This window comes from Rana temporaria, chromosome 5, assembly GCF_905171775.1.
Source record: "Rana temporaria chromosome 5, aRanTem1.1, whole genome shotgun sequence".
Taxonomy (NCBI): Eukaryota; Metazoa; Chordata; class Amphibia; order Anura; family Ranidae; genus Rana; species Rana temporaria.
The window spans coordinates 301,964,122-302,197,493 of NC_053493.1; the positions used below are offsets into that span (position 1 = coordinate 301,964,122).

At 43.8% G+C, this 233,372-nt stretch overlaps 1 protein-coding gene across 4 annotated transcripts; it reads left to right on the forward strand.

Annotated features, from left to right (window-relative positions):
* The first annotated feature begins 83,303 nt into the window (after positions 1-83,303).
* RBBP8 (RB binding protein 8, endonuclease) lies at positions 83,304-193,311 on the forward strand. 4 transcript variants are annotated; one of them, XM_040354063.1, is made up of 19 exons: positions 83,304-83,598; positions 108,066-108,275; positions 114,496-114,538; positions 121,230-121,325; positions 124,965-125,077; positions 126,059-126,137; positions 133,836-134,026; positions 146,361-146,462; positions 149,506-149,594; positions 154,020-154,111; positions 157,467-158,247; positions 159,061-159,187; positions 171,929-172,020; positions 178,576-178,681; positions 181,069-181,236; positions 182,892-182,964; positions 183,937-184,033; positions 192,168-192,309; positions 192,447-193,311. In XM_040354063.1, exons 2-19 carry the CDS (start codon positions 108,158-108,160, stop codon positions 192,542-192,544), a joined length of 2,607 nt encoding a protein of 868 aa, XP_040209997.1. In that variant the 5' UTR covers positions 83,304-83,598; positions 108,066-108,157; the 3' UTR covers positions 192,545-193,311. The 4 variants fall into 4 exon arrangements, with proteins under 4 accessions (XP_040209997.1, XP_040209999.1, XP_040209995.1 ...); XM_040354065.1 differs by lacking the exon at positions 83,304-83,598 and adding an exon at positions 100,296-100,465 and having other exon boundaries at positions 181,072-181,236; XM_040354061.1 differs by lacking the exon at positions 83,304-83,598 and adding an exon at positions 100,297-100,465.
* The last annotated feature ends 40,061 nt before the right edge of the window (positions 193,312-233,372 follow it).

The following is a 233,372-nucleotide window of genomic DNA, read 5'->3' on the forward strand; positions in this document are numbered from 1 at the left end:
TAAAGTGTGAATGGCACTCACCGTGGTTTGAGGTATGTTATGATACCAGCGTTACTCCCTTCAGCTCACAGGGTGCTGGGGGAACTGGTCATGAAATGGCTCTATTTATGAGGTGGACAGGACCTGGGAGGGCCGTGTTAGTCGGCACCTCCCAGAGACATTGATCAGATGGAATGGCCATCTGCTGTGTATACTTTGCTAGGGGGGCGGGACAGATTAGTGGGCGAGATAGTACGCCCCTGAATGGGGAGGAATGCCCTCTTCTCGGCATTATTGTATCTCTATGGTGATGACGCTGGCGTCACGGGCCACGTGACCCTGCGCCTCGCGTCACACCATAGACAACGGGGAATCCCTCTAGCGAGCCAGGCCGCGTCACCATGGTGATGACGCTGATGCCAAGGCCACGTGACCCGGCAAGCCGCGTCACACCGCGTGAAGCAGGGAAGCCCTCTGACGAGCATGGCCACATCCCCCTGTTGGTGACGACAGCGCTGGAGGTCACATGACCCGGCGTGTCGCACCATATTGCACACAGCGGGAAAATCAGTGCTGATAGCATTACCCCGGTTCCTCGCATGGACAAACTGTCCATTAGTATTGCGATGAGCCAAGTGCCAAATGGCGGGGAGGGTAAATGCAAGGTACCTCATTAGGAGTAAAGAGTTAAGTGTGGGTAGCCAGGGGTGAGGTTGGAATCATGCACAGCGGTGCCTGCGAAGTAGAAATAACCTAAAAAGATAAGATAAAAGAAAATGAAAATAAACATGAAACTGAGATGAAAATAAAGTAGAATAAGTTGGAAAATAGAAATGAAGAAAAAGAGACAGAGAGAAAAAAATTGAAAGTAATGATAGAGATAAAGGTAGATGAAAATATGTATAGAAAAAGAGAAGTAAATGAAAGAATAATAGAAATATGTTGGAGGTGAGTATAACCCAATGGAATAAAGAGAGAATATAATATAAAGTATATGTAGAACAGAAAAAGACAAAAGGGGAAGAGAGGAGATCGAGATGCAGAGTGAGCAGGAGGAGCCACAACACCCAAATCTTGGCCAAAATTAGAGATTAGCAATAACGGTCTTTTGATCATAGAATTTTTTTAAAAAAAATTATAAAAAATATACAAGAGAATATTAAAAAGATTACATTTTTTGGGTCTATCATAGATAGACCAACTGAACAATGGGCATAATGATGGATCAATACAGGGAGTGTCCTGATGGATAAATATATATAAAATATTTTTGTCCAAATTTATATTGATATAGACAAATAGCACAGCATTAAGAAGTCTATGGGCTTGTTTAGCTTTAGTTCACCCCCTGCAAATGTCTTCTTGTCCATATTGCTGTAGTCCAGCGCCAGGCTACAACTATTTCCTGTGAGAAGGCACTGCCGTGTTACATGTTTTACAGAACCTGCCATCTGAACTACATAGGTGCCAACATGGGGTGTTTCAGAAGGTGGAGTCAGTACAAGTATCATTACTTGCAGGCAGCAAGGTACCATGGGATATATAGTCTTTAGAAATCAAACATAAACAGCAGAGGAGAAGCTGCAAAGAATGCAGGAAATCCAGGAAGTTGTGGAGAATTACAATGCCGCCGTGCCACATCACTGTGAAATCCCCACTCGGGCGGGCAGCTCTCCTCTCCTCCTCTGTCTGCCTGCCTGCCTGTCGTGACACATGATGGGCGCACTGCACACCGCACACTACGGCTAAGGCTGAGCTGAAGTACAGGACACATAAAGTCTGTCTCCTGGTCATGTAGGTGACGATCAGTGTATGTATGTCAGGTAGGTGAGGTCAGTATATGTATGTCTGGTCTGTCTATGTATGTCAGGTAGGTGAGTGTATGTATGTCAGGTAGGTGAGTGTATGTATGTCAGGTAGGTAAGGTCAGTGTATGTATGTTAGGTAGGTCAGTGTATGTATGTCAGGTAGGTGAGGTGAGTGTATGTATGTCATGTAGGTGAGTGTATGTATGTCAGGTAGGTGAAGTCAGTGTATGTCAGGTAGGTCTATGTATGTCAGGTAGGTGAAGTAAGTGTATGTCAGGTAGGTGAGGTGAGTGTATGTATGTCAGGTAGGTCAGTGTATGTATGTCAGGTAGGTGAGGTCAGTGTATGTATATCAGGTAGGTGAGTGTATGTATGTAAGGTAGGTGAGGTGAGTGTATGTATGTCAGGTAGGTCAGTTTATGTATGTCAGGTAGGTCAGTGTATGTATGTCAGGTAGGTGAAGTCCGTGTATGTCAGGTAGGTCTATGTATTTCAGGTAGTTGAGTGTATGTGTGTGAGGTAGGTGAGTGTATTTATGTCAGTGAGGTGAGTGTGTGTGTGTCAGGTAGGTGAGTGTATGTATGTCAGGTAGGTGAGTTTATGTAAGTCAGGTAGGTGAAGTCAGTGTATGACGGGTAGGTCTATGTATGTCAGGAAGGTGAGTGTATGTATGTCAGGTAGGTGAGGTGAGTGTATGTATGTCAGGTAGGTGAGGTCAGGTAGGTCAGTGTAATGGTCAGTGTATCAGGTAGGTGAGTTTAGTGGTTATCAATGATGGGCACTGGTAAGCCAGGCAGCAAGTGAGCTTACCCCTGCCACACAACCCACCGACCAGCCAAAAAACCCCATGCCACGACCACCCCGGATCCCCCTGCTGCCGGCCTCGGACTTTGGGCTGAAGCCCCTGGTCTTTTTGCCACCTAGCAACGCCCCTGTGAAAGTATATACTGTGACCATATACAGTAAATATATGATGGCCAAACACTAGTATTGTAAATGATTCCCCACAGATAAGTCACAAAGTCCATAATAATGATGGAGCTAAAAAAGTTCAAACACAAAGGACTGCCACCATATGGGAACAGAAGAGAGAAGCGCCTCTAAGTCTAGATTTAAACACAATTTAATAGCACATACAATTAGTCAACTCACATAGGTGGGATAAAAACAGACACATAATTGGAGATGGTCCCAAAAGAGGTCATCAGCAGACAGTCAGCTCTTGCAGTTCCATCACTGTAAAGCGCTTGCACTCACTGTCCGTCAGCTTGAAAAAACGAGCGAGGCTGCCGTACCATCCACAGCGCGCATGCTCATGAAACATGGCGCATTCCGGGGATGTCATTCTTTCACTGATGTGCCTTTTTTATTCCCACCTATGTGAGTTGCCCATTGTGCTATAAAATTGTGTTTAATTCTACACTTAGAGGCGCCTCTCGCTTTGAATTCTAGATTTCTTTTAAGTCTGCTCTAATGCCCTGTACACACGATCAGGCTTTTGCCCTGCCAAACTCACATCGGAATTCCGAGTAAAAGAGAACATGCTCTCTATGTAAACTCTGATGGAATTCCTCGGAATATCTGATGGAAAAACTCCGATGGGCATACACACGGTCGGAATTTCCGATGGAAAATGTCTGTCGGAGTTTTTCCATTGGAAATTCCGATCGTGTGTACGAGGCATTAGACTTTGGGGATTTGGCGATTGTTCTCAGGGCAAGAACTCTGCAGAGTGCTAAACTGTACCTACACCTCCCAAAAAAGATGTATATATTGCAGGTTATCAGTCTTTAAACGTGTCGACTGCTTTCCTTTTCACTTTTAACCACTAGCCGTACCCGTACGACCCTCCTTCAGAGCAGGCAAGCGGTCACCTTGCGCCGCGGAACATGCCCATGGGTCCCGCAGACTCGATGTTCTCCAGTGGCCCGCGATCGCAGTGTGGAGAGGCAGAACGGGGAAACAAGGCATTTCCTCGTTCCGCCAAGTGAGATGACAGAGATCTTCTGTTCCCCCTACAGTTAGAACACACTGTGGGAACACACATTTAAGCCCTTGATCGCCCTCTAGTGTTAACCCATTCCCCGCCAGTGACATTTACACAGTAATCAGTGGCTATTTTTAGCTCTGATAGCTGTATACATGTCAGTGGTCCCAAAATCGTGTCAAAAGTGTCTGATTGTCTGCCGCAATGTCACAGTCCTGATAAAAATTGCAGATCATTACAAGTATAAAAAAAATTATAATAAAAATGCCATAAATCTATCCCCTATTTTGTAGACGCTATGGGCCAAATCCTCAAAAAAGCTGCCTAACTTAACTTTCAGCAGTTAAGTTACACTGACTTAAAATTTCTACCTAAGTGCCTGATCCACAAAGCACTTACCTAGAAATTACACGCCGTGTAACTTAAGTGCCTCCGTCGCAAGGCGGTCCTCCTCTCCGGGGGGCGTTTAAAATTTAAATGAGGCGCGCTCCCGCGCCGGCCGTACTGCGCATGCGTGTGACGTAATTTTCCGGACGTGCAGCGCGCGAACGTAATTGACGCCGGGCTTTGTGGATTGCGACGGGACACTAAAGTTGCGACGGGTGAAAAAAAATATGCGCGCCGGGAAAACAAATAATTATAAAAAAAAATGACAGCGTCGCTCGGCATGCATTCCTGAGAGGGAGAACTCCATGCCAATTTTCAAAGAAAAAACCGGCATGGGTTCCCCCCCCCCCAGGAGCATACCAGGCCCTTAGGTCTGGTATGGGTTGTAAGGAGACCCCCCTACGCCGAAAATTCAACGTAGGGGTCCCCCTACAATCCATACCAGACCCGTATCCAAAGCACGCTACCCGGCCGGTCAGGAAAGGGAGTGGGGACGAGCGAGCGCCCCCCCCTCCTGAGCCGTGCCAGGCCGCATGCCCTCAACATGGGGGGGTTGGGTGCTCTGGGGCAGGGGGGTGCACTGCGGGCCCCCCCACCCCAGAGCACCCTGTCCCCATGTTGATGAGGACAGGACCTCTTCCCGACAACCCTTGCCGTTGGTTGTCGGGGTCTGCGGGCGGGGGCTTATCGGAATCTGGGAGGGGGCCCCCAGATACCGGCCCCCCACCCTAAGTGAATGGATATGGGGTACATCGTACCCCTACCCATTCACCTGGAGGCAAAAAGTTAAAGTTATTAAACACACAACACAAGGGTTTTTAAAATAATTTATTAGTCTGCTCCGGAGGCCCCCCCTGTCTTCTTTATTAGCTCTAATACCAGGGGGGGCTTCTTCTTCCACTCTCCGGGGGTCTTCTCCGCTCTCTGGGGGGGGTTTCTTCTTCCGCTCTCCGGGGGGGTCTTCTCCGCTCTCCGGGGGGGGGTTCTTCTTCCGCTCTCCGGGGGGGGTCTTCTCCGCTCTCCGGGGGGGGTTTCTTCTTCCGCTCTCCGGTGGGGGGTCTTCTCCGCTTTCAGGGGATCTTCTTCTATCTTCGCCGCTCTCCGCTGTTGACTCGGCGAACCCCGGTTCTTCTGCAGCTGTCCGGTGCCTTCTCCTTCAGCGCTGGCTGCCTGCTATCTTCGTGTGTTAGCTCAATTACTAACAGGCAGCCAGCGCGGTCTTCTGTGACGTCATGTTCTTCTTCTCCCTTCTTCCGATGTTGACACGTCGCCTCTTGTCACTGCAATGATGGAAGCGCGCCTTGCATCCCATTTATATAGGCATCACCGTCCCATCATGCTCCGGCAGGTACCCACGTGGTGGGTGCCTACCCACGTGCACCCACCACGTGGGTACCTACCGGAGCATGATGGGACGGTGATGCCTATATAAATGGGATGCAAGGCGCGCTTCCATCATTGCAGTGACAAGAGGCGACGTGTCAACATCGGAAGAGGGGAGAAGAACAGAAGAGAAGAAGGTGACGTCACAGAAGACCGCGCTGGCTGCCTGTTAGTAATTGAGCTAACACACGAAGATAGCAGGCAGCCAGCGCTGAAGGAGAAGGCACCGGACAGCTGCAGAAGAACCGGGGTTCGCCGAGTCAACAGCGGAGAGCGGCGAAGATAGAAGAAGACCCCCGGAGAGCGGAGAAGACCCCCCCCCTGGAGAGCGGAAGAAGACCCCCCCCGGAGAGCGGAAGAAGAAACCCCCCCCGGAGAGCGGAGAAGACCCCCGGAGAGTGGAAGAAGAAGCCCCCCTGGTATTAGAGCTAATAAAGAAGACAGGGGGGGCCTCCAGAGCAGACTAATAAATTATTTTAAAAACCCTTGTGTTGTGTGTTTAATAACTTTAACTTTTTGCCTCCAGGTGAATGGGTAGGGGTACGATGTACCCCATATCCATTCACTTAGGGTGGGGGGCCGGTATCTGGGGGCCCCCTTATTTGAGGGGACTCCCAGATTCCGATAAGCCCCCGCCCGCAGACCCCGACAACCAACAGCAAGGGTTGTCGGGAAGAGGTCCTGTCCTCATCAACATGGGGACAGGGTGCTCTGGGGTGGGGGGGCCCGCAGTGCGCCCCCCTGCCCCAGAGCACCCAACCCCCCCATGTTGAGGGCATGCGGCCTGGCACGGCTCAGGAGGGGGGGCGCTCGCTCGTCCCCACTCCCTTTCCTGACCGGCCGGGTAGCGTGCTTTGGATACGGGTCTGGTATGGATTGTAGGGGGACCCCCTACGTCGAATTTTCGGCGTAGGGGGGTCTCCTTACAACCCATACCAGACCTAAGGGCCTGGTATGCTCCTGGGGGGGAACCCATGCCGGTTTTGATTTTACAAATTGCCGTGGAGTTCTCCCTCAGGAATGCATACCAAATGCCGTCGCTTGAATGTGCTTTTACAAGGTGTTACTAAATTTACACCATGTAAAAGCAGCCCTAATTTTACACTTGCAAACTTAAACTTACGGCGAAAAAACGAAGCTGAAAAGCTTTGTGGATCGCCCTAAGTGCTAATTTGCATACCAGAAGCGGCATTTCGACTCGAAATGCCCCCAGCGGCGGATGCGGTACTGCATCCTAAGATCCGGCAGTGTAAGTCCCTTACAGATGTCGGATCTTCTGCCTAACTTTGGAAAACTGCTTCTGTGGATCAGTTCCAAAGTTAGGACAAGGGATACGATGGAGTAACAGCAGTTACTCCGTCGTATCTCTTTTGTGGATTAGGCCCTATAACTTTTGCGAAAACAAATCAATATACGCTTAGTGCGATTTTGTTTTACCAAAAATATGTAGAAGAATTTATATCGGTCTAAACTGAGGAAGAAACTAATTTTTTTATATATTTTTGGAGGATATTTATTATAGCAAAAAGTGAAAAATATTGCTTTTTTTTATAAAAAATTGGTCGTTTTTTGTTTATAGTGCAAAAAATAAAAAACACAAAGGTGATCAAATACCACCAAAAGAAAGCTCTATTTGTGGGGGGAAAAAAGGATGTCAATTTTGTTTGGGTACAGCCTCGCACGACCGTGCAATTGTCAGTTAAAGCAATGCAGTGCCTAATCCCAGAAAATGCTCTGGTTAAGGGGGCAAATTATTTTGGGTCTAAAGTGGTTAAAGCACATTTTCAGGTACAGAAAATACCTGTTGATCTTGCCAGAAATGTTGTGTCTATATCACTCCCTGTGAGCCTGAAAGAAAGAACATTATCTTTCTTGTGTAAACTGCCAGTCCCATTAGTCCATGATGTAATGGAGATGAACAGATACAGTATGTCTGAAGTCCAGCCTAGACAACTAGTAATGAGCGAACTGGGTAAAGTTTGGCTTTCTGCACCTTTGCTGTAGTTCACAAGTACCAAACTTTATTAATGTTGAGCCTTGGTATATTTTCTGGCATTAGGTCCCTCTAAAAATGTACAAAAGACCCATATTCAGGCATAAAGCCTGTCTGGCAAAGAAAGCTCCCCAAATCATACCAGACCACATGCCTAAAACATTGGGAAGGTACTTTGCAATGGAGCACAGATCAACCTTCTCTATATTGAAAAGAAAAGAGCCTCATCCCCACATTCTGTCCCCTAAAAGGGTAGGTATCTGTAGGGAGGGAAGGACTTATCTGAATCTGGAAGCCTCCTTTAGAACAAAGATGCCGCCATACATCCAACTCCTCCCGAATAACCAAAATTATATTTGGTCAAAGCTGTGTTCCAGGATCCCAAGGGCTGTTGTTTACATTCCAACAGTGCCAGGAATTGGTTATATGTGACCAGACTAACAGTGGGGCAGTATCATCAATCAGTGGGCCAACCTTGTCTTTTCGTGCTCAACGTTTTTGACAAGATTCTACATGGCTGGACAAAATGATTGATGATGGATTGATTTCGGGTTACATTGTTTATTTTTACAGTTTTGTAATAAAATCCTGGGGTCCTTTTGTTCTAAAGGGGGATTCTAGATTCCATAACGTCAGGCCCACAGACCCCCACAAGGTAAAGGGTCTTTTATGACCCTTTATGGGGACCTCATGTTTTTTTTCTTAAAGGACATGCACATCATTAGGAAATAACATGGGGTGCCCCTAAGGTCCATATAAAATCTTTATCAAGACATGACTCCTGGTTGGACAGAAAAAAGGGGTTAGTCCCTCCTGTACCATACTAGGCCACATGTTTTCAACACCGAGAGCAAGACCTTGTTGGTAGAACTACAGATTGTACAGTCTGATACAGTATGTGGTAAGCGTACAAAGCTGAACCCTGGACACAACAACTTTCATTTAAATATATTATGGTTATGGTGACATCATCACTGTGCTGTACATAGTCTGTGAAGAGAGCAGAGATGTGGCGGGGGGGGGGGGGGCAACAAACTCAGTCATGACATGCTGCCAGTAGAAAACCAAAAGAGGGGACAGATACAAGACCAGTCACTCTACACAAGGAGATGGAGCAGCATTGACTAGCCTTTATTAGAAATTGCTCCTGCACAAAGTTTAATGCTGGGTTACTGCACAGTTCTGGAAAAAAAACACAAAGCACACCAATATTAGAAAATACATATGTCTTTTGTATCCATTTGTATATACTGTACATGTCGTGGATTGCATATGTTTTACTGGGGTGATGGCTGCTTCAGTTATTTTTTTAATTTTTTTCAGCCGGTGACTCTCTTTCTCATGAAAGTGGTCAGAGTGGCTAATTAGCCTCTGAATCGCTTTCAGAAGCAGCGGGAGGGGTTGACCCCTCCCCACTACTCTCCAGTGTTTCTCTGGCTTACCATTTTTACCAGCAAGTGTCTGAGTGTCACCTATGGAGATTTTTAAGTATTGTAGTTTGTTCCCATTCCATGAGCATGCACAATTTTAAAGCATGAAATGTTAGGTATCTATTTACTCGGCATAACATCTGTGATCATGTGACTGGCTGTCACACTGCTAACATGATTGTGAGCCCGTCCCGTTGGATACCGATCATTAATTACTAGGGACAAAGAGCTGTCTTTGACAGCTCAGTATCTGTGCTGGGAGACCACAATGAGCTCAGCGCCAGCCACCTAGTGATACATATGTGTGACATGTGTTCTCTAAAGCCCACTATTTTGCTGCAGCAAAATGTGTTATGTGGGAAGCAACAGGTCCAACTTACTAAAACAGGCATATGAAAATAAACTACTGTGACCTAGGGGAATGCCAACAACTCTTCACCCTTGAGCCTGGACACTACATCTTGCCCAGGTAAAGTAGCTCAACCAAGAAATCAGTATACAGTTTTATTCAAATAATTTGCAAACAGCAGAACAGCCATCGGATAGACTTGACGCATTTTGTATGACTGTGCTTAGGCTCTGTTTACAACTATGTAAGTGTTACAGAGCACAAGTGTGTTTTTGCGCAATTTTACAATCCATATTTAGGGCAGTTTCTTCACTTCAATTTCCTAAGCTCAAAAAATGTGCAAAAGTGACTAACCCTTTCTAAAAATCATGCCACACTAAAATGCATGGTACTTTGTTACAAAGCATTTTGGTGCATGCGAATGTACCTACATTAGCAGGGTGCGTGGGGGTGCCATTAAGAATTAATGGCTTTGCCACACATCTGCAAAAGAGCTGTGCATTTTTGTGCATTGCAGGAATGCATGTAATTTTGAGTGTGTTCCTGCAATGCACAAATGTAAACCTAACCCTTGCTGGGTACATACATGGGATTGAAAATTGGCTGATTCAAAAGGGATCGGCCAAAATCCGATCTGTGTGTAGCCCTACCAGCTCGACATTGTGAATAGTATTGTGATGGCCCACAGTTATTATATGGTACCTGGGCCAATCACAGCACCCTGTACCATGTGATAGCTGTGAACCAGTGACAGCATCACAATATTAATAACAGCTGTTATGAATGAAACCAATTCATGACAGTTCAAAACATTGATGTTACAGTGATTATCACTGTAACAGCAAAATAAGTGTGACACTGAACCACTTTGATGACAGGATGTAAAAAAATAAGAAAATGTAAAAGATGAAAAAATATGTTAAAAAATTGAATAAAAAAATGACATATATATTTTTTAACATGCTGTCCCTAGTCAGTATTCCCAATCAGCTCCATATCAGTCATATGATGACACTATACTGCACTGGTGACAGTATGTAAAAAAAAATTGAAAAAAAAATGTTATTGAATTTCTTTGTTTTCTAAAAAATTGTGACAAAAAAAATTACAACTTCAGAAAAATTGCCATGCCTCTTACTAAATACCTTGGACTGTCTACTTTCTATTTGGGGGGGGGGGTATTTCTGGCATTTTTGGACCTCAAGTAATGAGAAAGGCCGTCAGTATATCAGGACAGATCAATTTTCAAATATATTTACCATAGTTTGAAGACGCTATAACTTTCACACAAACCAATTAATATAACATTTTGACTTAAAGAAATTGATTTTATTGGATATGTTTAATAACAGAAAGTAGAAAATACCGGGGGGGCGGGGGGTGCTTTTTTTTAGTTTATATAGCAAACAATCAAAAAAAATCCAGTGGTGATTAAATACCACCAAAAGAAAGCTTTATTTGTGTGAAAAACAATCACATAAATGCAATTTGAGTACAGTGTTGCCTGACTGCACAATTGCCAGTTAAAGTAGCACAGTTCGGCGTGCGGCAGTCCAGGATGTTTTCTTTTTTCCATGGATCTGTGCAGAGACGGCACCTGTTGGCTAAGTAGGGTGGGAGCCTTCGAAAAGGATTAAAGGTTTTGGAGAGCTGTACATTTTCTTCGAAAGTAGCACAGTGCTGAATAGCAAAAGATTTCCTGGTCATTAAAGGGGTACAACCTACTGGAGGTCAAGTATATCTCCTATAGTCAAAAACAGGAAGCGAAAGGAAAGCCCTCCAAGTGAGGGAATACCTGGTAGGCACCAAAACTAGTGGCCCCATTGGACGATTTCCTCTGTATACCAGTTCTTGGGACAACCCAAAATTTTAGATATTCTTTTACTTTTGATGATAATGGTAAACAGAACAAATAAAGAGAGTGAATCTAGGGTGACCACGTGTCCCGGATTGCCTGGGTCCCAGGCACCTTCATTCCAGGACAGTACAGTGTCCCGGAATGAAACTGACACAGCCACCTGATGAGCCGACTATGGAAACTGTTTGTTTCCCAGCCCAGGGTGTTCGCCCTGCCAAATGTCCTGCAATGCACTGCCCACTGCGCCAACCAGGGCGCAGTAAAAGCTGGTCGTTAAGGACCAGGATTTGGAAGCCGGTGTCCCTAACAACTGATTAGTCATCAGCTGTCAATGGGCTTCCCCGCCGGCAGCTGAATAAAAATATAAAAAATAAAGCTGCCAGTAAAAAAAAAGGGAAAAAAAACACGTGGGGCCCCCCTCCCCTAGTCCATTCCAGACCCTTTGGGTCCTTTGTGGGCTTCCAGATTCTGATAACCCCCCTGCCTGCATGTCACCACAACCACCAGCCAGAGTAACATGAGGACATGGTGCTTTGGGATGGGGGGGGGGTGTAGAGCCCGTGGGTGCTAGTATGGACTGGGGGGGGCACTAAGTTTTTCTTGCTTTTTCTTTTTTTGAATAGCAATTGCAATCGTGAGTCAATTTAAATGTGATCTACCTTTGACTTTAAAAAAAATTCTTTAGAAATTTCATTTTTGTTGCTGCATGTTCTATACATGGTACAGATGCGCCACTTTACAGGCAGACTAAGGGGACCCCCCAGGTGCTATATTTAGAGGAATTGTTCATTTTTATTGTTGTACTTTAAGCATAATTATAATTACTGCTCCTGAAAAAACGATGTTTTTTTAAAATGTTTTTTTTGTATTGATGTCCCCCAAGGCAGTACCCGGACCCCCATACCCCTATTGTGGCCAATTACTTGCATATAAGCCTTTAATATTGGCAAGTTTATGTGAGGGAGGGGGGGGGGGTGTCCCTGAATGGCAGTTTGAGAATGAAGTGCCCCTTTGGGCACAGACAGCAATTAAGACCTGAGAGGTGTTCTAATCCCTCTCTACTGTATCCAAAACTAAAAAAAAAAAAAAAAGTTTTGCCTTTAATTATACTGTAAATTATGCCAGCACTATCCTCTGCATGAGAATATTTTTCTATGTATTTATAGTGCACGTTCACAGCCAGAGAAAGTACTGGCCTTCAGGAAGCTTTGCTAGGCCTCAGCAATGGTATGTTTCCTGTTCACAGTAAAAGGAATTTCACTAAGGATAAGATAATACTGTCTTCTGAGAGTGTTCGCTGAATGTGATTGATGTTCCGGGGTCTAGGATTGTGACAGTACAACTTGTCATGATTACAGAGGTTTGTTTACACAAAGCTGCCACAATCTAGTCCATTGTGTCTAATGGCGGCTATAGGCAGGCAGATATCTACCCAAGAAGCATCATCAGGGAGGCCTCAGGCCATCATAAATTGTCGGAGTAGTGAGATCTGCTTTGATTTTGACCCTATGTGGATGGGTTCTCAGGATCATAGCATTGTAAAGCAGAACTAGGAAAGTGCAGAAACTCTTTAATTTACTCCATACTGTCATTGCTGAATAGTTGACAGTGGAATGTCTACCTTTTTTGTACCTGCTCTTTAAATCTTTGAAACCTTTGCATCAGTGCCGTAACAAGGTCATCTAGAACCCAGGGCGAACATTCAAAACTGCGCCCCCCAGAGAATTATGTGTCAGCAAAAATACCACCACAAAAACACTGAGCACTAATCTGCATGCTTACCCCCTAAGCTTACATCCCCCTCCTCCAAGTAGAAATTTTCCCCCTGCTGAAATTTCCCATCTCAGCACAAATCTTTGCCCCCGCTAATCCCCCAGATCCCCCCAGCTCAAATGCACTTCCTAGCACAAATCCTGTACTCCTAAAATTCCCCTCCTAGTACACATTCTCTCCGCCCACTTCAAATATGCCACTCCCAGCACAAATTCCCCCCAAATACCCCTCCTAGCACAAATCTTCTTGCCCCCCCCTACACAAATCCCCTTAAATCAATACTCTTAGCGCCCCCTCCCTACATTTCTTCTCCTAGAACCATACTTACCCTGTGTCATCCCCCAAATTCCCCCTTCCAACACAAATTCCCTCCCCCCCAATCTCCTTGTGGTGCCCCCTGCAGCTCACATGATACCACTGTGATCAGGGCAGCCACCCCTCCTGCCCATCCCTTGTCCCAGCCCCTCATTTGTATTACCTCCTGGATCTGGGATCTTAGGCCTCGTACACACGACCGAGAAACTCGACGGGTGAAACACATCGAGTTCCTCGTCGAGTTCCTTGTTAGGCTTGTCGAGGAACTCGACAAGCTTGCTTTGCGTACACACAGTCAAGCCAAAATCCCTTCGTTCTCAAACGCGGTGACATACAACACATACAACGGCAGGGGAAGTTCGATTCCACTGGCTAAACTCTTGGGGCTGTTTTTGCTAATTTCATGTGTTTGCGTGTTAAATAAAATTTTAGTAAGAGATGATTTGCATTTTCAGTCTGTTACAGCTTTAAAAATGTGTTATCTCCATTACAAATGCTACTTTTACTCCCGTCTCATACTTTAATCTGAGCAAGCGCGGGTTTCTTAGCATACAGATGTCCGAGTTTCTCGTTGAAAACCAGCCCGTCGAGGATCTCGATGAGCCAAATCAGACTCCCATAGAGAACTTGCTCTCTTTTTGGCTCGTCTAGGTTCTCGACAGTTTCCTCGACGAAAATGTACACACGACCGGTTTCCTTGGCAAAAAAAATATCTCCCAGCAAGGTTCTTGCTGTTTTTTGCCGAGAAACTCGGTCGTGTGTACGAGGCCTTACTCGATGTAGGAGACTTTGGATGCTTCTATATTTTTGCCCCCTGCAGCCTCTATAAAAACTAGAAATATATTTCTTTATTGGCTTGAGTAAGCACCTACACACAGACTATTGCAGAGGCCCAAGGGATGCACAAAATTTGCCAAAGGGCCACAAGCTACAGCTGAGGCATTGGACTCCCGATTGTTTGAAGTAAAAGCTTACCTTTTCTGATTTTAACATATAAACATAGTCATCCAGCAAAAAAAAGCACACACCACAAGATGCCTGTTGTAACCTTTTATTCCCCAAAATGCTTCTCTCTGAATTGGTTTCACTTTGGTACTGGGGCATGACTTCAGTTAGCTACATGACAAAGACACTGCAGTGTTCCATGACACCTCCTCAGTGGCCAGTAAAAGCACTCTCATTGGACAAGGGGTTGAAAGTTGGTGGCGAGTAGCCATCAGGTCAGATTCCAGCAGTGCTGGGACAAGGTCATCGCCCCCCCTTCATTATGTGGGAGCTTAGGGGAAGCTACCCCCTGCAGTCATCTGCTTGTCAAAATGCCTTGTATCAGAATGAGCTCACTGGCGCCCACATCCATAGAGTAAACGGCTGCACCCAGGGCAGCCGGCCCTCCTGCCCACCCCTTTTCCCGGCCCTGGACCCTAGTAAAAAAGTGACACTGAATGAGAGAGGAACACAAAATATGCTATTCCTAAAAATAAAGGCAATGGTAGGCAGCGCCGATCCGCCCTATAGGCTCACTATGCAAGCCGCTTAGGGCCCCGCAAAGCTGCGGAGGGCCCCCCAAATTACTAGAGGTCCCGCCTGGTGAGAAGTAATTTTCGGCCCCTCAACCCGCTTCTCAACTCACTGGCTGCATGGGAGAAGAGGTAAGAAGTCAGCACCCCCCGCTTCTCAACTTTAATGTGACATGTCATTACGCTTAGGGGCCCAGGGAGGTCAGGATCGACACTGATGGTAGGTATCTTATAATCACTCTTATAGGCAGGATTTTTTTTGGTTTAAAATTTGGGTTAAGCTAGCCATATGTCTTTAGATTTTAATTGATTCCAGCTTCAAGGTTAAACAGTGCAGATGAATGAATCTACCCCATTGGCCATTGTATTCGGCAGCCTGAAGAACTTGCAGTTGCTGAATACTTGAACAGTAACTGCATCTGATTCAAAGCAGTTACTGTTCGATCAACAATTTTGCACCCAGGTCCTTTGATGAAAGTCGATTGAAAGATTGAAAATTCTACTTTTGTCAAGTTAGGTGGTGCCACTTACAGCTTAAAGTATAACTAACGGGAAAACTTTTTTTTTAGTTTTGGAGAAAGCGCAAAGGGATTAGAACACCTATTCAGTTTTTATTGCTGTCATTGACCCAAAGGGATATTCACCCTCTATATTTGTTCTGTATAGTGTTATCATTGAAAATTAAATAAAATACCATATTTTGGGGTGTTCCCAGAAAAGTAATAGAGGGTACATTTTCCAAAGAGGAAAATACTTCTGGTGACCTGGGGGGGATAGAGCTAGGAATTTCCATAATTTGATCTCACTTCCTGCTCTGGCTATGGGACAAGAAATAAAGGTAAATCTCCCCCAATGGAACAAAGGAGGCAAAAAAACTGACAGGTGTTATAGCGCTCCATTACTCTATCCAAAAAAGTTTTGCCTATAGTGCTACTTTAAGATTCACTGCATCTGGACACCACATAGAATGTTTCAAAATGGCTGTACAAGGAATGCATTTTGGATTATATTGTCATAATAAAGTGGTTTTAAAGGCAGAAGGTTTTTTACCTTAATATATTCTATACATTAAGGTTAAAAACCTTCTGGGTGCAGCACCCCCCCCCCCTGAGCCCCATGTTGATCCAGCGATGTGAATGAGAGCAGCAGTGCTCCCAGGCCTCTCTCTCCTCGTTGGCTCACTCAGCAGCGAGAGCCAATGGCTCCTGCTGCTGTCAATCCCAGCCAATGAGCAGAGAGCGTAGGGCGGGCCGAGCCAATGTCCATTTACATCAGCGCAGCTTAGGAGTGGGCCTGCTTGAGTGCCCCCATGGAAAGAGGCTTGCTATTGTGGGCACTCAGCAGGGGGAACAGCCAGGACCACCGGAGTGAGACCCAAAAAAAGAGGATCGGAGCAGCTCTGTGCAAAACCATTGCACAGAGCAGGTAAGTATAACATGTCTGTTTGTCTTTTTTTAAATTACAACCGTTAGAATCTAATTTGAATACTGACAGACTTGGCTAAAATATGTCAGATGAACTAACCACAACCACACATGTTATTGATAATAGAGTCACTTTAAAATTTGTGGTGAAAGGAACTTCTACAAAATATATTTTGTGTTCTGTAGAATAGAAGGGTAAGGCAGTAGCCTTGTACAGAAATAACAATTAATTAGAAAGTGATGATATGATACGATCATGTGGACTTTGAGTTACCAGTGTGCTGATTCACTCCCGTTCAATGCACAGACTCTGCTCAAATGTTGGGGTGTTTCCATAATTAATGGCCCTTTTCCTGCTGCCTCAGTTGAATGCTCTATTATCTGCCGGTTGTGGTTACAACAAACATACAGCAACTATTCCTCTTATCTGAGGAGTCCTTGGCTTTTTTATGACCATTTTTCTTAATAAGGTTAAATCATTGAATCTTAACTATCCTATTTAAAGTTTAACTTCTCTTCTTCGCAAAAAATGCATTTTTAGAATTGGTTTATTAGTTATTATAGGTAATAAAGCTATAAATCAGAATAGGTTACCTATTTATTACAGGGGTTTTTGCACATATAACCAATAGTCTACAAATAAGGACTCTACCAAGCCAATATTGTATATACAATAACCTCAAATCATTGTGTAAATTATCGTATATTCATAACTTTAGCAGATAGGCACATGCAAATTTGAATTTACATTTTCTGTGTCATGTCACCCTTCAAGAGACTATAAAGCTAAAAAAAAAGGTGCTCCCATGATACAGCTGGATACTTCCCTTATCTGCTAATTTTTGAGCTGCGCTGACAATTTACCAAAAAGGAATTTACATCCCAGTGATTGTGGTGCCACTATTTGTGTCAGTCTGGCACATGCACACATGTACCAAAGGGATCTGACTGAGCTTAAGGATCTGGCAGTGCCCTGTCGTTCATCTGCGTGTAGGTGGTGTGCAGCGGCAATAATTCACACAGACAGATACAGTGAAAAACTTGTATTGAAGTAATACAGCAACAATTTACAAAAACCCTAGCGGGATGGCTGTCCAACCGGGTGCACACACGGTTTCCAACAACATGAAGAGAGCAGGCATCAGCCAGGTTAACAGTGTCATTTAAGAGATCATCTTGTGTCCAAGCAGGAAAAGTTCAGAGAGGATGCAACCCTATGCTTTCCCTCCTCATCAGGAACCTTTCCCTACCACTAGTCCTGCCCCTACAAGACGGGGTACCTTTCCTTACACTACCGACTTGCAAAAAGCATACAAAACCTGGAATCCAGGGACTTAAATAGGCTCTGTTTGATCCAATATGGCTGCCAGGGTCACATGGGGTGGAAGCATCCAACTGGATAGCATCCCCAGTGACCCAGCAAACCATAGAGGAACCCTATTGCTCTTGACTTCCTCTCCAACTGCAGGCTGCTAAGGGTGAGCAATATCTGCAGTGGAGAAAGTAGACTGCACTTGCCTACATGCACATGTGCCGACCTGTGCAGGTACATGCTTGCGAAAGGAAACCCTGGAGCCTAGCAGAGCCTTTAGGCATATCTGCGTCATGGGCCGTCCGCTGATATTTTTCCAGGGGGGGTATCATTTTAAGGTCATCCATGCTCGGTCCCTTTTTGACAATGTTTGCTTTAATTAAAAAAAAAAAGTAGGTGAAATAATTGTGCCCAATTTATCATGGTGCCCTGTGCATGTACCTTGTTAGCATGTATGGGAAATGTAAGTGTGTTTTCTTTATATTTACACCTGTAACAGCCACTAATGATTACATTCTTGACCCTAATGGACCTTTTTGTTAAGTTGAGTATTTTTTTATATATATATGGATTAAAAACACTTAAGTCACACATTTCTAAAACCCTGAATTAACAATCTATTTACTTTTATTTATTTACGTTTTATTTATTTTTATTTGCTCTAGGCTCCCAAGAACCCCCGAACTTTATTTTTTTTGCGTTGTTTTGTCATGCAGTCCTATCTCCATATTGTTGGTACAAATGAGCAGGGGGGGGGGGGGGCTATTGCTGCATTTTAAACAAATAAAGAAATTTAACTAGTTATAAACTTTTGCAAGAAACAGAGAGGTGGAAGGAAACAGGCCGGCTTCCCATACTGGGACAATGCAATGTCAAAGAGATATACTATCTCTTTGACATTGCATAAGGTCAATTACAGAACAGTCCTTACCTGTAGTTCCCCAGGGCAGGCACTGGCCAGGCAGTGTATTCTCTCTTGTCTCGGCCACTGCACGCCACTCATGTGACCTGTGTGAGGAGCCGGCATCACGCCGGCCGCATCGGTATAGGCACAAGTTCATTTAGGCAGCAGCCAATCACGGAGCAGGTGATGTTAAGCAGAGGCCCGAGCAGCAGTCGGCAGAGCCAATCCGATGCTTGGGCCAGGGGGTGAGGAGGGAGGGACGTATCGGATGTGTCTTTTTCACCCTGACTTCAACACTTAGTCTCTTACGATTCCTGGGGGGGGGGGCAATTGACCCCCCTTTCCCTATGGAGCGGACGCCCATGATCTGCGTACATGTGCATAGCGTCTCCCCTAGACGAGGGAAAGAACTGCTGCCCAGCACAAAAAAATAAAGAAGCAATATCCAAGTGTGGTAGAAAAGTGCAATTGAGCTACAATACGGTGTCACTGTAAGCTGAGCACGCCTGTAATGGGAGTATAAGCAGGAGTATGAAGGTGCTGGAAAAACTGGATAGTTTTCTAGTTTTTATTGCTGTCTGTGTCACTGTTAGGGAGATTCAGTCTAATTATCCTAATATCCATTTTCTCTGAAAGTGAAGGAAAATCTAAACATTTTTGGGTTGGGATGAAGAGGAGATCTTCCAGTGGGACATGTGGTCTGATGACAACTATCTAAAAAAGAGGTTTCCTTCATTATGGAGAAATTTCCTCTTACCTCCTGTTGTGTCTACAGCAGGGGTGCCCAACCAGTGGCCCGGCGGCCACATGTGGCCCGCGACCTCCTGCTCTGGGATGGCAGGTTGGCAGGTTGACAAGCCCAGATTGCAGGTTGCCGACTTGCCATCCCAGAGCATCAGTGTAAAAGCAGCCTCAGGCTCCTTTCACACAATCGGTCTGACCCACCTGGACCCTCCATTCACCTCTATGGATCGGCAGATGTAAAGAGACTTGTGTTTATTGTACACCCGCCTCTCTCCAATATGATCTGCTAAAAAAAACAGAAGTGGATCAGTCCCCTTCCATCTGATCGTATCAGAGGGCTCATAGAGAAGAATGGGCTGTGTCTGTGCTCACTCTACATATGCAAAGTGGACACAGACCTGTCATCCGCCTGCTCCGCTCATTGTGGCCCGCGACTGGCTACCAAGTCGCTTAAGTGGCCCACGCTAAAAGGTTGGGCACCCCTGGTCTACAGGATAGAAAATGATATAGATACCTATTGAATGGGATCCAGTTGACAAAAAAATAAAAATAATAGGGATTTTAAACATTCCTCATTCTATATAAAATGGAAAAAAATGGTTTAGGCATTAGATGTAAAAACATATCATTGAAAGCCCCACTTTAGGCTGCCATTAAATTTACCCTTTGCAGTGGGGTACAACCCACACAGCATGGGTTAAATGCGTGTGTGGCTTGGAAAGAAAGGAATGAGTATAAATACTTACCTTATTTCTGCTCTCAAATCTGATGTTCTGAGATGTGAGCAGGCTCTCGATGTCCTCCCATACAATGCAGGACTGCTGGTGAGCAGCAACCGGCTTGTATCAAAGTGGAGCAGCTTCAGGGGACTAACCGCAGGCAGAGGAGAAAGTCTGGGAATGTTATTATTAGTATTATTATTATTATTATTATTATTATTAAAATAATCTATTTACTAAAGTTAGAAGCATAAGGATTATAAATAGTCAATGTTCATTGAGAGAGAGAAGATCCTCTTTAAAGGGTTTGTTAACCCACTTTTGCAAATTACTGCCAGCCCCTCTATTAGAGCCTGGCATAGCACACTCTATGAGTCTTTTACAAAAATGAGCATTGTAAATACCTATTTAGGGAGATCTTTAGGCCGTTCACATGACTTGCGGCCGCTGTATACATCCGATATATGGCTTCTGCAGGAGGGCTGAGATCTCCCTCTGACATCAGCCAGGGAGATCACATGGTCGCTCAGCCCCTTCCTGCAGTAGCCCTGGAAACTGGCAGAGAGTCACGTGGCTGGCCTGAAGATCGCGCTAGGCGGAGACAAAGACATGCAGCTGACAGGCAGGGCGGAAGGGAGACAGAGGAGAGCTGAGAGCAGGGCTACAGATGACTGAGGGACGTACACTGACCACAATGGTCAGGGCTCAGCAGCCCTGATTTGTGTGGTCAGTACAGAGAGGAGGATACAAGAAGTGGCAAATTCAGGAAGATTTTTTTTACAGTTTAGAGAGGGGCAGATTACACAACACAAACACTGTGCTGTTTAGTCTGCTTTAAAGTGGTTGTAAACCCATATAAAAAAAAAACCTGCAAGACATGAGCTAGTATGCATCCTTAGATCGAAAGCTGTTGCAGCAGTCCCCGCACACCGATGTGACCGGGGACATGTCTCCCAGAGTTATTTCCGAGTTATTCAGAGTTATTCATTTGCTGTGATTGGACAGATTGGCATTCACGCGGGAGCTGCCGGTCACGGCACAGGCCCTTTAGAAATGGCGCAATACCGCCATTTCTTCAGTGCACATGCGCCAATGGCGCAAGTTTATATGGTAAGTATCTCATAAACAGTGCAGGTTTAGAAGATATTTAAAGTACCTACAGGTAAGCCTTATTATAGGCTTTCCTGTAGGTACAAGTGGTGTAACCGGGTTTACAACCACTTTAAGGGACCAGGATCTGTAATTTCCCTAAGAGCATCCTGTATGCATGCGGACTTAGTTCAATCGGAACCAACAAACAACATCTTCATTTGTTGTGTAAGCATCATGATGTGTTATACAGATAATTAAAGCCTTGTATAGCAAGAGTTTATCCCCCTAATGATATCTGGGAAGTATGCCTCACATCATTATATGTAGAACAAGCACCTGTGATGGATAAAATAGGTGGAGGTCAATTGATGGATTGAACAGCAATGATTCTTATGGAGAGGCTGACCCTTGGTCCACAGGATAAGATATTTCCTTTAGGCTCTGATAAGCAGCACCTGCCTCCAATGTTCCTCCTATTTCTCTCCATGCTGCAGAAATTCTTCATTAAACAGCTTCAGTGAGTGTACTTGTCATGTCAGCTGAGGAGGTTATCTATATTTTGACACTTCATAGATATCATTCTTGTAGATCTAAAGCCAAGTATTAATGTCAGGACGTTTCATAGAACACAGACCAATGTGCCAAGCAGAAGTAAATGAGATGTTTCTGACATGTCACAATTACATGTGATGCTGAAATAGTGGGGTTGATTTACTAAAGGCAAATGGACTGTGCACTTTGCAAGTGCAGTTGCACCAGAGATAAGTAAATGAGGGAAAACTCTACTGACTTACATCATCCAATCACGTGCAAGCAAAAATGCTGTTTTTTTTAATTATTATCCTTGCATGTAATTAGGTATTGTTTGCAAAGTGATGTTTCATCTCATTTACTACACCTGTGCAACTGTACTTAAAAGGTGGACAATCTGTTTGCATTTAGTAAATCAATATAGGTATAATAGAGACAAAAAAGAGAAGAAGAAAACACCACTAAGTGTAGTAAATAAAAACCAGTTTAATTAAAGCGGGGGTTCACCCAAAAAAAATGTTTTAACATTATATTTAGATTCTTTTGAATGGCAAAAACACGGTGACGTCATCGACTACGACGAGCATGCGCTCGTCACATTCAATGCCATCGCTGGCATCTTGCTACACCCTAAACTGCCCTTGTAAGCTACCGCGCATGAGTCGAAGTCTCATTCGGGTTTACCGGGGACAGGTAAGTATGCACACGCTCGGTTTTCTCGGCAGGAAAAAAAACACTGCCGAGAATCCCGACGAGAAAATAGAGAGCAGGTTCTCTATTTTTCTCGTCGAGATTCCCGGCAGTTTTCCCGACAAGAAACCATACACACGCGTGGTTTTCTTGGCAAAAAGCTCTTCCAGCAGCTTTATTGCCGAGAAAACTTTTTGCATCATCAACACCCTTCCTGGCCTCTAAATATTTTGCAAGAATGTTATTCACTCCAGATAAGCATTGACTTCACGTTTGTGAAATTCAACAACTATTTTTACACTTCATTACTGCTGTATTGAATTAAAATGTGCTGAAAGTAACATTAAAGCCAGCGCACAGTTCATTCTTGGAGTACTGAATAGCAGATTTCCATTGATTTTTCATTGCACTTAACATACCCACCCCAAAAAGCAACCAAAGACTAGAATACCCCTCTTTTATTTTTTTACAAAACTCTTATGACAAATGAACTGCGCTTCGAATGTTTTTCCCCAAAATTGCACCGAGGTTGAATATTGCAGAACTGGTTACTGCACCACGCATCAGTGTCAATGGTGTCTTGCTTTTCTTCAGTAATTGGGTCATAGTGCACAGAAACTGCAATGTTAATGGGGATTTCTGGAAGTTGCAATCTTCAAGGGGTCGTAAACCCTCGCCCTTTTTCACCTTAATGCATTCTATCAATATACGCCTATTGCGATTTTTTACCAAAAATATGTAGAAGAATACATATTGGCCTAATCTGATGAAGACATTCGTTTTTTTTATATATTTGAGGATATTTATTCTAGCAAAAAGTAAAAAGTATTGCTTTTTTTCCAAGATTGACGCTTTTTTTGTTTATAGAGCAAAAAATTTAAACCGCAGAGGTGATCAAATGCCACCAAAAGAAAGCTCTATTTGTGGGGAAAAAAGCACGCCAATTGTCAGTTAAAGCGATGCAGTGCCAAATCACAAAAAAAGGGCTTGGTCAGGAAAGGGGTAAATCCTTCCTGGGCTGAAGTGGTTAAATGTAAAAATTCCCCTTTAATTTTCTATAGAATTTAAGTTCAAGTATGTTATGATGGGCCCCTGACTACCACAGCCTACGGCCAAGAACAACTGTGCAGTCTGCCAAATGGAGATGTCACAGATTCATCATGATACTATAACATTATATCTGGATTGGCAATTTTGGCATTTTTCAGAAGGAGCAAGTTTCTTTTACTGTAAACTCATTAGCGACTATGACGCTGCTCTTGGCCTTGAAGTAGTTTACTAAGATAAAGTTTTGCTAACACTCTTGTTTTCTTTGGCTTAGCAGGCAACAGGTACTGTACACATGGGTCGGTGTGCTATAATATACCAAATCTGCTTTTTCAGGGCCATTCCAGACCTGCAAATGTTGTGACCTTGTAGTATTTTGTATCGTTTTCTGGATTTAGTTACATTATCTGTGTCAAATCTGAATTCAAAAAGTCACATTTACCTCCTCCAATGCCGCTGTTGTACCAGTCTGGCAGCAGTCCCATACACAATATAACATGGCACATTGCAGACCGTGAACAAATAGCAAGCGTTAGATACAATAAGTGTATGGAACAATAGTGTTTTTGTAGTGGCATAATGATACGTTTTGTTTCCAATGCTCTTTGATACCAAGTTTCAAAGAGCAGTGGCAGTAGCAGAGCCGCTATACAAATTACAGGCCTAATGCTGAAAAAAAGATTGCATATAGACTGTACAAGAGTGACCTCTATGGCTTGCCAATAAATGTGCTCAGAAAATCTCAACATTGTTGCAATGTTTCTAAAAGTATCTCATAATCAAGGTTATTGAATTATTTTTTGTTTGTTTTTACCCCTAAAATCATTGGCTAACATTATAAGAAATATTTTAGAGTTTCTGTTTAAGGTTTTAATTGTGTATATTGAAATTGCCAAAACAGTTCTTCACTTTCACACCCTAAATAAACACTGCTTTACCTTTACTTATATTATTTGTGAAATATTTTGTTATTGTGTAAAAATAGTATGCATTTTCTTAACCTTAAAGGGGTGGTTCACCCTAAAAACGACTTTTTTTTATTACACTGGCCCCCCACATTACAATACGATTAACCCCCCTAACGGTAAACCCGAGCGTGACTCGGGGTTGGTTTTCAATGCTAAAATCGGTATCCCCGAGTCAAGCTCGGGGTGGACGTGCAGCGGCGCGGCTTACCTTTCGCTGGATCCACAGGCAAATTACTCACCTTGTCCCTGGATCCAGCGATGCCACCCCGCTGTGTGAGCGAGCGGGACCTCCTCGCTCGATTCACAGTCCCCGTGTGCCGCCGATCTCCGTTTCCTGCGACGTTACGACGCACGGGAGCGGAGAACGGCGCCAAATTCAAAAAAGTAAACAAACACTTTACATACAGTATACTGTAATCTTATAGATTACAGTACTGTATGTAAAAAATACACACCCCCCCTTGTCCCTAGTGGTCTGCCCAGTGCCCTGCATGTACTTTTATAAAAATAAAAAATGTAATTTCTGCCTAAAAACTGTAGATTGTCCAAAAGTGTCCCTTTATGTCAAAAATGGTTTTAGATCAGCTAGAAAACAGCGATAATAAATTATAATCACTTGCAGAAATGTGCGATAGCGATTTGTGGGGAAATTCGTCATAAAAAAAAAAAAATAATGACAGCGACAATTCTGCAACTGAGCAAATTTCAGTGATTTTGAGTTGATTACATTATTGAATAATTTTTATTATAATTATATTATTATTTGTTATAATTATTTATAATTATTTATTATATTATAATTTATAATTTTGTTTTAAAAAAAAAATCATACCCGGGATGCCTACAAGACTCTTGCTTGGTCAGATTTAAGTGAGTTATTTCTAAAAATTACAGGCCTACAGTATAAAACGCCAAATTTCCTTGCAAAATAAATGTACCGCTTTTGGTACTTAATTCCAGACAGAATCATACCGCCAGGGAGGTTAAGGCTTTTATTATTTTTTTGATGCTGTACATACCTTTGTACAGCATATTCACCCGTTGCGAGTCCCGCGGGAGTGGGCGTTCCTCACATATCTGTGATTGACATTTTGACCAAAAACGAGCTCCCCCCCGTCGCGTAAGCCGCGTCACGGTTGGCGAAAGGAGCCGAACGGCGAGTCGGCGCTATACTGCGCATGCGCATCGCCGTTCGGCTCCTTTCGCCAATCGTGACGCGGCTTACGCGACGGGGGGGAGCTCGTTTTTGGTCAAAATGTCAATCACAGACATGTGAGGAACGGCCACTCCCGCGGGACTCCCAACGGGTGAATATGCTGTACAAAGTTATGTACAGCATCAACAAAAATAATAAAAGCCTTAATCGTATTGTAATGTGGGGGGCCAGTGTAATAAAAAAAAGTAGTTTTTAGGGTGAACCACCCATTTAAGGCTCCATGCACACTGAAGCTGATAAAAGCTATTAAAAAAACGCCAGTAGCTTTTTAGGGAGCCATTCAGTGTTTTTGAGCGTTTTTGCAAAAGCTTTAATCAGCGTTTTTGAGTGTAGCTTTTTTTTTTTTCAATGGATAAAAAAACGCTGGCGCCAGTGCTTTTGAGCGTTTTTAATCATTTTTCTGAGTTTTTGAGCGTCTTGTGTTTTTTCCCGCCGAAAAACGGCCCTTTGAACGCAAATTTCGAGCGTTCAGACAAAAGCCAATAAACTCCAAAGATCATTAACACTAAAAAACGCCCAGGTGTGCATGGGCACATAGGCTAACAAAGAGTTCAGTTTATGGGCTTTAAAAAAAAAGCCAAAACGCCAATAAACTGCAGTTTATCAGCTTCAGTGTGCATGGAGCCTAAAGTGGAGGTCCGTCTGAATTTTTTTTTATTAAAATCCAGCAGCTACAAATACTGCAGCTGCTGACTTTTAATACATGGACACTTACCTCTCCAGGGTGCTCGCGATGTCGGCAGCCGAAGCCGAGCAATCGCTCGGCTCTCGGATGCCCCCGCTGCCATCCTCGGTGAGGGAATTAGGAAGTGCAGCATTTCGGCTTCACTTCCTGGTTTCCTACGGCGCATGCACTAATCGCGCTGCACGTCCTAACTGGTCCACACTGGTCTTCTGGGACCTGTGTGTTTCCCAGAAGACAGGAGGAGGGGCGTGACCCCCGGGGGAGTCTATGCCCGGAAGTGGGTGCAAATACCTGTATTATAAAGGTATCTGCACCCCCACCTGAAAGGTGCCAAATGTGACACCGGAGGGAGAGAGGGTTCTGAAAAGCAGAGGTTCCATTTTTGTGTGGACCTCTGCTTTAAAGACATGATAACTGCATTTTACGACATAACCAGTAACATTTGACTATTTACTGTGTTAATTTGGCATCTCTGGTAGCCGCAGAAGCTATTTAAACTGTGGACAGGCTATGATTACTTAAATATCTACACATCTAAATAAACTTTAAAACACAACATCACTGATCTCTGTAGCTGTAGTCATAGTGGAGAAATTATTCAAGTTTGTAGTGGAAGCTTCCAAGTTTTACTTTCACTCTGTAGCTCAGCCCCCCTTGCAAGCAGCGAGCAAGCCTAATAATCTTCTAATCTCTAATACAGGGGTACTCAACCTCTGATAAGTGAAGATATATGTAAACAACATGGAGGAGATCAAAGATCATCCTCAAAAAAAAACAAATTTAAAAAAAAATTAGCAGGGCCCAACTACAATATAAGCAAGCCATAAAAAAATAAAAAAAAATCCACTATACAAATAGACATTTACATTTTTTTTATGTCTGGAACGTAATTGGTTAGGCCCACAAATCAGGAGTCCATTATGTAGGTACAAAAACTGGTACTGCAGAAACTGGTACTTTCCTTGCATGTCCCCCTCGGATCTACAGCGACTGTACTTTAACTGCTTGGCGACCAGCCGCCGCAGTTATACGGCGGCAGGTTGGCTCTGCTGGGCAAGATCACGTAGCTATACGTCATCTTGCCGAGCAGCCAATAGGGGCGCAGGCGCGCCCCCCGCTCGCCCCTGACGCCGATGCGCGTGCCCGGCGGGCACACAGCTCCCGATCCTGTCAGGGGGAGAAATGCCTGATTGTCTGTTCATACAATGTATGAACAGCGATCAGTCATTCCCCCAAGTCATTCCACCCCCCCTTCAGTTAGAACACAACTAGGGAACATGAATAACCCCTTCCTCGCCCCCTAGTGTTAACCGCTTCCCTGCCAGTGGCATTTTTATAGTAATCAATGCATTTTTATAGCACTGATCGCTATGAAAATGCCAATGGTCCCAAAAATGTGTCTGAAGTGTCAGCCATAATGTCACAGTACCGATAAAAATCGCTGATCGTCGCCATTACTAGTAAAAAAAAAATATTAATGAAAATGCCATAAAACTATCCCCTATTCTGTAAACGCTATAACTGTTGCGCAAACCAATCAAAAAAACCTTATTGCGATTTTTTTTAACGAAAAATATGTAGAAGAATACGTATTGGCCTAAACTGAGGAAAAAAATCGTTTTTTTATATTTTTTTGGGCGATATGTATTATAGCAAAAAGTTAAAAATTTTATTTTTTTTTTAAAAATTGTCGCTCTATTTTTGTTTATAGCGAAAAAACTAAAAACCGCAGAGGTGATCAAATACCACCAAAAGAAAACTCTATTTGTGGGAAAAAAAGGACACCAATTTTGTTTGGTAGCCACGTCGCACGACTGCGCAATTGTCAGTTAAATTGACGCAGTGCCGAATCGCAAAAAGTGGCCTGGTCTTTGACCAGCTATATGGTCCGGGGCTTAAAGCGGAGTTCCACCCAAAAGTGGAACTTCCGCTTAATCCACTACTCGCCCCCTTACATGCCACATTTGGCATGTAATTTTTTTTTGGGGGGGGGGGGGGGGAGTGGGGGCTTTGGGAGAAGTGGGACTTCCTGTCCCACTTACTCCTTCTGCCGAGGGGCTGCTAAGGCGAATAGTCTAATCGCCTTTTGGCAGCCCCTCCCTGTAGGCGATCGCGCATGCGCAGTGGGTGCCCGGCCGTGAAGCCGAAAGCTGTCACGGCCGGGTGCCCACACTTAGAATAAAGACACCGGCCGGAGAGGAGCGAAGCCCCGGCCGGCACGTCGCTGGAGCCGTGGAGCAGGTGAGTGTATGTTTATTAAAAGCCAGCAGCTACACTTTTTGTAGCTGCTGACTTTTAATAAACATTAAAAATGACTGGAACACCCCTTTAAGTGGTTAAGTGCACTTTGCATTTGTAGTGCAAAGTGGATTTGCCTTTAGTAAATAACTAAAATTGACGATCTTCATTTGTTTATAGCGCAAAAAATAAAAGCTGCAGAGGTGATCAAATACCACCAAAAGAAAGCTCTTTTTGTGGGAAAAAAAGGATGTAGATTTTGTTTGGGTACAGTGTCGCACGACCGCGCAATTGTCAGTTAAATCGACGCAGTGCCGTATCACAAAAAATGCCCAGCCAAATCTTCCGGGGCTGAAGGGGTTAGAATTAGCCAAAAGTGTTTGTATAATTGCTATTATAGGCCTAAAATAATATATGCACAACTGGATATACAGTATATATATATATATATATATATATATATATATATATATATATATATATATATATATATATATATATATATGATGGATTTAGAGGTTCATCCTTAGTCTGTGTTATGCTGTTGGGTGTATTTGGCCATGCAGTATACAGACATGTAAAATATCAGCCGCCATATACCATTCAAGAGGCACATGAAAGAGAAAATATTTTACATTTAAAAGTTATGCAAACCGCAATTGTTTTAAATCTGTTTTGTTATCTCTGAGTGTGTATACTATTGTGTAAATGAAACACAAGACACATGCTTTTAGGCATAGTATTGTTAATGTTATAAATGTTATTGAAGTGTTATATTCAGGGTTTTTTTTCAGCAGGAACGCAGTTCCAGCACCTCCAGGACTGAATGTGTGCAAGGGGTGCTGGGGTGTGCTGAAGGGTCTGCTGATGCTGGCTGCTGGGGGATCTATTGTAGCTGGGGGGTAAATTTTAGCATGGGAGTGTCAATTGTTGCTGAGGAAGTCTGTTGTTACTGGTGGGAGACCTATTGTTGGTGGGGTGGGTCTTATATTTCTGAGGGGGTTAGGTGTCGCTGGGAGAGATCTACTGTCGAGGGAGGGGTCTATAGTTGCTGGCGGGTCTCTTGATGCTGGCTGTGGGGATATCTGTTGTTGTTGCCGGGGGTTGATAGTTGCTGGGGAGTCAATTGTTACTGGGGGTCTATTTTTGCTGAGGGATATTTTGCTGACGGTGGTACATTATTGTTGTAGGGAGATCTATTGTTGCTGGAGGTTCTATTGGTGTTGCTGGCTGCAAGGGATCTATTTTACTGTTTTTCTTGTTATTATTAACAAAATCCAGACAAATTACTTGGCACCAAAAAATTATACTTGGTTCTGTATTCTCTATAAAGGGCAGTACTGGAAGGTGGGCAGGGGGTGGAGCCAAGGAACGGTCCTCGGAGGTGGGTAGGGGTGGAGAAATGCGGTGACTCAGAAAGGGGGAGTTCCGGCACCTATACTCTGAGAAAAGAAGCCGTGGTTATATTCACATGTAACAGTGGAAATAAAGTTGAGAAATGACCAGAGCATGGCAGAATAAAACTTTTTTTTCTTATCATTCTACAGTTATTGTCTCTCATTCATTCGCGTTTGAGACCAGGAACACCCACATGTTGGTCAAGTACACATGTCAAAGGTATTTACCTCTAAGTAAATTACATTATGTTCACATGTCATGCTATGTATAAGGGGGTAGATATACAAAAGGAGTAGAGCCCTGTTTCCTTAGCAAAGTGAAAGTTTTCTAAGTAAATTAGACAAATTAAATGCTAAAAATTCCCATTTTTTTTATCTGTTTTACACTTGATTGGGTATTGAACATGAACACAGATTCACCTTCTTTACAAACATTCTCTCTGCAAAGTGAACTTCCACTTTGCAAAATAAACAGTTTATAATCCTTAGTAAATCAGCCCTCTATGTATGGCTTGGAAGTTGTGTTATGGCATATGTCCTATTGCTAAGATAAAGTGCATGTTCTAATTACTGACTACTAGACATGTAGTGAAGGAAGCTAGTACACGGTATTTAATCACAATACGTAGTGACTGTGGGTGGTCAGTGTCCTGGAATCCTGGATACAAACAAGGAGAGCCAAAACATTATTTAGTGTAGATTTATCAGTTTGAGGCAGATCTAAGAGAAGATGCAAATCACAGTACTTAGTGACTGGATGCATTATCTACAAAGGGCAGAGGAAGTTGATGATGGCCAATGGTCAGTAGGTCAGCACTGTTTATCTTCTTTGCATGAGTCTCCGTATCATAGAAAAGAAGTGAAGTATGTTTTGACAATGAAAATGATTTTTCTGATACAATCATTTTTATTGAAATAGGTATAACAAGGGGTGCAAAATGAAAATGATTTTTAAGGAGTCCTTCTCACAAAAACAGTGTTTGAAAGACAATAAATTAACAGTTTCATTAGAAAAGGAAAAATGTACCCGATTCTTGAGGCCCCGTACACACGGCCGAGGAACTCGACGTGCCAAACACATCGAGTTCCTCGGCCAGTTCAGCCCTGAAGCCGCCGAGGAGCTCGGCGGGCCGAGAGCTCCCATAGAACAACGAGAAAATAGAGAACATGTTCTCTATTTTCTCGACGAGTTCCCATCAGCTGTCGGGTGCTGCCGCAATCATTGCGGGTAAGGGTACCCGGTAGTGTAGCTTTTCGGCTTCACCCTGGGAACCCTACTGCGCACGAGGCCGAAAGTGGGAAAGGATACCTGTCAAAGACAGGTATCCTGTCCCCCCTCCCCCCGAAAGGTGCCAATTGAGTCACCTGGGGGAGGGGGGAGGAATCCGATGAGCAGAAGTTCCACTTTTTTGTGGAACTCTGCTTTAATATCTTTTTTGGTTAATATGTGAAAAAATCTGCGTGGTTTAAATATTTGTATCAATATCGCCCAATGTTTAAAAAAAATATATATATATATATATATATATATATATATATATATATATATATATATATATATATATATATATATAAATAAATAAAATGTTAAATATATATATATATATATATATATATATATATATATATATATATATATATAGATAGATTTATTTACATGGGGGCAGCCGTACTTTCTCATTACATATGCAAGTATAAGCTGCTTCAGCTTTACTGCCATATATAGTAATTTTGCTTTCACACTGGTTTTCAGGTGCTTTAGCACTGAAAATAACCTCTGCGAATCGCCTGAGAACTGCCTCCCATTCATTTCTTTGTATCATTTCACACTGGGGCGGTGCACTTGAGCGACCTCATGAAAAGACCTGCATCTTTGGAGCAGGTTGGACTCTAGATCTATTAGACTTTAGATCTCTCCTCTGCCCTCAAAGCATCTGACCACACCAAGATTGGTGTGATAAAATGATTTCCGCTGGCTGAAAAGAATGATACCAAGATGATATCTTAACCTGCAGGCATCATTCTGGTATAATCACGCAAAGTCTAGCAACTTACCAGTATGTTGCTGGTCCTTGTTGGGCATATATTGTAATGTTCTTTTTTTCATGCAGCCTGTGGGCTAAATGAAAAAAAAGATTGATCGGTGGGTATGCCCACTATTAGAATACCTCCCTGCATCCACCCACTTCCAATGATCGACATACATGGACTGTCTTTAATTGTGGTGGTGAAATCACCTCTTACAGCGCTGGAGACGCTGATTTACATATCGTGGGAGCAAACACTGTTGCTCTGAAGATATATAAATCAGTGCTGCAGCTAAATGGCGTACCTGAAAAGCAAACAATGGTAACAATAAAACATTAACTCAATAAAACAACAACCTGTGCCAAAAAAAGAGTAAAAAAAAAATGCCAAAGCATGGGGGCAATCCGCCCCTAATGTTAGGGGAAAATCGCCCCACCACCCCTGACCCCATGCTTCGGCAAAAATGCTCTTTTTTTTAACAGTGGTGGTGAAATCACCTCCTACAGCGCTGGAGTCACAGCTTTATGTATCGTGAGAGCAAACGCTGTTGCTGTCAGAATAAATAAACCTGTGCTGCAACTGAATTGCGTACCTGCAAAGCAAAAAATGGTTAACAAAAAACAATGTAACATTACAGTATAACAGTAAGACATACGATACCTACAAAGCAAATACAATAAAACACAGTAAAAATAAAACATTATAGTTATAAAATACAGTAAGAGAGAGAACAATAGATATAGAACAATAGAGAGTGAACAATGGAGAGCGAACAATAGAGAGAGAAGAAAAATAAAACGACAACTATTTTTGGCTTTTGTTTGTTTTTTATATAATCTTTAAACTGTAAACATTCCAGATTAGGGACTCTCAAAATGTGATGGGCATCTCATCTTTCAAGACCCTGTGTATGTGTTCCCTAGGATTGTGCAGTGCTGTAACCTACGCTAATACTCCACTAGTGTGTGGTAGCGATGGAAACAGTCACGATGCAGAGACCAGGTTGGTCGGGACAGGAGGGACAATAAAAGCGGGTGTCATGCCCAAATCCACGTTTTTTGCAGACAGGACATCTTCTTTGGGGTGTTCTTTGGGCAGGGGTGCCATATGGAAAATGCCTCTCATGCAGCAGGCTCACTGCATTTGAATTTGGAAGGTGGGGCACAGTACCATTTGGAAACAGAAGGGCTGTGATGATCTCTTCCTGGATGTTTAGCAAGGTTCCAGTTCGTCCTGATGCTTTGTATAGCACATAAGCATTCAGCAGAGCCAATTGGAATAAATATACAGACATTGACCAACATCTGGTCATTAAAGTCCACCCCTCCCATGTTAAAGTTGTATTCGTGGACACAGAGGAGCTTCACAACAACACCAGTCGCCGTTAGAATTTCAACTGTTGTATCTGCGTGAAGGGAGGACAAAACGAAAACATTCTGATTATCCCTCCACTTCACTGCGAGCAAATTATTACATCTCAAGCAGGCTCTCTCCCCCGTCTAAGTCGGGATTCTACAAGCCGTTGGGGGAAGCCCTGCAATTAGATCACATGGTGCCCCATGCGTCAATTCCACAATCAAAAAGGTGACTAAAAAGTATAATAATTGTCCACGTACAAGTGGTACCCCTTTACGAATAAGGGTGACACAATTCCCAAACAATCTTGCCAGTGCTCCCTATGTAGTCTGGGTAGTTCTCGGGTTCTACGTGACTATCTCTTCCCTCGTAAACCATAAAACTCTATGTATAGCATGTTGCCCTGTCACAGAGCTTAAACATCTTGACCCCATATCTGGCACGCTTGCTGGGGAGATACTGTTTGAAAGACAAGTGGCCAGAAAATGTAATCAGGGACTCATCAACGCAGACAACTTGATCGGAATAAACAAGACTGCAAACTGTTGGTTGAAGTGTTTTACAGGGGGCTGAATTTTGTGGAGCCGATCGAATCCAGGGTCACCCAGAGTTCATTATCATTGAAGTGCATGAATCGCAAGATCTGCTCGTATCGCATCCTGGTCATGGAAGCAGAGAACACGGGCATATGGTGAATTGGGTCACTGGACCAATATGACCACAAATGACACCTTTTAGTAATGCTCATGAAGAGGGATAGGCTCAGAAAGGTCTTAAATTCAAAGACCGTAATAGGTTTTTAATCTCTGGCAAGGGTCAACTGGGGATTAGGAGCGATGAAATGACCAGCATACAAATTGCTTTGGTCCACAATAAATCTATAGAGATCTTCAGTGAAAAACAGCGAATAAAAATCAAGTGATGTAAAATCAACAGTTTCCAACAGAATTCCAGATTGACCAGTGAATGGGAGAAGTACTTCCCCTCCAGAAGTGGTGGGCACCCAATCAGGGTTGGCATATGCAGCGGGAATGGCACTATGGGCTCGATGGGCCTGTCTGTCTTCTTGGTGGCTGCGGGGCACTACTTGTGCTTGCCACCACGCCAGCTTAAACTGCACTTATGGGACTTGTCACGTCACCACATGATACTGCAGTGCTGGTTTGACTATGACTAGAGTGTGCTAGGTCACTGGTGCTTGCCAGTTCACCATAAGGATGAGCGGCACTAGTACTGGCTCTCTGCTCCATAGGAGAGCCCTGTGGTTCTTGTACCTGAACAACAGAAGAACAGGGTCGGGTAAGCCTGACCTTAGCAGGGACCACTACTCCGTCATCAGAGCTATCTGTCAGGGTGCTGCTGCTCTTTACGGGTTTGTATACTGAGCCTGAATCTGAGGCAGCTTCCCCTTCGCTCTCATCTGTCATGCTTAGCAACGTGTAGGACTCTTCTCTACTGTACCTCTTTTTGGACATTTTGGCCTCTAAACGTACAGGTACAGCTAGTGCGACTCACAGGCACCTGATTGTCAAAGACTGCTTCAATCGCTACCAAAAAAACTGTTAGCGATCGCAGGGATCCGGAGTGACACTGCGAACGCTGCAGTTATGTGTGTTGTGTTTTGTAAGTGGCAGTGATCGATTGATACTGCACTTGGGGGGGCTGGGCAGAGGGGCTTAACGCAGGTGCTAGCAGGTGTCTGCGTTGATCCCGCTAACGCTACATTTTTGGGAATGCTAAACTATTGGGGCGCTAAAATCATTCTGAACCGATCAAAGATATTGATCCGTTTAAACACTATGCTAGGAAGGGAGGTGTATGGTGCATGCGTGGGTGTGAGCGCAACTTGCACTAATCTGACGCTGCCTGGGATTGAGGCTGACCCTAACTGATGCTAAAACCTGTACTGGGGGGTAATCAGGGGTTAAACCTTTATTCGGTAATATCTGGTGGGTACCCTGACGCTATAAAAACTTGGTGGTGACAGTAACTAGCTAACTGGCTAACTAGTGTCACACGTGACACTAAATACAGTGATCAGAAAACAGATCTATACACTATATTAGTGACACTGGTGACAGTGGGTAAGAGGGTTAACTGGTGGGTGATCAAGGGGTTAAGCCTTTATTAGGGGGGTTTAGGGGGTACCCTAAAGCTACCTGGGCCTACTACTAACTGCCCTAACGCTGATCAGTGTCACAAATGACAACAGTACAGTGATCAAGGGAAAAAATTAACACTGCACTTGGTGACACTGTGACGGGGAGTGAAGGGGTTAACTGGGGGCGATCGGGGGGTGAAAAGTGTGCCTATGTGTACTGTGTCAGTGTAGTGTTGGTGAAACTCACTCTAAGGCCCCGTACACACGACCAAGTTTCTCGGCAGAATTCAGCCAGAAACTCGGTTCAGAGCTGAACTCTGCCGAGAAACCCGGCCGTGTGTACACTTTCGGCCGAGGAAGCCGACGAGGACCTCGGCGAGGAAATAGAGAACATGTTCTCTATTTCCTCGTTGTTCTATGGGAGAACTCGGCCCGCCGAGCTCCTCGGCGGCTCCAGGACTGAACACGCCGAGGAACTCGATGTGTTTGGCATGTCGAGTTCCTCGGCCGTGTGTACGGGGCCTTAGATCTCCTCTCTCCTCGCTCTGGAACCGAAAAGGATTCCACGAGGGGAGTTGACATCACTTCCCATGCCTGTGTTTACAATTCACAGACAGGGGACAGTCTCTTATACGCCAGAACCGATCACCAGGTCCAGGTCAAAAATCATTTGCCTGGGCATGAAGACTGATTGGTTCTGAAACAAATCCGATCGCCCCCCCTAGGCGGCCACGCACCCGACTTACAGCTACGATGGCTCGCCCAGTATAACTGCGGCGGCTGGTCTCCAAATGGTTAAATACACTTTAAATAAATTTAAAAAAAAGTGTCCTCCATGCATTCTTCTATTATTCCACTAGATGGAGCAATATGAAAGTATAGTGTTTACAGCAATAAAATCTTCCAAACATTGTCAAAGATTGTTACGGTAAGCTACTATGTAGGTCCAAAGTGCTAATCTACATACTTGTTCTGCTTCAGCAAGTACTAAAGAAAGAGGATCAGCATGATGTCAGGCAACTTGCGGTGTCAGGCCCCGTACACACGACCGAGGAACTCGTCGTAAATGAAACATCGTTTTCCTCGACGAGTTCCTTGTTAGGCTTGTCGAGAATCTTGACAAGCTTTCTTTGCGTACACACTGTCAAGACAAAATCTCGTCGTTCTCAAACGCGGTGATGTTTAACACGTACGACGGCACTATAAAGGGGAACTTCCATTCCATTGGCGCCACCCTTAGGGCTGCTTTTGCTAATCTTGTGTTGCCGCGTGTTAGTAAAAGTTTGGTGAGTGATGATTTGCGCTTTTCAGTCTTCGTGCTTTCAGATCGTTTTCTGCGGTTCAGTTTGTGCTTGTGGGTTCGTATATTGTCTTTCAGGGCGTGTGGTCAGGTCGTATTTATTAATATTCTTTACCAGAATAAATTGTCATTTTGTTTTACAGTTCATACTTGCCTATGTGTTTTTAATCAAACCAAAAATTTAGCTTGTGAGTAGGTAGGTTAACTTTAAAAAAACTACAAAAGGTCTAATTATAAAGGGACCGATCAGATAAGAGCAAACAATAATGTTACAATGGTGGTAACTTGACACAACAAAATTAAAAAATAAATCATAGAGATGACTAGAAATTAACATAATTAAAAATTAAGATCTGTATTTGGAAAAAATAAAAAAATTCGGCTATATAAATTATTCAAAAATATTCATGAGATCAGCATGAAAAATGTTACAAAAAGTTAGTCAGAGCTCTGTGTGAATATCAGCAGCAAAAGAAGATCATTATTGTTCATTTTTGGACCATTCTAAAGATGATTTAAATGCGCAGCATTTAAACGATGCAATCATTTTTGCAGCGTGACGAATGTGCTATCTCCAATACGAACGCTACTTTTACCAAAGGTGCGCTCCCGTCTCATACTTTATTCTGAGCATGCGCGGGTTTCTAAGCATACACACAAACGTGTTTCTCGTCGTAAACCAGCCCGACGAGAAACACAACGAGGAAATTGTGACTTCCAACGAGGAAATGGTCGTGTGTATGTTTTTCGTTGAGAAAACTGACGTGGAACTCTTTTTTTCTCGTCGAGTTCCACGTCAGTTTTCTCAACGAAAAACATACACACGACCATTTTCCTCTGCAAAAAAGCTCTGCCACCAAGTATCTTGATGGATTCTGTCGAGGAAAATGATCCTGTGTACGAGGCCTGAGAAGGAAAAAAATGTAATGCAAAAGTTGGGTTAGGGATTGAGGTGGACATCATGGAAAGGTTATAAACTTATAAAAAATGCACATAACTTTTATAGCTGCCATAGTTTTATTGATAGCTCATTTTGTCTTATAAAGATAGTATGGCAACTTCAAATTTCACTAGAGTTCTGCTACGATATTGCATAGAGTGTCAATTTATTGTTGTCAGCATCCCTAAAAATACATGTTTAAATTAGCTTTGGAAAAATGCAAAAATGCAACAAACACAAACTTTTTCTTGCTGGTTTCCTGAGATTTGCATGTGCACCACTTGCATAGTTGCCAACATTCTAAAAAAAATTATAGGGGATTTTTTGTCTGAAGGTGTGAAATAGGCATGGTGTAAACAAAATTCAGGGGGGTGTGATTTTGTCCCGAAGCCAAAATAGAAAGTGAGAGGGAATCCTGGTGTGTCTCCCCATTGGAAGATTTCCCCAATATCAGTGTTTTGGGGACAACCCAAAATGTGGGTTTTCTTTCACTTTCTTTTGGAAGCAGAAATGTGTTGGGACTTTCAAAGGGGCAGTGGCTAAAATTAAACCACTGTCTCCATCCCTAGTAGTTGTATAAAAATGGGAGGGGGAGGGAAAAAAGGAGGAGGGGAGGGACAAAGTGTAGAAATGTATCAGCGTAAAAAACAGCATAACATTGGGTCTGTAAATGAGACCACGGCTAGTAGTATATACCATGGTCTCTATCCCTAATGCTTGTAAAAAAGAGAAGGCATACGTAAGAGGAACGGAAAGAGGGGGAGGGGAGGGTAGACGGGAAAGAAAAGGAATAGGAATTGTGGGACTTTAACGTGAAACACACCACCGGAATATAATGAATCAATTAATAGGATAAAATAACATTTATTGGATACAATAGAGCATACCAAACAGTGAACATACATCACAGTAGATAATATACAGAAAATGATAGGCATGATTGGTAAATAAAGAATTACATAATATAACATAATAATACCTATGGTGTAACATAGTATGCATCACTGTATCCAAATGGATATATAAGCTATAAAATAGAGGATAAGTAGACCTAGTTACCAAAACATATGATAGACATGATCACAGTTGACAAGATGTAAATTAATTGATTCATAATTCTCAGAGATAGAAATCTCATGATATGGTAAAATTGCTGTGACATAACATCAGTAAGAAGCTCGATGCGTTTTGTGGATAAACATCCACTCATCGGGAGCAAGTATGACCTGGGTATATCTGTAAATATAATAAAATATAATAAAAAAAATCACTAAATGGTGGTTTAGTGGGTGTGACAAAAAGAGGAGGGGGCATATATATAGTCCCAACACTCTTACCTCTGAGTAAATTAACAGTTAAAAATAATAAGTGGTAACTGACGATATTTGCATCTAGGGGCGTTGTGGAAAGTAGAATCCCCAGGGGGAACTGAGGCGGTGGCGATGCGGCAGCAGCCAGGCAGGAACCACTGATAAATGGACAATAGGTAGGAATGGAATCCCCAGTCAGTAAACGTAGTTGTGAGCAGTGTGCGGTAGCAGTCCATAAAGTTCCTGTGAACATATTTAGTAATAATAGAGTGTCATTGTAGTGACTAACATCAATAAGAAGATAAAAGCAATAGTGACCCAATCCAAAGTCGTGATAGCCCAAAAGGGAAACACCTATATAGAGTGAAAAGAGTGAAAATGTCACCAGAAACGATGACTAGAAATAGACCAGCGTAAAATTGCCTTAAACAGTGAGTGAAGAACATGGTCCAGTAAAGTGTAAAGTGGTCGACAGGAGCCCAGTAATTGGGCATAGTAAATAGTCCATTTAAGTGCAATAGTGGAATAAAGTAGCATTGGAGTAACTAGCATAAGCTGTAAAGTACCAATCCAAAAGAGCGGTAGCCCATAAAGGAAGCACAGGTGAGACGAGTGAAAATGACACAAAGATACATGACTGGAGAAAGACCGTTTGGAAACCAAAATAGCCTAAGGTTACCTGAAGCAATGAGTGGACAACATAGTCCATTCAGGTGTGAAAAGGTCGACACAAGCCCAATAAATAGGCATAATGATTAGTCCATGGAAGTAGTGGGGGCCAGTAGATGCACCGCAGACCCACACCAACGTCACACTGCGTGTTTAGGAGGGGAGGCGTCCACAACCAAGCGAGTGACACTCTGAAATAGGCGCCTAACCCTCCCACGTGATACACGCTGCTGGAATGCAAATCACGCCAGTACGTGGCGTCAACAATGACGTCATTTATACGGCCTGTGGGCGTGGCTTCGACGCGCAGCGGGTACCCGCCCGTACTCCCATGTCACAGGCGTCAGGAGAGAAGGAGGGAGGACCCGGTGCGCGTCACAGTTCCCAGGGGTTACAAAAAATGCCACATCAACCACTGAAAAAAACAGATAGAGTAGTCTAACCCAAAGGCATGGTGGTAGCCCATAGGGCAATTGATAAATGTCACCATTAAAAACGTTATACAGGAATAAAAGGGGTGTGTGTGTTTCCATCCCTTAAACGTCATTTGGAAGCAGAAATGTGTTGAGACTTTCAAAGGGGCAGTGGCTAAAATTAAACCACTGTCTCCATCCCTAGTAGTTGTATAAAAATGGGAGGGGGAGGGAAAAAAGGAGGAGGGGAGGGACAAAGTGTAGAAATGTATCAGCCTAAAAAACATAAACACAAACTTTTTCTTGCTGGTTTCCTGAGATTTTCATGTGCACAAATTGCATAGTTGCCAACATTCTAAAAAAAAATATAGGGGCATTTTTTTGTCTGAAGGTGTGTAATAGACATGGTGTAAACAAAATATTGGGTGTGGCTTCAGGGGGGTGTGATTTTTTATTTATTTTTTACATCTGTATCCTATTGGGATGATTCCCCTTCATTTCCTGTCCCAGAGCCAAAATAGAAAGTGAGAGGGAATCCTGGTGTGTCTCCCCATTGGAAGATTTCCCCTATATCAGTGTTTTGGGGACAACCCAAAATTTGTGTTTTCTTTCACTTTCAGTGAGTAATGCCACGTACACACGATCGGTCAAACCGTTGAGAACGGTCTGATGGACCGTTTTCATTGGACCAAACCGATCGTGTGTAGGCCCCATCGGTTATTTATCCATAGGTTAAAAAAAAGCAATCTTGTTTTAAATTTAACCGATGGATACCTATGGATACCTAACCGATAGAAAAAAAATGATCGTTTGTAGGCACGTCCATCGGTTAAAAATCCACGCATGCTCAGAATCAAGTCGACGAATGCTTGGAAGTACTGAACTTCATTTTTTTCAGCACGTCGTTGTGTTTTACATCGCCACGTTCTGACACGATCGTTTTTTTAACTGATGGTGTGTAGGCACGACTGACGATTAGTCAGCTTCATCGGTTAACCGATGAAAACGGTCCATCAGACCGTTTTCATCGGATGGACCGATCGTGTGTACAGGGCATAAATCTCCCTAACGGGGGCAAAAGGCGCAAAATAAAACAAACTGACAGGTGTTCTAATTCCTCTCCACAACTAAAAAATAAGATTTTTTGGTTTTAATTACATTTTAATGCTGGTTACAATAGAAAGATGTCAGAACACACAGTGCATCGCAGTTTCTTGCGTATGGGGCTACATTGCCGCAGACCAGTCACGACACCCATGTTGACCCGTGTCCACCTACAATGGGCATGTGACCATTAGAACTGGACCACAGGCCTCGCAACTTCGAGCGGTGGCATCATGGTTTCCCCAGAAGTCCTACAACAGGTGGACGGAGGTGGAAAAGATTTGGCTGGCCCCAATACACCCCAATAATCTTTTATGGAACGCGAACGCGACGGTGGAACCCGGACGTTTGCTGGGTTCCATGCGGCAGCTGCAAAGTACCTGGAGGAGGCTAGCCCAAGACTGTCGACTCACGTCTGATAGCTCCCTGCTGACCTCCTTCCTCTATAACCCTAAACTACCGACGAGTCTCACCCACCAGATGTCATGGCCCTGGGCATCGCGAAATTTGTTTCACTTTGGTCACCTAGTAGACCCCAGATCCCGCACCCTGCACTCCTTCACTGAGCTCCAAGCCAAACATGACATTCCACGACAAGCTTTTTTCAGCTACCTACAGATCCGCCACTACGCCCACACGATGGCCCCCCGGCTCCTTTTCTCAAAACCGACCCCATTTGAGCGCATCATACTCGAGGGCACAGCCCGCAGGGGCCTCATATCAGATATCTATCAAATTCTAAATGAATACCCCTTACAAACTAAAGGCAAACACACCTACATGCTCCATTGGGAGAAGGAGCTGGGAGGGGAGCTCGAAGAGGATGAGTGGAGGGCGGTCTGGAGGCAGGCGGCCAAGAGCTCAATCTGCACCCTCTATAAGGAAAACACATATAAAGTGCTGTTCTTTTGGTACCTGACCCCGGACGTCCTCCACAGGATTTATCCTTCCACCTCTGACCGATGCTGGCGATGCAACCAGGCCAGGGGCACATTGTTCCACATTTACTGGACCTGTCCCTTGATAGTCCAGTTTTGGACTCGGGTGCAAGAGCTCCTGACCCGCCTCGTGGAGGCACCCATACCCCTCTCCCCGAAGCTGTTCCTACTGGGCCTATCCCAACCCCGCATAGCTAAACCCTATAAGAAACTCCTGAGACACATAACCACAGCTGCAAGGTGCCTGATAGCACTTTATTGGAAGAAACCAACGCCCCCACCCCAGGAAGCCCTTTATGCTAGGGTCAAGGATGTAGAGCTTATGGAAAAAATGACAGCTAGGATTCGGGATAGGCTGGAGGACCATGACCTGGTCTGGGAGAGGTGGCATTCGGTGGAGGACCCGCCGTGAGCTGACAACAGACCACCAAGGTACACTACCTCACCCGACACTCCTGCCTGCTCCCCCCCCCTCCCCTTCCCCCTGTCTCCCCCCTTCTCTTTCTTTTTTCTCTCTTTCCTCCCCCCTTTTTTTTTCTTTTCTCTTCCTTCCCCATCTTCTTCTCCTACTCTACCCTCTCACTTCTCCTCCTCTCCTCTTTGTTACCTAGTTGTTTTATACGTTACTGAATGTATAACCAAGAATGAGGCCGCTGTGTAAGCACATTCAGCTGGAATTTTTGTATTACCTCTATTATCTTACACTTGAAATGCTGCTACATTTTGTATTGACTTTTTTTCGAAAATAAAAAATTGTTATTTGAAAAAAAAAAAGAACTGGACCACAGAGCAATGGAAGAAGGTGGCGTGGTCTAATGAATTAAAGAATGGTTTGAGGAACGCAACAGTGAGTTTGAGGTGTTGACTTGGCCTCCAAATTATCCACATCTCAATCCAATCGTACATCTGTGGGATGTGCTGGGATTAACGTCAAATACTTGGAGGCTCTACCTCACAACTCACTAAACTTAAAGGATCTTCTACTGACATCTTGGTGCCAGATGCCACAGCTACCTTCAGAGGTCTAGTGGGGTTATGGTGGGTGGTCATTATGTTATAGCTGATAGATGAATATAAAAATATATATAGAGAAAAAAAATACCCTCTAGTAGAGATAAAGATGAGCAAAAACAGCTAAACATTCTTCAAAATTTGATATCACGGTCATTATGTTAGAGCTGATTGATGTATATAAAAATATATATAGAAAAAAATAGATATCACAGTATATCATTTTGACTAGACACATTGGAGTTGATTTTCTAAAGGCAAATAGACTGTGCACTTTGCAAGTGAAGTTGGGTTCATTTTCCCTAGTAAATGTAATGTGGAAAAGCTTCATTTTGTAAAGAATACCCAATCAGATGCAAGGAAAATAAAAAAAACTGAATTTTTGTTTGTTCATGATAGGATGATGGAAATCAGCGGAGCTTCACCACATTTACTAAGCTCTGGGGAAAATGAATGCAACTAAAGTCAAGGCCTATCTGCCTTTTGTAAATCCAACCCTTTAAAACATTGTAGCAAAATTACACCAGATTCTTCTTCTCTTTCTAATCTCTCTTTCTCCCCCCCGCCCCTTGTTCCTTATTTTTTGCCATAATCGTGTATACGTCAATTCGTATAACGGATTCATACCTTTTATGTATGTTGGAGTCAATGTTCATTATGTGTCTTCTTTTAATTTCTGTCATGAATAAAGATTACATAAAGAAGAAAAAAAGAAAAAAAACAATGTATAATAATTATTTGTATATTACTTACGTATGGTGATTAACCACTTGCCACCCGGGCCAATTCTGACACTTCTCTCCTACATTTTCAGAATTCAGAACCCCCAAACATTATATATATATATATTAGCAGACACCCTATGGAATAAAATAATGTGGTCGTGGCAACTTTTTATGCCACACGGTATTTGCGCAGCAATTTTTCAAACGCTTGTTTGAGACGTGTTTTATTTCTTCTACGATCTTTATTGTTAACTTTGCTGAATTCGTTCCAGAAACATGCTTGTAATCCAGAGCACTTGTAAATCAAAGCATTTTTTTTTAAGAGTATAAAATAGAAGAGATGCTAAGTTGCTAAATGTTGTACCTTCATTAAATGTAACCATATTGCTACACTTAGAGGCTCCTCTCTTCTTTAAACTCAGTTATGACATGACGCTACTCTTATATCAAGACATCGCGTATATCAAGGCAAAATTATTAAAACATTTTGCTTGTCTTGCAAAATGCTCTCAAACCAAGTTACTCTCAGACCAAGGTTTTATAGTAATATTGTTTCCAGCATCAACAAAAAGTGTGAAGCCTCGTACACACGACCGAGTTTCTCAGCAAAAACCAGCAAGAACCTTGCTGGGAGATATTTTTTTGACGAAGAAACCGGTCGTGTGTACATTTTCGTTGAGGAAACTGTCGAGAACCTCGACGAGCCAAAAAGAGAGCAAGTTCTCTATTTTCTCGACAGGAGTCTGATTTGGCTCGTCGAGATCCTTGACGGGCTGGTTTTCAACGAGAAACTCGGACGTCTGTATGCTAAGAAACCCACGCTTGCTCAGATTAAAGTATCAGACGGGAGTAAAAGTAACATTTGTAATGGAGATAACACATTTTTAAAGCTGTAACAGACTGAAAAGTGCAAATCGTCTCTCTTACCAAACTTTTATTTAACACGCAAACACATGAAATTAGCAAAAGCAGCCCCAAGAGTTTAGCCAGTGGAATCGAACTTCCCTTGCCATTGTATGTGTTGTATGTCACCGCGTTTGAGAATGAGGAGATTTTGGCTTGACTGTGTGTACGCAAAGCAAGCTTGTCGAGTTCCTCGACAAGCCTAACAAGGAACTCGACGAGGAACTCGATGTGTTTCACCCGTCGAGTTTCTCGGTCGTGTGTACGAGGCCTGAGTGAAAAACATCTTAAAGGGACTGCATTTTTACATATTTTTGTTAAATGAGTAGAACTCCAATTGCCTACATAATGAAAATCGAATACGCAACTTGTGAATATGTAACCTGTGTGTATCTGGCTCTGATACTAGCCAGTGCCTCACCAGCCACTCACCTCACCGCACGTCCCTGTCCTTTTGGTAATGTGAATATACAATGTACAGTATATTGCCTGAAGCATATCACATCAGCCCACTAACCTAGGCTAACACGATGAGCTTCCAGGAAAGTAAAGTTACGGTAAGCATGCCAAAAAATTCCGGTATTCCTCTAACGCATCTTGCTTTCTCCATGATTCAGCGAATGTTGGCAATTTAATCTCTAGTTCCTCTGCCTCTTCAAAATCCAGCTTGTACTCGTGGTAACTCTCGGGTCACATGCTGCTGAAGCCTAGCTTGTAGAATTTTCAGCATATCCTTGCTAAACTGATGATGTGCAATATGTGTGGCATCCTGTAACTGTAAAATATTATAATTTACAGCATATAACGATAAAAACAACTTTGACTTCACTTTATATCAGGAGAGACACAATATGTTATTTCTTCACATCTATAGGAAAAGAGACACAATAAATGTTGCTTGCCATGGAATTTGTGTGGTAATAGTGCATGGAAGACAAATGTACTGCCCTCTCTCAGGTAGCGGACAGAAGTCTTTGTGCTTTAATCAATGCACTACAACCTCTTGAAAAACACTTATAGGAAGTTTTGCACAAACAGAGGAAACTCTGAGACCTTTCCAAGGAAAACTCAAACTAGCCTTTGATGGCTGCTTATGATAAAACCTGGGAAAACATAATATCTTATTGTTGTCCTGCAATATGGTGTAAACCCCTGACCACAACATATATCAATCATTTCTTGGTTGTTTTTTGGTACAATAAGATGTTTTTCTCTAGATTCCTCTCATTCTGCACATCTGTTAATGCCAATCAGGGAGTGAAAGTACAATGCATAAATCAAAATTGTTGTGCAAATGGGAATATTAAAGGCTCACATCATAAAAATAGGTGAGCAAATAAGAAGTATAGCTAAAAAGTATAAAAATATAGATTTTATTTAATAAGGAGCCCCTAAAATCAATAGATATGCCCATTTATCCTTCTTGTAATGTAAGAGAAAAAGTATTTGGACAGTCTAAGGCACCCTAGATGTCCTCTGTGAGAAAATGCCGCTGATCGGCTCTCCTCTCCTCACACTCTGTCAGTGTGAGGCGAGGAGCGCCGATTACAGGCATCTCCATGTTTACATGTAACTGACTGTGATTGGACACAGCCGATCACATGGTTATAGAGCTGCGGCCGCATCTCTTTACAGAGATCGGGGTCGCGCCTTTTTCTAGCAACATGGCACGGCTGCGTTCGGCGCATGGCAAGTGAGAGCGATCGTTCTGGGAGGCCGTCATATGACGTCCACCCAGAACGAGAGCCCCACCACCCAGCCGTTAGGGTGGGCGGGCATCAAGTGGTTAAAAGAGAAGTACAGCCAAAGCTATTTTGGCTATGTTTCTCATAAGGATCACAAGAGTGCAGTTTTATTTGCACTACTCTGACCTGATTTTTGCTAAAGCCCGCTGTTGGATGATGTCACTCAACTGGTCCAGGTTTAGGAAAATCCCAACTGTAAAGTCAGGATCCACCCAGATGCCTGGACCGGCAGCTGGCTCAGTCCCCATCACAGCTCAATGTGAGCACTGGAGGGGCAGAGCAGAGAGTCGGTGATTGACAGTCACAGGCTCTCTGCGTGCGGAAGACCGAGAACTGAGCAATCATCGGTGTTTGATCGTTTAGTTCTTGGTCTTAGAGGTGGCGGAGGACAGCTGCAGCTGGGATCGGTGCTGCAGCCATCTAGGTGAGTGTGTATATATATATATATGTATATATATATATATATATATATATATATATATATATATATATTAAATAATAACAATGAATTCAGAATAGTGCATAAAGTGACTGTAATCCAAACAAATGGAAATAAGGGTGACTTCGCCACAGGAAAGTGCATGAAGTGACTAGAGTCCAAATAAATGTGGATAAAGATGGCTTCACCATAAGGAGATCTTGAAGATGGAACAACAGCTTGACAGAAATGCCACCACCAATGGTAGAAAAGCGGGCTTACCAAATATAAATGACTAGGGAAGGTATATACCGCCCAAGTCACCAAAGGCTTGTATCCATCACCCTGATCTAAACAGCTGGTCTTGGATCCACACAGCTAATCGACTTGATGATCCCAAATCACAGTGTTAATAATAACCTCATAGAGGCTCGGTAACCACATGCCATGCAAGAAATGTTGAAATAAAGTCACATAGCGTGCTACCGTATGAACAGTGTTGTTTATTAAAAGTAGGATAAAACTTGCATGTTAAACGCTCATCATAGGCTTGTCAGATGTTATGGTACCAAAAGCGATGTTGTGGATGTAATAATATATGTAGATTTGGTTGGTTATCGTTAGATGTGGGTTCTTTCCATATCTTTACACAGGTATTACGCTACATTGTTTCAATTTACCTTATTTACTTTATTCCAAAGTTGTGTGGCGGCTTATATTTGTATTATACACAGCGCAGTTTATTCTTTATATATATATATAGTATATATATATATATATATATATATATATATATATATATATAAATATAATTAGCAAGCCATACTTTCTTTTAAGTGTGCATGTAAAATTGCATACAAATTTTCTTGAAAAATGTAATCTGATATTAAAAAAAAAATTCCTAACTAGCAGAAACATCACTCGCATTTACTGCTTGATCCAAAAAAAAACAAATGTTGACCAAAAGGCTTATAAATGTTATATTGGTTTTATATATGTACGGTACATCAAGAGGAAAGATCATAGGTTAAGATTTTCCAAAAATACACATTGACGATTTTAAATGGACTTACCTGTATTGCTCTACTGTAGGTGTTCTGTAAAGGCATGCTTGGCCGAGAACCCTGCTTTTTAACCCTACCTATTTGACACTTATCACTCACATGTGGTGCAGGATGTGGTAAAGCAAATTTTTTGATGACAGACATTTAGGCCCAGGTTCAAAAAGGACTTACACCGACGTATCTTCTGATACGCCGCGTAAGTCCACGGATGCGCCGTCGTATCTATGTGCCTTATTCAGCAAACTAGATACGCCAGAATTTTGGCTACATATGACCGATGTAAGGCCCCGTACACACGATAGAATCCATCCGCAGATAAATCCCAGCAAATGGGTTTCTGCGGATAGATCCTATGGTGTGTACACGCCAGCGGATCTGTTTCCGCGGAGAAATCTCCTCTGGGATGGATTCCAGCAGATCGGATATTTGCTGTGATGCACAACAAATCCATCTGCTGGAATCCATTCCAACGGATGGATCCGCTCGTCTGTACAGACTTACCGGATCCATTCGTCCAAAGGGATTCCCCGCACGCGTCGCAATGATTTGACGCATGCGTGGAATTCCTTATATGACAGCGTCGCGCCCGTCGCCGCGTCATAATCGCGGCGACGGCGCGACACGTCATCGACAGAGGATTTCCGCGCGGATTTCAATGCGATGGTGTGTACACTCCATCGCATCGAAATCTGCGGAAATCTTTGAGAGGATTTATCCGTGGAAACGGTCCGCTGGACCGTATCCGCGGATAAATTCTCTCGTGTGTATGGGGCCTAAGTCTCCTACGCTGTCGTATCTTGGGCGCATATTTACGCTGGCCGCAAGGGGCGCTTCCATTGATTTACGCGTTGAATATGTAAATGAGCAAGATACGCCGATTCACGAAGGTACTTACGCCCGTCGCAGTAATCTACGCCGTTTACGTAAGGCATACGTCCGGCGTAAAGTTATTCCACACAATAGCAGGTGTAAGTCATGTTAGGGTATGGACGTCAGAACAGCCGTCGTATTTTACGTCGTTTACGTAAGTCGTACGTGAATGGGGCTGGGCGTAGGTTACGTTCATATCGTAGGCATTGAGCTGTCGTATCTTAGGGAGTATATGCGATGTGATTGTGAGCATACGCGCGCATGCGCCGTTCGTTCAGCCCTTCATTTACATGGGGTTACCCTTCATTATAATATATCACGCCCACTACCTTGCTACTTTGAATTAGGCGGGCTTACGCCGGCCAATTTACGTTACGTCGGCGCAAGTTTGGAAGCGAGTGCTTTGTGAATACAGTTCTTGCCTCACTGATTTACGTTGGCGTAGCGCATATGAGATGCGCTACGATGGTCTAAAGATGTGCCGCTCTACGTGAATCCGGGCCTTAAAGTGGAACTAAACCTAGCTTTTATAAAACTGCAGTCAGTCAAAGCAGTCATGTGCCAGAGTTGGTCAATCAGAAGCCCCAGAAGAGAGGGAATTTAAAAAATCCCCAGTCTGCTACACTGACTGCATAGAGATTGACAACTAATAACCCATGAAGGTAGGTGCAGCATGAACCATGGGGGTGGGGAGGGATTTAGTTCACCTTTTCATTGTTTCTGAAAAGGTGAACTAGATCTTTAAGTACACATTAAATAAAAAAAATAAAAAAGTGTCCTCCATGCATTCTGCTATTTTTCCACTAGATGGCGCAATATGAAAGCATAGTGCTTACAGCAATACAATCTTTCAAACATTGTCAAACATTGTTAATCTACTATACTGTAGAGGTAAATTTATTTTTAGGCTCCATGTACTCTGGCGTAAAAACGTTGCTTCTACAGGAGTTTTGTGTTCAGCCTGTAGAAGCAGCTCAATGTTCTCCTATGTGTCTATGCACATTAGCACGTTTACAGGCATATTTTGAGATCGACGTTTAGAGGCAGGAAAAAAAAACCTTCTCATTTGTGTTTCTGATTGGAGATCACTGGCAAAAATAACGTAAAACTTGTCTAAAGTCGTCTAAACTTTGTACAAAAAATGCTCTATATGAGTGTTTTCCTTTAATCCAAAGAGAACAGACGTTTTTTTTTAAGCCCAGTGTGCATGGAGCCTAAAAGTATGTATTGGGAATGAAAATGTAAAGTCCAAAGTCCTCATCTACATACTTGTTCTGCTTCAGCTACTCAAAGTACTAAATAAAGAGGATCAGCATGACAGTCATGCAACTTGCAGTGTCAGGAGGAAACAATCAGCAGTAGCAGGCTTTACATTTTTCTCTAAAAATATATTTTTTTCATACAAAAGTTGGGTTAGGGATTAAAGTGGACATGTGCATATCATGGAAAGATTATTAACTCAGAAAATGCACATAACTTTTACAGCTGCTATAGTTTTATTGATAGTTCATTTTATCGTATATAGTATGGCAACTTCAAATTTCACTAGAGTTCTGCTACAATAGTACATAGAGTGTCTATTAAATGTTGTTAGCATTCCTAATAATACATGTTTAAATTAGCTTTGGAAAGATGCAAAAAGGCGACAAACAAACTTTTTCTTGCTGGTTTCCTGAGATTTGCATGTGCACCAGTAGCTAAACAATTTACTACAGAGCCCTTAAACTGGGCCTCAACATCACCCCAGCAAACACCCCAGCCAAATCCACCATTGTCTCAGCTGTAAGTTACCTAAACACTTCTGAGACACCTTTTTTCAGCATTTGAGCCTCGCTGATCAGAGAAACTTATCCTACTATCAATGGCCCGGATTCTCAGAGGACATACGACGGCGTAGCGCCATGTACGCCGTCGTAAGTCCGAATCCGAGCCGTCGTATCTATGCGCCTGATTCTTAGAATCAGTTACGCATAGATTTCTATTACATCCGACTGGCGTAAGTCTCTTACGCCGCCGGAGCCTAACTGCATTTTTACCCTGCCTGCTAGGGGCGTGTAAGCTGATTTACGCGTTGAAATATGTAAATTAGCTAGATACGCAAATTCCCGAATGTACGCGCAGCCGACGCAGTAAAGATACGCCTGCTATATGAGGCATAACTGCGGCGTACCAATGTTAAGTATGGCCGTCGTTCCCGCGTTGAAATTTGAACATTTTACGTCGTTTGCGGAAGTCGTCCGTGAATGGGGCTGGACGTCATTTACGTACACGTCGAAACCAATACGTCCTTGTGGCGTACTTTGACGCAAAGCACACTGGGATATTCCACAGACGGCGAATGCGCCGTAAGTGCAAAACGTCAATCACGTCGGGTAACAGCACATTAACATAAAACACGCCCCCCTGTTCAACATTTGAATTAGGCGGCCTTACGCCGGCCGAATTACGCTACGCCGCCGCAACTTACGGAGCAAGTGCTTTGAGAATACAGCACTTGCCATCTAAGTTGCGGAGGCGTAACGTAAATCGGATACGTTACGCCGCCGAAAGGATACGCCGTTCTACGAGAATCTGGCCCCCAATGTCATGGGCCACCTGGACTAGCGAGCCCAGGATAGCTGCCCCTTTTGTCTTTGCCTATATGTTAAAAGCAGTGCTCCAAGAGTAATTTTATCCAAGACTTTTCCGTGCCAATGGCTTCAGTGACAAGACAGAGGGACTACACGCAGTAGTAGCTCACAAACTTGGGGATTAAGTGTAATTAGCACTAGCAGGACTGGTTTATTAATAAAACCATATATCATGGGTGAGTCATCACCCCTTTTTTCAAAGCACAAAAAGGCAAGCAAATATCAAATATAAAAACGAAATGGAGAGGGTTATTGACTCACAGGTTCTCTGCATCCAATTGGCAATAGCAGGAGATTTGGATCGGCTCTCTATGGAGCCAGTTCACATATCTCTGCAGCAGGTCCGGTGTGTTTTGCATAAAAAAACGCTGTGGATCTTTTAATCTGTATCAGGTCCAAATTCAGCCCAAAATTCGGGCTGGAATTGGACCTGAAACAGTGAACCAGGTTGCACCAAACCCCTGCTGTGAGACAGGTACGGGGATGATATGAACCCAGTCTAAAGTTACCCCGTCCTGAGAAAAACACAGTGGCTGTCATTGCTGACGTTTTCTAAAAATGTAGTTTTTGTTGGCATTAATGGACAATAGTAATTTTTAGTCCTTTAATCGGCCACTACACTTCATAGGCTACCCTACACTAGTGCTGCTCGACTCACAGGCAGCATCACCAGGACCTCCTACTCCTGACTCAACCAGGCCTTAGGTAGATGCCCTTTGCAGGCAGAGACCGTTGGCCCCTTGAAGTGTAGCAACAAAAATAAGGTAGTTATTTAGTGCTAGCTGTCCGCGTAGCTACTGAGCCCAGTACCTTCATCTTCAGGCCCTGCCAGCCCTCATGGCTGCAGCTGCCTCTCTCCACTGCCCATGTTTCCACAGTTCTCTTACCTGGTTCTGCACCCATTTCAGACTGCAATCTCTCAGTCTTCTCAGGAATGCCTACCCAGTCCTCTCTTCTGGTTCTACACACATCTCAGACTGCTCTCTATCAGTCCTCTCAGGTCTATCAACTTGAAGCTTCTTCTGTCTGGGTTTAGAAATTACTTATACTGTAGGTTTATGTGTACTCATCACTCACACACAGCAGAAGAAGCTACAGAACAATGGGAAAGGTAGGTGCTAATTGTAGGATTTCTCACTTACAAAGAGAAAGCATTTCATTTCAGTCCAATTTTACAATGCAAGAAGAGGTAGAGATATATAATACTTATATATAAAAGTGTTAAAAATCTTCCAACCTTAAACTGATAATACGAATGTGCTCTTATCATATTGGACCTGCTGACGATTTGGACTGAGCATCATGGGTGACGGAGACCTGCAATGACTGAATTGCCAACAGTTGCCCATCCCTGGCTTACACAGTCATTTTCCTCCAGTGGGAGCGATGCTTTGTGGAATGCATTCTGAGCTTTTGCTGGTAGAGGCTTGCCACTGATGCTACTAAAACAAACCAGGAAGACAAAATTAACATCAAGTCTTCACTTGCTCTCAGGACAGGGTGCGCTCGCAACTGTCATCAGCCTTGTGGCGATATTTTTTCTGATGTGTCTGGTGTATTGCATTAAAGTGCAAACCTTGTTAATCAGGGAGGAGGCAGTAGCTTAACTGACAATCTGAATAATGCACTTTTTTCCAACAGTTGTGAGTGCATTGTTTGTTTTCAGCATAGGATGTGAATTCTAACATACCTGAGCTTACATAACTATTGAAGCAACAGTAAAAAAAAAAGACAATGAATTGCTGATTAAAAAGTGTGAAAATACATGAGGGGATTCAGCAGCTTGTGAATTCACAAAAATAAATTAGTAAGCATAGACCAATATGTATCAAAGGCCTGCATTATTAACCAACCTGTCATGTAGGTAGATAAGCTTAAAGCGGATCTCCACCCAAAATTTAACATGATCGCATAATTAATAATGCTCCAAAACTATGCAGAAACCGATATTTTCAAAAAAAATAATAATCACAGTACCATAATACTAGATGGTCTTCCGGTCTGCCTTCCTCGGGTTTTTGCTCGGGTTTCTCTTCGTTTCCTGTCCCGCGCAGTGATTTCTGGGAGCTCGTTTCATAGCTCCCTTGATATCGTATTCTTCCCATGTTAGACAAGATATCGCGCGATTTCATGGCAACACACGCCAAAGCCGATGGTCCCCGTTGCTCGCGCGCATGCGCGAGATCTAGCGGTGGATGCTGGGACATCAGCATCCACCTGGAAAAGGAAGTGCCGTGCTGTGGGCTTATGCCCACAGTTAAAATGGTGCCTACACCGGAAGGGGGAATATAACTTATTATTTCACACTGCTAAGCGTCGGAGCGGCCGGCGGAGACAGGACACATGAGTTGCAGAGGTTACGGTAATTTAAGTTTTACATAGCCAATTAAAAAAAAAACGTATCTGGCGTGGGAGATCCGCTTTAAAGTGACACTAAAGGTTTGTGTTTTTTTTTTAAATAACAAACATGTCATACTTACCTCCACTGTGCAGTTTGTTTTGCACAGAGTGGCTACGAACATCCTCTTCTGGGGTCCCACGGCGGCTCTCGCGGCTCCTCCCCACATTAGGCAACCACCTCTGGGAAACTCTCTCCCGAGGGGGTTACCTTGCGGGCGCGCTCCCGAGTCATTTATTCTGCGTCCATAGCCGCCCAATGTACGACTCGGCCACGCCCCCCCGGTGGCTGCGTCATTAGATTAGATTGACAGCAGCGGGAGCCAATGGCTGCGCTGCTATCAATCTTAAAATCAAGAGCTGGGAAGCCGTGGACGGCGGGGACGTGCTCATGAAAATTCGGGGCTTGGGGAACATGGGGGGGCTGGGGGGCCCGACACTGCAAGGTGTTTTTTCACATCATCATAGGATGCATTAAGGTGAAAAAACACAAAGGTTTACAACCGCTTTCAGCCTTTGCTGTTCCACTGAAGCAGCCGGCCTTGTCTGGCAAAAACAGGTTTATTTCCACTTACCACCCCCTCACAGTGACTCTTCAGTGACCCACCAGGATTCCAAAGGCTGCATGACAAGTATATTGCATGCATGCAGCCTGTGAGCGGCTGGTACTAGTAAATATGGTCTGGTTATATGTAGGGTTGCCACCTGTCCAACATTCACCTAGACAGTCCGGGTTTTGAATCACGTGTTCGGATTTTAGGCGGACTGAAACCCAGACACATTATTCAGATGGGACTGTGGCTCCCCAAGTAACCAAGATAGTCACACACAAATCTGCTGTCATCCAGGAGCTGTGGGCAGTTGTTTGGGGGCAGGTTCGGCATCATTGAGGGCAAGAGCAATTTGGCCACACCCACTGTTTGCTGCAGCACACTAAGCGCACTGCATTACTATTCTCTTTGGGGCACCCAAAGGTGTCCCAGGCTGCTAAAGTGTTTGGGTATGGCTTAAAGAAAAGGTGGCAACCCTAGCTATAACCAGTAATCCTTATCATTCAGCTTTCTTTAACTAATGAGCACAACACCAATCAAAGCTTTGCATTCTTTCATCATGGACTTCCTTTACAGATCTCACATTTAGTTGCATACCATCTCAGCAGAAAAAGTAGATGCTGAAAGATTGATAGTATTCTGACTCCGATTGTTGTGAAGCGATTTATCCCATGTGAGACCTCTATGGCCTGTATAAGCAGATATAATCACGGAGGACAATCCTCATCAGATAACTTGAACTCACCAATACCATTTCCATCCACAGGGATGTTTTTTTCCGAAACATCAGGTTACAGCAGATGACAAGGATACAACAGGTGAATAGATTGTGGTATTTATACTATGCAGAATACATGTGCCCTGCTACATGTGGCCTGTAGCTGCATCCATGACACAGGAAGTACAATCACAGGAAGAAAGGGAGGAGCATTCCATACAAAGAAAGTGTGTTATACCATCAGGGAAAACACATGTAAAAAACAACTGCATTACCACAAAGGGTCAATAGATGGCAGCATGTGAACTAAATATAAACGTCCATAGAACAATGGTTCAGGAAAACAGTGGGCTGGATTCAGGTAGAATTGCGCATTATTTACGGAGGCCCCCGCAAATTTGCTGCGCTGCCCTTGATTCACGGAGCAGTAGCTCCGTAAATTGCGTGGGCGCGCCGGCAAAATGCCCGGCGCAAGCGCGCGCAATTTAAATGATCCCGTAGGGGGCGGGAATCATTTAAATTAGGCGCGTTCCCGCGCCGATCGTAGAGCGCATGCTCCGTCGGGAAACTTTCCCGACGTGCATTGCGGCAAATGACGTCGCAAGGACGTCATTTGCTTCAAAGTGAACGTGAATGCCGTCCAGCGCCATTCACGATTCACTTACGCAAAATACGTAAAATTCAAATTTCGCGACGCGGGAACGACGGGTATACGTAACATTGGCTGCCCCTGCTAATAGCAGGGGCAGCCTTACGCAAAAACCGCCGTACGGAAACTACGTAAATTGCGTACGCAGGGCTCGCGCAACGTTGTGAATCGCCGTTAGTATGCAATTTGCATACTATACGCTGAGCACAACGGGAACGCCACCTAGCGGCCATCGCAAGAATGCAGCCTAAGATATGCGGGCATAGGAGCCTTATGCCGCGCATTTCTTAGGCTGCAGTCGGCGTAACGAGGTTCCTGAATCAGGAGCATTCGTTACGCCGGGGCAAGTAAGCAATTGCGCTGTGTAACCTATGGTGTAACCAATTGCTTCTTGAATCCAGGCCAATATATATAAATTCTATGCCCCATTGGGAGCGGCACAGATGGACCGAACAGAGAGCAGATAGCAATATAACAGACAGCAGCCATCGCTGACTGTTGATCCCAATCTGATTAAGGTCAAGGTCTAAATGGGGGAGTACCATAACCCAGGGTCCCCAATCCAAGTTATTTTCTTTGTACCAGATTGGGGGCAAATGCCCACATCACTGGAAGGTACCGAATATGTTTATTATTTATTTTTTTATGAAATCCTTAAAAACAGAAGATCCAGTGATTATGGCTGTATAATATACAGTTATAAAAAGGAAAGCCATATGTGTTCAGGTTACAAAGAAAGGCATCTGGCATTACTTCCCACAATACATGTACAATCTTGTTAGACTAAAGAAAATTTCCCAGAACAATGCACAATGAAAAAAAAAAAATCACATGGGGAAATTATCCCATATAAATACACAGCATAAATGATAACCTTTAATTAAAGAGCATTAGCATTAAAAGGTGTCTGCAAAGTATCCTGTAGTCTTTTTTTAAATTTACCTCTCACAGACCTAAGGTAAATGTACAGACAATAGTCTTTCATGGATTTTGCACAAAAATTAAGCAAGAAACTTAAACTGTTACTAAACCCAGAACCCTGCATTCACTATATCTGGTCTCCCACAGAACACAGAATATGGAAATGCAATTATTCTAAAGCCTCGTACACACGACCGAGGAACTCGACGGGCGAAACACATTGTTTTCCTCGTCAAGTTCCTTGTTAGGCTGTCAAGGAACTCGACAAGCCAATTTTCTCCATTCCCGTCGAGGAAAAAGAGAACATGCTCTCTTTTTGGCTCGTCGAGTTCCTCGACAGTTTCCTCGTCGACAAATGTACACACGACCGGTTTCCTCAGCAAAAAAAAAACAGCAAGTTTCTTGCAGGTTTTTGCCGAGAAACTCGGTCGCGTGTACGAGGCCTCACAAATATAAACTGCTGAGTACCTATTCTCATTAGTAGTATATGGCAATCTTGTGACTTCTATCTGTGTCTGGCGGAGCACTTGTAGGAGAGGTTTTTATTCTCCTCGTACTGTCCTAAAAAAGTGCATGACCCTTGACTTTCTGTCTGGATAGTGCTGATTGGCCCTATGCTGATCACATGCACATCCCCCCTCCCCCTCTCTCTAGCCATACACACCAAACTGAGCATGTGCAGAATGCCTCCTAGGGCTCTGTTCTATCAGCAGGTGGATTAGGAACAGTAAAAGAAGGGGAGGATCAGAGAAGACAGCCTTTTTACACGATGTGGAGGATAAATCCCTTAGGTTCCACAGTGAGTTTCAATAAAATCTGTACTGATGGCTAGTTATTATTTTACTCCATTAACATAGTTCTGATTGTTGTAATATATATGCAGTTGGGTGAAACTGGGAATTATGGTAGGTATATCTCGCCACTGGAATTCTCCAGATGAAAACAGTTATGCCCTGTACACACGATCAGTTTTTCCGACAGGAAAACCGTGGGGGTTTTTTTCGGCTGAAACTTGTCTTACATACACACGGTCACACAAATCTTGTCTGAAATTCCGAACGTCAAGAACGCAGTGACGTACAACACGTTACGACGAGCCGAGATCAATGAAGTTCAATAGGCAGTTCAGCTCTTCTGCTTGATTCTGAGAATGCGTGTTTTTTTCCGTCGTAATTGCATACAGACGACCATGATTCTCGATAGGAATTTTTCCTGTCATGAAAATTGAGATCCTGATCCTGCTCTCAATCTTTTCTTGCAGGAATTCTCACAGAAAAAGTGTGATGGAGCATACACACGGTCGGAATTCCTGACAAAAACCTCACATCGCACTTTTCTTGTCGAGAAAACTGATCGTGTGTACGAGGCATCAGAATGTGATAACAATTTTGAGCAACCACTACAAAAAAAAAACTGAAAGAGAATGTCATTTTACCAGTACTATGTTATTCTCATCTTGTGATCCTCAAACAAAGAAATAATTGGACAAATCTGTACATGAATTCTATAGGCTGATCTATACTGTTTCTTTAACCACTTCAGCCCCGGACCATTTGGCTGGCCATAGACCAGAGCACTTTTTATGATTCGGCACTGCGTCGCTTTAACTGACAATTGCGCGGTCGTGCGACGTGGCTCCCAAACAAAATTGACCTCCTTTTTTTCCCCACAAATAGAGCTTTCTTTTAGCAGTATTTGATCACCTCTGCGGTTTTTATTTTTTGCACTATAAACAAAAAAACTGAAAAAATTTTGCAAAAAAAAAAAGCAATATTTTTTACTTTTTGCTATAATAAATATCCCCCAAAAATATATAAAATAAATATTTTTCCCTCAGTTTAGGCCGATATGTATTCTTCTACATATTTTTGGTTAAAAAAAATCACAATCAGCACTTATTGATTGGTTTGCGCAAAAGTTAAGGGCCTGGATTCACAAAGCACTTACGCCGACATATCTCGAGATACGCCGTCGTAAGTACAAATGTGCGCCGTCGTATCTATTCGCCGAACCAGAAACCAAGATACGCCTGAAAATAGGCTGCATCCGACCAACGTAACTTTCCTACGCCGGCGTATCGTGAGCGCATATTTACGCTGGCGCTCCCATTGATTTTCGATTCAAATATGCAAATGAGTGAAATACGGCGATTCACGAATGTAGTTGCTCCCGGCGCATAATATACGCAGTTTGCGTAAGACTTGCGTCAATGCAAAGTTATGGACCAGGGAACACAAGCCGTCGTATCTTTTGTTGTTTACGTTGTACGTGAATAGGGCTGGGCGTAGGTTACGTTCACGTTGTAGGCAGTGATCCGTCATATCTTAGGGAGTAGTTCCGACGTGATTCTGAGCATGCGCACAGGGATGTGGCCACGGGACGGCGCATACGCCGTTCATTTTAAGTACTTCTATGATGCTTGGGCCATCATTTGCATAGGGTCACGCCTCATTAGCATGGCTCACGCCCACTTCCACCTACGCTGGCTTACACCGAGGAAACCCAGTGTATCTTTAACAGCGAGTGGGAGCAAGTGCTTTGTGAATCCAGTGCTTGCCTCTGTGCGCTGCGCTGGCGTAGCGTAAAAGAGATACGCTATGGTGGCATAAATATGCGCCAATGTATGTAAATCCGGGCCATAGTTTCTATAAAATAGGGGATAGTTTTATGGCATTTTTATTATTATTATTTTTTACTAGTAATGGTGGCGATCAGCAATTTTTATTGTGACTGCGACATTATGGCGGACACATCGGACACTTCTGGCACTATTTTGGGACCATTCACATTAACACAGCGATCAGGGCTATAAATATGCACTTATTACTGTGTAAATGTGACTGGCAGTGAAGGGGTTAACCAGGAGGGGCGCTGAAGGGGTTAAGTGTGTCCTAGGGATGTGTTCTAACTGTATGGGCTACGTGTGTCACAACACTGATCACCGCTCCAGATTACAGTTAGCTGTCATCAGTGTCCTGTCACTAGAAAGAATGGGGAAATGCTTATTTACATCAGCATTTCCCCGTTCTTCCTCCCCGTGAGACAATGGTGGGTATCCCCGCGGACATCGAGTCCGTGGGAACCGCGGTCACACTCACGGACCTCGCGGCAGGCACGTATATATATATATATATGTTGATCTGCCCAGCCATGCCATTTTGCCGACGTATATCGGCATGAGCCCGCCGGCAAGTGGTTAAAAGTAGACTGACAATTCACTAAACCTCAGCCCCACCACTTATTTTAAAGCAGGAAATGGGTAAAGCAGAACTCCAGACAATATAGGAAGATACAATTAGCAGCCAATTAAAAAATAAAACATTACCACCTAGTTTTACTTCAATACCTACCTTTAGGCCTGATTCACACCTATGCATTTTTTGTGATTTTTTCATTTTGTAGATTTGCACTACAGAACGTGTTCCATAGGCAGGGCCGCTGATAGGCCAGTACAGCTGGCCCTGTCGTACCGGGCCCGGCCAGCAGGGGGGCCCGGCAACCTGATCAGATAAAAAATTAAATAAAAAAAAAAAATCCCAACATCATCCCCCGCACGCCCCAGACCCCCCCCCCACCACCCGCCACGTTTAGATTTTACGTTTTTTGTTTTTCCTTTATTCCTTTTCGCTAATTGAACTATTCGGTAGCGGCAGGGAAGGGACTTTTTTCTGTATTTCGGACTTGTGCTGGCTCAAGTCCCGGCCAGCACATAGTGCCGTCCTCCTGGCGCCGCGGAGTGATTCCTTCGGACGGAGTGAGTCTCTCTGCCGCTCTGCGTGTGAAGTAGCAGTGGGGTCAGGCGAGCAGCGGCGGCAGAGGTTCCCATTTAACTAACCTTCAAGTCCAGGCAGCAGCAGCAGCCATCAGGAAAGAAGTGACTCGGACCCAGGCAGCTAAAATGACACAGGTGTGTGCTGGGGGGAGGAGGGGGATTCAAGATCTCCTACTACTACTGCAGCAGCAGCGTGTATACATTATGGCATCGGCATGGGTGGCTCTGTCTGCCCATAACGCATGTGCTGCCTGCAGAGACAGTGCCACCCATGCAATGCCGTAATGTGCTGCAGACAGTGCCACCCATGATGCTAATGCCATAACACATGTGCTGCCTGCAGAGACTGTGCCTACCCATGCGGCCAATGGCATTATGCCATTGGCGGCATGGGTGACAGTGTCTGCAGCACAATATGGCATTGGCGGCATGGGTCGCACTGTCAGCAGGTAGCACATGCATTATGGCATTAGCGTCATGGATGGCACTGTCTGCAGCACAGTATGGCATTGGCGGCATGGGTGGCACTGTCTGTAGGTAGCACATGCATTATGGCCCATAACACATGTGCTGCCTGCAGAGACAGTGCCACCCATGCTGCCAATGCCGTAATGTGCTGCAGACAGTGCCACCCATGCCGCCAATGCTGTATGGTGCTGAAGACAGTGCCACCCATGCCGCCAATGCTGTAATTTGCTGCAGATAGTGCCACCCATGCTGCCAATGGCATTATGTCATTGGCGGCATGGGTGGCACTGTCTGCAGCACAATATGGCATTGGCGGCATGGCATGGGTGGCACTGTCTGCAGTACATTATGGCATTGGCGGCATATGTGGCACTGTCTCTGCAGTACATTATGGCATTGGCATGTCCCGCTGTCAAGTCGCTGGGCCCTGGGGCAGGGCCAGGGGTGGGGCTGAAGGAGGGGCAGAAGGAGGGGCCAGGGGCTGGACCAGGGGTGGAGCTGAAGGGGGCCCCGTCAGGTAGGCTGTACGGGGCCCCATGATTTCTATCAGCAGCCCTGTCCATAGGAAACCATGTTAAATGGACTTTAGTGCAAACCTGCAAAATGCAAAAAGCACAAAAAATGCATAGGTGTGAATCCATCCTTATTACAGAGGGTTGTCTGCTGTATGTTTTTCTACCCATAGATGTTTTCAGCCTGATGACCAGCATCATTCAACCAACTTCCTCTGAGCTCAGGTATCCTGGATTTGCCAAAGTCTGTGACTGGACAGTGAAAGGCGAAGCAGCACAGTAATGAGCTGTCACTTTGTTTTCTCCTCCTAGTAGCATACCCATTGTCAGCATTTTTTGTAATTCTTTTATTTTCAAAAAGTTGCCGTTTACAGTCAGAAAAAAAAAGGGAGAAATGGTAAAAGGGCATATTCAAATAATGTCCAAATGCCGACAGGCCTAGTATAACTTGGCATGAATGGGTATATAAAACAGTACGGGTTCAAAAACAGCCCATCGCTTACATGACATGTATTGCATATATAGCTATGATATTAGAAACCTAGAGCAAAGAATCAAATACCAACAACTGTGCAACTATTTATACCAGAACAATGTACCGGAAAGCCTTACATCCCGGAGGCCAGTATGACCCAGGAGGTGTATATTATAACAAAGATGGTGCATGTAAATAATCAGTAGTGATAGATTACCCAGGACTAACCCTTGACAGCATTTGGACTGTTTGGCTCCATGTACTGCTTCCTTTGTCACAATCCAACTCTGCTATACAGGGACTGCAAGAAGCTGATGCCAAGTCAAATGTAGATAACTAAACTGCTTTCTTGCATTAAAAAAAAAATGCACTTAAAGGGGAGGTAAAGGTTTGTTTTTTATTTTCTAAATAGGTTCCTTTAAGTCAGTGCATTGTTGGTTCACTTACCCTTTCCTTTGATTTCCCTTCTAAATGTTTTGTTTTCTTTGTCTGAATTTCTCACTTCCTGTTCCTCCTCAGTAAGCTGTTCTGGCTGACTAACCCCCAACCAGAACAGCTCGGATGATGGGGGCAAGCTTACTGGGGAGAAACAAGAAGTGAGAAATTCAGACAAAGAAAAAAAAACATTTAGAAGGGAAATTGAAGGAAAAGGTAAGTGAACCAACAATGCACTACTAGTTTAAAGGAACCTATTTAGAAAATAAAAAACAAACCTTTACAACCCCTTTAAAGTGAAGTTCCAGCCCTTTCTGTGTCAGCAGTTACAAAAAGTGTAGCTGCTGACTTTTAATAAACACCCACTCACCCGTCCCACGGTCCAGCGATGCGGCCGCCTGAAGCCTTGGTTCTCTCCCTCTCCTCTCCACGGCGCTGGTATCACTACTGTGGGCACCCGGCTGTGACAGCTTGTGAGTCGTGCTGCACATCCTGAAAGGCCGGGCAATATTGTGGGACCTGTGACGTGTCCCAGAAGATTGCAAGGAGGGGCCGCCTAGGCGGCCCAAGCGGTAGTGGGAGCTGGGTGCCTGTCAAAACTAGGTATCCGCACCCCACCCCTTAAAAAAAATGACATGCCAAATGTGCCAATGATGTATTCATTGATACAGATTTATATTCATTTTATTTATCTATCTAGAGTTCAGCTTTAAGACCTTGATTAACTAAAGTGCATTACATGTTATCATTCATGTTTTATGCAAAATGTTTACCTGGCACTGTGCTTTTCTGTTAACCCCTTTTCATACATCCTTCTTTCTGGCTGTACATTTGTAAGAGCCTGGGAGCTTGTGCCTGACATTAGTACAACTCAACTATTATTGATGTTTGCACACTTATGCAAACATATTAAACTGGCATGATTTTTACAGACCTATCACTTAATATTGCATAAAGAAAATAATCTTCACTGCAGTTAAAGAAAAATTAAAACCAAGCTTTTATACTGAGCCAGAGAACTCACATTCTCTATTTCAAAGGAAACCTGTCCCATACTGAATATGGCTGCTACTGCTGAACTCTTCTGCATTCAGATCCCTGTAGGTAGGTGCAGTCTATTTTCTCCACTGTAGGTGGTGCTCAACCTCAGCGACATTGCAGTTGGAGGGGAAGTCAATAGAAACACGGTTCCTCTATGGTTTCCTGGGTCATTGGGGAAGCTATCTGATTGGATGCTGATGCCCCGTGTGACTCTGGCAGCCATCTTGGGTCAGGAAAAGCCTATTTAAAGCCACGGTTCCCAGGCTTGGCGTGCATTTTGCATGTGAGTAGTGTAGGGACAGGTCGCCCATCTGATAGTGATTAGCGGCAGGGAGAAGTTCCAGATGAGTAGGTAACGGTAAAGGTTGCGCCATCCTTCCTGGACACCTCCCCATTTGGGCATAGACCGGTCAGGCTACATTCCACATCTCAAGGCAGATGCTGTTGGCACACCTGAGACCTGCTCTATTACACATCGGTATTGCATTCTGTGAGTGTACCCAGTCCGGTGCCATTCTGCCAGGCTTGCTGTGAATTGCTGAACTTTCAATTAAATACAAGTTCTGTTCTCTGCAACTGGACTTTGAGTATGTAATGCTGCTGCACCACACTCCACCTCCCCACATTTACCCCTATTACAGGGGTGTCCAACCTTTTCACCTTTCTGGTCCACATTGGAAAGAAAGGAATTGTCTTTGACCACACATGAAATACACTAACAATAAGGGCAGCTGATGAGCAGAAAAAGTCAGGGAGATCACAGGGAGAACACTGATATAGATAATGTACATATTTGTGTAATAAAATTTATTAAGTAATATTTTTTATTATAAAAGTAAAAGAGGACAACATAAAACTAGTGTGATGTTTGACACGGTTTTTGATAAAATAACACATCAATATCGGGTTCGAATGATGTGGTAGCAATTCTCAATGAATTCTCAAGGTGCTCATCGGATATTTTGGTTCTAATTCTGTGTTGGGCCACATGTGGCCCATGAGCCTTGGGTTGGACACCCCTGACTTAATACCAACCCTGTCAACCCTACCCTAATCTAAAGCCAGGTATACAAAGAATGAAATTTGGCTTGTTCAGCAGGGACTGGCCAAATTTTGATCTGTGTGTGGTCCTCCTTGCTTGACATATGCAGTTTGTTAGATTGGCCTATGTTGAAAGGTCCTGCTAGAGAACCTTCTTTGATCAGCGGTCTGCTGCAGCTGATCAGTGTACTCTGACAGGAGAGTACCCCCATTCATGGACTTGATTCTGAGCATTCGTGGATTTTTGACTGATGGACTTCCACAAACACACAATCGTTTTTTTCTATCCTTTTTTTATCCATAGGAAAAATTTAAACCATGTTCTATTTTTTTTTAACCGATGGAAAACAAACCAATGGGGCCCACACGTGATCGGTTTTCATCGGACAAACCGATCGTGTGTACAGGGTTTAAGTTTTTCTTTTTTTTCGTTCAGCATAAGTCTGAATCTGCACCGACGCAAATTTAAGCAAAGATACGAGCGGCGTAAGTGTCTTACACCGTCGTATCTTAAAGTGTAATTTTTAGGCTGGCCGCAAGGTGGCACTTCCATTGCGGTCGGCGTAGAATATGTAAATCACTAGATACGCCGATTCACGAACGTACGCCCGGCCGACGCAGTACAGATACGGCGTTTACGTAAGGCATTTTCAGGCGTATAGTTATTCCATCAAATAGCTGGACTAGTAAAGTTAAGTATGGCCGTCGTTCCCGCGTCGAAATTTGAAAATTTTATGTCGTTAGCGTAAGTCGTCCGTGAATAGGGCTGGACGTAATTTACGTCCACGTCGAAACCAATACGTCCGTGCGGCGTACTTAGCCGCAATGCACACTGGGATATGTACACGCATGCGCCGTTCCTAAAAAACGTCAATCACGTCAGGTTAATCCATATTGACATAAAACACGCCCCCTCAGCCTATTTTGAATTGGGCGCGCTTACGCTCGTCGCGTTTACGCTACGCCGATGTAACTTAGCAGGCAAGTACTTTGTGAATCATGTACTTGCCTCGCTAACTTACCGCGGCGTAGTGTAAAAACGATACACTACGCCGCCGCAAAGCTAAGGCGGTCTTTCTGAATCCACCTAATTGACTCGATTATAAGCCAAGGGTGAGAATGCAGCAGCTACTGTAAGCGGAAAAGAGGTTCAACAGTGCCCATTTGCACACCTCACTGTGCCCATTGCAACCTCACTGTGCCATACCTTACTGTGCCCATTGCAGTCTCACTGTGCCATACCTCACAGTGCCCATTGCAGTCTCACTGTGCCATTCCTCACTGTGCCCATTGCAGTCTCACTGTAACATACCTCACTGTGCCCATTGCAGTCTCACTGTGCCCTACCTCACTGTGCCCTACCTCACTGTGCCCATTGCAGTCTCACTGTGCCATACCTCACTGTGCCCGAGTACCTGCAATCTTGACAGGCATCCATTTTTTAAAAGTTGCAGGCTCCTCTTGGTGTTCCGTTCCGTGACAGACATTTGTGTTCAGCCTATTAAGGAGGTCCACTCATCCTTGGACTCAGTTTTCCAGCAGACACTGTGTTCAACCAATCACGGACATTCTTTCATCCTCGAACAAGAGGACGTCCGCGATTGGTGGAACACTGAACACAGTGTCTGCTGGGAAACTGTCCGAGGATGAGAGGACCTCCGTGATAGGTGGAACACAGTGTCAAATGCCTATCACGGAACGGAACACCAGGAGGAAGCCACGACTTTTAAAAAAATGGACGCCTGGCAAGAATTCAGGTACTGACTCGAGTATAAGCTGAGGGGGGTATTTTCAGCCCTAAAAAAAGGGCTGAAAAACTCAGCTTATGCTCGAGTATATACAGTACATAATTATTGACACACTATAATTTCTCAAAAGCTGTTTTATCTACTTTCCTATTGTAAAGTAAGTTGATAATTTTCCAAAATTTAAAATGAGAGCTCTCTCTACGGAATTGTTATCTATGTGATAAAAAGCCCTGATAAACTTAGTATGTGACTGGCCATTAGCAGAAAAGGTCACAACAATCCACATAACTATATCACCTGCAGGGAACAAGCTAAGCCAAGATATTAACAGACATTCTTTGTAATTACTTAGTTAAAACAAATATTAATGATCCGAGAAAAGAATATGGTAAATATTAGCTTCAATTTGTTGCACAGACTTGCCATTGTATTTTGTTAATACTCAGAGACTAGAGACACCAAAGCCAGCCATACACGGTTTGAAATTCAGCCGGTTCAGCAGGGACCAGCTGAATTTCTTTCCATGTATGGGCACCCTAGTTGTACAGAAATCGATCTAATCTGTCTGGTTTTTCCTGATCAATCAGTGCTGTTAGCTAGGGCTGGCACCACTGATCAGTGAATTTTTACTTTGGGGAAGCCTGCCATCAGAACACAATAGCACAGTGGGAGTAATTCCCCCTTCCACCTCCAAAGTGTGGATAAGGGAATTGGGTCATATTTTTTTTTGCTCCCATTCATAATTTGTTAAATTTGGGCTGCTGTCATTCCTGAACTGTCCTGTAGGTCAGTCTGCGCTCCAGGGGTGCCGATCCCACCCCTGGGCGACAGTTGGCGCTAGAGGGGTTCTGGCAGAGCCACTTTTCCCCAGCAGCCAATTAGAGGAGATTTCCCCCGCGGAGCATGCTGGGGGAGGGTATATCTGGGGCAGACGCCATCTTTCTTGGTTCTTCGCGGGTTCCAGGTTCCAGGTGCGGCACCCAGCTTCAGGGTGTGCGCATCCAACAGGCCCCGGCGATATGGCCTACCAGGCCGGGGTCGCATGCTATGCGGAGCTCCATGTTGCTGAAAGGGGCCCCAGTGACTTGCTGGGTCCCCGGCTCTATTGAAGAGATCCCAAGCTGTGCGATCGGGGTTCTGGTGACCGGGACATTGACAGGTACACTTCAACTGTCACCCGGTGACCCTAATCTAATCTACTGGGAGGATTCGCTCAATCCATTCAGCTCATCCAAGAGCCAGGTCTCTGGTAGAGACCTGTTGCTCCCAGCAACCTTAAAGTAGTGCTTCGGCTGCCAAACTTGTGGCAGGAGTTTGTTCGGGGGCACTTCATCCACTCTGGCTAGAGTGGCGACGAACTGTGTTTATTACTACTGAGAGCAGGATTGCTCGCTTCATATCCAGGCCTGATACTGCAAAGTCCTCTCTTGCTTCATCAACCTTTTCTCTCTACCTCATGTTGATGTTGGTCATGTTGGGCCGAAAATAAAGCATTCAGAAAACCTTCATTTATTGTCTGGACATTCGCTCACTAATCTACTCATCAACTTCACCCCTAGACAAAAATAAGAGGTAACTTAAAGGGGAGTTCCAGCCATTTGTATGTTTATTAAAAGTCAGCAGCAACAAAAAGTGTAGCTGCTGGCTTTTAATAAACAGGCACTTACCTGCTGCAGCGCTCCAGCGACACGCCGGCCGGGGCTCCGCTCCTCTCCCCCCCTCCCCGGCCGGCGTCTTCATTTTCAGTGTGGGCACCCGGCCGTGACAGCTTTCGGCTTCACGGCCAGGCACCCACTGCGCATGCGCGAGCGGCACTGCGCATGCGCGAGCGGCGCGGCCCGGCGCCGCGCCGTGTAATTGGCCAGGAGATCGCCTAGGACCTGTGACGTGTCCTAGGCGATTGCCTACAGCAGCCACTTCCTGAAGGCGATTAAGCTTAGTCGCCTACAGGAAGGAGGAAGTGGGACAGGAAGTCCCACTCGTGCTGAAGCCCCCACTCCCCCCCCCAAAAAAATTACATGCCAAATGTGGCATGTAAGGGGGAGAGGAGTGGGTTAAGAGGAAGTTACAAATTTGGGTGGAACTCCTCTTTAATACGCCGATCCCAAAACAACCAGCGTCTCCTGAGGGGGTAGCGCTACATAGCTTTTTAAAAATACTTCTATTGGCTCAGCACTAAGGATTAATGGTGGTCTTGGGCGTCCTCAGTTCAAAGCCCATTCAGAACACTATCTGCATGTTGTGTCTGTGTGGCTTTTAGGTTATTTTGCTGCTTTCTAAAAGTAATTGGCCTGTATGATATTCTACTGAGAGTGCCCAAGATGGCTGTCCCAACAGCAGATGGAAGTTCCAGGGAGAAAAGTGCTATGTATATTAGTTAAAGTGATACTAAACACACACTATTTAATTTACATTAACTCTTCTCTTTATGTAAAAGGATGATGGCACTGTATTTATTTTAATTAAAAAATCGAAGTACATTTTTTCAAAATCGATATGCAACTGTCATGTGACCCGTGCTCTTTCCCAGGCTGTCTGCAGGGAAACATCAGTGGGAGGAGCTTCTGGTCCTCTGCTGCTGGTCACAAAAAAAACTGCCTTTGGAATACAGAGGAAAATTACATAATTTGTATCAAATAAATGTTTTAAATCAACATGCAAATATGTATTTGAACCTAAATATATTATATGATTGTGCAAAAACATGGTGTGGGCTATCTAGGTGAAGGTTCTGCCAATCACAGCCTGTTTCACACCTCTCCAGCCTGTGTCTATTGTTAGTATGTGCTCAGAATTATAGGGAGGTGAAGCCTCCATCAATCAACAAGTAATATCCCACCCCCATTGTGTGAAGCTGTTTAGTTGGCATGGCGGAGGAGGAAGAGAGTGCACTGTCACATGGGCTGCAGATAAGAAAATTGAGGAAATTAAAGTGTTACTAAACCCAGTAATATGAAAATAGTTCCTCTGCCCCACACCACCGTGCCCACAGCTTATAAATCAGCTTTTTACATTAAAATACTGCCACTATATACCTTTTTTGCTGATCTGTATACCACGATCACATGAAAAACTGCACAGTTTGTCCAGTGCTGAGTTTTCAGGTAGGGGGAGATTTCCACTACAGCCTGTATACACGCCCACATGTGTAATGTCAATATCATGTGGCCTGGACAGTTCAACTGAAACTAGAAATGTTCTCTCCAGCAATAGAGGCTAAACTGAGCATGTGCAGGACAGCTACCCTCACTGTATTATATGGCCTTGCCAAGATAGACAGTGCAGGAGGGAAGGATCTGTCCATATAGTGTCAAAGAGCCTTTTTACACAATGCAGAGGATTAACCCCTTAATTGCCACAGTAAGTATAACAAGCATGCTATTTTGTATATACAGCCAGGTTTTACTTTTGTGGGTTTAGTAACACTAGCTCAGTAGACGTGGCAACAGCTTATATACACAATCTCAGGCTGCAGCAGGGACACATACAAGGAGGTAGGGACAGTGAACGACAGGATCAACCACGTTTTTTGCAGACTACAGAAAACATAGGCGTGCACACAGGGTGTGCCAGGTATGCCCAGGCACACCCTAATCACCCTTTACAGCACACATTCCCCCTACTTTCCTAGCTCCCTCCTTCTCCCTGCAGTGCTACCAGCGTCCCTCCTCTCCCGCCAGCTGTTGCTGCAAGGATGTTTTAGGATGAGTGAAGGAAGGGGTCAGTAAATATGTAATTGACCATCCCCTTCCCTTTCTGAATAAACATTGTGAGTGATCAGTGGTGTGTGTTTGAGCTTTGGGATGCATACCCTAATGCAATAGACTAAGCACACCTATGACAAAAAACAAAGTGCATAGTCACTGAGTGAGTATGAACAGCATGTAATACAGCATATACTTACAGTTTTAATTGATGTGGGTTAAATTACATTTTAACATTGCTGTTATGCAAGAATACAAAGCCTAAGTTGCTAAATATAGTGCAAACGATGATACCTGCAGCTAAATTGTCTCTGATGAGAAACCGCACTTCAGATATTAATGTAGGAGCAATGAAAAACTACAATGGTTTATCAAGAAACCACTGAAGTGGTGATATGTAAAAGTAGAAACTTTATTCCATAGGGCAGTTTGGTATGAAAACATAAGACTATCCACTTGGTTTTGTGCCAAAAATTTCACTAATGGCCTGTGACAAAGTACCAGAAAGTGTTCCTTAATAATAATTTAAGAACAATCAGAACTTGCAAAAGGAACACCATTTTTTTTTTTAATCTTTTATTAATATATGTTGTCATCAGGGGCGGACTGACCATTCGGGCACTCGGGCACTGCCCAAGGGCCCCATGCCACTAGGGGGCCCCATTAGGATTGCCAGTCTCAGTAAAACCAGGGACAGTATGTGAAATGTCCCTTACTGACATCCTTTTGGTCTAAAAATCCCAAGATTATAGCTGCCCCTCCAGTACCTTTTCAGTGTGTGTATGTGTATTCTGTGTGTATGTATACTGTGTGTGTATACTGTGTATGCATATTGTATGTGTGTATACTGTGTATGCATACTGTATGTGTGTGTATACTGTGTGACCCCATATTCTATTGCCTGGGGGCCCCATAATCTCCTATTCCCCGGGGGCCCCATAATCTGCTATTGCCCGGGGGCCCCATGTGTTGTCAGTCCGCCACTGGTTGTCATATTCCTAAACTTACAGGCTCTTGGGCTGTCTTTCTCATCTTGGACTAGTGAGTCATCTAGTGACTGAATGACCTGCAACAAACTTACAGCTACAGAAGTCTGCATAACCAGCCTGCAAATTTTCTAGGTCAGTAAGTAACCATAATGCAGATTTCTTTGAAAATGTACTTAAAAAATTCATTTTTATCTATTCAAAAGTCCTATATAAACCCTTTAATTATGAAGCACAGTTATCGCAATGTGCAAATATGCACCATTTTGCATACCTCCCAACCCGCACATATTCTGTGGGACTTTCCCGCACAGACAGCATCTTCCCGCAGTCCCGCGAAAGGGTTAATTTTCCCGCACAGGAAGCTGTGCAAGAGGAGGCAGGAAACGGAGCGGTGTGTGGAGGACTGACTGTGGCTGCTGAAGGGAAGAGAGCCGACAGCCGGGCTAATGACAGTCTGTGCACAGGTTAGAGGCACCCCCCCCCCGGTCAACAACTTCAATGCGCCCCCCCCCCGCTTAACAACTTCAATAACCCCCCCCCTTAGCTCAACAAGCGAGCGGAGCTGAATGGGCAGCATGGAAGGAGGAGGAACCGGAGCGGTGTGTGGAGGACTGACTGTGGCTGCTGAAGGGAAGAAGAGAGCCGACAGCCGGGCTAATGACAGTCTGTGCACAGGTTAGAGGCACCCCCCCTGCTCAACAACTTCAATGCGCCCCCCCCCCCCGCTTAACAACTTCAATAATCCCCCCCCCCCCTTAGCTCAACAAGCGAGCGGAGCTAAATGGGCAGCATGGAAGGAGGAGGAACCGGAGCGGGGTGTGGAGGACTGCTGAAGGAAAGAGAGCTGACAGCCGGGCTAATGACAGCCTGTGCACAGGTTAGAGGCACCCCCCCGCTCAACAACTCCAATGCGCCCCCCCGCTCAACAACTTCAATAACCCCCCCCTGCTCAACAACTTCAATGACAGTCTGTGCACAGGTTAGAGGCATCCCCCCCGCTCAACAACTTCAATGCGCCCCCCCGCTTAACAACTTCAATAAACCCCCCCCCCCTTAGCTCAACAAGCGAGCGGAGCTGAATGGGCAGCATGGAAGGAGGAGGAACCGGAGCGGTGTGTGGAGGACTGCTAAAGGAAAGAGAGCTGACAGCCGGGCTAATGACAGTCTGTGCATTCCCCCCGCTCAACAACTCCAATGCGCCCCCCCGCTCAACAACTTCAATAACCCCCCCTGCTCAACAACTTCAATCCCCCCGCTCAACAACTGTCCCGCAGTGGATTTTTTAAATGTTGGGAGGTATGATTTTGCATACATCTAAACCATAAACTTCCAAAAAAATTGGAAATGATCAAACAACACCCAAAAGCTAAAATGTTTTGAAGATTGACCGAATTTTCCACTCCTCTCTGCGCTTTAAGACCTGTTTGACAGTTATTGGCTTGTCCATGTTGCATAATCTGCAGTCAGTACAAAAAGTCAGATTTACAAGAACTGACATTTTTTTTTTCTTTTTTTTAACTCTAGTTCCACAGCTTCTTCTTTAAAGCATAATACAAACTTCAAAATAACATGCCCTCTGGCATGATGCTAATTATCTTGACTGGAAAAATAGTTTGAGAAGAATCTTTAAATCCATTATTTCTTTCATCAAAGAGCTCTTAAAGCATGAACAGAAGTGTTGAAACAGCAATAATCTGATCATGTACAAATCTTTAGTATATTCATCGAGCAGCAAGAGACTGGGTGTGTTTGATTTAATAGCTTACTCATTCAGTTGCCAAATGACACTCCATTAATCCATATGCTAAAGTCAGTGAAACATTCATTACACAGCAGAATCAGAACTGCTTACACATTGGACAAACTGGTAATTGCAAGCAGAAAGTGATTGCTCTGTACATATGTAGTGATTTCTGCTATCTGTAGTCATTTAACACAGTGTTTCTCAACTCCAGTCCTCAAGCTGCCACAACAGCATGGGTGTCCGCTGAAATTTTTTCAGAGGGGGGCGCTTCGACAGCGGCGATACACAGTTGCATTTTACCCTTTCTTCGAACCTCCAGCGTGGGTTAAAAGCGCCCCCCCCCCCACGTTAAAATGTAAAAACACCCCACTGTGCCCCCTGCATATTTCATTATCTCTTTGTCACTACTGTGTACCCCCTTTCCACAACTGCACCTCTGGACCCTTTTACATTACGCAGCACCCCACAGCTCTGGACCCCTTTACATTACACAGCACCCTGCACCTCTGGGCCCCTTACATTACACAGCACCCTGCATCACTGGCACCCTTTACATTACACAGCACCCTACATCACTGGACTTCTTTACATTACACAGCACCCCTTTCCCTTGATTGAAACACTACACTATATCAACAGTGGGCCAGATCCACAAAGCAGTTACGCTGGCGTATCTATTGATACGGCCCGTAACTACTAGGTTGCTCCGGCGTATCTTTGTTTTGTATCCACAAATCAAGATACGCCTGAAGCTGGGCTAGATCTGACTGGCGTACGTCTTAGTACGCCGTCGGATCTAAGGTGCATATTTACGCTGGCCGCTAGGTGGCGCTTCCATCGATTTCCGCGTCGAGTATGCAAATTAGCTAGATACGCGAATCCACAAACGTACGTCCGGTCGGCGCATTTTTTTACGTCGTTTCCGTAAGGCTTTTTTCGGCGTAAAGTTACCCCTGCTATATGAGGCGTACTCAATGTTAATTATGGACGTCGTTCCCGCGTCGAATTTTGAAAATTTTACGTCGTTTGCGTAAGTCGTTTGCGAATAGGGCTTTGCGGCTTTTCAAAAGCATTGGCTTGTTGCGGGTTAATTTGAAGCATGCGCACTGGGATACCCCCACCGACGGCGCATGCGCCGTTCAAAAAAAACTTAATTTACGTCGGGTCAAGACGTATTAACATAAAACACACCCCCATCTCATCCATTTGAATTGCGCGCCCTTATGCCGACAAAGTTACACTACGCCGCCGTAACTTACGGCACAAATTCTTTCAGGATACAGAAAATACGCTGTAAGTTACGGCGGCATAGTGTATCAGAGATACGCTATGCCGGACGGAAAGATGCGCTGAGGTACGTGGATCTGGCCCAATATATTTATTTCAGGTCAAAAAGAGGAACCTTTTGGAATGAGTGACAAATGGATTTGATTCCAGAAGAGGGACAGGCACTCTAAATAAGGGACAACTAGAGGGGAGGGGAGCGCTGCAGTCACCGCTTAAATCGGCCCCAGGGCCAGTTCAGCCCTGCTCCTGGCTCTCCCTGGTGATTCCAGGGTGGGGGGCAAACGACCCCCCTTGCCCTATGGAGCGGATGCCCATGCACAACAGGTGATGTTTTCAGGCTTGCCTTTAATTTGCACAGGTGATTTGATCCGTTTCACTGCCTTAGTTATTACCACAGCTGTTTCATCTGAGGGAAATCATGAAAACATGACCTGTTGGGTTGCCTTGAGGACTGAAGTTGAGAAATACTGATTTTACAGACAGAACAAAAAAATGATCAGACATCCGTATGTGACACCAAAATGAAGACTTTCAATCTACTGGCTCTTTGAGAAATTCAGTAAAGCCTAAAGTGTTACTAAACCCAGGACCCTGCATTCACTATATCTGGTCTCCCACAGTACACAGAACATGGAAATGCCATAGTTTTAGTAAATATAAACTGCTAAATACCTTTTCTCATCAGTAGTATGTAACAGTCTTGAGACTTCTATCAGTGTCTGGTTAAAGCTTGTAAGAGGAGTTTTCATTCTACTGTGACTGTCCTATGAGGATGCAGGAACCCTGACCCTCTGTCTGGACAGTACTGATTGGCTAGCAATGTCTAAACTGTCTAGCAATGCACACCAAACTGAGCATGTGCAGCTTGTCCCCAAGGCTCTGTTCTATCAGGTAATGGATTGGGGACAGCGGAAGAAGAGGAGTATCAGAGAAGACAGGATCAAACAGCCTTTTTACACAATGTGGAGGATTAACCCCTTAGGTTCCACAATGAGTATAACAAGCATGCTTTACTGCATATACAGATTTTACTATTGTGGGTTTAGTAACACTTTAAGGATTCAAAAAATGGAGAGCATCCCTGACCTGCACTGCAGCAGCATTCACGTAACTAACGTGAATGGGGACCTTACCCCATGGGCACATTATATTCTGACATCTGCACTTGGTGCTGTCAGAATACACTGATCACTATCAGTTGCTAATCGAACAAAAAAAAATCTAAAATTCTCCTGGTAGGAACGATCACACACTGATTGAAATTTGGTCCTTGCTGAATCGGTTAAATTTCGATCCATCTATGGCCAGATTAAGAAGCATTATTTCCTGTTTTAATTCCAAAAATCTATTTGGCATAGTCATTTCTTTCACATTGTGGATAGAAACCCTGGTTAAAGGCTATTTATGTATATTTAGTACCTGATTATGCTTTTTTCCCCCCATGTAAATTAATAAATAATAATATTTTATAATTAAAAATTGCTCCAATAGTTCTGTCAAGTGCTTACTACACTGAGACTATTAGGTTGGTCCTGAAATTGTAAAGTAGTAGTGGAAACTTTGTTACCCTACACAAATATGAATGGACATACTCCTTGAGGCCAGGTTCACACTGGTACGACACAACAGTAATACTAGTTTGGATCCGACTTTGCCCTGCGACTTGAAGTCCGACATGCGTCCGATTTCGAAGAACGGGGATCCGACTTCGATTTCCGACAATACCAGGCACTGTCTGGTATGAATTTTTAGGAAGAACCCCACGCCAAATAAAAAAAAAATGGCATGGGTCTCCCCTCTAAGAGCATACCGGGCCCTTCGATCTGGTATGGATTTTAAGGGGAACCCCCTATGCCGAAAAAAGGCATGGGGGTCCCCACAAAATCCATACCAGGCCCTTATCCGAGCGCGCAGCCGGGCCGTTCCGGAAAGGGGGTGTGGGGACAAGCGAGCACCCCCCCTCCTGAATTGTACTAGGCTGCATGCCCTCTACATGGGGGGGTGGGTGCTTTGAAGCAGGGGGGCCCTTGACCCCAAAGCACCTTGTCCCCATGTTGATGAGGACAAGGGCCTCTTTCCGACAACCCTGGCCGTTGGTTGTCGGAAAGAGGCCCTTTCAACATCGGAAGAAGAGAAGAGGGAAGAAGACAACGGAGAAGACCGGGCATGAGCGAGCAAAAGAGCAGAAGATAGCGGAGGAGACCCGGCAGAAGACATCGGACAGAGGGAGAAGAACCAGAGACAGAGCGGAGAAGAACCTGGAGAGGGCAGAAGAAGTCGGAAGAGACCCCCGGAGCTGCCTAATAAATTACTTTAAAAACCTGGGTAGTGTGTTTTATTTTTGACACTTTTTTTCCAGGTGAATGGGTAGGGGTACAATGTACCCCATACTCATTCACATAGGGTGGCCCAACAAACAATGGCCAGGGTTGTCAGGAATAGGCCCTTGTCCTCATCAACATGCCCTAAAGCACCCACCCCCCCATGTTGAGGGCATGCAGCCTGGTACGGTTCAGGAGGGAGGGGGTGCTTGCTCGTCCCCACTTCCTTTCCTGACTGGCTGGACTGCATGCTCGGATAATGGTCTGGTATGGACTTTGGGGGGACCCCCACACAGTTTTTTCGGCGTAGGGGGTTCTCCTTAAAAATCCATACCAGACCGAAGGGCCTGGCATGCTCTTGGAGGGGGAACTCATGACTTTTTTTATTTTTATTTGGTGTGGAGTTCCCCTTAAGCTCATCAGAGCACAAGTTGCATGCCAAAGTCGGATCAGGCAAGACAGCGATCCGACTTAGATCCGACTTCAATGATATTCAAAGGACTGAAGTAGGGATAAAGTAGTACAGGGAGCATTTTCAAAGTCAGACCGACTTGTGTCGGACCAGTTAAAATGGCTCCCATAGGGAAACATTGATTTTCACATTTCATGCTACATGAGCTCCCAATGTCTGAGCGTTTGTCGTACCAGTGTGAACCCGGGCTCAATAAAAATTTGTAGAGATCAGATAATAACATATTCTCAGAACACTTTCCTACAATGTAATTTTTTGCTTTCTGACTTGAGTGGGACAATATTTTTCAACATAAATCCAAATCAAACGGCAAATAATCTGTATAAGTTATTGTAACTTATTCTACGGGCTCACAGCAGAGTAGTAACTGGGCACTCTTTAACAAGCTTCAGTGCTCAAAAAAAATATCGGATCCATTTTTGCCTAAGCAGGACACCACAGGGTTGCTATGCATTGTGATACATTGAAGGGCCAGGTGCATTATTTACCTTAAGCTGGCCACACATTATGCAATTTCAATTTATTTTAGTTTTACCTTCAACTGAGTATTGCGAGTGCATGCCTAATTTGTGGCACTGCCCCATAGCTATTTAAGAACTGTTACATGGCGGAGCAGGCAGATGACGAGAGCCTTTGGAGTGAGTGGAGCTTTTTTTTCCTGGATTGGCGGTGGCAGCAGCCTTCGTGATTGATGATGGATCTACACTGGGGGGGGGGGGGCATTGTTTTGTTTTTTTTATTAAAGGAATTGTTAAAAACTGTGTCTGTGTTTTTATTTCTTTTTGACACTTTTTTTGGTACATAAGTAGGGGTACAATGTACCACATTCTCATTCACATGGGGGGTGGGATCTGGGGGCCCCCTTGTTTAAAGGGGGCTTCCTAATTCTGATAAGCCCCTTGCCCGCAGATCACCACAACCACCGGCCAGGGCTGTGGGGAAAAGGCCATTGTCCCTATCTAAATGATTCTCCCCTGCCCCAAAGAGGTGCTCGCTCTCCCCCCACCTTCCTGGCCTGCCTGGCTGCATGCTCAAATAAGGGTCTGGTATGGATTTTGGGGGGCCCCACACCATTTTTTTTTTATTTTGGCATGGAGGTTCCCTTCAAAATCCATATCAGACCTAAAGGTGTGGTATGGATCTGGGGGTTCCCCACTTTTTTTTATTTTGCATTTTCGGTGTGGGGTTCCCCTTAAAGCGGAAGTAAACCCATTGATTTAACAGTTTCAAACAGTTACATTCCTGGCTTGTGCCGGAAATGTAACTCTCTCAGCCCCTGTACACACGTCCGAGGAACTCGACGTGCCAAACACATCGAGTTCCTCGTCGAGTTCTGTGTTGAAGCCGCCGAGGATCTCGGCGAGCCAACTTTTCTCATTGAACAACGAGGAAATAGAGAACATGTTCTCTATTTGGCCCGACGAGTTCCTCGTCGGCTTCCTCGGTGAAAAGTGTACACACGACCGAGTTTCTCTGCAGAATCCAGCTCCGATCGAGTTTCTGGCTGAATTCTGCCGAGAAACTCGGTCGTGTGTACGGGGCCTCATTGGTTGTGCTCTCAACCAAACTGTCAAACCATCCAATGGTTGGTGTCATAACTGATCACATGTGTAGCATCATGGCAGTTAAAGATTAAACAGAGGCCAAGATGGCAGCTTCAATGGCTGAAAACGATAGGAAGGTTTACTTTAAAATCCATACCAAACATGAATGGGCCTGGTATGGATTGGGATCCCCATGCAGTTTTTTTTTTTTGGATCAAATTCATGTCAAAATTGATTCAATGTGCTATTCAAAAGCGTTGCCATAGAAGACGATGAGCCTGAAATTTACATCTGAACCACACTGCAGTGCTCAAGAAACGCACAGCGAATTTGCACTGCTGCTACGCCACACATACTGTATGTGAACCGGATCTATAGAAAGCCGTCTTGATTCACATGTCATGCGAATCAGATGCATTTCAAAATGCATTCAATTTGCATATTCTAGATTGTAAGCTCTAAAAAACAGGGCCCTCTGATTCCTCCTGTATTGAATGGTATTTTAACTGTTCTGTCTGCCCTCATGTTGTAAATCACTGTGCAAACTGTTGGCGCTATATAAAACCTGTATTATAATAATATACTGTAATTGAACGGAGCCTAAAGGAAAATTGTATAGTGCATGGCCAGCCTAAATGACACGTTTGGGGCTAATTAAAAAATAATGGAATGCATCCCAAAATGCTTGTACAATGCAATATCAGTGTGTGTCAATCACTTCAACATGTTTGAAAACACGTGTGGTAACATGTATGCATCAGTGTGAAGTCAGCTTTACTGTAGATGGTACTTACATAAGCTCTGAATTTGTATGCAAGAATACATTCAATGTAACGATAGGTGCAAGTCAGGCTGCATTTACACCTGAACGTGGCGTATTGTACCGCGATTTGCCACGACAAATTGCAGAGTTTTGTCCCGCGATTTGCCTCGACAAAACACGTCGTTTTTTAGCCTAAAATACGCCGGAGGGCTGATTAAACATTGTCGGCTATGCCGAACGCCGAAGCCGCCTGAAAAAAAGGGTCCGGGACTTGTTTTGAGCTTCAGGCGTACGGCGTTTCGGTGTTTGGCGTGGAGATGTGAACAATCTCCATAGCCGACAATGTTAAATCACCCCTCCAGCGTATTTCAGGCTGCAATAGCGTCGGGCGTAAAAACGCCTAGGTGTGAATGGAGCCTCAGTGTTAATAAAATGTATTTTAAACCCACCACCAAGAAGTATCTGCATCTAGTGCTTACAATTGCCAGTTTAGATTGGGTACTGACTGTATACAGCAGACCAGGCCAGTTTGGATGCAGTTTACCAGAGTTTTAAAAAGTGTAAAGAGGAAGTATATGAGATAAGTATAAATAGTGCAGGTGGTACTAAACTTGACCATTACAAAGGTGCTGAAGTTAGACATCCATGTTTGTGAATGATTGCATGCTGGTGATGGATAGTTACACATATTCCTAAGCCATGCTGTATACATTAGCCTTTAATTTCATTCACTACTAGACATGAAATAGTGTTGTGTAGGTGTACCAATGTGATGCTGACATCTAAACCAAAACATTTTTGATGCTTTGTTGGGGTCCATTTACACCATAAATCATGTGGAAACAAGCATTGCGATGAATTTTCAAGTGCCATGCACTGCATTTTCATAACACCCTATTCAAAGTACATGAAAGATACCTGCAGGATAGTGCCACCAAAAATTGCAGTCTGACTTTTCCTGATTTAAAAACATGTTATAATGGACATCACCCACTCTGCTCTATTCTACGGCTTAAAGATCCCCCACGTGCTGTGTGTCACAGTTTTACAAAGCCCACCTTGCCTTGCAGGGTCCTACCTATCCAGATTACTTCACCCGCTGGGATCTGAATCTCCACCCTTTCAGACAAACAAAAGGATAAAATAATTCAGCTTTCACGCATTTCTTATATCTCATCGAAAATGGAGGTTAAAGTAAGGTTGAAAAACTATAAACGTCTTACCCAATGGCATCACACTCCAGTTCAGCTTCATGCAATGTTCCCATTGAATTCTCCCCCATACTGAATAGAATGTGGTGGCCTTGCCACATGTGGTCACATTTGGTGGGACTGCCCACTCATTTGTCCGTTTTGGTAGGATGTGGTTAACATGAATCCTTTGATACAAGGTGGTAATCTCCGATATGAGCCCTGGATGATTTTATTTCATTGTACAACAGAACCAATAGGTTGATATAAGAGGTCAGTAACCCCTCATCTGCTAAATGCAGCTAAATCCTTGATTCCTGCTTTTTGGGGGCAAAAAACTGTCCCCTCGCTAATCCAATGGTTACACAAGGTGTATGATCTACGCTTAATGGAAGAGTTAATGCATATGGCTATGGGTTCCAGTGATAAGCACTCTAGGATATGGGTCTGTTGGTTCGAGTTCAAGTCCTCAACTTTGTATGTCAATACGATATCAGGTTTCTAAACTGTTGTTAGCCCTATAGTTTAAGCCTTGTACACACGGTACGATTGTTGGACAACCGAGCTTCTGATTTTTGTCAAAAGGGCGTGCCAGGATCTTGTCTTGCATACTAACGGTACGCAAATTGTCTATTGACAAACACGAACGTAGTGATGTACTATGAGTGTATAAGGAGGACGTTCATTTCTCAAGCACCACCCTTTGGGCCCCTTCTGCTAATTTCGTGTTAGTAGACGTTTGGTGAAAGTTAATTCGCAATTTTCAGATTGTAAAAAACAAATGCCTTTTAAAATACATTTGGCATAACTACATGCAAAGCAGTTTCATTATTATTTCATTAAAGAAGATGAGAATTTTAACATTTCATCAATTTCCGTGTCACGAATGTTAACTCTAGATTACGAACGGTAGTTTACAAGACCAAACTCTTCCCAGTCGTTCCTTGATTCCGTGCATGCATGTTTGTACTTTCGACTTTTGTGTTACAGATTTGTGTACTGATCAGATAAAAATCAGATGTGGAGCCGTCATCCGCGGAAAATTTACTAGCCTGTCACCCATCATTTGTTGGCCAAAAATTGGAAAACAATTGTCTAAAGGAGCGTACTAATGGTAAGAATTTAGGACAACAGTCTGTCAAATGACAATCCCCTTCTGATTTTCGTACTATGTGTACGAGGATTTGGCCTTTACCACAGGACACATCTGATCAGTGCTGGCTGCATTGCTTTTGATCTGTCCCCTCTTCTCCATTTTCCTTTTCTTTCTTTCCTTTCTTGTTCCTTTCCCTTTGGGTCTCCCCTTATTTTATTTTATTCAAAAATAAAACGTGCTCTCAGTGTTTGGTGAATTATGAGCAAATGATTCCAGATGCCTGTGGGATATTCTATGCAACCTGTATTCATGATGGCTGTGTATTACACCTATTCTGCTCATGTGCAGCATAAAGGCCCATACACACTATATGAAAATCAGATGGAAAAATTTGTACGACGAGGTGTCTGACAATTTTCGGGAACGTTAATACTGCGTTTTCGACAGCGGATTTTGCTTTTTTGTCAGACAAAAGCTGGATGGGCAGACTATAAAATTGTTGTTGTATGTGAACACAACGTCTGATTTTCATTTCATTAGTACGCATGCTCAGAAAAATGAAAGAATACATACAAAACTATTCAACATATTACGTCACTTCTGACATTGTATTCTGTCGCACAAAAATGTTAGTATTTTGTGAGTAACCTCTTCACTTTGGACATGAGACTAGCATGCCACAAAAAACAGATGTTCAGTCGCCCGAAAATCTAATCGTGTGTACGAGGCTTAAGGCTGGATTCACACCTATGCATTTTTTGTGCTTTTTGCATTTTTCAGATTTGTACTACAGAACGTGTTCCATAGGAAAGCATGGTAAATAGACTGTAGTGCAAAATGCAAAAAGCACTAAAAGTGCATGTGAATCCAGCCTAATACACACTGGGGTTGATTTGCTAAAACTGAAGAGTGCAAAATCTGGTGCAGCTGTGCATACAAACCAATCAGCTTCTAGGTTTTGTCGTCAAAGCTTAATTGAACAAGCTGAAATTAGAAGATGATTGGCTACCATGCAGAGCTGCATCAGATTTTGCACTCTCCAGTTTTAATAAATCAACCCAGGGGTCAAGTCCTGGAGAAAAAAGTGTGGGAACTCCCACCCAAGATCCACTCCCCCACCAAAAAAAAAAAAAATGATACGCTCTTATGCATAATTACTAAACCACATGTTTTTTCTAAATCCCGCGATAACTCGCGGCAGACCTCTGCAATGTCACCTGGGAACCATGACAAAAGCTCCTAGGAGACATTGCGACATTGAGGAAGTGACGGAATACCCGCACACTACCCGATGAATCCATATACAGGAAGCGGCCAGTAACATAAAGGATTACTAAGGTTCGCCTTCCCCTGACAGTGACTCGAGCTGGGCATCGCCGCTTAGTGAAGGATTGGCTCGGGCGGCTCGGGGCGGCTCGGGCGGCTCTAGTCCTGCAAAGGGAACTGCGTTCCTGCTGTGAAAAAAGTGCAGGAACTCCGTTCCCATGCGTTCCCGCAGGAATTGAGCCCCGAATCAACCCCATTATATCTGTGTTTTTTGTCTTTTTGTATTTTGTATCCTTTTTGTAATTTGCAATAAAAAAAATGTTAAACAAAAAAAAAAAAATAACACACATACTGGATGCTGTATTGATAAAACTGTTTCCTATGTCACAAAATGCAGGGCAATGTGACCATAGTGAACAAGCCCTTGTGGTAATTTGTGTACACTACCCTTTAACTACTTTAGAAAGGAAAATCCTATCCACTGAGTATAATATATAAATAGATAATTTTTTTCACCAGCCAGGAATTACGCGCTGTATATTTTCCAGCAGAGTACATGCATACACATTAATTTTCATGCCTGCAAGGCATGGATTCTTGCCTGCACGTGCCTGTGCACCAGAACAATACAAATAAATGATCGTTTGAAAAAGTTTTCACTACCTCATCTGTTATTGCCTTCTGACCCCCCTAGTACTTTTGTCAGAAGTAAAAAATTAAACTCAAGCTTAGCTAATGTATTTTAAAGGATCGTTCTGTACTTGACATGGATGCTTGCGCCACTCCTACTAGAGTCTGCAAAATTATTTTGCTGGAGGCTACAACATTCTCTCCCCATTCGTTGGGAGTTAACGAAGGAATGAATCATTCACAGAAGTGGATGGAGCTTAGTGGTGCTGAGCCACAGCATGTTGCTCTAGCCTTTGATGCAGACTGGTTGGACTTGTTCCTAGATGATTGAAGAACCGGTTTGACTGGCTTCATATGCCAACAAATTCTGGTATCATTCCATGTTACACAGAATGTAGAAACCTGCCCAGCGAGTTGAATGAAAAGCATATTAGGATATCCATTGCACATTGTATATATGTGAGGTGTAGCTCCACTTGCATACACACCAGCGGCAGCTGCCCCAGGATGGTCCAGGTTACATTTCACCATCTATATGTGAGCCTGCAGCTATAGGACTGACATATAGCATTCCACAGGAACATTACACAACTGTAAGTTTGTTTTTAATACTTTACTGGGGAGTGGGTTTTGCTTTTTATACTAAGTATATATACATTTTGCATATTTATGTACATTCTTCTTTTACAGGGTAGAACATATAAGCAATTTAGAGTGTTAGACTTCTTCTGAAAGTGCACATCACCATAATAAATCATTTATAGTCATTTAATATAAAACTGCAAAATGAACAATTTATGAAACTGCAAAATGTACAATTTATGAAGTCTTTGCAATACAATTATGTTGTCAGTTATATTCTAACAATAGCAAGACATTACCACATGGGAAGTCAGTGCAGTATGCAATGACCATACCACACTGGACACAACTCAGAGTAAAGTAATATGACCAACTTAGGCTGGATTCACACCTATGCAGTTTTAGTGCTTTTTTCATTTTACAGATTTGCACTACAGTCCATTTATCATGGTTTCCTGTGGAACACGTTCTGTAGTGAAAATCTGCAAAATGTAAAAAGCACTAAAAATGCATAGGTGTGAATCTAGCCTAATGGCATACATAGAAGAGAAGACAGGTCTACAGCTAAGCTATAACCTATTACCCCACAACTTGCGTATTATGCTCCAGATAAACTGTATAGGAAGGCACGAAGGCAGGTTTTATCATGCCTCTGTGTCCTGGAACATTCTTTAGTTTAGGACAATAGGAACTTTCAGATCATGTTGTAAGGCAGAAATATATTTCCCAATCTCCATCCGTTTTTCACATATTTGGAATACTCTGCTCCATTAACATTATTAAATTAATAAACAATTTTGGATATTTTTGTGGATAAAACTTTAAATATATTATCTGCTGGTGCCTATTAGTGTTCATACAAAATTATAAAAAAAAATTACAGATCTTTAAAAACATCTTTTCTCTTTTTTTTTTTTTGAAAATTAATGATTCTTCAAAGACACCACTAAGTTATATATTCATTTATGGATAACATTTTATTAGTGTTTCTAAACCAATGCATGTGAGTAATATAGCAGCACCAACCCTGACCAACCATAAATAATAAAGTGGTCATTGCTCGAAGTAAATTTTTTATCAATTTACAACAGGATAAGACTCTTCAGTGTACCTTCCTATTAAAACAATCCTATTTCTCTGTGTTTGAAAAAAATGCTATTGTTTTTATTGGTGATTATCTCTTGGGAAACAAGGACTTTGGTCTTCTCCACTACATGAAAGATCTGTGATAATAGGTGATAATGGGATTAGAGCAATTTCCCATTGTCATAATTCTCTGCATGTTCTGTAGAGGTGTGGCATTATAGCCATAAAACGTTGGCATTTCATTCTTTCTTGTTTCCTTATGTTACCGGCACCATTCATAGGATGAAAATTATACAAAATAATTAAAAGCAAACATGTATTACATGATTTAGAAACACAGAGGTCTATGTGCCTTTTGCAGTATTATTCAAAATTGTCTTTTAAACATTGTTATAAATGAATGTGTAAAAACGAAATATCTGCATTTATGTACTACGCAAAAATGTTTTATTTTTATCAAATTATCATATTATGATCATATTGCATTTAAAAACCTTTTTGATTTAAAAAAAAAAAAAAAAAAAAAAGCAAGCTGAGACACTTGGCCATCCTGAGTAGAAAAGCCTGTCTTGCCAGCATGCTGCAGAGAAGGACCTTTGCTCTCTGTGTGGAAGCAGTGTTCCCTCTGCAGAGGTTCAGGTTCTGCTGCACTAGAGCTATAGCTCTCCAGGCAGTGTGAGCTTTTCTGATAGGAAGTGCTAACTCTGACTCACCTGGGAACACCTCAGAGCTCTGGAGAGAGACCACTGCTTTCACACAAAGAGCCAAAGGTCTTTGCATTATGTTGGCAGAGGATAGGTTTTTCTACTCAGACTTGGGCTGCTTTCTTAAGAAAACAAAATGTTTGACTTTAAACACCTTGGGCCAGATCCACAGTCAGCGGCGTAATTTTAGGCAGGCGTAGCGTATCGTAGTTACGCTACGCCGCCGCTACTTTGAGAGGCAAGTGCTGTATTCACAAAGCACTTGCCTCTAAAGTTACGGCGGCGTAGCGTAAATCTGTCGTAAGGGCGCGGAATTCAAATGATGAACAGGGGGGCGTGTTTTATGTAAAATAAGCTTGACCCCACGTAAATGACGCTTTTTTCGTACGGCACATTCGCGCGCATGCTCAGTATCACGTCTCATTTTCTAATTAAATTACGCCCGCTCAATGCCTAGACGACGTGAACGTAATTTACGCAAAGCCCTATTCGCGAACGTTTTACGCAATCGACGTACACGACGGAAAATTCTACGCTGGCCCGACGTCCATACTTAACATTGCGTACGCCTCATAGAGCAGGGGTAACGTTATGCCGAAAAAAGCCTTACGTAAATGACGTAAAAAAATGCGCCGGGCGGACGTACGTTTGTGGATTGGCGTATCTAGCTCATTTGCATACTCAACGCGGAAATCAACGGAAGCGCCACCTAGCGGCCAGCGTAAATATGCACCTTATATCCAACGGCGTACTAAGACGTACGTCAGTCAGATCTAGCCCAGCTTCAGGCGTATCTTGTTTTGTGGATACAAAACAAAGATACGCCGGAGCATCCTAGAAGTTACGCGGCGTATCAATAGATACGCCAACGTAACTTCTTTGTGGATCTGGGCCCTTCTGTTTAAATACACCTGGAAGTTGGATCAAAGTCGGATTGCGGTCTTAACTGATCCAACTTTGGCATGCAACTTGTGCTCTGATGATCTTGAAGGGGAACTCCATGCCAAAATTAAAAAAACAGCATGGGTTCACCCTTCAAGACCATACCAGGCCCTTCAATCTGGCATGGATTTTAAGGGTAAGGCATTTTTTCAGCGTGGGGGTTCCCCAAAATCTATACCAGACCCTTATCCAAGCACGCAGCCTGACAGGTCAGGAAAAGAAGTGTGGGGACGAGCGAGCACCCCCCCTCCTGAACCATACTAGGCCGCATGTCCTCACCATGGGGGGGTGGGTGTTTTGGGGCAGGGGGGCCTTGCGTCCCCCCCCACTCCAAAGCACATTGTCCCCATATTGATGAGGACAAGGGCCTCTTCCCGACAACCCTGACCGTTGGTTGTCGGGGTCTGCGGGCGGGGGGCAAGGATAAGGGTCTGGTACGGATTTTAGGGGGACCCCACACCGTTTGGGGGGACCCCACGCAGTTTTTTTGGTGTGGGAAGTTCCCCTTAAAAACCATGCCAGACCGAAGAGCCCGGTATGGTCTTGGAGGGGGAACCCATGCTGTTTTTTTTCAATTTGTCGTGGAGTTCCCCCTAAAAATTCATACCAGACACAAAGTGCCTGTCATTGTCGGGGTCAAAGTCAGATCCCCGTTCATTGAAGTCGGACTGATGTCGGACTTCAAGTCGCAAGGCAAAGTCAGATCCACAGTCATACGACTGTCGTGTTGTACCAGTGTGAACCCGGCCTTAAACACCTTTTGCTTTAATGCACCTGGAATTAATTAACCTGGTTCTAAACTGAAGTCAGTTGGGCTTGAAATCTTCAACAGTTTTGCAGGAAACAAGCTGGAGACTGCAGAAAATTCGTTATTCAGTATTAATCGGCACTAATGTGCTTGTTAACAGACAGTGAAATTATGTTACCTGGTCAAACTGGTTAATTTCTGCATACCCAAGTATTCATTGGCAGTTGAAAGTCTTTAAGATACAGTTATAAAACATACATACATTCACAAACGTTTCTACTTTGCAAAAAAGAGTCACAGTCGGAAAATGTGCTTGTATTGGAAAAAATGTGAAACAAAACATCTGACTCCCTTTGAAACCTGAATTCTGTCCTTGAGCTAGATTAACATGTGTATAACTGCATAGCATATTCCATGTAGCATTTGTCTAAGCTGATAAAATTCTCCACCCTCTGGTTTTTGAAGTGTAACACCATTTTTGTGCTGTCTTGATAGATATATATTTCAATACTTCCCATTGACAAAATTACTGGGGCTAATTTACAAACAGTTTAAATATTACACATAGCGAATGAGATCTATTGCTGTGTTTCATAGAGTCTGATTGGTTTAAGCCCTGGTTCACACCAGTGCGGCTTTAAAATTGTGCTACTTCAGTGAGATTTCCAAGCTGCAGATCATTTAATTTCACTGTGGCTTCCGACTTCACTGCAACATGAGTGGCGGCAATTTGAGCAGTTCCATTGCTGGCAATGGGGTGCGACTTGTCATGCGATTTTGAACTGTCAAATTGCATGACAAATCACACTGGTGTGAATGACGACTTAATGTGATTTTAAAATGTTATTCTCTTGCTATCCTGCCTTATCGTTTGCAACCTATCAGCGATGTACACTGAACTGTCCTAAACTGTGATTTCAACATAACCACTATGCAATAAACAGTAAATAAAATAATACAATGAAGTAAACATTATTATATTGTATCCATAAAAAAAAAAAACATCTGACAGAAACAGTGCCAGTTAAAATATAATTTCTCATCAAGCAATTGTCACTTTCAAGCACCATCATAAATTACAGAATTTGTTTTTTCAGTGCATTGCCATAGTCATCATAAACATATTAAGCTACAGTAGGTGCTGTAGTTAATTTAGGAAAAACAGGACTTGCAGAACTGAATATTTTTATGTGCTTACTGCCCAAGTTTATCTTTTTACATGGCATATACAGTACATTCAAATAAATGCCCCATTGAGCAACTTATTCGCACATGCAGTGTGTTTGATTACTACAGTTTGAATGTGGGCTTTAAACAAGTCTATTTTAACCAACTGTGATACATATCTCGTAGCATTACTTGCAATTACTTACTATTATCTTGACTTATCCAGGGCTGGGAGCAGATGCTCCCCAAGGTATCCATCTTTGCCTTGGGGCAAAAATGGCTGGTAGGTTTAATTATTAGGTAATAGTAAATAATGTTAAAAGGAGTGTATTGCATTTGATCAATATAGTCTTATTTATAATGCACCTACACACACATAGCCAGTCAGGCCTGTTAAAAGTGCTCAGTGAGTTTGAACTTTTTTTTTTAACGAGCTCCAGATCACAAGAGTCTCCGCAGCTGCGTCTGTCTGTTGAACAAATGCAGGAGCCAGGAAGGGAACGCAGACATGCTGAGCCTGTGTATTTACCAGATTTAGCGTTCTTGAGCTGCACTGAGGATAAACTTTCCAAAATGGACTCTATAGTCCCGTACACACGACCGGTTTTCCGTCAGGAAAACTGCCAGGAGAGCATTTGGCTGGGAATCCCGGCCGTGTGAATGCTCCCTAGCAGTTTTCCCGTCAGGAAAACAGCCGAGAATCCCAACGGGAAAATAGAGAACCCTGCTCTCTATTTTCCCGTCAGGATTCCCGGCAGAGTGTTTCCTGCCGAGAAAAACAGTCGTCTGTATGCTTACCTGTCTCAGGTAAACCCGTGCATGCTCGATAAGAGTTTGATGCATGCGCGATAGCATACAAGTTTAGGGTGGGGTATAGCAAGATGGCGGCGATTGCATCGAATGTGACGAGCGCCAGCTCGTCATAGTCGATGACCTCACCGCTTTCTTGCCATTCAAAAGAACGGCGGTTCTTTTGAATGGCCGTCTGTATGCACGGCTTTGCAAGACAAGCTTGCCAAGAATCACATCAGGAAAACCGAAGTCCCTGATGGGATTCCCGGCCGTGTGTACAGGGCCTATGACTTCAGTGCCCCCCCATCATTCCTCCATGAGTGTCATGTGAGGTAGCTGCCTCAATTGGCCTCATAGGTGGCAGAGACTTGGATTTACCTTCAACAAATTAAGCTCTCAGAGTTTCTTGAACAATACAATATATACTGTATTTTGCTCTCAAATTATTGTATTTATTAGTTCATAGACTATCATGAGCATGGGTACACAGCCTGAGTACTAAGACACATACTTTATGTATCACAGAGACCTGGCCAGGACCACCCATCTTTCCATACAAGATGTTCTCACTCTCCAGTTAATTGCATTTAACCACTCAAAATTTTCCATAAATAATTGCTTACTTAAAGGGGTTTTCCACCTTTTTTTTAAGTTTATTAAAAGTCAGCAGCTACAAAAAGTGTAGCTGCTGGCTTTTAATAAACTGACACTTACCTGCTCCACGGCTCCAGCGACGCGCCGGCCGGGGCTCCGCTCCTCGCCCCCCCTCATTCTCTTCATTCTTAGTGTGGGCACCCGGCAGTGACAGCTTTCGGCTTCACGGCCGGGCACCCACTGCGCATGCGCGAGCAGAAGTGCGCATGCGCGAGTGGCGCAGCGCCGTCCGATTGGACAGGCACTTGCCTACAGGGAGGGGCTGTGAAAAAGCGATTAAGCTAATCGCCTTTCCAGGTCCTCGGCGGAAGGAGGAAGTGGGACAGGAAGTCCCCTTCTCCTGAAACCCCCACTCCCCCCCAAAAAAATTACATGCCAAATGTGGCATGTAAGGGGGCGAGGAGTGGGTTAAGCGCAAGTTAAATTTTTAGGTGGAACTCCTCTTTAAAGTAAATCAATCATTAGAGAAATGCATAAGCTAATGCTGGTTTCCTGAAAATTATAGCTGTCTGTATATGTCATGATATATGTGTGGTTTTAACATTGTTCAGTTATTTACTAATCAGGATGTTCACACCACCCACCTGTGTGTGAGGAGAAGTATATTAATGAGTATGTGGTAATGGCAGTCAGTTATGATTAAGGTCACCTTGTTGGCAGAAACACGTCAGCATAAATCTTTGGAACTCTATGTTTGCTTTGCAATAAACATTCCCAAAGATTTGCTACTTTATACTGGTTTTCTTCAATTCTCTTTATAGACTAGTGGCAGACAGGAGCCTAGGGTGTTTCCAAACAGCCTAAATAAGACAAGGAGTTTGAACCATTTCGGCATGTTTGGTTTAAATGAATATAAATCCTAACAATGAACATCTATTAATATCTCCCTTTTGATCCGTTAAATATACCATTGAAGGTGTTTTGCTATATCAGTTGACATAAGATTGAAACATTTTTGTTGATGCTGTCAGATATCTTGTGAGCTGATATCGTCTTATGATGTCCCCCTGTGCTTCATTCTTATTACCGGTAGTTAAATTGTAAATTAACAGATACTAATTAAAAGAAAAAAAAAAGAAAACAAATGCAGCCACCACATCTGAGAACTATATTTATATAGGTATATTATGTTTGTTTTTCTTCAGTTTACATAAACTTTAAATACCTCCAAGTCATAGGTCAAAGATAGGTTGGAATTCATATTTCTATACTTGCTCCAAGTCAGTCACTCACGAAGCTGTGCAGTCAAGGCATCAGCATTTAACCCCAGGCATCCACCATTTTCAGAAGAAGATTATATATACATATATTTATTTATATATACTTTTTTCGTGACAGGTCTACCTTAAAGGCTCCTTGAAAATCAGATTTTACTTTAATACAGATAACTACACGTAGTTAGAAACTGATACATACTGCATCCACTATATATAGATTGATTATTGATTACAATTACCCTTGGGTGGTAATCTACACCCTAGTTAACAAAGTGCCACATCCTACTTGTAATTGGAATAGGGTTTTGGAAAAAATTGACCTTGTAGGCACAAAAAATATAAAAAAATTTAATATTTCACAATATATCACATATACACATGATGCATCAAAAAATCTATTGAAATACACAGAGATGAAAAACAAGGACAAAGTGGTTGATCCACAGGAGAATACTTATTGTATATGTAGAAAACTTTCTGCGGGGGTATAGACGATATTGTAACCCACACTGAGTATACAGTATTTCTGGGGTATGTCCACGAGGTCCTTGAGAAATTTAAAAAATAAGCTCTACATGTTTCGCGACCTCATTCGTCGCTTCCTCAGGAGCTTCTAGACTATTAGAAAACATGCTTCAGTTAGGATATAATATGAAACATATCATACATAATAAAATAAACATATAAATATAATTCTATGTATGCATGTGAAAAACTCACCAAATAAAGTGGTGCAAGTGGAGAGTATTAGCAGTCGTCTATATATAGGCTTTTTTCCCCTAAACAATGGGTGCAAGGACTCTCTCCATTCTGACCTACCTCTGAGCACCGTCCCTTATTCCTATCAACCTCTTAGTACTTCTCTTTTTAAAGAATACAGAGCCAAGTATCATTTTGCAGGGATAAGTCATTTTGTACAAAATTGGTTAATGATAATGGACCCCCCAAGCAACAACAGATCCCTCCAGGAACACAGGCTCCTTCCCAGCAACAATAGACCTCCAGCAACAATAGATCTTCCCTAGTAACAAAAGACCCCTGCAGGCAACAAAAGATACTCAGCAGCTAGCATCAATAGACCCTCCCCATCAACAGTGGATTCCCCCTTCCCAACAACATAAGAACCCCAGATTAAAAGATCTCCCACCAGCAACAATAGGTTCCCCCGCAATATTATAGATCCCTCCAGCAACAATTGAAACCCCCTCCCCAGCAACACTACAACCCTAGCTACAATAGATCCTCAGCAGTCAGCATCAATAGACCCTCCAGCACACCCCAGTCCCCTTTGCCAGTACATACATTCTGTGCAGGAGGTGCATTCCCCACATTCCTGCTGAAAAAAATATAAAGAAATGTATAGGTTTCCTTTTACCAGCTGCTACTCTACCCAGCTCAGTAATAACATACATCAAAGGTTTACAAGCCACCACTGTCTTAGAGATTTTTATTTTGGCCAGCTGTCACATTTATGTACAGTAGAAGTTCTGCAAATTACACGTAATGTTAAATATTAACCTCGATTACTGTGTAACATAAAGAGCAATTGTTTAACTTGTACCTTTTTTTTTTTTACCTCGGTAGGTTTAAAGTCCATTTAATCTTAAAATATAATTTCCACATATTATAAAAGTTTTTTTTTTTTTTTTATCCAAATGCTACATTACTAATGATCAATGACTCAGACATCACATTAGAGACTCGAAGCATGACACTAAGCACCAGTGCCGGCCCAAGACATTGTGCTGCCTGGTACCAAGAATGAAATGCTGCCCCCCCCCAAAAAAAAAATTACGCCCAACAAAATGTCCCCACATCCATTATTTTATATCATGATAACTAAAGTAGACCTATCATGGCTCTATACATGTATATAGGAGTATAAAGAGGACCTGTTATGGTTGTTTACATGTATAGGAGTATAAAAAGGACCTGTTGCTCTATTCATGCAATTAACCCCACAGTGGAGCGGAGCTGGCGGAATGGGGTGGCGTGCGGGCGGCATTTTGCTGCCCCCCTGAAAGTGCTGCCTGGTACAATGGTACCATCGGGTCCCATGGTAGGGCCGGCCCTGCTAAGCACATTGTGCACATGACACATGTATTGGCCCCCATTTACTTCTTCAAAAAGCAATGGCTGTTTTGCTCTTGTGGTATGGGTCAGAACTCTGAGCAGTCACAATCTGCACGGATCGTTTTCATTTATCTGACATGAAATACAACAATAAATAACAGTGTTTGCGTATTCCAACCCTGTCTACCATAGAGGTAAATGGAGGCCATTGTGTGATATGTGTGGGAACAAACTATTAGCAATTATATTTTATTGTTCTGTCTACTCTAAACTGATGATGGGTAACATTGGATTGTCTGTCAGAGGTTAGTTCGTTTCCTACAGTATGTCTTTTGCACATAGCCTAATTCCAGGGTAATTAACCAATACCATACAGGGCATTTTCACCCCCTTCCTGCCCAGACCAATGTTTATTTTTTAGCGCTCTTGCACTTTGAATGACAATTGCGCGGTAATGCAACACTATACCCAAATGAAATCTTTATGTTTTTTTTCCCCCACAAATAGAGCTTTCGTTTAGTGGTATTTGATCATCTCTGCGGTTTTTATTTTTTGCGCTATAAACAAAAGAAGAGCGACAATTTAAAAAAAAACACTATTTTTTACTTTTTGATTTAATAAATATCACATAAAAAAAAAAAACTGTTTAGACCGATACGTATTCTTCTACATATTTTTGGTAAAAACACGCAATAAGCATATATTGATTGGTTTGCGCAAAAGTTATAGCGTCTTCAAAATAGGGGATAGGTTTATGACATTTTTATTTATTATTATTTTTTTTACTAGTAATGGCGGCGATCTGCATTTTTTTATTGTGACCGTGACATTGTGGTGGACATATCGGACACTTTTGACACGTTTTTGGGACCATTCACATTTCAACAGCGATTTAAACTGCACTGATTACTGTGTAAATGTGACTGGCAGGGAAGGGGTTAATACTAGGGGGCGCTGAAGGGGTTAAATATGTTCCCTGGGAGTGATTCTTACTGTAGGGGAGGGGGACTCACAAGGGGAGGAGAACGATGTGTGTTCCTCTGTACTGGGAAAACACATTGGTCTCCTCACCTCTGACAGGAGGTGGATCTGTGTGTTTACACACACACAGTGTTGCCAACCTACCAGACTGAAATTTACTGACTCAACACTCAAAATTTACAGGCACAGCCAAGTTTTTACTGGCGTTTCCAAAAGTTACAAAATTTAATTTTTAAGTGCAAATTATAGTATTTAGGCTACAAACAAGTACAATATGCAATTAGAAATATTATTTAAGGTAGATTTTGAGGCAAAAAACATATTTCTTATTTTATTTTTGATATAGAAAGTAAGTAGCTCAGGGACAGGACTCAGGAGGGCAAGAAATTAGAATAGGTGGCACACACACGTGAAACTGACTCTCACAGTGACACTGACAGCAGTGTGCAGCAGATGATGATGACATCTCATCGACACGTTCCCTTCTGAGTCACAGTGACAGTCTCTCTTCATGCCAGGTGGTCCCTTCAGTCCACTCTAATCCAAACAGCACAAACAGTCCTGCTCCCGTCCCGCAGACCCACACACTTGGCTCCACTCCCTTGCACCATGACATTACACGACATGCTCAGGCAGCACCTCTGCCAGGCTCCTGCCCTGTTGGCACCGCCTGAACACACTGTAGTAGGCACTCAGATGGTCTCAGCCAGCTCCAGAACCGAAATGCACATGCGCAGTTCCAAGTCGAGCGTCACAGACTTATTTTTTCACTGGCAACCTTTTCCTCATACTGACATTTACTGGCAGGAAAAAAGTCCCCATTTTTTACTGGCTGCCAGTAAAAATACTGACGGTTGGCAACACTGCACACACAGATCCACACTCCTGCCGTGATCGCCGGCAATCGCGGGTGCCCGGCAGACACTCCATGCCCAAGAGGGTTAAGGCAGTGCTGGAAAATAATGGTGGCCACACAAAATATTGACACTTTGGGCCCAATTTGGACATTTTCACTTGGGGTGTATATATAAAAAACATAGAGCACAGACTATCAATAACATATAATATGCAACAATATGATATATTGAATATCTTACATACAGGTACCATTCCAGTCGGTCTAGTAATGTGCAGAGTTTGAAAACAGAACATAATAAGCAAATACATGTCATAATCCTAGGCTGACATATGACACTATCAATAGGCATATTTGTTCCGATGTTTATTTAAGCCTTTGTTTTGGCCAGAAATAAAGAAAGTATGTGGTCTGAGGAAAACACAATGGATTCATGAATGTAAGGAATGTCCACAATGCTGCCTAATAAAGTTGTTCACTGACAATACTTTTTAGTAAGATTTATTTATGTTACCAAGCATCTGCAAAAGATTGTTTTATACATGTATTTTTCGTATACACAGCCAACCAAGTATACAAAATATCAATCAAAAAAAAAAACAGTCCAAGTCCACTGATGCAAATATATCACAAAAGATTGTCGATACAATATCCTTCAAATCATTGTTCATGTCTTTCCCCCATGGCCGTGCAATAAATCACTACACTTACCTGAAAAACGTGAGACCTCTAAATAATAAAAAAATTTAATTGCGTGAAATCTCTAATGCCGCATACACACGGCCGTTATTCATGTCATGCAAAAAAACGTCGTTTTTCTCTACGTGATTTGTCGTGATTCCTCTCAAGCCTGCCTTGCATACAGACGTTCGTGAAAAATGCTTGAGCAAAGCGCAGTGACATACAACATGTACGACAACACGTACGACGGCACTATAAATGGGAAGTTCCATTCGAATGTCGCCACCCTTTAGGCTGCTTTTGCTAATTTTGTGTTACCGTGTGTTAGTAAAAGTTTGGTGAGAGATGATTTGCGCTTTTCAGTCTTAGTGCTTTTCAGTCTGTTACAGCGTGACGAATGTGCTATCGCCATTACCAAAGCTAGTTTTACCAGAAAGAGCGCTCCCGTCTCATAACTTGCTTCTGAGCATGCGCGTTTTTTTCCCCCTCGTAAAAGCGTACACACGACCGTTTTTCACGACGTGAAAAAGAACGACGTGAAAAATTACGAGAAAAAATAGAGCAGGTTCTGAAAAAAAATTCGGGGGATTTTTCTCGTCCAGAAAAATGCTCTGGAGCATACACACAACTGTTTTTTCACTAACAATTAAAAAATTGCATTTTTCTCGTCGTGTGTAGGCGGCATAATACTCATTATAAGTAAATTCATATGTATCTTCTTCCGTTTCTCATACCTGCCAAGAATCTCCTAAACGCTTGATGACTTCATAAAACAAGCTGTTTCAAAGTGTATGATCCACATTTATTGAAATAAATATTAAACATATAGTTAGAAAACCTTTGGTGAAACGCGTTGAACGAAAGTGGTGCTTTTAAACAGCAGTGGCAAAGCACACAGCAAAGGAAATATCATCCATCTTTAACCTAAAAAACGGTTAGTCTGTCATCCATGTGTGTGCTGGACGTGACCCCCACTCAAGCTGTTTGGCCATCAAGGGTTTTCTCAATATGTTTTTAATATAGCCGTCGTTGGTGGGGAATATGTAATTCAGCATGGCAGCACCGCTTGTCAAACTCGCTCATTCAAGTCAATGGGGCTGCACCACAACCACGAGCCAAAAAAAAAATCAAGAATTTAGAAGGTGGCAGGATCGCTTCTTGAAAGCCTGACATCGGCTGCTTAACTGCACTCTGAAAAGTGATCCACTACAGACAGCTTTCCAGAGAATTACCAAGTGTGAACTTATCCTCTTGCCAACCGCAATACGTATTTATATATACGTTACGGTTTGCAAGTGGCTTACCGGGGTTATGGCTAAAGCTATCAGCCATAACCCCGGTATTTTTTTTGCTTTCTCATGAAAGCAGTCCAAGCAGCTAACTAGCTGCTGGATCGCTTTTTAGAAACGGTGGGACATCCCCCTCTAACCGCTTGGCGGTGTTTCTCGGGATTACTGTTTTTACTTGCGCACCCGAGAAATTATCAGACGGGTCACGTGGCTGGCCATAGAGGTTCCCAGAGACCAGATCTTCTCTGATAGCCTCTATAGTCTTGGAGGACTGCAGTGATGCCCTGATGTCACTTCCGATATAGGGCGGAAGTAAACTATTTATTTTTATTTTTTTACCCAAAATATATATATTTTTTTATTTTGCTTTTAAAGGTAGAGGAGAGACTTGGGGTTCTATTAACCCCAGATCCTTCCATAAAGAGTACCTGTCATCTCGTATTTCTATTACAAGGGATATTTACATTCCATATAATAGGAATAAAAGTGATTAAAAAAATATTAACGGGACAGTGTTACATGCAGCAGAAGCAAACGCATACGTAAGTCGCGCACGCATATGTAAATGGTGTGCGCACCACACATGTGAAGTATCGCCGCAAATGTTAGAGCGAGACCAATAATTTTAGCACTATACCTCCTCTGTAACTCTAAACAGGTAACCTATAAAAATGTTTAAAAGGTCACCTATGGAAATTTTTAAGTATCATTGCTTGTCGCCATTCCACGAGAGGGTGACATTTTTAAGCGTGACATGTTAGGTATTTTTCATAAAAAATCGGGTTATATGTTGTGTTTTATTGCGGTAAAAGTGCATTTATTCCCCCAAAAAATAGCTTTTGAAAAACTGCTGCGCAAATACTGTGTGACATAAAATACTGCAACATACGTGAAAAACAAACCATTTGATTCTCTAGGGTCTCTGCTAAAAAAAAAAAGTAATTTTCTAGCAAAATAAACCCATTTAAATTGTAAACAAAAAGAGCAAGAAAAGGTTTAATCGGCAAGTGGTTATTCTTAGACCTTTTAACTACTTAGAGGTCTCACGGGTATTGATGAATGTGGTGCTGTTGTGCGATGGGAAGACAACAGTGTAACTTTTTTGTTAAAACTTTATTGGGATGTCACAAAGTGACATTCATTCAGTACTATTGTTCAGTACAGTGTGATGCAATGGACTTTTTTGCATCATGCTGCATTCAAAATAAATACTGCCGTGGCCACAACTACCATTAGGCAAACTAGGAAGCTGCCTAGGGCACACTACCATCTAGGGCGCATCCATGGCCTCTGTCCCGGTGAAGCTCCAGGCGTGTGTAAGCTCGGCTCTCCTCTCCTGATCGCTCACCCCCGTTCGGTGCCAGCTGTCCCGGGAACACATCCACTGCAGGTGCTGCCAAACCCCCAGAAGTTCCCCGCTGTCACATCTCCACACTGTAATACCTGAACAGCACTACCCCAGGGACTCCCTTTCTCCAGGGGGCGGGGCTCCGTGGAGATGGAAACATTGAGAGAGGTGCACCGGCTGTTAGCTGACCTCTCGGCTGGCGGGGGAAACCAAAAAGCGGCTGGATGGCGCTTGCGGGGGACTCCCCTAAACAATACTGCATGCCGTTTGCTGAGGAGAGCCTTGATGAGATGGATGATGAAGCCATGAAGAGGTAAGGAGGAGGGTGGATCCTCCAATCTACATCAAGTTGTGTGTGTGGGGAGTGTGTAGTGCAGGAAGTAGGAGTCAGGTAGGTCTGTGTTGGTGTCAGGTAGGTTGTTTAGGTCTGTGTATGTGTCAGATAGGTCAGTGTAATGGTCCAGTAGATCAGTGTATTGGTCAGGCAGATCAGTGTAGGTGTCAGGTAGATCAGTGTAGGTGCCAGGTACGTCAGTGTAGTGGTTAGGTAGGTCAGTGTGGTGGTCAGGTAGGTCAGTGTATGTGTCGGGTATGTCAGTGCAATGGTCAGGTAGGTCAGTGTAGGTGTCAGGTAGGTCAGTGTATTGGTCAGGTAGATCAGTGCATGTGTCAGGTAGGTCAGTGTAGTGATCAGGTAGGTTAGTGTAGGGGTCAGGTAGGTCAGTGTATGTGTCAGGTAGGCCAATACAGTGGTCAGGTAGGTCAGTGTGGGTGTCATGTAGGTCAGTGCATGTGTCAGGTAGGTCAGTGTAGTGATCAGGTAGGTTAGTGTAGTGATCAGGTAGGTCAGTGTATGTGTCAGGTAGGCCAATATAGTGGTCAGGTAGGTCAGTGTATGTGTCAGGTAGGTCAGTGTAATGGTCAGGTAGGTCAGTGTAGGTCACTGTAGGGGTCAGTGTATGTGTCAGGTAGGTCAGTGTAGTGGTCAGGTAGTTCAGTGTAGGTCACATGTGTTACAAAGGGGGTGGAGTCAGGGGGAGGAAAATTGAGGTTCGCCTAGAGTGTCAAAAAACCTTGCACCAGCCATGCATACTGCACTGTCTTCACCAGACAACACCACAGCACGGTGGGTGGAATGCTAGGAAAGTGAACAAAGCCTTTTTCATTGTCTGTGTGTTGGACTTCATTGGGAAAGGCTGCCTAGCAGAGTCCTACACATCTGGTATGAACAGCTCCTTATTGTGCTCCAGAGGAGGAAAGAAAAACAGAATATTTTGTTCTCAATCCTTTTTTGTTCTATTTGCTTCAAGAGGAGGTCCGCCCACCTCTGCAAAACATAAAAGCCAGCAGCTGCACATCCTGTAGCCAGGGGCGGACTGACAACTCATGGGGCCCCTGGGCAATAGAAGATTATGGGGCCCCCGGGCTTACAGATGGCCACCACGCCAGGAGGCAGTACAGAGGTGGGGCAGCTAAAATCTTGGGATTTTCCCATCAAAAGCATGTCGGTTTTGGACATATCAGGGACAGATGTAAAAAAAACACAGATTTTTACATACTGTCCCTGGTTTTACTGAGCCTGGCAACCCTGATGGGGCCCCCTAGTGGCATGGGGCCCTCGGGCAGTGCTCGAGTGCCTCAATGGTCAGTCCGCCCCTGCCTGTAGCTGATGACTTTCAATAATCGGACACTTACCTGTCATGGAGTCCAGCGATGTCAGCACCGCAGCTGATATTTGCATTGGCTGTCAGGTGCTGCCGCCACCATTGCGGGTAAGGGAACCAGGCAGTGTAGCATTACTGCTTCACAACGTGTCCCTACTGCGCATGCGCGAGGCACCGCTGGCACCGAAGGGGGGGAGGGGACAAATGAGCGTAAGATCCACTTTTGAGTGGAGCTCCACTTTCAGTGAACTTGGTTGGACTTGTTATGTGCTTTGTGTGAAACTGATACTTTGTTCTCTGGATTGGAGGAGGGATGGTGATACAAATTGGTATATTGTTGCATTTGGTAATAAATGACTACATTTTAACCACACACTAACCATGAGCTATCACTATATTTAAGAATTAGCAGATAATCCTTAATAATAGTTAATAGTCTGCAGGGTTTTAGAAAAGAGTGGCTTATTCAGCGGCTGCACGGATACCAGCACACTAGTTCTCCAGCACAAGGCACCGGGCAACACTGCGCATGTGCCGCCCACAGCACGAAGATGTATGCAGTGTACAGCATGGATGGGACTGTGCGGGTCATGTGACTGACTTCCTGTATGTTCGTATTTCCCGCCGGAACCGGGATGTCCGCAGTGTGGAGGGGGGAGCCGTTCAGCTGTGTACGGTAATTACCGAGGATACAGCTCGTACCCCTCCTGTGTGTGTCTATGGAGGGAGCTGTACACTGCATGTACCGGGGGGGGTTGTGTGTGACCATAGAGCAGGAACATTCCCCTGACTGTACCATGCAGCTCTGGAAATGGTATTTCTAATATTCAATGACACAATACCGTCCTCCTTATCCTGCATTGTCCATTCCACACTCATCCCTATTAAATGTCATACCATGTAGGTGTGAGGAGATGTCCCTGTGGCTGGCTCAGGATTCTCGTACACCTCCAGCAACAAAGTATTCTAGAAAACTTTTAACCACTTGCTTACTGGGCACTTTTACCCCTTTCCTGACCTGGCCAGCTTTCAGCGCTGTCACTCTTTGAAAAACAATTGCGCGGTCATAGAATGCTGTACCCAAACAACATTTTTACAATTTTGTTGACACAAATAGAGCTTTCTTTTGGTGGTAATTAATCACCACTGGGTTTTTTTTTTTTTCAAAGTGCAACTTTTTTTTTACTTTCTGTTATAAAATTTCACAAATAAGTAATTTTTCTCCTTCACTGTGCGCTTATGGGCAACGATATGCGGCAGCACTGATAATCAGGGCACTACGATCATTACCCTGATTATCTGCGTGCATGTCGCCTGTCAGGATTGCCGGTAAGGATGAGCTCTGACGTGTTTGCACAGGCCACGTGCAGAACCCGCCAGGAAGTTGGCGCTGCGCTAATCACAGGCAGGGAGACATTGTCCAGATGCTCGGCTGCAGAGTTCAGGAAATGTCTCCCTGCCTGTGATTAGCGCAGTGCAGTGCTGACTTTCTGGCGTGCTCTGCACATGGGTTGTGCGCGAAACACGCCAGAGCTCATCCTTAAAGAAACACTAAAGGCAAACTTTTTTTTTTAAAATAACAAACATGTTATACTTACCTCCACTGTGCAGCTCGTTTTGCACAGTGTCCCCTAACCCTGTCTTGTGGGGTCCCGGCGGCTGTCTCGGCTCCTCCTCGCAAAAGCTTTCAACCTTTATGCGAGCGAGCTCGCATGGTGGAAAGATTTTGCGAGTGTGCTCCCGTGATACAGCGACGGGCATAGCCGCCGACTGTATCATTCGGCCCCGCCCCCTGGCGCGCTGCGTCATCCGCTGTGATTGACAGCAGCGCCAGCCAATGGCTGCGCTGCTATCAATCCATCCAGCCTAGCCAATCAATGGCCAGGCTGGGAACCGAAGAGGATCACGTGGACGCGCGCATGACTTTCGAGGGGTCAGGTAAGTAAAACGGGGGGGCGGTACCGTCGGATGTTTTTTCACCTTAATGCATAGGATGCATTAAGGTGAAAAAACATTTCCCTTACAACCCCTTTAATTGCCAATAAGGATGATCTCCGGCGTGTTCGCAAACTCTACGCGCAGAGCCTGCCAGGAAGTCAGCCCTGCGCTGCTCTAATCGCAGGCAGGGAGACATTTCCCGATCTCTGCAGCCGTGCATCGGGACAATGTCTCATTGCCTGTGATTAGCACAGTGCAGACTTCCTGGTGGGTTACCGTCTCTCCTCCCGCTTTGACATCGTGTGAGGTAAGGAAAGCTGACATCTTTGTTTACATTGTGATTGGACACAGCTGATCATGTGGTAAAGGGCCGCTGTGATTGGCCCCTTACTACAATCTGTGGTCAACTGTGTCAGAAGGACAGGCACAAGAGGTGTGGTTCTGGGAGGATATTCATGGACGACCTCCCAGAACGAGAGAGCTGCGCTGTAGCCATCTTTTGGCTATAGCGCAGTAAGGAAGTGGTTAATTTGGTAATCTGTGTTACAGATCACCCAGGTGAAATAGATCTAAACTGAAAAGCTAACATTTTATATGAGCTGTGGGCTCAAACTTTTCCATTTTTGTCCCGAGTAATTCAACCCATAGACAAATCATTTTTTTTTCATGCAATGAGTGGTTTGAATGAGAACAAGTAAATTCTCCTCCACACACTCAATGTGGATGGAGGAATCCTCCTGCTATGCTATTCTGACAGTAGGGAGATTTCCCCACATCACAATACACTGATCGGTGCTTACAGCTATAACCTGCAGCACTGATCGAGAGGGGAAAACCTGACGGGACAATTGTACAGATGTCTATCTGTAGATCAACTTCTGTACAATCTCTCTGCCCATATGTTGATCAAAATTCAGCCAGGCCCTGCTTAACTAGATGCATTTCGATACATTTATGGCTGGCGTAAAGTGGAACTTCACCCAAAAGGGGAATTTCCACTTGTTTGCATCCTCTCTACAGCTTCCCACTGCGCATGCTTGAGGAACATTGCGCTTTTGTGAATGGTTCCGCAGTGTTCTGGGACCTGTGATGTGTCCCCAGAAGCAATGGTAAGGGGGAAGGCGATCTGAGCGGGAGTGGGTACCAGATACCTCTCACGCACAATAACCGATGACGTTGGTAAAATTACAAGCAATTTTTCACATACTGTTAAATGAGAGAGGGAGAAGGACATTTTCCTAACACGTCATGCGATATGTCAAAACTCTCCTTCATCCCAGGCGTTCTTGGTTCCCAATGTACAGACTCGGGTTTCCTTCATTATACGATGTTTATTCTTCCTAAGACAGGACAGCAAGACAGTCAATGCTTACATTGTTACAGCTGGTAAAAACATCATTGCAGGTTGATACTTCAGAAAGTTACAGAAGGAGGAAATAGATGTTATGATGGTATGATCTGTCTGCTGGGAAAGGTCCCTTCCAGCAGATTGGTCCTTCCTACCCCCATCTTCTCTGTAGGGTCGTGACCCTAAGGCCGAGTACTCACGATCAAACATGTCCGATGAAACCGGTCCGCGGACCATTTTCATCGGACATGTCTGCCCGGGGACTTCTGTTCGATGGCCGTACACACCATCGAACAGAGGTCCGCGCGTAAACAATACGCGGGGCGTGTCCGTGTCCGCATGCGTCGAAGTCATTGGACGCATGCGAGGCATGGCGGGCGGCAGGACATGTACGGTCATCTGTACAGACCTACCGTACATGTCCGGGCGGACAGGTTTCCAGCGGACTGTTTTAAAGCAAGTCCAGGAAACAGTTGTCCGCTGGAAACCTGTCCGATCCGCCCGAAAATGGTCCGATCGGGCCTACACACGGCCAAACATGTTTGCTGAAACTGGTCCGTGGACCAGTTTCAGCAGACATGTTTGGTCGTGAGTACGGGGCCTAAGGCTTCCTAGCTAACTACCCACACCACATGGATACTTATACAGGTTTAAAAGCCAAGATAAGCATAATTCATATATAGATTAGCTCCATGGAAGGTTGGTGATAAACATAACACCCACTTGTGTATTTTTAAGTAACATATCCACCCACTGTCTTGACGTAGGACTTTCAAGAATAGATGTAGTCTACACTACAACAGATGTACTGTCCTGTAACTGACCTTGTCTGTCCTCAAAGCTACCATGTTTAATCAATGATTCAGAAACATTTATCACATAAAAATATTAATGAATTTAAAATCTAACACATACGCTGGACTTTTTTGTTGCACCCAGCTAGGTGCCTACCATTCTTTCATTTTCAGAGGTAGACCTTAAAAACAGGGACCCTTCCTCATTTGAGGAGACCCGCCTTACAGAGGAACCAATAATTCCTTCACTGTTGCATTTGTATTCTTTGATAGGAGGATCTTCCAATCCTCCAACAGTGGAAAAAGAACCTATAAACTACCTTTTCTCAAGCTCAAAAAGATAGAATTATACTCTTTGCTCATAAGTCCTCAATAGTGAGCAGGGGGGCTACAAACTCCTCAAAAGATCCCGTAAAGGATCGGGTGACATTCAAGACTCTCTGCCTCACCCACAAATGCATGCAAGGAAACGCGCCACGAGAAAATAAAACACTACACCCCAAATCGGGCCCTCCGATCAACTAATCAGAACCTCCTCCACATCCCCAAGTCTCTCTACAAATCTAAAGGAGAACTAAGATTCGCAGTCCAAGGACCACGGTTATGGAACGCTCTACCTACAGAAATTGGGATGGAAGAAAACCACCGGGCCTTCAGAAAAAAACGTAAGACCCATCTATTCTGAAGCATGGCTAGACGACGACATTGGATACAGCGCTTGAGGCGATTTAGTTTGCATTTGTAGCGCTATACAAGTTACTCACGAGATGGTATCAAACCCCTGCAGTGCTTCAGACATCAAGTGTCTGCTGGCGCTGTCGGGAGTCTGAGGGTACCCCATTTCATACTTTTTGGAAATGCCCCAAGTTGAATGATTTTTGGGATATGGTCGAACGTACTGTTGAAGTTCTAATGGGTGTGTCTCTTGGGTGATATCCAATGGCATATCTGTTCCATGACACTCCTTTTATCTAACAAAAGATACAAAAAATTTACTGTTAAAACATCAACGGATGCGAAGGCTTGTATCCCAGCACTTTGGAAGAGTACAGTCCCCCCGAGTAAATCTCACTGGTTTAGCTAGAATTATTGAAATTCAGGAAATGGAAGACCTTACTCTGTCAATGAAGGAACAGAGTAAAAAATATTGGAAGATCTCGACCCTTTTTTTTTTATAAAGACCAGTTCTCTCTGGCCTCACAGGAGTAATTTCCTGCCACCAGATCTTTGCATTGCCCTGTGGGACCTCTGGAGAGTCGTCAGCTTCCCTGCCTAAAAACTCGTACACACAATCAGAAAATCGAATGAAAAATACTGCTTTCAAAGCGATCGTACAATAATCTGATCGTTATTACTTTTATTACACAGCTTTCGACCAAAATTATCCGAAGGGACAAACGCAAGAATTTTTCTCTTATGATACCAGATTGTACAATTTTCATTTAATCAGCACAGTTTTTGTCCGAAAATACAATACAAATGTAATTCAACACATTGGGGTTGATTTACTAAAGGCAAATCCACTCTGCATTTGAAAGTGCACTTGTAAGTGCAGTCGCTGTAGATCTGAGGGGAGGCTCTAAAATGAGGGGAAGCTCTGCTGATTTTATCATCCAATCATGTGCAAGCAAAAATGCTTTTTTTTTTTTCTTGTATGTCTTCCTCAGATCTACAGCGACTGCACTTCAAAGTGCACTTGTAGTGCAAAGTGGATTTACCTTTCATAAATAACCCCCATTATATCACTTCATAATTTTTATTCTGTCTTCCAAGTGTTCCCGTACTTTAGTAGCCTGTTCTTTTTTGATATGGAGACTAGCATGCAAAAATGTCTCTCACAACCCCCTCCCCCCCCAAAAAAAGTGTCCCAACATGGTAGAGGAACTCTTTTGGGTAAAGGTCCACTTTAAGGTTAAAACTTTTGCTTTTAGAACCACTTTAATTGCCATGATGTGGTGGATTGCATCACAATCATGCTGTGTTGGTAAAAGACAACTTCATGTTTCACTTTTTGGTGCACTCCATCCACTGCAGTGAGGATGAGCTCAGGTGTGTTCGCAACCGCATGTACAGAGCAAGCCAGGAACTGCACAGTGCTAATCACAGGCAGTGAGACATTTCCCAATCTCTGCAGCCGCGGATCCGCAGTGCCGACTTCCTGGCGATTGCGAACACACCTGAGCTCATGCTTGCACTGCAGCGTGGTGGTGTAAACTGGTGTTATAGGGAGTAAGTCTTTTTGCCTTGTCTTGCGTTGGGTCTGCTCCAGTGTTAACTTTGACGTAAAATTTTCAGTTTTGTTTTAGTCAGTCTTTTGACTTTTAGTTTTTAGTCGTTTTAGCTATTTTAGTTTTAGTTGTATTTTAGTCATCTGAATAGTTTTTGTTTTAGTCTACTAAAATCTCCAGTACATTTTAGTGGACTAAAATCTAATGGGTTTAGTTAAATTGTACTGCATTATTTAAAGCGGGGGTTCACCCTATTAATAAAAAAAAAAAACATTTTTCCTCTAGCATAAAATGAGGCATAGTAGCGCGAGCTACAGTATGCCTGTCTTTATTTTTTTAGCCCCGTACTCACTGTGCAATCGTAGAGACAAGATTCCGACTCCCCTCGGGGAATGGGCGTTCCTATGGAGAGGGAAGGTGATTGACGGCCGGCTCTGGCACGTCACGCTTCTCCGGAAATAGCCGAAATAGGACTTGGCGCCTGCGCATAGTCTGTGCGCCGGTGCCGTATAGCGCCGTGAAGAGCCGAGACCTGTTCCGGCTGTCTTCGGGGAGCGTGACGTGCCAGAGCCGGCCATCAATCACCTTCCCTCTCCATAGGAACGCCCATTCCCCGCGGGGAGTCGGAATCTTGTCTCTACAATTGCACAGTGAGTACGGGGCTAAAAAAATAAAGACAGGCATACTGTAGCTCGCGCTACTATGCCTCATTTTATGGTAAAATTTTGTCATGGAGGGTGAACCACCGCTTTAAGCATTTCTCTAGATTTGCCGAACTCTTTATATAATAGAGTAAAAATTATAGATGCGTCAATACTGTTTCTTCCTTTTTTTTTTTTTGGAAAATTTGTTTACAAATAAAAAATAATAATTTTGCACCTTTTTCAATGTGAAATATGTAGGCTCCATGCACACAGAAGCTGATAAACTGCAGTTTATTGGCATTTTTTTTTTTTTTTTTTAAAGCCCATAAAGTGAACTCTGTTAGCCTATGGGCGTTTTTTAGTGTTAATGAGCTTTGGAGTTTATTGGCTTTTTTCTGAACACCCGAAATTTGCGTTCAAAGTGACGTTTTTCGGTGGAAAAAAAAAACGCTAAACGCTGGCACCAGCGTTTTTTCGCGTTTGTTTTTAATCCATTTTCAATGGATTAAAAAAAAAAAAGCTAAAAAACTCTACAACGCTATTGCAAAAACACAAAAAAACTTTAAAAAGGCTCCCTGCAAAGCTACTGGCGTTTTTTTATAGATTTTTTTTGTTCGCTTCTGTGTGCATCGTATGCAGCCTTAATGTGTAAAATATTAATGAACATGGCAAAAAAAAAAAAAAAAAGTTTTATTTATTAATAGTTTATAGAACACAAATGTCGAATTAGAAAAGGTCTACAGAGCAGTGTTGATTTTGATTATCAAATTTAAATTTGGTTTTAGTCATAGTATTTTGACTAAAATGCCGTTTTAGTAGTATTTTAGTCATCTGAATTGTTTTAGTCGACTAAAATAATGTTAAGTTCGCCGACAAAATTAACACTGGTCTGCACTGGGCAAAGCTGTGCCACACAGACGTCAAAGTACCTAGTGTGAACAGCCCCTGAATGTACTTGTGTTTAGTATGTATCTAATCTGCTCCTACACACACAGTACTCTATTTTCCCTATACAGCTAGAATGCACTAAAACGGAGGTAAACGCACAGTGTGAATTATATAATCTAAAAACATTACATGAGTTTAGATATTTATCCCATAATTGCAGTTATTGATCCCGTCAGTGACTTTCACTTCCTGTTTTTTTTGTTGGCTGTGATCTATAGGCTCATCCAGCCTGCAGCTTAATCCCACTTACCGGGCTCACTGAAACAAAGGGAGAGGCAAATCTGTCACTTGACCTTCAAAACCGAAATAAAAATGATTGTTCCTGCATGTTTCACTTCCTTTTCATCTTTGATATTGTTTTATTATTCAATTCCAGGTAGGAGGAGGTACATAAGAAAAAGGATACTCAATAATGGCTATATGGCTTGAACAGTGTAACCAAAAGTGATTGGAGCAAGTCTTTTTACGATGAATGTATCTGGAGGCAGCTGCAGCAGTCCCAGCTCTACTGACAGTCTCCCTGCTGGTGACTTATTTAAAGACCTGTGGACAAAGCTAAAGGAATGTCATGACAAGGAGCTTCAAGGTAAAAAACATAATTGGGGGAAACATTTTTTTTTGCCTTTATTGTTGAGTAGTTTATGAAATGATTTTTATGCCTCCATGTGTCAGGCTTTGTTTATATTTTGGTTACAGGCAGAAAACTAGCATCTTATTGTTTTATTAAGAAAGTTAATGTTACAACTAAACAGGGTTTATTGTACCTCGTACAGTCATGTGCACAGATCCATTTAATGCTGAAACTAAAGTGCAGGTATATGGAAAGGGCAGGCTGACAGAAATGTGTTGGCATTGGTTTCCTTACTACTTTTTGGATGAGCAGTTTGTCCTGGTTCCCTTTTAGTGTTGAACCGAAGACAGATATACAGGGCAACTTACTGCAGCTATGCAATAATTCATAAATAAAGTGCTTGTGCTGTATTATTTGACCCCCTGTAAGACCTGAAATACCTGGTTGATCCTGCCTGGCTATGCCCTCCCCTCTGTAAACTGACCATGGTTTATCATGGCTGCTGAGCCCTGACACAGTGGTCTGTTTACGTGCCTCCATCATCCGCAGCTCTGTCTCCTGTGTCCTCTCTCTCCCCCTCCCTGTCAGTTCTGTATGTGTGTGAGAGCCGCTCCTCCCCTCTCCTGCTTAGTATTAGTATACATTTAAACTTTAAAAACTGTTATGCAAGCCCCTCTCTTGTATCCAGACATAACACTTGGTGTGTGTGGAAAACGGTGCTTCTAAATACAATTTTTGCAGATCTTAGCACATCGGTCACGTGACTTCCCAGCTGACATCAGTGGGAGACCTCGGCTCCTCCCGCTAAAGCCCTGGATTGTAGTAGAAGAGTGTCCGGGAGTCACGTGACCGGCCCAGAGAGACCTGCAAAAAAGGTATATGGAAACTTTGTTGGCAACACAGACTTGCACTGTGGGTTATAAAAGAGAGGGGCTGGCAGAGTAAAAAAATGTAGGTTAACAAACGCTTTAAATGTTGCTGGTATAAGTATTGTACATTTGACTTGGTATCGGACTCCTGCAATCCCCTATACAGCCGCATGCAGAGTGAATGGCAGAGGACTTTATCATTCTGCTGCTGTTCCTTCATTGTCCAATCAGAGAATGGGGAGGAAGAAATTACGCTACTGTATTATTTAACCCTTTCGCTGCCAGTCCCTGTGCTCCACTTACTTACTCTTACTCTACACTCAGGTGGCCAGACCATTTTTGCAATTTTTCCACCCACCCAAGCCATTTATCCACATAAAAGCGCATGTTTTCATCTGCCTAGCGTCAGGAGAGCTTGGCCTTTTTCTGGAGTCCTGTGCTCTGTAGATTTTGGGGATTTTTTTTTTTGTGTTTCACTGTGTAATGCACGTGTACGGCCGCCATTTTGCCGGAGCCGCGGCTCTATACATTGGCGGCCATTTTCCTGTAGCCCGCATGCTGTTTTTTGCATGTCGGCGGCCATTTTAGAAATTCTTTGGCCTCTAGTGCCTGAAATAACGGCGCGCACACTGCGGCTTCTCTCTGAGGGGAAAGACACAGCACAGACAGCACTCTTCTCTGCTCAGCGGCACAGCCTGTCCTGGGTGGTGAGTCCCCGGGGGTCCCTGCTCTCTGTTTTAGCCAGGAGGGTGGACAGCATGGAGGCTGAACCACCAGGGCCCTCATGTGAGGCTTCTTCCCCACTCATGCCAGACTTAACCCTTAGTGCCCCTGCTCCTGTGGCCTCGTTGGATGCTGTGACGGCAGTCCTGGAAGCATTTGTTGCCAGGATGGAAGCGGCTAGTGGCCAGAAGGGGGGTAAAAAGCACCCCCTCCCTGAGCCTGCTTCTGGGGATGTCTCTGATGCAGAATCAGTTACTGCTTCTGCTTTTGACCACAGTTCTGTCATGTCAGAGGATGCAGACTTAACCCACGGGGACAGTGAGGATGATTCTGCTTCAGGGTCAAAGCAGGATAAGGAATTTGTTGAAGCTCTTATCACTGCGGTGCGGGATAGTCTAAAACTTGAGGATTTGGCGGAGGCATCAGACATGCCGGTCCCTTTTGGGTTCCGCAAGCCACCCCGCACCGCAAAAGTGTTTCCTTGTGTTCTGTATCTGGACGACTTGTTATACAAGGAATGGGAACGGCTGCAGAAAGCTTTTACTGTACCAAAGTACTTTGCGGTTCGTTACCCACTTTTTTTGGAAATCCTCCCCAAAATGGTATCTCCTCCATTAGTGGACCCCCCTGTGTCCCGCATTTAAGGACCCCGCAGACAGGAGAGCTGAGGCTGTGACCCGCTCGTTATTCACAGTGGTTGGGTCGGCAGTGAGACCGGTTTTGGCCTGGGCTCTGGTGTCACAGACTCTCACCGAACAGTCTAAGTCCATGGTGCAGGAGCTGGAGGCGCAGAAGGCTTCTGAGACCTGCGTTGACCTGGCCGACCAGTTGGTCCAAGGTCTAAAATTTGTTTGTGAGTCAGCCCTGGAAACGCTTCCCTTGCTTTCCAGGGCCTCCGCCTAGGCTATGGTATTACGCCGCCTTGTGTGGCTGAAGTGTTGGTCTGCGGACCAGTCCTCTAAGAAGTCCCTGGTGGACTTACCCTTTAAGGGTGAACGGCTTTTTGGGGCTTCCCTGGATCACATCATAAAGGATGCCACAGGCGGTAAGAGCACTCTGCTCCCGCAGTCTGGGAAAGTGAAAGGAGTCTCGCCGTAGGCAAGGGCCCTCATTTACTACCCCCAAGCGGTCTTTTCGCTCGCCAAGTGCGACAGGAAAACGTTTTCAGGGTGCTAAGACGTCCACTGAAGGACAAAAGCGCACCTGGTACTGCAAGCCTGCGGACAAGCCTGCCTCTGCCTGAAGGTTTGCCCCCGCCCACACCGCAGGTGGGGGGCCGGCTTCGCAAATTCGCGGCTCGGTGGAGGTCTCTTCTTTTCGACCGTTGGGTTTGCAAAGTAGTTTCCTCAGGGTACAAGATATAATTTCTCTCGTCCGCCAAACAGATTTTTTCCCTGCTTCCTCCGGGTCACCTGAAGGATCTGTCAGGGGCTGTCCAGGATCTGCTGGTCAGAGGAGTGATTGTGCCGGTTCCCTCACAGGAACGCTTTCAGGGGTTTTACTCCAATCTGTTTGTAATCCCCAAAAAGGACGGGGTCCATCCAGTCCTGGACCTCAAGGCCCTCAATTGCTTTGTCAAAGTACAAAAGTTCAGGATGGAGTAGATACGCTCAGTAATAGCAGCGCTCCATCAGGGGGATTTCCTAGCGTCCCTGGACATCAAGGACGCGTACCTGCACATCCCCATATGTGCAATACACCAGAGATTTCTGCGTTTTGCGATCGGAGAGGACCACTTTCAATTTGTGGCCCTCCCGTTCAGCCTGGCCTCGGCACCTCAGGTTTTTACCAAGGTGCTCGCCCCGATTCTGGCCCTGCGGCGGCAGCGCGGGATCGCTATCGTGGGATACCTGGACGACCTAAGAGCTTCCTCAAGCTCAGAGTTAGAAGAGGAAGTGTCTATCACCTGTCAGACCCTCCGGGAATTTGGTTGGCTACTGAATATACAGAAGTCAGTACTAGTACCGTCTCAGCGGCTGGAGTATCTGGGGTTGGTCCTGGATTCTTCGGAGGCAAAAGTTTTCCTCCCAGCAGAGAAGCTGCAGACTCTGCGGTGCAGCAGTTGGTGACCCAGAAATGGGCGTCGCTTCGCTTTTGCATGAGAGTACTGGGTCTGATGGTGGCCTCTTTCGAGGCAGTCCCGTATGCCCAATTCCACACTCGAGTGTTACAGAAGGAGATTCTGTCACGATGGAACAAACTTCCTTCGTCTCTGGATTACCAGATTCGGGTGAGTCGACTGACCAAGTCCTCCCTAGTGTGGTAGCTGACGTCTCCGGTGCTCCGGACCGGGAAATAGTTTCTGCCGTGTCACTGGACAGTGATCACAACGGATGCCAGCCTCTCCGGCTGGGGGGCGTCTGGGGTGTCCAGTCAGCCCAGGGGCGTTGGACTCAGGAGGAGTCCCGTCTTCCGATCAATGTACTGGAGCTCCGAGCGATCAAGCTGTGTCTCTCCAAGTGGTCTCTGGGCCTACAAGGTCGACCGGTCAGAATACAGTCTGACAACGCCACGGCCGTGGCATACGTCAATCATCAGGGGGGCACACGAAGCTCGGCTGCAGCGACGGAAGTCGCGCACATCCTCCGGTGGGCCGAAAGCTACGTTTCAGCTCTGTCGGCAGTGTACATTCCGGGGGTGCTGAATTGGCAAGCCGACTATATAAGTCGCCAAAAGCTGGACCAAGGGGAATGGTTGCTACACCCAGAGGTGTTTCAGACTCTGTGCCAGAAATGGGGCACTCCAGACGTGGACCTTCTAGCGTCCCGTCTCAATCGGAAGGTGTCACGATTTGTGACCAGATCAAGGGATCCGTGGGCGGACGCGTCAGACGCGATGGTAGCGCCTTGGGGTCACTACTGCCTGATATACGCCTTCCCTCCCCTGCGGCTTCTTCCTCGCCTGCTACGCAGGGTGGAAGCCGAGGGGATACCAACAATCCTGATCGCCCCGGATTGGCCGCGCCGTCCCTGGTACGCGGACCTGGTGCGGCTGGTGGCAGACGTTCCTTGACGTCTACCCCTGAGAGAAGACCTGCTGACACAAGGTCCTATCTTTCACCCTGCTTTACAGTCGCTGGCTTTGACGGCGTGGCTGTTGAGAGCCAGGTGTTGAAGGACCGAGGCCTGTCGGGCCCGGTGATTTCTACCATACTACGGGCACAGAAGTCCACGTCACGAAAGATTTACCATCGTCCATGGAGGGCCTACATCTCTGTGTGAAGAGATGAAGTGGCACCCTCGTACATATGTGGTGTCACGAATTTTGCTGTTTTTACAGCTGGGAGTGGATCAGGCTCTAGCCTTGAGTACGGTGAAGTCAGATCTCAGCTCTAGCTGTCTACTTTCAGCGACCCTTGGCATCGCACTCTTTGGTGCGTACGTTTGTGCAGGGGCCCCTCCTGTGCGTCCTCCGCTACCTCCATGGGACTTGAATTTAGTTCATACTCTTTCCATTTTCGGATGATGGATAGAACAGTGTTCCGTGAGATGTTCAAAGCTTAGGATATTATTTTATAACCTAACCCTGCTTTAAACTTCTCCACAACCTGACCTGTCTGGTGTGTTCCTTGGCCTTCTTAAAGCAGTTTGTTCACTAAGATTCTCTTAACAAACCCCTGAGGGCTTCACAGAACAGCTGTATTTATACTGAGATTAAATTACACACAGGTGGACTCTATTTACAAATTTGGTGACTTCTGAAGGCAATTGGGTTCCACTAGATTTTAATTAGGGGTATCAAAGTAAAGAGGGCTGAATACAAATGCATGCCATATTTTTCAGATATTTTTTTTTGTAAACAATTTTGAAAAACCTATTTATCATTTTCCTTCCACTTCACAATTATGTGCCACTTTTGTATTGGTCTATCACATGAAATCCAAAATAAAATACATTAAAATTTTTGGTTGTAACATGACAAAATTTGGAATATGTCAAGAGGTATGAATACTTTTTCAGGGCACTGTAGGTTTAAAAAAACAAGACAGGTAGTTATATGCAATTTCACTGTTATAACTACAGTTCTTGTTTAGTACATGTTTTGTGTTGTAAATAATGATGTGGAAATGTAGGCATGAACTGACTGTTTGCAAAACAGGTTGTTTCAGTATTTTTTACCTTTTGTATAGAGTAAAGAAGGGTTGGAAATCCTGTCAGGTTTGCTGTAACGTTGTCACTTGTTAAAATATATCTCATCGCAAGGAAATAAAAAAACATTGACAAAGTGCTGCCACAACTTGCAAGATGACCTCTAATAGAGCTATGTTAGTTGGGCATATAACCACCAAATTTAGGCCTGGTTCACGTTAGTGCGATTTCAGATGCAACTATTGTTGCACAGAATCGCATGATAAGGGAAGGTAGATTTTTTTTTTTGATTGATATTCGTTTACATCAATGCGACGCAACATGAAGAGATTATGGAAAATGTTCCTGTATTCCTTTGGTGTGATTCTAATGCGACTTTAGCCCTATAGAATATACAAACCTTATCAAGGTTGCATCCAAGTACCACTCCATAATCGCACTGAAAGTCAGATCAAAATGATATTGCACAGTGTGAACCTACATAGCCTTTAACTACAACCAACATGGGATTGTTTACTACTGCTTGTAATATTCTCCCTTTTTTTTTTTTTATAGAACTTCTAGTGAAAATCAACAAACTGAAGACACAGAGATGTTTGTAAGTATACATGCAACTTGTTATAGCTTGATCATTAGAACTAAAGCCTAAAGTCAGACAGAAAAAATATATTAATTGCAGTGGGTTAAAAGCTTATTTTGTCTAGGGGAGAGGAGAAATGGTTTTACTTATCTGATCTTCCACTCCTCCACGATCTGGCGGTGGACTGTCCTCAGCATCATCACATTCATTGCAGGGCTATGGACCCTGCTGTGGTCTTGATGACATGGGGACCCTAGGTCAGTGGACTGTGCAGGTGCTGTGGGAAGGAGCGGAGGATCAGACAGGTAAAACATTCCTGTTCGGCATCTGTCAGGAATGTTGAAAAACTGTTGTCGAACAGTGGCTGGGTGGCGAGATGGAGAGAGACTCTGTCAGAATAAAATGTCTCAGTGTGGGGGATCCTTTCATCCACCTCGCTTGTGTGGATGAAGGAATCTGTCAATGTGTTTTTTTTTTCTTTCTTCTTCTTCTTTAAAATAGACCCATCTATGCCAGATTTAGTTGTCCTTTTATTGTTCTGCTAGACATAAACAAGCAATTTATCTTTGCAAAATGGGCAAAGCCTCTTTGCATAGGAGATTTATTTATTTTTCTTTGGATTTTGACTTTAAAGGGGAGTTCCACCCACAATTTCACTTTTTAAATATAAATACCCCTGTAATACACAAGCTTAATGTATTCTAGTAAAGTTAGTCTGTAAACTAAGGTCCGTTTTGTTAGGTTGTTACAGCATTTAGATAGTTTATAATCTAGAAATAGACCGTGGCCATCTTAAGTGTGGGCATCATGAAGCCAGACTGTATGACTTCCTGGATTTCAGCTTTGCATATCTCGCACATGCTCAGTGCACAAGCAATGTAATAGGTTTCAGTCAGGTTTGCAAGGACTACTGGGAAACATGAATGCCTATCCCAGAAACCCTTGCAAATAGCCTAGGCAAATAAGGAGGAGGAAGTAATGAAGGACTACAAAATAAAGGTATTTACAAGCAACAAATTAAATAAAAATTGTCCATTCTGAACACTATGAGATTAGAGCATGCAGCACAGACAAACATAAAAAAATGGGTGGAACTCCACTTTAACCAGTTCCGAACCGCCCACTGTACATCTACTGCGGCATGGCGGCTCGGCTGCGCGAAACAACGTACAGGTACGTTGTGCGCACCTGTGGTGATCTGATTTGTTTCGGAACCGATCACTCTACATGTCCAGGCCAGTGATTTCTAGCCTGGACCTGCTGATCAGTTCTAGCGTATGACAGACTGTCCTCTGCCTATGTAATGTAAACACGGGTAGAGGAAGTGATGTAATCTCCCCTTGTGGAGCCCTTTTCGGTTCCAGCAAGCAAGGAGAAGACATCTACTGTGAGTACACCAACACATGTAGGCACATTTTTAACCCCCTGATCGGCCCCCAGTTAACCCTTTCACTCCCTGTCACAGTGTCACCAAGTGCAGTTTTCAAATTTTTCACTCATCACTGTATTGGTATCACTTGTGACACTAAACCGCGTTAGTGACAGTGGTAGGTTTAGGGTACCCCCATATATTTCCCAATAAAGGTTTAACCCCTTGATCACCCCCCATTTAACCCTCTTACCCCCTGTTACAGTGTTACTTGTATAGTAAACAGATATGTTTTCTGATCGCTGTATTGTATTGTATTGTATTGTATAGGTGTCACATGTGATGCTAGTTTGCATCATTGTTAGACTTGCATAGCGTCAGGGTACCCGCCATATACTCTCTAATACAGGTTTAACCCCTTGATCATTAGTATATTGTACAGATCTCTTTTCTGATCACTGTATTAGTTACACGGGTGACATCAGTTAGGTGCTAGCAGCAGTTGGAGGCAGCGTCAGTCCCAGACGGCGTCAGATTTTAACCCTTTGATTGCCAATAGTGCTAACACACACGCTATACATCTCCCTTGTTTGTATAGAATCTGAACGGATCAATATCTTTGATCAGATCTATACTAGCGTCCCCAGTGTTCCCAAAAAACACCAAGTTGGCAGGATCAGCCTAGACACCTGCCAGCACCTGCCTTTAGCCCCTCCACTCACCCAACCCCACCCAAAGTGCAGGATAAATAGATCACTGTCACTTTACACAAAACTGCAGCATTGGCAGAGTCACACCTGATCCCTGCTAGCACTAAGTATTCGTTTTTTTGTAGCGATTCAAGCAGTCTCTGACAACCGGGTGCATTTTTACCTGTGAGTCACACTAGCTGTACCTGTAAATTTAGTGGCCAAAATGTCAAACAAAAGGTACACTAGCGAAAAGGCCTACAGGATACTGAACATGACAGATGAGAGCGCAGGGGAAGCCTCACTATCAGAATCGCAATCTGATTCAGGCACACTATACGAATCTATAGAGAGCAGTGGCACCCTGACAGATGGCTCTGACGACGAAGTAAGGTCAGGTGTACCCGACCCTGTTCTTCTGTTGCATCCGCATGGTTCTCATATGCAGCAGAGAGCCAGTACCAGTGCAGCTCAACCTTCTGGTGAACTGACAAACACCAGCCAAGTACATCCTGGTAGTAGACAAACCAGCACTGCAATATCACTTGGTAACGTCCCCAAAGTACAGTTGAAGCTGGTGTGGTGGCTAGCACAAATTGTGCCCTGTAGAGTTCGAACCCAGACCTATAGAGCCCACAGTGCCCTTCCTGTTGCCTGTTACATTTGCAAATCCTGATTGGCAGCCCCCCACTTCTGCAGCGCCCATATGCCTGTGCTGTAGGAGGGGATTTCATCACCACCAGTTATAAAAAAAAAAAAAAGGGCATATATGACGAAGCATAGGGGCAGGGGTGGACACTGGGGCAGATCGCCCCTATGCTTCGGCATATATTTTTATATTTAATGTTTGCCCATCATTGGAAGTGGTGGATGCATGGTGGTATTCTAATGTTGGGCATACCACCGATCTATGTGAATGGAGAAATCTGTTAGGTTCTCTTTTTTCGTTCAGCCCACAGGCTGCCTGGGGAAAAAAAAAGAACATTACAATATATGCCCAATAAGGACCAGTGATGCACTGGTATGTTGCTGGACTTTGAGTGGTAAAACTGGAATGATGCCTGCAGGTTTAGGTATCATCTTGGTATTGTTTTTTTCCAGCCAGCGGTTTGCTTTCATGTAAAAGCAATCCCAGTGGCTAATTAGCCGCTAGTCTGCTTTTACAAGCAGTGGGAGGGAACATTATTCCCCTCCCGCTATCTTCCATGGTTTTCTCAGGCTCTCCTGTCCCACTGGGGAACCTGAGAATGCAGCCGGTAGTTCCGCCAGCTGACCATAGACCTGATCTGAGACCAGAACGGCTCCAATCATCTATATGGCCTATGAAACCGGAAGCTAGGAGCATTTCATTACTTTGGTTTCGCCAGATATAACCAGCACCATTAGGAAAGCATCTTATCACACCGATCTTGGTGTGGCTAGATGCTTTAAGGGCTGAGGAGAGATCTAGAGTCTAATAGACCCCTGTTTGTTTTTTTTAAAAAGAGTACCTGTCACTACCTATTGCTATCATAGGGGATATTTACATCCAATGTGATGACAATAAAAATGATACAAATAAATAAATCAATGGGTCAGTGTAAAAAAAAAAGAAAAAAGCAAAGGAGAATGCAAGCATCGTTCTTGTGCCTTATGTAAACAGCAATTGCACCATGCATGTGAGGTGTAACAGCAAACGTCTGGTCAAGGGCAGTAATTATAGCAGTAGACCTTCTCTGTAAAGTGGTAACCTGTAAAGGCTTTTAAACGTTTTTAAGAATGTATGTAGTTTGTCACCGCTGCACGGGTGTGCGTAATTTTAAAGCATGTCGTGTTTGGTATCTATGTACTCAGCATAACATCATCTTTTTATATTTTATCAAACATTTGGGCAATTATAGTGTGTTTTTGTGCATTAAAATTAAAAAGTGTTTTTTCCCCACAATTTTTTTTTTTTTTTTAATTGCTGTACAAATACTTTATGAAATAAAAATTACAACACCCACCATTTTAATCTGTAGGGCCTCTGCTTTTAAAAATTCTATAATGTTTGAGGGTTCAAAGTAATTTTCTAGCAAAAAAAATGTAAACAAAAAGTGTCAGAGCCGGTTCACACTGGGGCGGCACGACTTCGGGGGCGACTCGGCAAGGCGTCCTGAAGACGACTTCAGAGGCGACTTGCAAAATGACTTCTGTATAGAAGTCAATGCAAGTCGCCCCAAGTTGCCCCCGAAGTCGTACAAGAACCTTTTTCTAAGTTGGAGTGACTTGCGTCGCTCCTATTAGAACGGTTCTATTGAATAGAATGGGACGCAACTTGTCAGGCGGCTGAGTCGCCTGACGAGTCGCCCCAGTGTGAACCGACTCTTAGGGCTTGTATGTTTCATTTTTTACTTGTTAGTGGGGTCAAATCATTGTTTTTCGACCAATGACAAAAAAAAGAGCTGGATGGGGAAAAAAAAAATCTTGGCACAATCTACTAACAATGTATGGTTTTCATTCAGGAATATACATTCATTTCAAAATCAAGTGTTAAAAGCAAATTACATTTTAAAACCACATTTGTCTTTTCATTGAAATCATTTTTTGTATGAACATTTGATCGAATATGTACTAGTGTCCTTAAATTACCGTGGTCCTATTTCTTAAGCATTCTGTATTTGCATTTAGACATTTTATACACCCTCTAGGTCAGGGGTAGGACTTTTAAGAGTTTTTTTCATAATGGGGGACAAAGTCTCCTAGTTTGTGTGATCAAGGAAAACCCTTTAAGTTAATCGGTGTGCAGTTAGGCACAGCTTTATTTTTACATGTCCCAGATTTCATGAACCAAAGAAGTAAACGCTTGCTTAGTTGTATGCCTTTCGGTTCTGTTCACTCTTTCCAATCTGACATGTGAAGGACTAGGTAGGCATATAAAATGTGCTAGAGTACCATTGTTTCACAGCCCTGGTATAAACAGAAGATTTGTCCTCCAAGTCGAACCACTATTCTCTAAATTTGCATGTTTTCACAAATCTCAGAAATGTAATGGTGTTCTGATAATTGGGTACAATAAGCATATTAGTCTTTAGATTTGTCTCTGTAGCAGTTCTGCTTATGCTGGGAGGTTCTTGCATATTATGTATAATAAATAGAGCTGGGGAAATTAAAGATTAATTCGTTGATTTAATCTTAAATTTTTTTGATCGATCAAAATTCTTGACGTCACTGGACAGTGAGACTTACCCTGCTAAATGCGAGCAAACTGCACCCATTGGATTGAGGTACCTTTGCATCTGTGGAGCAGGAGGATGCATCAGGCTCCATCAGGGCAAGGGGGCAAAAATAACCATCGTTTTCCTCTCCTAAGCAGTTTTGTGCAGACAATTCTTTGTGTATCTGCAACATCTGTTCCGTGCGAAAGACTGTTCAGTTCTTCAGGGTATATTGTCAATAAAATGCGATCATGTCTGCTTCCAGAATATGTAAACACTCTGGTATGTCTGTGTGACTGTCTAAAGTGATGCCTTCTTGCCTACTATAAAGTGACTGACAGTCAATATACTAGATACATTTTATAATTCAAGTTAAAATAACTTTCTATGTTTTTCTTAAAGTTTAAAAGGAAAAATTACGTCAGTGCTACAGTTTGAATTTAAAACGTATTTGTGTGAACTGTGAAGATAAGTCATGGATTGTGGAAACTAACTAGTGTTGGGTGATTTGTATATAGTGTGTATACCACATTTACCACTGACTTGTATATAGTGTGTATACCACATTTACCACTGACTAATGCAGAGTTGCAATGCATGGAGATCAGCTAAAAGTAGTTTGATCTTTATGTGCGTTATAATTAATCGAAATTAGTCGATTAATCGATTAAAAAAAAAACGATTAATCGAACAAGAAAATTTTAATTCATAACAGCCCTAATAATAAAATATATAAAAAAAAAAAATGTTTGCTATGTATTGCCGACATGAAGGCTTCATTCAAACTGTTCTAAAGATTCTCACAGTACTTCAAAGTGCCTGAAAATATTTTGTCAGCTCAGTCCTGGTGTCTGTGGGTGATGAATATTGTCAGCGAGCTTCAGTTGTGACTTAATGCATACCACACAAATACTTTAATTATTGTTTGCTGGAGTCTCTCGACAAGCACTCCATTGTAGATACAATAGCTGTATATAGGCATTCCTGTTCTCTGTGACCCTCACTGAATACCTGAGGTTTAATATTTCAGAGCTGATAACCAGTGTGACAATGAATGCCTTATGTTTTTCCAAGCTTTCCCATTGAATCTAATGATCTCTGAGAGACTGGGTCATAAACCATGATTGCCAGTGCAATTTCTAGCCAAGCCGTCAGTCATTTAACATGATGTAGCCTTCAGATATTTTAACATGTCATGTTCAACTTTCTCATGTTGTGTTTATTTTTTATTTTTTTTCAGTGAACATTCTTAAATATGAATAGATGTATAAATTATTGGTAGACACACCCAGTAGCCAGAAACGTGCTGCAGTAACATTTGTTTAAAACACATTTCTGTTAGTAAATGCATGTTGCGTGGCAACTTCATTCTCTGTTACCCTACAGATTGGATTGACTTCTGATGTTTGTAGTATTTATATATGATATATTTTATATATATATTGCTTCTGACAAGATTGATTGTGTGTGTGCAGGGATGCCCAGAGACTTGAAGAATTTTACACTAAAAACCAGCAGCTCAGAGAGCAGCAGAAGGCACTACATGACACAATCAAAGTTTTGGAAGATCGGTAAGAAGCACATGGGGAGGGGGATGAAACTGAATATAATGGGTCATGCAGAATTTAAATGAAGTAAAAAGAGGTTTATGCATAAAGTAGCTTTGCAGTTAAAGCAACTGTTTTGTTTAAGTCAGGTATAGCCCATTCTACTCCCAGCATGCATCTTTTTTCATTTTGCTAGTGTTCTAGAATGGATGTCTATTCTCTTTTGAGAAAAGTTTCTCCTTGTTTACTAGGCATTTAATTTTCTTTGTTTCATATATTTATATATATATTTTTTTTATCAATACATTTTTTTAAATCGGGATATCATTTACATGCTGCTAAGCTGGACTATACATCTACTCTGATAGGCTGATCCTAAGCGTTACCTTGGAGATTTTACCTGGATCTCGCTGCATCAAAGTTTCATGGGCCACCAGTTATATGGTGACACTATACTGCTAGCATAACTGTACTCCTAGGGATAAATAAGTCTAGTCTCTAGGCAACCCTATTTGTCTGAAGACCAGGTTATCCTCTGCACTGGTGGCTCAGGAATCCAGCTCTTGAGTTTTGAAAATGTTTCCTCCTGCTATCTCAGAAGATCATCACACCTGATGTAAGCCTAAAGTGCTGGGAAGGGGCCCCGTCACCTTGTTGGTACAGGAGACTTGGTCGACAGAGGAATCCTATCACCTGATTCTTGATCTCTGAGCAATTTGGTTTTCCCTGCAATCCAGATGACCCTCGAGGATCAGGGTGTCCGGATCAGTTGGACAGTGCTGCGGCCGTATCATCACCATGGGGGAACCAAAGGTATTGTTGCAGAGAGAGAGAGGTGGAAATGATTCTAGCCTGGTCAGAACTCAATGTTTCAGCCTTCTCTGCCATTCGAATTCCAGACATGGAAAATTGGCAGGCATACTACCTCAGCCATTGCCTGGACCTGAGGGAGAAGCTCCTACACCCAGGAGTGTTTTAGGATTTGTGTCAGAGGTAGGGGGCTCTGGATGTGGACCTGCTGGCTTCCAAGTAGAGTACCACGCTTCGCAGATTTCTCTCCAGATGCAGAGATCGTCTTGAGAAACGAATGCATACGTGAGTAGCTCCCGCATATGAAAACTGTGTTCAAACCACACATGTGAGGTATCGCCACGATCGTTGCAGCAAGAGCAATAAATAATAGCCCTAGACCCTCTCTGTAACTCAAAACATGCAACCTGTAGGATTTTTTTTTAAACGTCGCAGATGGAGATTTTTAAGGGTAAATGTTTGTCGCAATCTTTAGGCGTGACATGTTGGGTATCAATTTCCTTGGCGTAACATCATCTTTCACAACATAAAAAAGGAAAAGGGCTGAATTTACTGTTATCTTATTTTTTAATTAAAAAATAAGATATTTTCTAAAAAAAAACGAAGTATTGCAACAGCCGCCATTTTATTCTCTAGGTTGTTGGAACTCCCAAACATATATTGTTTTTAAGTAATCTTGTAGCAAAAAAAAAAAAGATTTTTATAACAACAAATCTCAGAAAGAGGCTCGGTCCTTAAGTGGTTAAATCAACTCGCTTTAAATCATAATTTTTAAAGCGCAACTGTCATTTCTGTCCTGCAGCGGCTCCTCTGACCCGCTGTTGACTCACCAATGGTCCCATTCACTTTTAGGTAAGGGACGTGGCGGCAGAAGGTTAGTGGATCCCTGTTTACAGGCGCTGCCATGATGGATCTAAAATGACAGGTGCCCTTTAAATGTAAGGACTCATTCTTGCTGGTAGTTAGTCTTTAATACTTGCAAACAAAATGAAGGTTTCCTATTTAGAATAAGCTATCAGGTTAGTAAAACAGCGATATTAGAACCGATTCAATCGTACTGTTTGTAGTGTATATAGATTTGCAACACAATGGGATAAAGGCATATTTCTGATCTGTTTTACCTCATGGTTACTGTGCCATTGTGTGAATGCATCAATGCAGTGCATGTTATCTCAGCTTGCAGAGCTTGGATTCATTGAATGAGTTTACCAAAAATGTAAATATTGCAGAATATACAGCCTCATGCTACGTAACTAAGCTCCATTGCATGCTAAATTATTAATGTAGCTTAATGGAAATCTTTGGATAGATTTTTGGTAAAAAAAACAAAACAATCAATTAACTACTTCAATACAGGGCAATTTCACCCCCTTCCTGCCCAGGCCAATTTTCAGCTTTTAGCACTGTCACACTTTGAATGACAATATATGCTTATTGGGATTTTTATTTTTTTTACCAAAAATATGTAGCGGAATATATATTGGCCCAAATTGATGAAGAAATTAGATTTCAATTTTTTTTGTTGGATATGTTTTATTGCAGACGGTAAAAAATACTGTTTGTGTTGTGCTTCTTTTTTTCGTTTATATTGCAAAATATAGAAAATGTGAAGATGTGATTAAATGCCATAAAAAAAAAGCTCTATCTGTGGGGGGGGGGGGGCATACATTTTATTTCGGTACAGGTTTGCACGACCATGCAATTGTCCGTTTAAAGGGTTAATAAAGGAACATTTTTCTTTTTTTTTAAATAACAAACATGTTATACTTACCTCCACTGTGCAGTTCGTTTTGCACAGAGTGGCCCCGATCCACGTCTTCTGGGGTCCCTCGGCGGCTGTCTCTGGTCCTCCCCGCAAGAACTCACCACATTCATGCAAGAGAGCTTGCATGGTGGTGAGTCCTTGCGGGCACGCTCCCGTGATACAGCGAGTGGCCATAGCCGCACACTGTATCACTCAGCGCGCCGGGTCACTGGATGTGATTGACAGCAGCGCCAGCCAATGGCTGCACTGCTCTCAATCCATCCGCTCTAGCCAATCAGCAGCCAGAGGATCTCGGGACCGAGCGCGGGACTTTCGAGGGGTCAGGTAAGTAAAACGGGGGCTGGGGAGGGGCCGGCATCATCAGATGTGTTTTCACCTTAATGCATAGATTGCATTATGGTGAATTTTTTTTTTTTCCTTTACAACTCCTTTTAAGTAATGCAGTGTTGTATCGAAAAAAATAGCCTGGTGATGAAGGGGGCTATGTGGTTAAGGTCCCTCAGGCAGTTCTTTGAACTACAGGGTGCCCCAGTCTTATGGCAGGAATACACAATAAGAAAATCAGGCGAAAAGTTCAGTTTCTACTCGTTGATGCCCAGCAAGTAATACTCTATATTGTGAACGAAAAAGACATATTTGAAAAATTGTGTTGTATCGTTTGCGAATGAATGATATTCTATTAGTTGGTTTGAAGGTTGTCCATAAAACATCTCTTGAACATTATCACGCATGATCGAAACTGGTAGACGACCCCACTTGTACCCAAGACGTCAGCACTAAATATAAAATCGATTGCTTTTTTTAAAGATTTTTTTTGATTTGTTAATGTTGGCAACGATTTCGACCAATGAACGCTGTTTCGTTGATGGAGTGATCGGTCCATTTTTTAACCGTGTATTACTGCTATTCTGGTTTATTTTGAGCCACGTCGCACGACCGCGCAATTGTCTGTTAAAGCGACGCAGTGCCGAATTGTAAAAACCCCTTGGGTCATTTAGCAGCATATTGGTCCGGTCCTTAAGTGGTTAATCATCATGACAGTTAATAACTAGAAACTAACATTAAACAAATATGTTTGATTCTGCTAGGCTCCGAGCTGGACTGTGTGACCGCTGTGCAGTAACTGAAGAGCACATGAGAAAGAAACAACAAGAATTTGAAAACATTCGACAGCAGAACATGAAACTCATAACTGAGCTTAGTAAGAATTCACATTCCTCTAATTTGTCATTTCCCCTGCTTTACCTTTATTCTTTCATGAAACAACTGCAGTCGTTTTATTAGAATTAGTATGAAGTTGGATATTATATCTATGGTTTGTACATGAAATGGCTTTTGTCGTTATAACCTTAAAGAGGAAAAAAAACCCTGATGGGTTTTACTTCCTATTTTTTCCCCTGCAAAGTAAAAACATAATGGGCTAGTGTGCACCGCATACTAGCCCATTATGTTGCACTTACCTGCAAATGAAGCCCGCGAGGTCCCCATGTCCATCTTCACCCCTCTTCCTCCTGGAACCGTGGACTCCGACTCTGTGACTGACCGGAGTTTCATGCGTGTGGGACCCAACGGTCACAGCACAGGCCCTTTAGAAACGGTACGACCGTGCCCTTTTCCTCAGTGCGCATGTGCCGATGACATCAGTGCAAGCGTATATGTGGTAAATATCTCCTACACCGTGCATGTTTAGGAGATATTTCCAGTGCCTATAGGTAAGCATTATTATAGGGAAAAGTCCTGTGTAAGGGTTTACAACCACTTTAATGGTAAAAACAAATGCAGTTTTCTCCTCTGGCGGGTTAAGATTGCTTTTATGTGTTGTCCTGGAGACCCCATTGTCCTTGTTTCTTGTCCTTTTCATCATAAAGCTCAAAAGTAAGATGAAAAATGTCCTCAATAGTAATAGATGACAACAAAAACAAAGGCATTGCCCACCCTACACAAAAGCATCACACAAATAAATGGTTTAAGCCACAACTTTATTTTTTCGAATGTTCAATGAAGGTTTTGAACAGATGAGATTTTTCCTTGCTTTCTGTGTGGGCATTGGGACAACATCTGCAAGTTGCAAAATTACACCATTCATAAATGAGGACATATTTGGTACAGCATACAAAGAGTTGGGCCTTGTCTTTTATGTTCCTTGTAATACTGACATTTTTGTTATGATGTGTTGGTACAGTGGAAGAAAAAAACACACTGCAGGATGAAAACAAAAGACTCTCAAAGCAACTTGAGCACATGCAGAAGGCGGCAACAGAGTAAGTAGCATCTTTAAATTCCAGTGTTCTGTTTCCAGAACACATGCTGAGACTTTATTCTGGCAAACTACATGTACAAAAGTGTAATTACTGTTAAAATAAAGTATAGTTTTTTTGTAGCATTATTAAAAGTTTCCTATACAAAGAAGATAAGGAGCTGCTCTTGTTATTTGATCTGTCCTTTTGTATATATTTTTTAAAGCTAACAATTGTAAGTTGAAAGCCAATCTGTGAATTTCCTGAGAGAGTCTCAAGTGTTCCAACCTTATATTTTGTGATACATTCTACATTGTATTAAGGAAATGGCCCTTTTAAAATAACTAAACCAAGAGTAAAAAATATAATATCAAGTCCTTGGCTGTTTTGGCTGAATTGGTATCTACTTTTCAGGCTAAACATGTTTTCAGAAAGCTCAGAAAATACATGCGGAAATAGTTTTATCCATCTTCTGTAAACTATTACCTATTCCATATGTGATGGAGATAGACAGACAGTGTTGTAGTCCATCCTTTGCAAAAATCACAAGTTCTTTTAGATAAAGTGAAAGAGTGGGCTGAAAATGGACAGGGAATGTAAATCTGATTACCAGGTTAAAAATCAAATGAAAAAAGGCAGGAAACAAAGGAAAAATAATGCAGCCACCTTATCTAATGCCTCGTACACATAATTAGTTTTCCTGACAAGAAAAGTGAGGTTTTTGTCAGGAATTCTGACCATGTGTATGCTCCATCACACTATTTCTGCCAGTCTTCCTGCCAAGAAAAGATTGGGAGCAGGATCCCAATTTTCGTGACCGGAAAAATTCCAATTGCGGACGTCTGTATGCATTTACGACGCGAAAAAAACTTGCATGCTCAGAATCAAGCAGAAGAACCGAACTGCCTATTAAACTTCATTGATCTCGGCTCGTCGTACATGTTGTTCGTCACTGCGTTCTTGACGTTCGGATTTTCAGACAAGATTAGTGTGACCGTGTGTATGCAAGACAAATTTCAGCCGTTTTCCTGCTGGAAAAAAACGTGGTTTTCCTTTTGGAAAAACTGATCATGTGTACGAGGCATCAGGACTTCTGAGCTGCAATATATTCGACTTTTGCTTTTGGGTTTAGATGCACATAAAGTGCAAGAAGAGGCTTGTGTTCAATCAACTCCCCACAATCGGTTAAACAAGTCCATCATTACGTGTATAATTTCAAATCTGTTTGTACTTTTTTTTTTTTATTATAAAGCATATATTGGTCATGTAGCTTCAATACCTCTCCAGTCACACAGCTGGAGCAGCTGGTGGTCTTCTTTCTCCTGTTTCCTCTGTCAGAGCACTCTCAGGAATTAGGACACCTGTTCATCCATATTCATGAGAAAACATAACATCATAGATGTGACAGGCACAGACACCGACAACGGTACGATAAAGTCCCTGTGAGCAGCCACATTAGGCTGCACAGGCACACCATTGTTGAAGCACGGGAGAATTGTTTTTAAAGTTAAAGATTTTGAATTGTTTTGCCTGTATGACCCTCTGTGGCTGCATGGGATCTAAACTTGGTCTTGCCTGTTTTGCAGGCTTCTACTTTTGAAGTTTTCTTAGAATTTCCCTTGTTGCGCTTTACGAGCAAGGTTATGCCAATCCTCAGCTCACAAGGTCTCAGAATTGGCTTGGTTTCCTGCACAGATCCTATGTTCCAGCTTCTTCACCAGAATAAGGTTGTGTTGATGCCTCGGTACTCTTTTCTACCCATGGTGGTTCCTTTGATCCATATAAATACATATAATAAATTATAAACAAGCGCGCAACCAAAATTTCAATAAAGTGTCATTATAGAAATCCCTATGTGAAATAGTCAAATCAGTAATGATTGTGCATATAAAAATACGCAAAAACAGTGAATGACAACAAGAGGCAAATGTATTCAAAGTGAATTATTTGTGGAAAATGTTCATTGTGTGAAAAAAGAACAAAGTCCCAAAGCATAAAAATAAGACACTTCTTGGATTTAATCCAATAGCTACTAAGAGGATCTCAGGTTATAGAGATCTCTAGAGTGTGTGCATCAGCCTGCCAGCCACGATAAATGACCAACTTGATCAAGGAGGGATGCTTCCGTCTTGTTGGATGAGGATATCACCTTCAGCTATTCATCAGACCGGATCACACCACACAGGAAGGAAAAGCAGGCAGAATCGACTCAACTTTACCAGGCACTTGATCTGGGAATAGTAGGCTCAGCAAAAAAGGGACAATAGAGTCTTCATGGTGAAGTATATCAAAAATTGGAGGTTTATTTTTAAAAAAAAACACAGTCAAGTGTCACAACAACCAAAAAATAAATTTCACAGCAGGTGTCCAGAGCAAAATAATATAAAAGGCACAACGATAAAAAAAAGAGTTCCTTTGCACATCAGCCAAGGATCAAACCTAAAGCTGAATAATATGAGCGTGATGGCGTTAGGAAATGTTGCTCCACCCGACGCGTTTCCCCAAAGATGGCTTCAACTAGGAACGGAGGCTGACTTCCCACGCCAGCGCATCACACTTATATACTTAAAAGGCAGCCAGGACACCAGAAGTGACATTTTTCAACCTCACCTGCGTAGTCACTGGATAAATTGAATCAAACTAACTGAATAGACCTATCGGAAATACATCTGACATATCCTTCAGCAAAATAGATATGTGTATGTGAGAAAAAGCTCCCTCTTGAAAAGAATTCTCCCGCATAAACGCATACAGCTATACAAAAAAGGAACAAACGTGTACTAAATAGACAATATAGATAAATCATTTAGGACTGCATAAATAAATCACTTAAGATTGCATACAGAGAATGCGAATACAAGGATAAAAGACGTGTTATGAAACATATTTGCATATGCAAATATACCCCAAAAATACTTAAAAAAGGATAAAGGACGTGTATGAAATATATTTGCATATGCAAATATACTTTAAAAATACTTAAAAAAGAAGTAAAAACCAAGGATGATTACCTATTATCAATGAAACAATTGATATCCCACTCCACATTTAAGCCAAAGGTTTTATAGCAATGGAGGTCATATATCCATCGAGTTTCACAACGGGAAATATGTCTTACCAAATAATCTCCCCTCCAATGTGGTGGGGTGTACTTTTCTATGGCCAGTACTTTGAGTAAAGAGGGGTCTCTATTATGATGCATACGAAAGTGCCTTGATACACTATGTTCAATAAAACCTCTCCTTATGTTCTCTAGGTGCTTCCCTATTCTTACATTAAAAGCTCTTTTTGTTCTGCCGAAGTACTGTAACCAGCAAGGGCAAATTAAAAGGTAGATAACCCCTATAGTTCCACAAGCAATAAAATCTTTGATTTTATATGACCTTGAGGTAACGTGAACTAAAGGTAGACGTTCTCATAGTTTGAGAGGTTTTGCAGACTTTACACTTCTTACATGGGAAAAATCCCTTTAAATTCCCAAACATACTCATCCTAGAAGGTATATCAATTACACTAGGTGCTAGTTTATCTTTCAAAGTTGATGTTCTCCTATAGACAATGTTAGGCTTGGCAGGTAGGAGTGGTCCCAATACCCCATCCCCCTTAAGAACATTCCAGTGTTTCCTCATAGTTTTATTCACCCACCAATGCTGGGATGAGAAAGTAGTAATAAATGCCCATTCAAAGCTTCTACTATCATTTATATTTTTAACCTTAGGTTTCAGAAGTGTTTCTCTTTCAATGTTAGTAATTCTAGCAAGATCACTCTCAAAAATGTCAGGATTATATCCTTTATCTATAAAGCGATGTTTTAAAACATTTGCTTGTTCCTTGAAATCTTCTATACGTGAGCAGTTTCTTCTTCACCTCTGGAACTGTCCCTTGGGTATCGCTTCTAACCACTTAGGGTGATGACAGCTTCCTATTGGTATGTATCCATTTCTGTCGGTTGCCTTGAAGAAGGTTTTTGTAATTAATTTTCCCCCCTCTTTCATGATCACCAGGTCCAGAAAGTTAATAGAGGCAATGTCTGCTTCATGGGTAAACTTAATTCCCCATTGGTTATTATTAAACATATCCATGAAGGCTTTGAGAGACTCGACATCACCTTTCCAAATAAAGAAGGAGTCATCAATGAATCTTCGCCAAAATAATAAACGGGGACATCTCCATGAAAAAATATGGTCATTTTCCCATAGAGCCATAAAGAGATTGGCGAGGCTGGGGGCAAATTTTGCCCCCATCGCCACGCCGGTTTGTTGTAAAAAAATATTTTCCATCATAAAATAAATAATTTATGTTATATGGCAAACTTGAGTAATTTCAGAACAAATTCCATTGTAGGTTTATTTATCGACTCCTCTTTATTCAAAAAATACCTTACTGCCTGAAAACCCAAAACATGAGGAATATTCGTTTCTTAAAGAGGACATATCCGCTGTCACCAGCAGAACATCATCTTCAACACTCAATTTGGATATTTCATTTATCATCTGCATAGAATCCCTCAGGAAAGCTGGAGTCTTAATGACTACTGGCTGTAAGAAAGAATCCACATATTTTCCAATCCTTGATGTTAGGGATTCTATGCAACTAATAATAGGCCTACCAGGTGGTTAGGTCAGACTTTTGTGTATCTTAGGGGGATGATAAATAATCAGCATTTTGGGTGCCAAGGGGATTAAGTATTCCATTTCCTTTTTATTAACGATACCCTTTCTAAAGCCATCTTGTATCAACCCATCCTTAGTATATCCATGGGTAGGATCTCGATTGAGGATGGTATGTGTGTCCTCATCAGCCAATAATCGATTAATCTCCTCTAGGTAGTCCTGCTTACTAAAGATGTACAATGCCCCCTCCTTTGTCCGCAGGACGGATTATTAGTTCCTTCTTTTGACATAGTGTTTCCACTCCTTCTTGTACATCCTTCTGATTTTCACTCCTAAAGTGAGCTCTGCGAAAGTCTTCTAAAACCAAATCTTTAAAAACAGTAATACTGGGATCCGGTTTCCCCGGAGGGTTAAATAGGGATGCATTTCTTAAGCCAGTCCCCTTAGACACCTTAGGGTTGGTATCATTAACCACAGTGGGGGGAACCGAATTTCTCATTATGGGGTCTGAGAGGAAGTATCGTTTAATGCTCAACTTTCTCATATATTTCTGTAAATCCTCGGCTCACAAGGTTTTAGAATTGGCTTGGTTTCCTGCTCAGATCCTATGTTCCAGCTTCTTCACCAGAATAAGGTTGTGTTGATGCCTCGGTGCTCTTTTCTACCCATGGTGGTTCCTTCGATCCACCTGAATCGGGCTGTGTGTTGCCATCTTTTTGTTCTAATCCTAAGGAATATGTGCTATACTCTATGAATTTTGTTCCATCTGTTTGAGTTTATCCGATTCCTTTGACATTCTGTGTTTGTTTTGCCTGTTGGTCCTCGCCATGGTCAGACTGCCTCTTGATCCACTATTTCTAGGTGGATGTGTTGGCGCATTTCTCTGGTCTGTGGTATTAAGGTCAGGGTTCCTCCTATCCCTGTCAAAGCCCAATCTACAAGAAGTGTCAATGCTTCCTGTGATTTTCAGCACCAAGCTTCTGTTAAGTTTGTAAGGCACCCTCTGTTGACACATTTACTATGTTCCACTGTTTATGCTTCTGTGGAGACCAGTTTTGGCCTAAAGGTCTTACACGTGGCTCTTGTTGCCCAACCCTCATTTTCAGTGCTTTGGGATATCCCAAGTAGTGATTGAATACAAACTCATCGGTGTCCTGTAATGTATAATTCTTAGAATAGCAGCAACCATGGTATCTGCTTTGTTCTAAGAACAGGGCCAGCAATGAAAGCTGCCTAACAAAATCTTTAACAATCTGACTGCTTTTGGTTACACCTGGAAACATTTGGTAACTAAAATTCTCTAGTTGTAATGCTGGTAAGAAAAAAAAAGCTTTGCATGGCTCGTCAAATACTGTAAGCTCTGGAAGCTGTTCTGGTTCTAAATTAGATGATGTACAGTGCATCATATGATTTCTTATCCGTATATTTTTCATAGCAGGGATGCAAATTTATCTTTTGATTAGGTGATAGATGAAAAGCATTACCCTAATATAACGTATGTGTTGGAGACTAAGCTAGACTGACTAAATCTGTCACTGGTCCTTGGTGAGTGGTTATGTGGACTGAACTGAAGGATTTCTTCTGATAGGAATGTGCCCAATGGCTGAGATAAGTCTTAAGCCTCGTACACACTATCGGATTTTCCGCGGACAAAGCGTCAGACTTTTGTCCTGAAGGGCGTTTGCCAGGAACTTGTCTTGCAGTTGTGTTGTGTTAGCATTGCTTCCGAGCATTTGTGTGTGTACTTTTGTCTGACGGACTTGTGTACACACGATCCGAAAATCTGACAACAGACCGTTGTTCGCGGAAGTTTTTAAAGTCTGCCATCCAACATTTGTCTGCGGAAAATCCAGCAACAATTGTCCGATGAACCGTACAAACGGTCGGATTTTAGGCCAACAGTCTTTCAAGACACAATTCCTGTTGGAATATCCGATCGTGTGTATGAAGCTTTAGACCCTTGTGGGTTTTGGGCTCAGTGGTGGAGAGAAGTCGTAAACTGTCTGGGCAGCTGCCTTTTTGGTTGTTTTACGCATGCAGGACTGGGACTAAATGAGGAAAGGAAGGAATGCCTGGTATCCAAAAGAATTGCGAGTTTGGAAGTCGATTCAAGAATTTTTTATTTAGAGTAGCAACACAAGTACATCAAGCTGGATGCTCCCTTCTTTCCTCACTTTGTCCCAGTCTTACCATAATAAAGGCTTAAAAAATATTGTTCAGTGTGTTGCACATTTGAGAGACTAAAACACTGCAGTACATATAAGGCCATTTATGCACCCTAACAAAGTAAATTCCGTCATGACCTTTCTTATTGCTATAACATAACCATGTAATTTTTACAGGGCTTATTTTCAGGGGGAACTTGTTCCACCCCCTCTGGCTCAGACCAGGGGGGGGGGGCTCTGCTGCTCAACACGATCACTTGTAAACACAGAAGTCTGGTTTCTGCGTTTAAAAGTGACAGCTCTGCACTCTGTGTGTAATGCAATCCTGGTATTTAGTGCCCCTTTAATACCCTCCTACTGTTCCTGAAATTTGACTGATCACACCCACTATTTGATGTGATTTGGAGGGTGTGTGTGTGTGGAGTGGTTTTTGGGGGCCACGGTTAAGTTCCAGCACCTATTGTTTGAGGAAAAAAAAGCCCTGCGTTTTTACTCTTATTGTTTAGCACAAATGTTTACAGAACAAGCACAAATCTAGAAAAAAGTGTATTGGTCCTCCCTTCTTAGCCCTGGTAAGCTGAGCTGCTTACTTATGTCAGAATGACCGCCTCTTCTGCTTTGTACCACCTTCAGAAATGTCTTCAGCTCTGAGCATGCATGCACAGTATGCTCTCATAGACATGAATTGGGCTATATTCAGAGTGCCTCCTATTTTGGTTTATATGCCTGAAAAAGACTATATTCGCTTGAAGGAGGTAAACATCTGAGTAGACCATGGCTATCATGCCGAAATATGTTCTGAGGTTTCTAAAATATAAAATCGGTGGGCTAGGAGGTATTTTATTAATCAAAGTTTACTTGTTATTTTAATGTACTAAACTGTAACTATCGGATAACAGAAATAAGCTACTATTTTGATTTTGGGATCTGCTTTAATATTTTAGCACAAAGCTGAAGGCACATGAGGAAGATACAGCCAGTCATGAAGATGGCGAGGATGGCATTATTCCCGATTCACCAATTAGTTCTATTTCTGCAAATGTGGTTAGTAGAATGCGCAGAAGAAAACTGAATAAGCATATTCGCTATACAGAACGCACACAAGATGAATCGGAGATTTCAGAAACCACAAACGGTAAGTTACATGACTTTTTTCCAGATTATAGTTCTGACCGTCATAATTCAGAATAACAAGAATGAACCCTACCAGTATAACAGTGTAAGCTAATCTCATACAAATACATTTTAAGTCATCGTCCAAACCCAGTATTGGGTGTCTTTATAAAAAGGTTAACCTTATTTGTTTAAAAGTAAATACATTTTTTTTATCATCCATTAAGGCACACAAGAATTTAAGAGTTCCCAACAGTTGGGTTGTATTGCTGCCTACATGGCGTTAGGTCACTGGCAAACAAAAACTGTTAAGCCATATCACCATGGCTGTAGAATTAATAGGGCTAAGTTCACATTAGTGCAGTGCTGTTTTGATCCAATTTACAATGCAATTTTGTAGTACAGCTGCAGTGCAACATGATGCGTTTGATACATTTTTTCATGCGTGTTTTACTACTGCGACTCATCCCTGTTGTCAGGTAGCATAGATGAGTCATTGGTTATTAAGGATCCTACACTTGGAATCTGGAAGCCTGTACCTATTCGCATGAGGGGTCAGGATCTGGGAACCCCCTTGTTAAAGAGGCTTCCAATTTTCGATCAGCTATTCCCCACAACCAACGGGCCAGGGTTGTGGGGAAGAGGCCTTTGTCCACATCGACATGGGGACAAGGTGCTTTGCCAGGAGGTACCTCCCCATTTTGTGGGGATGTGGCCGTATTGGGTTATAGGAAGTTGGCGGGTACTAGCTTCTTAACCTATAACTCGTCTCTGCTGGTGACATCAGGATATAGTCACTCGTGTTTAGGATGCAAACGAGTGCTGCCTCATAACAACCAGCACATAAAATCGCATCAAAAAAGACATGTAGGTGTGACTTTGATGCATTTCCGTTGAAGTCTATGTAGCAAAATTGTACTTCATCGCACCAAAGTAGCACTGGGCCTTTCCCCAAAGCCGCTTCGCCATTGCGCTGCATTGATGTGAGCAGGCATCATGGGAAGCAAAGTCTTTTTCCATTGTTTCGAGATCAAGTTTGAGCCAAGGCTTTTTTTTTTCTTTCTGTTGTCCTATTAGGTTGGACGCCTTTTTTTTTTTTTTTCTTTGATTTCATAAATACCTAAAAAAAAAAACGCTGTTTTAGCTAGGTCCTACACTGCAGTTATTAGGACTGACGTATTCTCAGCAACAGCTTTGGAGGCCATACTGTAGCTAAATACCGCTGGGCCAAACATTGCTTTGCTAGTCTGGAATGTGATCTTTGGACACTAAACTTTGCTTTGGCACATTCCACACTTCTGTCTCCGAGAACTCTCAGTAAGATCAGTTCGGCTGAAGCATCAGGAACTACCTCACAGTTAGTGCCATTGATTGTCATTTTAAAATTCCCACCACCATTACATTACTGCAGTAGTTAAAGGAAAAAGTTCACTTTTTTTTTCTAAATTCCAGCTCCCCTATGTACCAATATAGCATTAACGTACTTGTTATGCAAAAATATCAAAGCTTTCCATTAAATCTACAGACACTTACTTTTCTTGTCCTCATCAATGTTTCCAAATGTATGCATTAGTTATGCCTTACTTCCTGGTCAGACTGTATGTCATGACACAGGAAGGAGTTGACCAGCTGACCTCAATAGCACACACTCTGCCTCGTCCATCCTCCTAACTACCCACCCATTGCCAGCAGCAGATTTTTAAAATGCAATCAATCAGTGATTGCACTTAACTGTCCTCATGGAGGTTTGTACAATTAGATTGTATAGTGTATGGCCATCTAGCTGCACTTTCAGTGCCATTAAGGCCGTGTACACACAGGCAAACATGTACGATGAAACCGGTCCGCCGGACCGTTTTCACCGTACATGTCTGCCCGGGGATTTCTGTACGATGGCTGTACTAACCATCGTACAGAAATCCGTGTGTAAACAATACGCGGGGTGTGTCCGCGGTGTCGCCGCGACAATGACGCGGCGACGTGGGCGGGCCTGCCAGTTAAATGCTTCCACGCATGCGTCGAAGTCATTCGACGCATGCGAGGGATGGCGGGCGCTCGGACATGTACGGTAGGTCTGTACAGACGACCGAACATGTCCGAGCGGGCAGGATTCCAGCGGACTGTTTTAAAAAAATTCCAGGAATATTTGTCCGCTGGGAAAAGGCCCGGCGGGCAAATGTTTGCTGGAATCCTGCACGCTCGGGCCTACACACGACCGAACATTTCTGCTGAAACTGGCCCGCAGACCAGTTTCAGCAGACATGTTTGGTCGTCTGTACGGGGCCTAATGGTTAACGGCACACCAAACACACATTTTGCGATGTGAAAAAACAAGTGGCAAATGCTGAAAAATGCACAGTAAAAAACATGCAACCTACAAAATGTAGTAATATCCCATAAGCCACATGTAGTGCAGCCAATTAAAATCAACAGGCTGCCCTAAAAAATCAACAGGCTGCCACAAAATGTGCACTTCCACTATGCTAGATGTGACTGGGGCCTGAAAGTTAAATTAGTGTGTTTTAAAACAAGAACAATGAGGCTCCATTTACATCTGTGTGTTTCCTTGCATTTCAGAAATGCGCTGCACCAATAATCACATTTAAAAATACACCAAGCTTCGCTCTTTAAAATAAAAAAGTTCTGCAGCTTCTTTGGGGCAATTGTTGCGTGTAGGGCAGCCCAGTAAGGTGGATGGGCTGCCCTATGTGTGATGAGTGAAAATGCTCCAAAACGCAGAGATGTGACAGCTGAGTGTTTCTGTCAACTCCCTCATATGTACTTGTATAAAGATGGCCATACACTATGCAATCTGATTGTATATTGTTTGGTGAGAAGGGTAACCACTGATTTGCATTTCATTTAAAAACAGTGCAGCTGGGAAATGGGTGGGTAGGTAGGAGGGTGGATGATGCAGGGTGTGTGCTAATGAGATCAACTCGTTCCTGTGTCGAGACCTAAAGTCTGACCAGGAACTAAGGCAAAACGAATGGATACGTTTGGAAACATTGCTGAGGACAAGTGAAGTAAGTGTCTAGATTGATTGGAAAGCTTTGATATTTTTGCAAAAAAAGTACATTAATACTATATTGGTACATAGGGGAGCTGGAATTTAGGGGGGGTGGGGGGCGACCATCTCCTTTAAGGCCAAGGGTACTAAGTATTGATATCATCCACCAATTTGTGTGTTGCACACGCTTCACTCTTTCTCTTGCCATTCAGCCTAGAGCAGTGGTTCTCAACCTGGGGGTTGGGACACCCTTGGGGGTCGAATGACAATTTGTCAGAGGTCACCAAATCCTGGGTTGTTCCTGAAACACTTTTCGATTCCACCCAGCTGGGCATGTTTTGGAGCCCGCGGCTGCCCACTCAGCTCTTTGCAGCTGCCTATTTAGTTCACATCATGGCTGGGGCGCAGAGACTAGAGGTCAGCTGACTGGTGAGGAATTTTAAAGTGGGAGGGGCTGGAGGAGACCCTATCTCCTAATTTTGGCATAGGTGTCACTGCTGCGAGACACCACAAAGTCGGGGGCACAGTGAGTAACTCTACCTGTGATTATAGTTGCCATTAAAAGTCCCCACTACAGTTCTCAGATCAGCAGATAACCTTGATCAGAGCACCTAAGTTGGCTGATCAAAACCCTCCTAGCACTGCTACTGATCTCACCCCCACCAGCACTGCCACTCATCCCACCACCCCCCCCCCCCCCCCACCAAAGAGTAAGAGAAGGAATACAAATTGAAAATACATGGAGGGGAGGGGAAAAGAGGGGGAGGAACAAAGAACTAGGGAGAGAAAGAACAAGAAAGATGGCTAGGGAGAGGGATGGGGGAAAAAAACAAGAAATTAGGATAGAGAGAGATAAAGGAGAAAGAAAGAACTAAGAGAAATAGTGGTACATCCTAAAATGTACCCTAAGGGTTTTAATATTGTACGAGTGGAAGGGTCTCGGGGAGCGCTAAATGTTCGTGGGTTAGGGGTGCAAATTACTTGTCTTGCCTTGGGTGCTCACAACTGACGCTACCAAAATGTATTTTTCCTGTTGGGGGTCCCCACAACTTGGGAAATTTTATCAAGGGGTCACGGCTCTGGAGGGGTTGAGAACCACTACCCTAGAGGAATAACTATCCCACTGTTGCTCCTGCTTCTGAAGCACTTTGTGGAGAATCTGGTCTCCAGTTTCATTTCACTGCCTGCCTACATTGAATAGGTCACCTCCTGCAAACCTCATCAGCTGCAGCAAGTACTTGTGACCTAGCTTCACTTTGGGCCTAGTTTTATGCTATCTGGCGCAAAATTACTTTCAGTCCCAATGCCACTGGTGGTCGGGAGTGTATGCCTGTTTCAACTCGGGAGATCTGTGATTGGGGGTGGAGGAACCCGAAAATGTTTTTTCTATTGGTGTATTCTGTTAGTATAAGTGATAGTACCTTGTATGGGACAAGATTCTACCTCCCATTTAAAGGGCAAGTTCACCTTTTTTGGGCAGAATTTCACTTTTCATATTAAATGGATGTGCTTTCCAATGCTATTTTTGGCCCAGCTATCCTAATGTGCTTTTCTCTCACTTATCGTATCCACAGAAGTTTTAAAATCTTGTCAGCTTTTTTGTATTTTTAAAAGGATTTTCAGATTCCATCACTTCCTCCGTTTTCATTTCCTGTCGGTCATCTCCCAGATGTCTCTACTTGTTGCATCACAGAAGAGGGTGTGATAGGGTGTGTTCACCACTCTGGACCACACCGTCATCATTACAATATTACCTTCCACCCACTTCCTATACAATCTGATTGTATAATCTCCTTTTTCTTTATCGTACACCACGGGACACAGAGCCAGTCATTACATAATGGGTTAAGGGTCACCAGCGGTGATTGGACACTGGCAAAACCAATTGAAGACAGTTCCCCTCCATTTAACCCTTCCCATGAGGGAAGGTGTTGGATGCGAGTAGGATGTGCTGTAATGTCTCTCTTCGGAGGACTGGGCTCTAGGGTCCAGCACTTCCGCTCTATACGCTAAAAGTCCTGATAAGAGTCTTTTACAAGGCCCAGGGGAGAGGTCTCCTTTAAATAGGAACCTATATCCCTGAAAGTTGGCACACAAAACCTGCCGTGATGGGTGAAGATTGGTGCTGTCTGAATTTTAGCAGAAAAACCTGCGGTGGGGATAAAGGTAAGAGGAAAAGAAATCCCAAGAACAATTTTATGGACCTTTTCTAATATTGAGTAAGATTTCTTCTCTTTTTTCGCCACTAGAGGGAGGAAAGAGCTGAGTTGTACTCACCATGCTCCAAACAGTGTCAGATGCCAAGGACAAGCACACTTCCTCCGCTGCAGAGCTCTGCCATAGAACGGCTACCGCTTCTGTCCAGACGCTGGGTAAGAATTCCCCAGACACATACAGTATCAGGCAGGAGGAGTCTCCCCTCGCCCCAGGTTAGCTGCCATTTGCCCTAGGTCGGGGGCGCGCTTTATCGGCGGTGGCGGAAGAGCGGGGTCATGAGTCCGCTCGTGCGCAGGCACGCTGATTTGAAAGATGGGGCTTAATACAGGAGCCATGGAGGGACTCAGAGGCCGGCAGCTCTTCCTTGGGACACAGCAGCATTACGGGGGCACGTAAGCTCTATGTGGTTGGTGGGGCACTCCCAAGAGAGACACCTAATCTATGCATGAAACTGTGTGTTTAAGTTGCATACTTTTATATAGATTGCTAAACTGAGCACAGTAGTACATGTGTTGTGGTACCTCAGCTTTTTGCTTAGTAATAAGTCTTCCCTTATAAAGAATTCACGGACTAAGAAAGACAAGAAAGCACCACTGTCTGAGACAGGGGGCTCTAGCCGTGCCTCTCGGTTCCTTCCTCTCCTGTAATTTCTGACGCACCTGAACAGAAGGAGCCATTGCCACTATCGGGAGTTCCCCGGTGGTACCTGGGCCTGCATATGTCACTGAGGACACTTTGGCCGCAAGTCTCTGGACAACCTAGAGGGGAGAATCGCTACGCTAATCGTAAAGTCCTCGCAAAAGGACAAGAAGCGAAGCAGATATCCTTCTGTGGTTCTAGATCTTCATCTTCATCACGACCTGCTTTCTCAGGGTCCGGTGTTCCATCCTTCCTTACAAAACTAAATTTGACGGTCTGGCTGCTGAGACCCACATTTTGAAAAAACGAGGGATCTCGGGTCCAATACTTTCTACGCTCATTAATGCTAGTAAGCCAGCCTCCAGGAGTATCCACTATAGATTCTGGAAGGCATATGTTTCCTAGTGTGAAACCAAGAAATGGAATCCTCAGAAGTATGACATAAGTAGGATTCTCGCATTTGCCAGTTAGGAGTGGATATGAAATGAGTCCTTAGTACCATTAAGGGTCAAATATCGGCTCTATCAGTCTTCTTTCAAAGACCGCTGACATCTCATTCCCTAGTTTGGGCGTTCATTCAGGGGGTACTGCGGATAAATCCGCCAGTCAAGTCTCCCTTGTGCCCATGGGATTTGAATTTGGAATTGTCAGTATTGCAAAAGCAACCTTTTGAACCTATTCGCCAGATTCCTCTGATCCTTTTAAGCAGGAAATTGGCCTTTTTCATTGCCATCTCTTCTGCTAGAAGAGTATCTGCATTACCAGCTCTTTCTTGTAAAGAGCCTTATTTAAATTTGTCACAAAGACAAAATTGTGCTGCAACCCCATCTTGCCTTTTTACCCAAGGTGGTGTCTGCTTTTCATTTAAATCAAGACATTCTGCCGCCTTCTTTTTTTTCGGATCCGCGGACAGCGGAGGAAAAGTTATTGCACTCTCTAGATGAAGTGAGAGCAGTAAAGGTGTATCTGCAGGCAACTGATCAGATACGCAAAACACATGTTTTGTTTATTTTGCCAGATGGTCCCAAGAAAGGACAAGCGGTATCAAAATCCACCATCTCCAGGTGGATTCGACAAATTATTCAAGCTTATGGTTTAAAGAACAGGACTCCTCCTCTTTCTGTTAAGGCGCACTCTACCAGGGCGAAAGGTGCTTCATGGGCAGTGCATCACCAGGCTTCGTTGGCTCAGATCTGTAAAGCTGCAACTTGGTCTTCAATCCGCACATTTTTCAAATTCTATCAAATAGATGTGACAGGATATGAGGGTGCCGCCTTTGGGCAAAGTGTGCTGCAGGCAGCAGTATATAGGGCTTCTTGTCCGTAGCAGCCTGCTTGATCTGTGTCTGCCACACGTCATTGAGCATTGCTCTGGGACGGCCCATTATGTAATGACTGGCTTTGTGTCCCATGTTGTACGATGAAGAAAACAGGATTTTTATAACCGCTTACCTGTAAAATCCTTTTCTTGGAGTACACCACAGGACACAGAGGTCCCCCCTTCTTATGGGAACCTTACTGCTTTGCTACAAAACTGAGGTATTTCCCTGATGGGAGGGTTATATGGAGGGGAACTGTCTTCAATTGGTTGTGCCAGTGTCCAATCACCTCTGGTGACCCTTAACCCATTATGTAATGACTGGCTCTGTGTCCTGTGGTGTACTCCAAGAAAAGGATTTTACAAGTAAGCTGTTCTAAAAATCCTTTTATTGCTCCCATCAGCTATTTAGTACAAGGGCCTGTCTGATTTGACACAAGTTGAATGGATTGGTCAGGTGTGTCCCTCAATTCTATAGTTCTGGTAAATCTAAAGGAAATTGTACCGTAAGATTACTTGGTGTATGACCATCTTTATATAAGTGCAAAGAGGGGAGCGGATGGAGACACTTCAGTTGTCATGCCCCTTTCACATAGCGAAAAACTCACATTCCCGCATGCGTTTTGTTTTTGATTTTTTTTCATTCGTCACACATAGGGCTGCCCATTCACTTAACTGACCTGCTCTACACACAACAATCACCCCAGGGAAGCTCCAGAACTTTTTTTGGAACGGAGCATTGTGTGTTACGCAGTTTTTGGTGCGTTTGCTGCACTTGAGGTGTCTTTTAACATGTATAGACAACACCAGCATGATGCAAATTTGTCAAGTTTCTGAAACACATGACAAAGTGTACATTTTCTGTGTAGTTTGCCATGTGTTGCAAACATGCAGATGTAAATGGTGCCTTATTTTTTATTTTTTGTGTAAATGCACTGATTTCACTTTCAGGCCCCATTCACACCTAGTATAGTGGCAGCGCATGTTTTTTAACTCATTTTTCCAGTGACACACATAGGGCAACTTATTGACTTCAATGGGCTGCGCTACACGTGGGACATCTTTGGACATTTTTTACTGCTTTTGTCACCTGTTGTTGCGTTTTTTTTTTTTTTCATGTGGCAAAATGTGTTTGCTTTTGTATTTGGTGTGCCATTAACAATTAATGACACTGAAAGCGCAACTGGGTAATTTTAATTGTGTAAATGTGGCCATACACTCTACAATCTGATTGTACGACTAATTTTAAATTTACCTAAACTATATAATAGGACACACCATCTATCCAATAACTCTGTGTCCAATCAGACAGGTCCTTGCACTACATCAGGGGTGTCATGTAGGCTGCATGCAGCCTGAGCCCGTCTGAAATGACCCTGGGGAAGCCAGGCAAATGCACGTGTAGAGAAATTCTGGGGGTGCTGTTAAAACTTGAGCTGGCTATACATGGGTCGAATTCCGGACAAATTTTCTTTTGAAAATCAGAAATTTTGTGTGGTCAGCTGGTAAACTCCTTCCTGTGTCTTACTGGTTCCTCTGTCTCTGTATACCGGGGAGCCTCTGAAGCTTTCTAAAAAATATAGCAAGGACTAAGGGTAAGGCCTTGTTCTCCAAATCAAAAAAGCTTTTATATTTCTGCAGCCGAGGCACATTTAATGGCATATAAAAAAGGTGAACTTAGCATTTAAGCCACAGCCCCTGAAGTCAGAGGTCTTCTATCCCCTGTGCTTAAATTTCTGCATGAAGATACGGCCCTGCTTTTGCAAGTAGGTGGCTGTTTATTCATCCTACGCCCTTCTTGCCTAGGTGAGGTAAGCAGAAGCACAGGCTGTGCTTCCCAGTAACTGGCATTGCCCAGTAATGGCTAGTGCTCTGTAAGCCTTCATTATTTTCTTGTATATAGTGGTGTGGGAAAGAAACAGCTGTTTAGAATATTGATTAATCTGGGTTAAAAGTGCTGCTGTTATACGCAAAATTCTGGAAAAGGCTATTTGCATCCTAAAATGCTAATCACTTTGATCTGTGAATTGTGCTCATTTTGGGAGTAATAAATCAGGACAGAAAGAAGTGATTTAACAGGAAGATGTTTTTCTGCTTATGTAACCGTTCGCTAAGCTTTGTCACACTATAGGAGCAGTTTTTGCATAGCATGCAAAATGTTACTTGGAAACATTCAAATCAAGGCAAACATGGTGACTCTGCACAGATACAAATATAATCTATAAATAATCCTCTTCATCTGCCCTTTTCCAAAGAGGAGCTTATCGGGTTAAAAGAACAATTACAACTGAATGATTTTATATCTTTTTTAGGGGTGTGGTTCTCGGACATGAAGAGTCAGTATTCTGTACTGTAAATCTTCCAGCTGCAAAAAAATGGCAGTCATTGGTAGGAAATTTTTGATGTGAACCCCTCCAATTGCTTTGTACCAGAACTACAAGTCCACCACTGACTGGGGACTACTGGGCATTAGCACAGTGCTGCTTGGGCTAAGAAGCTCATTTTATTTCAATGTTTGGGCTTCTCCTGGTTACTACTTTAAAAGCAGTAGACTTCTACACTAAAGAAAAAAGCATGGTTATGACCGATGATTGGCTGGGATTCTAAGCAGAGAAGGGCCCTGACCACCTCTGTTGTAAAGTAAAAAACAACTCTTTATCTTTAGCATCTTATTTACTGTCCTATAGGCTACAGTGGAACTTAAAGCGGGGGTTCTGTGGGACATCGCTTTTTTTTTTTTTGCTGTGCATCTATGGGTTTTCGCTTTGTCAAGCTTGCACTCACGTGTCTTATGTTTCTGTTCCCCCGCACTGTGAATCGGTCGTAAATAATACTTTATAAAAATTCCTCCTGGAATGTTCCATCTTGCTTGTGGGCATTGTGAAGCCCACAAGCAAATGCTTCTTGAGTCACGTGACATGTGAAATCCTGTAAGATTTCGTCGGTCGGCTTTATGAATTGTCTCCTGGAAAGCACAACACTGTGCTCCCAGGAGACATTGCGATCAACTCCCAGCAAACACTGGGGCGCCGGGGAAGAGAGGAGACAGGCCCACTCGTGGGATGGAGACCAGGAATTTGTCTCTTGAGAACCACAGATTCACGGTATTTCAATGAACTATACATTTTTTATTAGCCAAATGTTCATATACATATTGAGCTGGTCTCGATAAGCTTTATTTAATATTTAGGGTGAACCTCCGCTTTAAGGCAAACTTTTGTTGTTCATTTTGGATAGTCATGTGTCCCATTGGCAAGATAACCAGGGAGTAAGTGGAAATCCCTCCAAAAGTGAGGGAATCCCTTGTCACCAGAGCAAGCATGCCCATTGTAAGATTTCCCATTTTTATTACTGTAAAAAACATGACAAATGGGGGAAATCTCCTTTAAAGCGGAGCTCCACCTTAAAGTGGAACTCCCGCTGATCGGAACCCAGGGGGGAGGGGGTGGGGGGTGCAGATACCTGTCTAAAGACAGGTATTTGCACCCACTTCCGGCCACAGTCTACGGGCAGGACGTCCCCCCACAAAGGCAAGTGCCACAAAGGCAAGTGACATAATTCAACATTTACAAAAGAACAACTCTCTTCCTTTCACAACAGTGAATTGTATATGTGGTACAAATAAAAGAGAACCACGTGCCTTAAGGCCTTCATAACCTGGGAACTAAAGCTTTTCCCACTTCTCCCTTTGCCTGTGTGTGCCAAAATCTGAGGTTCCAGCTTAATCATTCTAAAGATAAAAATATAAACTAGTATGACTCCTTTCATTGACTCATCAATGATGATATTAAAGTGAAACTCCATAGTTCAAGTAAAGAATGAAGTCCCAGGATGATGGAAAGCAGAAAAATATTTACTGTACTGGGTATACTTGTTTCATATTGTATTTTTCTGAATTTCTCCTAATGTAAATGGAATATAGCTGACATGTATTTTATCTTATATTCATAGCATCCCGGTAGGATTTTACATTATGGCAAGGATTTGTAGTGAGGCACCTGAGATTTTGCTTTTGTGAGGTTTAGACACAACATAAATTTGCAATGCAAACCTAAGCTGTTTACAATTGCTAGTTTTACAATACTCATGTCAAAATAATACAGAGCCTGCAGACATATTATAGATAATTGTTAAATGTTTTTTCGTGACATGCTGCTTCACTTTTGTATTTGCCTCAAAAGCAGCACCCACCTTGGGCACCATGCTTTGTGGCGAGCAGTCCTGCAGGCTGCATGAGGAGGATTTTGATTTCAGCCACCTACACTGTATCAGGAGCTGAGGAACTTAGTATAGAGAACAGCTGTTTGGAGTTCCAGTGATTACACAGTTTGACGGCTCAAAAGTTGCCTAGCAATAAATCTCTAAGCCCCTTTCACACCGGTGCAACTTGTCATGCATTTTGACAGATCCATATCACATGACATGGCAATTGAACTGTTCAAATCTGTGCGACTCTGACTTTTCGGTGCTGCATGGATTTGAAAACAAGTTCCTGAACTATTTTTTGCATTTTTAGGTGCGACTTGCATAAACATCTGTGCATGAAATTGCACAGATGTTAGCCAAGTCGCACCCAAAGTTGCACTGACCTGCGGCTTCGAAATTGTGTGATTTTAAGTGAAGCCGCACATTTTTAAAGCCGCATTCAGTGTGAACGGGGGGGGGGGGCTACTTTATAGCTGAAAAGGTGTTTATGTTGATGCACTTTAATGCTGTTGCACTTTATTCACTGTACTGATGCACTTTAGTTATCTCAGTGTATATTTGCATATGCACTTGGGACTGGTGTATATGATTTATTTATAGTGTTTTCAAACAGTCATTGGGGATCACACTTGTTTACATTTAGCCCTAATAGGCTCACTGCATTATTGGTAATATATGAAGTGGTACTTATATTGATGTCTGATTAGACACTATATTCACTGAGACTTTTTGAGCACTTAGTGGGAGGTAGCGCCACCACCCCTCCTTTATACCACATAACTACTTGCCAACAATGCTCCCTTTATAGCTAAAAAGGTTTTTGTGATGAAGCTACCATAGCTGTGCAGAGATCATAAGTGCCTTTATAATATTGTATGCCAGTTGATTTTCTGGACCCAAATGTTATCAGTAAATGCAACACTGCATAAAGATAAAAATCTTTCTGTGCCCTGTTTTTTTTATGTAGGTTCTGCAGTAAGGATATTTACCTCCACACAAGAAAATAACAGGCAAGCAGAGACTGTCTTGGTTGCTGATACCTGTGCATTAAAGGTGTCTCCAGTTCCCTGTAAGTATGCAACAGCATATCAAATCTCACTGTGTCATGTAAAGGTCTTTAAAACTTTTTACGGTTATCTTAGTCTTTTGGATAGTTAGACCCCTTTCACACGGGCGGATAGAATTCAACTTTTAGCTGCGGGTAGATCAAGTTATCAACTGCAGCTAAACTCAGACAATGCTTTCCTATGTCCCCATTCACACACTGCGTTTTAGCAACGGTTTCGTTACATGGGGTTTGGTGCGGTTAGAAAAAATAGCAGCGGCAAAGAGGAAAGAAAAACAGGAAGCACATCAGAAATGGCAAGAACGTTCCAAGGCAGCTAAACGCAGCCGCACGTAAACGCAGCTAAACGCAACGTACAACTGTAAGTGAACGCTGTGCCAGTATTCTCTGAATTTCAAAATAGCAAATAATGCTTTTAACTGCGGCAGAACAGCCGCTCGTGTGAAAGGGGCCTCAGAGTGTACCTTTCAAAATCAAAAGAAAAAATAAAGTAGTGCTGTGCATTTTTAGTGCTTTTTGCATTTTGTAGATTTGCACTACATTTCATTTAACATGGTTTCCTATGGAACACGTTCTGTAGTGCAAATCTGCAAAATGCAAAAAGCACTAAAACTGCATAGGTGTGAATCCAGCCTAAGTGAGTCCAATAAATCTTCTTCTTCTTTTTGTTTTTTAATATATAACACTCAGTGCTTGTATGTGGTGAAAATCACAATTCAATGCAAACTGTCCTCCAACATTCCAGTAAAGTGAAATAAAAGAAAATGAACTTTAAGCGTATTGCTTCAGTGCTCACAACTTTTTGCGACAGGCAGAGACTCACCAGACAGCCATGCCTCTCTAGTAAAATATGGCTCCCCCAGAAGGAATATAGAAGAGAAAAAAGCTTCAATGGTGTAAAATGTAAAACGCACACTCACTTTATTAAAATAACAAAACAAAAAAAAAAATGCTCACAAAATATATAAAGTCACAAAGCATATCAATCCATACCCTCAAGACCAATCGACAAGCCAGCATAACAACGAGTGTGCAAATACCAGAGAGCTTCCGCTAAGAGTATCTCACCCATACCTGATATATCACTTCCAGTGAATTGCTGATATCACGTCCAGTTGCCATATAGCCACGCCCCAAAAACAACAACTTTTTACGTTTTTAGATGGCATAGGAAAGCCTAAAGTGTGGTTCCACTTTTTGTAGCCAAATTAGGATAACACCCGTTTTTATATTTGTGGCATATCCCATTCACATTGCAAACATTTAGCCGAGAAGGATGGGCAGCTGTGCTTTGCTATAATTAACCCTGTCTGTACTGTACAGGCATATCTGTATTCTCAATTTGTAATTAGATTTGAACACTGTTTTGTCCTAGCAAAGGCTTAATGGTGCAGAGGCTGGGCTTCTTGCATCATGTGTTGGAGGACAGACCCTTTAGTTTAAAGTGTTTGTAAAGGCTAAAGTTTTTTTTTAGCTTGATGCATTCTCCACCGGACACCGTGAATTTTGCGGCTACTGGTACCCGGCTGCTTTCAGTGTCTAGGAGATTGTGTGATTGCTATGTGACCACATGATCACAATGTCAACAACGCTGTTTTGAATTAATTTAATTCCAAACTTTGATTCCTATAGTGATTGGCCCACATCCATCACATGGTACCTAGGCCAATCACTGCACCCTGTGCCATGTGATAGCTGTGGGCCAATCGCAACACACAATAGCAATCACAGTCATTATTTAGCCACTATTCATGACAGTTCAAAACATTGCTTGTACAGTAATCACTGTAACCGCAATCGATAAAAATAAATACTGATCACCCTCTCCCAGAGTAGTACATTGTCACGATGGTGACACTGAGCTATTCTGATGTAAAAAAAAAATTGTTTCTTTTTTTTAGCATGCTGCCACCAGTCAGTATTCCTTATGGCTGACACATCAGTCATATGATGATGCTGTAGGAAAGAATTTTTTTTTTTAAATTTCTTAATTTTCAGAAATATTGGGGCAAAAAAAGTATAATTTCAAAAAACTCAACATGCCTCTTATTAAATAGACTGTCCACTTTTCAAAAAGGGGTCATTTTGGGAGGTACTGTCCTGGCATTTTGGCCTCTTCCTGCCAGCTGCATGCATATATGTGGCCTCTCGGCGAGTGGCCTTTAACGTCGAGAGGCCGCATGTATTTGGCCCTATGTAAAAACTGCTGAGAGTGGACACCTGCGGTGTCATAGGCGGAGACCAGAAAGCTCCAGAGCATATATGTCTTGTGTTTACATAGTGCCACATTAAATTTGGCCTCTTGGCGTTAAAACCCACCCGCCGAGAGGCCGCATATATGCGTACAGTTGGCGGGAAGATCGTGTGACTGCTATGACAAGCAGTCCCTGTGCCCACATCAAAAAGTTCTTAAAGGGCTGGGAGGTGGCGATGGGAAGGGGGTTAAGGGTCTAAGGAAATTAGGCCACCAGTACATTGATCAATTTTTCAAATATGTATACCAAAGTTTGTAGAAACTATAACTTTCACATAAACCAATGTATTTTGGCCTAAATTTATGAAAAAAGTTTGATTTTATTGGATATGTTTTATAACCAAAAATAGAAAATACCATCTTTTTTTTTCCTGTTTATATCGGGAGTTCCACACTCAAAACGTATGATCCAAAAAACAGTGTACCATAAATAATTTTTGTAAAAAAATACAAAGAAGGCACTATAATTTAAAAACTGTGCAGTTCTGGTACCTTTTTGAGGATTAGAGATACTTTGTTTTTGCACAAAATAGATGGACTTATCAATGGAAAATCACAATAATTTGAACCACAATTTGTTTATAGATTTGTTTAGAGATGAAGAATTATTTTTGGTACACTGTCTTTTAAGATAATATTTATTTACTCATTGTACTATGTGTCTTATAATAAGATAATCTTATAATTGAAAAATCCACACACATATATGATAACATTTCTTAACTTTGTTTAACCTATTGAGCTAACGGCAAACATTCTTGCTAATTTTCAATATGGTTTTATTTTAAACAGCCAAACATGAAGTTGACGATTTTACATCAGAGAAACCACTCTTTAACTTGGCAGCTGTTGTTGCCGAAACAATTGGTCTTGAGGAATCTGTAAGTGAATAACTGAATAATTATCTTATTTTTGCAGCTCAATGTCATCTACTGGCATTGCTTAAGGCTGTCTCCTGTACAGGCATACTGGAAATATTGTAGATGGAACCTGCTGTTCTTTATTCAGCATATTTATGCTGGAAACCCCCTTCTGATTTGAATCATTTTCTTTTAAAGCTGAGCACTGGACGCATCAACAAAGGTTTGAATGTATAGGTTATGCTCCAGTAAAGATACAAATTAGAGGGAAGACTGGTCCCTGATGGCATGCCTACCTGTGAATAGATTACTTCAGAACCAATGCCACTCACCCTAATCAGGTGTTGCTGCCATAGCCAAGCAAACTGTATATATGAAAAAGAGATCTCAGATGAGAACACCCTAAAGAAAAGACGGCTACCATGGTTTGCATCTTTTTTATTTTATTTTGTGACTGCCAATGTTGAGACGATGCAGGGTAGTGAGAAGCAATGCTCTGCAGTTCAGTTTCACTCTCACTCTCTAAACTGCTCATAAATTGGGCTTTAGCCTCTGGTTGAGCTTTAGCACAAAAAGATGCAGATTAACAGCATAATGCAACCATGGATCACAATGGGATGAAGTGCTGCATAAACTTGGTCCCCTCAGGGAAACCACAAGGATGCCAAAACGTTGGTGATAATTCTAAGGAATTACCAAGTATATTACAATCTGACTGTAGTACAGGGACCTGCCTGATTGTATATATACTAAACGGATAGTTCAGGAAGGCTATGGAAAATCTAAAGGAAATTTTACAAGGTTTGTACAGTCAGATTGTAAAGGGTATGGTGAGCTTTACACATGCACATATTTTATCAGGCATGCATTTATGGCTAGAACTACACAAAAGTGAAAAGGTATTTGCCCCTTTTACTTTTACATTTTAATTTTTTTTGCATTTTTGTCACATTTAAATTACTCAGATTGACAAACAAATTTTAATAATTCACAAAAATAACCAGTGAGTAAATACTTTCAGTTTTTTAATGATTTAATTAGGGGAAATAAGCTGACCAAACCTGCCTGGCCCTATGGGAAAAAGTATTTGCCCCGTTCCTCTTGCTAAATCATGAATGAACGGTGATTAACCACATTTTTTGGAAAGCTGAGTTCAATTTCACTTGCCACACCCAGACCTAATTACTGCCAGACCCATTGAATCAAGAGATCACTTAAATAGAAGCTGTCTGACAAAATGAAGCACGCAAAAAGATCTCAAAAGGTAACACTTCATTCCGCGATTTAAAGAAATTCAAGTTGTAAAGCGCTGCACAAACTGTTGGCGCTATATAAATCCTGTATGATAATAAAAGGATAGATGAGAAATAAAGTAATTGATATGTATCAGTCTGGAAAGGGTTACAAAGCTATTTCTAAGGCTTTGGGACTCCAGCGGACCACAGTGGGAGCCAATATCCACAAATGAGAAAAAACTTAGACCACTGGTGAACCTTTCCAGGAGTAGCCAGCCTACCAAAATTACGCATCTGGAGGTCATAAAACAACCCAGAATAATATCTAAAGAACTGCAGGCCTCTCTTTCCTTAGTTAAGGTCAGTATTCATAATTCAACAATAAGAGAGTCTGTGCAAAAATGGCATCCATCAGAGAGTTCCAAGGTGAAAGCCTCTGCTGACCAAAAAGAACACAAAAGGCTTGTCTCGCATTTGCCAAAAAAACTCTTGATTACCCCCAAAACTTTTTTCAGTAAATATTTTGTGGACTGATGAGACAAGCTGAACTTTTTGAAAGGTGTGTGTGTGTCCCATTACATCTGGCATAAAACTAACCGCATTTCATAAAAAGATTGTTGGGTCACCTGCGGTCAGGTGACAGATGCACACCGTTTTGGTCAGGAGTGCATCATGTGGACCCTACGGCTGACTGCTGCGGATGGAACACTGGGTGGCTAAGGAAGGCAGGTCCACAGGAGCATTAACAGGGATCCCACAGGGAGCTAGAGCCTAAGATTCCCCAGAGCGCGGAGCAGGTGTTCACCAGAGCCTCTAGTGGTGAGCTGGGGACTGCAACCTGGATCCAGTTGCAGTCCCCAGCTCAAGCTCACAGTAGGCTATAGAGGATAGAGGGAAAGCGGCAGCTCAGGATACAAGAGATGGTGAGGGGATAAGCCAAAGGTCGGGGCGACTAGCAGACAAGGATAAGCAAAGGACACGCCCAAGGTCACAAGCAGACGGGGATAGTCAAGAACAGGCCAAAATCGGTAAAACAGAGAAAGACTTGGCACACGGCAAGCAGAAACTCAAACACACAATAGCTTAACAAACACTGTTGATCAGCACGGCTGGCTTGCAGTGCACAGGTTAATATAGAGTTCCCTGATAGGACCTGGGGTGGAGCCATACTAGAGGAGAGATTACTTAAGCAGCCATGTGAGACTGGCTGGCCTCTAAGGTGAGCACATGGAGGAGGTAAGCTGACAGACAAACATTACTGCATATCCATGACAAAAATCATCATACCAATGGTGGTGGTCTGGGGCTGGACCTGGATGACTTGCCATAATTGATGGAACCAGGGGCGGACTGACCATTTGGGAACTCGGGCACTGCCCGAGGGCCCCATGCCATTAGGGGGCTCCATCAGGGTTTCCAGGCTCAGTAAAACCAGGGGAGGTATGTAAAAATCTGTGTTTTTTTTTTTACATAAGTCCCTGATATGTCCAATACCGACATGCTTTTGATGTGAAAATCCCGAGATTTTAGCTGACCTGCCTCTGCACTGCCTCCTATCGTGGTGGCCATCTGTAAGCCCGGGGGCCCCATAATCTTCTATTTCCTGGGGGCCCCATGAGTTGTCAGTCTGCCCCTGGATGGAACCATTAATTCTGTGCTCTACCAGAAAATCCTGAAGGAGAACATCTGGCCATCAGTTTGTGACCTCAAACGCACTGGGGCTTATGCAGCAGAACAATGATCCGAAACACACCAGCAAGTCCACCTCTGAATGGCAAAAAAAAACAAGATTAAGTTTCTGGCATGGCCTAGTTAAAGTCTGACCTTCAATCCGATTGATATTCTGTAGCATGACCTTAAACAGGTCGTTTATGCTCACAAAACCTCCAATGTGGCTGAATAAAACAATTCTGCAAAGAAGAGTGGGCCAAAATTCCTCCACAGCGATGTGAAAGACTGATTGCCAGTTAACCCAAACACTTGATAACTGGTTGTGCCACCTGTAATTTGGTTTAGGGGGCAATTACTTTTTCACATAGGGCCAGGCAGGTTTGGATAGGACTTTTTTCCTAATAAATGAAATCCTCATTTAAAAACTGCATTTTGTATTTACTCAGGTTATCGTGTCATATATTTAAAATTATGTTTGATCTGAATCATTAATTGTGATAATATGCAAAAAAAATTATGATCAGGAAGGGGCAAATACTTTTTCACAGCATTGTATATCTGATGAATCGTATGAACAATCTTATGTGCAAATACCCACTATAGGGACACATACTACATGAAATTCTGTAATCATCAAATATAGAAGAGCAACTCCTTTTCGTAAAAAATTATTCATCTCCTTTTCGCCAAAGATGGCCAGGACTGATGCTAAATTTGATGCATCATCCAATGAAAGAATCCATTTCTAGGTCCTAAGCTGTCCATAAACTGTAAGATTTCTTCCATTAGGCTCTGTGGTCTGGTGGAGAGAGAACTTTTAATCCCCCCATCCATGGTAAACTTATGGATGGAGGAATCTTCTCTGACAGCTATTGTATACTGAGAACCCGCACCTGTGGCTGTCAGAATACCCGAACAGTGTTTGTTTGAATGCAGTCGCTGTTCTGTTTGAATGCAGTCGCTGTTCTGCTGATGATTTTCAGACTGAAGGATATCGGACCAGAGGGAAACGGGTCCTACCACAGCTTGAATTTCATCTGGTTTATAAATAATAAGCAAAAATTTGCTTAAAGCGGGGGTTCACCCTATCGACGGAAAAAAAAAAAAAAATTTCTTTTACCTTAAAATCAGGCATTGTAGCGCGAGCTACAGTATGCCTGTCCCGAATTTTTTACCCCCGTACTCACCTTGCTTATGCAGTCACTTTTATGTTGTCTGTATTCACACATTTGACTCTGCTCAGCCCCCTGCTGCCCTACACCATTGCTAGCCACATAGTACTCGGAGTAGCAGAAATATTTGTTTTTATTCACAAATAACAATGAAAAGAGGATGGGAAATCAAATGAGAAACATATTGTGCCCCTGAACTAGGAGAGCAGGGTTGCAGCCAAATGTACACAAAATGTAATACCAGTAAATAAGTGGTGAAAACCAAGAACGGTAGAAGTGAGCGCAGATAGTACCAAGAAAATGAGTACTGTGTATATATGAAATATGTCTTCTAAGTATTAATGCTGACTGCATATTCTTTGTTCAAGCAATCCCAGAGTGTATTAAACACTGCCAGGACCAGTGCAGCTACAGTACTTGGTAAAAATGAAGACCATTCCCTAGGAAACAGTGAGCTAGGGTGAGTTTGTGTGAAGTTACTTCTTTACCTAGCACAAAACCTGTAATCAATATTTTTTAATCTGTATTTTTCTATACATATGAGCGTTATATGTTTTGTGCAGTATTGGTATTGCTGCTTCCATTTCATTTAGCTGGGCTGTAAAATATTTTAATGCACCTTGATAAAATGTGCATTTATAAACTAAGGATGTTTAACTCATAGAAAGCATTATTTATGTAGGTACAGACTGTCCAGTTGTCGGTCAAAATGTTAAGGATAAGTGGTATATAGAGAAAATTGTATGTAGAAAACCTAATGAGGGGGATTTACTAAGACTGGAGCAGCTCTGCATGGCAACCTATCAGATTCAAACTTTCATTTTTAAAGCTTGAAGAAAAACTAAACACCTTGATATAACAGTTTCCACATTTAAAGTGATTGTAAAGGTGTTGTTGTTTAATAACAAACCTATTACACTTGCCTGCTCTGTGCAGTGGTTTTGCACAGAGGAACCACCGATCCTCTTTTTCAGGGGTCCTCTGATCTCCTTCTCTGTATGCCAGCATAATAAGCCGCTTCCTATGGTGGCACACGTGTGGGCTCGATCTTGAGCGGTTATCATCACAGGATTTGATTGATCGCAGCAAGAGCCAAGGAGTCCTTAGAGGAGAAGAGAGCAGCACTGCATCAAGATCAGCCTCAGGTAAGTCTAGGTGGCTGGGGGGAGCTGAACATGAACAGAGAATACATTAAGGTAAAAAAATGTTTATCCTTTACATAGGGCTGCAACTAACAATTATTTTCATAATCGATTAGTTGGCCGATTTATTATTTTGAATAATCGGTTCATAACCTTAGAAATATGGTGTACAATTTCGTTAATATGTAAAGTTTAAATAAAAGGCAATTTGTTCTTAAATATCTCTATGCAGTGGTAAATATAAATAACCAACTATATGGTTAGGGAGCAAAATCTCTAATTAACTCTGAGAATAACAGACTATAGAGATATACTATTAGAGGGTGAATCTGGTAAATTTCAGACTCGGAGATCAATTTTTTTTTATTTAACCACTTGAGAGCCGCGCTATAGACCAAAGATGTCCACAGCGCGGCTCTCAACTGCCGGGTGGACGTCCTTTTATGTGCATTCCGCGCGCGCCGCTGGGAAACACTGCCCGGCGCATCGCTGAGATACCGATGCGCGTGCCTGGCGGCGCGATGTCCGCCAGGCACCCGCAATCGGCGGTGACAGCAGGGACGTGGAGCTCTGTGTGTAAACACAGAGCTCCATGTCCTGTCAGGGAGAGAGGAGACCGATGCTGTGTCCCTTTACATAGGGACACAGCATCGGTCACCTCCCCCAGTCAGTCCCCCTCCACACACAGTTAGAACACACCCAGGGAATACATTTAACCCCTTCCTCACCCCCTAGTGTTAACCCATTCCCTGCCAGTCACATTTATACAGTAATTGGTGCATTTTTATAGCACTGCTCGCTGTATAAATGTGAATGGTCCCAAAATTGTGTCAAAAGTGTCCGATATGTCCGCCGCAATATCGCAGGACTGACAAAAAAATCGCAGATCGCCGCCATTACTAGTAAAAAATAAATCCTAAATCTATCCCCTATTTTGTAGGCACTAAAACTTTTGCGCAAACCAATCAATATACGCTTATTGCGATTTTTTTTTTTTTTTTTTTTTTTTAAACAAAAATATGTAGAAGAATACGTATCGGCCTAAGCCGAGGAAAAAAATATTTTTTTTTAAAAAAAAATGGGGATATTATTATAACAAAAAGTAAAAAATATTGTGTGTTTTTTTTCAAAATTTTCTGTCTTTTTTTTTTTTTTTAATGGCGCAAAAAATAAAAATCGCAGAGGTGATCAAATACCACCAAAATAAAGCTCTATGTGTGGGAAACAAATATAATTTGGGTAAAGTGTTGTATGACCGCGCAATTGTCATTCAAAATGCATCAGCGCTGAAAATTGGTCTGGGCAGGAAGGGGGTTTAAGTGCCCAGTATTGAAGTGGTTAAAGAAAAGTATGACTGTTTTGCAAATGTTCAAACAGAACTGTAATATATTATATACTGGCCATACATCAATGTTTCCTTCAAAAAATAAATTAATTTTAAGAATGTTCAGTTGATTTTTCTAACTGTTAGACCCCTTTCACATTGAGGAGTTTTTCAGGCGGTACAGCGCTAAAAATAGCGCTGCTATCCCGCCTGAAAAACTCCTTCACTGCAGACTCAATGTGAAAGCCCGAGGGCTTTCACACTGAGGCGATGCGCTGGCGGGAGACAAAAAGATCTCCTGCCATCAGCATCTTTATAGCGGTGAGAGGAGCGGCATGTATACCGCTCCTTCACCGCTCCTTCACCGCTCCTTCCCATTAAAAACAATGGGAAACCGTGGCAATACCGCCCGCAATGTGCCTCTACAGAGGCACATTGCGGGCGGTATTAACCCTTTATCGGCCGCTAGCGGGGGTTAATACCGCTAGCAGCTGATTCCCGCGGCAATCCCGGCGGTATAGCGCCGCTATTTTTTGTGGCGTTATACCGCCACCACAGCTCCCGCCCCAGTCTGAACGGGGCCTTAGTGGGGTCAAATCGAAGTTCTTTTTCAACCACAGTGACTGGAAAATTTAGAAATAGAAAACTTCTTGGGGAAAGGAATTTTCAGACAGTGTATGCGGTTTTCGTTCAGAAATTACATTCATTTTAAAACTTAATGTTAAAAGTAAGTGAAAATTTCAAACAACATTCTTTCATTTAGCGAATGTACAAAGATTTTTCATATTAATATTAAAAATTAATAGTAGCGATTTATTTTCTCTTTTTGTACTATAAAGGGCTAATTTTAGTTTTTTTTTTAACCCATTATGTTACTGGCCGATCGATTTATGAAAATGGTAATCGATTATGAATCTAATCGATTAGTTGTCTCGGCGCTACCGTTACAACAACTTTAAGGAATGCTTTGACTGATAACTGTCACAGCTGATTGTGTTTGCAACTGAACTGTCAAGCTATCAAATGGTTGGTGTCATATCTGATCAAATGCAGTGCAAACAGCGGATAAGGTGATAGCTTCTATGGCTTTAATAGCTAGGAGGGTTTTGCTCCACTTCACTGAAAGAGCTCAAGCTAGAAGGTTATTGGTTACTATGTGCATCTTCTCCAGATTCTGTCTGCTCCAGTTTTAGTAATTTCTCCCCAATGAACGTAGACTTGAGCTTGCACTTTGCAGAAAGTTGTGTGTTTTTTTGTTTTTTTTCTATTGCAATTATTTGACTCTATGGATGTAAATCACAAATTACATATGAAGAATTTTTCTTTAATACTTTGTGCTAATATTTTAGGTTTTCAGAGAATTTACAAAGCAATGTACATGAAATTGAGTGGGACGCCCATCGAGTGTCACCAGTATTTGGGATACCTACTTCAAAACTGGAAAATGATGGCACACTGGACACTAGTGTGTCTCTCCTGCCTCCTGGAATAAACCTGAACCAACAGCTTCCTAACAGAAGCCCTCTTCACATACTTTCGAAGCGCGAAGATGCCTCTGTGGTGACTATCAATCTGTGCCAAGAAGCAGACTCTGTAATTAGTCAGTGCTCGGGCAACAAACAGGTGTCTTTAAAGCGAACACCCGCTGACTCGGCTATCAGTGGAGAAAGCGCAAATTGTGCTTTTGTTTCCAAAAATTATCTTGAAACTGATGTTTATAGGCAGACAATGGGCAGGTGTGTGAAGCGAAAAAAAGTAGAAAATGATGTAGAAAAAAATAGTGAAATGTCTTCTCTTAACAAAGAAAACAATTTTCCCTTGAAAACTTCCACTAACACTAAAGATAACTGCCTAGACAAGCCATTGGATCTCTCTGATCGTTTCTCAGGATTGCACCCTCAGGAGAGTAGTCGTGAAAACCACAGAAGAAAACTAAAACAAGCTACCATCCAGGAAACCCTGAAGACCACAACTAACAGTACTTCATCACTACTCTCCAAAGAAATAAGGAAAGATGCCTCACTGCAAATGGATAACGAAAGGATTCTTAAAGGAGATCCTGGGGCTTCTTGTAAGCATGAAGATACCAAAGTAGCCCAAGGTGGCAGTCGGCTGTTTGATGATATGGAGGTAATTGGATTTTACTCCTCATACACAAATATAGTACTTACCCATTGTAAAATATTGTAAGACTATTGCCCGCTAAGCTACTATACTCTCAACTTATTTGCAGCAGAGAGAGTATTTATACATCATCTGCAGTAGCCCACAGAGAGCACTTTTGTTAAAAGGGCTGTGGTTTACAGTTGAATTTTATAACAAAGTAGTTAAAGCGGGAGTTCACCCATTTATTAATTTTTTTTTTTCTCCCCTTAGATTCCTGCTCGTTCGGTCTAGGGGAATCGGCTATTTGTATTAAAATATGAGCAGTACTAACCCGTTTTCGAGCTGCATCTTCTTCCGTCGCTTCCGGGTATGGGTCTTCGGGAGCGGGCGTTCCTTCTTGATTGACAGTCTTCTGAGAGGCTTCCGACGGTCGCATCCATCGCGTCACTCGTAGCCGAAAGAAGCCGAACGTCGGTGCGGCTCTGTACTGCGCCTGCGCACCGACGTTCGGCTTCTTTCGGAAAATCGTGACGCGATGGATGCGACCGTCGGAAGCCTCTCGGAAGACTGTCAATCAAGAAGGAACGCCCATTCCCGCAGCCCATACCCGGAAGCGACGGAGAGGATGCATCTCGTAAACGGGTAAGTACTGCACATATTTTAAAACAAATAGCCGATTCCCCTAGAGAAAACGAGCAGGAATCTAAGGGGAAAAAGTGCCCTCTAAGGGTGAACCCCCGCTTTAATGGCTATCCTGAACCACGAATACTGTCCTAATATAACTAATAGAATATCCAGTGTTTGTTCACTTTGCTGTTGCTATTTATGCTTTTCCAGGCCGGAGGAACCCACATGTCAAAGAGGATGGGCAGGTCAGTGCAGAGAGGTTGTGAACCAGCATCTGTGTTGCAAGCAAACCCACACATGTTTCAAACCAGAGATAAAGTTATGGTCACCGAGCAAGGTAACGCATGCTTTAAAAGCTGCTTTAAACATCAAGTAAACTTGTTTAGTGAATGATCTATGAAATACTATAACTATTTTAAAGCCAAACACTCCACTTCTTTATTCTTCTCTTATCTTAGGTAATATAAATTTCACATGGCTTCTGCCAAATTGTGCTATACAGCCTTTCTCCTTGATTATATCTTTGTACATATGTTGCTTTCTATAGGTTGCAGTGGGTTAGATTGTATTGTATTTTGCAGAATTAAAATCTTTCCACACTCAATTCTGACAGTGTTTTAGGATTAGGTGTTCCCAGAACAGGCTACAGATATATTAATTTACACAGCAAGTTGTTGTGTACTCAGGAAATGGTGGAAAATTAAGTACAATGTAGGTATTCAATGCCTGTGTGTTTTTTATTCCGTTTTTTTTTTTTCAATTTACTGAAGTGTACATTAAATCATTTGTACATATACTACAATTTATTGAGTGCCTTTGGTCAACACAGGCCCTAAACCTGGCAAGAACTGAATATTCGGGGTTATATAAAATAGATAGGTAAGTCTTTCCATACCTGGGCAAATTCTACTTGGCATGTAGTAAAAATTTGGATTTTACCACCAGTGAAAGACACCTGTCAAAAATGCTCCGTAGACTAGTGATAAAGGGCTGTACTTGGCCCTACCTCTGTTACCTTTCTATTTGTTCTTAAATGTGATGGCAGTCTTCATGGCTAAAGCTCTCACTGCACACTTTACTAATTGACTGCACAATCTCATTTGGATCTACCAACAACTATGCAGTGCAAGGACCTGATAATTAATTACAAATTGGTTGGATCATTTTGGTAGGTCCTTTTTTTTTTTTTATGCTACATATTTTTATCAAATCTAAAATAGTGTGTACAGTCAGACTGTAATGTGAACTTGTCATGAAGGGACCCAAGCGTTACCTTTAACATGGAAAGTTCAGATTTGCATAGAATTTCAGCTGACTATATTTTTGGATCTTCTGATCAATTTGATATGCAGTTTGCACTGAAACCAAAATTTGCCTATGGATTTTTTTTTATTTTTTTTTTAGCAAATTCCGAGTTGGAACTGCTAGGTTTGTGACACATTTACTTGAATTAATTTGTCAGTGTAAGTCAATACAACAGTGTGTGTGTGTGTGTGTGTGTGTGTGTGTGTTTTTTAATTCCTATTTGTCTAATGCCAGTTTTTTTATTATATTATGGATAGCAGGTTTAGATGCACTTCTGTATATAAAAATACAGTGGGGAAAATTTAAGTGGTTCATCCTCTGCAGATTTTGTAATTTTAACCACTTACAAAGAAATGAAGGGTCTATAATTTTTATCATAGGTGTATTTTAAATGATAGAGACAGAATATCAACCAAAAATACAGAAAAAACGCACGCTACAAAATGTTATAAATTGATTTGCGGTTTAGTGAGTGTGACGGACACCCTGTTGGGTATTTCTGCCAAGAAGCTACTTCCCAAGTCCTGGAACACGAGACCAATGGATCCGGCTATAGAAACCCCAAGGGCTTTCACACTGAAGCGGTGCGCTAGCAGGACAGCTCCAAAAGTCCTGCTAGCCACTTCTTTGGAGCGGTGTGTTTACCGCTCCTTTACTGCTGCTGCCCATTAAAATCAATGGGACAGCGTGGCTATACCGCCAGCAATGCGCTACTTCGGCCGCTAGTGGGGGTTAAAACCGCACAGCTAGCGGCCGAAAATCGTGGCAAAAACGACGGTATAGTGCCGCTATGCCGCCAGCGCACCTCCCGCGCCCAGTGTGAAAGGGGCCCAAGTGTAAAGGTGTCCTTTGCGCTACTAGAAATAACTGTTAGAATGTTCCAAAGTGACAGAAAAAGTGCTAATGATAACTCAAAACAAGCAGCAAAACCTAGTAGTGTTCACAATGCACCAAATAAGTAAAAATATATAATGTGATCTTGCGCAGTAATGTATTAACACTAAAAACACAAAATATTGAAAACCCCAAAGAGATGAATGAGAATCCAAAATGTGTTTATAAAGGAGAATGCAAAAAGATGGATAATAAATAAACGTTTATGTAACGGTCATGGGTTAACGCGTTTACGATATTCCATTCCACCATCCCACGACAGCTTATCGACACTCCACAATCAGCAGACGAACACGACCCATAGGATTCCCCATTAAACGAATAGATCCTTTAATGGTAAACTCAGGCTCTTTATATACAGTCAGCAACCAAATATGAACAATGACTCAACTCCACCCACAACATTATACAATGCTTCCTAACGAGCCTCCAATACACATCTTAGGTAGACTTTCTGGCACCAGGTTTGGCACAATCCACATGAGCTAATTAGCTACAGCTGACAAGTCTTCTCACCTGCTATACAATACACATTTATCATCAATAGAAATTCACACAATACAGTGTCAATTAGCATCACACAATGAAAAGGTCTTTAGAAGCCAGACTAAGGTTAGTTTACATGACAGTAGCAGACTTAATTACCCCATTAACAGTCTGTGTTCCCACATAAATGAGTCACTCTTCTATTGACCTGTTGGGTTCAGAATCAACAACCTGTAATTAGTTCTTGCAGACATTCTTGAATATATTGTGGATTACAGACCCATGTTAAAACAATCCAACATATGTCCCTTATTTCCTGGCTCAATCTGTGTAAGAGCTTCTGGGTCCACGGCCCTCCCGTTACAGTGTATAGTCCAAAAAATCGATAAATATATGTAAAAAAAAAACTCTTCACACAAAAGTCCAAATCAATATTCAAAGGTGAATATAAAATGGGGAACTGGAGAGGTCCCAATAGGATGCTGGGGAATAACTCTACATGAAGGTCGAAGGAAATCTTTATCTATTTGATGCAAATTCTTCACTCTATGAGGTGAGAGTTCTAAGACACTATTCTTTACTGGATATCAATAAATTCTTGCAGTTACTTTGTGGAGCACCATAAGGACTTATACCATTAAATTCTAGTTATCTTATATTTATTATTATATTCACCTTTTGAATATTGATTTGGACCTTTGCTTGAAGAGTTTATTTATATATATATATATGTTTAATTATTATCCATCATTTTGCATTCTCCTTTAATACATTACTGCGTGAGATCACTCCGTGACCTTAATGTGCTTCTTCTTGAGCCACTCCTTTGTTACCTTGGGGGTATGTTTTTGGGTCATTATTCTTCTGGAAGACCCATCCACAACCCATCTTTAGTGTTCTGGCCAAGAGAAGAAGGTACTCATCCAAGATTTTACAATACATGGCCCCGTCCATTGGCCCCTCAATGCGGCAAAGTCGGCCTGTACCTTTTAGCAGAGAAACTGCCCCAAAGCATAATGTTTCCACCTCCGTGCTTGACTGTAGGGATGGTGTTCTTGGGGTCATTGGGCCAGATTCAGATACATTTACGTTGCTCCACGGCAGCGTAACGTATACTATTTACGTTACACCGCCGCAGGTTTACAGCGTAAGTGCCTGATTCACAAAGCTCTTACCTGTAAACTTGCGGCGGTGTAATGAAAATCCGCTCGGCGCAAGCTCGCCTAATTCAAATGGGGCGGGCACCATTTAAATTAGGCGCGTTCCCGCGCCGAACGTACTGCGCATGCTCCGTCGGGAAAATTACAAGACGTGCATTGCACTAAATGATGTCGCACGGACGTCATTTGTTTTGTGAATGGCGTCCAGCGCCATTCACGGGCGACTTACGCAAACGACGTGATTTTTTAAATTTCGACGCGGGAACGACGGCCATACTTAACATTGCTTAGAACACCTAGGGCTCAGCCCTAATTTTTTGACATGTATCTCGACGGAAACAACGTAAAGTTAGAGCGACGGGTAATGCGGACGTTCGTGGATCGCCGTAACTAGTCATTTGCATATTCTACGCCGACCGCAATGGCCTCGCCACCTAGCGGCCGGCATAGAATTGCATCCTAAGATCCGACAGTGTAAATCAATTACACCTGTCGGATCTTAGGGCTATCTATGCGGAACTGATTCTATGAATCAGCCGCATAGTTAGGACGGGCGGATCACAGAGATACGACGGCGTATCAGGAGATACGCCGTCGTATCTCTTGTGAATCTGGCCCATAGTCTGCATTTTTCTTCCTCCAAACACGGCGAGTAAAGTTGATGCCAAAAGGCTACATTTTTGGTTTTATCCGACCACAGCACTTTCTCCCAATCCTTCTCTGAATCATTTAGATGTTCATTGGCAAACCTCAGACGGGCCCGTACATGTTCCTACTTGAGGAGGGGGTCCTTGCGGGCACTGCAGGATTTCAATCCACGATGACGTATTGTGTTACCAATGGCTTGTTCGACTGTAGTTCCAACTGCATTGAGATCATTCACAATCTCCCCCTGTGTAGTTCTGGGCCGATCCCTCACTTTTTTTTTTTTTTTATAGTCATCCTTGCCCCATGAGGCAAAGTCTTGCATGGCGCTCCAGACTGTGGGAAATTGATGGTGCAGGTCTACAATCTTGTCCCTGACGTCTTTTGACAGCACTTTGGTCTTGCCATGATGGCGAGGTTTGAATGGAAGACAAGGATTCTGTGGACAGGTGTCTTTTATACACATAACGAGTTGTCGTTAGCAGCACCTTCTTAAATTGACAGAACGAATGAATATATGTACCACATGAACATATACTGTAGCCAGTCTGTGGGAGGCAGAATTCTTGTTTGTTGGGGATCAAATACGTATTTTACTCACTAAACTGCAACAAATTTTTTAACATTTGTATTGTGTTTTTTCTGGACTTTTGGTTGATATTCTGTCTTTCATTTAAAATACACCTATGATAACCATTATAGACCTTTTTATTTCTTTGTAAGAAATGTCTTTGTAACTAGAAATAAAGCGTTACTAGATCTACTGATTACCAACAATACAGACCTGATCACGAATGTGGAAATATGGGGCAATTTAGAAAACAGCGATCACGTGTCAATTGACTTCAGTATAAATCACACAAACAGAAAACATAAGGGAAATACAAAGACGCTGAATTTCAAAAGAGACAACTTCCCTAAACTACAAACCTTGCTACAAGATATAGATTGGGATAAAATCTTAGGAACAAAGAACATAGAGGAGAGATGGGTTCGCGTTAAGAGCATATTAAATATGGGCATTACCCAGTGCATCCCATTGGGTAATAAATTTAAAAGAGCGAACAGAAGTCCTGGATGGCTTAACGCCAATGTAAAAATGCATATAAAAGCAAAAGAGAAGGCCTTCAAAGAATACAAGTTTAAGGGGTCATCATCAGCATTCAAACTTTAGAAAGAATGCAACAAGAAATGTAAGGGTGCAATTAGGGCGGCTAAGATAGAACACAAAAGACACATAGCAGAGGAGAGCAAAAAAATCCAAAGAAATTCTTTAAGTCCGTAAACAATAAAAAAGGGAGGACAAAACATATTGGCCCCATAAAGAATGAGGAAGGACATCTGGTTACAAAGTATGGGGAGATGGCAAAGGTATTTAATTTTCTTCTTCTCCTCAGTCTTCACGAGGGAATCGGGGGGGGCTTCAGTAACCAAAAGTGCAGTGTTTATCCTCGTGACACATCACAGGAAGCACCCTCATGGCTAACAGAGGATGGAATTAGATTGGGAAACTCAACATTAATAAATCACCGGGACTGAATGGCTTGCACACGAGAGTACTTGGGGAACTCAATCAAGTAATTGTCAGACCATTGATCCTAATTTTTGCTGACAGTCTACTGACTAATAGTACCAGCGGATTGGAGAAAAGCCAATGTATTACCAATGTTTTTTTTAAAAAGGGCCCAAAATACATCCCTGGGAATTACAGACCAGTTAGCCTAACATCAATTGTATGCAAACTCTTGAAGCGGATGATAAGGGACTATATACAAGATTTTAGTAATGAAAATGGTATCATTGGCAGTAATCGGCACGGATTAATGAATTGTTCTTGCCAAACCAATCTATTAACATTCTTATGAGGAGGTGAGCTGCCATCTAGGTAAAGGAAGGCCCTGTAGACGTGGTGTATCTGGATTTTGCAAAAGCACAGTTCCCCATAAATGTTTACTGTACAAAATAAGGTCAGTTGGCATGGACCATAGGGTGAGTACATGGATTGAAAACAGGCTACAAGGGCACGTTCAGTGGCTGGTGATAAATGGGGAATGCTCTGAATGGTTAGGTGTTGGGTAGTGGGGTCCCACAGGGTTCTGTGCTGGGATCAATCCTATTTAATTTGTTCATAAACGACTAGAAGGATGGGGTAAATAATTCAATCTCTCTTTATTTGAGGATGATACTAAGCTAAACAGGGCAATAACTTCTCCACAGGATGTGGAAACCTTGCAAGAAGATCCGAACAAATCAATGGGGTGGGCAACTACATGGCAAATGAGGTTTAATATAGAAAACATGTAAAATAATGCATTTGGCTGGCAAAAATATGAATGCAATCTATGCACTAGGGGGAGAACCTCCTGGGGGAATCTAGGGTGGAAAAGGACCTGGGGGTCCTAGTAGATGATAGGCTCAGCAATGGCATGCAATGCCAAGCTGCAAACAGAATATTGGCATGCATTAAAAAGGGGATAAAGCGACAATTCTCCCACTCTACAAGACTGTTCTGGCTACACCCGGAGTATGCTGTCCAGTTCTGGGCACCAGTCCTTTAGGAAGGATATACTGGAAATGAAGTGAGTACAAAGAAGGGCAACAAAGCTAATAAAGGGTCTGGAGGATATTGGTTATGAAGAAAGTTTGCGAGCACTGAACTTATTTTCTCTGGAGAAGAGACACTTGAGAGGGCATATGATTTCAATTTATAAATACCATACTGGTGACCCACAATAGGGATAAAACTTTTTTACGTAAGACAAGACAAGACCTTGACCACTAATTAAAATTAGAAGTAAAGAGGTTTAACCTTAAACTACATAGTTGGTTTTTTACTGTAAAGCCCTGTACACACGATCAGTCCATCCGATGAGAACGGTCTGATGGACCGTTTTCATTGGTTAACCGATGAAGCTGACTGATGGTCAGTCGTGCCTACACACCATCGGTTAAAAAAACGATCGTGTCAGAACGCGTTGACGTAAAACATGACGACGTGCTGGAAAAAAACGAAGTTCAATGCTTCCAAGCATGTGTTGACTTGATTCTGAGCATGCGTGGATTTTTAACCGATGGTTGTGCCTACTAACGATCGTTTTTTTTCTATCGGTTAGGAATCCATCGGTTAAATTTAAAACAAGTTGGCTTTTTTTTAACCGATGATAAATAACCGATGGCGCCCACACACGATCGGTTTGGACCGATGAAAACGGTTTAACCGATCGTGTGTACGCGGCCTTAGAGTGGCAAGGATGTGGAATTCCCTTCCATAGGCGGTGGTTTTAGAAACTATTAGTAAGCACCTGAATGACCAAAACATACAGGGATACACAATGACGTATACAGCAATTGCATATAATTGCACACATAGGTTGGACTTACAAAGTCTGCAGGGGGATCAAATTGTAATATTCACCACTGTAGACTCATTTTAAATTTGTAAACTGTATAATGTTAGACTCTCAAGGGAAGGGTATCGTATTTTACATGTGTTTATAAACTATAATATCAATTACAGAAGAAAATCTTGCACAGTAAAAACATCTAAAATTATATGAGGGTACATTATTGAAAGAACATGGTTTTGTAAATGTTCCATGACTGATGAGCATCTCTTCCCTGACAAATATCCCGTTACACTGAGTAGGCATCTGATAAGGGTGAATGGAAGACTGATTTATGTGGGATTGTTTGTGCTGTCTTCAGCATGTTACTGGGTGGTCTTGCATCCATATCATGCTTCTAGAACTCAAGTGCTGAATACTAGTTCCCGGCATAGGTTTAGCTTCACAGTCCTTGAACTAATACATGGCAAAGGAGCCTAAGTTCACTGGGATTTTGTATCGTAACGCAATTTGTACAATCTATTTATTTTAAAACTGAACTCCCAGTCAGTATGTAATATATAAGTGGTTGACCCAACCTGCACTTTTCATATATTCATGAATTACTGCTTATTTTACCTGGGAAGGTGCAGAAGAATACTTGCCTTCTTTTTTGCTCCCAGATAATGATTTCCCTTGCTCCCATTCCAGCTTTAAAATGTGGGTGTGCCCTCAACTTCATTCTGTACTATGCAGGACCCAGTAGTAGCCACAGGACCAGGAGAGGATGGGTGACTTCATGGAACCACTCATCCATCCCAGAACTGGCCAATTTTGGATAGACTGGAAAGTGGTTAAAACGGGTGTCAAGGTTCCCCCTCAGAAGCCCCCCTTTTTCTTACGTAAACCCAATCATTCCAGTGTAGAGCACAAGCTCCCAGCCACTGTCTTGGGTCCTTATTTGGTAGATTGACTCCCGCTGCTGTCAATTAAATCCAGTGACATGGGAGCTGGGGGTGGTGCAGAGTCCTGCTGTCTGTGTCAATGGACACAACAGCAGGACTCGGGAGTGCGCCCGCACGGGTGCCCCCATGGAATGCGGCTTTTCGTGGGGGTATTCGATGAAGAGGCCAGGAGCGCCGCCGGGGGACCCCAGAAAAGGAAGATCGGTGCCGCTCTGTGCAAAAACCTTGCACAGAGCCAGTAAGTATAGACATTTTTTTTAAAAGAAATCTTTACAATCACTTTAACTCTCATACAATCTTTACAATTCAGCACTTAGAAGGGATGCAGAGAAGAACAGGCTGCAAAAAGACAGGTACAATGTATGTAGGAGGATTTGTTTCATCTTCGTATATCGCCTGAGGCCAATCACTTCTTTACTGGGTATTTTTTAAGGGTTTACAACCATTTAATAAACCTAGTTGCAGGCACCACAGTATTTACATGTCCTTCTTTATACAGCTTTTGGGAGATGGCAATAAGATTAGACAATCATACAGTCAGAATTATTCAATATGTTGTAAAATAATAACCATATGAAATTATGTCTGCGCTAGTAAGCACTTCCTAGGTTTCTTGAGGAGGCTGAGATATGGTAAATCCTTTTTAACATAAAGTATAGAACTTGCAGCGCCACCATATAAACTGAATACTTTACATGAAGTTGGTACAATCAAAACATACAGCATTGTGAAAAGAATCTTTCTCAGGGGAAAAAAACAACTGTTACACTTCTGTTAAATTCATAACAAACATTATAAAAAGTCCTGTGTTCCAAGTGAACAGTAAAGTGAAGACATGTAAAATAAATTCTGTGTGTGTTTGAGTGGACAGAAGTGTATAACATTAGTTAATGCAAACAAGTGGAGGCGCTACACAGCGGTATACCAGTTTTTTTTATTGCTTTTACTTTGTATATTTGATTTTATTATGCAATAAATGCTAGACTATGAGGCTGCCTCCCCCTTTTATGTTTGTGATGGAGCATTAAGCATTTGAACAGTGACTAAAGTAGATGAATGCCGGTGGATTCTCGAGCCGAGGCAATCCACTTTGCAGCTATCCAGGTGGAGTGGTCTGGCTATTGGGATCACAATAGTGCAGACAGGTACAGTATTTGGGAAGTGTGTACTTTATTCATTTTGGTGATGGGATTCACATCATGAAGATTTTTTTATAGAAAGTATGATGAACTTTTTTTACATTTTAAATCTCTAGGGTGTATTTTTCAAAATCTCCTCTGTGGATTTGAAGAATCGGGACACTGAGGATTTTTTTTGTTCAATTGTTGATGTACACATGTTGGGCCAGATTCACGTACGAGCACGTAACTTTGTGCGGGCGTAGTGTATCCTATTTACGCTACGCCTCCACAACTTGGACGGGCAAGTGCAGTATTCACAAAGCACTTTGCGTAAATGGGCCGGCCTGAGCCCGCGTAATTCAAATGTGGAAGAGGTGGGCGTGTTGTATGTAAATCAATCGTGACCCCACGTAAATGACACGCCTAACGAACAGCGCATGCTCAGTATCACGTCGAATTTACTCCATAAGATACGCCAGGCCCATTGCCTTTGACATTCAAATACGACTTACGTAAACTACGTAAAAAGATACACTTGCCGACGTCCATACTTTGCATTACCTACGCCTCATATAGCAGGGGTAACTTTACGCCGGACGTAAGCCTTACGTGAATCGGCGTATCTACCTAATTTACATATTCAACGCGTAAATCTACAGAAGCGCCCCTTGCGGCCAGTGTAAATATTGCACCCAAGATACGACGGCGTAGGAGACTTACGCCGTTCGTATCTTGGCCAAATCTATGCGTAACTGATTCTAAGAATCAGGCGCATAGATACGACGGCTCACATTCGGACGTACGACGGCGTACGTGGAGATATGCCGTCGTAAGTCCACTGTGAATCTGGCCCGTTGTGTATTCGTTTGTGGAGCACGCACAGAATTCATATTCTATGTTTGGATTGCAACACTTGGATGCTTCATTTGCAACACAGGACTTTTTTTTTTTGTGTATTACTTTGTGAAGCACAAGCAGGATTTATGTTAAAAGTCTTGACTGCAACACTTGAGGTTTCATTTGGAACATGTGACTTTCATAATATTTGTTCTGAATTTTGAAATTATATCACTTTGTGTAAAATATTCAGTTTATTTGGTGGTGCTGCCAATTTCATCTTTCAATCTATAATAGGTTGCAGAATAACATGAAGTCCTGATTTATAGTAAGCTTGTACTGAGAGAAATCTTTGAGCTGCCATTGCTGTCATCTAGGTGAAAAGGCCTGGCTCTGGCTTCAAAATATTCTAAATAAATGACCGAAATCAAGAATGCAGTAAGTAAAGTCAGAACTGAATACAGTTATTTCAAATCACTGACTCCGATAGTACTGAAGCCATGGGACCAAAATGACAGCCAGACAGCAAGCATTTTCAGGTGCAGAGATAAAAAATGGCAGCCTACAGATTTCTCACTATACTACTGTAAACTGTCTACACTAGAACATAAATAACATTAGCAATCTATGCATTGCCTTACTTTTCCTCCCTTACTGAAGTCTTTATATATATATATATATATATATATATATATATATATAGTGGGGATCGAAAGTTTGGGCACCCCAGGTAAAAATTTGTATTAATGTGCATAACGAAGCCAAGGAAAGAGGGAAAAATCTCCAAAAGGCATCAAATTACAGATTAGACATTCTTATAATAAGTCAAAAAAAGTTAGATTTTATTTCCATCATTTAACCTTTCAAAATTACAGAAAACAAAAAAATGGTGTCTGCAAAAGTTTGGGCACCCTGCAGAATTTATAGCATGCACTGCCCCCTTTGCAAAGCTGAGACCTGCTAGTGTCATGGATTGTTCTCAATCATCGTCTGGGAAGACCAGGTGATGTCAATCTCAAAGGTTTTAAATGCCCAGACTCATCTGACCTTGCCCCAACAATCAGCACCATGGGTTCTTCTAAGCAGTTGTCTAGAAAACTGAAACTGAAAATAGTTGATGTTCACAAAGCTGGAGAAGGCTATAAGAAGATAGCAAAGCGTTTTCAGATGTCAATATCTTCTGTTCGGAATGTAATTAAGAAATGTAATTAAGCGGAATGTAATTAAGCAAGATCTGGAAGACCAAGAAAAATATCAGACAGAACAGCTCGCTGGATTGTGAGAAAAGCAATTTAAAACCCATGTTTGACTGCACGATCCCTCCAGAAAGATCTGGCAGACACTGGAGTTGTGGTACACTATTCCACTATAAAGAGATACTTGTACAAATATGGTCTTCATGGAAGAGTCATCAGAAGAAAACCTCTTCTACGTCCTCACCACAAAAATAAGCGTTTGAACTTTGCAAATGAACATATAGACAAGCCTGATGCATTTTGGAAACAAGTTCTGTGGACCGATGAGGTTAAAATAGAACTTTTTGGCCGGAATGAGCAAAGGTACGTTTTGAGAAGAAAGGGCACAGAATTTAATGAAAAGATCCTCTGTCCAACTGTTAAGCATGGGGGTGGATCAATCATGCTTTGGGGTTGTATTTCAGCCAGTGGCACAGGGAACATTTCACGAGTAGAAGGAAAAATGGATTCAATAAAATATCAGCAAATTTTGGATGGTAACTTGATGCCATCTGTGAAAAAGCTGAAGTTAAAGAGAGGATGGCTTCTACAAATGCATAATGATCCTAAACACACCTCAAAATCCACGGGGGATTACATCAAGAGGCGTAAACTGAAGGTTTTGCCATAGCCTTCACAATCTCCTGACCTCAACATAATTGGAAATCTATGGATAGACCTTAAAAGAGCAGTGCATGACAGACAGCCCAGACATCTCAAAGAACTGGAAGACTTTTGTAAGGAAGAATGGGCAAATATACCTCAAACAAGAATTGAAAGACTCTTGACTGGCTACAAAAAGCGTTTACAAGCTGTGATACTTGCCAAAGGAGGCAGTACAAGATATTAACTCTGCAGGATGCCCAAACTTTTGCAGATGCCATTTTTTTTGTTTTCTGTAACTTTGAAAGTGTAAATGATGGAAATTAAAATCTTACTTTTTTTGACATAATAATAAGAATGTCTAATCTGTAATTTGATGCCTTTTGGAGATTTTTCCATCTTTCCTTGGCTTCGTTTTTTTTGTTATTAAATGATAATACTAAACTATAATACTGTCATTTCCAGTCTGGAAAGTAACTGCAGATAATGTTTTCTGCTTCTCAGGGAAAGCATCTGTCGACAACATGCAATGGAGCATTGACCCAGGGGCAAACCTTTCTCAGTATAAAATGGATGTCACTGTGATGGAGAATAAGGTAACACCATTCTGCGGGTTCCATTTAAACAAATTTCCGGTGCCCTTTCTTTGCTACTATGTCCCCCTTAATCTGAAATTTGCCAGACAGAATACACACCCACCTTTTAGTCCAAGAGTTGAGAATGCATAGGAATTAAGTTTATAATTGCATCTATGCTAATCCCTAGAACTCCTTCAAAACTGTCTTCGATGCCATAAATTACTTTGGGCCATTGCTTAGGACTCGCTATTAACTACTCAGAAGCCAAAATGTTGTTCTAGTTCACATACCCCATCTTTCTTGCTCCTCCCTATACCTTATATAAGCTTACACCCAGATCAAAAAATTCTTATATTTAATATCGATAACGAGGCCAAAACTGTTCAAGTTGAAATGCGGTCCCCTGTATATTTGCTCCAGACAACATCTAAAAAATGTATATTAATCTTTATATGAAAAGACCCCAGACTGTGCTAAGATCATACAATTTTGCCAATTCTAACACAAAGTGCTGACCCTACCATTACTGCAGAATGTTTAAATGGCTGCACAACTGTCACAGATGCATTATAGGTTTGTTCACCCAAGCATATACAAACCTAAAAGGCTGGGCTTTTGCCCATCTGGAGTTCCTATCAAGTTACTATGTAAGCTGTTATATGGCATAAATTTACAGGTTGCCCACAAAAACAATATAGTCTAGAACAGTGTTTCTCAACCGGGGTTCTGCCACAAGTCAACATTGTGGTGGATGTATTGCCCAAAGTTCCCTGTGTTCTCAATGAAACCCGATGCCTCCTCTGTTGTTCTGGCTCCTGTGAGCTAAAGTCCTATCTCAGCGCTGAATGTAGACTACAGCGGAGGTGAGCATAGAGCAGGACCTCACAGTTAGATCATGAGGTGAGAGCCTCTCTGTATGGTAGCAGTGATGCAAACTACAGAGGGGGGGGAGCAGAGAGCTGGAGCACATGGCTGGATTGGGAGGCATGATGTCTGTCTGAATGGTAGCGGTGATGTACACTGTGGAGGGGGGGGGGGGCAGAGAAAAGGAGCACATGACTGGATCATATGTTAAGCTCCTGTTTCAAGGGGTGAATGCAGACTACGGAGGGGGGAGCAGAGAACAAGGGGTGACATCCTATTTATAGCAGCACTGACTACAGAGAACGGAAGCCCATAGCTTGATCAGATTGAATATAGTGGGAGGTGAAATCATAAATTATTCATAATAACTGTATCCATAACTGTACATAAAGCTATTATGTTCTCGCCTTTTGCTACATTCAGTCGGATCCAGCCGAGTGCCCCTGCTCCCCTCTCCGCACTCTGCCACTCCCATACACAGGATCTTGCCTCCTGCAACATTCAGCCACAAGCTCCCACTCTCTGCACACCTCCCTACACTGCCTGCTGAGTTAACATGAGCTGTTACTACGGAGGAAGTATCAATGCAAACTGACAGTACTCAATGCTCACTGTATCAATGCACACCAAAAACAACTTTTTTGCACAGAAATATACAACATGTATGCATTTTTTTGCACAGAGAAAAACGCAACCGACACCAACATTGTGGTGTGAACAGGGCACATAGAAATCAATTGTTTTCTTTATGTCCTTGCAGAGACCCACAGTAGGTAAAATAAGTATTGCACACGTCACCATTTTTCTAGGTAAATATATTTCTAAAGGTGCTATTGACATGAAATTTAACCACATGTTGGTAATAACCCATGCAATTCATACATACAAAACAAAGAAGTTCAGAAATGAAGTTATGTGTAATAAAACAGAATGATACAGGGAAAAAGTATTGAACATGCCAACTAAAATTGATTTTAATACTTGGTACAAAATTCTTTCTTGGTAATGGCAGCTTCAAGACTCCTCCTGTATGGAAAAACTAGTCGCATGCATTGCTCAGGTGTGATTGTTGGCCCATTGTTCCACATAGCCTGCAATTCTTGAAGTTTCCATGGGCATCTTGTATGAACTCTGATCTTTATTTTTTCAATTGATTTTCTATTGGATTCTAGTGAGGTTATTGGCTAGGCCATTCTAGAAGCTTTATTTTCTTTCTTTGAAACCAGTTAAGAGTTTTCTTGGCTTTGTGTTTGGGATCATTGTCTTGATGAATTGTCCATCCTCATTTTTATCTTCATCATCATGGTAGATAGCAGCAGATTTTTATTAAGAATGTCTTGGTATATCTTTCTATTTATCCGTCCCAATCATATGAAGTTTGCCACTACTGTATGCTGAAAAACGGCCCCACATCATGAAGTTCCCACCTCCAAACTTCACTGTTGGTATGGGGGTGTTTTTGGGGTGATGTGCAGTGCCATTTGACCTCCAAACATGGCGTGTATTATGACATCCAAAGAGTTACATTTTGGTCTTATCTGATCTGACTATATTCTCGCAGTATTTCACAGGCTTGTCTAAATGTTGTACAGCAAACTTTAACCACTTCCAGACCTGTGCACGACGATGAACGTCCTATTTTTAAAGATTGATATCTCGGTAACGGCAGCAGCTGCTGCCACAACCGAGGTATCGATCTTTAGTGTGCGCGGTCTGGAATCTGATAATGGCGGTCTCCGCTGCGGATTCGCCGCGAGATCGCCGTTATCGGTGGTGGGAGAGGGCCCCTCCCGCCGCTCTCCCGCGCCCTCCGCCGCTTACCGTAGCCGTCGGTAGCGGTGGAGGCGATCGGGTGCTGTCGGCTGGTGAGCGGGGACGAGACTGAAGGAAAAATCTCCTTCGCCCGTCCCCATAGCTCGGCTGAGCGGAAGTGACGTCAAAACGTCATTCCCGCCCAGCCTCTTAAAGAGACAAATTTTTTTTTTGGTCATTTGAAAAAATTACATTTTTTTTTTTTTTTTTTGCATTTAAGCCCAAATATGAGATCTGAGGCCTTTTTGACCCCAGATCTCATATTTAAGAGGACCTGTCATGTTTTTTTCTATTACAAGGGATGTTTACATTCCTTGTAATAGGAATAAAAGTGATCAAATTATTATTATTTTTTTCAGTGTAAAAAATAATAAAAGAAATAAAAAAAAATAAGAAAACAAAAAAAAAAATTTTTTAAAGCGCCCCGTCCCGACGAGCTCGCGCGCAGAAGCGAACGCATATGCGAGTAGCGCCCGCATATGAAAACGGTGTTCAAATCACACAAGTGAGGTATCGCCGCGATCGTTAGAGCGAGAGCAATAATTATAGCCCTAGAGCTACTCTGTAGCTCAAAAAATGCAATCTCTAGAATTTTTTAAACATCGCCTATCGAGATTTTTAAGGGTAAAAGTTTGACGCCATACCACGAGCGGGCGCAATTTTTAAGCGTGACATGTTGGGCATCATTTTACTCGGCGTAACATTATCTTTCACAATATAAAAAAAAAATTGGGCCAAATTTATTGTTGTCTTGAATTTTTTCCAAAAAAAGTGCGCTTGTAAGACCGCTGCGCAAATACGGTGTGACAAAAAGTATTGTAATGACCACTATTTTATTCTCTAGGGTGTTAGAAAAAAAATATATATAATGTTTGGGGGTTTTAAGTAATTTTCTAGCAGAAAAAAATGTTTTAGTCTTGCAAACATCAAATCTGAAAAACACCTAAGGTCTGGAAGTGGTTAAACACGCTTCCACATGCTTTTTCTTCAGCAATGGAGTTTTGCGTAGTGAGCGTGCATACAGGCCATGGTGGTTGAGTGCATTACTTATTGTTTTCTTTTTAATAATTGTACCTGCCAGTTCCAGGTCTTTCTTAAGCTCTCCACAAGTGGTCCTTGGCTCCTGGACAACTCTTCTGATAAATATTTTCACTCCTCTGTCAGAAATCTTGTGAGGAGCACATGGTCGTGGCCGGTTTATGGTGAAATTATGTTCTTTCCACTTCCAGATTAGGACACCAACAGCGCTCACTGGAACATTAAAAAGCTTAGAAATCATTCTGTAACCAACGCCATCAGTATGTTTTGCAACATTAAGGTCACAAAGATCTTAAGAGAGCTCTTTTTCTTTTACTCATCATGAGATGTTTCTTGTCTGGCACCTTGCTAATGAGACACCTTTTGCGGCTGGGTTCACACTTGTCCGACAAACGGTCCTACATTGGGAGCTCATGTAGCATGACGTGTGAAAATCAATGTTTCCCTATGAGAGCTGTCTTAACTGGTCCTACACAAGTCGGTCTGACTTTGAAAATGCTCCATGTACTACTTTGGTCCTACATTGATCCTACTTCAGCCCATTGAATATCATTGAAGTCGGACCAAAGTAGGAGCCTTGTCCTAACCATCCGACTTTTGACATCTGACATGTGATTACAGCAGCAGTAAAAGGAATTTATCTCACTCTGGGATTGTTTTGATTGGTCAAAGAACAAGTCAGACTATCACAAAGTCGGATCAAAGTAATATCCTGTTCATGAAAGTAGGATGGATGTAGGACCAATGTAGGACCGATGTAGCAGTGCAAAGTAGGATGAAAGTCGTGTAGTATAGTGTGAACCCAGCCTTATAGGCCATCAGTTTTGACTAAACAGCTGATATTAATTTGCACTGACAAGGGGCTTTCTAATTACTGATAGATTTCAGCTGATGTCCTGGCTTTCCATGCCTTTTTGTACCTCCCTTTCTTCATGTGTGTGATACTTTTTTCCCTGTGTCATTGCATTTTATTACACACAAATACATTTTTTTAACTTATTTGTTTTTGTTTCTTTGTATGTATGAATTGCATGGGTTACCAACATTTTGGTGAACATTTCATGTCAATAGCACCTTTAGAAATATGTTTACCTGGAAAAATGGTTATGTGTTCAATACTTATTTTACCTGCTGTACATTAGAAAAATAAATGTTTCTGCACATGGTGTTAACATGCCCAAAATAGTTTATGCAGGTCACTGTTGTTTTTTTCATCAATTATTATACATACTGTATATATTGTGAACGAGGCCCAACTGTTCCCGCAGTCTGCTGCCTTATTTATGAACCACAATAGTTCATTAGGACCTTGTTCACACCGTAAGTACTTAAAAACTGATGGAAAAAACAAACCTTTTTGACCTGCATAGAATATTTTGCAATTAATCACACCATGTGCAGAGCCAAGTTTTTCTAATGTAGGTCTCTGCGAAGACATAAAGAAAACAATTGATTTCTGTGTGCTCTGTTCACACCACACGTTGGTGTCGGGTGAGGTTTTTCCCTGAGTGTTTTTCCTTTTTTTGTGCAGAAAAAAAAGCAAGCCCAATTTTCACATTTAGGAGGCAAGTTTTTTTCTAATCTATTTAAAGGGGTTGTAAAGATAAACATTTTCCCTAAATAGCTTACTTTACCTTAGTGCAGTCCTCCTTCACTTACCTCATCCTTCGATTTTTCTTTTAAATGTCCTTATTTCTTCTGAGAAATCCTCACTTCCTGTTCTTGTGTCTGTACACAGTAATGCAAGGCTTTCTTCCTGGTGTGGAGAAAGCCTCTTGAGGGGGGAGGGGGCGAGCAGGCAAGTCAGGACACCCTACTTTGCAGATAGAGAAAGGAGCTGTGTGTTAGTGGGCGTCCTGACACTCCTGCTCGCCCCCTCAAGAGGCTTTCTCCACACCAGGGAGAAAGCCTTGCATTACTGCGTGTAGTTACAGACAGAAGAACAGGAAGTGAGGATTTCTCAGAAGAAATAAAGACATTTAAAAGCAAAATGGAAGAATGAGGTAAGTGAAGGAGGACTGCACTAAGGTAAAGGAAGCTATTAAGGGAATATTTGTTTTACCTTTACAACCCCTTTAATACTATTTCTACAATAATTATGTCTACAGCTCACTGATCAGATCCAATGTTCCGTGAGCTGTATATCTGAAAAAACATTTTTAGGGGTGCCCCGAGATTTCAGACTTTTTGCCAAGGGTTCCTAGAAGGTAAAAAGGTTGAGACACCCCGGTCCAGAAGGTGCTACTCGATGTTCAAGAATATTACTTCATTATGATATAATCCTCAACATCAAAACAAAAGTTAAGTTTTAATCTGGAAGAACACTTGGCTGCTGTTTTTGGGATACTTTTATAAAGCTGTGATTTTTCCACTTTTAAACTCAAAGAAAATCTAGCAAAGTCCTCCATGCTAAATAGCATGCCTTCCATCACTATTTTATTTTGACAGCCAACATCACCGGCTGTCAAAAAAAGAAGCCAAACATAGCCTCTATCTGATTGGATGCAGACAATGTTTGCCTGGCTACTTACTGCCAGGCTCCTTCGATTTTTCGATCAAATGATGTTGGGTGGGAGGGTGCCAGTAGGGCCCCCCATAGAGAAAATTTCGGTCAGTTTGTCAAGAACTGTCTGAAATTAACTCCGTGTACAGCCAGTGTAAGGCACAAAATTTTCAGCAACGTCGCTGCACTTTCTTCCTTTTATGGATCAAAGCTATACACATTCTTAAAGAAGCTGCTTGCATAAGCAAGCAGGGTAACATCTTACAAAGTAGAACACGTTCAATAGAATACTACCACTTTACTATGACCTGGATAAATGAGAACCCTCACAAACGGTTATCAATATCTATATTTAGGATGGGAGCCAAGGCAATGCAGAAGTTGATGATACGGACTACACATATGTCAATGACAGCGTGCTGTTGAAGATGAAAGATCAGGAGTGTGCAGACAACAGTACATGTAAGTCATTTGCATCATATCTTTAGAGAAGTGCTGATGGGATAAGCTTTTCATGCAGCAGTAAACTGATTTCTTTCTTGTTTAATGCGGAACACAGAAATTTAGACACTGTTGGGTTATATTGCTTTCTAAAGGAAGATTTAGATACTGGCATGCAAAAAAAGTGACCCGCCCAGTATAACTCCTCCTACTCCTAGCATGCCTCGGCATTTTCCTAGTGTCTGAGGAGGATAGACTACTTTTCTGCTGAGTAGTCTAGCTTTTTTTGCTAGCTATTTTTTATTTTAATTTTAAGATTTATCTACAAGCTGCTGAGCTGTTCTTTTAATGCAGCTATCTGGTTTAGCAGCTCCTTATCAATAGCTTTAGAGGTTGGACCCATGAGTGTGACCTTCAGGCACTAGTCTCTTACACTTGTCAGACCTCAGTGTACTGTACTGTGTTAACCACAAAGTTATTTCCAAGCCCACAGCCATGTCATCGCTCCAGATGTGACCCTGTCTCTGATGACTCAATGAGTAGGCTTTGTAAGCTGAGCAGCAGAAACGACTTCTTATTAGGGCTGTTGGGTGCTATTTACAAGTTCCTGATTTTTCGTTGGTTTACTGCAGAAGTATGGTAATGCTCAGGGATTGAGCACTGATCTCATCTGAGTGGACCGCCCCACAGGCTCGCTGTATGTTCTTTCCCACCATTCGGCGTAATCACCTTCCTGTCACTGCTCCTAATGGCAAGTGACACATGGATTTACTCTTGGTTCATTTCTGCTTCTGGCCTGCAGAGACTGGGTCACCTTCATCTACCTGAACCCTCTCTTACTACAAACAGTCGGTTGTGGATATTCATGGCCTGGCCCTCTACTCTCAGGTGCATTGCCCCTGACTTGCAATGCAACTTGTCAGATCCCAGACATTTGTTGAACAGTCCTGCGGCCTTGGTGCTTTTAGCCTATCATTCACTATTGGCTCCAGTGCACCTGAAAGAACTGATACTGACAATTTTGCCCTCTGCTTGTCCCCTCTGTGCTTTTCTTGGAAACTCCCTTGGCTTTCTTCTTTGGCCTCATTTTTAGCTCTATCTAGGGAGGATTCCATCGCAGTGATGCAGATTTTTTATGGGCCAAATTGCAACTTTAATTGCTGGCAGTACTAGCCCCTGAGCTTTCTGCTGCTTGGGTTATCAGACAGTAAGTGTCCTAAGTCCATAACAAACAACGGAACACCTGAGGAGAGCAGGCCGATGCCATTGCTCCCTGAGGTTTCTAGTGCTGTTCTAGTCTAGGATCCTTTAGGGTCAAGACCTTTCTGATGCCATTGTTTCCTTTTCATTCTTTGCAGGGCCTGTCATCCGCTCCTCAAGTGTTAACCAATGTACAGGCCAATGTACAGGCCAATGCACTCCATGGCATCATCACTAAGGGATATTTGATTATCTGAGAGAACAGTCCACACAAGTTTTGACTAAAGCTGGATACACACTATGAAATTTTCTGTAGATTTTTTCCTTCAGATTTACCAAAACCATATAATTTGAGGTCAAACCTTAAGAGATTCAATTTATATGCAATCAGACAGGCCCTTGCACTACATGGTTTTGGTAAATCTAAAGGAAATTGGACAACAATAGTTGTATCGTGTGTATGGGGTCTTTAACAATGTGGTGTGGGTAGTTCAGACCTTGTAAAGGTTCTGCTGGATCCTGAATCTTCAGAGTATCAGAGTCTCATTTTTGACACAGCTTAAAGATACTTCAAACTCTCCTCTCCTCTCCTCTCGCTCTTTAGTCCAGGAGGTTCTATCTGACTATCTAAGAGTCCTGGGACTGATGGCAGTTTTTTCAATCTCATTTGCCCAGGTCCATTTTAGACTCCTTCAACTCAACATCCTGCCATTGTAGAACCAGTCAGTCCACAATTTGGGACAGACTGATTCATTTAACACTGAAGACCAGGTTGCCTTCTGATATCTTGTAAAATCCTCACCACAGATGCTGGCCTTTTTAAGCTTGGGAGGAGTCCTAGACACAATGACAGTGTGAGGAAATTGGAATATTTGAATTCATTTTCAGTCAGACAGCGCCATAGCAGTAGCGTACATCAGTAGCATATATCGGTAATAAGGAAAGAACCAGAAGTCTGGTTGCAGAAAATAAAATTTCTCCGTGTATGGCCGGCCTTAGTGCTGCTTTTCCACCAAACTGAGACATGCTGTGAATAGGAAGGGTTATACCATGTTGGTCACTTGTTTTTGGTTGCCAGTGTTCAAATCCTTCTGTAGGCAGCAGTATAACCAAACCATCTCTGAATTCCTGTGTCCCTCAATGTCCTTCAAGAATTTTTTATTTTTTTTTGGCAAGTACAAAAATCTAATTTTCTCTTACCTCACCAGTAGCAGCCGAGGAATGTAAAGGCCATGACAGCTTTTCAGAAATGTTCGAAAAGACGGAGTATGAGGAATATGTTTCCTATACTCAGGAATCCAGCCCTTCCCAGAGACTGGATGTAAAGGAAGAAGGTGATGTTTTTACACTGCCAAAGAGACCACCCAGTGATAAAGGTCAGCACTAAGGCAGACTTTTTATTTTTTTTTGCTATTATATGTACTATAAATTGGGTCCAATTACTAGATACTCATGACTTGACACCTAGTAGAGAGTTTAACATTTTAATTGAATGCTCAGTGATTTTTTTTTTTTCTACATCTGTGTCCACACAAAACAGTAAAGGGCATGGTTTGCTGTTTGGCAAAAGGAGGCAGTCTACACATAGGCTTGCAACTGCAGTGGCTTTCTACTATCAGGAATATGCTGATAGATTTTGGTCGTCTTTTTCAGGTTTCCATGTGATGGTTGTGTGCCAAGTTGACCATAGATACAAGCTTTGCATCTTCTGATGTGGTCATTTTTGTCTGCATCGGGCAACCATGTCCATGGTACCTGCCGCAGCCCTGAGTTATTGGACATCTTTGAAAACCTTGTCTAGATAAGCTGGTGCTGGCTGTGAGTGCTTCCCGTCTCCATAGACAAAAACTTGTATGCATAGTTGAGCAAAGCATACATGTTTATAGTGCAGCCAAAAACTGGCTTTACTAGAAAAGTTATACATGCATGTTCCTGACTGCCCTCCTCTGTGGTAACCTTAGATCATACCGAACATACAGAAGCTCATATTTTTCAAAAACTCTTTAACCACTAAAGACCCGGACCATTATGCAGGTTAAGGACCTTGCCCCTTTTTGCGATTTCGCACTGCGTCGCTTTAACTGACAATTGTGCGGTCGTGCGACATGGCTCCCAAACAAAATTGGCGTCTTTTTTCCCCCCACAAATAGAGCTTTCTTTTGGTGGTATTTGATCACCTCTGCGGAGCAACAATTTTTTAAAAAATGCAATATTTTTTACTTTTTGCTGTAATAAATATCCCCAAAAAATATATAAGAACATTTTTTCCCTCAGTTTAGGCTGATTCGTATTCTTCTACTTATTTTTGGTAAATAAAAAATCGCAATAAGCGTTTGATTGGTTTGCACAAAAGTTATAGCGTTTACAAAATAGGGGATGGTTTTATGGCATTTGTATTAAAATTTATATTAATATACTTATTTTTTTACTAGTAATGGCGGCGATCAGCGATTTTTATATATATATTTTTTTTTCCGTGACTGCGACATTATGGCGAACACATCGGACACTTTTGACACATTTTTGGGACCATTGTCATTTTCACAGCGAAAAGTGCTATAAAAATGCACTGATTACTGTGAAAATTACAATGGCAGTGAAGGGGTTAACCACTAGGTGGCGCTAAGGGGTTAAGTGTGCCCTAAGGGAGTGATTCTTACTGTAGGGGGGCATGACGTCACTGATCGTCATTCCCTATATCAGGGAACAGACCATCAGTGTCACTGCCACACCTCTCCCTGTTCTTCAGCTCCTGTGACCCGATCGCGTAAGACCGGCGGCGATCGGGTCCCGCGGGCGCAGTCACGGAGCTTCGGGTCGCGCGCGCCCGCCCCACGGCTGGACTCTTAAAGGCGACGTACAGGTACGTGCCTGTGCCATCCTGCCGACGTATATCGGCGTTAGGCGGTCCTTAAGTGGTTAAATAGCAGGTATCTGGCCATGGGAAATGATATGTGTAAGGTGATAAACTGCACTTGTACCACTAGAAATATTGTAATAAAGTTTATTGTCCTAAATATTGTATTTGTAGAGAATCAAGCCAAAGGAATGATTTACCAGAAACAGAAGGCATATGTGGAGCCTTATGCGCAAACCAGTGAAAGGTAACCTTTCCACTAAACTAGGTCAACTTACCTTCCTATTCCAGATGCAGTTATTTGACCCAATATGGCTACTAGCTTTACAATGTTTGTCGTTTTATTTCCCAGTAGTAGAGTGATCTCTTTCAATGCCCATATTTTATTTTTATTTATTTATTTCAGGTACTTGCAGTATATAGCGCTGTCAATTTATGCAGCGCTTTTACATATACATTGTACATTCACATCAGCCCCTCACCTCAAGGATCTTACAACCTAAGGTCCCCAACTCACATTCATACATATACTAGGGCCAATTTAGACAGGGTCCAATTAACCTACCAGTATGACTTTATAGTGTGGGAGGAAACGTTGGTACCCAAATGAAACCCACGCAGGCACAGGGAGAACAGGCAGATGGTGTCGTGGTCGGGATTCGAATTGGCGACCCTTTTTGCTGCTAGGTAAAAGTATTAACCACTACACCACTGTGCTGCCCATATCATATTAACCTTTAACAGTATGATGCGCTGACAAAAATCAGCTCATAATCAGTTTATGAACATTCCTTCTCTGTAATAAAAATTCAACATCACAAGTAATTGTTTTGGATAACAGATTTTCCAGCTTGGTGGAAAACCTTTGAGTGACCTTGTGATTCTCGCCCGTTTTTTATTGTGAAGTAGTAATATTAACGCACACCCCTTCACTCCAATGGTGGGTTATGTGAGTACAATGGCTGTTTCCAGGGCCATTGGGAATAAACAGATGTATCCTTGCCCATTGTTTTTATGCAAGTGAAAGTCCCACTCTGACAATGTACTGTATATGTGAATGAAAACTGAGCATGGTATTATCTATGGTAGTTTTCATGCTTTACTGCTGTACACAAATCTGTGGGAAATGCATAATATGCATATGCTATTTCTATTGTCTAATTTGCAATAAATGGCCTGCTGCTGTTGGATTATAAATACTTTCTTTCTTGATCTTTAGAAAAAAGCCTACTGTGGATTTTCCTCATATTGAGGTTGTGCGAAACAAGGAGGAAAGGAGAAAACTGCATGGCCATACTTGTAAGGAATGTGAGATGGTAGGTAGCATGTCACTGGCTAGGGGAGGCTGCATGATCTGTTGGCATATTTAAATCCTTTTTTGGTGAACAGTGTCCAGGAAAAATGGTTATATTATCATATTGACTAAAAAATATGCATGTTATGAATGTTAATGTTTTCCTGATTGTTAGATTGCCTCTTCCATGCTATAGTATAGATCATTCCTCAATACCAAAGATACCTACCACTTCCTGGCTGTTTGCAGAGAAACCACAGGTCAATTAGACACTGAGCTGTCTTCGCAGATGCATTAAAACCAGCACAGTTCTGAAGAATAGGCACAAAGAGGCAGACATGTCAACAGGTACTCCTGTGCAGAGTAGGAAAGTATCGGATGGATCTTGTATCCCCAGTACAGTACAGTAAAACCTTGGTTTGAGAGTAACTTGGTGTGTGAGTGTTTTGCAAGATAAGCAACATTTTTAAATAAAAACAAGAGAACAAGTTGAGCAACATTTTTAAATAAAACATTTTGACTGGATATACAAGCGATGTTTTGATATACAAGTAGTGTCATGTGACAACTGAGTATAAAAAAAAAGGCGCCTCTAAGAGTAGCAATATGGTTACATTTAATGACTGTACAACATTTAGCAACTCAGTTGGTTGATGATTAAAACAGGCAGATCTAAGTATGCAGGCATCCAGGGTAAAGTTGTTCACATAGACTGTCGTCCTCACCGCCATTGAAGTCGTCCCTTCCATGCTGCGCTCCATAAACGGTTCAACTCTGATGGCCTATGTCACATGTGTCAAACACAAGGCCGGGGGGGGGGGGGGGGGTACTTCTCTCCTGCAGCAACCCCCTCATTGTTGCCCTCACCTTTTCTCAGCAGTCAGCAGCAGAGTGGAAGACAGAACTCCTCCACCAGATCCGGCACTTTTCCATGCCGCAATGGAAAGGCTTGTATCTGTCCCCCTTCTCAGCAGTCGGCAGCAGAGAGGAGGACAGAACTCCTCCTACAGATCCTGTCCCTCCCTGTGGAGCTGCTGCTCCCCCTTTTTTTTCCCACCTTCTCTGGCCTCAGCATTCATTTACCGACTGGCCTTCCTCCAGACTCTGCACTTTCTGATTTTCAGCTCCGCTCCCAGCTTCTTCCCGACAGCAGCACAAAGTAAAGGAGTACACTGTGATGTAAGGGAAGGTGAGGGACTCTTGACTTCTGATGGTAGGGGGGGCTCTTGACCTGGCCTTACAGATACAACCGGCACTTTGATGGCAACCATAATGCTGATGCGCAAAAACAATAAGGATATGGACAGCCGCACTCCAGTAACTTGAAAAAAGACGTGCCCTTTATTGGGTACAGGAAAAAATGCACTACAGATATCAGCACACAGTGGGATAAACAGCTGACGCGTTTCGCATTGAGTGTCAATGCTTAATCATAGCTATGATTAAGCAGTGACACTCAATGCGAAACGCGTCAGATGTTTATCCCACTGTGTGCTGATATCTGTAGTGCATTTTTTCCTGTACCCAATAAAGGGCACGTCTTTTTTCAAGTTACTGGAGTGCGGCTGTCCATATCCTTATTGTTTTTGCACATCCTGTGCATTGCCAGCACCCATCTGCTTCTGAGTGGACATCAATTACCCTAGTGAGCTCACCTGGAGCGGCAGCTCTCTTACCATAATGCTGATGCGGCCCACAATGAAATTCAGTCTGACACCCCTTGTCTATGTGGACAGCTTTACACCAGATGCCTGCATACTTAGATGTGCCTCTTAATCATCAACCCATGTGAGTTGCTAAATGTTGTACATTCAATAAATGTAACCATATTGCTACACTTAGAGGTGCCTCTCCTCTTCTACTCCTGCTGTATTTTGCTTCCAATCCCCTTGTTGAGGCTTCCATTTGTGGATGGACATTTTATGGTTACACAACCTGGTCACATTGCTAAAAAAAAAATTATATGGACTAAAAACTGAAGGACCTATGAATAAATGGTTGTGGAACAAATCATTTGAGTTTCCATTATTTCTTATGAGGAAATTTGCTTTGATATACAAGTGATTTGGATTACAAGCATGTTTCGGGAACAAATTATGCTTGCAATCCAAGGTTTTACTGTATAGCGGAACAAGTCCTCCAATGTGCAGCTCTTTTACCTGACTAGAGATCATTTTGGACAATTTGTCACACATATTTGAGAGACTCTGGACACAAAAGTTACATTTTTACAAAACGAGGATATTACAACGAGAGCTAATTGCACTGTGCCCGTTTTTTTTTTTTTTTGTTCTGAACAGGCAGATATTAAAAATACTTTTTTATTTTTTTCAATGATGAAACAAATGTATTCTAAAGCGAACTCCTAAGTATATAAATTTATCTTGATAATAGACTCCAACATTCCCCTGTATATTTATATATCGGTATACAGTATCTCACAAAAGTGCGTACACCCCTCACATTTTTTCAAATATTTTATTATATTTTTTCATGTGACAACACTAAAGAAATTAAACTTTGCTACAATGTAAAGTAGTGAGTGTACAGCTTGTATAACAGTGTAAATTTACTGCCCCCTCAAAATAACGCAACACACGGCCATTAATGTCTAATCCGCTGGCAACAAAAGTAAGTACATCCCTAAGTGAAAATGTCCAAATTGGGCCAAATTATCAATTTTCCCTCCCCGGTGTCATGTGACTCATTAGTGTAACAAGGTCTCAGGTGTGAATAGGGAGCAGGTGTGTTAAATTTGGTGTTATCGCTCTCACTCTCTCAATACTGGTCACTGGAAATTCAACATGGCAAAGAACTCTGAGGATCTGAAAAAAAGATTTGTTGCTCTACATAAAGATGGCCTAGGCTATAAAAAGATAGCCAAGACCCTGAAACTGAGCTGCAGCACAGAGACCAGGACCATACAGTGGTTTAACAGGACAGGTTCCACTCAGAACAGACCTCGCTGTGGCCAACCAAAGAGGTTGAGTGCAGGTGCTCAGCATCATATGGGAAATAGACAAATGAATGCTGCCAGCATTGCTGCAGAGGTTGAAGGGGTGGGGGGGGGGGGGGAACCTGTCAGTACTTGGACCATATGCTGCACACTGCATCAAATTAATCTGCATGGCTGTCATCCCAGAAGGAAGCCTCTTCTAAAGATGATGAACAAGAAAGCCCGCAAACAGTTTGCTGAAGAAAAGCAGACTAAGGGCATGGATTACTGGAACCATGTCCTGTGGTCTGATGAGACCAATATAAAATTATTTGGTTTAGATGGTATCAAGTGGAAACCAGTTGAGTACAAAGACAAGTGTGTCTTGCCTACAGTCAAGCATGGTGGTGGGAGTGTCATGGTCTTGGGCTGCATTAGTGCTACCGGCACTGGGGGGGCTACAGTTCATTGAGGGAACCATGAATGCCAATATTTACTGTGACATACTGAAGCAGAGCATGACCCCCTCCCTTCGGAGACTGGACCGCAGGGCAGTATTCTAACATAACGACCCCAAACACACCTCCAAGATTGACCACTGCCTTGCTAAAGAAGCTGAGGGTAAAGGTGATGGACTGGCCAAGTATGTCTTCGGACCTAAACCCTGTGGCGCATCCTCAAACGGAAGGTGGAGGAGCGCAGGGTCTCTAACATCCACCAGCTCTGTGATGTCGTCATGGAGGAGTGGAAGAGGACTCCAGTGGCAACCTGTGAAGCTCTGGTGAACTCAATGCCCAAGAGGGTTAAGGCAGTGCTGGAATATAATGGTGGCCACACAAAATATTGACAATTAGACATTAATGGCTGTGTTGAGTTATTTTGAGGGGACAGGAAATTTACACTGTTATACAAGCTATACACTCACTACTTTACATTATAGCAAAGTGTAATTTCTTCAGTGTTGTCACATGAAAAGATTATAATAAAATATTTACAAAAATGTGAGGGGTGTACTCACTTTTGTGAGATACTGTGTGTGTGTGTATGTATGTATATGTATATATATATATATATATATATATATATATATATATATATATATATATATATATATATATATATACACACACACACACACACACACACACACACACACACACACACACACACACACACACACACACACACACACACACACACACACACAGGTAATACTCGAAAAATTAGAATATCGAGCAAAAGTTCATTTATTTCACTAATGCAACTTAAAAGGTGAACCTCATATATGAGATAGACTCATTACATGCAAAGCAAGATAGTTCAAGACGTGATTTGTCATCATTGTGATGATTATGGCTTACAGCTCATGAAAACCTTAAATCCCACAATCTCAGAAAATTAGAATATTACATGCAATCAATAAAACAAGGATTGTACATAGAACAATATCGGACCTCTGAAAAGTATGGGCATGCATATGTACTCAGTACTTGGTTTGGGCCACAATTGCAGCATGACAATTATCAGCCTGTCAGCTGTTTTGCTGCTACGGCAGGGTTCAACAATCTGGTTTTGCTGTTCAGCAGATGTTCCTGAATCTCAAAATGGACTCCATAAAATAATAGACTTTTGACAGGAAAAAACAGTTCTCATATAGTATGTGTATTAAGTTGCTTACCCTGACTTCAATTTCAACTGTTTAGTGATCTAGTAGCAGTGGTTTTTAACCTAAGAAAGACATTTCTACTCCTAATTTATCTGTTTCAGGATATCCTTAGACATGAGGGGATGGTTGGACTTGCAGTTTTTTTTTTTTTTTTATATATATTGAAATGCTTGGTTAGAGATATACAATTTCCGGATATTTTATAGCCATGAGAAAATAACTCCCCCTTTTTTTTCTTAAAAATAACAGGAATTTTTTCACCAAAAAAATGTAAAGGAAAAAAAAATTGGTGTGAAGTAGTTTTACAAATTGAGATCATTTTGATTTTCAGGCATTTTATCTATAAATAAAGGGATTGTGTAATTTTGTGAGGCCATGGTTTGTAACACTTTCTTATTTGAAGCTGCTGCTGGTGAAGAAACACTTTGTGATCATCCAAAAGCAGTAGAAAAAGTGTTTCTGGAATAAGAGGGAAAAGCTACTTGCACTTTCATTATGGTCTTCCTCATTTCATTCTATAAAGTACTTGTTAGTGTCTTTAGGGTACCTCTGACATGCCAGGATGTGTCTTGCCCTGGTTGTAGTCTTTGGAAAATAATATTTCTTCTCACAAAATTTGCAAAATACCACTTTTCCTCTTAGCAGAAATTGAATTGTGGAAATGTTTCCAAATTCTAGATGTTGGTCCATTTTACTGAGAGGAGGAAAAGAAAAAACAGATTAGTGACCAGACTATATGTAAACATTATGCTATGATGTTGGAGAACATTAATAGGAATCATTTAAAGGTTTAAAAAAGATAGACTAATTTGTCAGACAGATTTACCCTAACCTTACCCTTAAGAAAAATATAAATCGCACTACCCTTCTTGCCGGACACAAGCATATGCAAGTGGGTGATCTATGGTGATATAAATAAAAGGCTGGCTGCTATGTCAGAAGCTACCTAAATTGGTCACTAGGGTGCAGCATGCAGCCACCTCAGAATCCCACACCAGTGATGGTGATGGTGATTTACAAGTGACAACCAAAAACAAACGAAAAACACTTAAATCAAAAAGACATTAGCTAAATATAAACTTTGGCTATGAATGAGTTAATAGTCCAAAATATTAGCAGAAAGTCCATTAGATCGCAGGTAGTATGTCAAACACCCGTGCATCTGTGCCACATTACAGATTGGTTGTAAACGTGTCCAAAAGGAAAATGTGATATCTCCTCCGCCAAACTTATAAATTGGCCTCTTACCGAATTCCCACGATCCCTTATTACAGGGGATCAGAAACAGCATATAATAGGTCCCAATCTCGCGGTTTCAGATATGCAGTCCTGTTGGATCTCGTTCTTCAAGAAATTTCAGCAGTATCAATGCCCACCATGTAAAAACAGTGACAGCTCCACATAGTGCATTAAATGTGTAGAAATTTATTTAAAAAAGTTAAAATTGCACTTACAATTATGCAGTTTAAAATTTGCCTTGAATCTAATGTGCTGGCCGGTACACAAAACTCTCAGGCACCCGTCCACTGGGGGAACGTCAGGAGCTTCTTGGATGACGACAGCGCGCCGCTCGCCCTATGTCCGTTTCGTAATAAAACGTACTTCTTCCAGGGGCACCCTCTTACCTGTCAATTAGGGCCTGAGAGGACAGCATCATCTACAGTATCCCAACAATTGCCCACCTCTAGGAGGTACAAAATGGGACCCACAAGAAAACTAAACTGGAGCTTTTCCCCTGCAGTCCCCCCCCCCCCCCCATAACATTTCACTTGCTTTGAGAACTACAGTGGTACTTGAATTTTACTCCAGGATTTGCTTGTCTTTAGCGGAGCCTGAGAGAACTTACAATAATATTAAGACTTTACATAGTCTCAGAAATATTAATTAAGGTCTTTGTCATAAAATTTGAATACAATGTCATAGATTCATTATTTATCATTGTAAAAGAACATATTCCACTTTTTTATTTTTTTGCAATTTTTCCTGGAAATGAAAAAGGGATTGGGAAAAAACTGTGATGGCATCAAAAGCCAATAGCTCCCACTTCTGCCTCCATGTTCAGTGAGGAGTGAGCTTACAGAGAGCTGCTGCTCACGGGCACAGCGCTGGATCGAGATCGGACTCTGGTAAGTATCGGGGCTGGGGGGAGCTGCCCACAACAGAGAATGCATGGAGGCTAAAAACATTTTATGTTTACAACCACTTTATTTTATTATAATTAATGATTTTTTTCCCCCAGAATTGTGGATCACCAGTCTCTTGAGGGAATTCACTGATATGAGATCATTGCCATGTCCAGCCATTTTCAGATGCTGTCATCTCATATATAGATATTTTTACTAGAGTGTGTGTGTGTGTGTGTGTGTATGTGTGTGTGTATATATATATATATATATATATATATATATATATATATATATATATATACACGTTTTTAGGGGCGGGGCAGTGTATGGTTTAGGTGAGGCAATTGGTGGCGAGTAACACTTGAGGCCTGGCTAGAAGCTCAGGGCTTGAAATTTTGAGCCCTGTATATGTATGTGTATGTATGTGTATATGTATGTATATATGTGTATATATATTTATATATTTTTTATGGACAAGAGCTGTTTCAAAAACATTTCACAGATAAGTTACTGGACTCTTGCAACTGCAGAGATGCTTCTGTCATTAGGTCAGCTTTTAACCCTGGTGTCCAGTTATATTGATTTTATTTTTGGCCCAGGCACACTTTGTGTTAACATAACTCGTAAAGCATATCTTCACTCAACTACAAAAGTAGTGAACTGCACCTTACAGGTCCCTAGATTAGGCGGTTACATTTAATTTTTATGGATACGTGCATCTTCTGCTAGTAGAGAAAAACTACCTTCTGACCCTGTCAGAAATCTTGTCACTATTTTTGGAATGAACTGAACTCTAAAACACTGTTATTAACTTGACTACTTTCTGTTAACTATAAAGCAATGCCCTTTATGTAATAAGGAGTAGAGTGAGAGGTGTCAGTAGATCAAATCAGGATAGCAGCCTGGGTAAACACAGTGCGTTGAGTAAGCGTTGTCTCCCTATGACAGGAAGTGTGTTACCAAGTTAAAAATAAAGGAAAATAAACTGATGCAGCCACCACATCTGACTGGTAAGCTACAATATATAAAAACAAATTGTTTTGAGTTTTGATATGCTTTAATTCAACAATTAAGTAGAAAAGCTCTGTAAAACAATTTCCCCTTTGTAGATCACATAGCTTAGTTCCTGCCTATTTAGGAACATAATACATGACTGTGATTCTTGCTTAGTTTCGATAATTCTTATGAGGACTGCAGTTCTTTTATATCCACTAATTAAAACATTCCGCATTATCTTGAAAAGCTTAAATTGAAGATTGGTGTAACAGGGTTCCCTTTTAGAAGGTCCTTGTATAACTATGGTGCAGTAGGACTACTACTTTCACTTTTGAAGAATGGGGTAATTGCTTATGAAGTTAAAAACATATAACTTTATATATATGAGAAGCTATAATCCTGGACCTGATGTTTTTGTAATTTGCATTACCAGTATTATGCAGACCTCCCAGAAGAAGAACGAGCTAAGAAACTGGCCAGCTGCTCCCGTCACCGGTTCCGCTACATCCCACCAAGTACACCAGAAAATTTTTGGGAAGTGGGCTTTCCTTCAACGCAGACCTGCAAAGACCGAGGTGAGATGTTCTTTACACCATCTACACGCTGCACCAGAATATTATTGTGTTATTCATTGCCAAGCTTACCTCTAATGGCAAGCTTATTTTTTCTACTAAAGCTAAACAAATAACTAAACTTTGCCTTTCTTCCAAAGGTTACATAAAAGAGGAAATGTCACCTTGTCAGCGACCACGAAGACGTCTTCCCTACAATGCAATGTTTTCTACCAAAGGCAAAGAGCAGAAGACTTAAAACCACACTCATTCACTTATTACTTATAAGGAAGAAGTCAGGATAGAAATATGGGGCTGCCATTGCTGAATTGTTTTTTAAGGGGCACGTCATGGATATGTCATCCTTATCCTGTCTTCACAGTTTCATGAGTCCTGTGACCTAGAACCAGAGTTCATACCAGGTGTGCCAACACCTCACTGGTTGTGGGCTTGTTCAGGTTAGCAAGGATATAAGTTTGGGCTCCTGAAGAATGTACCTTCAAAAACAAATCTAATCTCTATTCTGAAAAGTTCCCTTTAAATTTGTTCTTTCAAAATATTACTCTGCTCTGTTTCCATTAATAGTGCTGTAGCTGAATTTGCGTTTTGCTGCCATTTTAGAGTGTGGGACTTGTAGAGTAATTTAGACTTGATACGCCTATATGCTATATGGATACATATACTGTATACTTGGGTAGCTCATCATACAGGAATACGGATGGTATGCTGTAAACTGTCTGTCTTAGTTCAGCTTACTCGGTGGGTCTTGTAGTTAGGGAACCATTCACTTCTGCCAAGGTCTCTACTGCTTTCTACCTGATACAGAGGGTTAGAGCAAATCGTGGTTTATTCTGTCAGAACAAAGTATCTGCAGTTGTATTTAATATGTATATTTTTTAATTTTCTATGTGAATGTTCATGTTTTAGCACCTTTTTTTTTTTAATTTGTAGGGTGCTGTGTTTGCACTGGATAATTTAAATACACACAGCATAATGTAATTGGTAATAAAATAAATGTGAATCCTCTTTTGGGACTTATTATTTTCCCTTCTGTTTTGAATACTTATTTTTTTCTAGTGTTCACGCATATGGGCATTTGTGTTGCTTATTTATTTAAACCACCATCAGGAATAGATGGAGGGGGACAAATTTGTGTCTAAGCCCTGTTAAGCCAACCTGCATTGCCCTAAATGAAAACGTGAATCACTCTTACCATTTTCTAAGGTTCTGTTCTAACCAGTTCCTCTCCTTGTTCGTGTTCCCAGAATGGTTTGGATTGAAAGTCCTTTTAGTTAGACCTTTGAATGCAGTAAAATGTTACTGTACGTGCTCTTATATAGGCTTACATGGGTTAATGCACAATGGGGAAGGTACATTCAAGAATAGCAACATGGTATATTACCCCACAAAGAGCACACAAAGTGAACATCGAGGGGTTGTGGCTCTCTAGGGACTTTTGCACATCTATGGTGGGAGTGGGAGAGGATTAAGCCGTATTGGGAGAGAGTAATAGATAACATCAATCAAATAACTGGGGATCAGGTCCAGAAAGATCTGTGGGTATGTCTGTTCCACGGTACAGATAAAAAGATAGGTCAATATAAGAACACGCTGGTCCCTTATCTCCTGAATGCAGCTAAAAGCCTGATCCCAAGAATGTGGAGAACTCCTGAAGCCCCCACCAGCCCCCACAATGAAGGAATGGATAATAAAGATTGGTTGAGATCAATAGAAGAAACAATACATAGAATGGAAGATTCGTTAGAAGCACAAAATAATGTATGGGGGAAAAAACCAAAGTCCTGATTGAGACAAGTCTGATTAAGTTTGAGACGAATGGAAGAGGGGGAGGGGGAGAGAGAGGGCGGGGTAGGCCTTTTTTTTTTTTTTATTATATATAGAGGGGATGGGGAGGGAGGAGGGAAAGTATGGAATGATGTGAATGTTATGTGGAAGACTCCTATTTGATAAATTGTTAAACTGAAAAATCTATAAATAGATAATATAAAAAAAAAAAAGAAAGAGCAAGTTGGGGCAGACTGACGCCGGTTTAAGGCCCATTTGGTAGTGGAAATCTTCTGGGGGGAGTGTGTTCACTCTGCAAAGACATTATCGTTTATGGGGGGATGTACGCTCATGTCCCTCTATGTGTCTGATCAGCACATGGAGGGGCTATGGTGTGTCCCTGCAGATAACCTCCCATCAGCAGGAATGGTAGAATAATCCGGGTATGTGTTGAACAATTTAGAATAAGGATTTGCGTCAACTGTAAAAACGGGAGTCTGAGTGCATTTTGGGCCGGGACAGTGTTCATGATTTTGGCCAGCCATGTGGCTTTCTTCGTCTAGCTGAAGAGTGTAGCTTACAAGGACAGGGGGCAGGAAATCATACAGACACGCCCTAGTCATTGTTCATTGGTTGAGATTTGTATGACTCCTCCTGTTTGCTTGTGCTTGATTGGCTGATTGTAAAGCTACCAAGCTCTATTGTTAAGTACTATAAATAAACAAAAGGCTATTGAGGGAAGTCTGCCTGTGGAGCTAAGGATGTGAGGACAGTGGTTATGTCTGTTTTACTCTGGGAAACAGGATTGTACTAAGATGCATTATACCAAAAGGCTGAAAGGGCGCTTATTAGCGCAGTAGAAATAGATTACACATAGCGTAAAGAGAAATCTCTGCGTCCTTCCTCTTCCAACTCCTCTTTTTCTTTCTACTCTCGGTGGGTTTCTGTTCTCTGTCCCATATTTTGTAGACTCTTTCCTGAATCCTGTATTCATTTGGGGAATCCACCCTCTCCTGTATTGGTTGGCTGGGTGAGTCCCCTATTGTAGAATTAGCCCCCTCCTCTCTGATTGTATGCTTGGTAACCCCAAACATGCCAGAGGCAGTTAACGGTGCCTGCACCTGTGTACAGATGGAGGGCGAGCAGCGGCGCTGAGCGGTCTCCCTCTGGGTGGTGAGTCCCCTGGGTAATTCCCCCCCTCTGGTCGGTGCTGCAAGGAGGGTGGACTTATTGAGTTTTTCCACTTAGTCCCTGAGGGCTGTCAGTGGGTTGTTATAGAGTCAGTACCTGGCATTTCATCCCAAAACATGCCAGAGGCAGCAAACGTTTCCCCCTGCTGTTCACATGGATACACTGCCGGCAGTCCTGGAGTCTTGTTGCCAGGGTGGAAGCAGTGTGCGGGCGTAGGGGGGTTAAAAAGCGCCTCCTTCCCCGCCATCTTCTGGGGAATGCTCTGACTCGGATTCGGGCCTGGCTGCGGCTCAGGACCCTAGTTCTGGTATGTCAGAGGATGCGGACCAGGACCTCCCTGGTGAGGAGGACCCCTTGTCCAGGTCAGCACAAGACAGGGCACTTGTGACTGCACTTATTGATGCTGTGAGGGACTCTCAAGCTGGAGGAAACAGCTGTGACTTCCACGGAGGGTTCTGTCTCTTTCGGGTCACACAAATCGAACCGTTCTGTTAGAGTTTTTCCTTATGTTACTTTCTTTGATAATTTTATAGATAAGGAATGGGAACGGCCGCAGAAGTCCTTTGTGGTCCCTCAGCGCATAGCGGTCCGTTATCCTTTTGAGGAGAGCCTTTTGAAAAAATTGTCTACCAAGCCTGCTACCGCATGAAGTTTTGCCCCGCCCGACTCAAGAGTGGGGGGGGGGCGGGTTTGCAGCTCGGTGGACCTCCCTGCTCTCCGACCAGTGGGTCTGTGAGGTGGTCATTTCAGGGTACAAGATCAAGTTTCTTTCTTGTCCGCCAAACAGATTCTTTCCCTCCAAATCTTTCTCTCCTTCCGGCTCGTCGGTCTGCCTTAATGGGAGCAGTACAAGACTTGCTCAGGTGTGGGGTAACTTTTCCTGTGCCACTTGAGGAAAGGTTTCAGGGATTCTATTCAAATTTGTTTGTAGTCCCAAAGAAGGACGGGGTCCGTCCAATCTTGGACCTCAAGGCCCTCAATTCCTTTGTGAGGGTGCGAAAGTTCCCGGATGGAATCAATTTGTTCAGTGGTTGCTACGCTTCATCCGGGGGACTTTCTGGCCTCCCCTAGACATCAAAGATGCATACTTGCATGTCCCCATCTGCGTCGGGCATCAGAGGTTTCTGCGCTTTGCGATCGGCGAAGACCACTATCAGTTTGTGGCTCTTCCCTTTGGCCTAGCGTCGGCACCAAGAGTTTTCAACAAGGTGCTCGCCCCGATTCTGGCTTTGCTGAGACAGCGAGGCATTGCTGTCATGGGCTACTTAGACAATCTTCTTAGAGGAGGACGTGTCTATAGCCAGTCAGACCCTGGTTGGGTGCTGAACATGCAGAAGACGGTCTTGGTACCCACTCTACGTCTGGAGTGCCTAGAATTAATTCTGGACTCCTCGGTGGCAAAGGTGTTTCTTCCTATGGAGAAGTTGCAGACACTCCAGTCGGCGGTGAAATTGTTAGCATCCCGCAAATGGTCGTCTCTCCGTTTTTTGCATGCGAGTTTTGGGCCTCATGGTAGCCTCCTTCGAGGCAGTACTGTATGCCCAATTTCACACTTGAGTCTTGCAGATCTCCACTGTCTCTGGATCGTCAGGTTCAGGTAAGTCACCTGGTCAGGGGTTCTCTGAGATCCCCGGCTCTTCAGTCCGGGAAGTCGTTCCTTTCCTTCCATTGCACTGTGATCACGACGGACGCCAGTCTCACAGGTTGGGGGGGATCCCATCTGCCGATCAATGTCCTGGAACGTCAGGCGATCAGGATGTGCCTCTCCTCGTGGTCGCATAGGCTACAAGGACGTCCAGTCGGACAACGCCACGGCAGTGGCTTATGTCAACCATCAGGGGGGAAATGCGGAGCTCAGCTGCAGCATCGGAGGTCGCTCACATCCTGCGGTGGGCGGAAAGGAGCGTGCCGGCTCCGTCGTCCGTTTACATTCCGGGCGTAGAAACAGGCGGACTACCTAAGTCGCCAGATGCTGGACCAAGGAGAATAGTTGTTGCATCCGGAGGTGTTTAAACTCCTTTGCTGGAGGTGGGGCACGCCGGACGTGGATCTCCTGGATTATCGACTCAATCGCGGGGTCAATATCAGCTCATTTATGCCTTTCCCCCTACTGAAGTTGCTTCCTCGGCTGCTCTGCAGAGTGGAGACCGAGGGGATTCTGGTGATTCTCGTTGCTCCGGATTGGCCCCGGCGTCCCTGGTATGCCGACCTTGTGCGGCTGGTGGCGGACGCCAATGCGGGAGGACCTTCTGTCTCAAGGTCCCATACTTCATCCTGCTTTACAGTCGCTGGCTTTAATGGCATGGCTATTGAAAGCCAGGTACTAAGGGATGAGGTCTGTCAGATTTCGGTCATCTCAACCATGCTGAGGGCGTGAAAGTCATAAAAACCAGCCTTCAGATTTATAGCATTTTTTTTTAAAGTGTATTTTATTTTATTTTTTGTGCGTGTACTCGAGAGAGGAGCCGGACTGCAGGAGTTGGGAGTAGGCAGGCCTCCCCCAGAGGCAATCTGCCACCTTTCTCCATGCCCTGGGTGTGTGAGGGGGTTCTCTAAGCAAAAAAATGCATCCAAAGTCGGGGGTCGTGTTATACGCTGGTGACAGTCTCCGTGCTGCGAGCGTCCATGATTTAAAAGCCGCTCCTTCTTCTCAGCGTGTCCTGTGATAGGCGGAACACAAATCTTCCCAGCAGCGCCTCTGTTCTGTGTTCCTCCTATCACAGATGCCTTCTCATCCTCGGACGAGAGGACGTCCGTGATAGGCGGAACACAGAACAGAGGCGCTGCTGGGAAAATGTGTTCCACCTATCACAGGAAACGCTGAGAAGAAGGCGCGGCTTTCAAATCATGGACGCTCGCAGCAGACGGAGACTGTCACCGGCCTGAAAGTCAAATCAGCAAAACGTGAGTGATGGCACTGTTGGCACAGTGGGGGAAAGTGATGCCACAGTGGGGGGCAAGTGATGGCACAGTGGGGGCATGTAATGTAATGGCACAGTGAGATTTGAAAAAAGCCTGTTTCTGTCAGCGGTTCTGGCTACCCCTCAGCTTCCAGAAAGACTAGTAGGAAGGGGGTAGTCTTATATGGCGAGTATATCCCAAAACCAACATTTTTCCTGGAAAATTAGGGAGTCGTCTTATACGCCGGCAAATAAGGTAGAGGGAATCCACAACCACCTAATAATTTATTTCAATCGTTTATTTCAATTGGCACCCCAGAAGGCATGTGGAATTTATTTCTGCACAGAATCCAAACCCTAATGTATTTTTGTCTTGAGTCCCTATAAGCTAAGGAATCAACTAGACCCAGAACTGAAAGCCTTCCCTACTGTGGACAAGATTTGCACTGGTTCGTGAATATTGAAGCCCTGCTTGAGTTGTCCTGAAAGTTCTATGAAATATTTCATCAGAGAAGCGGACGTGCAGACTGGTGAGACTTTTGGCTGTCCATGCTGATTACTGCTAATGATACTGTTGTCATTACTAAAATCTTGTATATAGTCCTTTATCATCCCCTCCAAGAGCTTGCATACAATTGATGTTAATCTAACTGGTCTAATTCCCAGGGATGTATCTTGGCCCTTTTTTAAATCTTGGTGCTACATTGGCTTTTCTCCAATCAGCTGGTACCATTCCAGTCAGAAGACTTCGTAAAAATTAGGAACAATAGTCTGGCAATTGAATGAGTTCCTTAACCGCTTGCCAACTGCCTAACGTACATTTACGTTGGCAGAATGGCACAGGCAGGAAAGCAACGTACAGGTGCATTGCTTTGAATCTGCCGCAGCGGGTCCTGTGACCATGCCCGCGGACCCACGGACTCGATGTCTGCTGGTGTCCCACAATCGTGTCACGGAGAGGCAGAATGGGGGGGATGCCTTTTGTAAACAAGGCATTTCCCTGTTCTGCCTAGTGACGGGACACTGATCTACTGCTCCCTGTAATCGGGAGCAGTGATCAATGTCGTGCCAATGGTAGCCCAGCCCCCTCACAGTTAGAATCACTCCCTAGGACACACTTAACCCCTTACTCACCCCCCTACTGGTTAACCCCTTCACTGCCAGTGTCATTTACACTGTAATCGATGCATTTTTTAGCACTGATCGCTGAAATGACAATGGTCCCAAAATAGTGTCAAATGTGTCCGCCGCAATATCGCAATCACAATAAAAATCTCTGATCGCCGCCATTACTAGTAAAAAATAATTAATGATACAAATGCCATAAAACTATCCTCTATTTTGTAGACGCTATAACTTTTGCGCAAACCAATCAATATATGCTTATTGCGATTTTTTCTAACAAAAACATGTAGAAGAATACATATCGGCCTAAACTGAGCAAAACATTTTTTTTATATATATATTTTTTGGGGGGGATATTTATTATAGCGAAAAGTAAAAAATATTGCTTTTTTGTCGCTCTTTTTTTGTTTATAGCGCAAAAAATAAAAACCGCAGAGGTGATCAAATACCTCCAAAAGAAAGCTCTATTTTTGGGAAAAAAGGACGTCAAATTCGTTTGGTGCAACGTCGCACGACCGTGCAATTTTCAGTTAAAGCGACACGGTGCCGAATCACAAAAAATGGCCCGGTCATTGGACAACCAAATCCTCCGGCGCTGAAGTGGTTAAGGACCCTCGGGTGCAAGCCATCTGGTCCCGGTGACTTATTAATATTGAGTATTTCAAGTCCATTTTTAATTCTGTCCTCTGTTAGCCATGAGGGTGCCTCCTGCGACATATCATGAGGATAAACATTGCAGTTTTGGTTACTGAAGCCCCTCAATTCCCTTGTGAAGACTGAAGAGAAGATTAAATTCAATACCTTCTCCATCTTTAGTAACCAAATTCCCTTCATCATTCTTTATGGGACCAATATGATCTGACCTCCCTTTCTTACTATTTATGTACAGTTCTCAGAGGAACATTATCTCCTCTGCAGCCGGTTTATTAACCACTTCCATACCAGGCACTTACGCACCTTCCCGCCCAAGCCAATTTTCAGCTTTCAGCACTGTCGCACTTTGAATGGTAATTGCGCGGTCATGCTACACTGTACCCAAACAAAATTGGCGTCCTTGTTTCCCCACAAATAGAGCTTTCTTTTGGTGGTATTTGATCACCTTTTTTTTTTTTGCGCAACAACTAAAAAAAGACTGAAAATTTGGAAAAAAAATTACGTTTTTATTTTTTTCTGTTAATTTTTTTGTAAATAAGTAAGTTTTCTCTTTCAATTACGGGCACTGATATGGCGGCACTGATGGGCACAGATGAGATGGCACTGATGGACATCGATGAGGTAGTACTGACGGGCACAGATGAGGTGGCGCTGGTATGCGGCGCTGGTATGCGGCACTGATGGGCACACATAGGCAGCACTGATGGGCACACATAGGCAGCACTGATGGGCACACATAGGCGGCACTGATGGGCACACATAGGCAGCACTGATGGGCACTCATGGGCAGCACTGGGCACTCATAGGCGGCACAGATGGGCACTCATGGGCGGCACTTATGGGTGGCACTGATGGATACTTATGGGTGGCACAGATGGGCGCTGATAGGTGGGCACTGGGCATGGATGGGCACTGTGGGGTGGCACTGATGGACACTATGGTGTGGCACTGATGGACACTGTGGGGCGGCACTGATGGACACTGTGGGGCGGCACTGATTTACCCATGTTGCAAGTCAGTGCCCATTTGTGGGCACTGATTGGCATCTTTTTTATTTTTTAATGCTTTTTTTTCCCCCAGACTTTTTTTTTTTGCCCCCCTTTTTTTTTGGTTTGCCCTTCCCTGGTGGTGCAGGGTGGGCTTCCCTGGTGGTGGTCCAGTGTGGCGATCCGAGGTGGGGCTGCGCTGATAAACAATTAGCGCGAACCCCCCCATGTCAGGAGAGCCGCCGATCGGCTCCCCTCTACTCGCGTCTGTCAGACGCGAGTGAGGAAGAGCCATCAACGGCTCTTCCTGTTTACATTGTGATCAGCCGTGATTGGACACGGCTGATCACGTGGTAAAGAGGCTCCGCCGGAGGCTCTTTACCGAGATCGGAGATGCAGGGTGTCAGACTGACACCTCGCATCACCGATCGCTGCGCGCCCGGCATGAAATCAGGATTTCAAAACCACTTCCCGGACGTAAATCCCCTATGGACCGGGCGGGAAGTGGTTAAACTGAGAACTTCAGTTCTCAGAGGGAGAACAGAGGAGAAGGGTATCCTCTGAAAACGACCGAGATCAGTGTAAAAGTGGATGGGCTGCCTGTAATCTCGTGAGATATTGTGAGATTATGGTGCAGCCGAGTTCAAAAAGTGAAACTAAAGTTTAAAAGAACATGTAATTACATGTTTTCAGACAAGTGATAACTAAGTAAATATATATACTGTATATATGTGTGTGTGTGTATAGATGATGGTTCTCCCAGAAGAACAACCATCTCTACAGAACTCCTCCAATCTGGAAATCTGTTAAAGGGACCATCAGTTTCTTGGTCTCCTCCCCCGATCGCTTAGATTGGCCAGGCGGCCTGCTCTTGGAAGAGTCCTGGTGGTTCCAAACTTCTTCTATTTACAGGTCACTGTGCTCATTGGGATCTTCAATGCTGCAGATTTTCTGTGCCTCGATACAATCCTATGTCCTTGGACTTCATCATGGCTTGGCTTGTGCTCTGATATTCACTGTTAACTGTGGGACCTTATATAGACAGGTGTGTGCCTTTTCAAATCATGTCCAATCAACTGAATTTACCACAGGTGGACTCTAATTAAGTTGTAGAAACATCTCAAGGATCATCAGTGGAAACAGGATGCACCTAAACTCAGTTCTGAGTCCCCATTCACACCTAGGCGTTTTGTCGCCTGTAGTGTGATGCCGCAGCAGCCCCGAGACGCTGGAGGGATGAAAACACATTGCCCTCTATGGAGATGGTTCACATCTCCACGCCGAACGCCGTACGCCTGCCGCCTGAAAAAAAGTCCCGGACCTTTTTTTCAGGCGGCTTTCGGCATAGGAGATGTGAACCATCTCCATCTCCATAGAGGGGGTGAGGCTGCATTCACAATCGCGGCGACAAAATTGTCGCCGCAAATTGTGGTACAAAACGCCGCAATTTGTCGCCGCAATTCGCGGGACAAAACGCCGCGATTTTGTACGCCTAGGTGTGAATGCAGCCTAAGCGTCATGGCAAAGGCTGTGATTACTTGTGTACATGTGATTTATTTTACATTTTTTTATAAATTTGCAAAGATTTTAAACAAACTTCTTTCACCTTGTCATTATGGGGTATTGTTTGTAGAATTTTGAGGAAAATAATTTATTCCATTTTGGAATAAGGCTGTAACATAACAAAATGTGGAAAACGTGAAGTGTTGTGAATACTTTCCGGATGCACTCTATTTGTCAGTAGTTATGTGAAGGATAGAATTACAGTTCAATAACCAAGCTAGTTACACCCAATAAAAAATAATTTCTTGTCCACTGCAAAGTTGCAAAATATACAGGATGTCCAGCAGAGGGAGGCAAAGACTCACCAACTTAGAAACAATACTTGCCTGCATGGTCACAGTCTAAAGTGTTTTTGCATGAATACCTTGTTTATCAAAAAATCTTTAGTGAGGTAATATTTTCCACTGCACTTGTAAGGTAAAAGGCTGAAATTAAAGCCAGCTGACAATATAAATTGCTCCACTCTCATGAATAATAACCTAAAGAAAAAACAACTTTAAAAAAAATATATTTAACAAGTCATTAGCTGGCAACTTATGTAAGAAATTGAGTAACTATCGTATAAAGTAAGCAAGAAGATGCAATGTCCGGCACACCAACTACATAATACACATTTTATTTGGTGTTCCAAAAAAAAAAAGACCTCATCAATATGTTTTTATATATCCACACAACCACCCCCCCCCCCCCCCCTATGGTCTGAATTTTCATGAGGAAAACGATTTGGAATAAAAGGTTTTAACAACACTTAAGGAAAATTCCCCCTAAAAAGTAAATTATTCTTCTATAAACCCTTTTTTTTATTTATTATAATTTTTTTTATTTTGCCATTTTATTGTTAATTTACCTTTCCATTTTGTGTTGCAGCCATTATTTTTAAAACTGCTAAAAACCAAATAAAAAAAAAACACGCTTCGCTTGATCGTGACATCTTTTCAGTCATGGCAACACTGGATATTCTATTCACTTTTTGTAACACTGTTCGAGAAATATGGGGGCTGCCAATTCTGACCTTGTAAACATACTAGCTGACTTTTTTTATCTTCAGTACTTCAAGAAGTTCACCTTTTAAAAAAACAAAAATAAATGCAAATTTTTTTGCAGGTAAAAAAAAGTGCATTTATTAAAGAGAAACAAATTTGACTTCATCCACTTCACATATACTGTACAATTGAGAAAAAATTGTGGGCTGAATGTATTCAAGCATTGCCTATATCGACCGGACTCAACATGGGAGACCACCCAAAGAAATTGTATAAAATAATATTATTCAAAAAAGTATTGCCTCAATCAGATCCAGGTTTTGATAAAATCAAGGATGTATGCCCTACTATAAATACTGGAAATGAAAGATAAATTGTATATACAGCAAAATAGAATAATACATGTGAGGATCTGTATATTACCGGTAGTCAGGTCAATGTTTCATCAGTTTAGGGCTTCCTCGGGACCCCATATATCGGTAGGGCAGTATTATGTATAAGAAAATATATACATTACATAATATGTGTAACAATAATGTAACTTAATATGTATACTGTGGCAGATCAAGGAGCGATCTTCAACCAAGCCTGGGGGCGGCACAGGGGCGGCAGAACCACGCCAGGGGCAGCAGGGGAATGCAGAGATCTAAAAAGCAGGATAAGGCCACTAAGTAATATGAGAGTAGCCAGACAGTAATAAAGTTTTTTAGGGGCATAATTACTAGAGCTCTCGGATAGAGATGCACAGTTGTGAATATGCATGGGTCACAACAAAATAGATGGTATAATTATCTTCAAAAGGAACCTGGGAAAGAGAAACCATGGGAGTACAGAAAAGAAAATAACCCCTGCTAGCAATTGACATAGATACTCCTGAAGCCAAAATAAATAAACGAGTATTCAATATATTTCGCAATATCACCTATATGGTACAGCATATTTAGGAAACAAGCATTAACCTGTGGCCTTTAAGGATGTAGTATATCCATGCAGTGAATCCATATGGTAGAGTGTTCTAGACAGATAAATGTAATAAAGTGGCCCATAACTAAGGGATGAACCCCAATCAAAAAGAGCTATAATAATGGTTAAAGCGGATGTCCGCTGAAAAAAAAAATATTAAAAGCCGGCAGCTACAAATACTGCAGCTGCTGACATTTAATATTAGGACACTTACCTGTCCTGGAGTCCAGCGCCGTCCGCAGCAGAGGACGATCGCTCGTCACTGCCGATTGGCTCCCGCTGTGTACTGGGAGCCGAGTGTTCCCAGAACACAACGGGGGACGGGAGGTTAATGTCATGCCCGCAGTCTGCCCGAGACTGTGTGGCCGGAAGTGGGTGCAAAAATACCTGTCTTTAGACAGGTATCTGCACCCCCTCCCCCTTAAAGGTGTCAAATGTGACACCGGAGGGGGGGGGAGGGTTCAGCGGGAGTTCCATTTTAGGCTGGAGCTCAGCTTTAAGTGTTGCAAATAACAGCTGGTAAATGAGCCCATGCATAGATAAATCTCCAACAGGGCTACACATAATAAGGCCTATCAGTCACCATAAGAAATCCCATGAAACAAACCTGCTAGGCTCCTGCATTAGACCACCATGATGCCTGCCAAGTTCCACCAAAAGAGGGAGGGCCTGATATACCCCAGATTGAACAGGACTGACCAAAAAACAATGTCCACAGGAGTCCTGTGGGTCGGAGCCATAGAAAAGGCTGCCCTAAGCAAGGAACACAATGCATGGAAATGCATTTATTTTAATTTTTTTGTAAAGAGCCTGCAGAGCATTGCTCCCGCGATCAGCAGATCACAGATGCAATCTCAGGCTCCTGCAGACTCCTGCAAAATACTGTATGGGCAGGCATTTACCTGAGATCAGGAAGATCAATGGACTATGAGGGCTCTTACCAGCGCCCTTGCAGTTCATGCCCTTGAGAACTACAAGGCTTGAGCCACAATGGCTGATGGTACTTGTAGGCATTCATTCACAGGAAACTGAATAAATGATGTAACCATGTGGGCGGAGCCCTGCATGGCCGTGTTATTTTTGAATTGTGACAGCAGGTGTGGGGAGAAAATCCTCTGCCCACTGTAACAGGAAGGGGGGGATGGGATGGGGGAAAGGCTGCAGTCTGGAACATGTTATATCTTCCACCCTAAAAATGGATGTAACATGTTCCAAACGTAAACTTATCCTTTAAAGTTAAATTCTGGGAAACCAAACTTTAAAGGAAAAGTACAGCCAAAGCTCATTTGGCTGTACTTCTCCTGTGGATCAGGGGAGTGCAGTTCATTCTGAAGTCCGTTGTCTGCTGGCGTTACAGTATAATAAAATAAAATAGTGCACCTTAATAAAAATCCTTGTGCTACAAAGGCTAGTGATATCCACTCCAAAGGTGTGAGAAATTACAAAGAAAAAAATAATTAAGTGCCAATAATTATAAATAAATTAAATAAAAAATAAAAATTAGAAAAAGTGCTTCATGCTGTTGTGAACGTCTAGTTCTATGCAACTCTAAAAATGCACTGATTACTGTGTAAATTACACTGGCAGGGAAGGGGTTAAACACTAGGGGCGTTCAAGGGGGTTAAGTGTTTCCTAGGGAGTGATTCCAACTGTGGGGGGGATGGGCTACCACTGACATGACAGCGATCACTGCTCCCGATAACAGGGAGCAGTAGATCATAGGCATCTCCCTAGTTCTGCCTCTCCACACCGCAATCGCGGGCCGCCGGCGAACATCGAGTACGCGGGGCCCACAAGAAAACTCCCGATGCGCACGCGCCCGCTAGGCGTAAAATTTAAAGGGACGTACAGGTACGCCCATTTGCCTGCCCGTGCCATTTTGCCGACGTATATCGGCGTGCGGAGGTCGGGAAGTGGTTAACTAGCGGCTCCCCGCAATTCCCACACTTGATCCAAACGGCTGCCATGGGTCTCTTGCAGCCTGGGCACAATAAGTACAGTCTCTCCCCACCATCCATCATCCCTAGCGCAAACCCTCCTAGGTGCTCTAAACTAACTCCAGTGTCCACCATCCAATTCTGTCTCACAGGCTTCTGCTCCTGTGGCTCAGCCATCTCCACAAACCAGCTGTACACCTGCACGTAGTCCACTATCTTGCTTCTCTCACACGTTCAGGATGTACACCTTCCAGGGGTCACAGCTCTGACCTGCCACGAGACACACTGGGCCCAGCCCCCTCTGTGCAGCCTTGACTTTCCCGCACTCTTGTTAACTCTTGGTGTGCCACAACAAATTTCCTATATTGTATTTGCAGGAATAAACGGTTCAGTTTCCAGGCTATCTAGCCTGAGATGTCCTTTTGCAACAACAGTTCTAAACAGAGTGCAGCCTCCTGATAGCAGGCAGTTTAGGGTGTAATCTGGCCCTCCAGCTCCCAGTTATGCACTTGGTTGCTACTGACAATGAGATGCAGTTCTTGAACTTAATAAAGCAGGCAGTCTTTACTGTAATGGCTCTTCCTTACTCTGGACAATATTGACAGTAACAGTCCCTTAACACTTGCTTGTTCCCAGTTGCTATGAGCAACGGCTGTGTGGTTTAAGGGGAAATCCTGGAACAAGCCCCCACATGTAGCAGTACCTCCCTAAGGGTCTCTCGATTCACTTTATTGTGGCCTCTGGGCCAGGCAGTTGGACCTGGAGTGAGATCTCTGATTAATCACAACATCGTCTGGGTGGCTAATTGTTTAATTAACTGAATGTTTATAGTATATGTTGGTTGTTTCTTAATTATGTTAGTTATATTCCTGTATACAGTTGCCTTTGCATACGATAATGTGATCAGGCCCACCTGACCTGGTGTACTATAAATTCTGTGTGGGTTTTCAATAAATAGTTCCAGTTCTCATACAAGCTATGGTCGGCCAGTATTGTAGGGTTAGCAATAATATCTGCAGTGCCAGCTGCCGCCCTAATCCATGCGCCAGACCCCTAATCTACATGCAGGGCACCGAACGCATGGATTTTAAAGGGTTGTTTTTTCTTTTTTGCACATAAGAGCCTGAGGCTCTAATTGGCTTCAAAGAAGGGTGGGCTCAGAGTGCAGAGCACTGTGCCTTGAGCCCACCCCGTTGGGTCTGGTGAAAACAAAGAGTCGGATGAGGAGGAAGATGTAAAGGAGACATCTGAGAAGTGATGGAGTCGGGTGAGGAGGGAGAAGTGAAGGAGTCAGCTAAAGAGGGAAAAGTAAAGAAGTCAGGTGAGGAGAGCGTGTTGAAGGAGCCAGGGGAGGAGGAAGAAGTGAAGGTCAGAGCCAGATTTCGACCTTGAAGGGCCCATATCACTTCAGGTTCAGGGGGGGGGCCTTATACACAGAGTTGGTTTGCATTCTCATTGACAGTCACACACTTTTAAAATGCATAAGACAACGTCATTCTGAGGTCACACATGCCCATGCACACACACAGAAGCGTAGCTTGAAGCTTGTGGGCCCGATGCCAAAGTTGACCTGGGCCCCCCCCATTACCACCCACCACTTCCACCATGTGTGCAGATATACCACATGCCAAGACACTCAAGGTGGCTTAAGAGTTTTGAGTTCACAGAGTTCCTCTTTACATCAGACAGGGATCACCACTGGAGAATCAGAGGACAGGGATCACCGCTGGAGAATCAGAGGACAGAGAACACCGCTGGAGAATCAGAGGACAGGGATCACCGCTGGAGAATCAGAGGACAGGGATCACCGCTGGAGAATCAGAGGACAGGGACCCCTGGCAGGTCACTTGGAAGAGCTAATTTTCCATCTCCGGTCAGAACGGCAGTGTAGTTGCAGTAGGCAGATATACCCTGTGCAGATCATGGCTAACTGGCTGTGTTGTAAGGGAATGTGATTTTAGCCCTGCGGAGGAGGAACAGTATAGAGTACTGTAATGGGAAAGGAGCTCAGCAGCCAGGCATAATATCCAGGGCAGAGGGGGTGGTCAGGGGGCTTTGGGGAGGGCTTAACTTAGATCTGGGAGGGCAAAGCCATGTGACACAAAATAGAGAGCCTGCAGCCCTTCAGGGCCCCCCTGAGGAGGTGTTAAGGGAATTGTTTTAGCAATTTCTAAAGGTTTCTCTGCCGTAGGCAGGTGTTGGGGGAAGGTCACCTCCCAGAGGTTTGTGTCCCTTCCCCAGTTGTCAGGGAAGTGGGGTGTTATATCCTCTGTGTTGTGAGGGACACAAGACTCTGGTCTGGAACAATGGATGTTTATTCAGTACAGGCTGTACACTAAAAAAGGGATCTCAGGACAGTACATCTTATCAGCTTCTTTACATGTGCTCTGTCTGAGATGGCTACTATGCCCCTTGACCCTTGTCATCACTGCTGGGTGGAGCCAGCCTTAAAGTGCCAGTACATGTGGAACCCTTCAGATATAACACCTTCCATCCATCCCTAAAAAAAAACAAAAAACAAAAAAAAACACAACAAAACAATAACAGGCACAAAACATTAACTGATAACTGTCCAATAACAGTCCTCCAAACACAGGAGAATTACGGGACTTCAAGCTTCCAGGAACAGTTGCTGGGTTAATATGTCATCGGATCACTTCCGTCGGCCCCGTCGAAAGTCTCGTAACCGCTCTTGCAACTGAAACCGGTCAGGAGGGCGACAGTGTCGTTGAGGCCGGGCATCCAGCGATTTGGGACCGGAGGAAACAGGGCTGGCCGGAATGGGTACCGGCAGGGCCAAGAAGGGATCCCCCAGCTCAGAGGGTAAACAGACCTCTGGACCAGAGCTGGAGGGCTTTGTTGGAGCTGAGTTCAAAAGTTCAGAGTCCCCACAATCATCAGTCTCTGTGCATCCTGATTCGCTGGGAGCAGATCCTTGAGACACTGGTTGGTCAGCCGGCATCAGGGATTCGGGTAGTTGAGAACGAGGACGCAGTTGGTCCGCATGACGTCTGCAAATGGAACCATCTTCCAGGCGGACCTTGTACATATTGGGTCCCAAGGTCTCTGCAATGACAGCAGGAAGCCAACGGGTGTTGGAAGCCCCATAAGATCGGGCCCATACCTTTTGTTGGGCTGTGAATCGGGGGAGCTCATTGTGTTTGACCATCTTGTCTTGGGACTGTAGTACATGTTCCTGGACTGTTTGAGGGCGGAGCATATCCAAAACAGTCCATGGCTGCCGCCCCAGAAGGAGTTCTGCTGGAGTTTTCCCAGTGGTAGCATGTGGTGTGTTTCTGTAAGCAGAAAGGAAGGAGTCCAGCTGCTGTGGTGACAGGGACTGTTGTTTACTTGCAGCCACTGTAGCTTTGAAATAGCATTTAAAAGTCTGCACAAACCGCTCTGCTTGACCATTTGTAGCCGGGTGGTAAGGTGCGGTCAACTTGTGCTTGATGTTGTGGGCAGTCAGAAAATGCTGAAACTCCTGACTGGTGAATTGTGCACCGTTGTCTGTGACGATTTCTCTGGGGTATCCAAACGTAGCAGCGAGATGTAACAGTATGGAAACCGTTGACTTAGTCGTTGGCTGAGTAACAGGAATGACCTCAGGCCACTTTGAATGGGCATCCACTATGATCAAGAAGGTGTGTCCTCTGATCGGGCCTGCAAAGTCCAAGTGTAGGCGAAACCAAGGAACCGTGGGCCAAGTCCAGGGCTGGACGCACCCTCGAGGAGGGTCTCTTGCCGTTTGTGCACATCCAGCACAAGCATTCACATATGTTGTGATATCTGAGTCTAGGTTTGGCCACCACACATAGCCTCTGGCCTTTTGTTTCATACGTGTGCCCCCGGGATGACCAGTATGTAGCAAGTCCAGAATGTGTCTCCAGAGGGTCTGTGGAATGATCACTCGGTCTCCCCATAAAACACAGTTGCCAGCCACAGTTAATTCCATATGCCGACCGAAATAAGGTTCATACTCCTGTGTGACGGTTGCAGGCCAACCGTACCGTACCCAGGAGAGTATTGTTTTCAGAAAGGTATCCTTGGTTGTATGGGCTGCTATCTCCCCAGAAGACAAGAAGGACAGGCTGGTGTAACGACAACTCTTGACCGGTGGAGTAGAGTCCATGGACCTCCCTGTCAGTCGGGACATAGCGTCCGCATTAGCATTGGCATCATGACCACGATACTGAATTTTGTAGCTGTATGCCCCCAAGAATAGGGCATAGCGTTGGAGGCGGGCCGCAGTAGTCTGGGAGATACCTTTGTCAGGGCTAAAGATCTGAAGGAGTGGTTTATGGTCCGTCAGTATGGTGAATTCCCTACCATACAGGTAAAGATGAAACTTCTTAATTGCCCATATTAGCGCAAGAGCCTCTTTGTCAATGTGTGAGTAATTGCTTTCTGCTTTTGTCAAAGACCTAGAGGCAAATGCCACTGGTTTTTCTGACCCATCTGGTAAGATGTGGGATAGTACCGCCCCCAGACCATAGGGTGAGGCATCACAAGCCAACGTGAGAGGCTTCTGTAGGTCATAGTGCACGAGCATGCGTGACGCCAACAGCTTCCGCTTAGAAACTTCAAAAGCGCGTTGGCATGCAGCCGACCAGTCCCATCTGGAGTGTTTCTCCAAAAGCTTGTTCAACGGAAACAAGGTGTGTGCCAGATCTGGCAGGAATTTGTGGTAATAGTTCAGCAAGCCAAGGTATGATCGCAGCTGCTGGACGTTGGTTGGGGCTGGAGCTTTGACTAAAGCATCAACCTTGGCTTCTGTGGTGTGTATACCTTCTGCATCCACAAGGTGGCCACAAAACTCCAATTTAGGCACCATGAATTTTGCTAAGTTCACTTTCAGACCCTGTTCTTGGAGTCTCGCCAACACAAGCTCCACATTCTGCTTGTGTTCCTGGTCGGTCCGTCCTGTAATGAGCATGTCATCTAGCAGGCACTGAGTGAAAGGAATGTCCGCCAAAATCTCGTCCATTTTTCGTTGCCAAATGGCTGGGGCAGAGGCTACCCCAAACACCATCCGATTATATTCATACAGTCCCTTGTGGGTGTTGATGGTCAGAAACTTGCGGGAAGAAGGATGGACCTCAAACTGTAAATATGCTTGTTTGAGATCAAGCTTGGTGAACTTTTGACCTCATGCAAGAGAGGCAAAAATGTCATCTACTCTGGGTAGGGGATACTGGTCTACTTCCAGTTGAGAGTTCAGTGCCAGGCGGAAATCGCCACAAATGCGCAAGTCCCCATTCGCTTTCTTTACCGGTACAACTGGTGATGCCCACTCGCTGTGCTCTACCTTTGAGATGACACCTTGTTCCTCCAGCCGACTTAGTTCTGCTTCCACACCTGCTCGGACTGCGAAAGGTACTGTCCGAGCTTTGAAGAACTTAGGCTGAGCGTTGGGTTTCAGCTTGAGTCTCACACAGTCATGCTTTATTTTTCCCAACTGGTCATCAAAAATCTTTGGGAACCGCTGCTTCAGGGACACCACCCATCCCTCATTATCTCCTAATGGAATGGTAACGGTGTTACAGGGACTTATGGCGATGTCTGGCATACCAAAGTGAGCAATCCAGTCTCTCCCAAAGAGAGGGGGTCCCCCATATTCTAGGATATATAATGGCAGTCTCTTTGTCTGACCCTTGTACAATACCTTTACTTTTGCGTAACCCAGTGGGTGGAGTATCTGCTTTGAGTATGTCTGCAGTTTGATTGGTGTTGGGCGGACAGTTTTTCGGGTCTGAAGTTGTCTCCATTGTTTCTGGGTGATAACTGAAACTGCTGCTCCTGTGTCTACATCCATCTTGAGTCTCTTTCCCTCAACGGTTACATCTACAGTCATTGCAGAGGGTGCTGAATGCATATGATGTATGTCTAACCTGTGGAGCACTTCCTCATCCTCTGACTCAGATGATGATGTATATCTTCCCACCATATATGTCTTTGTCTTGGGGTTCAGAGGTTGTTTATCTTGCACTCGTTTCAGATGGCCGGTCCTACCGCAATTATGACAGGTCTGATCCTTAAACCGGCAGACTTTGTGATCATGGTCTGTATTCCCACATCGGTAGCAAGCTGACTCCCGGCTTTGTGGGGGTCTGTATTTCCAGTTTGCAGCAGTTGGCTTGACTGCTGTTCTGAAAACTTCCTGCTTCACCTCTTCCCTTCTGCTCTGGGGGTTCAATTTCTCTGTATCTTTCACAGCCATTTCCATCACTGAAGCTATCTCAATTGCCTTTATAAGGGTAAGGTCTTTCTCTGTTAACAGTCTCTTTTGGGTTGACTCACAATTCAGTCCCATAACAAACTTATCTCTCAGTGCAGTAGGTAGGTAGTCCCCAAAAGAACAGGTAGAGGCTAGTCTGCGAAGGGCGAGCACATAAACTTTAATCTCTTCACCTGTCTGCTGCTGCCTCTGATAGAAGCAAAATCTTTCAGCTATTTCTAGTGGTTTAGGCTGGAAGTGATCCTCTAGCAGTGTCAGCAGCTCTGCCAATGTCTTAGCTGCAGGTTTTACAGGGGAAAGCAGATCCCTAAGAGTGTCATATGTTTTGGCCCCAACCACTGTCAGAAATACTGCTACTTGCCTGTTGTCTGGGATGTCATTTGCACTAAAATACTGTTCCAGCCTCTCAACCCAGGAACTCCAGGATGTCTGTTCTCCATCAAACTCACTTAATGTCCCGATTAATGACATTTTCCTGCTTGGATCTGTGATTGCTTTTATCCAGGTGACAATCCACAATGTCTTTGTCTCTCTCTCAGACTGATAGACACTTTGTAAATCCCATCCTCGTCGCCACTGTTATATCCTCTGTGTTGTGAGGGACACAAGACTCTGGTCTGGAACAATGGATGTTTATTCATTACAGGCTGTACACTGCAACATGCATCTCAGGACAGTACATCTTATCAGCTTCTTTACATTTGCTCTGTCTAAGATGGCTACTATGCCCCTTGTCATCACTGCTGGGTGGAGCCAGCCTTAAAGTGCCAGTACATGTGGAACCCTTCAGGTATAACATGGGGTAAGCGGACTGAGCAGTGTCTTACCTCACCAGTGACATCGGTCCCATAGTGGCTATAGGACAGCACTCTCCTCCTCTTCCCTCGCTAAGCACAGGTACCATTCCATGTTGCCAGCACAGACACTTCCCCATCCTGGGCTGTTCTCACCTCGTGCTCCTCTCCTTTCCGGAAATGCCTCACAGCTTCTCCCCAGCCAATGAGATTGGAGGGTAGTGGACTGTGGAAGGCAAAGTAGAAGCCCCGTACTGGAGCGTGGCTGTGGGGCCCTAGGGCAGATCGGAGCTGGACTTTGTGGAGGATAATGTGATACATTTGCCTATATGTCTCAGTTTACTGCTCCCTGCTAGCCAGGTTATTGATGTGCTAATGTCCCCTCACTATTTCTAAAGGTTAATTGATCTATTGTGTTGTGTGAAGGAGAGCTGGGTTTAAGTGGCTTGTGTTAATTATTCTGATTGCTTCATTGTGGTAATTATGTCTCTATATGCGGGGTCGAGCGGTCTGGTTGATGTATTCAGTACAGCTAGTGCTCAGCGTCATTGATGTCATTGTCTAAAGAAAATGTGTTTCAGCATCGGCCCCGTCGTGTCTACCTATAATCTGTATGGAAGCCCCAGTGTGAGGGGGGCGGAGATTTGTCATTGTAACAGTTTTGGAAATGACATATAAGCTGTGTGTGATAACATTAAAGTCTGTCTTGTTCAAGCAGTAAGCTGGTCTCATGTGTGGCTTTCTGGGCGATTCCAGGGATATCCCTCCTCGTGGAATATTGGGGTGATTTTCGTTATGGGAAGAAGGGAACGTTGACGGGGATATCATACCGATACCGTCACAATTGGTTGGTAGCAGTGGGATTTTTCCCTTCTATTCCCCTTCACACCCGGATTCCAAGCAGACACTGGAAGAACTACTGGAAGTTCGTGGAAGGATTGCTAGCAACAAAACCAAGCGGGTCATCATAGCAGAATTAATGGAGCTAGACCAGGAGGACGGGATTGCAGCAACGCCAGCAGTACAAGAGATGGAGACACCAGTGATTCAGGAGGAGGAATCGCCAGCCAACAAGCTAATGAGAGAGAAGCTAGCGTGGTTCGGCCCGAACCCAACGCCAGATGTGGTACTGAAAGTGATGGACATGTTAGTAAACGCAGAACTACAGAAGGCTAAAGAAATAAGAGACGCGGAGCTACAGGAGGCTAAAGAAATAAGGGACGCAGAGCTACAGAAGGCTAAAGAAATAAGAGACGCGGAGCTACAGGAGGCTAAAGAAATAAGGGACGCAGAACTACAGAAGGATAAACAAATAAGAGACGCAGAGCTACAGTTAAAACTGGCAGCAGTCCAACAAGCAGCCGCACCTTCTACGAACAGTGAGTACAGCACAGCAGACGCAAGGAAGATTCCGTTTAGCGCTTTTAAAGCTTTTGATGAAAAGGACTGTGAGATTGATAACTTCCTGGCGGATTTTGAGCGACAATGTAACCTGCACCGAATAGCTAGAGGAGACTGGGTTTCAATATTGTCAGGCAAACTGTCAGGCAAAGCTTCTGATGCTTTCCAGACCGTGCCAGATCAGGATATCCATAGCTACGCCCGGGTTAAAGAAGTGCTCCTGGCTCGTTATGCAGTAACCCCAGAGTCCCACCGACAGAAGTTCAGGGACTCACGCAAAACCACGAAAGACTCTTATGCGGAATGGGCATGCCAATTGTCCCGGTCGGCCTCTAACTGGGCTAACAGCAGCCAGGCCACCACCGCAGAGGACATTTTGCAACTAATGCTCCTGGAGCAATTTTACAATCACATCCAGACGGACGTCAAGGATTGGGTGAGAGATCGCAGGCCCATGACTCTACCAGAGGCCGCGAAGTTGGCGGATGAATATGCAGATACTCGCAAGACGAACCAGGTCACACCACAGGAACAACCTCCACCACAAACGGTGCCCTCACACCCACCAACCGCTAGATACCAACCTCCTAACAGACCGGTGACATCTAGCCCTCGCTATCATCGCCAGGAGGGCAACGAACAACGCTGCTTCCGGTGCAAACAGCTGGGTCACTTCAAGCAGAATTGCCCCATGAATGACAACACCAGGTCAAATTGGTCTCAACCTGGGTACCGCCCACCAGCAGCAGCCCATTGTGTAGACTCGGCTTGGGATCCAAAGGAGCTGGGTCAGGAAGAACCATTGGGCACCCCTTACGAAGCCCTCATGGTACAATCTGTTATTACGGACAACAGGGAACACCATTGTCAGCTGGTCATGGGCGACAGCCCTGAGCCGGAGGGGCCCTGGAGGGAGCTGGGCAGAAAGAGGCACCGCCGGCCACCCTTCAAGAAGAAGAGGTCCTGGAAGCCGTATAACAAGCTGACCTGGGAGGAGAAGAAGCGACTGGAGGAGAGGGAGTCGCAGCGGGCGTCCCAGATGCGTGCCGAGATGTTCGCCAAGGGCCCACCGGTGGCCCCTTACACCACCACCCGGTTCCTGATGATGAAGGACCACGTGGAGAGCCTGCAGGACATGAGCAAGCAGGAGCTGATCCGTGAGTACATAGAGCTGGAGGAGTGCATAAGCCGCAGGGAGGAGGAGAACAACCACCTGAGGTCACAGCAGCATGAACTGGAGATGGAGCTGGAGAAGCTCCAAGAGGAGAACCGGCGGCTGCGGAGGGAGCAGGGGGTGGCTGACCTTATGGGGCTCTGATTCCCCTCCCCCCCCCCCTGGACTCTGAGCACCAGTGCTACAGCATTTCAACAAATATAACTTTTTCTTTTTATGAATCTCCTGGGATTGTCACTTCAGAGCCATAACCTGCCCCCTCCCATAGCGGGACACCTAGACGGCGGCGCACAGACCCATTCGCTGTCTTCACACTGACTTCTGGTGACTTTGCAGATCGCACAAAGACTTGGGGACTGACCGGCGTGTGATCTGACGACCCGGTGACATACCTGAGTCTGAAGCAGTTGCCAAGGGAGGTCAGTCATGCCAAACGGAGTTAACCTCTGACTAATAGCTCTGAACCCGTCAACCCTACTGGACCAGGGAAGGTCCAACCGGGTTTGCCGGAGCAGGGAGCAAAAGGGGGGCCATTGTGATACATTTGCCTATATGTCTCAGTTTACTGCTCCCTGCTAGCCAGGTTATTGATGTGCTAATGTCCCCTCACTATTTCTAAAGGTTAATTGATCTATTGTGTTGTGTGAAGGAGAGCTGGGTTTAAGTGGCTTGTGTTAATTATTCTGATTGCTTCATTGTGGTAATTATGTCTCTATATGCGGGGTCGAGCGGTCTGGTTGATGTATTCAGTACAGCTAGTGCTCAGCGTCATTGATGTCATTGTCTAAAGAAAATGTGTTTCAGCATCGGCCCCGTCGTGTCTACCTATAATCTGTATGGAAGCCCCAGTGTGAGGGGGGCGGAGATTTGTCATTGTAACAGTTTTGGAAATGACATATAAGCTGTGTGTGATAACATTAAAGTCTGTCTTGTTCAAGCAGTAAGCTGGTCTCATGTGTGGCTTTCTGGGCGATTCCAGGGATATCCCTCCTCGTGGAATATTGGGGTGATTTTCGTTATGGGAAGAAGGGAACGTTGACGGGGATATCATACCGATACCGTCACAGATAATATGACAGGGAGGCTGCTGGGGCCCCCCTGGAGCTAGTGACGGGGTTGCGATTGTGACCCCTGCAACCCCTTATGCTACGCCCATCCACACAGAGTCATAGTGCTCCATGACGTGTGATTTGCTTGAGCCAACAAAATGTTTGAAATACAATATACCAGTACAGAGTTTTACAGATGATAGCCAGACAAAATATTACTTCCCAAAATTATTTTATTAAATGTAAGTTTTTTTGTTATACACTATATTATTTTATTATTATACATATATATTTTTTTATATCGTTTTATATACTTTTTGTTGGTGAGGAGGAAGAAGTGAAGGAGTTGGATGAGAAGTGGAGTCAATGTGGACGTGAAGGACTGAGGTGAGGGGGGAGAAGTGAAAGGGGGGTGTATAGTATGAGTGGAGGAAGTTGTGCCCCCTAATGCAGGGAAAGAGTGGAGTGGGAGAAGTGAAGGAGTGAGGTGAGGGGGGTGGTATAGTTTGAGTGGAAGAAGCTGCGCTTTGTACTGCAGGGTCAGAGCGGAGTGGAGAAGTGAAGGAGTTGGGGGGGAAGAGAGAAGTGAAGGATTGAGGTGAGGGGGGGGGGTATAGGTATAGTATGGTGGAGGAAGTCGCGCCCCAACTAGAAGTAGAAGTGGGTGAGGGGGGAAAAGTAAAGGAGTTAGGTGGGGGGAGGGTATAGTATGAGTGGAGGAAGTCACGCCCCAACTAGAAGTGGGTGAGGGAGGGGGAAGTAAAGGAGTTAGGTGGGGGGGTATAGTATGAGTGGAGGAAGTTGCACCCTGTACTGTAGTGACAGAGTGGAGTGTAGAAGTGGGTGAGGGGGGAAAGTAAAAGATTTAGGTGGGGGGGGGGTATATTATGAATGGAAGAAGTTGTGCCTCACACTGCAGGGACAGAGTGGAGAAGTGAAGAAGTGGGTGAGGTGGGAGAAGAGAATTGATTGAGGTGGGGAGGGAGAAGCAAAGGAGTAGGTTGGGGGTGGGTAGAAGTGAAGGAGTGAGATGAGGGGGGGGTATAGTATGAGTGGAGGAAGTTGCGCCCTGTACTGTAAGGACGGAGTGGAGTGTAGAAGTGGGTGATGGGGGAAAAGTAAAGGAGTTAGGTGGGGGGGGGTATAGTATGAGTGGAGGAAGTTGAGCCTTACACTGCAGGGACAGAGTGGAGAAGTAAAGGAGTGAGGTGAGGGGAGAAGTGAAGTAAGGGGTTAAGTATGAGTGGAGGAAGTTGCGCCTTGTACTGCAAGGGTGGAGTGGAGGGGAGAAGTGAATGAGTGAGGTGTGGGGAAAAAGTGTAGATATGAGGTAAAGGGCGGGGGGGGGGGGGAGTAAGGCGAAGGAGGGGGGGGAGAGAAGTAAGGCGAAGGAGGGGGGAGAGAGAAGTAAGGCGAAGGAGGGGGGGGGAGAGAAGTAAGGCGAAGGAAGGGGGAGAGAGAAGGAAGGGGGAGAGAGAAGTAAGGCGAAGGAAGGGGGAGAGAGAAGTAAGGCGAAGGAGGGGGGACAGAGATGTAAGGTGAAGGAAGGGGGGAGAGAACGAAGGTGAAGGAAGGGGGGGAGCGAAATAAGTAAGGTGAAGGTAAAGGGGGGGAGAAGTAAGGTGAAGGAGGGGGGGGAGAAGTGAGGGGGGGGGGGGGGAAGGTGAAGGAGGGGGGGGAGAAGTAAGGTGAAGGAGGGGGGGTGTAAGGTGGAGGGGGGGGGGAGTAAGGTGAAGGAGGGGGGGGGGGAGTAAGGTGAAGGAGGGGGGGAGAAGTAAGGTGAAGGAGGGGGGGGGGAGTAAGGTGAAGGAGGGGGGGAGAAGTAAGGTGAAGGAGGGGGGGAGAAGTAAGGTGAAGGAGGGGGGGGGGAAGTAAGGTGAAAGAGGGGGGGGGAAGTAAGGTGAAGGAGGGGGGGGAAGTAAGGTGAAGGAGAGGGGGGAGAAGGTGAAGAAGGGGGGGGGAGAAGTAAGGTGAAGGAGGGGGGGGGAAGTAAGGCGAAGGGGGGGGGCGAGAAGTAAGGTGAAGGAGGGGGGGAAGTAAGGCGAAGGGGGGGGAGTAAGGCGAAGGAGGGGGGGTAGAGAAGTAAGGCAAAGGAGGGGGGAGAGAGAAGTAAGGTGAAGGGGGGGAGAGAGAAGTAAGTTGAGGGGGAGGTTAAAGGGGGGGAAGTGAGGTGTATGAGTGCAGGGATAGAGTGGAGTGGATAGGTGGGTGAGGGGGAGAATGGTATAGTATGAATGGAGGAAGTTGTGCCCCCACACTTTAGGGATAGAGTGGAGAAGTGGATGAGGGGGGGAGTGAGGTGAGAAGTGACTCGGTGAAGGAGAGAAGTGGAGTGAGGTGAGAAGTGAAGTGAGGGGTATGGTATGAATGGAGGAAGTTGCGCCCTATACTGCAGGGATAGAGCGGAGAAGTAGGTGGGGGATGAGAGGTGATGGAGGGAGGGGGGGGGGGTATAGTTAGTATGAATGGAGGAAGTTGCGCCTCATACTGCAGGGATAGAGCGGAGAAGTAGGTGGGGGATGAGAAGTGATGGAGGGGGGGGGGGTATAGTTAGTATGAATGGAGGAAGTTGCGCCCAATACTGCAGGGACAGAGCGGAGAAGTAGGTGGGGGATGAGAAGTGATGGAGTGAGGTGGAGGGGGGTATAGTTAGTATGAATGGAGGAAGTTGCGCCTCATACTGCAGGGATAGAGCGGAGAAGTAGGTGGGGGGATGAGAAGTGATGGAGTGAGGTGGAGGGGGGTATAGTTAGTATGAATGGAGGAAGTTGCGCCTCATACTGCAGGGATAGAGCGGAGAAGTAGGTGGGGGGATGAGAAGTGATGGAGTGAGGTGGAGGGGGGGTATAGTTAGTATGAATGGAGGAAGTTGTGCCTCATACTGCAGGGATACAGCGGAGAAGTAGGTGGGGGATGAGAAGTGATGGAGTGAGGTGGAGGGGGGGTATAGTAAGTATGAATGGAGGAAGTTGTGCCTCATACTGCAGGGATAGAGCGGAGAAGTGGGTGGGGGATGAGAAGTGATGGAGGGGGGGTATAGTTAGTATGAATGGAGGAAGTTGCGCCTCATACTGCAGGGATAGAGCGGAGAAGTAGGTGGGGGATGAGAAGTGATGGAGGGGGGGGGGGGTATAGTTAGTATGAATGGAGGAAGTTGCGCCCCATACTGCAGGGACAGAGCGGAGAAGTAGGTGGGGGATGAGAAGTGATGGAGTGAGGTGGAGGGGGGTATAGTTAGTATGAATGGAGGAAGTTGCGCCTCATACTGCAGGGATAGAGCGGAGAAGTAGGTGGGGGATGAGAAGTGATGGAGGGGGGGGGGGGTATAGTTAGTATGAATGGAGGAAGTTGCGCCCCATACTGCAGGGACAGAGCGGAGAAGTAGGTGGGGGATGAGAAGTGATGGAGTGAGGTGGAGGGGGGTATAGTTAGTATGAATGGAGGAAGTTGCGCCTCATACTGCAGGGATAGAGCGGAGAAGTAGGTGGGGGGATGAGAAGTGATGGAGTGAGGTGGAGGGGGGTATAGTTAGTATGAATGGAGGAAGTTGCGCCTCATACTGCAGGGACAGAGCGGAGAAGTAGGTGGGGGATGAGAAGTGATGGAGTGAGGTGGAGGGGGGGTATAGTTAGTATGAATGGAGGAAGTTGCGCCTCATACTGCAGGGATAGAGCGGAGAAGTAGGTAGGGGGATGAGAAGTGATGGAGGGGGGGTATAGTTAGTATGAATGGACGAAGTTGCGCCTCATACTGCAGGGACAGAGCGGAGAAGTAGGTGGGGGATGAGAAGTGAGGGAGTGAGGTGGAGGGGGGGGGGGGTATAGTTAGTATGAATGGAGGAAGTTGCGCCTCATACTGCAGGGACAGAGCGGAGAAGTAGGTGGGGGATGAGAAGTGATGGAGTGAGTTGGAGGGGGGGTATAGTTAGTATGAATGGAGGAAGTTGCGCCTCATACTGCAGGGATAGAGCGGAGAAGTAGGTGGGGGATGAGAAGTGATGGAGTGAGGTGGAGGGGGGGGTATAGTTAGTATGAATGGAGGAAGTTGCGCCTCATACTGCAGGGATAGAGCGGAGAAGTAGGTGGGGGATGAGAAGTGATGGAGTGAGGTGGAGGGGGGGGTATAGTTAGTATGAATGGAGGAAGTTGCGCCTCATACTGCAGGGACAGAGCGGAGAAGTAGGTGGGGGATGAGAAGTGAGGTGGAGGGGGGTATCGTTAGTATGAATGGAGGAAGTTGCGCCTCATACTGCAGGGATAGAGCGGAGAAGTAGGTGGGGGATGAGAAGTGATGGAGTGAGGTGGAGGGGGGTATAGTTAGTATGAATGGAGGAAGTTGCGCCTCATACTGCAGGGATAGAGCGGAGAAGTAGGCGGGGGATGAGAAGTGATGGAGTGAGGTGGAGGGGGGTATAGTTAGTATGAATGGAGGAAGTTGCGCCTCATACTGCAGGGATAGAGTGGAGAAGTAGGTGGGGGATGAGAAGTGATGGAGTGAGGTGGAGGGGGGGTATAGTTAGTATGAATGGAGGAAGTTGCGCCTCATACTGCAGGGACAGAGTGGAGTGGAGGGGGGGATGAGAAGTGATGGAGTGAGGTGGAGGGGGGGTATAGTTAGTATGAATGGAGGAAGTTGCGCCTCATACTGCAGGGATAGAGCGGAGAAGTAGGTGGGGGATGAGAAGTGATGGAGTGAGGTGGAGGGAGGGTATAGTTAGTATGAATGGAGGAAGTTGCGCCTCATACTGCAGGGATAGAGCGGAGAAGTAGGTGGGGGATGAGAAGTGATGGAGTGAGGTGGGGGGGGGTATAGTTAGTATGAATGGAGGAAGTTGCGCCTCATACTGCAGGGACAGAGCGGAGAAGTAGGTGGGGGATGAGAAGTGATGGAGTGAGGTGGAGGGGGGGTATAGTTAGTATGAATGGAGGAAGTTGCGCCTCATACTGCAGGGATAGAGCGGAGAAGTAGGTAGGGGGATGAGAAGTGATGGAGGGGGGGTATAGTTAGTATGAATGGACGAAGTTGCGCCTCATACTGCAGGGACAGAGCGGAGAAGTAGGTGGGGGATGAGAAGTGATGGAGTGAGGTGGAGGGGGGGGGGGGGTATAGTTAGTATGAATGGAGGAAGTTGCGCCTCATACTGCAGGGACAGAGCGGAGAAGTAGGTGGGGGATGAGAAGTGATGGAGTGAGTTGGAGGGGGGGTATAGTTAGTATGAATGGAGGAAGTTGCGCCTCATACTGCAGGGACAGAGCGGAGAAGTAGGTGGGGGATGAGAAGTGATGGAGTGAGGCGGGGGATGAGAAGTGATGGAGTGAGGTGGAGGGGGGTATAGTTAGTATGAATGGAGGAAGTTGCGCCTCATACTGCAGGGATAGAGCGGAGAAGTAGGTGGGGGATGAGAAGTGATGGAGTGAGGTGGAGGGGGGGTATAGTTAGTATGAATGGAGGAAGTTGCGCCTCATACTGCAGGGACAGAGCGGAGAAGTAGGTGGGGGATGAGAAGTGATGGAGTGAGGTGGAGGGGGGGTATAGTTAGTATGAATGGAGGAAGTTGCGCCTCATACTGCAGGGACAGAGCGGAGAAGTAGGTGGGGGATGAGAAGTGATGGAGTGAGTTGGAGGGGGGGTATAGTTAGTATGAATGGAGGAAGTTGCGCCTCATACTGCAGGGACAGAGCGGAGAAGTAGGTGGGGGATGAGAAGTGATGGAGTGAGGCGGGGGATGAGAAGTGATGGAGTGAGGTGGAGGGGGGTATAGTTAGTATGAATGGAGGAAGTTGCGCCTCATACTGCAGGGATAGAGCGGAGAAGTAGGTGGGGGATGAGAAGTGATGGAGTGAGGTGGAGGGGGGGTATAGTTAGTATGAATGGAGGAAGTTGCGCCTCATACTGCAGGGACAGAGCGGAGAAGTAGGTGGGGGATGAGAAGTGATGGAGTGAGGTGGAGGGGGGGTATAGTTAGTATGAATGGAGGAAGTTGCGCCTCATACTGCAGGGACAGAGCAGAGAAGTAGGTGGGGGATGAGAAGTGATGGAGTGAGGTGGAGGGGGGGTATAGTTAGTATGAATGGAGGAAGTTGCGCCTCATACTGCAGGGACAGAGTGGAGAAGTAGGTGGGGGATGAGAAGTGATGGAGTGAGGTGGAGGGGAGGGGGGTATAGTTAGTATGAATGGAGGAAGTTGCGCCTCATACTGCAGGGACAGAGCGGAGAAGTAGGTGGGGGATGAGAAGTGATGGAGTGAGGTGGAGGGGGGGTATAGTTAGTATGAATGGAGGAAGTTGCGCCTCATACTGCAGGGACAGAGCGGAGAAGTAGGTGGGGGATGAGAAGTGGTGGAGGGGGGGTATAGTTAGTATGAATGGAGGTGGTTGCGCCTCATACTGCAGGGATAGAGCGGAGAAGTAGGTGGGGGATGAGAAGTGAGTTGGAGGGGGGGTATAGTTAGTATGAATGGAGGAAGTTGCGCCTCATACTGCAGGGACAGAGCGGAGAAGTAGGTGGGGGATGAGAAGTGAGTTGGAGGGGGGGTATAGTTAGTATGAATGGAGGAAGTTGCGCCTCATACTGCAGGGACAGAGCGGAGAAGTAGGTGGGGGATGAGAAGTGATGGAGTGAGGTGGAGGGGGGGTATAGTTAGTATGAATGGAGGAAGTTGCGCCTCATACTGCAGGGACAGAGTGGAGAAGTAGGTGGGGCATGAGAAGTGATGGAGTGAGGTGGAGGGGAGGGGGGTATAGTTAGTATGAATGGAGGAAGTTGCGCCTCATACTGCAGGGACAGAGCGGAGAAGTAGGTGGGGGGATGAGAAGTGATGGAGTGAGGTGGAGGGGGGTATAGTTAGTATGAATGGAGGAAGTTGCGCCTCATACTGCAGGGATAGAGCGGAGAAGTAGGTGGGGGATGAGAAGTGATGGAGGGGGGGGGGGGTATAGTTAGTATGAATGGAGGAAGTTGCGCCTCATACTGCAGGGACAGAGCGGAGAAGTAGGTGGGGGGATGAGAAGTGATGGAGGGGGGGGGGGGGTATAGTTAGTATGAATGGAGGAAGTTGCGCCTCATACTGCAGGGATAGAGCGGAGAAGTAGGTGGGGGGATGAGAAGTGATGGAAGGGGGGGGGTTTAGTTAGTATGAATGGAGGAAGTTGCGCCTCATACTGCAGGGACAGAGTGGAGAAGTAGGTGGGGGAAGTGATGGAGTGAGGTAGAGGGGGGGGGGTATAGTTAGTATGAATGGAGGAAGTTGCGCCTCATACTGCAGGGACAGAGCGGAGAAGTAGGTGGGGGATGAGAAGTGGTGGAGTGAGGTGGAGGGGGGGTATAGTTAGTATGAATGGAGGAAGTTGCGCCTCATACTGCAGGGACAGAGCGGAGAAGTAGGTGGGGGATGAGAAGTGATGGAGTGAGGTGGAGGGGGGGTATAGTTAGTATGAATCGAGGAAGTTGCGCCTCATACTGCAGGGATAGAGCGGAGAAGTAGGTGGGGGATGAGAAGTGAGGTGGAGGGGGGGTATAGTTAGTATGAATGGAGGAAGTTGCGCCTCATACTGCAGGGATAGAGCGGAGAAGTAGGTGGGGGGTGAGAAGTGATGGAGTGAGGTGGAGGGGGGGGGTATAGTTAGTATGAATGGAGGAAGTTGCGCCTCATACTGCAGGGACAGAGCGGAGAAGTAGGTGGGGGGATGAGAAGTGATGGAGTGAGGTGGAGGGGGGTATAGTTAGTATGAATGGAGGAAGTTGCGCCTCATACTGCAGGGACAGAGCGGAGAAGTAGGTGGGGGATGAGAAGTGATGGAGTGAGGTGGAGGGGGGTATAGTTAGTATGAATGGAGGAAGTTGCGCCTCATACTGCAGGGATAGAGCGGAGAAGTAGGTGGGGGATGAGAAGTGATGGAGGGGGGGGGGGTATAGTTAGTATGAATGGAGGAAGTTGCGCCTCATACTGCAGGGACAGAGCGGAGAAGTAGGTGGGGGGATGAGAAGTGATGGAGGGGGGGGGGGGGTATAGTTAGTATGAATGGAGGAAGTTGCGCCTCATACTGCAGGGACAGAGCGGAGAAGTAGGTGGGGGAAGTGATGGAGTGAGGTAGAGGGGGGGGGTATAGTTAGTATGAATGGAGGAAGTTGCGCCTCATACTGCAGGGACAGAGCGGAGAAGTAGGTGGGGGATGAGAAGTGGTGGAGTGAGGTGGAGGGGGGGTATAGTTAGTATGAATGGAGGAAGTTGCGCCTCATACTGCAGGGACAGAGCGGAGAAGTAGGTGGGGGATGAGAAGTGATGGAGTGAGGTGGGGGGGGGGGGTATAGTTAGTATGAATGGAGGAAGTTGCGCCTCATACTGCAGGGACAGAGCGGAGAAGTAGGTGGGGGATGAGAAGTGATGGAGTGAGGTGGAGGGGGGGTATAGTTAGTATGAATGGAGGAAGTTGCGCCTCATACTGCAGGGATAGAGCGGAGAAGTAGGTGGGGGATGAGAAGTGAGGTGGAGGGGGGGTATAGTTAGTATGAATGGAGGAAGTTGCGCCTCATACTGCAGGGATAGAGCGGAGAAGTAGGTGGGGGGTGAGAAGTGATGGAGTGAGGTGGAGGGGGGGTATAGTTAGTATGAATGGAGGAAGTTGCGCCTCATACTGCAGGGACAGAGCGGAGAAGTAGGTGGGGGAAGTGATGGAGTGAGGTGGAGGGGGGGTATAGTTAGTATGAATGGAGGAAGTTGCGCCTCATACTGCAGGGATAGAGCGGAGAAGTAGGTGGGGGGTGAGAAGTGATGGAGTGAGGTGGAGGGGGGTATAGTTAGTATGAATGGAGGAAGTTGCGCCTCATACTGCAGGGACAGAGCGGAGAAGTAGGTGGGGGGTGAGAAGTGATGGAGTGAGGTGGAGGGGGGTATAGTTAGTATGAATGGAGGAAGTTGCGCCTCATACTGCAGGGATAGAGCGGAGAAGTAGGTGGGGGGTGAGAAGTGATGGAGTGAGGTGGAGGGGGGGGTATAGTTAGTATGAATGGAGGAAGTTGCGCCTCATACTGCAGGGACAGAGCGGAGAAGTAGGTGGGGGAAGTGATGGAGTGAGGTGGAGGGGGGGTATAGTTAGTATGAATGGAGGAAGTTGCGCCTCATACTGCAGGGATAGAGCGGAGAAGTAGGTGGGGGGTGAGAAGTGATGGAGTGAGGTGGAGGGGGGTATAGTTAGTATGAATGGAGGAAGTTGCGCCTCATACTGCAGGGATAGAGTGGAGTGGAGGGGGGGATGAGAAGTGATGGAGTGAGGTGGAGGGGGGTATAGTTAGTATGAATGGAGGAAGTTGCGCCTCATACTGCAGGGATAGAGTGGAGTGGAGGGGGGGATGAGAAGTGATGGAGTGAGGTGGAGGGGGGGTATAGTTAGTATGAATGGAGGAAGTTGCGCCTCATACTGCAGGGACAGAGTGGGGTGGAGGGGGGGTGAGAAGTGATGGAGTGAGGTGGAGGGGGGTATAGTTAGTATGAATGGAGGAAGTTGCGCCTCATACTGCAGGGATAGAGTGGAGAAGTAGGTGGGGGATGAGAAGTGATGGAGTGAGGTGGAGGGGGGGTATAGTTAGTATGAATGGAGGAAGTTGCGCCTCATACTGCAGGGATAGAGTGGAGTGGAGGGGGGGGGGGGGTGAGAAGTGATGGAGTGAGGTGGAGGGGGGTATAGTTAGTATGAATGGAGGAAGTTGCGCCTCATACTGCAGGGACAGAGCGGAGAAGTAGGTGGGGGATGAGAAGTGATGGAGTGAGGCGGGGGATGAGAAGTGATGGAGTGAGGTGGAGGGGGGTATAGTTAGTATGAATGGAGGAAGTTGCGCCTCATACTGCAGGGATAGAGCGGAGAAGTAGGTGGGGGATGAGAAGTGATGGAGTGAGGTGGAGGGGGGGTATAGTTAGTATGAATGGAGGAAGTTGCGCCTCATACTGCAGGGACAGAGCGGAGAAGTAGGTGGGGGATGAGAAGTGATGGAGTGAGGTGGAGGGGGGGTATAGTTAGTATGAATGGAGGAAGTTGCGCCTCATACTGCAGGGACAGAGCAGAGAAGTAGGTGGGGGATGAGAAGTGATGGAGTGAGGTGGAGGGGGGGTATAGTTAGTATGAATGGAGGAAGTTGCGCCTCATACTGCAGGGACAGAGTGGAGAAGTAGGTGGGGGATGAGAAGTGATGGAGTGAGGTGGAGGGGAGGGGGGTATAGTTAGTATGAATGGAGGAAGTTGCGCCTCATACTGCAGGGACAGAGCGGAGAAGTAGGTGGGGGATGAGAAGTGATGGAGTGAGGTGGAGGGGGGGTATAGTTAGTATGAATGGAGGAAGTTGCGCCTCATACTGCAGGGACAGAGCGGAGAAGTAGGTGGGGGATGAGAAGTGGTGGAGGGGGGGTATAGTTAGTATGAATGGAGGAGGTTGCGCCTCATACTGCAGGGATAGAGCGGAGAAGTAGGTGGGGGATGAGAAGTGAGTTGGAGGGGGGGTATACAGGGAGTGCAGAATTATTAGGCAAGTTGTATTTTTGAGGATTAATTTTATTATTGAACAACAACCATGTTCTCAATGAACCCAAAAAACTCATTAATATCAAAGCTGAATATTTTTGGAAGTAGTTTTTAGTTTGTTTTTAGTTTTAGCTATTTTAGGGTGATATCTGTGTGTGCAGGTGACTATTACTGTGCATAATTATTAGGCAACTTAACAAAAAATAAATATATACCCATTTCAATTATTTATTTTTACCAGTGAAACCAATATAACATCTCAACATTCACAAATATACATTTCTGACATTCAAAAACAAAACAAAAACAAATCAGTGACCAATATAGCCACCTTTCTTTGCAAGGACACTCAAAAGCCTGCCATCCATGGATTCTGTCAGTGTTTTGATCTGTTCACCATCAACATTGCGTGCAGCAGCAACCACAGCCTCCCAGACACTGTTCAGAGAGGTGTACTGTTTTCCCTCCTTGTAAATCTCACATTTGATGATGGACCACAGGTTCTCAATGGGGTTCAGATCAGGTGAACAAGGAGGCCATGTCATTAGTTTTTCTTCTTTTATACCCTTTCTTGCCAGCCACGCTGTGGAATACTTGGACGCGTGTGATGGAGCATTGTCCTGCATGAAAATCATGTTTTTCTTGAAGGATGCAGACTTCTTCCTGTACCACTGCTTGAAGAAGGTGTCTTCCAGAAACTGGCAGTAGGACTGGGAGTTGAGCTTGACTCCATCCTCAACCCGAAAAGGCCCCACAAGCTCATCTTTGATGATACCAGCCCAAACCAGTACTCCACCTCCACCTTGCTGGCGTCTGAGTCGGACTGGAGCTCTCTGCCCTTTACCAATCCAGCCACGGGCCCATCAAGACTCACTCTCATTTCATCAGTCCATAAAACCTTAGAAAAATCACTCTTGAGATATTTCTTGGCCCAGTCTTGACGTTTCAGCTTGTGTGTCTTGTCAGTGGTGGTCGTCTTTCAGCCTTTCTTACCTTGGCCATGTCTCTGAGTATTGCACACCTTGTGCTTTTGGGCACTCCAGTGATGTTGCAGCTCTGAAATATGGCCAAACTGGTGGCAAGTGGCATCTTGGCAGCTGCACGCTTGACTTTTCTCAGTTCATGGGCAGTTATTTTGCGCCTTGGTTTTTCCACACGCTTCTTGCGACCCTGTTGACTATTTTGAATGAAACGCTTGATTGTTCGATGATCACGCTTCAGAAGCTTTGCAATTTTAAGAGTGCTGCATCCCTCTGCAAGATATCTCACTATTTTTGACTTTTCTGAGCCTGTCAAGTCCTTCTTTTGACCCATTTTGCCAAAGGAAAGGAAGTTGCCTAATAATTATGCACACCTGATATAGGGTGTTGATGTCATTAGACCACACCCCTTCTCATTACAGAGATGCACATCACCTAATATGCTTAATTGGTAGTAGGCTTTCAAGCCTATACAGCTTGGAGTAAGACAACATGTATAAAGAGGATGATGTGGTCAAAATACTCATTTGCCTAATAATTCTGCACTCCCTGTAGTTAGTATGAATGGAGGAAGTTGCGCCTCATACTGCAGGGACAGAGCGGAGAAGTAGGTGGGGGATGAGAAGTGATGGAGTGAGGTGGAGGGGGGGTATAGTTAGTATGAATGGAGGAAGTTGCGCCTCATACTGCAGGGACAGAGTGGAGAAGTAGGTGGGGCATGAGAAGTGATGGAGTGAGGTGGAGGGGAGGGGGGTATAGTTAGTATGAATGGAGGAAGTTGCGCCTCATACTGCAGGGACAGAGCGGAGAAGTAGGTGGGGGGATGAGAAGTGATGGAGTGAGGTGGAGGGGGGGTATAGTTAGTATGAATGGAGGAAGTTGCGCCTCATACTGCAGGGACAGAGCGGAGAAGTAGGTGGGGGATGAGAAGTGGTGGAGGGGGGGTATAGTTAGTATGAATGGAGGAAGTTGCGCCTCATACTGCAGGGACAGAGCGGAGAAGTAGGTGGGGGGATGAGAAGTGAGTTGGAGGGGGGGTATAGTTAGTATGAATGGAGGAAGTTGCGCCTCATACTGCAGGGACAGAGCGGAGAAGTAGGTGGGGGATGAGAAGTGATGGAGTGAGGTGGAGGGGGGGTATAGTTAGTATGAATGGAGGAAGTTGCGCCTCATACTGCAGGGACAGAGTGGAGAAGTAGGTGGGGCATGAGAAGTGATGGAGTGAGGTGGAGGGGGGGGGGTATAGTTAGTATGAATGGAGGAAGTTGCGCCTCATACTGCAGGGACAGAGCGGAGAAGTAGGTGGGGGGATGAGAAGTGATGGAGTGAGGTGGAGGGGGGTATAGTTAGTATGAATGGAGGAAGTTGCGCCTCATACTGCAGGGATAGAGCGGAGAAGTAGGTGGGGGATGAGAAGTGATGGAGGGGGGGGGGGGGTATAGTTAGTATGAATGGAGGAAGTTGCGCCTCATACTGCAGGGACAGAGCGGAGAAGTAGGTGGGGGGATGAGAAGTGATGGAGGGGGGGGGGGGGTATAGTTAGTATGAATGGAGGAAGTTGCGCCTCATACTGCAGGGATAGAGCGGAGAAGTAGGTGGGGGGATGAGAAGTGATGGAAGGGGGGGGGTTTAGTTAGTATGAATGGAGGAAGTTGCGCCTCATACTGCAGGGATAGAGCGGAGAAGTAGGTGGGGGGTGAGAAGTGATGGAGTGAGGTGGAGGGGGGTATAGTTAGTATGAATGGAGGAAGTTGCGCCTCATACTGCAGGGACAGAGTGGAGAAGTAGGTGGGGGAAGTGATGGAGTGAGGTAGAGGGGGGGGGGGTATAGTTAGTATGAATGGAGGAAGTTGCGCCTCATACTGCAGGGACAGAGCGGAGAAGTAGGTGGGGGATGAGAAGTGGTGGAGTGAGGTGGAGGGGGGGTATAGTTAGTATGAATGGAGGAAGTTGCGCCTCATACTGCAGGGACAGAGCGGAGAAGTAGGTGGGGGATGAGAAGTGATGGAGTGAGGTGGGGGGGGTATAGTTAGTATGAATGGAGGAAGTTGCGCCTCATACTGCAGGGACAGAGCGGAGAAGTAGGTGGGGGATGAGAAGTGATGGAGTGAGGTGGAGGGGGGGTATAGTTAGTATGAATCGAGGAAGTTGCGCCTCATACTGCAGGGATAGAGCGGAGAAGTAGGTGGGGGATGAGAAGTGAGGTGGAGGGGGGGTATAGTTAGTATGAATGGAGGAAGTTGCGCCTCATACTGCAGGGATAGAGCGGAGAAGTAGGTGGGGGGTGAGAAGTGATGGAGTGAGGTGGAGGGGGGGGTATAGTTAGTATGAATGGAGGAAGTTGCGCCTCATACTGCAGGGACAGAGCGGAGAAGTAGGTGGGGGGATGAGAAGTGATGGAGTGAGGTGGAGGGGGGTATAGTTAGTATGAATGGAGGAAGTTGCGCCTCATACTGCAGGGACAGAGCGGAGAAGTAGGTGGGGGATGAGAAGTGATGGAGTGAGGTGGAGGGGGGTATAGTTAGTATGAATGGAGGAAGTTGCGCCTCATACTGCAGGGATAGAGCGGAGAAGTAGGTGGGGGATGAGAAGTGATGGAGGGGGGGGGGGGGTATAGTTAGTATGAATGGAGGAAGTTGCGCCTCATACTGCAGGGACAGAGCGGAGAAGTAGGTGGGGGGATGAGAAGTGATGGAGGGGGGGGGGGGGGTATAGTTAGTATGAATGGAGGAAGTTGCGCCTCATACTGCAGGGACAGAGCGGAGAAGTAGGTGGGGGAAGTGATGGAGTGAGGTAGAGGGGGGGGGTATAGTTAGTATGAATGGAGGAAGTTGCGCCTCATACTGCAGGGACAGAGCGGAGAAGTAGGTGGGGGATGAGAAGTGGTGGAGTGAGGTGGAGGGGGGGTATAGTTAGTATGAATGGAGGAAGTTGCGCCTCATACTGCAGGGACAGAGCGGAGAAGTAGGTGGGGGATGAGAAGTGATGGAGTGAGGTGGGGGGGGGGTATAGTTAGTATGAATGGAGGAAGTTGCGCCTCATACTGCAGGGACAGAGCGGAGAAGTAGGTGGGGGATGAGAAGTGATGGAGTGAGGTGGGGGTATAGTTAGTATGAATGGAGGAAGTTGCGCCTCATACTGCAGGGACAGAGCGGAGAAGTAGGTGGGGGATGAGAAGTGATGGAGTGAGGTGGAGGGGGGTATAGTTAGTATGAATGGAGGAAGTTGCGCCTCATACTGCAGGGATAGAGCGGAGAAGTAGGTGGGGGATGAGAAGTGAGGTGGAGGGGGGGTATAGTTAGTATGAATGGAGGAAGTTGCGCCTCATACTGCAGGGATAGAGCGGAGAAGTAGGTGGGGGGTGAGAAGTGATGGAGTGAGGTGGAGGGGGGTATAGTTAGTATGAATGGAGGAAGTTGCGCCTCATACTGCAGGGACAGAGCGGAGAAGTAGGTGGGGGGTGAGAAGTGATGGAGTGAGGTGGAGGGGGGTATAGTTAGTATGAATGGAGGAAGTTGCGCCTCATACTGCAGGGATAGAGCGGAGAAGTAGGTGGGGGGTGAGAAGTGATGGAGTGAGGTGGAGGGGGGGGTATAGTTAGTATGAATGGAGGAAGTTGCGCCTCATACTGCAGGGACAGAGCGGAGAAGTAGGTGGGGGAAGTGATGGAGTGAGGTGGAGGGGGGGTATAGTTAGTATGAATGGAGGAAGTTGCGCCTCATACTGCAGGGATAGAGCGGAGAAGTAGGTGGGGGGTGAGAAGTGATGGAGTGAGGTGGAGGGGGGTATAGTTAGTATGAATGGAGGAAGTTGCGCCTCATACTGCAGGGATAGAGTGGAGTGGAGGGGGGGGGAGAAGTGATGGAGTGAGGTGGAGGGGGGTATAGTTAGTATGAATGGAGGAAGTTGCGCCTCATACTGCAGGGATAGAGTGGAGTGGAGGGGGGGATGAGAAGTGATGGAGTGAGGTGGAGGGGGGGTATAGTTAGTATGAATGGAGGAAGTTGCGCCTCATACTGCAGGGACAGAGTGGGGTGGAGGGGGGGTGAGAAGTGATGGAGTGAGGTGGAGGGGGGTATAGTTAGTATGAATGGAGGAAGTTGCGCCTCATACTGCAGGGATAGAGTGGAGTGGAGGGGGGGATGAGAAGTGATGGAGTGAGGTGGAGGGGGGTATAGTTAGTATGAATGGAGGAAGTTGCGCCTCATACTGCAGGGACAGAGTGGGGTGGAGGGGGGGTGAGAAGTGATGGAGTGAGGTGGAGGGGGGTATAGTTAGTATGAATGGAGGAAGTTGCGCCTCATACTGCAGGGACAGAGTGGGGTGGAGGGGGGGTGAGAAGTGATGGAGTGAGGTGGAGGGGGGTATAGTTAGTATGAATGGAGGAAGTTGCGCCTCATACTGCAGGGATAGAGTGGAGAAGTAGGTGGGGGATGAGAAGTGATGGAGTGAGGTGGAGGGGGGGTATAGTTAGTATGAATGGAGGAAGTTGCGCCTCATACTGCAGGGATAGAGTGGAGTGGAGGGGGGGGGGGGTGAGAAGTGATGGAGTGAGGTGGAGGGGGGTATAGTTAGTATGAATGGAGGAAGTTGCGCCTCATACTGCAGGGACAGAGTGGAGTGGAGGGGGGGATGAGAAGTGATGGAGTGAGGTGGAGGGGGGTATAGTTAGTATGAATGGAGGAAGTTGCGCCTCATACTGCAGGGACAGAGTGGGGTGGAGGGGGGGTGAGAAGTGATGGAGTGAGGTGGAGGGGGGTATAGTTAGTATGAATGGAGGAAGTTGCGCCTCATACTGCAGGGATAGAGTGGAGAAGTAGGTGGGGGATGAGAAGTGATGGAGTGAGGTGGAG

What these genes read in the sequence shown, in the direction of transcription:
- RBBP8 (XM_040354063.1), top strand. Translation starts at nt 108,158, where the DNA reads ATGAATGTATCTGGAGGCAGCTGCAGCAGTCCCAGCTCTACTGACAGT. An exon ending in CAATTGGTCTTGAGGAATCT is followed by an intron (nt 149,595 to 154,019) that starts GTAAGTGAATAA and finishes TCTTTGTTCAAG; the next exon opens with CAATCCCAGAGTGTATTAAA. An exon ending in CTAGGAAACAGTGAGCTAGG is followed by an intron (nt 154,112 to 157,466) that starts GTGAGTTTGTGT and finishes CTAATATTTTAG; the next exon opens with GTTTTCAGAGAATTTACAAA.